At 52.8% G+C, this 233,709-nt stretch overlaps 11 protein-coding genes, 2 long non-coding RNA genes and 2 other non-coding genes across 22 annotated transcripts; 10 read left to right on the top strand and 5 right to left on the bottom strand.

The window, feature by feature from the left end:
* Positions 1–3,935: 3,935 nt before the first annotated feature.
* Positions 3,936–10,210, top strand: LOC123625290 (ADP ribosylation factor like GTPase 2 binding protein). The gene is made up of 6 exons (XM_045533653.1): positions 3,936–4,148; positions 4,863–4,924; positions 6,464–6,570; positions 7,677–7,762; positions 7,984–8,080; positions 8,756–10,210. The coding sequence occupies exons 1-6, from the start codon at positions 4,111–4,113 to the stop codon at positions 8,855–8,857; spliced, it is 492 nt and encodes a 163-aa protein (XP_045389609.1). The 5' UTR covers positions 3,936–4,110; the 3' UTR covers positions 8,858–10,210.
* Positions 10,211–11,631: 1,421 nt separating this feature from the next.
* Positions 11,632–30,228, bottom strand: LOC123625289 (plasmolipin). Its single transcript, XM_045533652.1, has 4 exons — positions 29,929–30,228; positions 15,930–16,103; positions 13,707–13,829; positions 11,632–12,594 (listed from the first exon to the last, which is right to left on the bottom strand). Exons 1-4 carry the CDS (start codon positions 30,061–30,063, stop codon positions 12,478–12,480), a joined length of 549 nt encoding a protein of 182 aa, XP_045389608.1. The 5' UTR covers positions 30,064–30,228; the 3' UTR covers positions 11,632–12,477.
* Positions 30,229–39,313: 9,085 nt separating this feature from the next.
* On the top strand, positions 39,314–39,396 carry TRNAL-CAG. Its single transcript has one exon. It is a non-coding gene; the product is annotated as a tRNA-Leu (tRNA).
* Positions 39,397–39,705: 309 nt separating this feature from the next.
* Positions 39,706–39,788, bottom strand: TRNAL-CAG. Its single transcript has one exon. It is a non-coding gene; the product is annotated as a tRNA-Leu (tRNA).
* A 26,164-nt stretch (positions 39,789–65,952) lies between these two features.
* Positions 65,953–70,655, top strand: CCL22 (C-C motif chemokine ligand 22). Its single transcript, XM_045533651.1, has 3 exons — positions 65,953–66,040; positions 67,239–67,362; positions 68,909–70,655. Exons 1-3 carry the CDS (start codon positions 65,968–65,970, stop codon positions 68,991–68,993), a joined length of 282 nt encoding a protein of 93 aa, XP_045389607.1. The 5' UTR covers positions 65,953–65,967; the 3' UTR covers positions 68,994–70,655.
* Positions 70,656–79,528: 8,873 nt separating this feature from the next.
* On the top strand, positions 79,529–90,854 carry CX3CL1 (C-X3-C motif chemokine ligand 1). Its single transcript, XM_045533650.1, has 4 exons — positions 79,529–79,700; positions 85,662–85,782; positions 87,678–88,122; positions 88,243–90,854. The coding sequence occupies exons 1-4, from the start codon at positions 79,631–79,633 to the stop codon at positions 88,798–88,800; spliced, it is 1,194 nt and encodes a 397-aa protein (XP_045389606.1). The 5' UTR covers positions 79,529–79,630; the 3' UTR covers positions 88,801–90,854.
* A 15,853-nt stretch (positions 90,855–106,707) lies between these two features.
* Positions 106,708–108,623, top strand: CCL17 (C-C motif chemokine ligand 17). The gene is made up of 3 exons (XM_045533649.1): positions 106,708–107,034; positions 107,739–107,856; positions 108,369–108,623. The coding sequence occupies exons 1-3, from the start codon at positions 106,965–106,967 to the stop codon at positions 108,487–108,489; spliced, it is 309 nt and encodes a 102-aa protein (XP_045389605.1). The 5' UTR covers positions 106,708–106,964; the 3' UTR covers positions 108,490–108,623.
* A 6,003-nt stretch (positions 108,624–114,626) lies between these two features.
* On the bottom strand, positions 114,627–129,793 carry CIAPIN1 (cytokine induced apoptosis inhibitor 1). Its single transcript, XM_045533647.1, has 9 exons — positions 129,664–129,793; positions 124,947–125,129; positions 124,426–124,578; positions 122,564–122,640; positions 120,989–121,157; positions 119,714–119,787; positions 118,643–118,758; positions 115,890–115,971; positions 114,627–115,365 (listed from the first exon to the last, which is right to left on the bottom strand). Exons 2-9 carry the CDS (start codon positions 125,101–125,103, stop codon positions 115,255–115,257), a joined length of 939 nt encoding a protein of 312 aa, XP_045389603.1. The 5' UTR covers positions 125,104–125,129; positions 129,664–129,793; the 3' UTR covers positions 114,627–115,254.
* Positions 129,745–143,740, top strand: COQ9 (coenzyme Q9). The gene is made up of 9 exons (XM_045533646.1): positions 129,745–129,879; positions 132,482–132,650; positions 133,779–133,914; positions 138,225–138,367; positions 138,645–138,729; positions 140,208–140,312; positions 141,529–141,684; positions 142,019–142,072; positions 143,079–143,740. The coding sequence occupies exons 1-9, from the start codon at positions 129,810–129,812 to the stop codon at positions 143,112–143,114; spliced, it is 954 nt and encodes a 317-aa protein (XP_045389602.1). The 5' UTR covers positions 129,745–129,809; the 3' UTR covers positions 143,115–143,740.
* A 1,424-nt stretch (positions 143,741–145,164) lies between these two features.
* POLR2C (RNA polymerase II subunit C) lies at positions 145,165–152,589 on the top strand. Its single transcript, XM_045533645.1, has 9 exons — positions 145,165–145,319; positions 145,478–145,527; positions 147,609–147,677; positions 147,828–147,880; positions 149,801–149,929; positions 150,328–150,379; positions 150,602–150,770; positions 150,922–150,996; positions 151,589–152,589. The coding sequence occupies exons 1-9, from the start codon at positions 145,234–145,236 to the stop codon at positions 151,731–151,733; spliced, it is 828 nt and encodes a 275-aa protein (XP_045389601.1). The 5' UTR covers positions 145,165–145,233; the 3' UTR covers positions 151,734–152,589.
* DOK4 (docking protein 4) lies at positions 152,497–165,391 on the bottom strand. 3 transcript variants are annotated; one of them, XM_045533643.1, is made up of 9 exons: positions 165,239–165,391; positions 159,846–160,083; positions 156,310–156,417; positions 156,041–156,155; positions 155,652–155,771; positions 155,367–155,556; positions 154,492–154,630; positions 154,213–154,336; positions 152,497–153,964 (listed from the first exon to the last, which is right to left on the bottom strand). In XM_045533643.1, exons 2-9 carry the CDS (start codon positions 159,909–159,911, stop codon positions 153,846–153,848), a joined length of 981 nt encoding a protein of 326 aa, XP_045389599.1. In that variant the 5' UTR covers positions 159,912–160,083; positions 165,239–165,391; the 3' UTR covers positions 152,497–153,845. The 3 variants fall into 3 exon arrangements, with proteins under 3 accessions (XP_045389599.1, XP_045389598.1, XP_045389600.1); XM_045533642.1 differs by lacking the exon at positions 165,239–165,391 and adding an exon at positions 160,680–160,760; XM_045533644.1 differs by lacking the exon at positions 165,239–165,391 and adding an exon at positions 160,680–160,760 and having other exon boundaries at positions 152,497–153,912.
* LOC123625283 lies at positions 161,139–164,299 on the top strand. Its single transcript, XR_006730449.1, has 3 exons — positions 161,139–161,297; positions 162,141–162,440; positions 163,981–164,299. It is a non-coding gene; the product is annotated as an uncharacterized LOC123625283 (long non-coding RNA).
* On the top strand, positions 164,586–171,815 carry LOC123625282. The gene is made up of 3 exons (XR_006730448.1): positions 164,586–164,771; positions 166,185–166,700; positions 171,597–171,815. It is a non-coding gene; the product is annotated as an uncharacterized LOC123625282 (long non-coding RNA).
* Positions 171,816–178,780: 6,965 nt separating this feature from the next.
* Positions 178,781–190,759, bottom strand: CCDC102A (coiled-coil domain containing 102A). The gene is made up of 8 exons (XM_045533634.1): positions 190,036–190,759; positions 188,709–188,935; positions 186,340–186,448; positions 184,371–184,487; positions 183,837–184,046; positions 182,404–182,574; positions 181,401–181,504; positions 178,781–179,342 (listed from the first exon to the last, which is right to left on the bottom strand). Exons 1-8 carry the CDS (start codon positions 190,624–190,626, stop codon positions 179,213–179,215), a joined length of 1,659 nt encoding a protein of 552 aa, XP_045389590.1. The 5' UTR covers positions 190,627–190,759; the 3' UTR covers positions 178,781–179,212.
* Positions 190,703–219,154, top strand: ADGRG5 (adhesion G protein-coupled receptor G5). 6 transcript variants are annotated; one of them, XM_045533637.1, is made up of 15 exons: positions 190,895–190,928; positions 199,778–199,832; positions 200,946–201,143; positions 205,738–205,815; positions 209,807–209,909; positions 210,113–210,194; positions 210,867–211,023; positions 211,611–211,727; positions 212,407–212,523; positions 213,902–214,054; positions 214,759–214,880; positions 215,118–215,386; positions 215,915–216,026; positions 218,384–218,661; positions 218,964–219,154. In XM_045533637.1, exons 5-15 carry the CDS (start codon positions 209,846–209,848, stop codon positions 219,062–219,064), a joined length of 1,572 nt encoding a protein of 523 aa, XP_045389593.1. In that variant the 5' UTR covers positions 190,895–190,928; positions 199,778–199,832; positions 200,946–201,143; positions 205,738–205,815; positions 209,807–209,845; the 3' UTR covers positions 219,065–219,154. The 6 variants fall into 6 exon arrangements, with proteins under 6 accessions (XP_045389595.1, XP_045389596.1, XP_045389593.1 ...); XM_045533636.1 differs by lacking the exon at positions 205,738–205,815 and having other exon boundaries at positions 200,966–201,143; XM_045533635.1 differs by lacking the exon at positions 205,738–205,815.
* The last annotated feature ends 14,555 nt before the right edge of the window (positions 219,155–233,709 follow it).

The raw sequence follows: 233,709 nt of genomic DNA, 5'->3' as shown, positions 1-233,709 counted from the left end.
CTAGAGAGAATAAGGGGGATCTAGTTTAGATGGTTGTGGGGGGTGTCAGAAGAAACTTCACTGGGGAAGTAACATTAATAAAACTTACAGAAGGAAGTAGGAAAGTGGGATATAGCCAGGGAGAGAGACTGAGGACAAGCTTCTAGGATTGGGTAGCTAGGAGAACATTACAGCCAGAGACCGTAAGTAAGGCGGAAAGGAGCTCAGTGGGCTCCGGGATCTAATGGAAGGCCCCCAGAACTAGTAAAATAAGAAGTGGGTTAGAATAGCATGCTCCAGTGCTGGGGAGGTCATGGGACTGCTCATGAAGGTCATTTTAAGGATTTTGCATTTTATACTAAATGCAGTAGAAAGCAAAGGAGTTTAAGCATGGAAGTACCTTGATAAATAATTCTAAAAGATGGCTCTGGCTTCCATTTGGAGAATGGGATGGAGGGATGGGATGGGGATAGAGGATAAGCAAAAAATGGAAATAGTAAGACCAGTAACTTTGAAGTAGTCCAGCTGAGAGGTGAAGGTGGTCTGTAAATTCAGTGCAGCCTGAGAAAAACAGGTGGAATCAATAGATAATCTGCCAGTTGTCAAAGGGATGCAGAAGCCTAACAGCTTTCTAAAAACCTACCCTGGAACTCTGTTCCTAAGATGATTCACTTTACCAACTTACCAATTTTTTTTTTTTTTTTTAGACAGTCTTGCTCTGTCAGCCAGGCTAGAGTACAGTGGTGTCATCCTAGGTCACTGCAACCTCAAACTCCTGTGCTCCAGCAATCTGCCTGCCCCAGCCTCCCAAGTAGCTGGGACTATAGGCAGAAAGCACCATGTTCAGCTAATATTCCTATTGTTTTGTAGAGACGGGGTCTCGTTCTTGCTCAGGCTGGTCTCAAACTCCTAAGCTCAAATCATCCTCCCACCTTGGCCTACTTTTCCAATTCTTAACTTCTAAACCATAAAACAAAAAGACTTTGATATTAAATAGATTAAATCACCCAGGATGTAAGCAGAGTTGTAATCATGGAGCTACTTCAAAGGGAAAGGCATGTGCTCCACATAAAAGAAAAAACTAGGGGTTAGCAAGATATGTGGAAGACAGTAAATAGTACATCCATGTTCTGCACGGAATTATAATCATTTTAAGAGAAATTAAAAGCTAGACTTTTACTGCTGATAGATTGTTACCGGGGAAAAACAAAAAATTATGGCATTTTCCCAGTGATTCACTGGGGGAATCCAGGATTCCCCCAAAAAAAGTTTTTTTAGTGAATTGCCACCTTTTTGAATGACTTAGAGCAGGAGAAAGTCACTTTGCCATTTGCAGAGTGCCGGGAAACGATTTCACCAGCAGAAATTACTTTTCCATGAGTTGCAACCATCTTGACTGTGTACCATGAAAACAAGCTCCACCTAAGATCAGCTCTTTCCAAGATTGCCCATCATTCATCTTTTACTATTTATTCACTCAGAAAAAAAATTTTTTTTCATAGAGATTGGGTTTCGAACTCCTGGCCTCAAGCAATCCTTCCACCTAGGCCTCCCAAAGTGCTATGATTATAGGCATGAGCCACCATGCCCCACTTCACTTAGACTAATTCATAATGCTAATCCACAATCAAAGGATTTAGAAAACGATTAATGGAAAACCATCATTTAGTATATTCAAGTCAATTTTTTTAAGTTTTCTACAAGTGGTAAAAAGACCGCCATTCTATTTTCAACAGAAAACATCACGTTCTGATTTCTAGGAGTGTGGTTTAACAACCCGGGGATTAGGGGCTTACAGCATAGCATGATGGTTGAAACAGGCCCTTTGGAGTGGGACTAGACCCAGGTCCCACTAAGCCTTGGTTTCCCAGTCTGTAAAATGGAGATAATACCCTCCTCATAGGGGTTTTTTCTCAGTTTCAAATATTTGAAAATGAGACAGTGTATTTATAAATGTTTAGCAGAGTATCTGGCACTTGCCTGATTAAGTGGGTACTATTTTATCCCCATTTGATCCTAGAGCCAGGGACTGTGAAATGGATTAAAAGATGGCCACAAATTCTTTGACATTTCTCCCATCAAGAAATGAAGTTCATGTCCCCTCTCCTTAAATCTGGGTGGCTCTGTGTCTGCTTGATCAGTAGAATACAGTCGAAGCTATACTGTGCCAGTTTCCAGTACCAGGCCTTTAAGTGATTGCCAGCTTCCACTTCCTGTCTCTTGAAATACTTGCTCTTGGACCCAGCCACCATGGTGTGAGAAAACCCAAGAAGCCCAGGGAAGACCTACATGGAGAGGAACTGAGACCCCCAATTCTCTGGCCAACATCCACAACTGAGCTCCCAGCCAAGAGCCAACACTAATTTGCCAGGCACGTGAGTGAACTTGTAAGAGGTTCCTCTAGCTCCACTCCAGCTGCCCCAGCTGATACCAAGTGGAACGGAGACTAGCTGTTCCTGCCAAGTCCTGCCCAAGCTGCAAATTAGTGAGCAAAATAGTTGTTTAAAGCCACAAAATTTTCACGTGGTTTGTATCAACAATAGATAACCAGAACAGATGAATCAAGTTTTGTTCCTCCTCCACTCTGACTTCATAAAAGATTTAGGAAAGCCGGGCAAGTTCATTTAGTCCAGAAATAAGTGTGGCATATAAAGTAGGTCATGAAGAAATTTGCTGTTTGCTGTGAACTGTGTGACCAGTGCTTAACCAAACAGAACTCGGTCCACTAATTCAGCAAACCATTTTAAATGCCTGTCCTCCACCTGGTGCTAATCAGAGTAACTCAGAATTGATGTCACCCTGGATACAACTGTGTATTTGTAACCATCTTTAGTTCCAGATCCCACAGATACTGTATGTCCACTCAAAGATAACTGCTAATCCACTCCGGTTAGCTTTCTGCCCCTCAGTTCATACGTTAAATCCCTCTCTTCATATACCACACATTCGGCCAAAAGGTAACATGCAACTAAAGAGACAGAATACTTAGTGGTCCAAGAGAAATTAGCTCTAAGGAATCCTTTTTCAAAATTTGGCAGCTTTGGAGTGGACTTTTCCTGGAGCAAGGTTATCTGATTTCTGATTGTTGCTCAAAGTGGTTCTGTCAACTTTTATCTTGGATAATTAGCCAAGGAATAATCTTTATGGTGTGAAGATTATAACATGAATTACAAGACATCCACTTCTTCCTGTAAGGTTTTTTGGATTTTTCGGTGTCAGAGAAAGAAAGACGAGTAGAGTTGAAAGGGATAAGTAAAGAGGTTTTATTGGAGTGTTTCTGAGTGAGGATAACGGGTCGCGAGAGTCGGGCCCCGGCGCGACTGAAAAAAAAAAAAAAACCTACCACCAACCTTACACTTCCGGTGGGGCTTTCCTTCCGCGTGGAGCAAATCAAGGTCCGCGTTATCTGGTTCAAGGGATAGATTGGCTCTCAAGCGACTTGGCAACTTACAAGGCTCTTAAAACGCGCTTTAAACTAATCTTCGCGAACACGCTGCGAGACGCAATTTATCCTCAACTTGCTACGTGAGGAAACTGAGGTTCTTGGCTTCTGTCCCTTCACTCATAAAGTGGGGGCGACGCGAGGTTTAGTCGCTACACGTCTACAGCACGACATTACAGCGAGCCACCCCCTGCCTAGCGAGGCCCTGCGTCCCACCGACTTTTTCTCGCTTTCCCGACTTCCTCTCCCGCCCCCTCGCGTGCTGTCGGCAGCCAATCACAGGCGCGCGTTCCCCGACGCCGGGGCGGGGCAAAAGCGGAAGCGGCTGCGGTGGCCATGGTGACGGGGGGCGGGGCACGGCTGCCTGCAGTTGGTAACCGCCGTCTGGACCGAGGGCGGCGGCGGCGCGCGCGGAGCGGCCTGGCGGGGCGTAGAGGCCCGGCCGGCGCGTGGCCGCAGGCGGGGAGCCTGGGCTCGGGCCTCGCGCGCAGGCGCTGACCCGGCGGGGCGGTGAACGGGCCGCGGCCGGGGCGCCGACGTCCCTCCCGGCTGGCTGACCGCCGTGCCCTCGATGCGGGCTGGGGCCTTGAGGAGCAGAGCGGAGGCTGGGCCCGGCCCCGGGCCGCGGGCGGGGTAGGAGCCACCTGGTCGGCTCGCCCGCGCGGGTCGGGGCGGCGGCGGCGGTGACGATGGACGCCTTAGAGGAAGAGAGCTTCGCTCTGTCCTTGTGAGTGACGCCGTCAGGGCCCGGGCGGCTGGGGCCGGGGGCAGTAGGCGCACGGCCTCGGCCTCGGCCCTGTAAAACGGGTGTCCTCAGGGGTCGGGGTGGGGAACTGCCGAGGCTCCGTCATGTGGCTGTTGAGGCCAGGAATGCTAGACGGATGTCACCCGTTTATGGGCACCTCCATCACAATCCCCCTCTCTCCCCGCCCCTCCAACCCTTAGCCGTCCGCAAAACCTGGCGGGCTTGAGCCGCCCAGGCCTGGCCGCGCTGAGGACCCTCCACCACTTCCCCCCGTCCCCCATCAGGGACCCCTGATCAAATTACCCTCCTGGCCAGTATTTCGTCTGCGCGGGGTGCATGCACACGAGCAGATAGAGGTGGGGCGATAGCAAAGATGCGGTGAGTAGATCCCGCAGTAAATAAACGCGGAGAAGCCTGGAGACGTCCGACGCCAGCCTTTGCTCCCTTCATTTGTGGCTTTTGTAGTTCATGGTGTCATCAGGTTTTGTGAAAATGGAGCCATCCCATTCAACGTTCATGTCACAGATGTGTCAAGTGTGTTTTCTTCTGTTTGGAATTGCTAGATAATAATCATTCTTAATTGTGAAGTTCATGTTGCTCGTTTTTCTTTTGTGCACGTTTGAAAATGTCCATCATAAAATTTTTTTAAAAAACTAATTATTTGAAACAGCACCTAATGCAGGCAATATTTTGCAGTTCCTCCGCCTCTGATGCAGAATTTGATGCTGTGGTTGGCTACTTAGAGGACATTATCATGGGTAAGCTTTTAAGGATATTGCTTTTAAGGACACTGAAATCATTTTGGAGAGTTAATTTTAAAAACAGAAAATACCAAGCTGCATGCAGTTTTTAATGTAGCACAATAAGCCTTACTTCAGTCTGTCTTAGAACCAAACAGCCCAATACTCCTTAAAACAAGAACCGTAAATTCAGGGGTCTGGAAGGGACTTATTCAGGTAATGAGGCAGCTAGAAGTACGGAGCTCTTGGAAAAGCTTCAGGAAATAATGACCTACTTTATTTCCTATGTAGGGTAAGGGCAATTTTGTTTTTTAGATAGTTTTAACATTTTCATGCCATAAAACCACAACCATAAACACATATGTCCATGAAGAAAACAATGTGCCAAACTTCAGCTGGCCCTGTATTTTCCTGGGCTTTGAGTTGTTATTTGTGGATTCATATTTTCATCCATAAATCCTGCCAAGGAACAGACAAGCAGTATCTGGTCCCAAAGGTTTAAGACAAATATGTAGGAGGGCAAAACTTAAACTTGAGAAAATTCTATTGACTTCAAGTTTTGTGAGAATTAGGAAAAGAATACTGTTATTTAGTGTTACTGGCTGTATAACTTAATCCAGTTTAGTCTGAAAATCATTGACCAAGTTTTTTGACCAAGTTCAGATCCCATAAAAGTTCATGCTCTTGATTCCTGAATATAGGTGTTTTGCTATTAAGCTTTTGTGCCATGTGGATTTGAGGATTTCTGGGCAATACTGAAGAATTTGTTCAGTTCTTTTGCCTGTTAGGCTGTGGGAAAATGAGCCTTCTGTAAACCCAGGGTATTTATCCCGAGGTCTGGGTACTTTTTGAAGCTTTCCTTTTGTTTTTAGGCAGAATATTCTATTCGGTACCCTAACGTTTATTAAGTGTTCACTGTGAACTACAATAGTTTCTACATGAAATCTCATTTAAATTCTGCCTAGCAATCCTGTATGATAGGTATGTAAATCATCATTTTGCAGATGAAGAAATAGGGGTTTAGAGAAATTAAGTAATTTATCCAAGGTCACACAGCTAGTAAGTGGCTGAGGTGGGATTTGAACCCAGGCAGGCTAGCCTCTATCACACCCCATACTTCTAATCACTACAGTGTTTCCACAACTGCTGCTGAAATTATATAAGAATAAGAGAGAACCAGTTTGTTTCTTTACAGAAAAGTAATGTGAAGGAGTTCCCAAGCCACCCGCATGGATGTATTTAAAATGAACATGAGGATGGTGGTCACGGTTGCACAACACTGTGAACATACTTAAAGCCACTGAACTATACACTTAAAAATAGTTAAAATGGTAAAATTTTTTGTATATTTTACCACAATTTAAAAAAGAGACTGGGTTGGTCTATTTCAACATCAATGTCCCATGTAATACTCCGTTAAAACACCAGCTTTCCCTCTCCTAGAGGCTGGCCGTTGAGAAAGCAGTAAGTCCTGCTAACATAGGTCTTGCCTACTTATAAATCATAATGGTTTGTAGTCTCCATTAAAAAGAATAAGTTTTCCCTGTTCTGGTTCAGATGACGAGTTCCAGATACTACAGAGAAATTTCATGGACAAGTACTACCAGGAATTTGAAGACACGGAAGAGAATAAACTCACCTACACACCTATTTTTAATGAATATGTAAGTAGATTTCTATTTCTCCTACTAGGAGATTAGAGTTTCTTTAAGATTTAGAATCAAAAGATACTGAAATTTTGCTGTCTTTTAAAATATGCCACCATACACTGCCAGGAATTCTAAATAGAATCTGGTTTAGTTCCCTTTGCTCCACACAGCTCTTCGGGCTGTTTTCCAAAAGACTTTCAAGCAAATATTGGACGAGCTCATCAACTTCTTATTTAAAAGAAGTTTGAAACAGGCACCCATGATGCAGGCGTTTAGTCACAGCTAAGGCCAAGGCTGGAGAATCGCTTGAGCTCACACCAGCCTGGGCCACGTAGTGAGACACCCTTGCCACCCCATCTCTAGAAAAACGATAAAGGAAGTTTGGCTTTGCCATAATTCTGCTTTCAGTTGCAATACATGCAATACATTGCATTTGCATGCTTTTGAAAAACCTTTTTGCTTTCCCACACTATTTCTTTCTTCTATGGGATCTAGTCAGGTACACAAGACTGTTAAGTAAAAGTGCAAATTGTGACCAAGATCACTAACTTTCCACTAGTTGGTGGAAAAACCAAGACTGGAACCCAGGAACCTCAGCTCATCACCGTTGGGTCTTTACACCCTGAGGCCTCTTGCAGCCTCCTGGGATTATCTCATCTAATAATAGGTTTGAGCCTCCTGGACTTTATTTTCTTAACACACAAGCACAGCACAAACAATGCAGCCCGCCCAGGAGGACGCTGTGACTGCCTCTGAGTGTGTGCTTTTTTGCATGTTGTTTGCACAGATGCCACCTGCCCCGGAAGCAAACCCCCACTCATTTCCCCTGCACTGGGAAGTGGGCACGGAAAGGCCCTGCTGCTCACTGTCTGCACCTGTGTACAGCATCCATCCTGCTGCAGCATAATTACCAGCAAATGCCTCTCCCGTGCCAGGCCGGGTGCTTATCCAGCACAGGAGCTGTGCTTTGGTCCTCTGGTGTCCCCACCACTCAGCACAGAGCCTGGGACATAGACCAGGACCTCAGGAAATGTTTATGAGGGGCTGGAGGACAGGCTGTCTGAAAAGAAAGCTTGTTTTCCCGAAGTGTGGTCTCACCAAGATTCTCTCCACTGTTGTAGATTTCTCTGGTAGAAAAGTATATTGAAGAACAGCTGCTAGAGCGGATTCCTGGATTCAACATGGCGGCTTTCACAACAACCTTACAGTGAGTAGAGCTACACCGTATTTTTTTTAACGTTTACTCACCATCTTCCATAGTGTGAACCAGAGGCCCTCCTTCTCCCCACCCCCTGCCCGCGACCCACCCCCCAGTGCGAGCGCTTGGTGGTTAGGTCCCGGGTGGGAAGCTCTCAAAACCTTTGAATGAAATCTTGAAGAGACTGTTTCATCATTCATTCATGAAATAGCCATCCTTTCCTTTTGCAGGCACCATAAGGATGAAGTGGCTGGTGACATATTTGACATGCTGCTCACATTTACAGATTTTCTGGCTTTTAAAGAAATGTTTCTGGACTACAGAGCAGTAAGTTACTACTGCCTATTTATTTAGCTACATTGAACCACTTAGAAAGTTCCAAGTAGAACTAATGAGCACAAACCACTTCCCATGCACTCACTTGCCATCATTCTCCCTTAAAATTGACCAATATCAGTCTAATAGCTGGTGAGGTATCAGAAGAATGAGCTGCTGTTCTACCTTGGCTGGGACCTTTTCATGTTTTGTGAAACAGATCCCCAGTTCGATTGTAGGGTTCCTAAATAATCAGGAGGACAAAAATCAAAAAGCAGGTCTCATTCTGCCTTGCCTTTCCTATAATGCGGGCTCTTTGTAAGAAAAATAAATGGTGCTGGGCATGATGGTGTGTGCCTAGTCCCAGCTGCTCTCAGGAGGTACTGCGCTATGATCACACCTGTGAGGAGCCACTGCATTCCAGCCTGGGCAACATAGCAAGACCCCATCTCAAAAAAAAAAATGTTTTCCAATTAAGAGAGGTATATTTTTAAGGTTACATTTTAAGAATGACCGGGGCCAGTGTTGAGCAGAAATGCAAAGTAACCTCCTTTCCCTTTCTGTGTACTCCTTCCTGGTGGTCCACACTGCCACCCTGAGTTGTTCCTTCCCCATACCAGAGGCAGGATCCTGAACCAGGACTCTTTCTATTCCTTGCCTCTTGAGGTTGTTTGTTTTCTTGTGTAGGAAAAAGAAGGCCGGGGACTGGACCTAAGCAGTGGTTTAGTGGTGACTTCATTGTGCAAATCATCTTCTATGCCAACTTCCCAGAACAATCTACGGCACTAGATTCTACATGCAGCCAATGAACGGGATCATTCTGGATGTCACTGGTCCAAGAGGCCAAAAGGCTCAGCTGATGACGGCAGAAGAATACATCTTACTTAAAAAGACTGACTCCGTCCTACATTCATGTTAAGTATTGATGGGTCAAAAACAAAATGACCTAACCCTCCTGTACCTGGTTATCCTGAAACAACTTCTTGTATTCATTAAACCCTCCCTGGTGAGATCCCTCACTCAGGTGCTTCTGAGTCAGGCTCTGGAGCAAGCCCATGGTCAGGCATTCCACTTGGGGGGCCCCTTCCCCAACATATATGTTGGTGTGTCAGTAGTGTGGAATAACCCACCCTGACGAATCCCATTTGTCCCAGTAGACTCTGCATGAATTTTTTTTTGTGCACTCACAGCTCTTTTTCACATGGGTCAGAATTTCAGTCCTTCAACCTCATTGGGGTTTTTGAGTATTTATCTAGGGTGTTATTCAAGCCAGCTGCCCGTCTTGAGATTTCCGAACCTCCTGTGAGCACAGCTTGTCCTAGCTGTAATCAACTGAAAGAGATGTCCTTTACCTGAAATCAATTCTCTCGTCTTAACATTTGCAGTCCTTGTATCACCATGTCTTCTGCTGGTCCTGATATAGGCCCACTGATCCTAGAAGTCTCTTAAGCATTATTTTTGAAAAAATATTTTTATAGATGAAATACTCAGGCTAACCTAGTGGATATGATCTTGGAACTTCCATGATTACCCACTTAAAGATCAAAGTATTATATGCTGTGTGCTTAGCTGTGCTATGAAGGCAAAAATGCTTTCTGTGTTGGCATTCATTCTTATTTTACTGGGCGCTGGTGAATGTGTGCTGTGTGCTGGAAACTGACTAAAAGATACCCTGTTCTTATAGCATGTTAAATGTCTTTGTGCATGTTTGCTGAAAATCCTTTCTGTATAAACCAGTTTGTTAGGTTTTCTGTTGGGGTAGGTAGGGACTTCTAGCTTCTTCCTGTCAAAATCTCTCCTACCGAGATGGTGCTCCACTGGTCTAGCCCAGCATGAGCAGGAGGTAGTAAACAGCTTTGCTGGTCATCTGTCTGTTTTGGTTTAATGCAGTGTTTGGTAGAACATTACATATCAGAAAACATGTATATCACATCTTTAGAAAGAAGAAAAAACATAGTAGTTCAATTCCAATGTGTACCCTTGATTTTTTTTTTTAAAGTAAAAATATGAATCTGTACTGACTTTACGCTGGGTACTGTGGTTTTAAAGTATGAGCTATGAACTATGTGTTTTTCTGTACTGATGTATTGCTTATTAAATACTTTTGTACCATGAGTAAAATTTGAGGTGTTTTGCAAGAGCCATCATTCTAGATGAGTCACTCCCTTTCTGCAATATAGCCGCCCCCCCTTTTTAAAGGCTAGTCTAGTGAAGCAGTGGGAGTGGAGAAGCAACAAAGAAATCTGCAGCTGGCTGTTGTAAACACCACTGCACTCAATCCAGCCTGCTTTGGTCCTTTAAAACCATTCTCAGAGGCAGCTTTTTTAAATGCCACCTCTCCTGGGCTTGCTTTCTCTTCCTGCTCTTACAAATGGGAGGGTCCCCCACAGGCCAGCCATGTTGGAGGCACCTGGTAAGACCTGTTGAGCAGCCTGCCTGGTTGAGAAAGGGCAGGTGGACAAGTCCAGAGGTTAAGTGATGAAAACATAGCAAAAAGAAAGGCAAATTTCTACTCATAAAAAAAAAAAAAGCAAGCTTAATATTGTAAGTAGGCTTTCTGGTGTCTTTTAACATAACCTAGCAATCTGTGTCTCCAACCACACAGACGCTTGGACTGAGATGTCATGTGCCACCTTCGATGGACTCCTGCCTGGCCTGGGCTGAGAAAGCCCAACAGCCCCCGCTCCTATTTGCTTAGGACCCCTCCCCCACGGGAAGCAATAGTCCCCCAAACTGCAGAGTCTAAGGACTGACTGGGCATGTTAATGTCCCCCCTGAAGTCAGCTGTGTTTTAGGGCATCGGAGACCTGGTAAGTGGGGTGAGCTCTCCAACCTGCTAGGATTTTTTCTTTTATACCCCAACATAGGTCGCTCTTCCTTAAAACTAAACTCTTCTCTATCTTAATCCTGGAATGACTATAACTTATTATTCAAACTCTGAAACACTTGAGAGTGAAAGGGGATGCTGTTAATACACCAAGACAACAGCATAAACTGGGCTGGCCCAGGCTGACCGGGACATGGGCACCCGACCTAGTCGCCCCTTGCTTAGTAAAAGCGGCTGTCTGCAACTGTACCTCATTGCATTTTAATTGTTCCCACTTTTTTAAAAAGGACAGAGGGTGCCTAGATACGCCTTTGGCTTAGTGTTCAGAGAATTTCACTCTGTGGTGGTGGAAGAATGAGCCCAGCCGGCTCAGACGCTTTCCTGTCTGCTGTCACTGCCGGCTCTGGGCATCTAGTGTGGCCACCTTGATTATGTGACCTCAAACTTGTGACATTATTGAAATCTTATGCCCAAAGCAGGGGTGACTAAGTTATTGTTAGGCTGGAACACAGGAGAATAAAAGGCAGTGCCAGTGCGTTTACGCCAGGACAAACGGCACGGAGCAGGATTGTCCGGACAAGGCAGGCAGGAGGTGTGGGTGGCCTGTGATTAGCCCATGGTACTGAGTGACCCCAGAACCCGAACTGCCCTGTAAGAGACATTTCGAAACCTTTAGTGAGTCGGCCTGTAGCTCCCTCAAGTCTATAATCATCTACAACTGTGATTCCCCAACAACTTTTCCAAATAAGTTCTTCCATCTTTATTTTTGTAAAAAAAGAAAAGAAACAAACAACAATGTCACTACCAACACATGACAACTTACCCGGCAAGGTCTTGATTCCCTCCCTCCTGCATGTCCCATGAGCCTAATCAACAGTGGCAGGGCAGCAGTCGGCGTGGCTGTTAGCTTCCCCCAAAGGGAGAATTAGAAAGACGGGCTGAGGAAAGGAAGGAAACCTGGATGGGTCTTGCATCATTGAGAAGCCACTTACACCTGATTTGCTTTAAGTAACCGGTAGGTCTGCAGTGCAGGGAAGGAAGACCGCGCGGTCAAAAATCCTAGCCCTCTTCCTACGAGTGACGTGGCTCGGGCAGGTTCGGGTTGGAGCTGCGTTCTAAGGAACAGGAATGGTTTCGCAGCTTGCAGAGCTCTTCTGGAACAGAGACTAAGATGATACGTGCTGCTTGTTAGGCTTACGCTACGGCAGGTCGGGCTGCGGGGCTGCAGTCTTTGTTAGTGCATTTAGTGCTGCTGAGAAGGGCGGGCCCCAGCCTCGGATGCTGAAGTCCTAGAAGACAAGGCAGAGACAGTGGCCCCGGATCCCCCGTCACCTTCCACTGAATAAGGGGGATGGGGACGAGGTCTCAGGCGTTGGCCTCTTGGCAGCCCATCCGTGTGCCAACTTGGGCCTGTTTCCTTAGGAGCGCTGTGAGAGCTTGAGTCTGACGAGCCGAGGGGACAAAGTATGGTCCCTGCCGGGCTGACTCCACACGGGGTTCCCCGGCCTCGGGCTTGCGGAGTGACCCTGCACTGTGACCCGGCAACAGCTTCAGCCCCAGGGCGGGCCACGGCACAGGTGGTTTAGGCATAGCCGCCAGCCATCTGACTGGTGGCCGCGTTGCTGCCCACTCCTCGCCAGGCTTGGAAACTGAAGAAGGCGCTCACGCCGTAGGCAATCATCACTAGACACGCAAAGAACTGAAACAGGAGAGAAGGGCACGGCTGAGTAGTCTGAGCGAGGATTGGGCACCGGGAGCAAAAGGGTGGCAGTGACAAAAGCACCTGTGAAACCCTGAGTGACAGCCCCCTCAGTGAACCAGATGTTAACTCATTCTTAGCCATATGCACGTGACAGCTGCCTGTCGTGGGGCTAATGAGCACCAGCTTCTGGAGAAGCCAACGTGACCGTCTAACGGGAAGCAAAAACCACACCGGCAAGTTGCGTCAGACCGTGGGGAAGGGCAACGATGAGAGTGACTGAGGGGACACCTCGCAGGGATTCAGTTTTAAAAAGACAACATTCAAAGGCCACCCTAGGAATTTTCTGGAACCAGTTCATACCTCTATACTCGTACCTACAGCCATATTCAGAAGCTCCAGGTCTGTGTCCCTGTGACTGAATTTACTAATTTCAAAACCACCCTCCATCAGGAAGAGTAAGGAAACCCGACGGCTGGTCTAGACCCTCCCCTCGCCTGGACTTGGCCGTGACGAGCCTGTCACTCAGCCTCTCTGCGCCAAAGTTTCCTTGTCTGTCAGGAGGGACGGGTACTCCCTGCCTCTTCCTCCCTGGGGTCACAGGATCCTGGAGGAAAGGGGTGCAAGGCCTTGGAGTGACGCGTGGCAGGCGTGGAGGGGACCACGGCACCCCTGGCCACCTGACACGCGTCCGGAGTCGAGCTTCACAGAAGAGCCTGTGAATCTCCCCAAATGGTTTAAACCAAAACGTTTTTGCATGTGCACTCGTCAAAGGAGGAGGGTCCCTAGTTTTTAATAGATTCTCCAAAGGGGGACGTGGCCCTAACTCAGCATGGCAGAACTGATTTACGACAAAGTTCGATAGCTAACCTCAAACTTCCATTGGCCACCACACACTGTGCCCCAAGCATTTTGGTTCCGCAAGGTTTGCCTGTGAATTACGGGAGCCCGCAAGCGGCCTGGCTGCCCTGAGACGCTCTGAGACTTGGGTGACGACTGCTCAGGGGGCGGCAGGGCCCGGCCTCAGACCAAGGCAGCCGAGTGAGTCGCGGGCCGAGCCCCCGGGCTGGCCCACCTCCCCTGCAGACTGCTGGGCCGGGAAGCGTACTCACCGAGGCGGCCGCGCGCTGGTTGTAAGGTCGCGTGCCCTTCAGGGACGTCAGCTCGACTGACGCGGAGCAGGTGATGAAGGCCGTGATGTAGAGGACGGTGGCGCCAACATTAAAGATCATTAACTGCCGGTGTCAGGGCGGGAAGTGGGGGCGGGGGGGGGCGGAGAAAAGCCTTCAGACGTGAGGAGACTGAGCCGGAGCCTCCTGGTTCCCCCTGGCACAGCCCTTTAGGAGCCAGAGGATGGGGGTGCGCACACGTGGGTCTTTCCCACCACAAGGACCTCAAAAGGTAGCAGTCCCCCATACCTAAGGCTGGGAGTGGGAGGGGAAATGATGGCAGGGCCTACAGTGCTGGGTCAGGGCCAGGGTCGAGTCCCATGAGGCAAACCCGTTCCCCGCAGCAGAAGGCCAATCTGTGACCCATCTCTGTACCAGCTAAAGAAACATGGGCCACCCCAAGTGTGGCTCGGGGCAAGCCCAGGCTCCCCAGTACACAGCGGGGCTTGGCTCTGTGGCTGCTCCTAGGGTGGGGTCTCACACCCCGCTCTGCGCCCGCCGGGAGGGATCTCCGTCTCCCTTTTGGCCACACCCTAAGCTCAAGGCCCGAGTGAATGCCAGGCCAGGACAGCAGGAGGACCCAGACACCCCTAGCTGGACACTGAGCCACACTGGCAGGAAGGGGCCCTCGGCTGACCACCAGTCCCCGCTCCCATGTTCCACAACTTGGGTCTGGTAACAGTCTTCAGACTGGTGGCCCTTAAACATTCAGTTTGTCCCATATGCTTTTTAAAAATGACCATTTTAGGCCTGGCGCGGTGGCTCACGCCTGTAATCCTAGCACTCTGGGAGGCCGAGGCGGGTGGATCGCTCGAGGTCAGGAGTTCGAGACCAGCCTGAGCAAGACTGAGACCCCATCTCTACCAAAAATAGAAAGAAATGATTTGGACAGCTAAAAATCTATATATAGAAAAAATTAGCCAGGCATGGTGGCTCATGCCTGTAGTCCCAGCTACTCGGGAGGCTGAGGCAGGAGGATCGCTTAAGCTCAGGAGTTTGAGGTTGCTGTGAGCTAGGCTGATGCCACGGCACTCACTCTAGCCCGGGCAACAAAGCGACACTCTGTCTCAAAAAAAAAAAAAAAAAATGACCATTTTAAAATTAGACTTTGGGCCAGGCGCGGGGGCTCACACCTGTAATCCTAGCACTAGCAGGAAGATCACTCGAGGTCAGGAGTTCAAAGACCAGCCTGAGCAAGAGCGAGACCCCATCTCTACCAAAAATAGAAAAAATTAGCCAGGCATGGTGGTGGTGCGTGCCTGCAGTCCCAGCTACTCAGGAGGCTGAGGCAGAAGGATCGCTTGAGCCCAGGAGTTTGAGGTTGCAGTGAGTTGTGATGACGCCACGGCACTCTACCCGGGGTGACAGAGCGAGACTCTGTCTAAAAAAAAAAAAAAAAAAATCTTTCCCGCGAGCCCAGCGACCCCTGCAAACACTGCCTGGCACCTGCCAGTGACGTGGAGATCTAACAAACCCATTCTGTCTTGAGGATGACTCACGTTTCCTCAGTTTAAAAAGTCATTGAATTGCAAACAATGACGCCTAGTCCCAGCCTTGCTTGTCTTACAATCATGTGCCTCTCTCCCTCTCTGCTCACTGAAAGCCTCAGACCCCAGCTGCGGGGGTTTTCCGGGTCAGAGGAAAAAAAAAACCAGCAGCTTTCTGTGTCTGGCCGGGTACTTCCTATGCCCGCTCTCAGCCCCGCGTCCTGGGGAGACTGTCCTGGGGCAAACCTGGGACCCTGCCTCTCCCCTGGTCACGGGGCCTCACCCTGGAGGCAGCTGGGTGCCCGCGGTGGGTGCTCCTGGCAGCTCACCCCAGCCTCCAGCCACAGAGGACAAGCCCACACAACACAGGCTCAAATTCTGACCACCCACAAAAAAGAAAAATGTTTTTGAGATTCCAAGTGGCCTCTTGTGCATCCATTCAGCCGCCCCCTGGCTTCTGCCGCTTCCCGGGACACAGTCACGCCTATGTCCTTCTTGGCTCATGGTGCTCAGAAGAACCAGACACCTGAACCATCAACCCTCCCCGCACCCGGGCTCTGCGGGCCAGCTGTGGTCAGGGGGGACGCCAGCCTCCCCACCCCCACCTTGCCACTTCTCGTTAGGGACGGCCACTTGCAAGGGTCAGCCTGAGCCACCCCACGTCCCCACCCAGACTCACCACCAGCGGCCAGGGCACCATGTACAGCTTCATGTGCAGCTGAAACAGGTAGAGGACGAAGAAGATGATTGTCACCAGCCAGAGGAAGACAGCGACGAACATCACCCAGCCGTAGGCTGGGTACACGTAGTGCGGGGTGTCGGCGATCAGGGCCCACACCAGCAGCCCCAGCACCTGGGGGCGAGACAGGGCAGAGTCTGCCAGAGCCCTGGCCTCACTTCTCATTTAGTCCAGAAATATTGATTTGGCCCCTGCTGTATACCCGTGTGCTGGGGCCCCGGCTTGGCAACTCATACTGCTCTTTCTGCTCCCAGCTGAGACGTCAGCTGCTCCAGGGCACCTTCCCCACTCCTCCAGTCTGTGTTCCAGAACGCTCTTCCGTGCTCGCACGGCCCCCCAGGCCCCCACCACCCAGGACTGTCGTTCTGTTTCCTGCCCCAGACCGTGAGCTCTCCGAGGACAGGGCAGCAGCCGTCCGTGTCACTGCTGCCCCCTGACCCCCAGTACAGGACCTGGGCCCTGCCACGGGCCCAGTAAAAGCTGCTGAAAGGAAGATCAAGTCACTATCACATCCTTGAGGGCTGGTCACAGTCCCAGAGGTGGGACATCAGTGGGTTCTCCTCCCACCTAGGCCCAGACGAGAACGTCACAAGGGCCGACGGGTGACCTCCCGCCTGACGCCCTGCCCTCTGGCTCTCCTACCCACATCCCTGGCTCTTCCAACTGCCTGCTCTATGGATGCTACCATCCTACAGGTGAAACTGGGCCTCAAAGAAGTCAAGGGACCTGTCTGTCACGCCATTCCCACGTGGCAGGATGGGCCCTGGCATCCCAGCAGAGTGGAGCTGCTTTAAGGACCCAGGAGTTCGCGTACAGAAATGGGCACAACGGAAGTGTCTGCTTTTGCCTTTGTTATTCCAGAAGGGGCCAAGTCCCGGCTGGACTGGCCCTCGTGGCCCCGGGGAATCCACATGGGCAGGTGACTCGCCTCACCTCGTGGGGCCGTCTGAGGGAACTCGGCAGGGCGCCGTTCAGCAAACGGCCTGCTCTGAGGCAGGGCCTGGGACTCAGGGAGGCCCCAAAGTGGCACCTCTCATGTGTGGCTGTCCTGGGCCTCTCTAGCCTTCCTGCCCTCTTCCTTGCTGGCTGAGTCCTGCAGAGTTTGGGGGTCCTCCCTTATGCGCGAGGGCACTCCCTGGAATCCCCGGCCACTGAGGGACAGCAGGATCTACCCTGGGGCTTTGGAGAAAGGCTCCATTGCCGACCAAGACGCACGGAGGTGTCGCTCTTCTTCCCCTGGCCAGCATCCAGGCATGTGCCACCAGCTCAAGGACGAGTCAGTGGGATCACAGAAACAGCCCAGGAACAAGACCCACCTCTGCTGCTGGTCTTCGGAGACAAAAAGTCCCCCGGCCGCTCGAACCAGCTGCGGGGCTACTGCAGGGCCCCAGAGCACAGCCAGAGCCAGGCACCTGCCAGGCACCCCAACCCGGAGCAGCCCCCGCCAAGGACCAGAAGGGAAGTTTCTGCACGGGTCCCCTACCCACTGCCCTGGGGCCAGGACAGGAATGGCCTACAGCCCTCTGACAGCCCTCCTGCCTCCTCTTCCTGCCCCTCCCCGGAGGTCTGACTTGGGAAGGGCGCGGCCCACTGCGGAAGTGGTAGGTGGGACCCTGGGCTTGGGAGTCAAGGGCTGGGTGGGCGAGCACCTTCCCCTCTCTGTGGGGCTGCTCTGGGCGACCCGAGTGAAGTCCATGCACTGGAACGCAGCCCCACGAGGAATTCTGTGCTTTGCCTGTCGCTGGATCAGCAGTGCCTGGCACCTGGCACCTGCTCCACAAATACGTGCTCCAGCACTCTCGGTCCCACTCCTCCAGCTGCGGCGCAGGGTCAGAAACCCGCCCTGCACACCTGCTGGGCGTGTCAGCCCGTGACCTGCTCCTGGCCTTGCCTCCTCCTGCCTAAGGAAGTGGGGCTCAGGCCCAGGGAGGGCGTCCTTCTCTCCAGGGCAGGTTCCCAGGGGTCCCCGCCCACACAGCACCCTGCCAGCCTCCGCTGCCCGTCGGCACTCTCTGCCAACCTCCGCCAGCAGGCTGGGCGAGGCCAGGCCGGGTGAGGACGTGGGGACAGTGGCCGGACCTCACCTGCAGGCATACGCCAAGCTGGGGGTGGAGCCCTCAAGTGAGGGCCTGGGGCAGGACGGACCCCCACACCCGGAAACAGACAGGCCAGAGAGGCAGGTGCGGCCAGGGTTCTGCAGGGGAACAAACACTCCGGGAGCAGCATGCCCGGCACCTTCTCCAGGTGAGAACTGGACAGACCAAGGCCAATTCTGTTCTTTCATTTAAAGCAAATTCCTTACGGGCCTCCAGGGCCATCGTGCGGCCTGGTTCCAACTGGCCTGGTTCCAACTGTCCGAAAAGACGTTGGAAAACGCAGTGAACCGAAAATCAAGAAAAGACCAATTCAGGTTTACGCCAACGTCCACCTGACAATCACCTGTATTATTATAGCCTCGGTCACAACCACCACCTGACGCCCTCCCACCGTGCGCCAGGCCTGAGTCACCGACCCTGCCTTCGCCAGACCCCCATAGGTCCGGACTATTCCTTATGCCCATTTCCCAGCAGAAGCTCAGAAGGAGATGCCCGCGGTCACCGGGGGTAAAGGGCAGGGCAGGATCGGAACCCAGATCTGTCCTTCCCGGGAACCCACGACGAGCGGGTTACTTAGTGTGACTACAAGTTATTTAGTGATGTGCAAAAACAAGGGCAGGTCAGCTGGCTCCGAGGGCCAGGCTGGGCCGGCACCCAGGCTCCCCGCCCCCCCCCAACTGTCCCTGTCCGGCACTCCAGCCCCGCCCCTGGTTTCCAGATCAGCAACCGCAGTCGCCAGATGAAGCCGGTGGATAAGCGGTGGGAATTTCTAGTGTTCCTTCCCGCAGTGCTGCTGGCTCGGTGCCCAGGCGGCGCCTTGGCTTCTGCCCTAGAACAAGGAAGGTCCACTCCTCCACTGGAACCAGACGGACTGGTTTCTCCTGGTCCCTGAGCCCCCAGCCTAGGCCCCCAGAGAGACCCTGCTCAGGACAGGGCACCCTCACATTCGCTGACCCCTTCACTGGTCTGGGTGGCCCTGCCAGGAGCTGCAGGGCACGCCACACCCTCCCAGGCAGGACCCAGGGGACTTGTGCCTTACAGTGGGGTTTACCCCACCGTTCAGCTAGGACTCTGGGGGCAGAGGGTGACACAGAAGGCCCTGACTCTGCCACCGGCCCCCAGGGCTTTGCCCAGGCCCCTCTGCCCAGAAGGCTCACCCCAGAGCCCAGACCCCCTCTGTCCGCAGCACAGGCCCCTGTGTGCAGCTCTCTGGGCTCACACATCCAACAAGCACCTGCTGAGACGGGGGTGAGGGGCAGGGGCAGCAGGGTCACGGCTGCAAGTTTAGATAAGGGGCTAAGAAAGATCTCACTGGCCAGGTGACATGTGATCCCAGACCCAGGGAGGTGGGAGAGGGGATGGGAGGCAGAACTCTGCCTTTCCCCCGGGCCCCCGTGTGGGTCTCTCCTGCCTATGTGTCCACCCGACCCCACGGTTCTCAACAGGCGTCTACACGTACATCCGTGTGTCGCTCTTACACACACACACACAGCCAAACCTCATCCTCTCCTCTGAGGCCCTGCAATCCCTGGGCAGACGCTACAGATAAACAAAGAGAACTGTCTGGAAACCTCAAGGGTACTTTTTTTTTTTTCCCCTGAAAACCAGAACTTGGATCAGGAACTTTTAAACGAGGACTGCAACGTCAAAAAGCACATGTGGTTCACAAGACCTTTGCATCTGCAAAGAATTTCTCAACAACGGGGCAACAGAGATGTTTTTGTTAAAACCACCTGCAGGACAGAGAGGGCAGACCCGTCACGAATGCCCGACCAAGAGGCATTCCTCGCTCCAGCACGGCCCTGCCCACTGTGACAGCCAGACAGGCCAGCTTCCTGCTGTGTGTCCTTCAGTGACTCTGGGGAGATGTTTCCTCTTATCTTTTCTTGTGCCTTGACATGTTTAAGTCCTAATCCCGGTGCCCCGAGAATGTGACCTTCTCTGGAAACAGGGTCCCTGCCGATGCTCTCAGGATGAGGTTGTGCAGGAGTTGGGGGGCTCTTCAGCCAATGAGTGGCGTCCTTATAAGAGAAAACATGACACAGAGACCCACACGGGGAGGAATACCCATGGAGACAGGTGGAGCCTGGCGCGCCCCACACCAGCTCCGACAGCGGCGGGGCACAGGTTCTCCCTCAGAACGCACCAACCTGCCAACACCTGGATCCCAGACCTCTGGCCTCCGGAGCCGTGAGACAATACCTTCCTGTCACTTTACGCCACCCAGTTTGTGGTACTTAGTTACAGCAGCCCTAGGACCGCTGTATACATTTTTCGTAGCTACTCTTTGAATCTGTGCCTGGGGGTCATGATCTTACTTAGCTGTGGGATGTAGGCACCAGTCCTGATGGAAGGTCGGCCTGTCAGCTCCTTGGGTTCAAGCTGGGGCCCTGCCAACCTACTAGCTGTGTGACCTCAGGTAAGTTGCTTAACCTCTCTGGTCCTCAGCATCTTCATCTTCAAAAGGTGCCCACCGCAGAGAGTGGTTTTGAGATGTCAATAAAGCAAAGTAGACAAGGTACTCAGACCAGCACCCAACACAGGCCTAACATTCAACGCATTCCAGTGTCACCAGTGCTCTGAGGGGCCAAGAATGCGGGTTTTCTAGTCAGCTCCCTGTGTCCGGTTTCCCGAGGCAGTGGCGGTGTGCCAGCTCCGCAGGGGTGCAACAGTGACAGGATGACTGTATCTCACTCAAGCACCTGGCACAGATAAGGGCCCGATGCCAGGGCCGGCCCTAGGAACCTCCCGGAGCTGCACCCTCCCGGCTCCTCTCAGGCCGAGGGTTCTCGGGCAGCCCCCTTCCCCCCTTGGACCTCAGCCTGTCCCTGGGGAGCAGGGAGGCTCACCCCACTGTTCCCTGCCATTCCCCGCAGCCAGAGGCCCAGGACTCAACACAGGTGGCCCGGCGCCCTCTGCCCCGTGTTGGAGAGGAACACTGCCAACCCCGCGAGCGCTGCTAACACCTCTCTTGCCCCAGGATGGTCACCCCTACTCTCCTTTTAGTCCCCCTCACTTCCCGGGCGGGTCAGAGCTTTGCAGATGCACTGTGTGGCCTTGGCGAGTCACCTACCCTTTCTGGTCTGTTTCCTCATCTGACACATGAAGGAGCTGGGGCGCGGGGGGGGCGCCTGTCCCGGTCACCTCAAGACGTGCTGTGCGGGTGAAATGACGTGAAAGAAAGTTGAAAGCCCCAGCGGTCATGTGGGCTGATAGATAGTCCAGGGGTTGGGGGACAAATCCTGGAGCGAGGGAGCCGTGCGGAGGGAAAGCACCTCGGAGCCTGGACGGTGACACTAGGGTCTCAGGCTCGCAGCCTCCAGGGCTGGCAGGTCACAGAAATGACCACAGAAATGACCAGGCGCGGTCTCTGGAGCGGGGCAGCACCCACCTGTGCTGGTGGGGACACAGGCCTGGGGTGGCCAGAGCTGCTGATTTTTTAAGAAACACTAAAAGTCTGGATTTTTATGTGGAAATCTTCAGCTTTTTAAATGTGGGCAACTAAACCGAATGTTTTAAAAACAACGTGAGGGTAGGGGCCACCCGCCTGCTGGGGGCCGAGGCAGCAAATCCTTCCACAGTCCCCACCGCTCCGTCCAGGACACCGAGCCCCAGGGCCGCACAGTGGACCCGTCCCAGGGTTCCCCTCACTGGGGACACATCTGGGCAGCTTGAGGACACTCAGAACTCGGCCAGGCCCAGCGCCACCCCCGCCCTGGCCCTTCTCCCTACAGTGAAAGGGGCTTTATGGGGACAAAAAGCCACCCATTGTGTCACACGAGACAAAGGGGCAGGGGACAGAGGCTCCAGGCGCCTGGGCTGGCCACACGGCCCCCGCCCTGCGCGAGAGGGAGGGCTTCGAGGAAGGCACCTTGGAATCCCCGCCGTACCCTGAGCACTCGAGGACCCTGGAGTCGTCACACCGGCTCTCCAGGGAGGCGACAGCAGACTCAGAACCCAGCCCCAACCCAAACGGGTCCCGGACAGTATTTAACAGCTCTAAGCCTCCCTTGTTATCAGAAAACGGGCGTGTGAGCTACCAAATCGAGTCACTAGGTCGTGGAACAGACTCTCCCAGGGCCTGCTCTGTGCCAGGCGCCGTTCTAGGCCCTGGGGACACGGGGGGAGCTTGGCATGCAGGGTCCCCGCCCGCACCCAGCCCCCAGCTCGGGCCCTGCTCCTCAGGGCTAGGGCACGAAGGTGACACTCAGGGCCTGGGCCACCTCCAAGGCTTCCCAAACGCAGCCTTCAGCATGTCACCCGCTAGTCCCCAGCCCCGAATCTCAGAACAGAGTGTTCCAATCCCAGAGGTGGGAGGGGCAAGGAGCCCCAGCCCCTGCATCACTTGCATGTCAACCACCCTGCTGCCACCTCTTTGTCGCTTTGACATCTCCCCTCAGGGTTGAGAAAAACCTTCCCAGCATGAACTCAAACTCCTTCCTACTTAATCCCACCCCAGGTCCCCTTCTGTCCTCTGGGGCCGGACCAAGCAGGTACCTCCACAGGCAGCCCAGGTGGGTGAAGGTGGTGGGGGCCCCTTGGGTGTCCAGAGCAAACAGCAGCCTCCACGGTGGGGCCCCAGAAACTCAGAGCTCACCTGCCGGCCCACCTGCCTCCTTCCCTCGGGGGTTTCCTGGGCCTCCCCCAGCCGCACGGGGCACCCCCAGGAAGGCCTTACCCCCTTGTAAAGCCCCAGGTGGAGTCCTGGCCTTCATCTCCCCCCACCCCTGCCCCTTACCCACCCGCCAGGGCTTCACCCCCAGGGCCTTCCTTCCTCTGGGCCCAACTCTGTCAAGGGAAGCACTTGGCCCATTTCACAGATGAGGGAAACTGAGGCTCTTAGAAGATCTGGACCTGGCCCCGGTATCGTAATAGATAGGACCTGGACAATTCTGTGGCCCAGACTCTCCTGCCCCTGTCACCAATTCCCAGGACACCCCCTTGGAAACCACTTTGTTTGAAGGGAGCATCAGGACAGAGCAGGGAGGGGCAGGGCAGGGCTCGACCGAGGGCAGCCGGGATAACGGGAGGCTCGTGTTCTCAGCAGGCCAGGCGAGGGGGCTGCCGCCTCCGGCAGGTCCTCATCCTCCCATCGGCCTTCCAGAGGAAGAACCGGGCGTCGGGAACATCCGAGAACACACAGGCCTGCTGGGGAATGCGGGCGGCGGTGGGCTGAGCTGAGGGTCTTCCTCACTCCCTAGACCTCCTTCCTGAGACGCTGGTTCTAGTCCTGACCTGGCCCCGATGAACTGGTGACCTGAGCAAGCCTCGAGCGTCTCAACTTCATGGAGGGGCGGGTGTCCCATCCTGCTTCCCTCACACAGGGCACCGTCCCCACCCCCAGACTAAAGCTGAACGTCCAGAACAGGCACAGGTCTGCTCCCCAGCAGCCCGTACCCTGGGTCCTGTGTGACCTTCAGCCCTGGTCTCCCTGTGAGGTCCTGAGGTGCCACCCTGGCCTCTCCTCCTTGGGCAAACAGGAGGGGATAACCCAGGTCAACAGCAAAGGGCCTGGGCCCAGGTTCTATCAGAATCAGGGTGGGGTCACCGAGCTGCCAAGAGAAACAGTCCCCACCACCGCCACCACCCTGGGTCCTCAGTCACCATGGAGACCAGGGTGACCACACTCCCTGTGGCTCCCCCAATCTATGAGTGCGAAATCGGGGTCCTGGTCCTCACTGAATTCTGCATAAGCAACTCTCCAGGTGACAAGGAGTGGCCAACACCCGCCCCTGCCAGGATGACAGAAACAGTAACAACCTCGGAGACTTTAGCCCATCCGTCTCCGATGTGCATGTCCTCTTTCCACCTAGGGATGGTTGGGAAAATCACTCAAGGTCACTCGCCTGTAACACCCAACTCAAGGCTAGTGCTCACTGCTGTGTGATCCTGGGAAAGTGCCTTTCCCTCTCTGGGCCCGAGGCGGCATTCAAACACCACCTTCACCACTTCTGCCATATCCACAGACTACCTATACTACTTTTTTACTTGGTATTTTCATTTACTTGAAAGCTTTTTAACATTATTTTATTTTTGAAATATGTAATATATATGACATGGTAGGTAACCAAACAGTGTATGCAGCTTGTCGCCCTCCTTCCCTGATACTCAATTTCTTCTCCAGGGGTAACCATGAGTATTTTTTTTAATGTGTCTCTCCAGAGACTTCTAACAGACATACACACGTATTTTAGATCGACGTGTCTTGTATCTGTGTGTATTTCTTCTACACAAATGGTAACATCCTACACAGTTTTGCACCTTGCTTTCTTCACTTAAATACATAGCCTGGAGACTGTCTATCTTTACATACAGAACTGCTTTATTGTTTTCTTTGAGGGGTAAGGACGCATCCTTTTTGCTGCAGGGCATGCCACTGCACAATGTTTCATGACTTATTTAAACCACTTCCCACTGACGGACTTGTACATATCAAACAAATCAGCTAATTTTAAAAGGAAACTTTTAAATCACTAGTAAGTGGGAAACCTACATTATCTATCACAAGAGAAGCTAACTATAAAATTAAGTACAACAAATATGTAACAATGTTAATATATTCTAGACAGACACAGTTGTCTCCTGGGTTCTGAAGCTCTCCTTTACTTTAAAATAAACAAAATTAGGGAAAAAATATTTGCAGATTTCCCAGACCTCCTAGCAATTGATGAGATGAAGACGAACAATTCAGTAGAATGGGCAAAGAATACAGACAAGGAAATACAAATGACTCTTAAACATTTTTAAAAGGTCAACACCTCATTCATAAGAGAAATGACACTACTACTACACGGACCTATCATTTTGGCCTATGAGATTGGAGCACACCCAGGAGTGTGTTAAATCCCCATGTTGTGGGGTGGGGGTAGGGGGTGGCTGTGGGGACAGGCATCTGCCAGGAGCCTCGCCACCAGGGACGGAGGGGTATGACCTCTCTGGAGAGCATTTGGCAACCTCTGTCAAAATCCCAAAAGCAGGCATGGCGCGGTGGCTCAGGCCTGTAATCCTAGCACTCTGGGAGGCCAAGGCAGGAGGATCGCTCGAGGTCAGGAGTTCGAGACCAGCCTGAGCAAGAGCGAGACCCCCGTTTCTACTAAAAATAGAAAAAAATTAGCCAGTCAACTAAAAATACAAACAAAAAATTAGCTGAGCGTGGTGGCTCACAGCTGTAGTCCCAGCTACTTGGGAGGCTGAGGCGGAAGGATCACTTGAGCCCAGGAGTTTGAGGCTGCTGTGAGCTAGGCTGACGCCACGGCACTCACTCTAGCCCAGGCAACACAGCAAGACTCTGTCTCAAAACAAACAAACAAACAAAAAAAAAATCCCAAAAGCACACACCCTCCCACCCAGCAGCTCCACTTCTGGAACTGTATCATGCAGATGCACTCAGTGGCATGTGTGACATCATCCCTTGCAGCAGGGGCTATGACAGCAAAAGAATGGAAAACCCAGTGTGCCTGTCAACAAAGGGACTGACCACAGAAATCACACCATAGCTGCACGATGGACTAGGACAGAAGCCACAGAAAACGAAGCCATTGTGCTCCACACACTGAAACAAAAGGACCCCCAAGATATATTTTTTTAAGTGAAAAAGGAAAAGTGCAAAAGGGTGTGGCCAGACTATAGCTCTTGGGTAAAATGGGGAGAGGTAAGAATGTATAGCCACGTTTGCATGGATCTCCTTACAGAAAGTCTTAAAATGGTATATAGAGAAGTGAGCATGAAGGAGTCAACTCTAACCAAAAGGAGACAGAGATTTTTCACTGAGCTCTTTCCCACTCTATCTTATTTTTTTTTTTTTTTTTTTTTGAGACAGAGTCTCACTCTGTTGCCCAGGTTAGAGTGCCATGGCATCACCCTAGCTCACAGCAACCTCAAACTCCTGGACTCAAGCAATCCTCCTGCCTCAGCCTCCCGAGGAGCTGGGACTACAGGCATGTGCCACCATGCCCAGCTAATTTTTTCTATAAATATTTTTAGCTGTCCATATAATTTCTTTCTATTTTTAGTAGAGATGGGGTCTCGCTCTTGCTCAGGCTGGTCCCGAACTCCTGAGCTCAAATAATCCGCCTGCCTCAGCCTCCCAGAGTGCTGGGATTACAGGCATGAGCCACGGAGCCTGGCCAGGATATCTTATTCTTGAGCGTTGTAAATATATTACCTATTAAAGAAATTAAGTGGATAAATGTATGAAAAAAATAAAGATACACACAGTGCACTGGGCATTGATAGAGAACATCCCTAGTCTGTTGCCGGGGGTGGGGGAGCCTGGCCTGGCACCTGCGCGGAGTGCTCCCGTCTGTAGCTGTTTAAGTGAGGATAGGGGTCAGGTGGAGCCATATGCACAGACTCACCCTGGAATGATACACACGCCCTGGTGATTGCCCATGGCAAGGGCAGACGGGGATTGGTCAGGGAGGAGACTACGTTTTCATGATCACCCTCTGTGCCATTTGAATGTTTTGCTCTGTGTCTATGTAATTTTTTCAAAGAACAAAACAATTCCACCAAGAGAGAAACAGCTAAATGAGCTGTGGCTGCAGGGACACCACGGGGTCCTCTAGGACAGTTAAAAAGGAGGGAGACCAGCCTCAGAGATCTCAGATGCTTCCGAGTGAGGAAGGCAACTTGCTGAACAAAGGACACAGAATGAAACCACGAATGTTTCCAAAAATGCACAGAGAAAGGACTGGAACACCCCAAAACAGTTGTTCCCATAGGGAGAGGGGTGGGTGATCCAGGGACAACTTTAGTCTTATCTGTACAGGTTTTTATTTTGTAGGGCGAATGTATTCATATATTCATTATGTAATTATAATTTTTTTACTTAAAAAAAATTTTTTTAAGAGACAGGGTCTCACTGTCACTCAGGCTTGAGTACAGTGGCACAATCACAGCTCACTGAAACCCTGAACTCCTGGAATGGAGCAATCCTCCTGCCTGGGCCTCCCAAGTAGCAGGGACTACAGGTGTGCTTTTTAATTTTTTTTGTAGACAGAGTCTCGCTATGTTGCCCAGGCTGATCTTGAACTCCTGCCTCCAGTGATCCTTCCACCTTGGACTCCCAAAGTGCTGGGATTACAGGCATGGGCCCCATGCCCGGCCATGACTATAAATTAATTCCCAAACACTCAACACCCTCCCCACTGCGATGAGTGGGAAGTGTGGAGGGAACTAACCAGACAAGGCATGTATTGCTCTGCGCAGGGCAGTGGGGTGGAAGATGGGGAGCACCCGGGGCCTGGAATGCCGGACTACAGAGACCGAACCACCCACAAATGTCAGCGCTAAGGAGAGCCTCAGGAGTCCCCAGCGCTGCAATCCCAACCCCTCCTCATACCTCTCGGCCTCCAACAACCTCGTCTAGGCAGCCCCTTCCTGGAGTTTGGAGGTGACTTTCAGGCCTTGCCCTGCCCTTCACCTGGATAGGAGTTGGCCTGCCTGCTGGGGCTGGAGACAGAACCAGGATCACTGTAAGGAAGAACTTTCTAATTCTCCCAGGTGTCCAGGGATGGAACAGGCAGCCTGGAGAGGCACTGAGCTCCCTGTCCCTAGAAGTATGCAAGTTCATGTTGAAGATACGGCTGAGGGCTCTCTTAAGTTTACATAAGAGCCCTTGGCTCCTGTGATCCCGTGACTCCTAACTGCCCTCATTCCAACAGACACTATGCTAAGCCTTTGCACGCATCATCTGCCACCTTCCTCATCATCCCACCATCGTCCTGTTACAGACAAGGAACTGAGGCTCAGGGCAATTAGGTTACTTCCCCAAGACCACACAGCCAGAAAGGGGCAGGGCCAGGATTTGAACCCAAGGCTCTCTGCATCCACCCGCACTCGCGATGCCACCCATGGATCACTGTGATCTGATGGCATGTGAGGCATCTGATCTCTGCTTATTCACCTGCAAAGTGGGAATTGTGCAGCCACCCCCAATCCCAGGAGGTAAGGCAAGAAGGAAGGATGGAAGGTGCCAAACACATGCCACAGGGCATTCATGCAGCTTCATGACTTATTTAAACCACTTCCCACTGATGGACTTGTATATATCAAACAAATAAGCTATGCCAGTCATCCTCTGCCCAGTGAGATCCCTCGGCTGTTCCAAAAGCTCCTAAGGCCACCAACAGAACCACGTCCCTGTAGCTGGCAGAGGTATACAAGGCCCTCCGCTTCTGGCCGCACCAGAAACAGGCGCTTCACCTCGGGCTTCACCAACCTGTCGGCTACTCCCCCCGACCCTCCTTCCGCTTTCGTGCCACCAGGCCTGGGCTCAGGCTGCGTCCACGTTGGAACACCCTTTCCCTGCCTCAGATTCCAGTGAAGTCGCAGCTCAAAAGCCACCTCCTCCATGAAGCTTTCCTGGTCGTAGAACTGGCCTTCCTCTCCTCTGCCCGTTCACACCACGTCTCACAAGCCGCCCGGCTCTGCCCTGGGCACCCGGAAAGCTGCTCATGGCTGTGGCCCTCACGACCGGCCCAGAGCCCCGCACTCCTGCAGCCCTGGCGCCAGTGGCTCTGCCCATCTGCAGGTTTAAATTAGTCCGGGAACTTGCCCTCTACCCCTGGAAGATAGAATCTCTCTCCCAAAAACAAACAAACAAAAACTCTAGGAGGAATTAAAAATGTAGATTTCCGGCTTCACTTCCCGAGATTCAAATCCAATTCCACATCTTCCCTGCAGGAGATTCGGAGGCTGGGGTGCAGGAGGGGGCCCACAAAGGGAGAGCTGAGAAATCCGGAAATAGACATAGCAGGGGCCATGGTGGAGGTGGGCGCGCACCTGGGGAGGTCGGAGAAGCGAGACTTGATCTCAGCCCAGGGGACCGCTCCGGTGTAACCACTGTGCTTTCCTCCCCGGGCCTGGCATCCGGACGGCGGGATATGCCCACCCGCTGGATTGCAAAGGAAAATGGACCCTGACCCACGTCCAGTTCCACCCTAGCGCTCTGGAAATGGTCCTCTGCTGGCGGGAAAGCCTCCCACAGGACCCCAGGAGCAGATACCCAGCGTCCAGACCCTCCCAAGAGGGCGCAACGGGAAGAAAGCGCATACCCAGGCCTGTGATCGGCGCGGGGCAGGGGCCGTTCCGTCGGTTCGCCTGAACTGGGGTCCGCACGGGGGTCCGGGAGGCGTAGGAGCTTTGCCTCCGGTTCCTCACACATCCCTTCCCCCAGCGCAGGGCGCGAGATCTAGGTCCCCTGGGGCAGGCCAAACCGGCTGGAAGCCGGCGAGCCACCCAGAGGAAACCAGAGGAGCCTGGCTCGGCGCGGGAGCGCACGGGGCCATGCCAAAGAGTACGCGTCGGGCGAACGGACGTGCCCTCTCGATTAGACGACGAGTGTTCTGGGTGCAGCCACGCGGAGCCACACGGAGCCGCTGGGAGCTCGGCAGAAGTTGGGCCGGGAGGGGACTTTGCCCCAGAGCGGGTTCCCGGGAGGGCTGGGGGCATAGTCCTGGCAGAGGGGCTGAGCGGGAGGGGCGAGGGGTAGAAGGATGGGGATGACCGAGTTCTGTGCAGCGACTGTGACTCAGGTGGGCACTTCTTTTTGTGGCCGCTGGTGACCACCTGGGAGGGCTGGTGACGGGGCGTTGGCGAGCGGGCGCCCTGCAGACGGGTGCATGTGTGCGGGCTCGCGAGGACGGCCACGGGGGCGTCTCGCGGCGAGAGGGCTGCAGCCTGCGCCCTCGGGGTAGGCCCGGCGCGTCGGGGCGCCTCTGAGCCGGGGTAGGGCGTGCAGGGCCGCGAAGAATGGACGCAGCCCGGGCGTCCCCCAGCCCCTCCTCGGCCGCCCGGGAGCCCCCGCCCCAGCCCCAGCCCGCGGGCCCGCGCGCGCTCACCAGCTGCAGCAGCATGAGCGCGCCGAGGCTGGAGCGCACGAAGCCCAGGTCCGGGCGCAGCGCCGAGACGGAGGCGCCGGCGCCCTGCGCGGGGCTGCTGGTCCGCGTGCTCACTTTGGACGGGAACTCGGCCATGGCGCCTCCGCTCGCCTCCCGACGCTGCTCCGGCCGCCGCCGCCGCCGCCGCCCCTCCAGCGGTGGGTGCCGGCTCCCGCGCCGCGGTCCCCGGGGCTCCCGCTCCCGCTGCGGCTCCCGGCGCGGCGCTGGGCGTCGGGGCGGGGAGCCGGGGGCCGCCAGGTGCGGCCGGAGCCCGGCCCCGCCCCGCGCGAACCCGCCCCCTTAACCCTTTGCTCGCCCCCGGCGGGTCTTGCGGCGACCAGCTCGTTCGCAGCCGTGTCCGCTTCGCCGGCCAGAAAACCGAAACCCGGGTCAGCGTGGTGCCTCCGCCAGAACCAGCCTAGACAGGCGCGCGTGTCACCCCCGGGGAAAGCCGCCTGCTGGGAGTCACCCCCACTCCCGGAGGCTGCGACAGCTCCTCCGCGCCCTCCCGGCTGCAATCGGGATAACTGGCGGTGGCTCCCCGAGGGGACCCCTGGCCCAGATGTTCCTAGGGCGCTGTTTCCCCGGCCGAGCCGCTGCGCCTCTCTGGACGTCCCTCCGCACAGCGGGATCAGCATCCCTGCGCGGCGACGCCTACGCAGTCCCGGGAGACCCGGCACGGAGGAGGGCAGGGTCTGCGTAAACGGTGGGCGCGGGAGCGCGCCGGGGAGGGGGTGTCATTTTATGCCTATTGATGCAGGTTTCGCTTCTGAACATACTGCACGTAACTTCGAGGGTAGCTGAGCCTCAGTCTCCTCGTTTGTCGTAGAGAGGAAGGGATCGCACAGAGCTGTTGTGGGGAATACAGGGAATATTGCAAGGAAAGCGGCCGGCACGCAGCGAGGGAGGACGGTCGCCCAGAAGGCGGGAGGTGATGTCAAGGTTACAGTTTCATTGCTCCGGGGCAAAGACAATCTATGTAACCTAAACATTTGTACCGCCCTAATATTCTAAAATAAAATAAAAAGAAAACAACAATTTCATTGCTCCCCTTACACCCTAAAACTCTCGTGTGTGTGCGCGCGCACACACACCTTGTGTCATAGAAATTTGCACAGATAGTTCATTCATTTATTCATCAACCAGTGTTTGCTGAGCACCTACTACATGTCAGGCCCCGGGGGACACAGCAGGATACAAACTAGACAAGACTTTCTTGAATTCCAGTCTCTCTTTTTTTAATTGATATGTTATCATTGTACATATTTATGGGGTACAGTGTGATGTTTTGACACATGTACATTGTGTAATAATCCAATCGAGGTATTTAGCATATCCATCACGTCATACATTTATCATTTCTTTGTGTTGAAAACATTCAAAATTCTCCCTTCTAGCTCCTGTGTTTTGAAATATACACTATTGTTGACCACAGTCACCCTACTGTACAATGGAACACCAGAAATTTTCCTCCTATCAAACTGTAACTTTGCACCTGTTGCCAACCTCTTCCCTCACTGCCTCCCCCTCCCCCCTTTCGCCATGGTTCGCCTCCCTACTTCTGTGAAATCAATGTCTTTAGATTCCACATATGGGTGAGATCATGTGGCATTGGTCCTGCTGCGCCTGGCTTATTCCACTTAACATAATGCCCTCTGGGTTTGTTCTTGTTGCCAGGCGACAGAATTTCATTCATTGGATCTCATTTTCTAGTGGGGTTAACAAGTCTTAAACCAGGGAAGAATCATAATTTCAGATGGCAACAAATGTTGAGACTAAAATAAAACAGGGGAATGTGACAGAGAGTGACCAGAAGGCGATTTTTAGATAAGAGTGGTCAAGGAAGACCTGTCGAGGAGGTGACATTTATGCAGAGATCTGAATCGTGAGTAGGGGCTAGTCTTGGGAAGATCTGGGAGAAGAAATGAGTAAGTGCAAAGGCCCTGAGGCTGGACCAAGCTAGACAGTTTGAAGAACAGAAGAAAGTCCCTGGTGGGGCTGGAGCCAAGTGAATGAGTGTGAGATTGGACACATGGCCAGGGGCCAGATCACACAGGGCTATTTAGATGATTGTATTAGTGTCCTGTGGTTGCTGTAACAAGTTACCATGAACTTGGTGGCTTAAAACAACAGAAATTTATTCTTCGACAGTTTTGGAGGCCAAAAGTCTGAAGTCAGTTTCTCTGAGCCAGAATCTCCCAAAATATGGGAGGAACCAAAATCAAGGTGTCCTTGGGGCCATGTTCCCTCTGCAGGCTCTAGGAGAGAATCTGTCCCTGCTCTTCCAGCGTCTGGTGGTGGCTGCTGGCATTCCTTGATTTGTGACCTCCTCACCCCTATCTCTGCCTTGGAGGTCTGATTGTCTCCTCCTCTTCTGTGTGTATAAAAGCTCCCCCTCCCTCACTTGTGATTGGGTTAGGGCCCAACTCAGATACTCCGGGATAATCTCCCCAAATTAGCAATCTTAATTTAATCAGTTAATTTACTCTGCAAAGACTCTTTTACTTTATAAAGTAAAATTTAATATGCAGGTTCTAAGGATTAGGATCTGATATATCCTTGGGTGGCCATTATGTAGCCGACCACAGTGATGGAGAGGGGTTAACATTTTAAGGCCTGTGACACTTTGAAAATATCACTGGTTGATGCTGACTTAACCCTTTACCTACTCAACTAGACGTTCAGCCCCTTTCCCTCCAGGCACCTGGGACCTTTGCCCCCCACCACCACCACTTCCTAGGTTTTCTGGAAGTGAGAAGTGCTTCTCCTCCGTAGTTACAAAACTGTTACCAGAAACCAGCCTTTCTGCAGACCAGTCCAAGTGGCAGAACAAAGCTCGGGTGAGCCCTTCATTTTTTTTTTTTTTTTTTATGACATAGAAAACAGTAAGATGATTGTTTCTGAGGCAGATTCTAAAACAGTAGGGTGTTTTTATTTTTGTTTTGGTTTGGATTTTGTTTTTTTTGGTTAATCCTACTTTCATTCCTTTCAAATGGCAGTGAGCAAGTCTGAATCAGTGCACTGTTTTTTTACTTTGACATTTTCTTCCAAACCAACTTCACTCACCCCCAGTCAGAAAAAGTGGGAAGGAACCTGTTCCCAGACTGGAACGAGCTGCCCACCCAGAGTCTCCACTGGCGCCACGGGAGCCCTGAATTCTTGGAATGGGGGGCGACAGAGACCCAAACGGGGGCTGAGAAAGCTTGTCTGCTGCCAGAACCGGTCTCCATCCTGCAAGTTCTGAGTGACCATGGCCACATGCAATACCTGCAGCGCGTCTCTGTTCTCCTCAGTCCTACAAAGGCTCCCTACTCTGACCAAGTCCCTACTGTATGCTGGGCCTGCCCTGCCTTCGGGTGGAATGAGGACACGCTGGAGAGAAAGTGGCGATTCAGGCACCGTGCACATTTTTAGTGTGTACCTTGGGTGCGCCACTCACTGGAGTCAGCTATGAGCAGCCCCACCCTCAGGGAGTCTAAATGGACCAACCCACGGAGAAGTAGAGCATTGCCAACTGTCATAGTGTCACCACAGAAAAAGAGCAGATGCCATGGGAGAGAATAATTCTGAGGACTGGGGGTTGTCACTTACGTAGTCAGGTCAGGGACAGTCTAAACATTTAAGCAGAGACCCGGAGGATGAATAATCATCCTACCAGAGAAGAACATTCCAGGCAGGGAACACCACGATCTGTGCAAAGGTCCTAAGGCAGGAAAGACGTAGAGGTCTTTCAGGAAGGACAGAAGCCTAAGAGCTGGGGGGGGATGAGGGAGAGATGAGTTTTAAGAGGCAGCCAGGGACCAGATCACCTAGTCTGAAACCCTTGGAAATGGAGTGGTTTTTATTATTTAAAAACAGGCTATTGAAAGATAGTTAGACCATTTGATTTGCAATTTTAAGAAATTCACGGGCCAGGTGTGGCTCATACCTGTAACCCCATCACGTTGGGAGGTCGAGGCAGGAGGATCACTGGAGCCCAGGAGTTCAATACCAGCCTGGGCAACACAGCGAGACCCTGTCTCTACCAAAAAAAAAAAAAAATTAGCCAAGTGTGGTGGTGCACCTGTAGTCCCAGCTACTCAGGAGGCTGAGGCGGGAGGATGGCTTGAGCCCAGGAGTTGGAGGCTGCAATGAGCTACAATAGCGCCACTGCACTCCAGCCTAGGTGACAGAGCAGGATCCTGTCTCAAAAAAAAAAAAGAAAGAAATTCACAGAAAAGTTTCTATGGCGTTCATCCAACAGCTTCCAGAAGCCAACTCTGCGAAGTCGCTGATTGCAATCAGCAAATATTGACTGAGCACTTTTCCCGCTGGCTCTATACCTGGTGCTGTGGGGTTGGTTAACTTTTTTAAAAAATACATTTTATTGTATATATATATTTAAGGTATAGAACATGTTATAAGATATATATATGGTAAAATGGTTACTATAGTGAAAAAATGAACGTATCCATCATCTCACAGAGTTACCCATTCTTCCCTCTGTGGCAGGAGCAGCTATGATCTACTTATTCAGCGAAAATCCTGAATGCCATCTACTGATATTAACTAAAGTCCTCACGTTGTACATTAGATCTTTTGACTTGTTGATCCTACACATTTGCTACTTTGTATCCTTTGACCTATATCTCCCCATTTCCTGATTAGTTTTTATTTCTTTATAATTGTACAATTCATGGATTTATTTCATTGTACATTACACGTACATCTCCAAACCTGCACCCTCTCCTCGAGTTAACCACTGCTAAGAGTTTGGTGGATCCTATCAGATCTCTTCTTTTTTTTTTTTTTTCCACTAATATACATATATGTGGAAATATAGGCTTGCTTTGTGTGTAATTTTTAAACTTTTTATTAGTTTACCAAAAAGTGGGATTGTACCATATATATTGAAACGTGGCTTTTTGCACTTAACATGTTTGGAAATTTTCCAGGATAGTACATGGAGACAGCCTCATCCTTTCTTATGCTGTGTAATATTCCACACAGTGGCTATTCCATAATTCTTTCTTTGCCCATTCCTCCCATTGGTAGACACATAAGTGGTTTCCAATAATTCCTTACTGGAAGTAATATTATATAAGCATTCTCATTTACACATCTTTGTACACATGTATAAGACTTTCTATTAGCAGAACCACTGGATTGAAGGGTATTTGCATTTTTTTTTTATAGATTCTACCAAATTGTTCTAAAAGGCCATATTAGTTGACACCCTGACCTTGAGTGAGCTGACTGCCCTCTGGACATGTTTGATGAACATTAAAAAAACAAAGTCACTGTTCCTTTTGCATTTCCTAATACTGAACTAGTGGGGCTGAATCTCTTAGTAAGCTTATTGGCCATTCTTATTTCCTTTCCTATGAAAATATGGCTTGAAGCATTTGCCCTTGTGCAGTAAAGAATTGAAATTTGCCCAGAGAAAGATCTGGACTTTGCCCTCAGCTGCTGGGTGTTAATCTCTAAACCCCTGGAATGTCATATCTGACAGCAATGTTTTTGTTTAGGGTGGCGCTGGCCGCACCAGGTAGTCTAACAGTGTGGTTTAGGGTGGGGGCTTTGGGGCACCAGATAGGAACTCACAGAGCTGACCTCGGGAGTTGGAGTCTGAGATTAGCTACGGGCAGTCAACCCCGCCTGCCTGTCGGAGCCCCAGTAATGACTCTGGGGACCAAGACAGTAAGTTCACCTGGTTAGGGATAGCTGCTGTGTCACACATTTGTCACACATCGATGCTGGGAAAGTCATACTGGAGTCCCTGACTCCACAAGGAGAGGACAATGGAAGCTCTTGGTCTGGAACTTTCCTGGACTCTACCCTAACCGCCACTTCCCTTGGCTGATTTTAATTGGTAGCCTTCAGCTGAAAATAAACTGCAGCTGTGCGTACACAGCTCCCAGTGCATTCTGTGAGTTCTGCTGGTGGATTATTGAACCTCAGGGTGACTTGGGGACCCAGTTGGATTCTGCACCTGTATGAGTGTCAGTGGTCTTGGGGACTGCTGGGTTTCCTCCAACTCTGCTGCCCCGTTTGTACTTTTCTCTATCATTTTGTGAATTTCTTTTTTATTAGATATTCACCCTTTGTCACTTTTATATGTTACTCTTGTTTTCCCCTCTGTGTCTCTTACTCTGGCATTTTGACAAATCTGTAAATTTGCATAATCCCCACCAAAATTACAATCTGGAACATTCTGATCCCTTAAAAAATGTCCCTTGTGCTTTCTGTTGCTGTTGTTTTGCCTTTTGTAGCGTGTCATATAGATGGAATCTTACCTTATGTAGTTGTGGCAGGCTGAATAATCCCCTCAAAGATGTCCAGCCTGTGAACTAAAATAAAATCTTAACTCTCCCCACCACTGGCTGACTGAATGGTCCCCTCTTGGCCAGAGGATATCCTAAAACTAAACTGCCTGCCATGAGGAAGGAGGTCAGACGTGCCTCAACATGCCTCGCCCTCTCTTCTTGGAGACATCCTTTGTAACCCATTAACAGGCCTAAGGCTATGCAAGATAAACCTGGGGTCCTCAATTTACACAACAAATACATGTCCAGGTGGCTTGTCTCTGATTAACAGCTCCTTATCTTAAAACATTCCAAGCCTTTAGACAAAGCTTCATGTCTTTAACCAATTACAAGTCAAAGAATCTTTAAACCCACCTGTAACCTGTAAGCCCCCTTCTCCCCACTTCGAGATGGTCCACCTTTTCAGGTCAAACCAATATATGCCTCCCACGTATTGATTTGTGACTTTCCCTGTAACCCCTGTCTCCCTGAAATGTATAAAACCCAACTGTAACCCAGCCACACGGAGTCCACTTGCTCAAGGCTTCTTGGGCGTGGCTCTGGGCCATGGTCCTCAAATTTGGCTCAGAGTAAATCTCTTTAAAAATAAAATTATTTTACAGCGTTTGTCTTCTTGTCCGTTGAACGAGTCCTATCCCAGAAACTGTGAACGCTACCTTTTGTGGCAAAAGGAACTTTGCATGTGTAATTAAGGATTTTGAGATAAGGAGATGATCCTGGACTACTGGACAGGCCCTTTATGTAATGGCAAGTGTCCCTGTACGAGGGAGGCAGAGGGAAATTCGATGACAGTAGAGGAGAAGTCACTGTGACCACAGAAACAGATTGATATGATGCAGCTTAGGAGCCAAGGAATGCTGGCGGCTAGTGATAGTGAAAGAGGCAAGTGTGATCTTGAGAGACCAAAATAGATTCCTCTTTTTTTTTTTTTTCTGAGACAGAGTCTTCTTCTGTCACCCGGGCTAGAGTGCAGTGGCATCATCACAGCTCACTGCAACCCTGAACTCCTGGGCTCAAGCAGTCCTCCTGCCTCAGCCTCCGCAGTAGCTCGGACTACAGTTGCCTGCCACCACATCTGGCTAATTTCCTCAATTTTTAGTAGAGACGGGGTCTCACTCTTGCTCAGGCTGGTCTGAAACTCTTGAGCTCAAGCAGTCTTCCCCCGTCGGGCTCCCAGAGTGCTGGGATTACAGGCAGGAGCCACCGCGCCCACCCAGCCAAAACCTGGTACTTCCGCCCAAACCTGTTCAAGGCTTAACTAACAGCGGCCTCTGGGGAGCCACAAGCCAGGTTTCTGATGAGGGCAGCCGGCAACTCTGAGCATTTTTAGGGAAAACAGAACAGGGAAGTGGTGGGGAAAATTGGTCTCAGACCAAAGATATGACAAAAATTTACTCCTGGATGGACTCTTTCAAATCAAATTGTGTTGTAGGGTACTAGTAGACACAGTAATCGTAAGGCTGGTGGTGGACACCTCTCCCTTCCTTAATGAAAAAAGAAGAAGCCCCTCCTATTCCTCAATACGCACCCTAAAACTACAACAAAAAACTTCCTCACTCTTCCCGCCAAAATCTTCCTGCCAAAAAAAACCCATCCCCCAGCCCTAAAAACATATATAAACTCACTCAGACTTCTGGCCGGGTGACATCTTGGGTCTCTCCCCTCCCCCAACCCAAAAATCTTGCCCGGGCCCCTCCCTTGGGACTCGTTACCCTCACCTGGGAACACTCCAATAAAACCTCTTTACTGATCCCTTTGAACTCTACTCGTCTTTCTTTCTCTGGCACCCGCGGCTCCAAAAAACCTTTCAGGAATGACACTCTCCCACACCGCATCCCAACCCCTGGAAGCTGTGAATGCGTTTTTAACCATACACTTTACATGGTGAAAAGAGATCTTGCAGATATGGTTAAATTAAGGATTTTGGGGTGGAGAGATTATCTTGGAGTATCAGGATGGGCCGATGCAATCACAGGGGTTTTTATGAGAGGGCAGGCAGGAGGGTCAGAGGCAGGAGGTGACGTGAGGACAGCACAAGCTGGAGTGATGGGAGCACTGAGCCGTAGAATGCGGGTGGGCTCTGGAAGCTGGAGGAGGAGAGGAAAGGATTCTCCCCGGGGCCTCCAGAAGGAATGTAACCCTGGACCCATTTTAGACTTCTGACCTCCAGAACTGTAAGATGATAAATGGTGTGGTTTTAACCTACTAAATTTGTAGTAATTTGTCACAGCAGCAACAGGAAAGGAATACAAGGGCCCCTAAATCGCCTTGCCAACATCTCCACCAAGTGGCCATCCACCCTTGTCTTGAAGGCCTCCCAGGACAGGAGCATCACCACACAGGCATCCCGTTTCCTTTCCAGCAAACTATCTCAAAACCTTCCTCGGCAACTCTCCACCCACTGCACCCCATTCCAAGCCCCAGTTCGAGGAGGACACACTCAACCCCTATCCCTTACACACATCAGGCTTTTGGAGACAGACAGTAATTCTCTTCCCCGAGCTTGACATCCTCCAACTTCTCCCTTGCTCAGCTTATCCAAAAGGCCTAAAAGCCAACCTTCTTTGATGAGGCCCCAGCTAAACTCCGGAGTGGGGTCCCCTCGCCCACGGCCTCCAGGGGATCAGACGACAAAGTCCACCACGCGGGTGGGGAGGTGGGGCTGGGTGGGCTTCCAGCAATTCTCCAAACCGGTGGCTCATTCACGGCCCGACACCTTCCACCGGTATTAGTGATAGTCAGTGACACTAATATAATGCCACCCCTGAGGCTCAGAGCCGTGGCAGGCGGCTAGAATTTAATAACATTATTTCGTTTGCATTGTATTTACTTCTGTTGATGGTAAGGGAAACTGCTTTTCCATTTAAAACATCGCCATATCCAGTAAAGAGTCGGAGCCGGTTGGAGACTAGCGGCGGTTTTTACCTGGGGCGCGCCCACCTGTGCTCTAGGCGGGGTTCGGAGCTGCCCGGGGCCAGCCCGAGCCGGGCTCAGAGTTCTATTACGAACTAAAACAGATCCGCCAGGAGCCCCTGCAGGAAGTCAGGATGGCCGAGCGGTCTAAGGCGCTGCGTTCAGGTCGCAGTCTCCCCTGGAGGCGTGGGTTCGAATCCCACTTCTGACAACTGCTGTTTTTCGCCCCAAAGCTCGGAGATCTTGAACCTCCGGCCACGCAGCAAGAAAGAGTCTGCGACACGTCCCTTTTTTTCCTTCCCAGTTCAGAAGAGAAGGTGAACCTTTGACTGGAGAGAGGCTCAGAGACGCTCAGCGGAGCAAGCATTCATTTTACACTCCAAAGTCAAATGTCTGTTAGGAAAAGAAAAGTCTGTTAAGAAGAAAATAAAATTGGTTTTGTAAAAGGATTAAGAAAGAAGACTATCAAAAGAGGTCCCATCGGATGATCTGCAATTGGGAGGGAAAAAGACTAAGCTGCTGTCAGAAGTGGGATTCGAACCCACGCCTCCAGGGGAGACTGCGACCTGAACGCAGCGCCTTAGACCGCTCGGCCATCCTGACTGCTTGTTACACTCTGCTCGAGCCAACCTCTTTGAAAGCTCTACACTGTGCGCATGCGTAGTGAGCAGCATAGCCCTCGCTCTCCCCCTAGCGTTGGAAGAAGGAGATACAAATGCTTGCTCTGAGGGGTGTGGCAAGATGGGCCGAGGAGGGGCAGAGCAAGGCACCCGGGCGGCGCCAGAGGGCGCACAGGGCACGCTGGAGAATCCGAAAGGCCGCGAGACCGAGGACTGTTAGTTACTTTAACAGACTTGCACTGGTGCCTCCATGTCCATTCGTTCTGCAGGCGTGCTTTTACTGCCCATGTCGGCTGCGATTCTTGCAAATCGACAAGCACCTTGCATTCCCGCATGCGCACCCTTGTGCCTTTTCCGCACGATGCCGCCAAGCCCGCAGACCTGCGCCGATTCACAGGTCCCTCCGTTTGGTGGCCCAAACAGGCGAGGCTTGGATGTGTCAAGGTCTGGCCCGCGTCCTGCGCGGTCCTTCCGCCTGCTCGCCAACACGGCGACTTCACATTTGCGAATGTGTTCAACTCGCTTACTCCGGCTGCGGGTACACCGGGCCCTGCAGCGGCACGGCCAGGTCCGCTCTATTCCTGACCGCGTCCCCACTGCCCAAACCGTGCTGGACACACAGTAGGTGCGCGGGGAAGGTCCGTGGATTAATTCCGCCCTCGCTACCTCTTTCCTGCATCCGTCATTTCGTGACTCATCTCTCCTCTCCTGGCCCCCGCAGCACCTTCCTCCTTCCCCTTCCGCCCCCGCCTTCCCAAACCCAAGACTCACCTTCGCCCCGCCTGTGTCCGGAGACCAGAAGACCTCAGGACTGAGAGGGCGCGTTTTCCGCGGATTTCCAGGAGGCTGGGCCGCTGCCCCTCTCTGTACAGAGGGGCTGAAAGAGAGCACCCAAGAGGACATCTGTGACCCAGGCCCAGAAGGTCACATTAACCCCCCAGTGCCCTCCGACTTGCCCGAGATGGTATCACAGACAGGCCTCAGCCAGAGAACATCCCCTACTGCCCTTGGGTCAGGTCCCCCTTGGATGCTCAGGCCTTGGGATGCGGCCCCCTGGGGTGGGCAGAGGTCCTGGTTATTTGAAAGATGATGAAGTCCTCCCCTTTCCCTGTCCCAAATGCCCCTCTTCATTGACAGACAGAATTCATTCCTTCAGGTTTAGCACTAACCTTTTTTGTGTCCTCTCCTAAAATACAAATTGCCCTGGACACGGCAAAGAGTCAACTAACATTTACTGAGCACTTGCTATATGCCAGATACTCTTCTAGATTCTGTGAGCAAAACAGAATTTCCACCCTCAAGATACACTGACTTTTTAAAAAAAATATTTATTTATTTAGAGACAGAGTCTCACTCTGTCCCCTGGGCTAGAGTGCAGTGGCGTCATCAAAGCTCACTGCAACATCAATTCCTGGGCTCAAGGGATCCTCCTGCCTCAGCCTCCCTCCCGAGTAGCTACAGGTGTGTGCTACCACACCCAGCTAGGTTTTTCTATTTTTGGTAGAGATAGGGTCTCACTCTTGCTCAGGCTGGTCTTGAACTCCTGACCTCAAGGGATCCTCCCCTCCATCGGCCTCCCAGAGTGCTAGGATTACAGGTGTGAGCCTTCATGCCCAGCGAGATACTATATTTTCAAAGATAGAGTGAAGGGAGAGAGACAAGAAACAGGTGAATAAATAAGTTCAGGAAATGCCAGGAAGAAGATTCATCAGGAAACTCATGAGAGACTTTGAAACAGGCAGAAAAGTTAACTGGGTGTCCTGTCTGGCATCCCCACCAGCTGACTGATTCTATGGGGGCTTGCCTCTTTCATTACTTTTATGTGCAAATGATTCTTACCCATAGAAATGCAAGTGAATTTTGTTGGGGTAGAATGCAATTGATTATTGTCCTGTGGATAATGACCAATTTTGTATCTATTTATAAATTCATTTCAGCATTTCCTGTTGCCAGTATATGTGTATCTTTGAATTCTCCTTTGAACTGGTTGTAAAATCATATTGGTTTCCCCGCTGATTAATGACTTAAATAAAATCTTCAATATGTGTTCATTTTATATTTATATAAGAATTATGATTTTATCTTAAAAATTATCCTCTTAAAAGTGATCAAGAATGACTGGGGGCTCTCCTAGGTAATTGGTTAGGGAGGGACTCTCTGAAGAGGTGACACTGAGTTCAAAAGGAGAGAGACAAGCAAGATCAAAGCAGGGAGTGGCAGTGTTCCAGATGGGAGACATAGCCAGTGCAAAGGCCCTGAGGCAGAGAGGAGTGTGGTCTGTTGGAGGGGCAGGCAGGCCAGTGGGGCAGGGGTAAGAGAGGGAGGAGGCTGAGGTCCGTATTACACAGGGCTGGGATACCAGGGAAAGGAGTTTGGATTTTCTTCTGTGTGTGATGGAGTCACTGGAGTGTTTCACAGGGGACTGGCATGATGCTGACGGTCCTTGATAATGATCCCTTTGGCTTCTGGAGGACGGATGAGAGGCCAGGTGAAGAGTTGGAGTCAGGGAGAAGGCCAGGCCATGGTAGGTGTGCGAGATGATGGTGGCTGGACCAGGGAAGTGGAGATTGCAAAAGGGGGTCAAATTCAAGATTCAGGATTTTGGAGGCAAAACAGACAAGCCCTGCTGGTGGACTGGTCTGTGTGTGGGGTGCCGATGTGGGGAGAGAAGACGTAGGATGCAACGGGAAGTCACCAGGACCATGGACGGCCCAGGTTACCAGATGCCGACAACTTCCTTTCCTTTTTCCTTTTTTTTTTTCTTTCTTTCTTTCTTTCCTTCTTTCCTTTCTTTCTCTTTCTTTTTTTTTTTTTAGACAAAGTCTCACTCTGTTGCCCAGGCTAGAGTGCCGTGGCATCAGCCTAGCTCACAGCAACCTCAAACTCCTGGGCTCAAGCAATCCTACTGCCTCAGTCTCCAGAGTAGTTGGGACTACAGGCATGTGCCACCACGCCCGGCTAACTTTTTTTTTATATATATATATTTTTAGCTGTCCAGATAATTTCTTTCTATTTTTAGTAGAGACAGGGTCTCACTCTTGCTCAGGCTGGTCTCGAACTCCTGACCTTGAGTAATCTTCCCGCTTCTGCCTCCCAGAGTGCTGGGATTACAGGCTTGAGCCACTGCGCCTAGCCCACAACTTCCTTTTGAGGCCAGTGCTTCCAAGCAGGGGCTGCTAGTGAGCCCCTTCCCCCGACCCCCATTTTGCAGACCAGGGAGCTGAGGCTCAGATGAGCCAGGTGACTTGCCCAAGGTCCTCTTTGGGACCCTGCACTATCCACCCCTGGAACCCTCCCCTCATCCCTCACAACTCCAACCTTTCTGAGTGTGCATGATTTTGGAGAGGAGAAAACAGAGACAGGGTCAGAGCTGGAGCCCCAACCTGCCCTGCTCTGCCTGCTGCCCCCCTTGTCCTGCCTGGGAGAAAGTGCTCGCTTCATGGGGGGCCCACTCAGCCCTATCTCCTGGCTTTGGGTGGATGGTCAGCTGTCCTCCCCGGACACCTTTCAGATGACCTTCCTGGCCCGGAGGAACGCTTTCAGGACCGCATTTCAGCCCCAGGTCCCTGAGACCAAAAATGGGAAGGCAGAGGGCCACTACTCCTGTTTATCTCCTGATTTCCCCTCAGCAGCCTAGATGCCAACAAGGGACCCCTGGGGGACGGGCCTCGGGCATTCCCTGCTTTGGGCGTTTGTCCATCTCGGGAGAGGAAAGCCCCCGCGCTGAGCCTGAGAAGCCCACAGTGCCGGGGAAGTCCCCGCGTGGCTCTTCCTGTGCCCAGCCCTGCTCAGTACGGATAGAATCAGTCGGCCAAGTGGGGACCTAGTTCTCATCCTGCCAAGGGACCTGGAAGAGGAAATCCTAGCATTCCTGGGACTTTGATACACACTACCAGCCCTCCTGGGGAAAGTGGCAGGAAGCTGAGTTTTTCCTTTTAGATGATTTAGAGATTTCCTTTACAGCCATTATTTCACTGAATGTTCATAACAGCACCACAGCACGGGTTGTCATCACCCCCATATTACAGGGGAGGAAAGCGAGGCTCAGAGAGGCCAAGTAACATACCCAGAGTTGCACAGCCAATAAGTGGGACCCGACTTGTCTGGCTCAAAACTTGTCCCCGAGAAGTACCGTGTGCCTAGTACTGTGCGAGATGCTTTTTTTTACATCATCTCCTTAAAAAAAAAAAAAAGCCGTGAGGGCTTGCCAATTCAGGTGGCAGGCTGGACTGTGAGATGTTATTTTTAGTCCTGTTTTCATTATTGAAGGAGACTTAAAAGAAAGGGTAGGCTTTTCCCAGCAAGGCAGTCCAAGAAGCACGGCCAAGCCTTTGTGGTTCAGACGCCGGTTTCCTCGGCTGACGGTGGAGGGCAGAAGCGACGAGGCGCCAGGGACGAACCCCTGCCAAGGCCCTGGTTTGGGCATCTTGACCACTGAGAGAAGCCAGGCCAGCCCCAGGGGGACGGGGGAGGTCCGGGGCTGAAGTGGATGAGGCCGACACAGGTCTCTATCGGGACGGCAGGGAATGCTCGGTTCCCAAGGTCTACCCTTGGCATGGGGAGAGTCAGTTTGTCACTTCTGAATGGATCACATGGACAGTGAGCATTTCAGTGGTGATCAGAATGGACCAAAAGCCAGGAACTCACGTCCGAGTTCTCTGGACTGTTGACTGTGTCCCTAAAGCCTTTGGTCACCCTAGAAAGAGAACACCAGGAATGGCCGAGACTGCCACTAACCACTCTGACAGGCAGGGGCACAGGGCCAATTTTAACTTTAGGCAGCACAGCTGAGCGTGCAAGCAGGTAGACTCTGGAACCACCTGAGTTCAAATCCTGCTTCTGCCGCTTGCTGGCTCTGTAATCTCCGAGGAGTTACTTAGCCCCTCAGTTCCTCAGTTCCCCCATCTGTAAAGTGGGTTTAGTATTCGCATCTGCTTCAAAGGATTGTCGAGATCAAATGAGTTAATACATGCTGAGCACTTACAGTAGCTGGACAATGTAAGTGTTAGCCCAGAAAAATAAAACAATGCAACATTTCTCGTGCCTGGTAAATATTGTCTATCATGCCCTCCCCACAACGTCCTAACCGCCTCACCTGAGCCAACCTTGGCCACCTCTGCCACCCGGTCCCCTACCTGCATTCCAGCCGCTGCCTCAATCTTTCTGGTCTCCAGGTACACAAAGCGTGTTCCCTCCTCAGGGCCTTTGCACTTGCTGTTTCCTCGTCTGGAGCCATCTTCCCCCACACCATGCAGGCTGGTTCCTTACGTCGTCATTCCTGTGTCAGCTCAAATGTCTCTTCCTCAGCACCCTCGCTAGAGCGGCCCTACCTGCCTTCCACTCACTTGCTGTCTGGCCTCTGCGTTTCAGATCCGAAGTCACTGTACTGCTTGGCTGGTTTACTTGTTGATCGTGTTTCTCCCCCACTGGGCTCTGTGGAGGTGGGGGCCTTGGCCATCTTGTTCACCTCGGTATCCCCAGCAGGTAGTGCAGTGCCTGTCACAAGACAGGACCTTGGTAAATAAGTGCTGCGTGAGTGGACAAATGGATGGATGGATGGATGGATGGATGGATGGACGGACAAGTGTGTAAATTCCCTGGGCTCTTCAAGGCAGCTTTTTGTCCCTCCAGGTAGAGTTCAGGAAGCCTGGGGGCCCCTCTGGTGAGGCCGTCCACGACGCTTGCCCTCCCCTGGAGACTTAGTCTCTGACCCCCACGGCCAGCCCTCCCCGTTGGTGCAGCAGCTCCTTTCGCCTGCTGGGCTCGGGGCCGCGGGCTGTCTGGAAGGCCCACCTGCTCCGCCTCTCCGGGCTAACAGCGTGTTGCGTTCTGCTTGGAGCTGCGCCAGCACAGAGCCTGCCGGCCGGGTGGGCTGAGTCCCGAGTGGGGGTGCAGGGCTGCAGCATCCGGGGCCTAGACCCCCTGGGTACTGTCCTGGTATACTCCCCGTGGCCTGTCAGTGGTGACAGATGAAGACTGCAGTGTCGCTTGGTCAACAGGGCTGCCCCGAGCCTCCCCTAGTCCTCACCCCCCTGGCTTTTCCCCCTCCTGGATTCCCCAGGCTGCATCACACAGCTGGGCCTGCTCCGGCCTTGAGGCTCCGATCCACTCTGGGCGGCCTGGGCCACACTAGCCATGGAACCTGGAGTATTTCTGCCACACTCATTATGGCTTCTCCTGTTCCACCCGATGGCCCAGTGCTCTTGGGAGCCCCTTTTGATTCAACCCAACCCCTGCTCCGGCCACCTCCCACCCTCACCTCAAGTCCCTCCCCATCCCCATGCCCCCACCTTCGTCTTGTGGTGCCAAGCCCCTGGATTGTCCTTTGGGAAACACCCCTCTGGCCACTCTGGTCCCAGCAGATCAAGTGAGGCTGACTGTACTCTCCCGCCATGCTGGAAACAGACACGTGACTCGGGTCTGACCAATCAGTGAATCCCACTCACCTGGACACAGCACACAATTCCACCTGATCCGACGGGAGTCTGGCCGGTAGAGGGGGGACACCTGGAATAGGGAAGCTGGGAGTGGAGGTCAGGTGGCCCAGCTGCCACTGGCTGTCTCTGCTATGCCATCTAGAGCCTACTTGAGAAGGAAAGCTAGAAAATGCACAGTTAGATCTCTGGTAACATTGACATTATTCGAACACCTAGATCTAGCTGTGCCTGAAGCATGACCCCGGTCTTTGCAGTGTCATGAGCCAATGCCCTTTTGCATTTAAGCCAGTTTAATGTGAACTTCTGTCACATGTAACCCGAACACAAACACAGCCTAGATCTGTGCCGTCCCACATGCTAGTCACTGGCTGGCTATGGAGCATTTGAAATGTGGCTAGTCTGAATTGAGACGGGTCACAAGTGTGGAATACAAACTGGATTTCAAAGACAACATGAAAACAAAACTGTTAACTATTTTATTATTAATATTTCTTTCTTAACCATCCAGCCCTAAATGTCATTATTATTAATTTGTAGTATTGATGACATGTCGATGTGATAATACATTGGTCATGTTGGGTTAAATGATTTTTTTTTTTTTGTAGACAATGGGAATTTATTTCTTACGGTTCTGGAGGGTGGAAGTTTAAGACCAAGACGCTGGCAGACTAGGTTCTTGGTGAGGACCATTTTCCTGGCTGTGTCCTCACCGGGCAGAGAGAGCGAAGGGGAGAAGGGAAGAGGCGGACAGAGAGGGGCAGGGACACAGAAAGAGTGAGAGAGCAGGAGAGGGGGAGAGTGCTAAAAATATATTATTAAAATTAATTTCATGTGTTTCTATTTCGTTTTCCAAGGTTGCTACTAGAAAACTTTAATTTCATATAAATTTTAATTTTATATTTCTGTTGGGCAGTGACCTAGACGGCTCACCTAGAAAACATCAGGAAACGAGAGATCAGATCCTGCCCATGTCAATGGTCCAGCCTCAGTGGACGGACCCCAAGGGTGCCAAAGAGGAGAGGGCATGCCAGAGGAGGTGGGCGAGGAAGGACAGGGCTGACCTGCGTGGGTCGAGAGGAAGGGGAAGGCCGCCCAGGTAGGGAGCCCAGGTGAGCCAAGGCCCCTGGGTGGGACTGGCAGGAGACAGGTCTGAGGATAACCAAGGGTGGTAGAGAGCAGCCTCGAGAGTTAAGATGGGGCAGGAATTCCTCCAGGAAAGCCTGGATCCTGGTGAGAGTGTAGTACGGAGGGACAAATATTCCACTTCCCTTTAATCACTACTCATTTTCTAGGTGCTTCATGAGGGCCCAGGGTGGGTGCAGCCTTCCAGAGTCCGATCTAGCCCCTAAAATTCTGGGACCCTGCATTGCAGGCTAGGTTGTCGGAGGCCTCAGCACATCAAACCGGAGATTCCAACGAGGGAGGGGACAGCCTAGAGGGGGCAGGAAACAGCAGCGGCAGCCCTTTCCCACCGGCACTGCTGAGCCACTAAGAGTTTCAACATTTCCTCTGGAAATTCTCCCAACCTCAAATAGCTCCCAGCTCTGAACCTATGCCTGATGCTCTCTGTTTTCTCTAGGCCTTTTTCTGGCAGTCCCTTTCTATGGCAGCTGGGATTCAGAGCCTAGAAAACTGTCTACACCCTTGGCCTTGGGGACCTCAACAGAGGACACGCCAGCACAGGGGCCCAGGTGGGGTCTGCCCAGGGCCGTGGGGTTGGACAGGTGACAGGTGGACTCACTGGGTCCCAGCAGGTCATTACTGGCTGGTACAAATCAGGTGCCCGTTCCCCAGCCAGAGAAGCCCTGACAGAGCCATGTTTCCCAAAATGGACTGCTTTTGCAATGTGAAAGAAAAAAGAGGCATGAAAATTACTTTATAATTCTAAAAAAAGAACATTACTGATGCCTCCTTTGTTCTGCAAAGGTTTCAGCAGATATATAGAGCAAGCGTGTTGGTTTATCAAGTTCCTCTTAAAAACGAGAGAGTCTGATGTGATATTTTTCTGGGTCAGGCGGGCTGAGAGAGACTCGGAATTGCTGACGGTGCTCAATGCCTTCACCTGGTCCTCAGCTCGCCTCCGGACGTCCCCCCGCCCCGGGAGCCTTCCTTGACCTCCAGCCTGGGTCAGCTCCCCAGTCTGCACCAGAACCCTCAGCACGGTGTGTGTGTGCGTGTGTGTGTTCATGCGTGTGTGTGCTCATGTGCATACGTGTGTGTGTGAGTCTCAGCCCACCTGTGCCCCCACCAGACCCCGCACTCCACGTGGGCTGGGTCTGCTTGGGCTCGTCATGCCCCACGGATCCCAGAGTCTGGTTCCTCGCAGGCACTCTGGAAATATGCGCTAATTGAGTGAATGGAGGAATAAATCCCCAATTCAGAGTCTTTCCCCCAGATACGTACAACACCCCAACTAAGGCCGTCAGTCCTCGTGCTCACATCCCCAAGATGCATTTTGGGGGAACCACTTCTCTCCTGGTTCAGGTATGACGATGAGAGCTCTCTCCACCTACTCGCCCCACCTGCCCACCTGGAGCCTCTGACAGACACTTGCTCGCACCCCGTGGGCTGCTGGGCCGAGAGAGCGAGCCAGTCCTCGCTCGCCTGTGCCGTCCAGTGGGAGCTCACTTGAATCCACCCCCCAGCTTACCCAGGCCACCCACCCTCCCCATGGGCTTCTTGCTGTTTCCTTCCTTCCCTTCCTTTTCTGGCTGCTCTCAACCACGCTGATCAGCTGCAGATTCCTTGGGAGAAACGCTGGCTTCTGTGGCAGACGTTCACGAAGCTCAGGAGAGGTAGTGTCAGAACTCACGTGTCAGGCCGGGCGTGGTGGCTCACGCCTGTAATCCTAGCTCTGGGAGGCCGAGGCGGGTGGATCGCTCGAGGTCAGGAGTTCGAGACCAGCCTGAGCAAGAGTGAGACCCCGTCTCTACCAAAAATAGAAAGAAATTGTCTGGCCAACTAAAAATATATATACAAAAAAAATTAGCCGGGCATGGTGGCTCATGCCTGTAGTCCCAGCTACTCGGGAGGCTGAGGCAGTAGGATCGCTTAAGCCCAGGAGTCTGAGGTTGCTGTGAGCTAGGCTGATGCCACGGCACTCACTCTAGCCCGGGCAACAAAGTGAGACTCTGTCTCAAAAAAAAAAAAAAAAAGAACTCACGCTTCGCTCCAGAGTCTGGCCGGAGCTCTGCATTTTGCAGTGAGTGCCAGTGACCTGGAGCCGCACGCTCCCAGGTATCTGTGGTCTCCCTGCGGCCCCCCTTTCTCCCTTGGCCCACACCAGCACCCGGAGGGATTCCAGGCGTGCAAGCAGGTGTGCTCCCCCTGCCGCAGCGCGGACTACGAGCTCACCCCACCTGGTGGGCGTGTGCCACACGGGGGATGAAGCTACAGCACTGGCTGGGGGGGCGGGGGTTCAGGTGGGCCCCAGTGAGGACGGGGAGATGTTCCTGTGTCCGGGGACGCTGTCCAACTGCTTCCCAAACCACACGCCAACCCTGAGGCCGCTAACAGCGGAGCTTTGCCCCTGACCTGAGCTACATGGTGCGAGCTAGGCAGGGCGGTGAGGCTTGGCCACCGGGAGCCCGCGTGCCAGAGTCTGTGCCCACGGGTGTGCAGGAGTGTGTGTTTGTGTCTCTGGAAGTGAGAACACGTGGTGCATGTATGTGCATTGCACATGTGGGATGAAGGGTGCGAGTGTCTATGGGGTAAGTTGATCTATAGTGAGTTTATCTGTGGGGGGGGCCCTGCAGGGTGAGTGTGTGTGGGGGGCATTTTCAGGGGGATGGGTTGCTAATCGCTGTGTGTGTGCGCACGTGCGTGTGTGGCAGGGGTTAGCGGATGACAGGGACGGGACAACAAAGCACTATACGCTGGGGATCCAGCTATTCAGAGCTTACGCCCCTGGGAGACTAGGGAAAGTGCTAGACTGGAGGGGAGGAGACGCATGTTCAAATCCCAGCTTTGCCACTTTTCCACTGCATGGCCACAACAGCCCCTCCCTCTCTCCACACCTCAGTTTTCTCTTCTGTGAAATGGGCATCATTACCACCAGCCAGGGCAGCTCTGGGAGGACACCAAGAAGCCTGGCGACTGCGTCCACCCTGGGGAAAGGGAATGAGAAGAGGGGTCCCACTCTTCTGTGCTCTTGGAACTTCTTACCGTGACCACGCATTCTTTTACAATAAAAAAGAAGTCAGGAAAAGGCATCCGTGCTCTGGAAACCCTCGCTACCGTTCTCAGCCCAGCTGGGGAGATGCTTGTGGTTTTGGGGACAGAGGACCATGGTGGCCACAGCCAGGACATGAGGTTATTTGCCAGGAGACAGGACTTGAGGCTGGGCAGGCTCTGGGTGGCCGTCCCTTCCCTAGGAGGCAGCTCAGGGTGTCATCGCCTAACTTTGAGAAGACAGGGACACTACTTCCAGGAGGCCTCCGGGCTTGCATGCGTGGCCAGGGAAAACGGAGCCCAGCCCGGTGCCCAGAGAAACAAACAGTTCCTATCAGACCTAAGAGTTAAACTAAATGGAAACTTGGCTTTCACAATGCAGCTTTGTTTTCCTTCTTTTTGTTTGTTTATTTTTAGTTCTCCCATCCCCTTGGTAAATCACCGAAAAGCTGTTATCAGAGATTGCCTCTGATTACCTTGCCTCTAGGGAAGAGGCAAAAGAATTTCGATTTTCTTTTTAACTTTGCCTAATGAGGTTTGAGTTTTCTAACCTTATAAGTCTCTTTTCCCTCCTTCTGCCCCCACTTCCGCTTCCCGCTGACATCAGGGGGTCTCTGGCCAGACATCCTGCCCTTGGGGGTTTTCTTCTTTGAGCCTCAGTATAGTAAAGGGAAACCGAAACCGCAGTCAGTGTTATCTAATTGTTTTAAAGTACCAAAATGCCAGAATTCCACACTTTTCTATGTTTATGTGTTCTGCACGCTACTCTGTTCCTTTTTCTCCTCCATTTAACAACGTATCTTGGCAATTGTTTGCAAGAGTCCAGGAATGCCTGTAGAATCCAGTCTTTTTACAGAAGGGGAAACTGAGGCCCAGAGAGGTCTAGAACCCAGTCTTGCCTCACAGTTCAGGCCTCCTTCAAGCTGGAGTGAAATTGGTAGGGATGACCTTTCCCTGCTCACCCATGTTCTTTTTTAAAAAGCTCATTCACGGAATGAAATAGAACTTAGGCTGAGATTTATGCGTTTGTTTGCTGTAAGTGCCTTGGCTTCTCAGACCGGAGAGGAAGCCAGAGCTCCTGAAACACACACGGGAAAACACACCGGAAACCTTTCCCAGGGGCCCTCTGGGAGCCAGTGCCCTGCACCTTCGCGGACGGTAGCTGTGCGGTACTGAGCGGGTCACCCCCACCCCGGGTTCCAGGCCCACCTCCTCCACGGAGCTCACCAACCGGAAGTTGTCCTCCCTCCTAAGTTCCCACGACCCATGATTTTTAACCACCCTCCCCCGGCCCCATTCCTCACCTTTAAATCATCTTTAACTCACTGACCCTTCACCATGTTCCAGCATTCCTCATGTGCTGAAGTCTCAGATCAATACCGAGAGGTAGGGAGAACGTGGACCCATTTTATAGATAAGGAAATGGAGGCTTAAAGAGGTAAAAGAACATACGTCCCACAGCTAGTTAGTGTCGGAGGCAGAAATCACACCAGGCCAGCTCTGCTGACTGCAGAGTCCCCTCATGTGACCCTCTGCTTGCTTACGCCTTGATACTAAAAGTGTGGTGCTTAGACAACCTGGTGTCCCACCCAGACGAAGAGGCTGAGCCCAGAGAGGGAAAGCTCATTGTCCAAAGACACACAGCTACTGGGGCTGAGCAGAAAGTAGAACATTCTTCAGGCTTTTTGGATATTTATCGTGGGGACGTGGAAACGAACAGAACACCTGCTGTTTGCTCCCAGGTTGCTCAGGGGATCTTCCCGTCTGTACACTGGGCTGAGCCAGGTGTTCCACCTCCTGGGTGTTGCTAACAGCTACATGCCAGGCACTGCGTAGCTTGCAGGGTATTCGTCACAGCGACCTGTGAGAACAGGCACTGTTGTCCCATTTTACAGATGAGGGAACTGAGGCTTGGAGAGGTGAGGGAGTTCTGGTGCGACCCCAGTCTGTCGTCCTAGCTGTCCCACCGCTCTGCCCCCAGGTGTGGGAGACGCAGGGCACCATGGATGAGTGTGGGGCTGGCACATAATACAAACAATTATTATCACCCATGGGCTATTGTCACTGGACGACTCTCCTCCTCAGGCTTGGGCAGGAAGAGTGGTTGTTTGGCTGGAACTTTCTTGGCCCTTTGTCATCCAAGATGGAGCAGCCAAACTCCTGCCTCAGAGAGGAATGTCCCTAGGAGATCTCTCTGGCAGGGAGACGTGGGGCTTTCAGCTGCTGAGGAACAGTCAGAAAAAAATCTCACTCCTGGGAAGCCTAGATATGGGGAAACTGAGGCCAGAGAGGGGCAGTGATTTACCCAAAGTCCCGCAGAAAGGCAGAGGCCGAGGCAAGCCCCATCTGGAACTTGGCGGGGGCTGCTATGTGCTCCAGGCTGAGGACACCACGGTGGTGACCTAAGGCTCAGAGGTGGGGACTTTTCCCAGGGACTGTGAGAGGCAGTAGAATGTTCGAGTTGAGAGCACAGATTTTTGGAATCAGACTACCGAAGTTTGAATCGTGGCTCTATCACTCACAGCTGTGGCCTTCGGCAAGCGTTCGAACCTCTCGGTGCCTCAGTTTCCTCCTCTGTAAAATGGAGAGAAAAATAATACCTCAAAAGATCTTAGTGAGGATTAAATAAATCGATGCACATGAAAGGCTTAAAGAGAGGCAGGCACGTAGTTCTAACTGCTGTTGTGAATACCTGTCCCTTCCCCAGACCTCCCTGTTAAATTTCTGGCCAGTATGTGGGTCTACCCCTAACCAGTACGGAGATCTCAGACTAGCTCCCTGACTGCATGTCCCTGAGGTCACTGCTGTTTTTGACAATGCCCCGGCGTTGTAATTTTCAGCAATCTGCTCCCAATAAAGTCACCCCTTTCCCACCTCGGTAGAACTTCTACACCACGAAGCTCAGGGGAGGAGAAATACGGGTGTAGCCTCGGGCTGGAACCATAGACTCAGGCTCCTCTACTGAAGTTCAGGACTTCTTAAAGTAAACGCTTCTCAATTTCTTAAATGCTATATTAGTTCTCTATTGCTGTAACGAATTACTACGAACTCAGTGGCTATAAAATAAGATTAATTACCTCATAGTTCTTCTATAGGTTGTAAATCTGAAATGAGTCTCACTGGGCTAAAATCAAGGTGTTGGCAGGGCTGCATTCCTTCCAGAGGCTCTAGGGGAGAATCCACTCCCTTGCTTTTCCAGCTTCTAAAGTCTGTCCACATTACTTCACTCGTGGCCTCTGACCAAGTTCAAAGCCAGCAGTGACCGGTCACATTTAAGGAACTCTTGGGATTACCCTGGGCTCACGCAGATGATCCAGGGTAATCTCTTTACTTTAAGGTCAAGTGATCAGCAACCTTAATTCTGCTTGCAACCTTAATTCCCCTTGCCATGTAACAATACATTCATAAATTCCAGGGATTAGGACACAGCTTTGGGGAGCCATTATTCTACCTACTACTTAAAATTTTGATCAATTTCCAATTTCAAATGGTTTTTTTTTTTCCCATAATTTTGCACAGTTTTATCATTGTTCTTTGAGGGGAAGATTTTTGGAGCACTCTACTTGGTCATTCTGGAAATCCCACCCCTATATGATAAATTCTTGCAATGGAATACCGTATAGGAAGGAGAATGAATGAACTACAAGTACAAGCAACGACATGGCTGAATCTTGAAAACGTAACGTGGAATGAGAGAAGGCAGACACGGAAAAATACTTTCTGTGTGATTCAAACAGAGACGACTCGCCTAGACATTAGGAGTCAGAATGAGGGCTTCCCTTGGCGGTGGGCGGTGGGGGGTGTGATTGGAAGAGGTCATGAGGGGGCTTCCTGGGTTCTGTTTTTTTGTTTTTGTTTTTTACTTTTTATTTTGAAGCAATCTCAAACTTACGCCCAATTGGCAAAAACAGTATGAAGAAATCCTGTATTTCCATCTCTCCGATTCACCAACTATTAACATTTTGTCACTTTAAAAAAAATAATTCTCTCTTTCCAGGTGAGGAGGCCAGGCCCATGCAGCAGATACGGTGTCCCTGTGGCAGGGACTTCCTGGAGCCCAGAATGACAAAAGGCAGAGGGGGGGTCTTTCTCCTTCGTGGTTGGTGCTGGAGGCTCCATTCCTCGCGTGGGCGGCATTGGAGATGGGGAGATCTTAGTCTAAGTCATCTCCTGCCTGAAGGCCCCTGGGTCTTCCAAAGGCCCCTGGTTCTTCCCGTACTTCTCTAGAACTCTCCCTCTGCATGCAGATCACCAGGCACCGGGGTGAACACGGAACGGGAAAATGAGGGCTGGGAGCGCCATGGAAAGAACCTTGGGCTTGGGGATGAATGTCCACGGGTTTTCTTCTTCTTTCTTCCCCTCACCATCCCTCACCCTTTTCTGCTTCCCTTTTCTGCTTCCTTCCTCATAGGAGGTCATCTCCTCTCATGATTTCAGCCACTACCTCTGGTCTGGGGACTGTGAGTTGGGGGTGCCCGGAGCCAACCATGTCACCTCTCGGGCTCAGGTTTCCCCATCTGTGAAGCGAGCGCTGGCCACCCACACCCTTCCAACCCCCAGGGGCTGCTGTGAAGATCACCTGAAGCAGAGATGTGCGAGTCCTCAGTCCTCGAATAGCCGGGCAGTAGCAAGCGTTCCTGATGCCATTTCACAGGAGAGGGGGTCTGGTGGCCAAGTTGTCACTGCCATTTGTTGGCAGAGGCATGACAGAGCCCATATCTCTGAGTCGTAGGGGACAGCCACACGAGTCATACCCTATAGGCTGCCCATGCCTCTCATTTTTATGCAACATGGAAGAGCCAAATTGGAAACCCACAAATCATATCAAACGGCAGAAGACGCAGATGGAATGTGTAGGATTGTTTGCTTTCAAAGGGGTTTCTTCTTGGGAAAGAGCAACTGTGGTTTTGCAACGGGACTTGCTCTGGGAACCCGGGCCGGAGCTAGCTCCTCATTCAGAACAAGGTGCTGCAGGGAAATCATCTCCTCCGTGCCCAGTCGGTGCTCTTGGAAGACTGCCATCATTTGCAGGGACTGCCAGGCTCCTCACCGAACCTGTTTCCTCTTCCCCTTGGGCACTCAGCTCGACTGTGTCCCCGCCTTCCCTGCACTTGTTAATTAGGTGAGGCCAGGTGTCTGAATTCCAGCCAATGGAAGGTGATCAGAACCCATGCACCCAACTTCCAGGCCTGGACTGGACCAGAAACCATCCCTATGCTCCAGGCCCTACTCTGTTTTCCTGGGCTTGATCCGGATGAGCATGGTGACCTGTTGATAGCAGCAGAGCCCCAAATCAGAGGAGCCCGGGTGCCCGAATTACCACTTGGAGAAGACCAGGAACACCCATTTTGGGACTGTGTGTGGTGAGAAATAAACTTACTGTGTCTGAGCCGCTATACAATTTGGGATCTGTTTGTTACAGTATCTGGTGTTACATTATCTACTACATGCTAGCTTACCCGATTCCAGCGGTTGGTTTTTTCTTAACTACAAAAAACATGTATGTCCTTCATGTGTTCAACAGTTTCCCTATCCCACATAAAACAAAAGTATTTTCTAAATCCTGTATCAGTGCCTTAGGAGTACGATGTGCTCCCAGGTTCCTCTCCCCGAAGTGGCTCTTCTCTCATGAATCTGCAGGGCCGTGGGTGGACATGCTGTTGCAGTTGGGTGTGGCCATGTGCTCACTCCTCTCCTCTCAGGGACACACAAATCAGGGCAGTCAGTTTCAAAGAAGGACCAGCGAGGAGGAGTTTGGAGGTTTCCTTGGAGGGAAGAAGCGTGAAGTAGCCAGGGAGAGTGGGCGCGTGCATGAGTCAGGGAACACAGCGGGACTTTGGGTGGCACTGAGGAACCGCGGGAGGTCAGTGAGTTTAAACTTGCAGTTAGCACAGCCGGGTGCCTTTCTCCAGCCACGCCCACTGCGCTGGTGCAGGTGTGGGTTGGTGGGGAGTTGGTTCACCCGTGTCATGGTTTTGCCAGGAGGTAGCAAGAAGAATGAGAGTTGAAGTTATTTGGGAAGAGAATCGAGGGTGTAAACAGTGCTTATAATGAGAGACCATGGAAGTTGCTGGGTGAGGAGAGAGTTAAGGACCTGAGGGAAAGTGGCGGACAGGCCCAAGGGGCAGAATCAGTCTGGGGGTGTCCAGGATTACTGGAGTCGGACTCTTGAGGCAATGAGCTGGACTGACAGGTGCCGATGGTTGGAGAATGGGGTGTTTATGAGATTGGGCAAGAGAGTTATTGGTAATGCCATGGGCAAGGGTGTGACCTTTGCAGTGAGGGGCAGAGGTAGGTGGAGGACAACTCACAGGAAGAGAGATCGCGGAACAGAGAGGTGGCTATAGAAATCACCATGATTGTGACAGAATCACATTGGAGAGAATGACTGTGAGCTGGGAGCTGTAATTGTCATCGAGAGAGGAGGAGTGACCGGGGGTGTGTGTCATGGCTGCAACAAACAGGGAGTAATGGGTGGTGAGGTTTGGTGACATGAATTTCACACCAGCTGGGGGCTTTAGGGAAGAAGAATGGGTGGCTTGGAAGTAGCCATGGAGGGCAAGGAGCATGATTCTCCTACCCCCAACCCTGCAGCATGTTGGCTATTGGGGAGAGAACAGCCACCTCTTAGAAGCCTGCAGGGGAAGTGGAAGCCTCAGGGAAGAACAAAGTTTAGAGCCAAAAAAAAAAAGGCAAAAAGATGAAGGGAACAGGAAGACACACACAAGGCTGATCATTCATTATAGGACTGTCAGTAATAGCGAAAACCTGGAAACAACCCAAATGTCCATTGCCCGGGGAATGCACAAATAAACAATAGATGATTTCAAAATAGAATTTGCTACACATAAGAGTGAAAATGAATAATATACTAGATCTATTGTGGACAAACAGGGAAAGAAAGTTACTAACATAGACTTGAGTGAAATGAGCAAGTTGTAAAAGGTTACATTCCCTGTGATGCTACTTAGGTAAAATGTTCAGGCCCACAGAACAATACTATATTTTATTTACAAGACTATAAAAGGGTAATGACAACCTTGGGAAGGACCCGCAGCAGCTTTGGGGTGGTGGTTTTGTGGTTACTCCTGGAGAGAGGAGGGGAAACAGGTGTGGGCAGGGGTAGTGTAGCTTTGGTTGTATCTAAAATATTTTACTTCTTAATAAAAAAAAGAGACACGAACGAAAATGTGAACTGAAATATAGTAAAATGTCAACTACTATTCAATCTGTGTTGTGGGTCCCAAGATTTGTTTCATTTTTCTGTATGTTTGAAAGATTTCATTTGAAAATTTAAAATATTAGAACACTCAGTGGGAGGGAATTACTCCAAAGTACAGTAATCAAGGGTGTGTAGGACAGGCTTAAGCACAGACAGACAGAGCAATGAGATAGAATCGAGAGTCCAGAAATGAATGAATACATTTACAGGCAATTGATTTTTGTCAAGAGCACCAAGACACTTCAGCAGGGGAAAGAATGATCTTTTCAATAAGTCGTTCTGACACAACTGGATATCCACATGCAAAATCATGAAATTGGACCCCTACTTTACATCTTCTACAAAATTTAACTCAAGGCCGGGCGCGGTGGCTCACGCCTGTAATCCTAGCTCTGGGAGGCCGAGGCGGGTGGATCGCTCGAGGTCAGGAGTTCGAGACCAGCCTGAGCAAGAGTGAGACCCCATCTCTACTAAAAATAGAAAGAAATTATCTGGCCAACTAAAAATATATATACAAAAAAATTAGCCGGGCATGGTGGCTCATGCCTGTAGTCCCAGCTACTCGGGAGGCTGAGGCAGTAGGATCGCTTGAGCCCAGGAGTTTGAGGTTGCTGTGAGCTAGGCTGACGCCACGGCACTCACTCTAGCCCGGGCAACAAAGTGAGACTCTGTCTCAAAAAAAAAAAAAAAAAAAAAAAAACAAAATTTAACTCAAAATGGCTCAAAGATCTACATGCAAGAGCTGAAACTATAAAACTCTTAGAAGAAAACAGGAGGAAATCTTCAAGGACATGGATTAGGCAATGGTTTCTTAGATATGATACCTAAAGCATAAGCAACCAAAGAAATAATAGATAAATTGGATATCATCAAAATGAAAAAGTTTTGTGCTCCAAAGACATTATCAATAAAGTGAAAAGACAACCTAGAAAATGGAAGAAAATATTTGCAAATCATATATCTAATAGAGATCTAATATTAAAATACATAAAGAACTGTTACAACTCAACAACAGAAAGACAAACAACCCAATTTAAAAATTGGCTAAAGGATTAGCATAGACATTTCTCCAAGAAGATATATGAAATTCACATGATTCTCAGCATCATTACTCATTAGGGAAATGCCAATCAAAACCACAGAGATACCACTGCATACCCACTAGGATGGCTGCAATCAAAAAAACAGACAATAACAGGGTTGGTTAGGAAGTGGAGAAATTGGAACCCTCAAACATTGCTGAAGGGAGTCTAAAATGGCAAAACTTCCTCGAAACCAGTCTGAAAAGTTATCAGAAAGTTAAACACTGAGTTGCCCTATGACCCAGCACTTCTACTTCTATCTGTATGCCCGAAAGAGGCAGACAGGTAGGAGTAGAATATGTTCACATAGAATTTGCTCACAGTTGTTCCTACAGCGTGATTCACAAGAGCCCAAAAGTGGAAACAACCCAACTGTCCATCAGCCAATGAATGAATAAACAAAATGTGATCTATCCATACAATGAAATATTATTTAGCAATAAAAAGAACGAAGTGCTGATGCATACTGCAACATAGGTGAACGCTGAAAATATTATACTAAACGAACGAAGTCAGACACAAAACACCATGTATTATGTGCTTCCATTGGTATGAAATGCCCACAAAAGGTAAATCCGTAGAGATATAAGATAGATTAGTGGTTGCTAGAAATTAGGGATGGGGAAAATGGGGTTAATGATATGGAGGTTCTTCTTGCACTGATAAAAATGGCTTGGAATTAAATAGTGACGATGGTTATACAACCTTGTGAATACATTAAAAACCACAGAACTTTATAGTTTAAAAGGGTGAATTTTACAGTATGTGAATTATATCTCATTCAAAAAGAACAAAAACCCTGGGGTCGGATCCAGGCTCCATGAGTGCAGCCTTTGCAGACAGACAGCTTCCGTTCTCTGAGCCTCGGTTCCTCATGTGGCAGAGGCTGGCTCAGGTTGCACTGGGCCGAGACCCATTGCCAGTGTGGCTTGTTACTATCACTGTGGCCTCTGCCTGGTCCTAATCTGACCACAGCAGCAGGTAGGGAGCCGCTGGACTCTAGTGTCAGGCCTGAGCACAACCTTGCTGCGGAGTCTCAGTTTCCTCATTTGAGAAATGGGAATAATAATAGTACTATTATTAAAGTATTACAGGAGGAGATGACGAGATGGTGAATGTAAAATGCAGGACACAGTCAGGCAGGTAGTGGTATTGTTATTACTGTGGAGGTGGTTGTCATTGTGGCCAAGAGGCCCTGGATTCTTTTATTTCTTCCTCCTTGCCCCTCTCTCTCTGTCCCAGGATGTCCCACCTGCTTCCCAGTCTCCTTGTTTGGCCCAAGTGGCGGTCTGGACTCAGCTGCAAACACCTGGCCTCCTGGGGGGGCTCTGGACAAACTCCTAAGGGCCCCAGACTTGCCGGTCACTGCCCCAGGCCCTCGGGGAACCCTGTTCATCTTCCTCCCAGCTCCTGGGACAAGCTTCCCCCAGCCAAGAAGAAGGACGGGGTGATGCCGCCCAGGAGGCTCTGGGACGGGCCCGCAGCTTGTCACAAAACAGCAGAATGGTCCTCCCAGCCCCACGAGGGGCCCTCTCTGGGGCACCCCCTGCCTCTTCTGAAAAGAGGAAGCTGGTCAGGGACGGGACTTTCTTTTCACGTCTCAGGGGAAGCAAAAGCCCAGATGCTCTACTTCTAGGAATTTGTCCACCAGAAGCGTCCCCCTGTGAGTGTGCTGAAGGAAGGTTATTTGGACATTTTTATGTAAAAGACTGGAAAAACCCAAGATGTCCACTCGTAGGCACTGGCTACGTGCGTTATGGCGCCTCCCATGGAAGATACCTGGCCATTAGAAAGGACCGGGCTGAGCTAGATGTCCTGACAGGGAAGTGCTTCCAAGATGCATTTTAGGGGAAAAAAGCAAAATGTAACACAGTATTTTTGTATTTATAGATGCTGCCCATCCGCCCTTCCTCCCTCCTTCTTTCCTTCCTTTTCATTTATTTTAATGAATACAGTTATGGATGTCCTTGCATAGGTACAGATTGTTTCTGAAGTGACAAGAGGTCATTAAGCCTGATTGCCTGTGAGGAAGGGAAATAAAATGTGGGGCGGGGGTGGGGGGTGGCAGGGATGTCCCAGAGGTGGGAGAATTGGTTTTCAGTCCACGCCTTTTGTGCTGCATGAATTCCAAATTTTGTCTCTTTTGCATAGCCCCCCCCGCCCCGCACATGGAACAAAATATGGTGGCAAGTTTCGAACACCTGCCCGACTCGCCGCCCTGAGGCTCCTCAGAAACAGCGAATGCGACCGACCGTTTGTGTCTTCTCAGACAGAAACTATACACTCGTGCAAGCACGCATGTATATGTCATTGTGTATTTTTTATTGTGGTAAAATATACGCAACCAAAAATTTACCATTTTATCTATTTTTAAGCGGGCAGTTCTGCGGCATTAAGTACATCCACATTGTCGCGTAGCCAGAACCACAGTCCGCCTCCAGAACTTCATCTTCCCAAACTGAAACTGTGTCCCCAATGCACGATAACTCTCCATTTCCCCTTTCCTACCTCAGCCCCCGGCAACCTCTGCTCTGCTCTGTCCCTGTGAATTTGACTGCTCTAGGGACCTCATGTAAGTGGAATCCTACAGTATTTGTCCTTCTGTGACTGGCGTGGCTCACTGAGCGGAACGCCTCCAAGGTTCAACCACGTTGCAGCATGTGTCAGGACTCCCTTGCTTTGAAGGCTGAATAATATTCCATTGTGTGGAGAGACCACAGTTTCTTTATCCATTCATCCGTTCATAGACATTTGGGCTGTCTCTGCCTTTATGTATTTTTTAATAAACAAAAATTAATTTAAACAAAAGAAGGAGGGTTGGGGAAAGACGATTAGATCTGAGAGCTTTTCTGTGCATTGCAGCGAGGACAGAGGACAGGGCAGCAGAAGCCACCGACAGGAGGAGAGAAAACGTCAGCACTGCCCCCCGCATGGCCGGTGACTTCCCACCCTCAGCCCCCAGAGGATCTCCCCTCTCCTTTCTTTGAAAACGGGTCCCTTGTGCCCTGCGTGGGCACCCGTGGCTCCTTGAACCCCGTGCCCGCCTCTCCTCCAGCTCCCGGAAGGCAGAGGGCACTGGGGGAGCTGAGGCCGCTGGGTGCAGGTGTGACCTCCCCGCCTTCCAGGCCAGGGACAGGGGTGACGGGGAGGGCGGCTGCTGCAGAGGCTGAGCTGGCAGCAAGGGCTTGGGGCCCTGCCAACACCCCAGGGACTCAGGGGCTCTCCAGGGGGGAGCCCCAAGCCCACCCATGGAAGGGCCCCAGGTAAGAAAACCCCAGGTTCAGTTGAAGAGCCACTACACTAGTTCTCTGTCACTCACAATCCTACAATGACAGCTCATTGCTCACAAGATGACTTCCACATTTAAAAATTATTTCTCCTTTTCTCTCCAAGTTTTTTTTTTTTTGAGACAGAGTCTCGCTTTGTTGCCCGGGCTAGAGTGAGTGCCGTGGCGTCAGCCTCGCTCACAGCAACCTCAAACTCCTGGGCTCAAGCCATCCTCCTGCCTCAGCCTCCCGAGTAGCTGGGACTACAGGCATGCGCCACCACGCCTGGCTAATATTTTCTATATTTTCAGTTGTCCAGCTAATTTCTTTCTATTTTTAGTAGAGACGGGGTCTTGCTCTTGCTCAGGCTTGTCTGGAACTCCTGACCTCAAACGATCCGCCCACCTTGGCCTCCCAGAGTGCTAGGATTACAGGCGTGAGCCACCACACCTGGCCCTGTCCAAGTTTTTATTATGACATATTTTAAATATTTAGGAAAGTTGTTAGAGTAGTTCAACGATTAGCAGTATTTCCACCACTGAGCTGTGACAATTGTTCCGTTTCATTTTGCCATATTGCTTTCTCTCTCTGGGACATACACACAAGCACACATATACACACACATTCATATATACACATATACATATATATGCATACATACTACATACACATCCATAAGTATATTCTTACACACATTTCTCCCCCTGAACTGTTGGGTTTTGTTTGTTTGTTTTATTTTGTTTTTTGAGAGAGGGTCTCGCTTTGTTGCCCAGGCTTTAGTGCAATGACACAATCATAGCTCACTGTAGCCTCAAACTCCTGGGCTCAAGCAATCCTCCTGCCTCAGCCTCCAGAGTAGCTAGGAGGACAGGCGCATGCCACCATGCTTGGCTAATTTTTCTCATTTTTTGTAGAGATGGGTCTCACTATGTTGCCCAGGCTGGTCTTGAACGCAAGTGACCCTCCTGCCTTGGTCTCCCAAATTGCTGGGATTACAGGCATGAGCCACCATACCTGGCCCTCCTGAACTCTTTGAAAGTAAAGTCATCCCTAAATACTTAAGCGTGCATCTCCTAGGAACGAGGACATTCTCCTCCATACCCTTAAAGTCTTTATTACACCTCATCTAATATTCAGTCTATATCCAAATTTCCCACTTTCCCCAAAACGTTTTTTATAGCTGTTTTTTCAAAACTAGGATTCAATCAAGATTCACATATTGCATTGGGCTATCATGTCTCCTAAGTCTCTTTTAATCCAAATGTCCTATCCACTTTATTATTTTTTTCAAATAACATTAATTTTTTGATGATCCCAGGACAGTCATTTTGCAGAGGGGCCGGAGGGTCCCATTTCTGGGGTTGCGTGATTGTCTCCTCGTGGGATCATTGAAACTGGAACTTAGTACTAGAGGCTTGATTCTATTCTGGGTTCCGGGAAAACGCCTTTTTCTTTTAATTGATAAGGTAGGCTAAAACATTTACTGTTTTAACCATTTTTAAGTGTTACAATTCAGTGGTGTTAAGTATATTCACATTGTTGTGCAACCGTCACCACCATCCGTCTCCAGAACTTTCATCTTGCAAAACTGAGCCTCTGTCCCCATGAAGCACTAACTGCCCCTCCCCCCAGCCCCTGCGACCACCATTCTGCTTTCTGCCTCTGTGAATGTAACTATTCCAGGCACCTCAAAGCAGGTCCTTTGTCCTTTTTTGACAGGCCCTGCACGATGTCTCTGACAAGAGGTCCCCCGGGGTACAGCTGTGCATTTCAGACCCCGTCCTCAGCTGTGTGGGCCTTTGCACTTGCTGTTTCCTCCCTGGCAGGCTCCTTCCTATCTTCCGGATTTCAGCTGTAATGTCACCCTCTCCTGGTGGCCCGTCCTAACTGCCCTACCCCAAGCTGCTTCCCCAAGGTCACTGTCTGTTCTCTGTTTCATGCTCTTCCCGTCGCTCCTCCCAGCCTGACAGGACCTTCTTTGCCCTTTGCCTGTTTTCTCTCCCAAAGGCAAACTCCACGAGGGCGGGGACCTGCTCTCCTGCCCGCGGCTGTGTCCCCAGACCCTGGCAGCACACGTTGACACTGTAGGTGCTTATGTGAGCTCCCTCTGGCTGCTCTAACAAATTGCTGCAAACTCAGCAGCTTAAAACAACACGGATTCATTATTGGATAGTTCAGGAGGTCAGAAGTCCTAAATCAGTCACGGAGGACTCAAATCCAGGTGTGGAAGGATGGGCTCCCTCCGGGGACTCTGGGGAGAATCCGTTTCCTCACCTCGCCGGTCCCCGGGTTCATAATCCCGCACTGGGATCTCTGCGCCGTCGTCCCACTGTCTTCTGGGCTCTGCCACACGGCCCCCCTCTTGTAACGGCCCTGCGATCTCACTGCACCCACCCAGAGAGCCCAGAGATGGCCCTTAGGGTCCTTCCTTCCCTTAATCACATCTGCAAAGCACTGTTTACCATGTAAGGTGACATATTCACAGGTCTTGGGGGTTAGGACATGGACATTTTGGGGAGACCATTAGTCTCTCTCCCACGGGGCCAAATACATGTTTGTTGAATGAATGAATCAATGAACGACGAGTCCTTTACAAACGGAGTCCTGAGTCCTGAGTTCCAGGCCTGGCTAAGCCACTGCGTGACTGTGTCAACCTGGGCAAGTCCCCTCTCTCTCAGCCTGGGTTCCTCCCTCCTTAGATATGTTCTGAGCACCCACCCAGTCCTCAGAGGGCACTGAGGACGCTGCGGAAAGACGAAAGGAGACCCCAGCCCCTCAAGAGCTTAGAGTTTGTCTTCTGGGGAGGGGCCGGAGAGAGAGAAAACCTGCCACAGTCTGCCCAGGGCCACATTCCAGGGCCCTCGGAGAGTTTGAAGTCCTGTAGGGCTGTGCTTACCAAGGAGGTGACATTTCAAACGGCCCTTGACGCATGAGTAGGAGTTTATGCAGTAGAGGAGTGGAAAGTGACATTCAAGGCCAGGACAGGCCGCAGACCTCTTTGAGGAACTGCAAGGAGTGTGGTGTGAGCCCTCAGGGGAGGCAGACCACGGGGGATGGGTCTGTCTGGAAAGGTGGCCTCGAAGGCCACGGTCAGGTGCCTGGGCTCTGCCCTCGGGTTCTCGGGGAGCCACAGCAGGGTTTTGAAGCAGGAGAGAGCATGTGCAGCTCTGAGACTGGACCACTCGCTCTGACCACTGCCTTGCAGGGAGGGGATCGGGGTGGCCGGCATCCGAGCCTGGGGAAGAGGTGGCTTGGGCTGGGCAGGGACAGCGGGGATGGAGAGAAGGGGACAGATCCGAGGGAGATTCAGGAGTAGAATCACTGGGACATGGGAGAGACAGAGAAGGGGGAGGGCGAGGAGGGGCCCAGCAGCAGGGGAAGATCGTGGGTGCTCTTCACACACCGCTGAATGAACCATGAATTGGCCCCAGCTGGGACCATGCGAGAAGCCCCGGAAGAGGCCGGTGACAGGGCAGAGAGACCAGCCCAGCGGGCTCGTGGGCATGTGTCCCTTTGAAGAGAGATCACTGGTGCTGGTAGCCAGGATGCAAGACGGGCCTCAATGCCAGGCTGGGGCTTGTCCACGTGGACATCCACTGAGGTCCGTAGGGAGGCTGTGAAACCATCTCCCCCATTTCCAGTTGGGGAAACCAAGTCCCAGAGACCTCTGGTGACGTGGCCAAGGCCACACAGCGAGTAGACCCCAGGGAGCAGGGGCCGCCAAGAGGGGGATTTTGCTAGTCTCTCGAGACCCACAGGAGAGGACACGGTGGGGGGGCCCCTCTGAGTGGTTCCCCCACCAAAGAGAATTTCTCCAGTTGGGAGGAAGTGGGAGTTCTCCTTTTGTGATGTGAATGTCAGAGATTCTGGGCTCCCCAGTGACTAAGAGGTGTATGAGGCTTGTGGGTGGAGGGAGTACTTAAATACAGGTCTTCCTGTCCTCCCGAGACTGAAGACACCTGGGCTGGGACACACAGGACGGAGCATGGCCAGCCTGCGGACCCCGCTCCTAGTGGCCCTTGTCCTCCTTGCGGTGGCACTTCAAGCAACTGAGGCAGGTGAGGCAGGGGAGTGGGAGAGGCCAGGGCTGGACACTGAGGTGTCTTTCTCATGTCATGGACGAGCAACTGGACTGAGAGCAGAAGATCCCAGTCTGCGGTCAGCTCTGGTGGCCTTGGCCTGGTCTCAGTGCTTCTCTGGGGCTCAGTTTACACATCTGTTCAATGGGTAGACTTGAAGGCTTGGAGTTTAGGATCTGTCTCGGCTGGGTTAGAGGGTTGTAGTGTCTCCACCCCAGAGAACTCGAGCACAGGGCCCCGGGGGGATGGGTGAGGTCCCCCGAGGGGCAGGCTTGAGTCGGGGAGGTAGAGTCTGGGTAAGGGATCCTCCCCTGGAAATCTGGGCCTGCCCTCCCCCTATCCATCTTTGCTCCAAACCTGTCCTCAACATTGGGTTCCTGACTCCTCACCCCATTGTGAACTTCTGCTCTGTGTTGGGTAGAGGAGTGAGCCCTGGAATGGAAGTCAGGCAGCTATGAGCAATAATTGCTCCAAGTTCCATGTATTAGAGACCCCTGTAAGTCGATACTATTACTAAGCCCTTGGTCAGAGCAGGAAATTGGGCCTCAGGAATGTTAAATGATTTGGCCAGGGTGGCCCAGTGACGCGGGGCAGAGCAGGATTCAAAGCCAGATCTCTAAACCTTGGTCCTGACTCTGCCACATTCTTGCTGCGTGACCCTGGGCAAGTGCCTCTCCCTCTCTGGGCTGCAGCCTCACCAGTGCACAGCGAAGGGGGTCTGGGTAGATGCAAGCAGAAGCAGACTGCCCACAAGTTCACGCTACGGATCACCAGGCAGCTTGTCAGAATGCACGGGGGATGCAGCAAGCCCAGGTGGGCCCGGTGGCTCTGACAGGCTACCAGGCCATGCCGAGGTTGCTGGTCCTCAGATCTCACCTTGAGTAGCACCAAGTCCCGTCCAGGTGTTGAGGGTCGTTGGTGCTCAGTCGTTCTGAATCCCCATCACTGGAGCTGACCGTCCAGGGGCATATGCACTGGGCCCCTCGTGGCTTTTCAGAGAGCCGCAGTGTAGGGTCTTTGTGGGCCCAGAATCTTCCGGTCACCGTCCTTCCACATGAGGATACAGGAGCCACATCTCTTCCCTGGAGCCTAGAGGAGCCCAGGGTCAGGGGCTGGGGTACAGGGCGACCTCTCTGTGCTCCAGCTTATGGATTCTCTGGGCACCCCCTGCCCCCAGGCCCCTACGGTGCCAATGTGGAGGACAGCGTCTGCTGCCGGGACTACCTCCAGCGGCCCCTGCCCCTGCGTATGGTGAAATATTTCTACTGGACCTCGAACTCCTGCCGGAGACCTGGCGTGGTGTGAGTAGGAGCCGGGGCCACAGGGCCTTGCAGGGCTTGGCAGGTGTGGCCTGGGATGGCCCAGGTGCAGGTGGGTGGGACTGACCCAGGATGAGGGGAGTGCGGCTGGGTTTCCGGATGCCAGCGGGAGGGCTTGGCTAGAAAATCGATGGCTCGGCCAGGGCTTGAGTGTACCAAGAACAAAAATAATGTGATCATTCATCAAATAATGTGATCATTATCGGACACCTACTCTATGCCAGGCAACATGCCAGCTTGTGAGAATGCAGAGCTGAAAGGACAGGGTGCCACCCAGCGTGGGCACGGCGGGGCAGGCAGTCCATGGCCGTCAGGGTATGGGGTCTAGTATAGGATACGGGCAGCAGGCCTGGTGCCACTGAGTCAGCAAAGATGCTCGCACCGGAAGCATCTGGGACCCTCCCCAGGCCCCTGGGCGTCCTGTGAGGCAGCCCATTTTGACGGAAGAACATTAAGAGCTAAAAGTTACAGAGTGTTTCCGGCATGCCGGGTACTGTTCTGATCATTACCTCTGCTAACTCTCACAACAGTCCTTCGAGGAGGTTCATTTATTCCCCTTGTGTAGACGGAGAAACAGGCATAGCAGGGAAAGTGACTTGCTCACGGTCGCCCAGGCTGGAACCACGACTCACTCCCGGGTCCTTGTTCAGGGCTTTCTCCGGAGTCTCTGGTTCTCTTTGCTTCTTTCTCTTGCTGTTTTTTCCTTCCTTTTCCCTGGCCTGTGCCCACCCCTCATCTCTGTGTTTCAGCCCTTGCAGACCAGGCTGGAGGGGGACACACTCCCAAGGTCCCCTGAGAGTCTGGGTTCACAGCAGGCACAGCCCAGTCCAATCTCACGGGCTCTGGCCCTTGGGCAGGTTGCTTCATCTCTCTGGGCCTCAGTTTCCTTAGCTATAAAATGGGTAGAATAATAGGGTCTCATAAGGTTCTTGTAAGGATTTATTAAGAAAATCAATGTAAAAGGTTCAGGCCAGCTTCTGGTATAATTATAGAGCACCTACTATGTGCTGTGGCACTTAGAAGTGTATAGTTTTCTGAACACTTCAGTGTATATTAATTCATCACATCTTCATCAAAATCCTGTGAGATTGGCCAATGATTATCATCCCCATTTTACAGATGTGGCAACTGAAGCCCAGAGAAGTTAAGCAACTTGCTAACAACTGGCAGAGCTAGAATTTGAACCCAGATAGGCTGGCTCCAAAGTCTACAGCCTTGGCCGTTTTCTTTCCCAAGGCAATGTCAGCGATATTATAGAACCCTTGGGGATTCTATTCCATGTCCTGACCTGTCACTCAAGTCTGGGACTGAGAGTTCTCGAAGTCCTTGCTGCTCATCTCCTTCTTGAGAAATATGCTTTGCATACAGCAGGTGGCTCATACATTTTGAATGACTTTGTATAGCAGGTGACTCATAAATGCTGTACATACATTAGGTGGCTCATAAATGCTAAGCTCCCAGGGGGTTGTGGCATCCTTGCTGCGTGTGGATGCTGCTGCATTTTCTCCCTGGTGTCTCCTCCTTGCAGCTTGCTAACCACCAAGAACCGGGAGATCTGTGCCGACCCCAGGCTGCCCTGGGTGAAGAAGATTCTCAGGAGGCTGGACCAATGAGGAGGGGCCCTGCTCTGATGACCATGGCCTTGGCTCCTCCAGGAAGCCTCACGGAGCCCCACCTCCCTGCCATTACAGCTGCTCCCTAACGGAAGCCTGCACCAGCAACTCTCTCTGCATTCCTGATCTTCAGCCCTGCAGCTGTCACCCTCAGTCCGGCCTCCACACTGTCACTCCTAACTCCCCTCCGACCCTTCCAACCCATCCTCTGCCCCCTGTAGCCACAGGGTCCACATTCCGGTCAGTCACTCCCTTGCCCAGTATCCTTCCATGGCTCCCCACTTCCCTAAGCTGAGGTCAGAGCTCCTGGGCCCATCCCTATCTCCAGCCTTGCCCCCTTCCCGGCATGCATATTGGGCTCCAGCTCCCTGTTCTCCAAACCCACGCTCTACATTTGCCCGAGATGCTGCTGTCACCCAGAATGTCCTTCCCACTGCCAGCATGTGGGGAACCTCACCAGCCCTCCAAGGCATTGCTCAGCCCAAGCAGTCAGTGATCAGGTTTCAAGTTTTAGACTTTCTCTGGCCCTCTGGCCCCCTGAACAGCCCTAGTCACAGTCTGCCTGGATTCCTGTGACTCAGGAGCTTGTCCTCCAGCCCCGTTGGTTGGACCAAGGTTCCCATCTGAGTTGCTCTGGTCTCTGGGCCTCCAGCATAGAGCAGGGGAGCTGGTTCAGGGCCAGAGCCGGCAAGTGGCTGCAGGCTGAATCCGTGCAGCTAATGTCCTTCCCCTCTGCTCCCCCACAGAAGGCACTTACATGTCAGCTCAGAGACTCAAGGTCACTAGCAAGGGGCAGCCGGGTCAATGGTGAAGCCCCAAATCTGCCCGGATTCCCCTTTCTTCCCCATTTGACCTGCCCCTTGGGTCTCTCTACCCTTCTTTCTTCCCTCGGGCTTTTGGTGGTCCTCCCACCCCAACACCCAGGCCGGGCCCCTCCCGCACACTCCTCCCCACCACTCCCCCCAGCTCCTTCCCCACATAGTTGATAAGCTACTCCTGGCCCTGGCTTGAGTGAATGACCACCCCAGTTGGTGTTGAAAGCTCTAGTGCTATTTGCATATGAAAACTGCATAAATACTTAAGAGGCCAAATGGATCAATGGAAGCATTTTAACAACTGTTGGGGGGCGGTGGGGAGATCCTGGCCTTGGGGGGCAGCTGGCTGTGGGGGAGTAGCCTGTGTGCCGTGGGGGGTGCAGTTATGTGGAGGAATCTGGGTGGAGACTGTTCACGAGTGGTTGGGGCCAGGTCAAAGACAGGCACACCTCCCTGGGGACAGCAGTGTCCCAGGTAAAGAAACAAACTGTACACGCGCTTTCTCCTTTCTGAGGGAGCCTGGTGCAGCTCAGGTTGGAGCTGTGTGACCCCAAGGAGATCATGTCACCTCTCTGAGCCTCACCTGACAAATGAGAATGAGAATGTCCACCTTCCAGGCTTGCTCTGGGGTCAGGTTGAAAGTGTAGGGAATGACACTTTGCAAAGGCATACCGCTCCAGGGCCTGTGTCTCTCCTGGAGTCCAGGGTCACCTGCCTGCCACAGGCACTAGAAGTGCTAACCTGTCCACTGCCCATGAATGGGGCCCTCAAGGGTCCTGGGATCTCTGTCCCCTCCTGTCCTGCCCTTGTCCCTCAGGACTTCTAGAAAATAAATCCTTTAAAATAGTGTCTGCTTTGGTTCCTTGGCATTTTCTGTCCCTGAGAGATGGAGCAGGGGCACCACGGTCCCCTCTCTCCCAGTGGGGAAGCTCTGACATTGACATAGGAGGTGGTCTGCCCAAGGTCACTTTGTGCATGGTAGGGAGCCAGGACTGGACACAAGAACCTGGGAGGTAGCCGCACAGGTGCTAACAGGGAACGCCAGACATTTGTCCCAGAGTTCCCAGGCTGGGGCCAGCTGGCAGGAGGATTTGAAGAAACCATGCAGTCCCCAGGTCTAGAGGTTTCAGCAGCGTATTCATTCGGTAACCCAACTGTAGCCCTCCCCTTTCAAAGATACACTGTGGAGAAAAGGAGAGAGTTAGCCAGGAAGAGGTGCTCATCCCTTCCACCCACATGGCGTCAGCGGAACGTGGTCACAGCACATGGCCACCCTGACTGCAAGGGATGCTGGGAAACATAGCCACCCTGACTGCAAGGGATGCTGGGAAACATAGCCGCCTTCACTGCAAGGGATGCTGGGAAACATAGCCGCCCTCACTGCAAGGGATGCTGGGAAGCATAGCCGCCCTCACTGCAAGGGATGCTGGGAAACATAGCCGCCCTCACTGCAAGGGATGCTGGGAAGCATAGCCGCCCTCACTGCAAGGGATGCTGGGAAGCATAGCCGCCCTCACTGCAAGGGATGCTGGGAAGCATAGCCGCCCTCACTGCAAGGGATGCTGGGAAACATAGCCACACTGTGTGTGCAGGACAAAGAGGACGTGGGCATGGGGGCACCTGGTGCTGAACTCCCCGGGCTCCTCAATTCCCTATGGGCTCAGCCCACTCTCCTGGAGTTCCTGGACACAGCTCCCTCTGCCAAGATGACAACAAAGGACCCTGGGACCTCCGGGTGTCTTCATTATTTCCTGTCCATTCCATGGACATAGTGTCACCAGTGGCTTTTGTTCCTCTTTATCTCTTGATCTGCCAGTGGAATTTCCAGGGCAGTAGCTCCAGACACACAGAGCCCTGGACTGGGGCCAGGAAGAAGCACAGGGAAGGACTAAGCACTGTTTCATAAAACCAGCCACGTTTGGGAAATTGGAGAACCTCTTGCAGTCTGGATTGTCAAAGTCCGGCAGCTCTGTCTGTCTCACGGGTGAGGGGCAGGGCTGGCCTGGAGGGAACAGGAGCACGGAGTCAGAGAGGGAGGGACTCCCCGGCTGGGTATCCGGAGCAGGTTGCGTTGTCCCTCAGAGCCTCAGTTTCTCTCCCTCTGTGAACAAGGGGTAACAAAGCACATGGCAGTGAGTGTGGTTGTGAGAATCTGATGAGACAGGAAGGTACAGACAACCCAATAACGAAATGGGCAAAGGACTTGGGTAGACATTTCTCAAAACAGATAGTCAAATGGTGAATAAGCATATGAAAAGTTGCTCAGCCTCACTAATTATTGGAGAAATACAAATCAAAACCCCAATGAGATAGCATTTCACACCCATTAGGGTGGCTATTCTATAGATATGTATACATAAAGAAAAAAATATATATGTGCAGAAAATATATAGAAAATAATAAGCGTTGGTGAAGACGTGGAGAAATTGGAACTCTGTGCATTGCTGGTGGGAATATAAAATTGTTGCAGCTGCTATGAAAAATGGTATGGGAGGTCCTCAAAAAATTAAACAGAATTAACATATGATCCAGCAATTCCACTGCTGGGTATATACACAAAAGAATTGAAAGCAGGGTTTTAAACCGATATGTACACACCCACGTTCGTAGCAATATGCTTCACAATAGCAAAAAGGTGGAAACAGCCCAAGTATCCATAAGGAGACGGATGGATGCACAAAATGTGGTACACAAGGTCTGTCCGGAAGGTATCCAGCCATAGTTAACACAACGAGAACGGTTAGGCAGACACCAAAACGTCACCTGACAGCCAAGCAGAGTGGAGAGGGACGCACATGCGTGAACAATGACGACATCACTGTCCTAGTCCGTGGGCGTTAGACCCCGTTGAGTGAGCACATGTACTGCGTGGCTGTCGCATTCAAAATGACTGAGCGAGTAGAGCAACGATTCTACATCAAATTTTGCTTTAAGCTTGAACATTCTTCCGCGGAAACTGTTTGGATGATTCAGAAGGCTTTCAGGACGATGCAATGAGCGCAGCACAAATAAAAGTGTGGCGCAAACGCTTCAGAGATGGTCAAGAATCTGTTGAAAGTGATCCACATTCTGGAAGGCCTGCAACAAGCAGAACACCTGAGAACGTTGAACGAGCACGGGCTGCAAGCGGCAAAGATCAGCGACCGACAGTGTGAGAACTAGGAGCTCATTTGGGGATTCCAAGAACTACTGTGTCCGAGATTTTGACACAGGATCTTGGCATGAAATGTATTGTGGCAAAATGAGTTCCGTGGCTTCTGCTACCAGAGCAGAAGGAACATTGTGCTGCATTTGCTAATGACTTGCTTCAACTGCCACCAATGAACTAGATTTCCTCAAAGTCGCAACTGGAGATGAATCAGGTGTCTACGGTTATGATCTGGAAGCGAAGGCTCAGTCATCCCAATGGAAGTCACCTGGTTTTCCACAGCCGAAGAAGACGTGGCAAACTTGCAGCAAGATCAAGACCACGTTAACCGTGTTTTTTGATTGGGAAGGTGTTGTCCATCACGACAAACAATTAATATGTTCTTTGTCGGTTGAGAGATGCAACTCGACCAAAACAGCCGCAGCTGTGGGCAACTGCTGATTGGCAGCTTCATCATGACAACGTGCCCACCCGTGCGTCAGGTCTACTGTGGAGTTTTTGGCAAAACATCAAATCGCTTAGGTGACTCAGCCTTGCTACAGCCCAGACTTGGAGCCCTGCGACTTCTGGCTTTTCCCAAAACTAAAATCACCTTTGAAAGAGAAGAGATTTCAGATGGTCGATGAGATTCAGGAAAATATAATATGATGAGGCAGCTGATGGTGATTCCAACAAAGGATTTTGCAGAGTGTTTTGAGCAGTGGAAGGGACGCTGGGAGAACTGTGTGAGGTCCCAAGATGCCTACTTTGAAGGGGACTGAGGCGTCATTGTCCTATGTACAATGTTTCTTGTATCTTGTATCTTCTTCAATAAATGTCTCTATTTTTCATGTTACATGGCTGGATACTTTCCGGACAGACCTCAGATACGTGCAATGGAATACTGTTCAGCCACATAAAAAAGAAGAAAATTCTGAGATATGCTACTACACGGATGAACCTTGTCACAAAAGGACAAATATTATATGTTTCCACTTATATGAGGTTCTTAGAGTTGTCAGAATCGCAGACAGTATAATGGAATGCCGGTTGCCAGGTGTGGGGTGGGGTAGGGAGTGGGACATTATTGTTTAACACATTGACGGCCACACTAGAAAAAAAATTTTTTTTCCCAGAGCCACAGTGTTTTACTAAAATAAAATGATCCTTTCTAACTGGTTATTTTTTATTGTTTCCTGTGTGTGAGTTATATGCAATGCAATCCAGGTTTTTAGAATTAAATTGTCAATATTAATTGTAACAATAAGATCAACAAGTAAGATTTTCAGGAACCAACTGCAGAGTTCTGCTTCACGTGGCCCCGGTCTCAAAACTCGCCTGAGCTAAATACAAGTCACATGGCAGTCAATGTGTTAATCATTAAACTGTAATGGGGACAGAGTTTTGTTTTTGCAAGATGAAAAAGTTCTGGAGATGGATGGTGATGATGGTTGCACAACAGCGTGAACATACTTCATGCTACTGAACTGTATGTGTTCACTTTCTGTTGTTGTTGTTGTTGTTGGAGACAGAGTCTTCCTCTGTTGCCCGGGCTAGAGTGCCGTGGCGTCATCATAGCTCACTGCAATCTCAAACTACTGGGCTCAAGCGATCCTCCCGCCCCAGCCTCCCAGAGTGCTAGGATTACAGGTGTGAGCCACTGCACCTGGCCTAACCATGTGCTTAAAATTGTTAAAATGGTAACTTGTATGTCATATATATTTTAACACAGTAAGAAAGGGGGTATATCCAGGTGTGGGCACATGCGGAGGAAATGCCAAGCACGTGTGGGCAGTCTTCCTTACTGGCCAGAAAAGATGAGCTGGGCAGAGCTGGGTGGGGCAGGGAATAGCTAGGCAAATCTGGCTCCCAGGGGCCCTGGAGATGGGAGGAGGGGTGGCTCGTTGGTCATAGCCATCCCTGCTCCCATCCTGGGGGCCCTGCTGGAGTGCCGTTTCTGTTCTGCTCCTGGGGATGAGGGGACATTGCTCATGTTCCACAAAGAGCCCAGGCTCCCTGCTGTCTGGGGCACAGAGTCCTGGACTCCTGAGCACCTGCAGAAGGTGTGGACAGGGCACCACACCCCCACCCCACCGCTCCCACCTGCTCCAGAGGAAGCCCTTTCCTGATGCCCTGTGCTGCCTGTTTTCCTAACCATTTACTACTCTAGTTATTTCTCAGCTCAAAACCTTCCCAGCGCTCCTGAAAAGCATCCTCATTCTTCATCCCCATTTCAAAATCCTCTGCAGTTTGCCCCAGACACAGCCTCTCTTGGAGCCAATGGCATCAGACCGTTCCCATCCCATGAATATGTCCCTCTGCCTGGAATGTTCTGTCAAAAACCTGCCTGAGTGCATATGGCAGGGTGCCAGCACTTCACGCCACAGCTTACTTGTGCATCACAAGGGGGGTGACACTTTTCCAGCAGAAAGTTCTAGCAATCAACAGAGATCCGTCGGTCCCATCCGTCCGAAGAAAGGAGAGCAGTAGGGCTGTGTGCATTGCACAGCATCGCTCATAATGAGTAAGTGATGGATAATAATGGATTCTGGCCAAGAATATGCAGCCTGGGTCTAACTTTCGGTTTACAGGAACTACACGGCATAGAGGAACAAATTAGATGACATCACAAGGAAATAACCACAAGGAAATTAAAAATGAGAACATTAATTAATACAACAGTCTTGTTTCGCTCACAAACATAGATGGAAAAAAGAAAAAAATACAACAGTCTTGACTCTTTAGAAAGTCAATGTCATGAAAAAACATTCAGGGGGTCTATTATAGACTAAAAAGCAATACTTGTGATGCATGAAGTTAGATTTGGATCCTGGTTTGAAAAATCAAACAGAGAAAGAGGAGGGAATAAAGGAAGGGAAGGAGGGAGGGAAGGAGAGAGGAGAAATTATAAAATTCGTTTGGGGACAATTGGAGAAGTTGGAATATAAACTGGGTGTTAAATGACACATAGGAATTACTGTTAATTTGTCAGGTGAGATAATATCATTATATTTATGTAAGACAATGTCTTTATTCTAAGGAGACGTATGCTGAAATATTTAGGGGCCAAGTGTCAAGCATCCATGATTTATTTTGCAATGGTTTGGCAGAAAAAAAAAGCAAATGCGAAAAAAAGGCTCATCGTTGAATCTCGGTGGTAGACGTATGAAAGTTCTTTGATCATTCCGTCTTCTATATTGTTTAATATTTTTGAAAACAGAAATTTTAAAGAGACAAAAGAAAACTCTTCCCATCTTCTGGTTGAAACATCACCTCTCTCACACCCACCTTTCTTGTTCCCGCAACAAGAATGAGGGTCTCCCTCCCTCCCCGACCCCCGTAGACTCGGGGTCTCTGGTAGGACTTGCGACTTCTCTCTCCTGCTGAGCCAGGGCTTCTTGGGGGCAAGGACTTCAGCTTATGTGCCTTTGGGTCCCCCGTCCCACCATAGTCCCAGGCACACATCAGGGCTTAACAACCAACACTAATGGCTCCTGCATGCAGGCACTGTGGAAGCCCTTAGTTTTATTCACTCCCTTAGGGACGCGGTGAGGTGGCCATCAGCATCCCAAGGCAATATCCGTTATTAGTGGTGGAGTCGTGTTTAGCACCAGGCCTGGCTGACCCGAGAGTCTGGTTACTGTGTCCAAATTGAATCTAAACTCCTTTGGTCCTTAATACCCCAGTGATAGGTAGGGGGTGACATTTCTCATATTGTGGGGGGAGAAGCGGGGTCTGGAGAGGGTGGGGGATGTCCCCAAGGGTGAACGAGGAAAAGCAGAGCTGTGTGTTGGTACCTACTTCATTCCAGGGTCTGGCCTGGCACCTTACGGACATGAACTCACTTAACCCTCACACTGGGCCTTACAGGGGTGTGGCCCGGTGGTCCTGAGCTCAGACTGCAGAGCCAGCTGGCCGGGGCAAACCCAGGATTCCTCATTTCCTAGCTGGTTAGCCTCAGAAACTATCTTAACTTCTGCATGCCTCAGTTTCCCCAGGCATAAAATAGACCACAAGAATGGTGTTTTGCTTACACCCTGAGCTGGCTGTGATAGTTATATGAGTTAATCATGGAAAATATTTTTTTTCATGAACACAATTTTAATTTATTTTGTTCCAAAGTGACTATGTTTTTTTATTTTTATTTTATTTATTTATTTTTATTTCAGCATATTATGGGGGTACAAATGCTTAGGTTACATATGTTGCCTTTGCTCCTCCCGGGTCAGAGCTTCAAGCGTGTCCACCCCCAGACGGTGCACATCGCACCCATTAGGTGTGAATATACCCATCCTTTCCTGTCCCTCCCACCTGCCCGACACCCGATGAATGTTACTACTATATGTGCACATAGGTGTTGATCAGTTAATACCAATTTGATGGCAAGTACACGTGGTGCTTGTTTTTCCATTCTTGTGATACTTCACTTGGTAGAATGGGCTCCAGCTCTATCCAGGATAACACAAGAGGTGCTAGATCACCATTGTTTTTTGTGGCTGAGTAGAGCTCCATGGTATGCATATACCACATTTTATTAATCCATTCATGTATTGATGGGCGCTTGAGTTGTTTCCACATCTTTGCAATTGTGAATTGTGCTGCTAGAAACATTCTAGAGCAGATGTCATTTTTATAGAATGTCTTTTTTTAATCACGGGAAATATTAATACTTAAAACAGTCCCTAGCTCAGAGTCAGTGTGAGTTGGTATTGCCTGCTTCACAGAGGAGGAAGCTGCCCAGGATCACATAGAGGTAGCACCAGAGCCGGGGCCATCCCCAAAGCCCTCGCGTTCTTGATACTTCTTCGGAGCATGGTCTGGAGCCAGGGAACAAGGGTCCCCACTCCCAAATACTTGGCCCTACCTGGCTCTTGTCCTTTATGAATTCCCATGGTGGTCCCCTTCCCCTCTTCCCTCTGCCCTCCCTTCTCCCTCCTCACTCTCCCGACTCTTTTCCCACCTTCCTTCCCCTCCTCACCTCCCTCTTCCCTCTCTTCCCTTCCTCCTCCTTTCCTCCTTCTCCTTCTCATCTTCCTTCCCCTGCTCCTCACAAGGGCAGAGCAGAGAGACCTGGACCTCAGTTCTTACCACTCCCTGTCCCTCTCAGGGTCTCAGTTTCCCCAGTTATAAAAGGAGGGGTTGGACAGTGGAGTGTGAAGGTTACCAGCTTCCCCTCTGCACAGGGACAGGACAGATTCTCTGAGCATCAGCGGATGTGGGGTGCTCCTCCCCAGCCTCCTAGCCCTGCACCCCAGGCAGCCCTATTGTGCTTGGGTGGGCGGTGGCTGAGAAGAGAGAGCCCCCTGGCCTTGGGAGCTGTGGCCCCCCTGCCCAGCCCAGCCTGGACCAGCTGCCTCGTAGCCTGGGACACTGGCTCGCAGACAAACTGGTTTTCCCTCTGGTTGGCAGCCCGGACGCCCAGCCCAGTGCGGTTCGCTCCTGGCCCGAGGCTGGGCCGGCTCCTTCCAAGTGTTCTGGAGTCTCGGGCATCATTGGCACTGCCTTCAGGGAAGGCTGCCATCGGAGCAGGCTCTGCTGCACCCGGGGTCTGCAAGTGGGACGTTGTGTGGCAGGAGCCTGTGGGCTGTCCTGCCTGGTCCTGTTGTCACCACCTCTAATGGCAAGTGAACCCGAGGGTGGGCACTGGAAAGGCCCCTCCCCAGGGGGTTAGCCCAACACCCTCCTGGGACAGATGGAGAACTCAGGCCCCACGGGGGGCAGGACTTCTCCAGGACAGGGCTGCAGAGGCAGGGAGCCCAGAGGCACGGTTACCCAGGGAGGGCTGGCAGGGGCCAGCGCAGAGATGGGAGTGGGTGCAAAGCAGGGAAGGAGAGGCCAGAGAGCCGGAGGCCAGGAGGCCAGGGCTCTCTCCTGTGTCGTTAGCTGTGCACACTCCTGAAGGTGCCTAGTCCTGTCCTCTGCAGCCGTGGGAGGTGGGTCCAGAGCACCCTGATGCTCTGGAAAACCTGGGGTGGCTGTGAACCTCAGTTTCCCCATCTGTCCACATGAAGCTGGACTGGATCATTCCCTCAGCAAACACCGCACTGAGCCTCTGCTGTTTGCCAGGGCCCTGCTGGGCTCAGGGGGGCATGGATGAGCAAGGTCTCCAGCAGCCCACAGTTCAGGACTTGGGATTTTAAGGGGGGTCCATCATGGTGTGGGAGAGATATCCCCCAGACCAAAGGAGAGCTTGTCAGACCCAGATTGGCAGGGCGCCGAGGCCTTCCTGGCTTGCCTGTGGCCAGCACTCTTCGTCACCTGCCCTCTGTCCTTCTGGCTAGGGCCACATAGATCCTGTGGTGGGTGCCAGCTCCGGGCAGGGCGGTGGGCTGTGTAGAGGGGAGGGTGGGGCCCTTTGAACCTTGGCAGGCCTGGTTCAGCCTCCCAGGCCGGTCCCAGTCCAGAGGAGGAGGAGGAGGGTGAGCAGCCGCCCAAGACCCCCTGCCACTGCCCCCTCCCGGAGCCGGGAGCCAGCTCGTTCCCTGGCAACATCCTGAGGAATCCAGCGGCTGCACACTGGCTCCCTTCCTCTCTCCTCCCACCGCCTGCGGGGGCCGGGAGGCGGAGGCAGTGAGCCCCATTATAAAGAGCGACAGAGCTCAGGCAGCAGCAGCAGCACTGAGCTGTCGCGTGGCCCCAGCCGCCTGCCGTGGCCCTCTCCCGCACCCTCGCTCGGACCCTCGCCCACCCCAGCCATGGCTCCGATGACTCTCTCGTGGCTGCTCCGCGTGGCTGTGCTCTGCCATCTGACCGTCCTGCTGGCCGGTGAGTGGTGCCTGGACTTGGCACAAGCAGGGTAGCGAGCCCCCCAGCCCCTGCTCTGGTCCTCAGGCCTGATGTTGGGGCCCCAGACCCTGCCTGGGTAGGGCCGAAGGTCTGCGACAGCCCCTTCCCCAGGGCTGTGCGAGAGGGGGCTGGGCCCGGCCCGCCCGGATGCAGTGCTGGCAAGGTTTCCAGTCTCCGCAACTGTCCCTGCCTGGCCCAGCGAGCAAGGTGGCTGCTGCCCAGCAGCTTGCGAGGTGGTGTGGGAGGCACGAGGGAGCCAGGTGTGGGGGGTGCCACGAGGGAGGGGGCTGCGGGGAGCCTGCAGAGGCTCCTGGGGGGGTGTGGGGGTGGGCAGCCCTGGCTGACAGTGGGCCGGGTCTCCCCACCCGGGGTTAATGTGTAACCTGCAGCCCTGGCCCCAGGCCCGGCCATAGTTAGGACTTCCTCCTGCCCTGATTTCAAGGCCCCCAGGAGTAGGGGGCCTGGGACCAGTGAAGGTCAAGGTTATCGCAGCTCGTGGATGGGGCTGGCCTCCCGCTGCTGCACTGGTCTGTAGCCCAGTCCCTCTGCCTATGTCTACCCTGTCACACTGTTTCCGTCCTCCAAGCACAGCTTAGAAAATGCTTTCGCCTCCAGTCACTTGCTCACTGGAGCCCAGGACCTGGTGGGGCATAGTGTTATCCATCCCACCTGATACGGGTAAGATAGAAGCCCAGAGAGGTTTAGAAACTGGCTTGAGGGTGCACAGCCAGCAAGTGGGGCAGGAGAGGATAAGGCTCACGGGACCAGATGCAGGAGAGAGGGCGGTTGCAGGCGCACGACCTCTGTGGGCCACGCTGCCTCCGCGAACCACTGGTCAGCCCCCTCTCCGGCGGTGCCCAAGTCATCTGGCAGGTTGGCACTCAGAGAAAGTGGGATTCTGCCTTAGGGCACACAGAGAATCTGGGAGCGTGCGAAGCAGCCCCCAGCTTCTAATCTAGGCTATCTCCATGGAAAAGACTCACCAGTGTGGCAGGAAGCGGGTGCGTGGGGGGACGCGGAGGGGGCAGCGGGGATGAATCGCTGCCGGCTGCCTGCTTTCGGGGCTTGGGCCCTAAGGCCCGAGGCGTCTGTGGGCAGCAAGGACTGGAAGATGGGGAATTAGATGGAGGCCGCTTTGTGATAGTCTTGCTGTGTGACTCTGACTCTGAGCAGGGTCTGGCCTTCCTTGGTCCCAGCTGTTGTACCTAATATAGCTATTACCTCCAGGGGCGGGGTGGGGTGGGCTGATGAGGTTCCAATGTCTATGACGGGGTTTTGGAAGAGGGAGGAGGAGGATCACTTTTACTGAGCTGAGGGGGGTCCTATGCTAGGATTGAAAGGGGTCCTGGGTGCTCTGACTAGCAGCCTGGGGCTTTAGGACCACCAGGCTCCTACCCTAATCTTCTCATTGACTTTGCTCGGAGATACTGGGCACTATTTCAACCTTTCTGAACCTCAGTTTCTCCTTTTGTAAAACTGGGCATTTGACCAGGCCCACCTTGGGGGTCCTCACGAGCGCTGACGTTTGTGGCTCCGAGAGACCCCCTGAGAGCCCCTGCAGGACGAGGGGGTGGTTTGGAAGCTGGGGGGGGCCCCGAGAGGAGGCTTGGGGCTTCGTGATGGCTTCCCTGGCTGGTGCAGGGCAGCTACGTCAGTCCCCAAATGTGGGTTTGTGGGGCTGTGGCAGGCGGGAAGCTCCTGAGCTTTATATAACAAACCTGCAGACACAAGTCAGAGCAGAGGATTTTTCTCCCCAAGCCCTGACGCATTCACTCCCACTCAAGTCCCGGCAAGAAAGAGAGAGAAAAAAAATCTGTTTTAAGCTCATATAGTCTGCACCCCTGATTAGCAGTGGGGGTGGACAGGGAAGGCAGGGGAGGATACATCCAGAGTGTCAGATCTAGGCTTCTGTCGAGTTTAAATAAAAATTCCTCTGCCTCTCTGTTGGTTAGGGTTTTATATGTCACCATGCAGTTCCGCATGCATTCATTCAACAAATATGTATTGGACACCTATCATGTGACAAGCACGGCTCTAGGTGCTGAAGCCACATCGATGAATAAATTGCCAAAGATCTCAGCCTTCAGGGTGCTGAAATTTGACTGAAGAAGACAGACAATACACAAAATTAATCAGTAAACAATTTGGTCTGTTAGAAGGGAAAAAAGCACTGTGATCAAAAAAAAAAAATAAAGAGAAGGGAGGGGAGGTGTTGACATTTTACAGAGGGGCTTTAAGGAAGCCTCATCTAGCAGGCAGCATCTGCACAATTTTGAGGAGGGCCAGGAAGTGAGCCACGCAGATGTCTTTGGGGCCGTGGTCCTCAGTGGGTCATTCTGCACCGCCCCCCGGGAGACATTTGACAATTTCTGGGGATAGTTGTGGTTGGTACAAATGTCCCAGTGCATTGGGTTCAGGGGTACTCCTGGCATCTACTGGGTGGAGGCCAAGATGCTGCCACACGTCCTACGGTGCACAGGACACGCCCCCACAACAAAGGCTCATCTGGCCCAGAATGCCAGTAGTGTCACTGTTGAGAAACCCTTCTCTAAGGGAGGAATGCTCCAGACGTTAAAAAATGTTTATTCTTACAACCACCTTGTGAAGCAGGTACTGTCACGTCCATTTTACAGGTAAGGAAACTGAGGCTCAGAGAGACTAAGTGACTCTCCCAGGACACACAGCTGAGCAATGGCTCAAGCCCTCCCTCTATCACCTCACCCAGAGATCCAGGACATTCCTGTCTGTAAGCCTCTTAGCTGTCCTTGAGGTCTAGCCTAAAGGACACCTCCTCCAAGATGCCTCCCCTGGTCACTTGCAGTTGGAAGTGGTCTCTCCCTCATGTAAACCTCAGTACACTTGTGGTATGTTCTGGAACATAGTGTTTCTACTTGGTGTCTAAGGCAGCCTAGAACAGTGGGATCTTTAGGGGCTCGGTGAAAAACCAGCTCTGTGTCTAACCAGCTGTGTGAACTTGGGCAAGTTTCTAACCTCTCTGATTCTCTCTCCGCTTCTGCATCTGTAAAATGGGGCTAACAATACTCCCTTTGCATGAATGTTGGGAATTAATGAGAGCAGATGTGCCTGTGCTAAACACAGGGTCTGATATATAGTAGGTGCTCAACAAAAAAAGCTCTGATACTTCATGGGGGTGTTTTACCTGCCCCTCAGGCTAGGAGCCTTCTGAGGGCAGTGGCGGGCCTTGCTCACCCCACTGTGCCTCAGAGCACCCAGCACAGGGCACGAGGGAGAGACCAGCATTTGTTGGTTGACTGAACAAACATGGTGATCTGACAGCATTTATTGGGATTGAGGTGCACCCTCCAACCTCAGCACCAGCAACTGTGGGAGACAGAGCTCCAGTTAAGGACAAGAGGGCTTTGTATGTATTCAAAAGTGATTCAAGCCAGTGTTGGCTGAATCAGGAAGTGGACGGATGGATGAATGAATGGTGGGCTCGTGGGGGATGGATGGGTGGGTGAGATAAGGAGGTGAAGGATGAACAGGTGGTAGGTGGATGGATGGATGGGTGATGAGTAGACAAGGGTGGGAGGTAGACAGGTGGGCGGGTGGGGCATGGGTAGGAGATTGACAAGAGGGAGTAGATAAATGGATGGATGAATGAAGGATGGGCTGGTGAGGGATGGATGGATGGGTGCATGAGATGAAGGGGGTGGAAGATGGATGGGTGGCAGGTGGGTGAGTGGGAGTGGGTAGACGGATGGATGGGGGATGAGTAGGCGGAGAGAGGTGGGAGGTAGAGAGGTGGGTGGGTGGGGCATGGGTAGGAGATTGACAAAAGGATGGATGGATGAGACGATAGAGAGATGCATTAAAGAGGAATAAGTAGATTGAGACATAATTTCATTCAATGAATATTTATCGCGTATCCACCTTATACTTGATGCTGAGAAAGACTGTGACACCAAGACAAATAAGGTCCCTGCCCTCCTGACACTCGTGTGACAGATAATAGATGGCTGGTTGAATGAGGCATTATCTCCATTTATAGAAAAGAAAACTTCAGCTCTGAGAAGGGACAGGTGCCCCTTCCTGGCAGAACCAAGAACTGAGCCTGGTCAAGAGCATTGAGGCACCATGGCAGAGGGCATGGACTTTGGGGACAGGGTGACTTCGTGGCTATCTAAAGCCCTGGAGGCGGGCAGTGGCCTTCCCCATGCTGGATGTGGGGCCCACTGAATGGACCTTTCCTTCTACCCACTGGGCAGCCTCCTTTTCGTCATCCTATGTCAGGTCACTCAGGGGCACCTTTTTTTCTGGGGCTTCCCCAGGAAGACATCTGTCAGGCCAGTCTAGGGGACTGCCACCCGGCTCCACTCAACAGAGCGTGGCGAGGCTGCAGCTGAGTCATTCTGAGGTCCCATGGGGAAGAAGGGGGTGGCCAGCCTGCATAGTGACTTTCATATCCTGGTTCCTCGGAGATAAAGGACAGCGTGTGACTCAGGGAGGGTCCTGCCCACCCCAGGAGCCACTCGTGCTGCCCCTCAATGACCCAGCCCAGCCCTGCAGGCCCCAAACCACGCTTTCCATGGGCAGGTGGGCCAAGGCTAAGCGGGAGTGATGGGAGGGGAGGCGGCAGATTCTAGAAAGTCTGTGTGTGTCTGTATTGAGACAGCGGAGTATGTTAGCATGGCCACACGCATATAAGCATTTGTGCACGAACAATGTGTGCTCCAGTCCCAGAGATCAGCTGGAGAAGATCAGCCTGACTCCACTGCCCTGGAAGTCCTGGCCTCTAGATCTTCCCAAACCCCTCTGGGGTCTTGCTCTTGCCAGACGGAGCCTTGACCCAGATCTGAAACTCAAGCTCTTCCTTATTTTTCATACCCATCCTCCCTGAGCTTACACCAGGCAGAAAAAATTTTTCTGGAGATTTTAGGGGAAGGGGGAAGGGGGAAATGCAATGCAAACAACTTCAAATGTTTACATCAAATAATTGGGTGCAGTCATCCTCGTCCCAGCCTGGGGTTTCTCTCTGGCCACACATGGTAGCCAGCCAGTGTGTGCCGCTGCCCACCCAGCCATGCCCCCGTCACCAACCTTCCCCCTTGCTCCTCTTGCCTGGGAACTCCAGATGCCTCTTCCCATAAGCAGGATGATTCAGTACCTTCCAGCAACTGCTCTTGAACCGGTTCTGGCTGTCACTGGTAGAACAAAAGATCATCTGCTCAGCAGACCCCACCTTTCTTAGCAGGCGGTTGCACTTACGTGTTTAAAAAAGTGTATTATCTGCTACATGTGCCTAGTCCTATGTACGTCTTTATGGGGTTCTGTGTGCGGGGTATGTACATGTGCCATTGTGTTTGTTGACATGTGTGCACACGTGTGCACGTGTCACAGGGTGGGCAATGAGATATGGGACAGGGGTCTGGTGTGTCTCAGAGGTTGTGGAAATCCATGAACATGAAACAGCCTGAGGAGAATGGACGGGTGTACCTGGGGTGTGGGGCAGAGGTTAGCAGGTGACTTGCAGGGGAAAGGCAGGGGTGGGGGACGGGCAGGGCACAGGCCGGGAGGGAGCAGGAGCCAGGCCTGGTGGGAGGACTGTCCCCATCACACGCTGGCTGCGTGACCTCAGGCAGGTCCCAGTCCTTCTCAGACCCGTCTCTCCGACAGACCAACTGCGGCAACGTAATTTTGGAAACATTTCATATGTGCCAGGCAAAAAGAGCTTTATAAATAAGAATTCATTTTCTTTAATCCTTACAACAAGCCGATGAGGAAGATACTATTTTTGTCCCTATTTTACGTGGGGAAACTGCAGCACAGAGACGCGTGGAGGAGGATCGGGCCGGGTCAAGGGCCAGGGTGCAGGGCTGTGGCTCTGGCTTGGGGGGTGTGCCCGGGACGAGCGGGCGTGGGGTTGGGAGCCAGATGCCCGATGACAGCCCTGCTGACCGGGGGCCTCTGTGCACTCAGGACAGCACCTCGGTGTGAGGAAATGCAACATCACGTGCCACAAGATGACCTCGGAGTTAAACGTGAATTTACTCATCGGCTATCGACGAAACCAGGAGTCGTGTGGCAAACGTGCCATCATGTAGGTACCGCCCTCGAGGCCTGTCCACTTCCCACCAGGCCCTCGGGACAGTCCCCGGGCTCTGCTACTCCCTGTCCGCACCCACCGCACCCGGCCTGGGCTGCCAGCCAAAGTCTTCAGCAAACAGTCCTCCTGCTCCCGGCCTGCCGGCCACCTCACTGACCTTACTTTCTGTGCCACATGGCAAAGGTGGGGGTGGCTTTCTGAGTGGCCCTGGCCTGTGGCCTGGGGCAGCCACTGAGGGTGATCGATCACTCCTCCGGGGCGGAGGCACATGCTGCACAGCACTGGAACCCGCTAGAGCTCACAGGCCGGCACAGCACCGCGGTTGCACAGTGCGGGTCCCAGACTCCACAGACGGGGACAAATCCCGGCTTCACCTCTCCCTGGCCGCGGGGCCCTGATCACATCGCTTAGCCTGTGCACCTTGCTTTCCTTGTCTGTGAAGTGGGTAGCTAGGAGGATGAAGGGACACAGCATAACTAACGTGCTTGGCAGGGTGTGGCCACAGCAGCCCCAGAGATCGTCCTTTCCCCTTGACAGATGAGGAGACGGCCCCTGTGAGACTTTGAGGGGTGAATACGCTGGGCCACTTTCCCCCTGCCTGCTGGGGAGCCCTGGTCATCTTGGTCACTTGCTCCTCCCGGGGACTCTCCTGGGTACTGCCCAATTGCGCAGCCCTGAGGCCTCTCTCCAGAACTGACTTTCCGGCCCTAAAGCAGCTTAGCCGGGCCCAGGTGCCTGGCAGCAGGAAAGGCCCTTTGCTTTCTAGGCTGAGCTAAAGGAAGTCCCGCGCTTCCTCTCTCGACTGTGCAGCTTCTAAGACGGGCAAGGGACAGAGTGTGCTCCTGCCTGACCTCTCCGCTCACAGCCAAGGCTGGCTTCCCCCACGGGCCCTCTGGATGAAGGGGAAGTGGGAGGTGGGGAGGGGTCGCCACGCCCAGGGGGGCCTGAACGGTCACACACGGCCTCCTGGAGCCAGGTGCATTGACTTTACCTCTCTGAGCCTCTGTTTCCTCATCTGTGAAGTGGGAATGCGTGTGGTGTCCGCCTCGCAGGATGGGCGTGAGGTTTAAACACAGGAAAAATGCCAAGCACAGGCCGTGGCGTGGCACGGGGGCCCCAGTCAGCTCTGAGCTGTGGTCTAGGTGGTGAACCAGCCACACGCAGCTTCAGAGAAGTTCAAGATTTGGATGGCACTCAGCGTCCCGCGGGGCTGCCATAGACGCTATGTGGCCCCAGCTCCCCAGGAGCCCCCTCTGCCCGAGGACATGCACTACGGGAGGAGGGAAGGGGCCCAGAGTGCAGCCCGTAGCCGTGAAACAGGGAGAGAGGGGACAGGACTTTGCGACACAGCGTCCTTTCCGGAGTGCAGGGGTCCCACCTTGGAGCTCACCTGTCATACACCTGGCATCAGAGGACGTCTGTGAAGTCCCCTCCCAAGCAGGAGACTCACAGCCCAGAGCCCCCTGCCTTAATGGTAACAATATTATTAACATTATTATTATTTTCAGCTGTGACTGATCTCCTACTCTGAGCCAGGTGCTTTACATAATTTGCCTTTTTTACAATAACACAGAAGTAGGGTCATCAACTTGTCCCCTTTTGCCTGGGACTTTCCAGGTTTTACAATGGAAAGTCCCTCATCCTGAGAACCCCCTCCATCCCAGTTTTTTTAGGACATTGGTCACCCTGTGACTGGCAGGCACTGCCATCCCCCTTTCTCAGGTGAGGACCCCGCGGCTCAGGAGGTTGAGTTGCCCGAGGCCTCACAGCTAGCGCAGGGACAGCAAGATTCTGTGCACTGGCTGAGCATGTGTGCTGGGCCCCCGCGCCCCCCGGCCTGGGTTGCCGGTACCTGGGCATCACTGGGTCCCTGTCTTCCTCCCTTGTAGCCTGGAGACCAAGCGGCACAGATATTTCTGCGCTGATCCAAAGGAGACATGGGTCCAAGAAGCCATGAAGCATCTAGACCGAGCATCTAGCCAGGCTGCTCCTGACGGCAGGACCGAGAAGCGAACTGGCCCCGAGGAAATGTACTCGTCTGTAGCCTCAGAGCCTGAAGCCACCGTGCAAAGCCGTGGTCTGGAGATGACTTCGTCTTCCCAGGAGGTGCCCAGGGCTTTGGGGACTTCCCCAGAGCTGCCAGTGGGAGTGTCTGCTTCCTCGGGGACCAGGTTCCCCCCAACTTCAAAGGCTCGGGATGGAGGGCCTGAGGACACTGAAGTTTCTACTCTGGCTGCCATCTCCACTGCTACCGCCTGGCAGAGTTCCGCAGCCTACGCGCCTGGGACCGGCCTCTGGGCCGAGGAAAAGACCTCTGGGGCCCCCTCCACCCAGGCCCCACCCCCCCACGCTCCCTCCACGCAGAGCCTCACCACCCAGGCCCCCTCCACCCAGGCCCCCTCCACCCAAGCTCCCTCCACGCAGACCCCCACCACCCAAGCTCCCTCCACGCAGACCCCCAGCACGCAGGTCCCCCCCACCCAGGCCCCCACCACCTGGGCCCCCACCCTTTCCCACCCAGCCCTGGAGGAGAACGCTGGGGCTGAAGGCCATGCTGTGAGCGCGGAGGGCCAGAGCCCCCGGCCGGAGAACTCTCCAGGGCCCGAGGAGATGGATCCCGTTCCGGCTCACACGGATGCTTTCCAGGACTGGGAGCCCGGCAGCATGGCCCACGTTTCTGTGGTCCCTGTCCCTTCTGAAGCGACCCCCAGCAGGGAGCCGGTGGCCTCAGGCAGCTGGGCCCCCAAGGCGGAGGAGCCCATCCACGCCACCGTGGACCCGCAGAGGCTGAGCGTCCTCATCACCCCTGCCCCTGACCCCCAGGCGGCCACGCGGAGGCAGGCGGTGGGGCTGCTGGCCTTCCTTGGCTTGCTCTTCTGCCTGGGGGTGGCCATGTTCGCCTACCAGAGCCTGCAGGGCTGCCCTCGCAAGGTGGCGGGGGAGATGGTGGAGAGCCTTCGCTACGTTCCCCGGAGCTGTGGCAGCAACTCCTACGTCCTGGTGCCAGTGTGAGCTGCCCCCCCGCCCCCGCCTGCATCCAGCCATTTGACTCAGACAGCTGCCTGGGGTCCCCTGTCTTCATACCCCCCTCACCCAACAGCCTGGCCTGAGCTGGGGTGACCACAGCGGGGAGGTGTGGTCCTCTAGGTGTGAACTGCCCCAAGCTCCCGGGCACACCCCAGGAGGCCGGCCTCGACCATTCTCGGCCTACGGGGACAGAGGGAGTGGCCTCCCAGCTCAACCCCAAATCCCAAAACTCTCCTCTGCTGCTGGCTGGTCAGAGGTTTCCTTTGACACTGTCCCTGCCCCAGTGGACGATTATTTATTGAATGCCCAGCCCCCCCACCCACACCTCGCTGTGGGCACCATGTCATCCCGTCTCACGAACGAGCATCAAGCCAGGCCCCTGTGCCCACTCCCTCTGACCCCATCGTGTCTCTTGGTCCTGCTGCAGTCGCCAGTCACCCCGGCCACCTGCGGTGCTATCTCCCCCCATCCTCTGTGCACAGCCCACGCCCCAGCTGGTGACGTGTCTTTTCCTGCATGAAGCTAGTGTGGTGCTCCCAGGGACAGCTCTGCCCTCGGTTAGGCATCGTGGCAAGGGGAGATAAAGCTATCTGGTGGCTTTCCTCCTGGGTCCATGCTGCGTAGTCAAGGAACATTGACTCTGAGCCTGACGGCCGGGTTCTTGTCCCGGGCCCCCCCCCCGCCCCCCCGCCGGCCCACCAAGCTAATCCCATCTGTGAACGGAAAGAAGGATGGCAGATGTGTGGCACTACCTGTACCCCTGACATCACGAACTGATCCCAAGACCGTTTTCCCAGACCCGGGATGCAGCCCACCATCTTTATTGGCAGAGCACTTTAGACTGTCACTGCCAACAAGTCAGACTGGTCGCTGGACCCTGTGACCGGGAGGGCCTGCAAGGGAGCGGGTTGATAGTTCAGGCCCTGCCCTGTGGGTCCCCACGTGGGAGTGGGTGGAGCCGAGGCCAGCTCTGAAGCCCCTCCCAGACTTAGCCACTGAGACAGCCTGAGCTCTGCCCGGCCAGGAGGACCAAGGGACAGAGGGACAGGCGAGGGAGGAGAGAGGGCTACAAGGACATGTGAAACAAGCCAGGGAAGAGCTTCAGGAGCAGCTGCCCTCCCGATGCTGCTCAGGGACTTGTGCAGGCGCTGGGCCTCATGTCCCCTGTGGTCCCACACGCCCCGGGTTCTTCCCTGTGCCCGGGTTCTCCTTCCGCCTCTCTCACTCCCTGAAAACACTATCGTCTGCACTCCAAGACCTTCTTTCCTGATCTCTGCCCTCACTGCAGGCAGGGCCAGGGATTTCCACGTTGTTTTCCATGAACCCCCTGTTTATTTCTGAAAGGGACGCTGCCTGGGGAGGGGGCGGCGCTGCAGGAGAGGGGAAGTGGTGGGCACAGAGTCAGGGCTGCTTCCCTTTCTTGGCTGCGGAAGACTCAGGCATGCCCGATGGGGCTGCAGCTGCCTGAGCTGAGCGGTGCCCCACGGCTGGAGCTGGGCCTGCAGGACTCAGCCCTCGGGGTCCCTGGCGGCAGGTTTCCCCAAGGGTGACCCTTGCCCTCCACCCGAGGTGCCAGTGACACACTCCTTCGCAGACGGGTGCTCTGAGGAAGAAGACACAGCTCTGATCTGCGGAGAGAGGGAAGTCGCACCGCCCTGCCCATCTGGCCTCCTACCCGCCCGTGCTGGGCAGGGCACAGTGTGCTTGGGGAGCTCAGGGCCTGGTCCAGGTGGAGTCGCTCCGATGGCTCAGAGAGGGTGGGAGCAGGTCTGAATGCACTTTGTTCTGGCTCCTCCCCGCTGGGAGAGCCCCAAGGGATGGGACACCTGGTGACAGGGCTCCCTTCCTTTGTGAGGAAGCTGCTGGGGGCAGCTGGTCCCCCTTCCATGGACTTTGTGAGTTCCTCAAAGTAGGACATGGAGGACAATCTGGGGAGACTTTGGAAAGAGTAGGTTGATCCTTTTACTTTTCCAACCCTCATCACTAATGTCCGTGCCATTTTGTATTTTACTAATAAAATTTAAAAGTCTTGTGAATCAAATAAACGTGGTTTCTCTGGGACAGGCCCAGCAACCAGGGCCTCGGGGTGAGGGACAAAAAAAACGGAGGGGCCAACACACCCTCTGTCGGCCCTGGAGAGCCCTGTCTCCAGCCCCCCTGGGGCAGAGGGCAGGAAGTTCTTCAGAAGGGGCATCGGAGGCGGGAGTGAGGAGGGTTGGGCCCCTGGCCTGGCTCTGTTCTGCCCAGCTGTGTGATGCTGGGCCAGTGTCTTTACCTCTCTGATCCTGCATAAATGTGGGTGTGAGACCTCTCCTACCCTGGCAGGACTCAGAATCCCTTGTGCAGCCCTATCCCCTGCCTGCTGAACCACCATCTCAGGAGCCCTGGTATCACTGTCAGTAGTGACCCCCGGGGACAAACAGGGCCACATTTTCCTATTTGCTGCCTTTGTTACTGAAAGCTCAGCACGCGTCCTCAAGGCCCCATCAGAAGCACAAGAACAAGTGGTTTGAGAAGAAAAGAGAAGTTTATTACTTTGCCAGCAGAAGAGGAAAAATAGTGGACTCTCATCTCAAATCCAAATTCCTGAACCTAAACAGAAATACAGAGGTTTTACAGGGAGGCCCTCAGTTCTAGGCCCCTGGGTTAATGACTCTAATCATCCCACCTCTGTCAAAGACAAAGCCTGTGACCTCTGCCCCCCTGGGCCCACTGAGCTATTCCCTGTAACACAAAGACCAAAAGACATTCTCCCTGCCCGAGGCAGGGATGCAGGCCAGGCCAAAAAGAGTGGGGACGTTTTAAAGAGACGGAAAATAGTTTTGCCATTTTTTTCAGGCCATTCCCTCTGTAACATATTCCCCACTCTCAATTTTACGCTTCCACATCTGTGGGAGGAGGGGCCACTATGCTGTTACACCTTGACTCATTCCTGGTTCAGATAAAGATCAAAGAGGGATCACTTCTTCTCAAGGGACGTGAGGGTTCATAGGTGTGACTCAAGTGTGAGTCTCCTGGTGGCCCCTAAGCCCTCCAGTGTCCTGGGATGGCATCATAGAAGCTGCTGTGGACAATTGTGCAGGTTGGAAACTGCACAAGAGTGCTCCAGGCCACGCCCAGGCTACTGATATACAATATTTCATGGATTGTAAGATGCACCCTTTCCCACACTGTGACGGGTTTGGAATTGGGATTCGTTTTGCAGTCAATGGCTTGTCATCGTGTAACTGGCAGAGTTTTTTTATTAGCAGTTTATTAAATATCAGAACATCAATGTCTGCGTGGTATTTTTAAAAATTAGAGACAACATTTAAAAATTAGGAATTTGCACAAATGAACTCACTTTCCTGCGTTCCCTCAGCTGAATCGGAAGATCTGGTCCCACCGGCACATGCTCCCCCAGGGTGACAGTGGGCAGGGCCCGAGCAGCGGCTGACCCTTGTGATGGGGGCAGGCCCTGGTGAGCCCCCCAGTCTCCTGCCACCCCCTCCACCTCCCGGAGCTCCCGGACCCTGTGCCCTTGTCAGTTGCTATCCATCATTGCCCTTCTCTTGTTCTCTCATAGTAAGGATATTTTTCTCTGAGCCCAAGGCCCCACCAAAAGTGAGTCAAGGAAAGACAGACCATGATGCACACATGATTTCTCTTGTACTCTGCTCATTTTACCACCTGCCAAACCTCACAGAGATTCGGGTTTGCAGTTCCTGCAGGAATCTGTGTTTGCTGTCTCTGCACAAAGCTGCAAATTCCGGTTCTCCCTTTTGCACTGAGCTCTCCCTGTTTCTCCTCAAACCCAGTTTTGTCTAGTATTTGCCCATATCCCACCCCAAAGAAGGAGCTCACTGCAGACCTCATCCCAGCCCCCAACCTGTCCCCCCCACACCACCCAGCAGCAGGAAACACCAACAGAGGCTTTGTGATGAAATGATTCCTGTCTTTTCATCCATTCTTAGGTAAGATTGAAGCCTCCTGTGTCTTTTTATCCACTCTTAGGTAAGATTGAAGCCTCCTGTGCAGGCTCAGGACAAGGGTAGAGGGGGCAGCCCCGTTTTTTCCTGCTCAGTCCAGGGCAGTTCCCCTGGGATCCAGAAGTGTTTGTATTGTTTTATTTTCTCTTTCAGTTACAGAGCTAACCTTTAGCTGAAGCAATTCTTACAATTAATGCAGAGTTTGGATGGGGCCAGTATTATATAATATTACTTATATAATAATAATAATAATAACATAGACATTATTTATTTAATGTTTACCATGTGCCAGGCAGTATGCTAAAATTATGTACAATGACCCCCAACTTACTGATGATGAAAATGAGGCTCAGAGGACATGTGACTTGCTCAAGGTCACACAGCTTGTTAAGCAGTAGAGCTGGGACGGGACTCAAGGTCTCTCTCCAGAACTCCGGAACCTTAAGCACCGTTTCTGAACGCGTGAGCCTCCGTCTGCGCAGTGCAGGCTCCCGAGCCCGCTGCCGACCTACCGAATTCAGGCTCCGGGAGTGGGACGCGGAAACGTGCACTCGCGAGCCGCAGCACGCCCTCCCCGCGTCCCCTCGCCTCTCCCTGGCTCCACCCCGCACTGCCTGCAAAGGAAGGGATTTGGCACCTTGCCAAATTTTAGAGCCCACCCCGCAAGCCTTTCAGGGCCCCACGGGCAGTAGCCACCCTCTGCCCTTTGATGTTAGTCCCCTCCGCTCCCCTGTGTCCTCTGTACATTCCCCGGCAGGGTGAGGTCAGGCAGAAAAAACACAGAAATGAATGGCTGGGAATTTCCAGCTTGGGGCTGAATAATAGGCGTCCTGGAGGTGTGCGTGTGCGCATGCCCGGCGGCTGCTGCACGTGCACGCGCGCTCAGGAGACCACCGGTGCCCCGTCCGTTTCTGCTCAGTCACGTGCTTCACTGGACAGACGATGCTTCAGGTGCAGGGAGTTAAGAAAAGATCTAGTGCCAGGCGGGCTTTCCTGCACGGAGAGCAAAGTTCAGCAGCTGGAACCCCTTCAGGATCTCCTTAATCTGGTCAAATTGCGGTGGGGAGGGTGCTTCTGAGCCCAGAAGAATTCCAGAGCTGTGTGTGTTTTGGAAGAGACGCAGCTTCTCTTTGCTTCAGGAATCCTGCTGTCCCTGGGGGACAGAACAGAATTAGTTGCAATAAGCATCTTGTTTCCCGGCAATATGAGAGCAGAACACAAGACTCTGACTGTTACATTATGTGACTTCGGGCACATTATTTAACCTCTCTGGGCCTTGGTTTTCTCCTTTGTAAAATGGGAATAACAACAACTCACCTATGGGCGACGATATCATGAGACAATACTTGCTAAACACTTAGAAAAATGGCATTCCCGTGGTGAGTAAATAGAACCGATGATTATGCAATAGATGTTTCCAAAGGGTTTGACACTTCCTGTTTTTATTCGCTTTTGTTATTGGGTACCCAAACAAGACTACAGAATTATAGGATATCCATAAAGAAATGCAGTATTCTTGATTTTTTTTTTTTTGGTAAGGTAGGATGGAGAAATAAGCTAGGTGTAGTGGCATCTCCCAGTGACTCGGAAGGCTGACGCAGGAGGATCACTTGAGCCCAGCAGTTTGAGGTTGCTGTGAGCTACGATGATGCCACGGCACTCTACTAAGAGTGACAGAGCAAGACTCTGTCCCAAAAATAAATAAATAAATAAAAGAAAATGTTCCTGTGTTGGAAACTTGGTCCCTAATGCAGCAGTGTTGAGAGGTGGGACCTTTCGAAGGTGACTGGGTCGTGAGGACTCTGCCCTCACAAATGGATTAATCCATTCATGGATTAATGGATTAATGGGTTACCAAGGGGGTGGGCTAGTTATCACAAGAGTGGGTCTGTGATAAAAGCCAGTTTGTCTCTTGTGAGACCCTTCGTCGTGTGATACCCTGTGCCACCTTGGGACCCTGGAGAGACTCCCCCCCACCACCAACAAGACCCTCACTAGATGCTGCCCCCAACATTGGACTTCCCAACCTCCAGAACTGTGAGAAATAAATGTCTTTTCTTTGTAAATTGCCTCGTCTGTGGTATTGTGGTATTCAGTTATAGCAACGGATTAAGACACTTGGCAAGGTCAAACTTCATGAATCTCAACAGATAAATCATAATCATTGACTAGCAAGGTAACTTGGGACAGAAAGGGAATTTTATTACTTTCTAATCCTTGCAGATTCTAGTCCAGCTAATCTCTGTGGACATGTCGTGTGAGAAAGAAGCAAATCTGAGTGGTGTAAGCCCCTGAGAGTTTGGGCATATTTGTTACTGCAGCATCACCTGGCCTATCCTGACAGACACAGCATCCAGAAAGAAAAAATACATTGTTGCTTGAACTAAGCAGGCATGACTTCTCAGTAATCTGCAGGAGGCTGTTTAAAAGCTTGAAAACACCCTCTTAACTGAAATAAACATGCATTTCACAATCTAGCCCTCTCTCTCCTCCTTCTCTCTCTTTGCAGATGGGATGGAGGTCAGCCTCGGCATGGCCAGCTGTCTAGATTTACTTGGAATTGTCGCTGAGTGGAGTTGGAAAGAAGGGTTTTGCAGTTTCTCGGAAGTACATTGGTGCTCCGAGTTGAGTTTTAATGGCCCAGAGGGGCTCCAGCAGACAAGGAATAAACAGGGGGAGAATGTTAGCATTACCAAGTGCCAGCTATTTGCCGGGTGATTTGGCTCAAGCATGTCCTAAGCCCAGAAGCCAAACCAGGCTACCCAGGGCCTATGGGCATGGAAATCGGGTGTTTTGACACAGCTCCAGGGACTGGCAAGGGACTTTCGGAGTCTTGCTTTTCCTGGAGGATTTCCATTTGTCGGCTGGCTCCAACCTCATTCTCCTGCTGCCGCCGCCCGCAACCCCATTCTCACCCTCCCCCAAAACCTTTGGTCACACATTCTTTTATATCTTCAAGCCAATCTTCTCCCTCCCTGAGAAGACTTACCCCTTCACTGTTCCCCTGGCCAACTCCTACTCATCCTTTGGTCTCAGCTTACATGTCACTTCTTCCAGGAAGCCCTCCTTGACTTCTTGGTTTAATGAAGATTCCCCGCCATGACTACTCACAGCCCCTGTGCCCATCCGTCATAACCCACCCGTGCCCCGACTGTACCTGGTTGCTTCACCATGTGTCAGTGAGACCCGTGAGGGTAGGCGCCAGTGTGTCCTGTTGCCCTTTGTGTCCCAGTGACCCACACAGGTCCTGGAAGGGGTGAATAGGGGAAGGGCCAGAGCCGTGTGTGTCCTTTGGCACTCCCAGACCTGGCGCCTGTGCTGTGCCCTTTGCAGTTTATGGAACGCCAGCCTGTCTGCGTGGGGACCCACATTTCCAGGCATTTCCTTGTGGAAATATTTAATTTGCACAAAGGGATGCCACAGACCAAAGAGGTTATCTGTGAAGATGTGTCCATGTCACTCCTGAGCCCTTCTGACCCTCCAACCACAGTTACATCCTGGCCAAGACATTGTTCCCCAGGCCTGGCTGGGACCCCCGGGAAGCCTGGGCTGGCTCAAGACCCTGCCTGTCTCCCAATCTCCCCAAAGGAATGAGCAGGTGGGGGAGGAATCTAGCAGCCCTGGACTCTCAGGGTCTCTGAATGCCACAGCTTCTGCCTGTCTGGACATTGTTCTGGGTGTCCCCTTCTCCCCGCCCCTGGGTCTCACCTGTGCCTGTGTGACTGTTTCAAGGCTTACACGTTGCCATGACCACCATCAGATGGATGGAGTTGGCGTCCCATCCATGTGGCCCAGGGCCCTCTTTCTAGGGTATCAGGGACACAGGTACCACCAGGTACCCACAGAAGTGGTGGCAAGGAGAGACAGGGAGGGGAGTCAGTCATCTATTGCCAGAGACACCGATGAATGGCACACTGGCCTTCCTCTCTTGAGGTTCACTGTCCCGATGACATTGCTGTGAGCCTTTGAATGAACCTTCTCTTGTCATCCCTGCCACAGCTCCCACATGAGCTCATGCTCACAGGAGCCCCATTTTCCACATGGGGATACAAAGGCACAGAGAGATTAAGGACCTTACCCAGAGCCGCATACTTAGTAACAAGCCAGCAGGCATCCTGACTCCAGACACCCCACTTCTTTTTAGTAAATTGTGGTACAGTTAGTGTATAGAATAGACAGCATACAGTGATGAAAGGAAAGCAACGCACTGGCAAATATCAACACAAATGACTCCCTCACGTACAACACGGCCAGATGTGGAAGTGCAGAGACAAGATTGTAGTATTAACGTAAAGCTTACAAATGTGCGTAAACAGTGCTATATATTGTTAAGGACATATGCACATTAGCGAAATGTGAAGAAGCCCATGAGACTAACGGATGCCAAATTCCGTTTCCTCTAGTATCGGGGGAGGGGGGTGATTAGGAGAGGCCCGCGGGGCTCAGTGACGGGGGTGATATGTCTGCCAACCCCGCAGTGGGTACGTGGGTGTCGTGGTTAGCAAGGCTGGTGCCCCACCCAGACCCCATCCCTGTGGTTGATTTTACTTCCAACTCTCTCTCCCAAGCTCCCCAGGGATCGTGCTGAAGCTGCCCTCTAGGGACTCCGCCTGAGGTCACAGCCTTGGTGGGCTTCCACCCCTTCTCTGTCCTCATTCTCCCCCCTGCCCCGCCCGGGGAACACACCCTTAGTGAGCCCAGCCAGAGATGACGAGGGAGCCCAACCACCCATGGAGCTGGGAGCGCTGAAGGGAGCCCTGGCAGGAAGGGGGACCCTGCGGTGACCAGGCGGGGTTGAGGGGAAAGCCCCTGTGCGTGGGGCAGACGGCCACAGCCCAGAGGGCTGCTGAGGTGCCGGCTTCTCTCTGGAAAGGGGCTTTCTGGGGGCGCAGGCTCTGCTCAGAAGTGTCCACGCCCCTTCCTGACCCCTGGCACCCACTGGGGTGAGCCATGATCCGGGTGGGACTGTGCTACCTGTCAAATCGCCAAGTGCTGATGCCACGTGACCCCTTTCCCTGCTGGCTTCTTTGCCGTGGCTGAGGTCGGACAGGGGTGCAGGGAGATCCCCAAGGCCTTTCAAAGAGGCCGGACCCACCAGGTGCCTCGGAAAGGGTGCGATGCTCTTCCCAGGAGGCTGAGCTCCTGGCACCGACCCTGGTGCCGAACAAACTTCCCTGTGCAGCACAGAGGGTCCCACTGGGCAGGAAGACCCCCCTAGGCAGGCTGCCACGCTAGGAGCAGCAGACTGGTGACTTCTCAATGACTTCTGTCTTTGTACCCCGAGGGGAGAGCCTTGAATTGTCCCAGTGCCATCAGGGAGCCAAAGACCTGCCTTTGAAATAACTTGGAAACAGGGACAGACGCTCCCTGGAAAGAGAGTCAGGCTGTAGCACCGAACAGAAGGACTTGATTTACAGGGTGCAGAGGGAGCCCGGAAGTCCTGAGGGCCAGGCCCCAGAGGCCATTGATGAGGCCATTGGTAAGAGTGGGTTTCAGCGGGAAGGGTTTATGTGCTCTGCAGGAACGATGCTGGCCATTCAGCCACTCATTCACTTAAGTCAACAAATATGTACTGAGAGCCTACCCTGTCCCGAGGGTTACACCAGCGAACAGAAGAAACAAAGGCCTCTGACCCGTGGAACTTCCACCCCAGTGGGGGTAGGGGTTAGGGGTGCAGGCGGGAGACAGGCAACGAAACCGAGGACGTAATAAATAAGGAAATGGCATACTGTGTCAGAGGGCGAGAAGAGAAAAAGAGAAAAAATAGAGCAGAGGAAGAGGAGGGGTGCGATGCAGGTTGGAATAGGGCAGGCTTCACTGAAAGGTGACAGTTAAACAAAGATCTGAAGGAAGCGAAGGCGTGAGTCATGCAGGTATCTGGGGAGAGAACATTCCAGGCTCAAAGAACAGTCCCGTGCAGGCATCCTCAGGAGGGAGCGTGTCTGGCCAGCTTGGGGCCAGAGCGGAGGCCAGTGTGGCCAGAGCAGAGTGAGAGGGGAGGGACAGGAGGGGAGAGGACAGAGGGCAGGGCACGGAGCTGGGGGCGCCTGGTGGCAGGGCGGGCGCCCAGGAGGCGGCTGTGGGAAGCCGGGGATATGCTGGTTTCTGGGTGCGTTTGGAAGGCAGAGCCATGAGCTCGCCGACAGATGGGAAGTGGGGGGCGAGAGGAAGAGGCACCAAGGATAGCGCCCGGATTTCTGGCCCGAGTACCCGGAAGGAAGGGGCTGGCGGGGAATGGGGCAGGGCGGGTGTGGGGGTGGGTGACAATCAGGAACTCATCTCGGGGCTGCTGGGGGGTGGCGATGCCTCTTGGCATGTTGAGTAGGCAGCTGGATGCACAAGGCTGGAGTTCGGAGAGAAATTGGGAGTCGTTGACATACAGATGATATTTAAAGCCGGGAATGCGTACAGTTTGCAGATACGTGCAGGGAGGCAGTGGATGCGAACCAAAGCCACCTAACGTGGTTACTGTTATTATTCTCATTTTGAGCATGTAGAAACCGGAGCTCGGAGAGCAGTGACTTGAAGTTCAAAGTGCCACCACCTGTGGACGGGAGAGCTGGATTCAAAACCAGGTTACCTGCCTCAGAGCCTTTGCCCCTAAGCCCACAAGTGCAGGGGATACCTTGCTTGATCTTTTACGGCGTGTCATGTGGGACAGATGGGTAGGCTTTGGTTCATGGGGAGATACTCCAGACAAGAAGGGGACAGGAGGTTGGAAGCAGCAAACCAAGTCACATAGTAAGGAAACACGCTGGCCCTCAAAGGAGCGGAATGTTGGGAAGGGTGGGCTGGACTGAGGGTGTGGCTTCAAGAGTGGCCTGAAGAGTTTGGACTGGATGCCGAGGGAAGCAGGGAGCCATTGATGGTTCTTGAGGAGGGCACACCTTGGCCAGAGCAGCTTGCGAGAGACCCACCAGATATGGGCATGCAGGCTGGATGGTGTCAGGAGGGACCAGAGAGGAGGAACTCCGCCTAGAAGGTGTCGAGGCTGCCCGGGTTGAAGGATGAAGGTTGAGCCGGCGGGAGGGAGCAGGAGGTGGGGAAGCCAAGCAGAGTCTCTGCCTGATGTGACACTGGGGTGGAGGCACGGAATGAGTCAAGGGCAAAGTGTCAGGCTGGCAGGGCTGATGGGGAGGTGGGGTGATGCCGAACAGAAAAAAGGGAAGCTGGTTTGGGAGGAGACTCGATCTCTCATTGCTCGTTCTTGGGGCGGAGTGAACCCCGAGGGGACAGATTTCTGCCTCCTGGGAGCCCACGGTCCAGTGTGGGAGACAGATCTGGCGAGACTGCCAGGCAGAGAGAGCGGAGGCATCCCACAGACAGGTGGGCAAGCAGAGGCCAGAGGAAGGGGCAGGGTCCAGGGGTGTCTGATCAGTCAGTGGTCGGGCTGGGGACAGGATTTAGGGAGTGTCCGACCAGAAGTCACAGATCTGGAGCAGATGACTTCAGGGAGGGAGAGAAGGTTGCTTGAGGCGAAAACAAACTTTGGGACAGAGGACCAGGCATGCTCTGCCACCTGCTAGCTCTGGGCCCTTGGACCAGGTTCTTAAACCACTCTGATTGGTCTCTAATTTTCTCATCTGTAGAAAATAATAATTCTTATCTCCTAAGGTTGCTGGGAGGACAAAGTAAACTAATAGATGTAACCGCTGAGCCCCTGCCTTGCCTGTGATGAGAGCTCAGCCATGTTTCTGAGAAGAGGAGCCACAGGGTGCCCAGGAAGGAACCGTGTCCCGAATCCCAGCGGTTGGGGTGTCAAGAAGGGAACGGGCTCCTAGGGAGCACAAGGAGATTCACAGAGCCCGCTGGAGACCAGGAATTTACATACATCGTCCCAGCTAATTCTCCCAGTCACTCCAGGAGGGAGCATCTATCATCACAAACCCATTTTACAGATGAGGAGAGTGAGGTTCATAAAATTGCTCTTGGTCACACAACCAGGAACAGGTGGAAGAAGGACTGGGACTCAGGCTCTTGGTGATGATCCCAGCCGCAGCATCTGCTGGTGACCACTCCCCACACTGCCCGTTGTGAGGAGTTGGGACGTTCAGAGCGTGGTGATGGGGGCTTCTGAGGCTCAGAGAGCGTGGCCTCCCTGGAGCATCAGGGGCAGAAGCCACATTGCTAGGGATTAATGAAGTCACAAGTGGGCAGAGAGGAAATGGTAGTGGGAAGTGTAGACCACACATTGGAGAAGTTGGGTCATGAATGAAAGGAGAAATAGGAGGGCCGCACGTGGGGGTGTTGAGGTCAAGGAGAGGTCTTTCTGGAGTGGAGAGACAGGCTCATGCTGTCAGCGAGGGGAAGGGGGCAGGGGAGGAGGACAGTGAAGAGCCAGGAGGTGGGGGTGGCTCCTCTGGGGCAAAGAAGGATTGAGATAGAAGCCACAGCTGCAGCAATTCAGGTTTGGCAGAAAATGGCCACAACCCACAAGAAAGTTGTAAACTAGGTAGAAAAAGTGTCAGAGTGCCCTTTGTTAGGTTCCCCTCCTTCATCTGTGACAGAAGAATTCAGGTGTGTCTCATGAACTGGTAGGACACTCTAGTGATTAACAACAATTTTTTTCTAGGGTGAAGGAGCCCCTGCATGTAAGCTGGGCCAATGCTGTAGTTCAGAAATTTGTAAGGGACTATCCATCTATCCATGCATTTGTGCGTGCATCCATTCATTATCCATCAGCCTATTCACCCGTCCTTCCATCTATCCATCCACACATCCATCCACCCACCCATCCTCCCACCCATCATCCATCCATCCATCCACCATCCATTCACACATCCATCCATCCACACACCTACACATCCACACATTCACCCATCCATCCATCCATCATCCACTCAACCTCCCATCCATCCATCCCTGTATCCATCCATCATCCATCCACACATCCATCCATCCACCCATCCTCCCACCCATCATCTATCCATCCATCCATCATCCACTCGTCTTCCCATCCATCCATCCCTATATCCATCCACCATCCATCCATCCACCATGCATCATCTGTCTACACATCCATCCATCCATCTATCCATCCATCCACACATCCACTCATTTACTCATTTACCCATTCAACATCCATTCACCCAACCAGCCATCCACTCACCTCTTCATCCATTTGATAAACATATTTTATTGAGCACCTACTGAGTACTAAGTATTGGAGGGACAAGTTGGAACACAAAGGAGATCCTTGTTTTCAAGGATTTCACAGTCTTTGGTATGAGTCTAGTAATCATGATACAATGGAAAGACAGCCATGATGGGGGAAGTCAATGACCTCTGGGGACACAGAGGAAGGTGGGGATTGGAGGAAGGAAGTGATTTCAAGCTGTGCTCTGAAAGAGGGTAGGAGTGAAAGGGAGTGGGATGGGGCAGTGGGAGAGAGTGTTCTAGTCGAGGGAACAGGCTGTACCGGGGCTTGGGAGTCCGTGAGAGCATGCATTTTCAAGGAACTGAGAGAAGGTCCACATGGCTGGGACAAATTGGTGTGGTGGGTGGTGGGGCTGGAGGAAAGAGTTGAAAGGAGAAGTAAACAGGAATCTGGCCTTCACCCTGAGGGGCAGCAGGAGGCGTTGACGCATTTTGAGCGGGGAGAGCCTTGCTCACACCTGTGCTGTGGAAAGATCGCTGAGCTGTAGCAAGGACAGAAGCAGGCGAGCCTGGAAGCCGGGACGTGGGTGCAGAGCCATGGTCCCCAGAGACCTGGAGGGAGAAGGAGGCGGATTCAAGGCACAGCCAGGCGGCCGACCTAGCAGGTCTTGCTGACGGACCGAATGTGGCTGGTGAGGGAGAGTCCGGGGGCAGGGAAGACCCTCGGGTTTCTGACCCGAGGAACCAAATGCACTAACAACATGTCGGGAATGCCAGGCTCATCAATGAGCACACCAGGGCCTTGGGACAGGGGGAGTGGCCATATTTTGGGATCAGGATGGGAATACCATTTGGGACCCTCCCATCTCAGCCAGGCTGGCCACGATCCCTAGTTCTTGCCCCCAAGGGCAGGGCAGGGCAGGTCGGATCCAGCTTCAGCTGTCACAGGACGCAGATGACAGGATAAAGTGCTCAGTCCTCACTGAGATGCTCTGGGAGACCCTGGGCAAGTCACTGCCCATCCTGGAGCCTCGGCTGATGCTGGCGTGACCTGGGATGACACCTCTGCCCAGCCTTCCCCTCCTGGTGACAACTGTCAAGTGCAATTGAAGATGATGAGGAGCTCCCACCCCAGCAACCAGGCCCCCGCTCTGTGACTGACGGCATCGCTGCTTCTATCCCATCCCTCGGGACAGGCTTCCCCAAAGCCAGGGTAGAGCCTGCAGTTTGCCCAGGGTTGGGGCGGGGTGGGCCTCCCTCTCTTTGAGGAGGAAGGACCCAGAATCTGGCTGGTCCAGCCACTTCTGGCCACAGCAGGTGGGGGTGTTGATCCTTTCCAGCTGGTTTTACCCTGAGGGGCCCCTGCATGGCAGCAGCCTTGGGGGCTGGCGGGGGGAGGGGCAGGTGCACAAGCCGGCAGGCATTAGTCAGAGGGGGTGACACAGGCAGTCGCTTCCTCCCACTCAGATCCAATTCCCCTTTTGAGCTTGTCTGGGGTCTGGTCTGCTTTCCTGCTATGGCCCTGCCCTTCCTCCAGCCAGAGCACCCTCTCTCCTGCTGCTGCCTCCTCCAGGGAGCACTCCTGATTGCCCTGAGGGACCTCCAGGTCCCAGAGTCCTCGCAGCACCATAAAGCTCTCCCAAGGACCTTCTCACGGGCACAGACTCCAGGACATTTTGTCTGGAAGGTCCCTTGGAATCCATTTCATAGCCCAGGAGAACTGAGGAGGAATAAATTCGGTTAATCCCTGGCAAGGAAACCACCTCGAAAATGCCCCTGTTCTCCACTGCCTCCCAAATAAGGCTGAGAGGCACGCCGGGCCCTGCATGGCGGTCCCACCTGCCCTTCCTTCCGTCCTGTGTTTACGGGGTCAAGCGTCACGAAGGTCCGCTGTGTGCCAGCACCACGGTTGGCACTGTGCAGAGCAGACACAGCCTGTCCTCACGCAGGTCCCTCTCTCCGCCTTGCGGCCAGACCATTTATTTATCTCTGCACATTGCCCCCTCCGCCCCATGCCCAAGCAGTGCCCTCATGTGAAATGCCCTCCCTCCTCCCTGGGTGTGAATCCCATGTACAAAGCCTGGCCCTGGCTGCCTCCTCCAGGCAGCCTTCCAAGGTCTTCCCTGGGAGGGGCCAGGCCTCGTTCCCCAATCCCCACCCCGCTGCGAACCCTCAAGGGCAGGGGCTGCATCTGGCCTCTGCCTGCCCCACGGTGCCTGGTGCAGCCCTGAGGGGCACAGACAGACCGTTCAAGTTTGCTTCTCTGCTCGCCTTCCCAGCCAGGCAGCCCTCCCAGCCCAGAACCCGCTGCTGCTGCTGTGACCTGTTCCCTAGAACCCACAGGGGAATTTCGGTCCTTCTGGAGAAAAGTTCTGAGTCTGTGGCAGAACAAAGAGGACCCAAAACCCACTGAAGGACTTTTCCCAGGAGCGGGGGCAGGGGCCGCTTCACCATCAACAAAGTTGCTAAACGTACCACAGAAAAGCGTTCGGTGGGCTCTGTGACAGATGGAAAAGTCACAAAAGGGTGAGCAGAAGCCACTGGGCAGAGGTCACGGAGGGCATCGAGGGTGATTGGCAGAGACAAGCTCCCCCCTGCCCCCTCCTAGGGCCCGGGTCCTCCCAGGCACCTCTGGGCCAGGCCCTGTTCTAGGGTGGAGCTTCCTCCGCCTTGCACCCCTTTCCCACCCAGCCTGGCCTCCTCTGAAGGGGGACCCTGTTGGGTGCTCCCCGCCTTGTTTGGGAAGCTGGCACCAAGCATGTGCACAGGTAGCATGGCCCTGCCCACTCCCCTGCTCTGCAAATGGAAGCCGCCCCCGGGAGAGCAGGAACAGCTAGGGGCAAAGAACTCCTCTGGGCTGTGGCTTGAGGCTGGGACAAGGTTAGGGTCTCTGGCAGCTGATGCAACCCCAAGGGAAGGAGAGAAATGCTGGTGCAAGGCCACCAAGGGATGGCCCCGTCTTTCTGAGATCTGCTGTGTTGGCGGGGCTCCCTGGGACAGCCCCCCTCTACAGGAGATGCAGTCGAGGCCCAGAGAGGGCCTGCGAGCCCCGAATGCACCTGCACCATGTAGCGGATGGAGGCGGGAGCTCTGTCATTCTGAGCTGCCTGCCCCGGTCACACAGGGACAGGGTGAAGCCAGGCCTAGTTCCCACGTGTCACAGTCAAAGTCCAGGTGCCGCCCGGCTGCGGTGCTGCCCACCTGGAGGCAAGCATGGGACGTCCCGGCCCCAGGGGAGCCCTCAGGGGACGAGTGGCAATTTTCCCTGGTGGCCAGGGCACCGCTAGGCAGGCAGTGACGCTGTGGCCTGCGGCTGGGCAGGAAGCCTCACACAGGGCTCATGGAGAATCTGCCCAGAGCTAGTCTCAGGCCGGACCCTGACCAGGTGTCCTCTGCAGGCTTGGGGACACGGCTCTGCTGGCCACGAGCAGCATCGTCTCTTACTTGTCCTTTCTGTCCTGTATCCTAGGGTAAGACGCCCCATTTGGGGGGATCTGTATTCCCAATCTATTCATATTGGGATTAAATAGTAATTAAAGTCCCACTGGGCTCTGGCCTTCTGGGGTCAGGGCCCAGCCTGAGGAAGGACGTGGAACTGAAGTCGCCCTGGGCCCAGCCTTTCTGAGTCAGGTGAAGCTTGGACCTCCGTGCAGAGTGACAGCCGTGCGCATGCGCACAGCACAGGCCAACTGCTCCCGGGACGGCGTTGCCAGCGCCCGGAAGCTCCCCGACCACGCGGTGAGGAGCCCAGCCGGGCCCCTGCCTGGCTGTCCCCCCTGCTCTGTCCCCCGCAGGGCACCAGGCATGCAGGGAGCTCACCAGCCTCAGAGCAGGTGCCGGGAGATTCCCCAGCCGACAGGGTGTCGCGCAGGAATAAGAAACCAGACAATAGAGGAGAAAGAGTGGGGTCACGGCACTCAAGGCTTTCCAAACCAAGAGTCCTGAGAGTAATTCCTCACTCGTATTTATTCATTCTAAGAACAAAAGATCATCCTAAATCATACAGGCAAACAACGCTCTGTAGATATCCCACAGGCAAACAAGTTCCAAAGATTTCCATAAAGATTACAGTAACAGGTACACATCATTCAGGTAAGCTGTAAGGATCACTGATAAAGATTGAGATATCCAGGTGCACCTTAACCTCAGCAAAGCTATTTCTAGCCTAAGACAAAATAAGAACATAAATCTTTTTTTTTTTTTGAGGCAGAGTCCCTCTTTGTCACCCTGGCTAGAGTCCAGCTTGCAGAAACCTCAAACTCCTGGGCTCAAGCAATCCTTCTGCCTCAGTCTCCTGAGTAGCTGGGACTACAGGCATGCGCCACTATGCCCGGCTCATTTTTTCTATATATATTTTTAGTTGTCCAGCTAATTTCTTTCTGTTTTTAGTAGAGACGGAGTTTCACTCTTGCTCAGGCTGGTCTCGAACTCCTGAGCTCAGATGATCCTCCCGCCTCGGCCTCCCAGAGTGCTAGGATTACAGGCGTGAGCCACCGCGCCCGGCCAATCTTGGGATTGCAGCCAGGCCAGTTTTCCAGCAGGTTGGATGTTCCTGACTGCAGTCCTGAAGCAGTTTTCCGCCCTCGCGAGAGAGACTGTTTGCAGTTCCTCCGCGCTTGGAATGTCCTTACCATTTGGAAAACAGCCGCACCTCTGCAGACTGTCATGTCCGCAGAGGTTTCTATGCCAGCAATCTCCATAGGTCACCCCAGTATTTCTAAGCTACCCCAACCAGCAGGGGGTGAACGCAGTTGAGGATGAAGGCTTTTCAATTCTGCCAATAGAGGAACCAAGAAATGTCCCTTTGAAAGGAGAAGTACGTCATTGTCGTGGCCCCCGGACACATGTACCCCCACCTCTGTCCTCAGTTGAGCATCCATTCTTTGGAAATCCACAAACATTCCAAGACTGGACTTCTACTGAATCATTTCAAATTCTTCGAATTGCACTGGCCTACGGAAGGATGTGAGGGAGGTGACAGGAGGCGGGCCAAGACCCTCAAAGAGGATAAAAAGGTCACCACCACCCTGGGCTCTCAGCCTGGTGTCCCCTGAGCAGAGACAGCCTCCGGAGGCTTCCGGCACCATGGCCCCCCTGCAGACGCTGCTCCTGGCCGCCCTCCTCCTGGGGGCTTCCCTGCAGCACATCCACGCAGGTGAGCACAGGGGACAGGCGCCCGGGGCACCGGGAGGGCAGGAGGTGGGGGCACGGGAACCACAGCAGCGACACACACGTATTTGTGTGTTATTTACACCCCACTGACTCCCACAAAGGATGTGAGGGGCTGGCGGCGAGAGGACTTTGAGGGAAGCAATGAAGAAAAAAGGATGAGGATGATGATGCTGCCACCCCAACACTTGGGGGTGAGATTGCTTAGAGAGGACGACATGCGGTGCAACTGCGGCGATGGCTGTGGTCGTGGTTTTATGGCAGAAAAGGGACAGTTCTCAAAACCATTTGTTAGCTTCTGTTTTATTAATGGGTTTTATGTATAATGAGGGACTCAACATAAAGACGGGAGGACTGGTCCCAAGAGCACGTGAGAAGAGAAGTTTGTGTACTGGGTTGGGAGAGGACAGCTGCAACACGGTTGCTAGATGCAGACACGCCTGGGTGCACACGGGACTCTCCCACAGCCGCGGGCAGGCGTGCACTCTCGGGCACACACGCACAGGACCCCAGCGTACACAGAGATGTCACACACACATGTGCACATTAACATGGAGACACACAATGAAACACACAGGCCCCACAGACCCACACAGATGGGCACAGTGACGTGCACACGCGGTCACCACACACAGGTGTACACACACACGCAGATACTCAGGGACGCCCTCCCCCGCCTTCTCTCTGCAGCCCGAGGGACCAACGTGGGCCGGGAGTGCTGCCTGGAGTACTTCAGGGGGGCGATTCCTGTCCGCAAGCTGGTGGACTGGTACAGGACCTCAGTGGAGTGTACCAGGGATGCCATCGTGTAAGTCCCACGCCTGTGGGGTGGAGCATGGGACCAGGCAGACCCTGGAGCTCCCAGGGCGGTGGCAGGGAAGAGGAGAGGGGACAGCCCGGCCCTCCCCGTGACCACCTGCCGGCTCCTCAGGGGCACGCTCTGCACCCTATGCTATGGGACCCCAACATCTTCACTGGCTTGTGGTGAGACCCAGGCCTTGAGAGGGATGAGGACCCCAGGTCCCACGGCCAGTCATCAGGGAGGTGATCACGTCCTCTGGCCTGGGCCTTCCCACAGCCTCTGTGTCCCGCGCTCTGGGTGGTCTGGGGACACAGGCAGTCTGAGGGGTGGGCACGAAGTCCTGCGGCCCTGGCCCCCTGGGAGGGTCAAGATCACCGAGGTCAGAGGCTGCTGTCCCAGATCTGCTACCGATGCCCTGTGTGACTTCAGGCAGATTCCTGGTCGGTGCAGGGCGGGCCCGGTGCTCTGGAAGCCCCGCCTGTCCTGACCGTCCCTGATGGGTCTCTCCCTCGGTGCAGGCTGGTGACCGTCCAGGGCAGGTCCATCTGTTCAGACCCTGGCAACACGAAGGTGAGGAAGGCAGTTAGACACCTGCAAAAGTTCATGAAGTCACGCGGCTCCATCACCCAGGAGTCCTGATTTTCTCCCGGGACCACGTAGAGACTTCCGGCGTTGGTTCCAGGACAGAGAGGAGCCACGTGAGAAGTCCTGGTCCCCTTTCTGAACTGGAGCCACGGCCATGAGAAGGCCCAGATTAAAGTCTCTCTCCCTCAGTCTGGTCAGCGTGTTCTGTCCTCCCGGTGCAGGACGCCCGTCCACTCTGGCCTGTCACACTAGAAGGGACCTCAGAGGTCGTCTGTCTTGCCCTGTCTAACTCAGAAATGGACACTGGGGCTGAGAGGGGCACATGGCTGCCACAGACCACGCCCTAGTGAGGTGAGCCCCTTGCGGGGAGGCCCAGGCAGGGGTGGGGCTGGCGGGGTCCTGGGACAAGCAGGGCAGGACAGACCAGAGGCTCAGCAGGGGCACCCCGAGGGCTGGCTATCCCGTCCTCCCTTCCACACAGCGCTGGCTGGAGTCCTGGAGAAGGACGGCCATATCCCCCCCCCTTTTCTGTTCCTGAGGTCTCCCAGTGTCCCCCAAGACCAGCCTCTACTCTTGCCCGATGTGGAGCTGAACACAGGCTTCCCCTTTGCACACTGGATTCTATTCCACAAACGTTTCCCGGACCCCTGCACAAGCCAGAGCTCCCCAGAGGGGTCCTGCAGCCCTCTGGCCATCTCCCCGGCACTCACTGCGGTCCCCTGGCTCCCTCTCCCAGCTGGAACTGAGAAGGCTCCCAGGGCTGAGTCTTCCTCCCGCTCCACTGAGTCTCCCCTCCATCCCCCGACCCGTACCTCTCCAGCCCCAGGCAGGTGGGCCCCGTGTGTCCCTCTCCTTCCTTCTCCTTCCTTCCGATCTGTAGCTGTGACATCTCACCCTGCCTCAGCCCAAGCCCAGCAAGCAGGAAGCCGGCCCTGAGCACAGCCGCCCCCCGCAGCCCAGTCCACCGACTTTGGACTTTCTCCACCCTCAGTTCTCCCCCAGCTGTTACAGACTGGGGTGCAGCCAGCCCTGGCGCCAGGCGGTTCTCCCACAGTTTCCTGTGTGTGTCTTTCAGTCCCAGTGCCTCCCTCAGACTGGGAGCTCCCAGCCCATTGCCCAGAAGGATGGGGACCGGAGGTTCTGGACCACCCCCCACCCCAGCCCCGACCCCTCCACCCAGGCCGGCTCAGGGCTGGAGCCACAGTGCGCAGCGGGGGAGAGTCAGGGTCTTCACACGCTGGTTCTGTCCCACTGCGCCTGCCAGCACCGGGTTCGTGGCTTCTCTGGGACACAGTCTGGGGTCCTTTTACTCAACAGTGAGGAGGCTGCTAGTGGCGATGGATGCTCTGGCTGCGTGCGGTGTGACTCCAGGGTCTCCTCGGCCACAGGTGGACACTTCTCCTGTCCTGATGCTGAGGAGTGTCCCTTGAACAACTGCTTCGACCCTGGGTCCTGGGTGGCCCAGCCTGAGTTCTTTAGGGAAAAATGTCCTTTGGCTCTACAGGGTGGTAGAAGGATGATCTAAGAAGTGGGGAGGCAAGAGGGAGCCCCTAAACAGCACAGGCCCCCAAGGGCTGGAGCCTGGGCCCCTGCACCCTGCCGGCCAGAGCTGGGAGGACTCTCTGAGTATGTTTAACGCCGTGCACGGCAAACCTTACTTTTAAAAAGCAAGGCCTTTTCCTTTCCTAGTGCAACCTTACTCAGACGCCATATTGTAAACTCAGAGGAGTAGAGCTGCCCTGGAGGCCTGTGGGAGGTGGGGAGTTGCCAGGGGGCCCCTAAAAAGTGAGAGAGGGCGGGGGGCTTGCTTGAAGGCATGGAACAGGGGGCTCCAGGACTGACAACAAAATGCAGGATTCAGAGTCCAGTGTTCAATAGCAGCAGCAGGGCGCAAGGTGGGTGGGGTCAGATGATGCAAGAGCTGGGACAGGATGGCTGCCACGGCCCCCTGGGCATTTTAAGGAACTGGTGAGCAGCGACGGAGGGAGGAAGAGACGGAGTGAACAGTGAGGAGCGGTGCTGGTCTGACATTGCTCCCGCCACCTGGAAGGTCCTTCCCCTCCTCCACTTCTGAACTCCAGTTTGCCTTCAGAGCTCAGCTCAAACGCCGCCGCCAGGAGGTCCTCCCTGGTCTCCTTGGTTGCATCTGATCTCCCACCCGGTGTCCCCCAGCTCCCAGCTCTCCTTTCAGTCTAATCTTGCCCACACTCTGTCCCTGTGACTGTAGCTGCCTGGGCGTTTGATTCGCCCAGTACACTCACTGGGCAGGTACTGGGGTCCGGCAACTCAGTACCTGACTCATTTACACGGGGGCAAAAAGAACTCTGTGCATAGTGCACATTTTATTTACGCATTTCACCAACGGTGCCTGGGTGAATTCCACAAGGGGCACCGGTGGGGAAAGAGAACTTTCCTGAGGAGCCCTAACGTTAACAACAATGCGCTTGAATTGTTAGTAACAATGCGCTTGAAGCGCATCTCGAAGCGTGGACATTAAAACTGGGTTGTTCTCCGGTTTCCCGCCAGAGGGCGCGCCAGCCCCCGCACCGAAGTCCGAGGCTGCTCCGGGAGCGGCGGGACCGGCCCGGCCAGACTGTCCTCGGCGCCGTCCCCGGGGGCTGGGATCGGCCACATCCGCTTGCAGCTGCGCGAGGCCCGGGGGAGGGGAGTCCGAGGCTGGCCGGCACCGGGCACACTGCCTGGCGTTCGCTGGATGGACGGGGAGACGGGAAAAACGCCGCTGGGACTTGCGGGGCCCCTGACTCCAGAAGCAACTCAGGCAGAGCCAAAAGCACCGGGCCCGGGGTGGGTATTCCGTGTTTTCGTAGAGGCTGTATTTGTCTCTTTGGCATCCATTAATCACAGGGCCAAATTAACGGCCAAAATTGTTCACGCCTCCCCTGCAGTCCAGATTTCGCAGGTGTTTGGAAATCCTAATTACAAACCCCAGAACCAACCTGAATAGGGACCCGCAGCCGCCTCCTCTCCCATGCACCACCCCGGTATTTCCCCTGCCCTTAATCACCCGGGGCCAGGTACGGGACATTCCAACTGGCCAGTCCCAAGCTGTTTGCCTGCCCTGCCTTCCCTTCCCGTGGAAACCCCGTAAAGGCTGTGACCTGTGCCGCTCCCCTCGCTGACCAAAGCCAGTCCTTCCCCTGGGCCATGCCCGCGCCATGTGCAAGCAGTGCCTTCTCCTTTCAGGGGCCTTGGCAGCTCTGTGGCCACTCAGCCACCTTCATAAAATCCAATTCCCTGGGTACATTAAAATTTTTTATTGATACATAATAATTGTATGTATGTATTGAGTATATGTGACATGTTGATACACGCATGCAGTGTGTAACGATCAAATCAGGCTAATTAGCATATCCATCACCTTGACTGTTTTTCATTTGTTGGGAACATTTCAAAACTTCTCTTCTGCCTATTCTGAAATGCACAATAAATTGTTGTTAACCGTAGTCACCTACTGTGTCACCAAACACTAGAACTTATTCCTCCTCCTAACTATGTACCCATTAACCAAGCTCTCTTCATCCCCCTGGCCCCCCAAAACAGAACTATCGTACGACCCAGCAATCCCACCACTGGGTAGTTGTCCAAAGGAAAGGACGTGAGTTTATCAAAGGGATACCTGCACCCCATGTTTACCGCAGGACACGCGCAACAGCCAAGACGTGCAATCACTGTAAGTGTCCGCAGACGGGCGAAAGGATAAAGACAACGTGATATGCACACACAATGGAACACTCCGCTGTAGAAAAGAATGAAACCACGTCGTTGGCAGAATCCGGTCATTATGTTAAGCGAAATAAGCCGGGCAGAGAAAGATAAATACGGCACGTTCGCACTCACATGTGGGGGCTGAAATGGTGCATCTCACAGGTTTGCTTCAACGCAAGGAGTCAGGGACCTGTTCCCAGTTTCCGCTTTGCCAGGGACTGGCCGCGGGGCCTTCACACCTGTGCCTCTCCTTCCTGGGCCTGTTTCTTCATGAAGCAGTGAAACTGGACCTTCTGTGACCTGTTTGAGGATGTACCCGATATAGCTGCCCTTAGGGGACCACAGTCTTAGAAAACCTGAAGGAAGTTTCCTCATAATTGAACCGCCATGACCTGGGTATTCCCCAGGCCCCTCTCCAAAGCCAACGCGCCAACCACAAAACAGAAATACCCAGAGAAGCAAAGGGACCAGGGCCCCATTAACAAGTGGGCCTTCAAAGGACTTGTTCAGTACTTGTGCATATATGTTCATAGCGGGATGTTCACAAGAGCCAGAGATGGAAACAGTCCAACGTCCACCAACAGCTGAATGGATAAACAAAAGTGGCACATCCATGCAATGGGACATTATTCTGCCACAAACAGTGTAAGTGCTGGTACGAGCTACAGCATGGGTGAACTTTGAAAACATTATGCTAAATCAAGCCAGCCACAAAAGGTCACATATTGCATGATTTCATTTACATAAAATGTCAGAAGAGGTAAATCGGTAAATCCATAGAGTCAGAACACAGGCTGGTGGTTACCAGAGGTTGGGGGGAGGGAGATGGGGAGTGTCTGCTACTGGGTACGGGGTTTCCTTTTGGGGTGATGAGAGTGTTTTGGAATCAGACAGAGGTGGTGGTTGCACGCCATAGTGAACGTACTAAATGCTGCTGAACTGTTCACTTTAAATGGTTACTTTTATGTCATGTGAATTTAACCTAAAAAAAGGGACACGTGCAGTGTTCGCTTTTCTGTAGAGTGGCAGTATAAAAGCAGGCTTGGATGAGACGTGCATCAGCTGTAGGATAAGACCCCGGACTGTGAGCTGGCTTCCCCCAGACCCTGCGGAGTGACACAGCAGCTGCCAAAGTGGTGCCATTAACTGTGTCAACTGCAGCAGACAGGAGGCAGCCGCATCCTTTTTGCTAACAACGGCTGGGACTTGGAACAATGATCAGGTCAGCAAGGCCTTGTGGCATGGCTAAACCCGTCCATCCTAGGACACTCTGGGTCAGGATCTCTCATCTTCAACCTGGAAGTTGAGATTTTTGTGCTTCACTTTGGCAAATGCAGCAGTGGCAACTTAACAGTGGCCCTGCAGCTTGATAAATATGTTGATGGCAAACCATGCTGGGGGCCGTATTGGTTTTCTAGTGTTGGGGAACCAATTACCACACATTTAGCTGCTTAAAACACCCATTCTCTCGGGTTCTGTGGGTCAGGAGCCGGAGCACAGAAGGCTGGGGCCTCTGCCCAGGATCCCACAAGGCTGCAGTCGAGGTGCTGGCTGGGCTGTTCTCACCTGGAACTTGAGGACCTCTTCCAAGCTAACGTGGTTGTTGGCAGAACTCAGTTCCTCAAAGCTGTAGGACTGTACTCATTTCCTCGATGACTCACTGTTGGGTAGGGGGGGAGGCAGTTCTGCACCCAAAGTCCCTTGGCCCGTGGACCTCTCACAGCGTAGCAACTTACCTCTTCAACATTAGCAGGAGAAACTCTGTTCTCTAGTTCTTTTAAAGGGTCAACCGCCTGGGTCAGGCCCATTCTGGATAATCTGCCTTTTAATTAACTTCAAGTCCATTAGGGATTTTAATTACATCTGCAAAAGCCCTTTGCTTTTGCCACAGAATGTCACAGTAGAGATATCCCATGACATTCACAGGCTCTGCTCAAATGCAAGGGGAGGGGATCACACAAGCGAATGGAGTCACTGGGGGTCATCTCAGAACTGCCTACCAGGGCAAACTAGAATTCAGCCACACCCACAACTAAAACCCACCAGCAGGGACCAGGATAACCAAAAGCAAACTCAGGGAATGAAATCAAGTTTCAAAAACAGATACCAATTAACACTTTCATTTATTAGTGAAATATAAACATCCAGGTCTCTTGAACCCAAATATTTAGCAAGATGGATTCCAAGTCCATGTGGGTGGGTAACAAAGAGAACAAAGAGGTCTCCTGCTCAGACAGACTTATTGCTGGTTCAGAGTTCTGTCCTGCTTCCCTCTAAATTCTCACCAGCCTGGGCTTGTCTAAAGCAGGTGCAGAGAGGCCCTATTCTGTAAGTGGAGGACTGGTCCCGTTTGGGGGTGACACTGAGTTCCTCCAGGGGTCCAAGTTGAGCACGAATGACCATGTCAGACATCACACACACGTGCATAGCCCCTCTCTTTACAACAAACACGGAATCTCAAGATATGCAGAAGGATGCAAGTTTAATACCTGTAGGTTAATAGAAATGACAACAGGACACAAACGCAGCGCTACATTCAAATGGGGGTGGGAGCAGAAGGACACAGAGGGACACTGGATAGAATCACAGCGGCCAGTGAGTAACTCCTCTAATGCTCTGAGGTCATGAGACACTCGACTCCTGTCACCAAGAACTGCATATTGAGTAGCCCACCAGCTCTGGAAGACAAGCAGGTGGCAGCACTGCTGAGCTTGGAACAGGGGCAGGGGCCCGGGGCTTTGTCACGGAGCGTCAGTACTCCAGGGTGTCTGGGCTCAAGAGTGTCCTGGTCAGCACTGTAACATCAGGAGAAGGGCTTCTGCAGGGCACACTCCCTTCTCATAACACTAGGCGAACAAACCGGTCCCCCTATTCCAGGTGACCAAGGCCCATTCACCTTGGTCTCTGGATACATAGCAGCACTGCCCCCCACTGCACCCCATAGCCAGCTTCACTCTGTCTAATGAGCACCCACCCTGCACACAGATTCCAGACAGAGTGAGCCAGTCCAGAGGAGGTGGTGGGAGCCACAGTGGGGAGTTCCAGGGACAGGAGTTGGCCAGAGGAGCAGGGGCGTCCCACGTCGGGTCCCTCCTAGGCATCCTGAAGATTGCTGTTGCTCAGAAGCACCTGCTCCCCGGGTTTGAAGGCCGGCATCCCAAGGTAGGGGCAGCTGGCACAGCGGAAAGCGTCGCCCAGGTAGCACTGGTGAGAGAGAATGGGGAAGCCAAGGGTCAGCCTGTCCCCGAGAAAAGGGCCAGAAGTAAGAAATCCCTAATTTCATCATCTGGCCACAGTGGCCTACAGGAAATGGCTGAGGATGTATGTAGGTCCAACTGGGACCCAAATGCTAAGAACTTTTAAGACCTCTTGTTTCATGAAAAATGATAGTCAAGGAAAGTTCCTCAGGAGGCCGTATTTCTATATTCTAAGCAGTTCAGACCACAGCCAAGCTCAGCTAAACGGCTGAGCAACACTGGGCCCCGCTCTGCAGCAGAAAGGGGCCAAAAATAAGAAAGGAGAAGAGCCTCCCCCACAGGTGTGGCATGCCAGCCCCCCTCAGGAGGCGAGCCCTCCCCCCTTAGTACCCACACATGTTCTCACATGTCTGCCCGTAGTAAGATATCTGCACGGTAATTCCTGAGGGGTGGAGTGAGCTTGTTCCTTTAGAAGGATGCCCAGTCCCCCTGCGAGTTTAGCCAATACTGAGTCATGGTCCAGATATTTACATTTCCACAGGCCGACTTAGGCTGGGCGCTCTTCTGTTCCCTCGACTTTTCTTTTTCCAGTTCTTCTGCAAGACCACAGGTGCTGCGGGAAAACCAGGAGCTGATGAATGAAATTTGTCACCACCCAGAAACTCCAAATACTAACAGTGCCAAAATGTACTCTAAGCTTTTTCCTTTTATACTGGGGTATCGTAGCTCCAATGCCTATGGGGCCAGGCAGAGGATGACAATGCTGAGGGACACAGTGATGAACGGGGACAGGCAGGGGGTATATGCCCTGTCCTCAGCCGGTGGCCACGAGCTGGCCTCAGGTGGCCATCATGGCAGGGAAAGCAGACCCAGTCCGCCACATTTTCCAAATTCAAGAGCAGCAGAAGAAAAAAACTCTATATTTTTACTTGAAATCTCTTGACTTGTAAATGCTGCCAGCTTTCACATTTTAAAAAACAATGATGATTAAACAAGCCTACCTGCCACCAGTTAACTTTCACCAGCTTTTCAAGAAAGCCCAGCCAACAAATCCCACCTGTATGCCTGGGACGTCCCATTTGCTTTTTGTCCTCCACTCTTACTCATGAACTAAAGGTCACCAGGGATCTTAAGAAAGCCTCGAACACAGAAGTCAGGGACCAAACTGAAAAGCAGAAGGCAACTTAAAGGAAACAGAGAATGCAGGGAGAAAACGCTTTGCAAGAACTATCACTATCCTCAAAAGAAAACAGAAGATATCATATTCCTGAAATAAAAACAGGATGCTATATTTTTTAAAAGTCTAAAAACAAAAATAGGAATCTTAGAAATTAAAGACATGATAGTAGAAATAATATAACTCCATGGAGGTTTTGATTTTGGAGGATAAACTTGAAGAAATCTCCCAGCAAGTAGGGCATGAGGAAAATATGGAAAATGTGAGAAAAAAGAAAATTATAGGACCAAAAACATCCAACATCTGAATCACAGGTTACAGAACGAGAAAACAGGAAAGAAAAAACCTCATAAACAAAATTAAAAACTATTTCCCAGAACTATGGAGATGAATTCCTAGACTGAGAAGATGCACTGTGAGGCTAGTGCAGAGGTGAAAACAGACTCCTGTTCAAGACGTGTTATTACAAAATCATACCAGGGATAAAGAACATTCTACAAACTTCTAAAATGGAAAAAACAGTCTTCTAGAAGAATCAAGAAACAGAATGGCCTCAGATAACTCATTAGAGTCACTAGAAGAAAGAAGACAACAGAACTTTCTCCAAAATTATGCAAGAAAATTACTTCCAAACAATTGCTGTACCCAAGAAAAGGCATTTTCACACATACATAGTCTTTAAAAAACAAAAAACTAAACTGAGCTCCTTAGGTAGCCTTTCTCAAAAAACCTCCTGGACAATTGGCTCCAGCAACACAAAAGAGAAAAGCATGAAAGAGGACAAGGACAGGAGATACAGAAAACAGAAACGCTAACCCAGGGCGGAGGGGAAGGGAACCCTCGGGGGGTGGTGAAGGGAGATCCCCAGATGTCAGCGTGGCTGCAGACACACAGTCGCATGACACAGACACGCTGAAGGCCGCCCTCACGCCACGGCTTTACCCTGGGGGCAGGCCGGCCCAGGTGTGGCTCCTCACATGCTGACAGCAGTCCCCGTCCCCTCCACGCGCCCACGCGGACACGCACATCAGCTGAGGACTCTCACTTTGCCCACAGCAGCGTTCTGCTCTGACCTGCTCCAGAGCGTGGGGCTTTGGCGACAGTGAGCCGTGAGCCGAGAGCAGAACACAGAGCAGCCCCCGCCCTCCCTCCCACGCAGCCACGGCCTCACCACCACCGGCCAGACGTTCTCGCGGCAGCGCGCCCTGCATTTCCTCCAACACTCACGACTTCCTTCCGACTGCCCTGGAAGGGGCTCTTGTAGATTCTCCAAGAAGCTGAGACCAAACCAGGACCCAGAGATCCTGTTCGGCTGATCTTTCTCTGGGAGCCTCTACAGCATGAGCACATTGACCTTTCCTACCTAGTCAGGTGTGAGCTTACTACTCAGTTCCTCACCACCAATCAATCCCTTGTCTGGGGACCCACACAGAGGTGTAACCTATCCGACAAGCCTGGCGTGGTCACACACACTCAGGACAACAGTAACCTCTTGTGTGGGGGAGGGACTGAGACGCAGCTGAGGAACGAACAGGCCATTTCTAAGGTCCCAATAATGTTTCTGTTTCTTAACCTGGGCGACCAGCACGTGGGTGTTTGCTGTACTGTTCTGTTTAATACACTCCTCTATACGTATGATACATTTCATGATAAAACATAATGTTTTAACAACAGTAAAGCATTGAGACTGCTAAAAAAATCCTAAGCCCTCTGCTAACTAAATGGACCCCTCTTGGCCAATGGGACCCCATAAACACCTTAAAACTGAGCTCCCAGCCATGGCAGGACGGGAGAGACAGAGCACAATTGCACGCGTACGATATCCCTTCATGAATGTTCCTGACTCCTCCTACAGCTTGTTGAATACGTGTATTTGACCACCTTGCTCAGTATAAAATCCTGTTCCCTTTTCTCTCTTCTTTGAAGCTCACGTGCCTGGCGTCTGGCTGGGACTCTGCTTCCCAACCTGGTGGTCTGGCCCCCCTGCAGGACACCACTCTTCATGGGAAATAAAGCTCTCCTTTTTTCCAAAACTTTGTTAATTTTTTTTTTTTTTTAGTTAACACTTGAGTATCAGAAGCCACTGGAAGCGGCAGAGCAGACCTACCAGTTCTTGCAGGCCTTCCTCTTTTTCCCTTCCCCACACGAAGGAGCCCGCAGGGAAGCCGGATCTGGCTTCTTCAGATCTTCTGGATCCAGCAGCTCATCTGAGTCAATGAGATCCTGGAGAGTGTTCAGAGCAATTAGTGACACAGCTGTGGTCTCTGCCAATGGGAAGGTTCAAGAACAAACTTACACAGTCCATGGTAAAGAAAGTGCCCACCCTGTCCTACTGAGGACGGTCATCACACTCAACCTGACCACACGCTCGAGAGGCCAACAGTGAGCTAAGCTATGTCCACAGAAGATGCATTGGGATGGGAAGGAACTGGGGACAAATTTACATGAGAAATAGCTGTAAGACTGGCCAGCAATGTGCAGAGAATGTGTGTGTGTGTGTGTGTGTGTGTGTGTGTGTGTGTGTGTGTGTGTGTGTGTTTGTGGGGAGGGAGAGAGCCCGCAGAATAGAGAAATATTATATTTATTTGAATGTATGTAAAGAGTCATGTGAAAAAGGGAATAAAATATTTTCTATATAATTACAGAGAAAAAGACGAATAATTATACACACATTTGTGTCATTCTTTGTAAACATGTAGACAATTTGTCTGTCACTGTGAGAGCACGAACCTGAGCTATTTTGCTCACCACTCTAATTTCCACCGTAGAGATGTAGAAATGAAGAACTTTACTACAGACAGGGCTGATCAAAGATATAAAACACCGTCTCACTTTAAGACAGTGAGCATTGAGCGACTTGCCCAAAGGGGCCAACAAAAACATTTTAGCTGACAAACTCTTTTCAGGTATACACACGCCCACAGGAGTCTTTAATATACCACATGAAGTGAGAACAAGGCAAATCTTTGGGGAAAAGAGATGCTAAGCCAGAAATATGAGATGCCACCAACATGGAGTTTCCTTCTAAATCAAAGGTATAAGTGACAAGCATGGCCACAATGCTGGGTTTTAAATATGTTTACACCTCTAAGTCCAAAAAGGCCACTCGAAACTGTGGCTGTTCACACCCAGAGTGGGGCCTGGAAGAAGGCAATGAGGGGACACAGTGTCGGCTCACCATGCTGTCGTCCTCCATGTCATTGGCTGAGAGGGTCCAGAGCTTGGCAGCGGCAGGGTCCACAGCAGGCTTCACTGAGTCCAACCAATAAAAAAGAAAGAGCTCCGGAAAAACGGTCAGAAACAAACTGCAAACATACACAAAAGCTTCCTACTGTGTAGACAACTTTAGATACTGAGGTCAGTCATACACGGCCACAATGTCTGTCTAGCGCTTTTAACCTCCACGCCACATTGCTTTCTCTTGTTATCTTAGCGTCCACCCCTGTAACATGGGGCTAAATAGCACACCCTGTGTTTATTGCAGTTGTTTGGAGGACTAAATGAGAAATGTGTCACAGACTTTATAAATATAGTAGCAAAGCTTGAGCCACACACAAACCCATCACATATTAAGAAAATTGGCCCTCCAGCTGCTGGCGGCAGACACAAACCTCACGCCTCCTGATTCTCCGTCTGGCTCAGGAGAATGCAAGGTGGGGCGTGAGAGAGCTGAGACCAGGGATTCAGTGTGGGCAAATCCTCAAAGTCCTTTGGGGTAAGAGCATTCCCTAGTGACCACTGTCAAACCCGGATGCTGAGACCTGCCACAGGGCCAACTGCTCATCTAAACTCTTCCTACCCATTCTGGAACCATGAAGCCAAAAATTAGCTTCCAAAGGATTTAAGATTTGGGTTAGACGATCAAAACAGTGCCGTGTGAATGCACCCGTAAACATCTGTAAATTGTGGCATAGCTCACAGCTGGGACAGTCAGGCATTAGAAACAGTGATGGGAAGGAAGAAAGTGGTGGCAGCGTGGGTGCACGTGCACAACTTTCTGGCAGAATAAATAGTTTTATGAGTGTCTTAGGTTCCTCAAAGTAAGCAAAGCTGATTTTACTGGCACAGGGGGGAAGAGCACACGAAAACAGACCAGGGCACTCGTAGGCGCCATCACCACCACCGCGAGGTCTTCTGAGGATAAATGTTGCAATTTTGGGGCCGGAAGGACTCCATTAACTAAATCATGTGACTCAGGCCTCCAGAATCAGGAGACTTCTGTGGCCTCTGGTGCAGAAGAAGGAGCAGAACTAGATAGTATCTATTAATTCAGTTTTGGATCCTAATATGCCCGTGATAATAGTACATTAAGCATTCTTCTATTTGGAGATGACAGAAATCAAAGGACTAATCCTCTAAAAATAGCACCATCTCATTTACTGCTGGCTCAATTTCTAATATGTTCCTCCAGACGCACTCAAACAGAAGGAGGCTGTCCCCAGGCCAGCCTTACCTGAAGGAGACGGCTTCTTGGCGGTGGAAAGCTTAAGCTGACTAGAAGAACCCACTTCAAAGTTGGGCTTTTTGCCTGTGATCTGAACAGACAGCAGGCTGTCGCTTTCATGTCCCAGGTGGTCTCGGACGGACTGCATCTCCTCAGGGCTTAATGGCTCCCGCTGTAGCTGGAATTCAAGACATCAAAAGGATTAGTCCATCCTCCTTCTATAAAATGTTTTACTATAACTTCCCACACAGGAAGTACATATTCATTTCTGTGTAGTAAGTATATAACAGCAGAAGGTAACAGCACTTCATGCCTCAGATTCAGTTTCTCAGGGATCAGAACCCTTTTGTCTGCATGCTCACTCTGATCCTACCCTTTGGGAATTTTTAAAGAACTTATCAAATATTAGACACAAGGCCCTACGCGTCATGGTGGGGCTGTAATGACTGTAATTATGAACATGAGTCAGGCGCAGTCCTGTTGTACATAGGAAGCAAGCCCAACAGTGAAGATAATCGAAATCTATACACTAAAAGAGAAAGGGAGAGGGAAATCCCTTCCATGCTCCTTGGGATAAAGTAGCAGATAGTAAAGGCAGAAAAAAAGGGCCAGGGTGCCACCTCTATGTCCAATAATTATAGAATAGTTAATAAATCACAGTCATGTGCATGGAATACTGTTACGTCATTAAACAGAATGAAGGGAAAAGTACTGAGGTGGAACAGCGTCTACACTATTTAAGGGTGAGAAAAAAGCTGGTGACTGAACAATGTATACATATGATCTCATTTGTATTAAAAAAAGAAGTATGTGCATATATATGCTTGTAAATACACAGGAAAAGGTCTGAATGGACATACAAAAATGCACTGGGGGCTTCCTCTGGGGAGGGAAGCCTGAGCAAACCCTGGGACATCACTTTATATTCTATATCCTTCAATATAAATTGGAGTTTTTCCTTCTTTTTCCACATGCGACAGGGTAGGATAAATGGAATTTTTATAATCATTCCTTATTTTAGAATCAAACACATAAAACCTTAAACTAACAGGAAAAACAAGGAAGGGTCAGCACAACGAATCTAAGGCCCAAGGTCACGTAACACGCAAGTGGTGTAGGCTGTCAGGGCGTAACACTTACTTCTGCCACATCCAGTAAAATTATCAAAAATGGGATTTCCCCCAACCTACTCCAGTCTCCCACCAAAAAGGTGAGGCTGATCAAGGTGACAGCGTATCACTCAGGCCTAGGATCTGGGCCCATCGAGGGACGGGTGTTGGACGCAGCAGGGCTGCTGCCCTCCCCCTCTCAGCTGTCACCACCACGAAACCAGTACTGAGGAGACCAGACCAAGCCCCAACCCACGTGGGCCCAAGCCAAGTCTCTTCAAAGGAGACTTATTCCCAGTGGTTTTGCCCCTTAAGGCATCACGTAAGTCACATGCACATCATTTCTCAACTTGTTTTCTGGTTCCAAGCGATACTGATTGCCTCACCTGCAGGGCTGTTACTTTCCCGTGACTATTCTGACAAGGAGACTCAGGGTTTGGTCATTCATAGGAAAGAATGCTGTCTACAAACATACCTCTTTTACTTCCACAAGACCAGAAAGAGTCAGGGCTGAACACAGTTTAGATGCTGTCTTCACTTTGCTATTGTTAACTGCAAGAGGAAAATCCCAATGAATAGCTTTATGGGTCAAAGCAGGAAAAATAATAAAGACCCAATCCTATATGGGTCAGCAGGCATTCAAACAATAATAGCCTATTCTGTTTAACATACAGGTAGTCCCTGACTTATGATGCTTCTAAAGCAATATGCATTCAGCAGAGACTGCACTTCAGCAGAGTATTCAATAAATCACATGAGACATTCAATACTTTATTATAAAATAGGTTTCGTGTTAGATGACTTCGCCCAGCTGTAGGCTAAGTAAGTGTTCTGAGCATGTTTAAGGTAGGCCAGCCTAAGCTATGATTTTTGGTAGGTTAAGTGTATTAAACGAATTTTCAATTTATGGTACTTTCAACTTGTGATAGATCTATCAGGACGTTATCCCACCGTAAGTCGAGGAACACCTGTATATATATTTTAGTGATAGCATTTTAATTTGAAAAATTCTTTTGGCTGTTTAAAGTGCTCTTACCTATGCTCTTAAATGTTATAATTCCATTATTATTGTTTCTTGTCACTCTGCTTCTTGGAAACCCCTTGTAGGGATTATGGGATAATCACTGTGAAAGAGGCTTCTAAACTGCAAAGTGCACAGAAATATAAGTCTTCTCTCTGGATAGTTCTGACAGAGATACTGTGTTTAGTCACCAAAGGTTCAAATTCCCAGCACAGAATGCTGATGGTTGCTATACGTAACACAAGGTTATATTTCCACATAAACAGTAAATACCTTTATATATTTCAAAATACTTTCATTTCTATTATTTTATTTTATGAAATAAATTGTCATATTTTGATTGAAAGTCTTGTGAAAAATGTTGAAAATCTAGAATTGAATCACTGACAGCCATACCACTAAGCAAAAAAGAGGTTTTTATTTCTTGGATGCTGTCATTAGTTTCACATGAATCAGTGATTACCTCATCACTCTCAGATTTCCAGCCATTATTTGTAAAGGTTTTATTTTGAAATAACTATAGATTCATAGGAAGTTGCAAAAAAAAAAAAAAAAAAAAAAGGTTAAGCAAGGTTGGTGGACCTCATCTCCCCCCATGGTAACATCTTCCACAATTAGAGCACAATACGAAGACCAGGAAATTAATACTGACAGTCCACATGGCTCATCCAGATTTCACCAGTGTTACCTGCCTTATATGGGGTGGGGTGGGGCTGTGTGTGTATAGTTCTATGCAATTTTATCACATGTGTAGATTTGTGTAACCACCACCACAATCAGGACATGGAATTGTTTCGTCACCACAAGGGACCCTCAAACCCCTTTATGGCCACACACACCCCCCTTCCTCCCATTTCTACCTCTGGCAACCACTAACCTGATCTCCAACACTGTAATTTGTTATTTCAAGAACATGAATGGAATCATACAGCGCAGCACCTTTTGAGACTGGCTTTTTGCACTCAACATACTTTCCTTGAGATCCGCCCAAGCTGGTGCACAGATAGCTAGCTTGTCTCTTTTTACTGTTGCATCATTTTCCATGTTATGGACATACCAAAGTTTAACCATTCGCCTGCTTAAGCACCCATTTTTAGATGGCAGTTTCCTTCTATTTTATTACATAATGGGTCAGCCAAAGATCACAAAGCAAAGATTTGCTGCTTCAGATTTTAACAATCATTTATCCTCTAAGGAGAAGGTTCTGCTATAGGAATATTGATCTCCACATGATACCTCCTGCTCACGGAGATGCTGGACACATACCCAAAGACTCAACTCTGTCAAACTGGTCTTTAAAGTGGAGGTTTCCTCACCTAGGGCTGTCTCTACTGGCTCCTTCAGAAACAGACATCCGCCAGGTCGAAGTATACGGGCCATCTCAGCCAGAGTCTCCGTACTGTGCAGGGTGGTACTTCCCGGGACTATACCCGACAAGACAGTGTCAAAACTAGATTCTTTATGGGCAGCTGAAAAGGAGGAAGACTCTAATGAGCGATCACCGGAGCCCAGGCAACCTCCCAATCCCTTCCAAGCCCCCGCAGAGGCCACAGGCCTCGCCCCGGGAGAACAAACACTGGTAGGTGTTCATCCAAGAAGCGGGACGAGGAGTAAGCTTTTAAAAAAAAGCGTGGAATAGCTACTAAGAAACAAGAACACACAGAAATCAACTACACTTCTAAGTTCATTACATCTCAGCTGAAAAATAAGAGGATGACCAGCTACTACTACCATGTGCCACTCAAAACAAACACTCAGATACCAAGGAACCACAGAAATGCGGCCCTCCCACCAGCACCCCTCTGGCCCCATAAAGACGGCGTGAGTAGGTACTTACACTGCAACAGCTGGTTGATGTTTTCCACAGACACGCGGCCCTCATTGCCAGTTAACACTTGCAGCTTTTCTACCAGATCTTTCAGAGCCTCCACTGAGGACGACGTATCCCAGACCACTGCCACGACCTGGCCAGCTGAGATCCCAAAATCTGCCATTCCTGTAGTGCTGATGGACCCAAAAACTATTGGCCAAAAGAGAATCAAGACCAAGCAGAGACAAAAGCACAATTTAATCCATGGAGTATCATCAAATACGATTAGAATCACAACCTACCTCCAACCTCCCACTAGGGAATCATGAGACGACAATAGAAACCTTACTGTAGATGCCAAAGAGCCTGAGTAAATGAATCCATTATTTCAAGGTTTCTTAATCGAACATTCCCAAAGAAGGCAGGTAGCTTCCTTGGTGAGAATCCTGACTTGGCAGAGTCAAGAAAAGGGAATTAGAGTAAGAAGGTTGGAAGCAGAAAGATTATTTCTTCTTTGATTTGAGACAACTCAGCCTGAACAGAATATAAAACACACAGGACATCAATTAAGCAAAAGTGTGACTTGGCAAGGAAGGCAAATAAATTTGGTAGACATAACCCAACCACAAGCTTGATGTTTTTTAAAAAAGAAACAACACAGTTAAAATTTGAAAACTGAATATTGATATTTTCTCTTTCATCAAAATATGAAAATTCAATTCCATTGAATCTGCAGTGATCAAGAATATCTACTAACCCTAGCACTCTGGGAGATTGAGGCGAGAGGATCGCTCGAGGTCAGGAGTTGGAGACCAGCCTGAGCAAGAGCAAGACCCTGTCTCTACTAAAAAATAGAAAGAAATTATCTGGACAACTAAAAATATATAGAAAAAATTAGCCGGGCATGGTGGCTCATGCCTGTAGTCCCAACGACTCGGGAGGCTGAGGCAGAAGGATTGCTTGAGCCCAGGAGTTTGAAGTTGCTGTGAGCAAGGCTAACACCATGGCACTCTAGCCAGGGCAAAAGACCAAGACTCTATCTCAAAAAAAAAAAAAAAGAATATCTACAAAGTCTTTCTTTAACGATTAATATTAGCCAGACTGTTCAAAGCTCCTTACATACATTATCTCACTTGAACCCCAGAACAGCCTTAAACTAGACATTATACCCATTTTACAGTCAGGAAACAGGCAATTGACTTTACCCAAATCACACAACTAGTAAGCGTTATGTGGATAAAGGAGGAGCCGGGATTTGAATCCAAATCCGACTGTAAAGTCCACGCTTTTAACCTATGGAAATTTCCCTCTATGGGTCAACTTTCTCCTCCACTTGATACTCAGGTAAGTATATAATACGCTCACAATGAAATTAGGTCAAGAGATAGCACTCTACTCGGTTCTTCCTTCCTTTCTTAAACATTAATGACACCAGTTTCCGACTGAAAATAGCTCAAATAAATGAAACAAAGACAAGCTGTGGTCGAGGGGTCAAGCATGGATTACTCTTACACTGAACACTTCTAACTTCTGCAGAGGTGGTCACCTCAGTGACAGTTATGGCACCACAGACACTCTGGGACTGAATTTAAGCCATGTCACTACACTCCTGCACCTTTAAAGATGTTCACTTCAAATAACTCACCTCTTTACCCACAAAACATGCCCAGATTTAATACTTTACACTTAATTATTAAAAACTATAGCACTTTAATTTTGTCACTCATTTTCTGAAGGTTTTATTTTCTAGAGCAAAATCAGCATTCCTTAGCCTTCTGGATCCAGGTCCTCCATAATCTGGCTCCATCTGCATCTCCCACCACTCCGAAGTGAATCCTTCCTTATTCGCGATGAAAAGTCTTTGTATCTTCCCGCTAACACGCCTTTTATCTAGCTCCTTCCATGGGGAATGACCCAACTGCAAGCCTCAGTAAAAGGATGCCAAGTGCTATCAGACACATAGGATTCCTTAGTCATGTAGTTTTGGGTTTTAAATTCCTGAAGAGCACACAAGAGAGAACTGAAACTCTTAAGCTTTTAACTGTCACATGATGTCCAGGAAGAGCTCTTGCAAAGCTTTAAGGCAAGCAACTTGGGATCACTCTCACATTTAAGAACCAGCCAGGGAAGATAGGGGTAAGGCTTACTGGTCATTTAGTTATAAGAAAGAAATGACCTGTTTCCAGAGAGCTGTTGGAACAGGTGCTCCCTTGGCACAATAGAAAGGGATGACAACAACCCTGCCCACCATAGACCACAACAACCTCGCACTGTACTCACAGAAAAACCCGCATGAAGGAAACCAGGGGCAAGAGATTACTTAATAGCTAGAGAAAAACAAAAAGCCAGATGTCCTTTTCAGCACCATTTATGGAGGCAATTTTATAAAGCACAGGTTTTGAATGCAGATGAACTGGGGTTCTATCTACCACTGGATCCTATTGGGTACAGGACCTGGGTAAGTTGTTAGCCTCTTTGAGTCCATTTTCTCATCAATAAAAGGAGGGATGATAACCTCATATTTTATAAGACTGCTGGAAGAAGTAAATGAGAAGATAAAAATATGTAAGGCACTCAGCAGGGTCTGGAATACAGAGCTCACTAAAATAACGTCCTAAGAGAGCTCTGGGCCTCTACTTCCCTGTGGCCAGTTTACTTGCCTTTGTTTCAAATAGTCCTATAAAACCCTGTTCCTCCTTAGCCAGGCCTGCTAGGAGGACTCCCCAGGGAGCGATGTGAAGCTTCTTTTTCATTGTTCAAATTACACGGTATAAGAGCTGCACTTTATGACATCTTGGACGGCACTCCAGTGGGACGGTATCAGTAAATTAGAAGAATGTAAATTTCATATCCCCCCAAACTAATCTTCTTATGGCGAGAGGGAGCTTATAAAACACATTTATTAAACATTAACCCTCAAAAAAATAGGCATGGCCACTATCTTCAGTCAGCATTTTCCAAACGCAATAGGAGACAATGTTCTTTCAAATATCTAAAAACCAAAGTGAGATACTTTTCATCATCAGTGTGGATCTGTCTTTTAAAAAAAAAACCCATAAGGAAAAAAGGTCAAGCACCTAAGCCAACATACTTAGAAGTGGTGACTCAGGGGCCCAATTTCATAACAAACAAGGGGTGGCGTTAGTGTCAGGTCACTGAGTTTGTTTGTTAGGTACTTCCCAACTCTGCAGCCATGGCTCTTCTAAAACGTTACTGGCAGGCAGTAAAAGCAGATGTTGGAGAATAACTTCTGGAGATGCACTTGTTTATTTTTAAGGTATCCAGGAAGCATCAAATCTTGAGGCATTTGGTCCCTCTTAAGGGGGCCAAAATTAAAAAATGAGACTGAAGTTTGGGCTTCAGTTCCAGAGATCCTTTAAAGTGAGGTGCATAAAATATTCTGAGAATATTGACAGTTATCAGAAACAAGAATTTTAATTAAAATTAACTGAGTGAAGCTCACATGCACACACACACAGAACTTTTTTTTTTTAAGGTGAGAATCAGCAAGGAAATAGGAAAACTCAAAGGAAAAAAAATGAAAGACTATGTCTCCAGGAATTTAGTATGTGTCAGGAATTGGGGGTTTCAGAAAAAAAAAACCCAAGTGGTAGCTTCCACAGGAAAGGCTCATTCAAAGATGGGTGGACAGAACTCAGAAACAAAACCTCATGAAAAGATCAGCAGTACTTTTATCTAAATCCAGCTATGCATCTGAAATTTTAACATTTGGGGAGAGTTTTGGCCTAGGAGGTCTTCCCCACACTTGTGCAGGGGACAGCAGGATGTTCTGAAAAGAGTAGAGTTAACAGTGGGTGTGCAAAACACAACTTTTAACAGATACAAACATGGGGTCTAACTGCAAACACACAAAATTTACAGAATTACATGTTCCTGTCATCAGTTTTCCCTAATCCAAAAACCATTTACTTCTTCCTAGTAAGCCTTCCCTGATGATACCCAAGTGAAGCACTTCGCAGTTACATTTCTGTTTAGTGATTCTAGATTATGATCTCCTTGATCCACCCAGAGCTTGGGCACTCAGTAATGTCAGAATGAACAACACTGGCCTTTTCCAAACTTGCAAATCTTACAAATCACCTGGGGGACTGGTTAAAAGGAAATTCCTGAACCACACCCAAATACACTGAATCAACTCTCCAGGAGAAAGACCTGGGTATCCGTTCTGCTAACAAGAACAAGCATCCTAGATGGTTCTTCCTACGGGCAAGTTTGGGAAATTATACCAACTCAATACCTTGGGGGTTCGGACAAGCCATAGGTTCAGTGTTACAATCTATGGGCTCAGGCACCCCTGAGCTTTCGTGCTTCGCTGCCAGGTACCCTCCAAGACAGAAACTTCATGGGAACTGAGGCCCAAGGTCACAAATGCTGGCTACTGGCAGAACCGGGTCTCAGAACCCAGGTCTCCCGGACCCCAGCTCAGGGCTCTTCCTCCTCGGCGCGGTGTCCCCGGGGCCCGAGGATGGGCCCGGCTGCGCGACAGCCGAGGCGGCCCAGACAGGGCAGGGATCTGCCATCAGGAGCCCGGGGCGGTCAGGGCCGGCTCCGGCCCCTCACCCCCGCTTCCCGGGGGATAAGCCCGTCGGGGTCCTCGGCGGAGAGACCGCGGCCGCGTCCCCACCGAGGGACAGGGGTGGGGACAGGAGACGAGAGGACGTAGGGACGAGCGAAGGGACAGTCGGGGGAGGCCGGGCACTCCGGCCGCCGGGGCCACTCTCACCTGCCGCCTGGGCCGGCTCCCGGCGTCTCCGCGGGCACGCGCCTCTCGCGAGAGGAGGAGACTGCGGCGCGGCCACTTCCGCCCTCCCTTTGTGGCGCTGCGGACGCTCCCGTCGCGTCGCCGCGGGCGGCGTGCCCGCTTCCGAGATGGCGGCGGCGCTGTCCGGCGGGCTCGGCCGGGCGGGCTGGAGGCTCGTGCAGCTGCGGTGCCTGCCCGGTGAGGGGGCGGCCGGGGAGCGGCGGCGGCGGCGGCGGCGGGGGGCGCGGGCCGGCCGGGCGGGGGGCGGGGCGGCAGAGGCGGCTGCGGGGGCCCGCGAGCAAGGTGAGGTGAAGGGCGCGGGCGCGGCCCGGCTCGGCCCCCGCGGTGGCGCTCCGAGGGGCCACAGCGCCGGGCGGCGCCTGTCACCCCCATTTCATGGCGTTAACGGCTTCAGAGAGGGCTCGGGCTGCCCAAGGTCACACGGCCCGTCGGTGGCAGAACTGGCGGTCGCGCGCCCGTTCTCAGCTCCGTTGCCAGGGGCACTCAGAGGACAGGTGGAAATAGCCTCAGATTGTTCCCCCCAATCAGTCATTTTGCCACCAGTTCACTAATTCTGTTATACTCTCTTACCGCCTTTACCGCTGTATACTCAGGATTTTTATTTCTGCATCTGAGTTCTTAAAAATAGCCAGCTAAAGAGGAAACTTCATATCACTCCCATAAATGGAAAACCAAAATCGCCTTCCATAAATAGAATTATGCATTGACACGTTAACAGAAATGTGTAACTAATGAAGCAGTCTCCTGCATTTGACCTAAAATTTTCTCATGAACCGCAGTGTTTCCACAGTCATGCTCTGGGGCTGTCTGCTTCCTTTTCAAAGTTTTATGGATATTAGCTCCATTTTTTGCTTGCATATACTGAAATGTTGATATTTTTACACATACCATTCTGTGTTTCTTTTAAAATCATTGTTCCCTGAATTAGTCTGTTGATTTTTTTTTTAAATGAGTGTCCTTTTGTTTTTATATAAAATTCCAAACTAAATATGTTTAGTAAAAGTAATGCCTATGACCCAGTGAATCCCCTCTTAGGTATTTACCCAGGAGAAATGAAAGCGGGTGTCTGCCAAAAGGTTTGTGTGGTATATTCGTAGCTAAACAGGTGTCCATCGACAGAAAAATGGTATTTCTTAATGGAATACTGCTCGGCAACAAAAACAAAAGATCTATCAAAGATAAAGCTGGACACTAGTTAAAGTGGTAAGAACAGATTGTAATCAGTAATAACTATTGCAATAGGGAAAAGAGTACAGCAGAAGTAACTGGGTGTTTTAAAGGAAAAATGAGAGGGGAGGGATGAGGGCAATTAGGGGATCAGTAGAGTCAGGAAAGTAAGATTACAAAGCGTTAGTATAAACGAGATTAGGCAAACTGTTTCTGCTAGCTGGCAATTATTGAAGTTAGGATTCTATCTTCCCACAGGGAGACAAGCCCTGGCCCCAACTGTTGGCTGGAACAAACAGTACATTTTTTTTGACAGCCTTGAGTTTTCTCAGGCAGCCACTTTAAAGGGCACTAGGGTCATCTTAGGGGTGTGGCCTCGAGTGACACTGTGTTAGAGTGTGTTCAAGTCTTTACAGGCCATGTTTGAGGCCGAGATAAGAATGAGGCTCAGAGGAGCCTGGCTAGAGTTTGGTCAAGGAAAGAATCTTTCTCAGATCCACTGATTTACGCAAAAGTATGGATCAGTCTCAAAAATATACTAAGTTAAGCCTTACAGAAAAATACTCATTTAGATGAAATCCTAGGACTGGCAAAACTAAGACAAACAAAACCTAATCTAGGATGAAAAACGCAGGACAGTATGGATGGGAATGACTCTGAAAGGGCATAAGGGAACTTTCCGGGATGATGGTAATGTTCTCTGTTTAGATTGGGTTCAGGTTATGCAAATGTATACATTTGTCAAAACATAGAATGGCATACTAAGATTTGTGCATTTCATTCTATCTAAATGGCACCTCAATAAAAGAAGGGTGAACATTGAACTCTGGTTAATGATATATTAATACATGCTAAAATGTTTAGAGATGTAGAATACTGAGATCTGCAACAAATGTATCAAAAATCAAGGTGGATGAATAAAGAGCATGATAAATGTATAGAACCTAGTGGTGGCTATACAGGTGTTCGTTCCATAATTTCAACGTGTCTGTGTGTTTGGAAATTTTTATAATAAAATGTTGGGAAAGAAAAACGTAGTATGACTTTATGCTTAGGAAACACACTACTGATCTTTCCTAAAGTAAGTAGAGTGTTGCAAGTATTGCAGATGAGAAAGCAGCTAGAAATTAGTAACTTGTCCAGAGATACCATATAAGCACTGGGGGAGTCAGTACTGAGAACTAATTACTACTCCAGTGCTCTTCCTATAATATGTAAATATGTAAGATTTTCAAGTCACTTTCCCTTTTTGTTTGGGTCTCACAATACTCCCATTGAGCAAGTAGAGATTATTATTCTAAATTTGAAGATTTCAAAATCTACACCTTGGGGTGAAATGGTTTGCCCATCACCAGACAGCTAACAAATGGTAGAAACAGGCCAGGATGCTAGGTGGACCTTCTGATTCCTGGCTTACCCCTTTTGCCATTGCATCATAGCTCAAGGTTTCAAATTTACCTAAGATTTCTGTGTGGAACCCAGGACTTGGATAGGTAGTTCTAGAGGAGTCTTTGTGCTACTTTTCCTCCTCCCTGTCTGTATTACCATTCTGGATCTCAAAGGGTTGTCTCTGGTGAACATCCCTGACTGAGCACCCCAGTTTCTGTTTCAGTGTCCCGTTGCCGACCATCACCAGTGCCACGTGCCTTCCATGCTTCAGCTGTGGGGCTGAGGTCTTCAGATGAGCAGAAGCAGCAGCCTCCCCCCTCTTTTTCTGAGCAGCATCCTGAGACACAGGGGGCAGAAAAACCCAATCTGGAGTCTTCTCATTCACCCCCCAGGTAGGCACCAGAACTCCAATCCACTCATTTCTGGCCACTTTGCATGCTTGGGTATATCTGTTCCTCCTTCCCTTCCTCCCCTGTCCACCTGCCTCTTTACCTTCCATTGTTTCCAAGGCTATCTTTGAAAAGAACCTATTGTTTTTATAAAATTGGTACCTGTAGATTCTAAAACATCTAAGCAATACAGAGACGTTCACAAAAATAAAGCAAAGTTTACCCAAAATCACAAACGCAAATAACATTGCTAACATTTTTATGAATATCCTTGTAGATGTTTGTCGAAGCTTATTTCATATATACATCTATGCGTGTAATAAATGATTGATTATTCTCTACATGCTGTTCCAGAACCTGTTTTTTCACTGCACAGTACATTTGGAATATCTTTTCACAGTTTACATTATTTTAACGGTTATATAACATTCCAGCAAATGGCTGTACCAGATTTATTTAACCTATCTTTTATTGTTGGATATTTAGATTTCCTTCACTGGTGTGAACAATAATGTGATAAAGTGTATGAATCTTTCCTTAGAAGTGGGAGCACTGAATTAAAATACAGGTACATTTAAAGATTTGTTACCTATGTGGGGCTAAATTGCCCTCCAGAAAGGTCATAATAATTTATATTTTCATTAGATTTTTTTTTCTTCCTAATCCTGCCACTAAAAAGTTCCTGTAGATCTGAAATTAGAGTCTTCCTTGTCATTTTTTCCGGTTTCCTAATTAAAGTACTTTTCAATTCAACAAATAGTTTTTGAGGGCCTACTATATGCCAGGCCCTGTGAAGAATGTAACCATTGCCCCTGCCCTCGTAGAGTTACTGTCTGGTGCAAATATAGATAAAGAGGCTGTCTGGGTATAGTGCTAGGGGCTGTACATAGGGAAATACAGGGTGCTGCTGGAGAACTGCCTTCCTACCCCATGACCTCGGCTCACTGGATGCCTTCTCTCAGTGGCTGTGTGGGAGCGGGAGGATGAATTTTACTCTGTTGGCTCTAAAACACTGAGTACAAGAGTAAATGTCCTCCCAGCACGTGCTCAGAGGAGATCCTTCTGGACAGGCCCATTGTGCATGCCAGACAGTGGGCAGTGAGCGTGCTGGGTTCTGTACCCGTGTCTTAGGTATACGGACCAGGGCGGTGAGGAAGAGGAGGACTATGAGAGTGAGGAGCAGCTGCAGCACCGCATCCTGACGGCAGCCCTGCAGTTCGTGCCCGCCCATGGGTGGACAGCAGAGGCTATTGCAGAAGGAGCCCAGGTGTGTATAGGTGGGGGTGGGGCAGCCTGACCAGCATCAGCCAGGAGGAGGCCACACCAGGCAGAGCAGAGGGCCTCATGCCTGTCTCTACTGCAGCTTGGAACCCCTCACAGCTGCAAGATTCACTGGGGTTTGTTTCTGTTTTCCCTGATAGGGTAGAAATGGCTTTATTTTTTAATCATAAAAAACCATGGAATTGGTTCTTGAGATTTATGTTCTAAAGGCAGCCCATTAGGCAAGAATTATCTGTGATCAAAATCACCATATTTCACTGACTCTAAGAAGCCACTGGTTTTAAGAAGCACCATTTTATATGCAATAAAAAAGAAAAAAATGCTACCTATTAAACTATGACAAATAATCAGTTCTATGATTCACACTGATTTTTTTTAAATGAAAAAATATATGCATCTTAGAATTAATGAAATGTGGTATTTGAAAACCTCAGAGAAGGTACCACTTTGGGGACCAGTACACCTTGTTTTCCTAGTAAGTCTAACAGCATTTCTTCCTACACTGGAACAGACTGCTGTGTAGATTGAGCAGTGGGCTCGCGTTCAGGCCATGTTGTACAGAATCTTCCAGCACAGCCACATACCATCCTATGAGAGGTCTGTGAGCATAGAAACTGAGAGAATTAGAGTCATGTCTCCTATCCCAACCTTGCTGCAGGGCACCTACTGTTGGACCATGGACAAGTTTGCTTCTTACTTAATTTAACTGTTATTTCGTTGTCTCCTCTCACTCTCTTCCAAGAGCACATTTGGTAACAGAAGTCATACAAGGGAAATGTGTGTACTCTGTGACTTCACCATATGCTCATTGTGAAAACTTTGAACACTACAAACAGATATAAAAAAGAATGTAAAAACCATCTGTGATCATACCAAAGATCCCATTGTCAACATTTTAATGCCTATTCTTTCAAATTTAAAAAAAACTATGAATCATTCATTCTTTAAATATTTATTGAACAAATAGTGTGCCGTAGGCACTGTGCTAGTCCTGGGGACATGACAGGGATCAGATGGACACGCTTCCTGCCCTTGTTGAGCTTCCAGTCTAGTGAAATTAATCAAATATATACCTAGAAAATGTGATAAGTGCTTTCAAGAAAAGGTTCTCTTGGGCTGTATAATGGAGGCACTGGTTCTAATACGGGCTGGGGTCTCAAGGTGGTCAGGAAGGGCTTTTGAGCTAAGAGCCACAGAAAACTACCATGCAGAGAGTGAAGGAAGAGAGACTTGAGATGAGTAAGAATGGAGAAAGGTGAATTGAGACCAAACCAGGCAAGGCCTAAAGGTCATGTGAAGGCGTTAGGCTTTTATTCCAAGAATAACTGAAGATGATTACATTTGGCATTTCAGAATGCTCATTTTGGCTGCTGATTGACAAGTGGACTGGAGGCAGAGAGAGAATCACTGGGGACTGCTGCCAGTCATCCAGAAGAGAGGAGGTTGTCTGGCCTAGAACCATGGCAGTGAGCTAGGGACAAGTAATTAGGTGTGGGGATAGGTTTGGTGTGGAAGGCAGTGCACAGTTTGCATGTGTGGGTACACAATGGGGTGGTTTTTCTAAGATTAGGTCCACTGGAAGAGGACCAGATCTGGGGAAGGATCACGGGGACAACCTTGATCTTTGTTGAGTATGAGGGATCTCTGAGTCAGCCAAGAGTGGCATCAAGCACGTAGGTCTGGAACTGGAGGAGAAAGCTGGACTAGAGAGATACATCTGGGCATTATCAGCATATATATGTGATAATTAAACTATGGAAGTCAGTGTGGTTGCCCAGGGCAGGGGTATAATGTGATAAGAGAGAGAAGTCTAGACCCTCAAGGAACTCTGGCATTTAAGGGGAGGGTAGAGTAAGATAAGCTGTCAAAGAAGTCCGGGTCAGAGCATCCTGATGGTGGTGGCGAACCTGGAGAGTATGGATTAAGCCAGCAAACCTTGGTTACCATAGCAGCAGCCATGTGGGTGGAGTGCCGGGTCAGAAGTCAGTGTGGGGAGTGGGGTGAGTGGTGGGTGAGGAGGTGGAGAGGCGTTTGGCTGTGAAGGCTGGGAGAGCTGGGTGCACCGAGCAGGGAGACGGGCTGGAAGTCTGTGTGTGATGGAACACTAATGGTGTTCAGAAACGAGAGAGGGTGAGGACACAAGAGGAAACAAGCAAAATCAAAAATATGAGGTTCCTTGAAGGCAAGAATGATGAGGTCTGGAGAACAAATGGAAGGACTCATCTTAGATATGTGAGGTGCAAAGTTGGAGAAGACAGTTGGAGGTTTATAATAGTTTCTAGAAGATGATTAAGGGCATTGCCAGGGGAAGGGTTCTATTTTCTCTGTGCAGTAGGTGTGTTGTCTCATGGACCTGAGGTTAAGAAATGGTGGAAGAACACAAAGATTTTGAGGGAGAGAATGTTGGAAAGAATCATTAAAGAAAGTAGTAGAATAAGTAGAGGACAGAAATTTAACAGGATTATTTGGAAAAATCAGATTATTCTTTGTATTCTATGATTAACTGACTTTTTTTTTACTCTGCACATCGTTGTTCATAGTGGCTGCATCATCATATCTATTGATTTACTTGACCTCAGATGATAAACATTTGGGTTACTTCCAATTTTTTAGTATTGTAAACCTATTTGTACCGCATATTTGAGCATATTTCTGATTAATGTCTTTACAACAAATTCCAAGAAGTGGAGTTGCTCTTTCAGGGAGTGTATCAGTCAGGATTCAGTTGGGAGTAGAAACCAGACCAGTTATTCAAATAGACAGAATTTCATACAAAGAATTGTTAACCAGGTATAAAGATAAGAATACTCGAAGGTATTATGGAGGTAGCAGCTGTAGGAAGCAGCTCCATCCCCAGGGCTAAGGGAACAAAGGGAAGAGTTGGAATTATGAAAACTAGAAGCTTGAAGGAGAGTCCCGTGGAGGAGAAACACAGACCTCTGAGGAGGAGATGCTTCTCAGCTGGTGCTGGTGTCTCTAAGTTTGCAGGAAGGGTCACTTGGGGCTGGCACCTGACCTGGGGCTGGGGAGGGCATTGGGAGGGTGGGGAGAGGACAGTGGCTTGGGAAAACTGAAACAGGGTTCAGCGACTGCTCCAGGAGGGAACTGCTGCTGCTGGGGTGAAGGAGCATCTCTGGGATGCTGCTCACATCAGATAGGAAATAAAGAGGAAGGAAAAAGTCCCTTCCTCCTCCAGCCTTGCAGACTCCCTTTAGTGACCCTACGGCAGAGCCGATGTGCAGAGTCCGAGCCTCATTTGTAGAGTGTGGGTGATAATACCACCCACCTGACAGAGGCGCTGCGTAGATGCAGTGAGATGGTTTATGTGGCGTGCTTAGCAAGGTGCCTGGCGCGTAGTCAGCATGCAGTCACCAGCAGCATCACTGCCGCAACTCTGCTGTGCCAAATCGTCCTCATAAAGGCTGTGTACTTCCACCAGAGGCAAGGGAGTTCCCACTCCCAACGGTAGGAATTGGCATTTAATTTTTTGTTTGTTTCTTTCCTGCCCCGTCCCTGCAGCTGGCAGGGTTCTGCCTCCGGTAGATGCTCAAGGACTGCTGTATTCAGGAATAGCAAAGGGCTTTTGTGGCTTTGTTAACTCTCTGAGAAACTCATTAAGAAAAATTTTGATGCTGTCTTAAACAACTGAGAGACCCAATTTCCAAGAGACTTAGATTAAGTGAGTTTGTTAGGAAGGGACTTATGAGTGCTTTTCCCAAGCCCCTGCCTATGTTAGTTAGGACTCCAGGTTACAAGTGTCAGGGTATAACTTGAACTGGCTCAAACTAGAAAGGGAATGTTGCAGCTCACTTAACAACAGAGCCTGGAAGTAGCTCCGGCACAGTACTCTTGGACCGTGCTACCAGAGACTGTCTCCATCGTCTGATCTGCTTTCTCTGTGGGCTTCCTTCTCGACAGGGGCCTCCCATGCAAGGCTGGAAAGGACTCGGCAGCCCCAGCGGAAAGGGAGCGCCTCTTTCCCTTCAGTACTGGCAAAAGCCCTAAGGCGGGCCCTTAAGATGCGGCTTTGGTCTTATGTCCATCCCTGAGCCATCCCTGTGGACTCGAGTTATCTGAGCCTGCATCCCGTGCTCGCCCACATGCCAAGGGGCTTTATGCGTTGAGGGGATGAGTGGTGGTCCCCTTCACCAAAACCACACGGACCCAGAGCGCAGAGTGGGCGTGTCCCACCGAAAATCAAGCTGCTGTACTGTAAGCGGCGCTCGCGGTGAACAGGCGGCGAAGGTCTACTACACTTGCCCACGACTTTTCTGTCTTCTCTCTCCCTTGTCGCAGTCTCTGGGTCTCTCCAGTGCAGCAGCCAGCATGTTTGGGAATGACGGCAGCGAGCTGGTACTGCATTTTGTGACCCAGTGCAATGCTCGCCTCACCCGTGTGCTGGAAGAGGAGCAGAAGCTGGTACAGTTGGGTCAGGCAGAGTAAGTCCTATGGCATTATTATTCAGGGTGGCAGCTAAGGACTGGGGGACTCATGTCCCACCAGCTGTCCCCAGGAGGCTAATCCAAGCAGAGCCAAAAGAGTAACATTGCGAAGCCCTGCTGCCATGATGGGCCTGGAACCCAGCAGCCTGTCTGACAGCTTTAGTCAGGCCAGCGTCAGGAGCTGGGGACCTCCTCCCTAGGGCTGAGTGAAGGGTGTAGTGCTGAGCCCCTGCCTTTGACCCAGAGACACACTGTTTTCTTTTCCCTCTTCCAGGAAGAGGAAGACAGACCAGTTCCTGAGGCATGCAGTGGAAACCAGACTGAGAATGCTGATCCCGTACATTGAGCACTGGCCCCGGGTACAGAGTCCATGTCCAGGCCCCAAAGCAATAACAATATTAATATTTATCATTCTCAGCACCTTTCACTCAGAAGACTTTGTACGCTGTTCAGAAGTTAGCTCACTGATGATCTCCATGAACCCAGGAATACTTAGTCAACTTGGTAGAGCTAGGTTCCAAACTTGGGAGTGCCAGAGAGGGTGACTCTGAGCCATCCTGTCTCAGTTCTTGGAAATGTGAGTGGTCTGGTCCTAGGTCACATCCTGGGTGGGGTCCTAGTGGCCTGAGTGTGCCAGCAGGTCGTAATGAGAAGGAATCTACAAAGGAGCTGAGAAGTCATATTTTATTGGCCATCTTCACTTGAATGACAGCTTTGTCATGTTTCAGATCTTGAGGACTGGGACCTCTTGTCACATTATCAGTGGGATGCTTGGGGATTGGTGTATTCATTCCAAGGGCTTTTCCCTCCTCCTTTTCTGAAGCTTCCTTTTTCCTCCGTTTCAGAGCTTGTCACAGTGTGGGCCATTGTCTGAGTTAAAGTATAGAGTCAAAGCACATCAGAATTGAGAGGGGCTCAGAGAGCTAGTGTCCTTTGCCCACCTGGAAGACTGCTAAGCACATGATTTTGGCCACTGAGTGGCAGACATTTGAACACCTAGAGTGCCCCTAACCCCAGGCTGGGCGTGAAAGGAGTCACAGCCAGGAGTGAAGTCCTGTCCCCTGGCCGTGCTTGCCACACTGGATTTTCACACCCCCGGCCCCAACTCATTCCACCTTGCAGTTACAGCAGGGGATGTACGTGTGTTAGGCCCTCGTCTCCCTTCCCCATTCAGCACAGCGTTTCCTTCTGGGCTACTTCACTAAGAGAAAACCTTTCAGCCAATCCAGGACCTCTCTGACAAGCTCCCAAAGGCCACAGCTGGTGGATTTTAGAGTTGGTAAAGTGGCAAGACCTTGTCCTGTTAGACCAGGAGGAGCCGATGTCTGTTAATGCCATCACTTGTGTTAGTGGAAGGATTTTTGGCTTCAGGGGGCAGAAATCAACTTGAGTTTAACAAAAGAATAGGGAGGAATTTATGGTGATGTTCCAGTGGTGCATCAAGGGCAGCAACGCTACTGGGCCCAGGAATGGCCTAGAACTTGGTCCTGGAAACCACCTCCAGACTCCTCTCCTATCTCTGCTTCTTCCTCTGTGTGACAGAATGGGGTGCCCTCCCTGATCCCTGCTTAGTGAAACCAGTCTAGACCCTCTGGCTCTGCATTCTCAATTCCAAACACTAGGGGTGCCAGCCTTGGACAGGGCCGTGCCCCTGGCTCCCATCAGCTGTAGTCAGGGTTACTAGCCTGGAACTCACACCCATGGGTGAAGATGGTGGGATCTCAGAGGACCAGAGCTGGGCAGGCCCCCTCGTACACCTCTTGGAGAGATGAGGTGCCGGCCGCCTGTGCGCTGTCACCTGTGTGCGGTACTTACTCCCTTGCCATTCTCCCCTCAGGCCCTGAGCGTCCTCATGCTCCCCCACAACATCCCATCCAGCCTGAGCCTGCTCACCAGCATGGTGGACGACATGTGGCATTACGCTGGGGACCAGTCCACAGACGTGAGTGCTTTCTGCAGGCCCACGGGATACTGGGAAAGGCTTGGGTTAAGCATTTCTTCAAGAAGTTTGTGAAAGTTCTTTGATCACAAGTCCATACAGGGGGCCTGCAGTGTCATTCCCACCTAAGGTATGAGGAAGGTCTTACAACAAGCCGAAGTGGGATCTAGGGCGTCTTCATTCAGGGACCAGCATTCTAGCTACAAACCAGTGATTATTTCTTCCAGCCTATGGTGTTGACACAAGGCATCAGAGGGCCTTGTGATTGCGCTGCCTTTCTACTCTCATTTCCCTGTTGTTCTCCTAAGATGTAGATTTTGCAGCGGAATTCTTCTTTCAAAAAATAATCCCACGGAGGTACTCATTGCTTTATAAAGAAGCTTCCTTCCCTAGCCGATCTTGGCCTGCTTTGCTAGAAGATCAATAAGCCCCTTTAAACAGGCACCAGGAAAGAATCTGACTTGTTAATGCCATCATATTTCTGGTAGGAAATAAAAAAAAAAGTACGCCTCCATAAAAGAAATTAAAATGCGATGGCACTTCGTGGAATCCAGGATGAGGGGCACAGAGATACACCCACCAGAGTTATAACAAAGTGCTCTAATAAACTTCCCTCATGTGGGAACATACCACCAGCAGAGATGGTAGGAAAATGAAATTAGAAAGCAAAGAAATTAAAGGAATAAAACACCAAGCAGCTGAGCTGGTCCTCTGAAGAATAGTTTGCCAGAGCAGTCAGAAGTTGCTGAGGGACTTGAACTCTCAGCCTTGCCCAGGTGTTGCAGTCTGTCTGTGATCCTTCTCGGCCCCCACATCACTGATGAGCACTCCAGAGTTTGCTCATAACTGGCTGATCACAGACCTTCCCTGGGATTCAGATGTCCTAAGACTTAGTCTTTATACCAGCAGTTCCAAAACTTGGATGGATGGAGCCAAATCCCCTAGAATGCTTATTAAACGTCCTGATTCCTGGTGCTTAATTCAGACCCATTGACTTTATTCTTCAGAGCTTGGGCCCAGGAACTTGCATTTTTAATCTCCCAGGTAATTCTGATGCTGAGCCAAGTCTGACGCAGTGATATTGTCCACAGGGCCTTATGTATCTGTGAGGGAAAGGAGAAATCAGGAGGGAGCCCAGGAGTTCCCATGGCCTGGAGTGGGAACCACCCAGCCCACAACAATAGTGGTAACCCACATTCCCGGGTGGGTTTCTTTGCAGTTTAACTGGTACACCCGCCGAGCTGTGCTGGCTGGCATCTACAACACAACAGAGCTGGTGATGATGCAGGACTCCTCCCCAGACTTCGAGGACACTTGGCGCTTCCTGGAAAACCGAGTTAATGATGCAATGAACATGGGCCACACTGCCAAGCAGGTAGCTGGGGGCTAGCCATTTGCAGACCCTCTTCTGAAGGCACACTCATCCTTCTCAGGCCACAGCTGGTCACCTGGCTGTTCTCTTGCTCCCTTTTGGCCTCAGCTGACAGTCCTGAGGGCCTTACCAGGGAGCCTGGCTGGTTCTTCTTGTGCCAGCCCTTCCCTAAGGGCCATGCCTTGCCCATTTGTGATTGTATTCTCCACCAGCTCTCCTTCCAGTGCACATGGCCCTCTTGACTCTACCTTTTGAGGCTCATAGGCCTCCCGACTAGTCCTAGCTGTCCCATCTTTCAGCTTGTGGCTTAAGGAAACCTGACTCTGACTCCTTCTAGGTAAAGTCCACTGGAGAGGCGCTGGTGCAAGGACTCATGGGTGCAGCGGTGACAGTGAGTACCACCCAGCTTATCCCTGCCCAGCCCCGACCCCACTCCAGCCCTATAATGCCTACAGCATGTGTCACTCACCCCACATTGTTTTGTAGCCTTAAACTGGAAAGCTAATAAGACTGACACAGGTTCAGCCTGATCCCAAATACCCAACTCTGTTTTTTATTGGTATTAAGAAATAGCACTGGGGGCCGGGCACGGTGGCTCACGCCTGTAATCCTCTCCTTCTGGGAGGCCGAAGTGGGTGGATCACTCGAGGTCAGGAGTTCGAGACCAGCCTGAGCAAGACCCCGTCTCTACTAAAAATAGAAATAAATTATCTGGACAACTAAAAACATATACAGAAAAAATTAGCCGGGCATGGTGGCACATGCCTGAAGTCCCAGCTACTCGGGAGGCTGAGGCAGTAGGATCGCTTAAGCCCAGGAGTTTGAGGTTGCTGTGAGCTAGGCTGTTGCCATGGCACTCACTCTAGCCCGGGCAACAAAGTGAGACTGTGTCTCAAAAAAAAAAAAAAAAGAAAAGAAAAGAAAAAAGAAATAGCACTGGGCCAGGCAGGGTTGCTCACGCCTGTAATCCTAGCACTTTGGGAGGCCTAGGTGGGCAGGTTGCTTGAGGGCAGAAGTTCGAGATAAGCCTGAGCAAGAGCAAGACCCCATCTTTACAAAAAATGCAAAAATTAGCCAGGTGTGTCACACCTACCTGTAGTCCCAGCCATTGGGGAGGCAGAGGGAGGGGAATCACCTGAGCCCAGGGAGTTGAGGTTGAAGTGAGCTATGATGATGCCACTGCACTCTAGCCCAGGTGACAGAGTGAGACCTTGTCTCAAAAAAAAAAAAAAAAAAAGAAAGAAAGAAAGAAAGAAAGAGCACTGACTCCTGGGACGCTGGATGTCAAGTCTCTATATCATAACCACACCTGCCACCTTGAAAACCCTGATCTTTCCCATTGGAGTCTCGGGCAGGGCAAGGCCTCACCACTCTCTCTGTTTCCATCCCTGTATCAGCTCAAGAACTTAACAGGTCTAAACCAGCGCCGGTGAAAGGAAGGGGTGTGAGCTAGAGTGCCCGGAAGAAAACAAGTGGATAGATGAAAAGGGCTCTGAAAAGTATGAGGTGTTGTCCACGTAACAACCAAGTGTTAATGAGAACACGCTGAAGGATTCCTGAGTCATTACCACAAGGTACTTCATACGGTTCTGGCCCAGGACTGGGCCACTTCTTCAGTTCCTAACACCAGGCCAGGCCTCCTGGAGCCTTTCTGCACTGCAGCTGTGTGACTGAGAAATGAGGCTCTCTTCCACGTATTCAAGCCATGGAAACCCAGCACGTCCCTGTCATGGTCTCTTGGGCACCTTGATCACGTCCTAACCTTCCTAGAAGTGCTCCCTGGGGCTCCCAAGCCAGAGTCAAAATCCGAAGCTACCACAAGGTGGCAGCTCACCCCCAGCGCAGCTCAGGCATGTGCACACCGAGGTGCTCCTTGCAGCCCCTTCCCTCTCGGGGAGGTCCTGAGATGCTCGGGAAACAAACTGTCTCACCCGAGACAGGTGCCTGCTGGACAGAGGTGTGATCCCAGGCCTGGTATCACATTACACCAGCATGCATTGCAGGAGGATTATTAGTGTATTTACAGTTTGTAAAAATAATAATAAATATGTTTGAAGCAGTTTCCTTGTGTGCAGTTAGTTTCCATAAAGACCATGATAAATATCCGAGATCCCAGAGGGAGACAGCAGTGCAGTGGGAAGGCTTGAGGCCAGCAGCCAGGGGACATGAGTTCTGGCCCTGGCGCTGCCTAGTACCTACTGGGCAGTTATGGCAGCCCTATTTCTCAGGGCCCAAGTCCTCCCATCAGTAAAACAGGGTAACAGAAGTCTTCCCCCAAACCATTAGCTCCTTTGGCTGCTCCTGTCTGTCACCATTGCAGTGATACATTCTGTAGCCTCAATAATTTTCTCAGCCTCTACACTGGTGGGGCTCCCTTTGCACATCTGGTTAACTCTGTCTTCTGCTTTGCTCTCTTTTCCCTAAGTCAGCTGAATATTGATAGGGCAAGTCAGGAGCTAACTGAATTTCAGATTTCTTCCTGTGGGCCTGTGTTGGGTCCTTTCTGCAGCTCCCTTAATTCCTTGTGTCTCTTCACACCCTGTGAAGTTTTTGCAGTAGCTATTCCAGATTTCATTGCAGTGTCTCCGGTATCCTTTATGTAGCATCCATCCTACACTCAGCAGACAACCATAATTCCTAATTTCCTGGGGTGACAGGCTGTGGAGCAAGGCAGTTCTCACCTTCTCTGTCTTAGGGGAAGGTGTGACTCCTTGCTAAGGCAAACTCCTCTTTATCCTCTGGTTACTCTCCTGCCTTCTAAATGTAGCTCCTGCCAAATTCTATCTTAGGGCCTCTGTGTGAGCAGCTGCCACTTTTTTGAGGCCCCTTCAAACCTCTTTCCAGGCTCTTTAAGGGACGTTAGTAATTCTCTATGGGGCATACACCCTACCCAGTGTACATTGCCAGGCACTGGGGATGCAGCGATGGAGAGCTCCCACTCGCTCCCCACAGGTGCACAGAATGGTGCCTTATGTTAAAGAGCGTCGCGTCTTTTCCTGCAGTTTTCAGAAGTGCGTGGCCCCCGCTTGAGAGTGGAAGGGAAAGGGCATATGCTTTTCATTCAGGTATACTTTGCTAAAGTATACGTGCATTATTAAAGTATACTCTTAGTTTTCCATAGATATGCAAATTTGCTTCGTTCTTTGTAAAAGCTTCATAGTATTTGTATGTGTATACATTTATTCAGGTCTGTCAAAGGCTAGTGAGTTTTGTTTATCTTTTGCCATTACAAACTGTACTGCCCTGTGCGTCCTTGCACATGTATCTTAGTTTAGAGCTGCAAGTATTTCTGCAGTATGAAATCTTACAAGTGTTATTGTTGAGTCGAGGGCGTCGCACGTTTTGCTAAACCGCATCCAGAAGGCTGAACCTGGTGCATTTTAAAGCAGGTGGGCGTAGAAAACGCCGGGCCCGGGCAGTCCCGGCCTCCGAGCAGCAGGTGGCGCTGCGAGGCATCTCCGCGAGGCATCTCCGCGAGGCGGCCGGGGCCGCGCTGACCGACTTCCGGTGGCCGCGGCGGAAGGGCGCAGAGGCCGGCGGGCGAGGGGCGCGATGCCGTACGCCAACCAGCCCACCGTGCGGATCACGGAGCTCACCGACGAGAACGTCAAGTTCATCATTGAGAATACGGACCTGGCGTAAGGCTGCCGAGGGACGAGGCGGGCGGCTCGGGAGCGCCGGAGGCCGGGGTGGGGGAGGGGGGATGTTCTAGCAGAGCCGCCGCCCCGTGTCGGAGCTTTAGCTTTGGAAATGTGGGGCTGCGGGGCCTCACGCCGCTTGGTTTCTCATCCCTCAGGGTGGCCAATTCTATTCGGAGGGTCTTCATTGCTGAGGTTCCCATAATAGGTAAGCGACCCCGGCCGTCCCACCATCCCCACACACGCCTTGGGGCTACTGTCCTGGGGTGAGGGTGGGGTGCAGAGAAGACTGCAGTGCTGGAGACTTGGGCGGACCCTGGGCCCTAGGCCCAGTGGCCACTGCTGGCCACCTCCCCGGCTCCCACGGCTGTTACCGAACCCACAAGGGGGGTTCCGTGTTGCCCGCCGCACAGCAGGGTTCGGTAACCGGGCCGCTTGGGTCCACCCTTGCACTGTATGCGCTCAGGCGCGCGGTTTAGGGATGTGCTGACTTGGGTTCGAATACTGTTTCCACTTACTGTCTTTGTGAAACTTGCGCACGTTACTAAACTTCTGTGGCCACTCATGGTACTCATCAGGGTGGTATCCTAGATTAAGTAATGTAGTCCATACGAAGTGCCTTGCGTTTAGTGAATGTTCAGTACTGGTAGATGTCTTCAACTGCAGTTATGGAGCATATACATGCCAGGCATGGTGGTAGGCACCGGAGATGCAAAGCTGTAATAGAACAGGGTTTTTGCCCTCACGAGGTTCACAGTGAGGTTGCCGGGGAGAGATGAATCCACCGACAACATCAGTACAAGGTGGACTTTGGTCAGTAGTTCAGAAGCCTAGCTACAGTGCAGCTGAACCTTAGACGGAAGATCTGTTTCTGGTCTGGTTCCAGCCACTCTGCTCCAAGTGTTTGATGCATGGACTACACTTGTATAAAATACCACAGTCATAGCTCCTGCATCAATTGTTTAGACTTGTTTTTAAGGAAGTAAGCAGGCCAAATGCCCAGTAAGCAAGAGAACATTGTAGTTCATCCGCAACCACCACCCCCAGTCATTTCAACTCAGCTTGGATTGCTGGTCCTCCCTTTGCCCAATCACTTCATGCCTCTAGGCCTCAGTTTCCTCATGAGTAAAATGAGGGAATTGTATTAATACTTTGACATGCAGCCCTGACATTCTGAGTCTAAATGCCACTTTCTTCACAAATCCAGTTCCGCAAATAACATTGAGCAGCCATGCTAGGAGTACAAAGACATCTCAATACTCTGCCTCAAGGAATGTTTTGGAGCTTGAGATAGAGACAAGACATATGCAAACATGACACAAGGCAAGTGTCTTGAGGGAAGTCTCAACAAAGTTTTGTGAGAAAGGAGTTCAGAGGCAGGGAGTGATCACATCCAGAGCATGGAGGCGGGCAAGGCTTGGTTTTTTAGGAGGCTCAGAGGATTTTAACCTGCACAGGAGCGGCTAAGGGTATGCCAGAGGGAGTAAAGAGTCAGAAAAGCTTTGGTCGTGGTCCTTATTTGGCTTGGGTTGGGGAAGTAATAGGAAGCCTAGCAGGACAAAGCAGGCCTCTTCTGGCCTTTGTTCCTAGTGTCCATGCCCCTCATTGGCAGTTGGACTGTGATGCCATTGGATTTCTGGATTTAATTGGTTATGTGCAGATATTTGTTTATGAATGAATAAATGTGCATCTTAGTCAAGCACATGTGATAGTACAGTTCTTACCCTCCTGCCAGCTCATTACCGGTAGGGATTGGGTTTTATATTTTGTGTGCCTTGCCCATTAAAGGAATCCAGTAAACATTTGTTGATTGAGGATAATAAAGCACAAAATGAGGTGATCTGGTTATTAAATCATAAAATGAGGTATTGACTATTGAGTCCGTGTTATTTCTGTGAGGTTTTCTCTAACTTTTAAGTGCCCAAATAGGTTGTGTTCTGGTGTTGGCAAAGGTGGCCTATTTAAGTGCTTCTCATGGAAAATATTCAGCTCAAGGAAACATTCCCACTCCCATGGTATTCTCTAAGTCAGTGTTTTTCTGTGTAGAGCACATCTAGGGAACCTCCTGCATTAAATTCACCTGGACAGGAAGGTGGGTTGTGGTATGCATGGTTCTTGTTAAACTGCAGATTCTTGGCCTCATTCTAGCACTGTGGGATCAGTATCTCTGGCCTAGGCATCTCCAATTTAGCATGCATTGGGTGACTGCTAAATGTTGAGAACCATTGCTCTAAGTCTTTACGTGAATTTGATGGCTAAATTGCATGTCTGCTTCCTCCTTTTTTTAAGCCATTGACTGGGTTCAAATTGATGCCAATTCCTCAGTCCTCCACGATGAGTTCATCGCTCACAGACTTGGTGAGTGCTAGTTTTGGAAGGTTAAAGGGAGGGTGCTGTGCCTGTTGTCAGAGGAGGGGGCCTCCGCCAATCCCCACCCCCAAGGGACTTCTAGGTTCTTGTTTAGGCTTGGCTGTTTGGCCTTCTTTAACATGTCTTTCTCCCTTACAGGCTTAATTCCCCTCATCAGTGATGACATTGTGGACAAGCTGCAGTACTCCCGGGTATGCTGCGTGATTGGGTGGATGGATTGGGGGAGGGCGGAGCGGGCACAGCTTCAGTTCTCAGAGGGACTGTTGCTGACATCCTGCGCCCAGCTTGGATTGTATAGTAGTGTTAGAACACCAGGGTGGAGATGCTGTCTGGAGCTTGAGGCAGGCCTTGGTCCTCAGTGCTGATGGGGCTTCAGATTGATAGGCACACAGGGCATCAGGGAGTCTCACCAGCCAGCCACACAAAGGGGGCTATCCAACAGAATGCCCAGTTATGCTGCACAGGGGAGCTGTTCCTTCCAGAGCATCTCTTCCCAGTGGCAGGGGCCTAGGAGGCTAAAGGGAGTCAACAGAAAGGGGTGTGTGTGTGGCAAGGACAAGGAGCAGAGGGGGAGTGCAAGTTGTTGCCATAGGAGCAGCACCCGAGGGACTTAGTCCTGGTGTCTGCCAGATTCGTGCCTCTCCCCATAGGTGATGCTAGTTAAGCATGGGCAGACTCACGGTCTCAGCCCCTGTCCCGATCGTGTCCGCTCCGTCTGCTGGTGTGTTAACAGACCTTAGCAGTGAGGAGAGAGTGGGTGGGAGTAGGTTACACCTTCATCCTTTCACTAGGACTGCACTAAATAACAGCTTGAGGCTATTCCCTCTAGATGGCTGTGGGTGATCCTGAAGCTACCTGTTTTCCTATATTCCCAAAGGCATGTCATTTTCGTGGTGGCCAATTTGATGTATTTTATAAATACATGTTTTCTTTTTAAAGAAATATGCAAGCACACAAAAGGGTGTGGAGCTAGGATAACAAATACCCATGCTCCCACCTAACACTTGGTCACAATTTAACATTTTGCCCTATTTGTTTCATATCTCCAGATTTCTGTTTTTAAGAAATTGGTAGGCCAGGCGCGCGCGGTGGCTCATGCCTGTAATCCTAGCACTCTGGGAGGCCGAGGTGGGTGGATCACTCTAGGTCAGTGGAGACCAGCCTGAGCAAGAGCGAAACCTCGTCTCTACTAAAAATAGAAAGTAATGATCTGGCCAGCTAAAAATATATATAGAAAAAATTAGCTGGACATGGTGGTGCATGCCTATAGTCCCAGCTACTCGGGAGGCTGAGGCAGTAGGATCGCTTAAGCCCTGGAATTTGAGGTTGCTGTGAGCTAGGCTGACGCCACAGCACTCACTCTAGCCTGGGCAACAAAACAAGACTCTGTCTCAAAAAAAAAAAAAAAAAAAAAGCACATTGAATTTTCCTTGCTGGTGTGAGGGAGAAAACAGCTTGCTTGAATACATGGTAGTAACTCTCTTGCCTGAAATTAAACTGTAACAGATAGTCCCTAATACATGAATGCATCAGTTGTTTTAAGGCAAAATGTTTATAATTATGGAAACTGGGAGATGGTTACATTGTGGCAGTTTATTGTACTTTTCTCTGTTTTTTGTGTATATGTGGAATTTTCTATGATAGAAAAGTTTTTTCAGAAAAGGTCAGTAGTCTAGAACCTGAAAAGCACTTTTTCCTGTTGTTCCCTGGCTTGTTTCATTTTAGATGATGGTTACATTCCCAGGCTGGTCCACTTAGTTCACGGGGAGCTGAACCATAGGGAATGAAAGCATGGTCTCCTCCCTTGATAGCAGTGGTTCTCCGAGGGCACAGTGAGATAGGTGTTAGCAGCGCGCCTCCCAGCGGTGGCCTGGCAGTGGTGGGTGTGGGAAGGAAATGTGGGTACCAGCACGTGGATACAGGTTGTCTCTAAACTTGGGTAGTCCATGAGAATGGACTACCAGACTGTCCCAGCCCCTGAGAGCCTGGAGACTGTCACCAACCCCTTTTACAGCTGAAGAAACATAAGGAACTGGGTATTGGAAGCAGGGAGCCAAGTGAGGATTCATTACCTAGAAGGAGACTCATTCCTGCTTCACTTCCTGCCTCAGGACTGCACGTGTGAAGAGTTCTGCCCCGAGTGCTCGGTGGAGTTCACCCTTGACGTGCGGTGCAATGAAGACCAGACTCGTCACGTCACGTCTCGAGACCTCGTCTCCAACAACCTTCGGGTCATTCCAGTCAGTGCACAAGAGCACCCTCCCTGCCCGGGCCTTCGCCCTTCTCTTTCTGGCTCCAAGTGGGCCAGACTGAGGCTGACCCTTACAAAATGTTGGCTTCCCTATTACCCTCTGCCTTAAACTGATGCATAGAAGTACTAATTCTGGATTCTTCTTGGGCAGAAGCATTATCGGTGCTATGTGTCACCCAAGGACCCTTTTAAAGGCTGGGGAATTGATCTGACTGAGAAGGCTATCACCGTATCACAAAGTGGGGGATGGCATCCTGAGAGGCACCTCCGCCACCTCCTTCCCAAGCACCCTTCCCTGGCTGACAGACTGGTGCTGGGAGATGGTTGGCAGAGGAGGTGACTGGGAGGTGAGTAGCTGATAAATGCTTCTGTTTGGGCTCCCTACAGGTGACATCCCGGAACCGAGATAATGACCCCAATGACTATGTGGAACAGGACGGTAAGGCACTGGAGCGAGCGGGCAGACGCCTTCCTGATGTCTTGCTGTGTGGACTAGAGGGAAGCAGAGGCCAGACACAGCCTTTGTGCTGCCTGGTGTCCTTGTAAATTGCATCTAGACCCATTTTTCCAGATGTGCATGGTCTCCTAGTGACACTTCCGGGTCAGGCTTTGGAGAACCAGGCCTCTCCTGCCCTTGACTGACTCGTACATCTCCCTGCAGACATTCTCATCGTCAAGTTGAGAAAGGGCCAGGAGCTCAGACTTCGAGCCTATGCCAAAAAAGGTTTTGGCAAAGAACATGCCAAGTGGAACCCTACTGCAGGGGTGGCTTTTGAATACGATCCAGACAATGCCCTGAGGCACACAGTGTACCCCAAGCCTGAGGAATGGTATGTTCCAGATAAGAGTGGAGGCAGGAGTTTAGGAAGGGGGTGGGGGTGGAAGTGGCTGCTAGTGACTGAGATGGAGCAGGCTCTCCAAGAACTTCAGTGCCCTAAAAGCAGCGGTCGCAACCTTGTGCTGACCTGTGTTTGACCTCAGGCCAAAGAGTGAGTACTCGGAGCTGGATGAGGACGAGTCACAGGCTCCCTATGACCCCAACGGCAAGCCAGAGAGGTAAGCCCCTGGTCCGGCGTGGGAAGCTGGAGTGTGTAAGGATGTGGTTTTGCTGCAGGCTCTGAGTTAGGCAGCCCCTCTCCCTAATGTCCCAGTCGTCATAAGCCGAGCAGGGGCCACTCTGCTAAACTAAGCCCGTGGCGTGTGCACATGCCTAGGGCCAGTCATCGGCCCCTTTGGGTCACTGAGAAAGAGAGGCCCTCTAATTATGCAAGTTGTTCCTATTCTAACTTTCCACCCCCAAAGAAGAGACTCTTGAGGTCCAATCTAGGGGCAGAAATTGGCCGATGTCCTGCAGCGATGACTGTGAAGGGGCTGCAGCACGTGGTCCCCGCTGGCTGGATTTTCCATGTCAGTCTGGGATGCACATGCAGAATGTTTGGGGGTTTTCATAGTTGCTTGTTAGGTACTGTGGGCTCCTTGGGGTCCTGCAGAGTGGGTGGGGCCACTCTGTGAGGGGTCTTAGGTGGAAGGAGGTCAGTTCCTGGTGGGAGCGCAGTCAAGGCCCAGGCACAGGAAGGGTTGTCCGTGGCCGCGGCTCCGCCCGGCCAGCCTGCCTCGTGAGGCCTCTCACTGGACTCTGGCCTCCTAGGTTTTACTACAATGTGGAGTCCTGTGGCTCTCTGCGCCCCGAAACCATTGTCCTCTCAGCCCTCTCCGGACTGAAGAAGAAGCTGAGTGATCTACAGACTCAGTTAAGCCACGAGATCCAGAGTGATGTACTCACCATAAACTAGCTGCCGCCCGCCTGTGTCCGCACAAAGGGGATTCAAGCCAGCAGTGGGGTCTGGGGTGTCTCTTGAGACTTCTAGTTCCTGAGATCTGTTCTGCTGTTGCTTAAGCTTCTTGGCAAGTCACCAGTACCAACTAGAAGGGGTCACAGATAGATTACTAGGGATGCCACTGCTACTCAGGCAGGACAGCCTTTCACTGGCCGTGCCTACTGATGGCCAGCGGTGCTCCCCAGAACCCAAGACATCCCTTCCGGCCTGTTGCCTAACGCGCCCACAGGGGCTGTGCTGCCTCCTACTCAGAAAGCTGAGCTGGACCTCTCCTCTCCTGGTCATTCCAGCTCTTTCCTTTAAACTCTTTCTGCCCAAGAGGAGGAGTTTTCACAGTTGTACTTTACGTTTCTAGTGTTAGGACTGAGTGCGAGAATCTTCACCAAGGAAGCCTATAAACCCGTTCAGTCTTTCCCCAGGGCCAGCCTATCGGTACTTCAGATTCCCAGGCTTCCCTCACTTGAGATGTAACCTTTTGAGAATAGCCTTAGACCCTGGCTGCGCGCTCCCCCCACAGATCAGCATGATATTTCATTCTCTACCTGGCAGTTACGAAATCAATCTTCATGGCCTGATCATTTAGTTTGGGGGGGGAACAGGCCCCTCCCAGATACAGAATTCATCTCTCCATGTGAAGGTTTGGCCTTACCCCTTAGCACTGTCTCCAGCCGGGAACAGACCCAAGCAGTTAATTAGGCAGCTTGGAGAAAACCAGAGATGCAGTACAGAAAGGAAGGGATATTTATTGATTAACAGTAGTTGTCTTTTTAAAAGTGTTTATTTTTGGCAATAAAGAGCACAACATAATCTCCTTCATGCGTCATCGTGCCACTTAGCTGAGCCAGCCAGCTCTGCCTCCCTCCCCAAAGGCCTTTGGACCCCAGTTCCCCTCCTCAGGGTAGCTCATGCCTCTGGGTGGTCATTCTCTGGGTCACATTCAGAGCCAAGCTGGCTAAGCCACCTCCCTGGCTCTAGGGCTCCCTTGGGAGGGGCCTCTTTATCGTCCTGCCACAACTTGAATAGTCGTTATTTACAAGAAGGTCAAGTCCCACAAATCAGAACCTAAAGTATTTTTTAAAAAACAAAAAAACCACGCAACCAAAGGTTTGATGTGAATAGAAAGATAGCCCTTCTGCATGGTAGTCGGTAAATACCAGCACTAGAAAATGAATTGCTTTAATTGCGTCTCAGCAGGGAGCCTCAGCACCATGTGGGGAGGAGAGAGTGGGAAGGTCTTGGTTTCTGAATGCTCTTGGCTGACAAGGGGTGGCCAGACATGGGGCGCAGGGGCTCCCTCTGCTGAGGCACCGTCCAGCCCTGGTCAGCCAGAGGGGCAGCAGGCGCGCTCCCCACGCAGCCCTGCCTCAGCCCTGCCTTCCTCCACAGGCCCGAGGGCATCTTCTCAGCCTACTGGAAGGAGCCTGTGTGGAAATTACATTTTAAAACCACATTTTCACCTGAGGCATCAACCAGACGTCACCTCTGCTTAAGACTCCAAGTGCAAGGCTGGCAGGTGACACAATGGAAGTTTAGATCCTTCCTGTGCCATTCTAGGCCCAGAGGAACTGGGAAGCCACCTGCTGTCTTGGCCCCTGGGCTGCTTGGGAAAAGCCAGCAGTCAGAATGCCAGCCTCGAGTTCTGACTGTCCCCCTCCTCTGGCCCTGGCAGTTCAAACGGGTCCTGGCAGCAGGGGGTGTGCCACGGAGGACAGGGAAACCGCTGCCCTCGTACTCAAAACCAGCCCTGACCGTGGCCTGGTCATGGGATTCAAAAATGTGGATGTGTTGGCAGGGAAGGATAGAGGGGCAATCTCATTAATATAGAATATGTCATAAGCCATATATATTAAAATCATTAACAGTATATAGTCCCACAGTAGCGCCAGCCCCTCACACATGCTCAGGTGGTGTGGCCAGCCCTTTGCCTCGGTCCAGCCTCACCCTTGGGGGCAAGGAGGGGGCAGCTTGCTCCCTTTCTCCAGGCTCTTGGCCAGCAGCCCCTTGGGGCTGGCTGTGCACGGTACGCTGCAGGCGGCCCCCAGCAGTCCTCTGTGTTCAGCACTGCTGTCACTGGGATGGGGTCTTGGCCTCGCTGCTGTCCCCCTGGCTGGGCTTTGGCTTTAGCAGGATGAATCTGTTGAGGAGGTCCGTTTCTGAGCTGGCCTGGGCTGCCCCATACCCCTCACCTGTGGGCACAGGAGCAGGCTCAGAACTGAGATCCAGGTCAAAAGACCCCTGCCCGGCAGGCCTCATCCTCCACAGAGCCTGGCAGTACAGAGCACAACGTACCCTCCTTCGTGTGTCCTCGTGCCACTGAGCTGAGCCAGCCAGCTCTGCCTCCCTCCCTAAAGGCCTTTGGACCCCAGTTCCCCTCTTCAGGCTAGCTTGTGGCTCCGGGTGGTCACTGTAGATGTGGGGCACGGAAGTGACTCACCGGCATAGCTGGAGGCCTCAGCGATGTTCTGGGAACCTGTGATGTGGTGCCAGTAGGCACTGCGGGGCAGCATGGTGGTGGGTGTGCAGGGGTACGAGTAGTGTTCTGTGCCCTTGTTCAGCAGCTGTGGGGTGGAGAGGAGGGTCCCTCCTGTCAGCACTGGGGACAGCAGCTTACGTTGTCCCCGAGCACCCAGCCTCTACACACTGGCAGGAGACTGAGCGGGCAGACCCCAGGCACCTGCCCACGCTGCACCCTGGACTGATGGCCCCGCCTCACCCTCACGTTCTTCTCCATCTCCAGCAGGACCCGCTTGTGCTGCTCGGCGATGGCCAGGGTGGCACTGTGGACCCGCTGGTAAATCTGCTCCCCCTCCTGTGTCTGGAAGGTGTAGAGCCCTTCCCCAGCGTCGCACATCCTGGGGACACAGGGGACATGGGGCGTAAGGTGGTGGGGACTCCACCACACACACATCACCACAACTGTGGCTGCACCCCCGGCCTGGGGAGCAGGCAGGGCTGTGGTCTGGGAGTCTGACCACATGGTGCAAAGGTACTGAGCACTGTCTGTGTGTCAGGTGGGGCGGTCTAAACACTTCACAGAAATTAACCCAGTTTTCTCTGTCACCACCCTCTTGGTCTGTGCATTATTTAGTTTCCTCATTATCATGCGTTTTCTCGAACAATTTTACAGATGAAACCGAGGCATACCGAAGATAAGTAACTCGCCCAAGGTCACACAAAGGACTATACAGAATTTAACTGTGAGCAAGCTGACTCTGGAGTTCAAGATAGGGGACACCCATCCTCACCACGATTCTGTGAGGGTGGCTACTTTTGTTGTCACCTATTTGACAGATGAGGAAACAGACTCAAGTCCACAATCACAGAGCTAGTAAGTGCCGGTTCCAGGACTCCACTCGAGCCCAAGCAGTTGAACTTTTGGTAAACAGCTTCACTTGCTCTGCCTGCCGTGGGCAAGTTACTTCTCCGAGCCTTGGTTTCTTCATCTGTAAAATGGGAACATTACATTCCCCTTTGGATCGCTAGGCCAATAAATAAACCAAGTTCCTAGCACAGTGCCTGACACAGAGCAAATGGCAGCCACCATCGTGACCACGGAGGGACAGGGGTGGGCAGGCGAGAGGGTCCTACCGGCCAGCCTCAAAGGTAAAGCGTGTGGCGTCCCGGCCATAGCGGCGCAACGAGCAGAGGGGCCACGAGACGAGCTTCACGCGGGGGTTGTGTATGTCCCAGAGGTAGATGTTCTCGTGGGTGATCTGCAGCTTGCACTCGCCATACACGTCCAGGTTGGGGCAGGGCAGCAGGAAGACATTGAAGCGGTCTGCAGCGGGGGAGGGCACAGTGGGCCTGGAGGTGTCCGGGAGGGGGCCCTCCTCCCTGCCTCTTCCTCCCCCTACCCCCAGGGCCAGGCCTCACCTGTCTGCTCACACTGCACCCCTGGGGCCAGGAGGTCAGGCTCTCCCAGACTGATGTCGTTTAGCCGCGACCCCAGACACTCCACAGACAGTGTCTTGTACCATTCTTCAGCCTCCAGCTCTGCAGAAAATGGGACCCCGACATGCTGCCAGCTCAGCGTCCCCCAGCAGCTGACCCATCTGCCTCAGCCCGCGTTACCCCACCATGGCGAGAAGGGAGGGTGACAGCAATGGACTCCGCCTGCCTGCCCCACCGCGATTCTGGGGCTGCACCCTCAGGGGCACCCCCGTGTCACCATCTCCACCCACGGCTAGCCCTGCCCTGCCTCCCGGCCAGACCACCAGCCATGCCCAGGGAGACCCCACGGAGGCCTGCACGCGGTGCCTCACCTGAGTCGCAGGTGAAGGTACGTGCCGAGTCATCGGTGAATATGATGGCCACCGCCTGCCGCTTGGTCTCCTTGGGGAGCCGTGTGACACACTTGACGTTGCTGATCTCAGTCACCTGGGACAGCATCCACAAGGGACTTAGCCAGGTTAGTGTGCCACCCCAGCACCCCCATGGCTCTGCCACCCCAGGAGGGTGCTGTCAGACCTCAGGACTCGGCAAATCATCTTTGCTTATGGGGGTGGGGGAGCTAGGGCCCAGGCCCCCTAACCTTGGGGCAGCCTCGCAGGCACACTGACTTCTCATCCGGATACTTCTCCAGCCGCTGGGGCCCCTTGCTGGAGGATTTCCGGAACACCAGCCAGCACCTCCGGTAGATCTGTGGGGCCAGATGGCAGGGGTCAGGCCCCCCTGGACCGCTCCCACCCCAGCCAGCACGGCCCTGCAGTTGCCCCTGCCTGCCGCAGGGGGCACTGCCGCACAGCCTTCCCTGGAGCCCCGGCCCGGGGCAGCCTGCGAAAGGAGTCACCAGCAGTGCCACCTCCCTGGGAGAGAGCCTGTCCCCAAATCGAAAGGGCGTCACTTCTTGGCTGGCTCCAAGATGCTGTTCCATAGAGGACGTTCTGAGTTAGCGTGTACTGTGCACACAGCTCTGAATCTACTATAAGGAGCCAGCATCTGTGAGTGCTTCCTACGCACACACCGTGTTACTAGCACTCTTCAGTCTTAGGGCCGCTCCTCAGGTCCGTTCTGTCAACATCCATTTTATAGATGGGCAAAGTGAGGCACCAACACAGCTAACAAATGGTGGTGCTGGTACTGACAACAGAATGTCTAGATCCAGAGCTGGTCCCCACGGCCCCCTGCACGTGACGTCGGCCAGGGCTCCCGCAGTGCCAGCCCCAACTGAGGGGTCTGCCTGGGGACTTGGATTAGACCCCTGCCCACTGCCGGGCCGCACAGCACCACACCCCTTGTTCTCCGAGCCAGGCGAGGGCCCTTGGTGTTGGTGGCCCCCACTCGTGTCTCCAGGGGCTGTCCCACACCCTCTTTTCATTCTCCTGCCAGCCCTGGAGCCAGGAGGACAGTATTTCCCTGCTCCAACTGGGAAGCCAGAGGGGGTCGGGGGTAAAGGGGCAGAGCCAGGAACGCGGGTTACCTCACAGCATGGCGCCTTCCCTCCTGTGCCCACCACTGCCAATGCCCCTGTGCCTCCAACCACCTTAATTCTCTGTGGCCTGTCAGACACCTGAGGGGTGGCCCGAGCCACCTGCCTTAGCTGCTGACTCTCCTTCCCACGGCCCCTGCCTCCGCCTCTGGCTCCATTCAGCCCCGAGTCTGTGGCTGCGGTTGTCCCCTCCTTTCAGCAGGCACCCCAAAATCCCAGGCGTCTGCTGTTCCTGTCACTGGCACACTGGCAGAATGGGGGGTGGCCAGGGCACAGCAGAAAAGGTGAAGGGGCCTCTGGGCCCCACTCGCTCCGCGGCCCTACTCTGCCGTGATGCGCCGGGTCCTTGGCAGGCGGGGTCACGGGGCGCAGCAGGCCTGGGCAGTGCCCATCCCAAGAAGCCACGCAGAGCCAGGGCATTTCTGGCTCCTGTCTGGGTCCCTAGGAGGCGTGTTTGCCCCTACAGCCCTGACCCTATCCCAGCACCTGGCCTGGCCACTGGAACCCCGGCAGCCCTCGGCTCCCAGCTGCAGAGCACCTTTAAGGCCGACACTGAATTTTATTTTCAGAATCCTCCCTCGTAGCCTGGCAGCCTCGTCAACAGAGCTCCGCTAAACAAGTGAATGGCCACATGAAGGGACAGCGAGTGAATGGACGGACGGATGAATGAATGCTGCTGACCCAGATACACCCTGCCAGGGTGGGCTCCATGCAGCCTGCGGTGTCAGGGGCACAAGGCCTGGGGGCCTGAGCGCCCCGGTTGCCTGGTTACAGGATACACACGCACAGCCCCAGGGAGCCACTGCGCTCCAGAGCCCTCCTTCCCACTTCTCCCAGGGCTTTGATCAGTGCTTCAGAAACACTCTGCCACAGCCAGCCGGGAGCAAGGCCCTGGCAGGTAGGAGGGTCGCTCCCCAGCGCTTCCAGCCCCTCCCCCCACCTCTGGGCTGAGACAGGAATGGCTGCCAGGGAGTGACTGCAGCCCCTCACCTCAGGGAAGTGAGGCTCAGGTCTGCAGAGGGAGGCTGAATTCCCGCGTGGGGGACCCCACCTCCCAACCCCTCCCCCTGGCTGTGCCCACCTGTCAGCCACCTGGTCTCCTGAGCCTAAGTGGCTGCCCCTGTGACTGGTGCCTTCCTGGCACGCCCAGCCGGGGACAGGGCCTCAGCCCGGGTGGCCCCCTGGGGATATGCTAGGTCCGAGGCCATAGGAACAGGAGGGATGGTAGAAGCTGGGCCCTGCTCCCTTGGCCTCCCTGCCTTGGCCCCAGCCTCTCTCTTTGTTCTGTGCTCAAGTCAGTGGGCTGAATCCCTCTCTCAGGGAGAGCAAAGTAGCTGACGGCTACCAGGGCCCTGTCCCTACTAGACCGGGGCCCCCAAACTGGGGCTACAAGTTTAAATTCAGGTAAAATTCAGGTAAGACTGCAAACATGCCCCCCAGCTCAGCCCTGCCTAAATGATCACCTTCCTGGCAGTGAGCTGCTGGCCCCTGCCTAGACTGAACATGACCCGTCGGGGCCACAGGACAGGCGGAGGGGCACGAACCACCCCTGTCCAAGGCCAGCCCTGCTCTGTCTGATGCCCAGGCAGGGGGGCCGGCTGTCAGATCCCTGCCCCTCCCCTCCCCAGCCTTCCCCACTCCTCTCAGGCCCAGCCCACCCCCACCCCATCAAGGCAGTGGGGGAGGGAAGGGAGGGACAGGAGTCCCAGGTCAAACACAAGACTTTGGGCGACCTCAGTCACCAGGGCTGTCCTTCCTACTGGGGAGGGGGCAGCTGCCAGACCCTTCATTGGAGGTGGGGGGTCAGCAGAGGAATAGCGGTGGCTCTCGACAACCTCATCAAGATTGTTACACGGATCCGTGCGGCCCCACTCGTGCCTTCTGAGGGGGCGTCACCAGTGGGGGGCCTACAGGGGTGGGAAAGGGTGGGTGCCCTCCAAGGCCTCGTCTCTGCAGCCCCTCCACACGCCCAGCACAGGGCTGGGTGCAGAGCCACCTGCCAACAACTTGGAGGAAAGCAGCCCGTCCCAGGGCAATGGGTCATTTTGCCCAAAGTTCTCATGTGGAAACCACAGAAATATCAGCTCTGCACCCCTCCCACCACCCCACCCCACAACCAACCGCCCTCCTTTCAAACACTTTTCTTTAACATTGGAAACCACAACCCCAAATGCAATAAATACCTGCACACAGAAAGCAGCGGGAAGCAGGGGAGAGGAGTACTTAAAGGAAAAGAGGCCAGGAGAGGGGCGGGGAGGCCAGAGAAAGGAGGGGAGGCCAGGGGAAGAGAGAAGCTGCTCTGGGCTCAGACACAGCCCAGCATTTCCAGCCGCTCCTGCGGTGGCAGAGACAACTTCAACAATAGCAGGGGAGCCGCCTGCCCGTCGGCCGCCGCCACCACTGGCCCAGCCAGTGGCCCAGAGGCTGGGATGCCAGCCAGCCCTGCTGGGGCGGGGGCTGCCGCAGACAGAGCCCAGCCCGGGCACATGCCAGGCAGCCCGCTGGCGAGAAGCTCGAGACCACAGGCGCACGATGCCCGGCAGCCGGCGGGCAGCCCGTGCCGCCACCACACCTGGGGATCAGTGCTCCCCGGACACCCATCCCTCAGCAGCGCCCCGCCGCGGGTCAGGGTCGCTCACCCCGAGCTTCCTGCTCTTCATCTTCACGTAGCCTTGCTTGACGATGTCGCTGAAATTGGTCGCCATGGTTTCTCCCCCGTGCCTGGGGCGCCAGGCCTGGCGAGGCGAGGGGAGGGATGCCCAGGTGCCCGGTTCCCGCACCTCCGATCACCTGTTCCAGACACTCCTCGGGCTGCCTGGCCGCTCCTCACCTCGCCCGCCTCAGCATTGTTCTAGCAGCTCCTTCGCCCGGCGCCGGCTGGAAATGAAAATGACAGGGAGATTAGAGACAGTGACATCTTTCTCTTCCCCTCGCTGTCTCGCTCTCTTTTTTCCTTCCTCTTCCCACACTCCTCCCCCTCCCTCCTCCTCCTCCTCCCGCCCTTCTTCCTTCCCTTCCCTCCCCACCCCAGGACGGCAGAACCATTCAGGAAAACCGAGGTGGAGGCAGCAGAGGAAAATGGTCCAGCCCAGTCCCCTCCCTCACGGCTGGGGCTGGCAGTTAACCCCTTCCTGGGAGGACCGGCTCGGGCTCTGTGGCAGAGGTGGGGGCCGAGGGTGAGAGGCGGCTGGGAGCCCTGGGCCGGGGTCTAGTCTAGGAGGTGCTGTCCCTCAGCCCTCTGGGCCCTGGCCCTGTCAACTGTCACAACTCTGGGGCAGATTTAGGGCAACTTGCCAAAAGCAAAACCCCCTTGCAGACCGCCCCCCCAGCTTTCCCAGAGATCGGGAGGGGCGCCCAAGGAGACGGCCAAGAGTCTGGTGTCTGAGTGAGCCCCGCACTCCACAAGGTTAAAGACAAGTGGCCTTGTCAGCTCAGCAGCCCCCCAAATCCCTCTGCCCCACCCAGTCCTATACCTGGTTCTCTCTGAGAATCATCACGGCCAGCCCACCCAGGCCCTGCTCCCAGCCCCGGGGACTCTGGGTGCCGCTTCCTGGGTGGGAGGGCAGAGTCCAGCTGGGCGGGCCCCAGATAAGCCTGAGGAATGCTGGGCTGGCTGGCGGTGGCCTCCGTGGAAGCAGACGCCTGGCCTGGCCCTGGAGCTGGGAACACAGGCCAGTCTGTGAGGGTGGGGTCTGGCCAGGCCAAGCAGTGCCCCCACGTCCTGGGCACGGCAGGAGCTAATTGCAGGAGACAGTGTGGGGCACCAAGGGGAGGTCAATATGGAGCAGCAAATGGGGGCACCAGCAGGACCACCCCAAATCAGGCAGATCAACAGGTAACAAAGGCTCAGACTCAGGGGATGGGGGGTCTCAGCAGTGATCTGGTCTAACACTTCATTTTACAGATGGGAAAAGAATGCCCAGAGAGGGCAACCCACATAGCTAAGGCCACACAGCAAGCCCAGGGCCCAGCCAGGGATGAGTGCGAAGTTCCAGGACCGGAGATGGAGGCTGACCTGGGGGAGGAAGGGACTGTGGCCTGGCTGCCTGCCACCACCTAAGCCTTCTCTGCCACCCCGCCTCAAGGGCAGGGTAAGCCAGCAACGTGGTCCTCCCCCACTGTGTCCCCAAGATCACTGGGCGGGAACGGAGCATTTCTGGGGTCAGCTGGGTATCTGTGCTGCCAGCACGGGCCCTGGGGCAGGCGTGGTGCCGGATCTGCCAGCAGCTTGGCACTAATTACTCTCCGGGAGGCCTGTCTGTTGAGTCCCTAACAAGGAACAGATGGGGCTACCCCGTGGGCACCCACAAACAAGCGGAGGGGCACAGGAGGTAGTGCTCCCCTACCCTACTTGCACCCTGAGGCCCCTCAGCTCCCCTCCTGCCCATCCACTCCTTCCATCCCAGCTCTGTCCAAGACCCTCCCACGCCCAAATGCTCTGCCTGCCACCCGTAAGGTCTGGTCCGGGGTCCCCTCACTGGCACTGATCCCCGATGGCCCTGCCTCCCTGGGACTCTGGCAGTCAGAGATGGGTCAGTTTTCCCAGCTCTGTCTCCACTGCTGTCCCTGGGGCTGCCTTGTCCGCAGGGCAAGGAGCAGCTCTGTGGAGCTCCCCTGCAAGATGACCAGCAGGCTGGGGTCCGCGGCACGGAGGCCCCTTTGAGAACACAGCTACAAGAAGCCGCTGGGCCCTGGCTTCATCCGAGGCAGCCCAGACACGGCACAACCAGGAGTGTGAATCCAGCTGGCCGTGTAGTCCTAGGCAAGCCACTTAACTTCTCTGTGCCTCGGTTTCCCCATTAGTAAAAAGTGAGAATAACTTCACCTACTTTAAATGAGGAAATGAATCCATGAGGCACCTGCCTACCCACTTTGGACCCAGAGCTTCTGTCTTGAAAACTCCAAGGGCTGCTTTTTTTTTTTTTTTTTTTCAGGAGCTGCTGCGCAGATGGGGCTGGGAAACTACCAGAAGGCAGCCTTCCACCTGCCCAAGGCGGGCCTGCTCCTTCCTGGCTCCATCAGTCATCTTCCCAGCGGCAGCCCCCCGGTGACTGTGGCCCCAGCTCTCAGGAGTGCTCCTGCCCTACCCGCCCCGTACCGCAGGCCCAGAACCAGCCCCACTGAACTAATCAGCAGGAACAGCGACCTTCGTGGGGACGCCTGGGTGGTGAGGTCCTGGCAGCCTACTGACCCCAAGTCACAGGCACTCCTGGCCACACGCAGTCTCCAATAAGGTTTGCAACAGCAAGACCCGACCCGGGACCCCGAATGGTACAGCAAAGGGGAATGGGAAGGTCAGGAGGGAGGGTGAACAGCCAACCGGTGGACCCACAAATCTGACAGGCAGTGAGGTCAAGTGGGGTCACCCAGAGGGACTGCACTGTGGCAAGCGAGAGAGGCGGCTCCCACACTGAGCCTGTCAAAGCCCGGTGTGGCTCAAGGAGTGGAGGGCAGCTGAGGCTCAGCAGGAGGCAGGTCAGGAATTGGGCCCAGGCAGCCCCTGCGCTGCCTGCCCCTGGGGCCACTGTCCCCATCACTCCTGAGCCACTCCTGAGCCACCACCGGCCTCTCACGGGCCTACGGCAGGGAATAATGGCCACTGATTCGAGAGGACCTGAGGTGTCCAACCTTTCCCCGGCACTGGCCATGGGGCCTGTGACTCTGAGCAGCCGCCCCTCTCAAGATTCTGATGGGGGGGGATTAGGGGCCCCCCATCCCTCCTCCCAGCCTGGCATCAACACTGCTGCTCAACCAAAGACCAAACCTGCCCTAGGCCGGGGACCCCAGGCTCCTCTCCCCAGGAAGGGCAGGTGTCCCTGGGCCCTCCAAGCCCACCTGCCCCACCGGGCAGCCACTCTGGGCACCCCCTCCCTGCACCTGGATTCTGCCTGGAGGCTTTGGCTCCAGAACAAACGCTACTCGCTGAGGCTGGCAGCCAATGATTGAGCAGGAGCGGCTGCCTGCCCGGCTGGGCCTCCCCCCTCCCCGCAGATGGGATCTTATCAGGGCTTCAGGGACAGCCCTACCTGGACACCACCTCACTGTCATCTGGCTGTCTCCACCCCATGGCAAAGATCCCATCTGTGGGATTCTCCCCAGCACCACAGACATTTCCCAGCCCCTGCTGGCCTGGCCCCCTCGCCCTGCCCCACCCTATGTGATTATCAGGGGCCAGCAGGGCGTGCCCCCATGCAGGTCCCCGTAAGGGGCCACCACCCAAAACACTGTCCCATCCAAGGTAGGCGGCAAAGACAGACCAAATACCCAAGTAGGCAGAGAGGAACGGTGGGAGGAGGGGACATCTGAACAGCCCCAGACCCTTAAGCCAGGAAAGTGGGGCTGTGCTCTCCGCATGGCTGCCACTCTGTCCTCCCCTGGTCCCCTGCCCACCCCCCACCATGCCAAACTCCCTCCCACTGCACTTGCTGTTCCCGCCTTCAACACTGTTCCCTCGCATGGCCTCAAGCTTCATTCCACTTCATTCACCTCTTCCCAGAGGCCTTCCCTGACCACCCTGGCCAAAGGGACCCTGCTAGTCAGCCTCTCTCCAACACCCAGTGTCACCGCCTTCATCACACGCATCTTCATGGGATTTTCTTGTTCTTCATCTGTCTGTCCCTTTGTTACTCGGCCACAGACAGACATCTAGAATGGCAGCTTCCCAGTGGCCAAGCCTTCTCTGTCTAGTTCATAGCTCCATCCCCACTCCTAAGATGGTGCCTAGTGCAGAGCCGGTGCTCAATATTTGCGGACCGAACAGATCATTCTTTTCAGGATTTGTCCTCCTCATCCCGTCTCCCACCACCGCCGCCGGGTCCATCTGGCCGACCCGGCTCAGCTCCCAGAGGTGTGTGAGCAGCGCAGTGGCGCCCACCCCCTGGCCCCAGCGCTGCCTGGTATGGCCAGAAGACTGCTGTTACTGGAGAACCAGCCGTGCCCAGGACCCACAGCTTGGTTCAAAGCTGCCTCGGGGAAAAGCGTGCCGCTGACACTGTGTCCAGGCCCGGCCGGGCGGCCCCACCTTGGCTGGGGTTGGGGGGTGAGGTCATGCCCAGCCCTGCTGCCCTGCCCGGGAGGAAGGACTAGCAGTACCCAGTGCCCAGGCACAGCGAGGCAGGTCACTGGGCAAGAGAGGGTACAGCTCCTGGGATCCATGGAGGTGGGGGGGACAGGAATGGCCTGTGGAGCCACATCCCTCTGGAAGGGGCCGGAAAAGAACATGCCCTAAGCAAGCCCAGCCCCTGCCCACTGGGTGGTGCCTGCTAGAGCTGAGGCCAGGCCCCTCACCTCCCCTGATCATCAGACCCCTACACCCCCCCCCATATCCTCTATCCAAATGCCCCGGCAACTGCCCTGTCCCCACGGGTCGGGACAGACAGGCTGCACAGAGCCCCCGCTCTGCCCACATCACTCAAGTGCCCAGTCCCGGCTCATGTCCCTTTGGGAAGACAGAAAGGATTTAACCGGACCCAAGACCTCCGGGCCCAAGTGGGAGAAGGTGGACAGGAGTTCGGGACCAAGAGAGAAAGGTTCAAGGACAGGAGGCACTGGCCACGAGCTAGGCTGTGGGTGTGCTCATGCAGGAGGGGGTGGGCAGTGGGGGCCTGCCGGGCTACAGAAAACGGTCTCTTGGAATCTGGAAGGGTTGAGAGAACAGGGGACCCTAGGGGGGCAGGCAGGAGGCTGGGGGCTGCCGCGGGCTGGGTTGTGCCCCTTCCGGCCGGCAGGCCCAGGGAGCACAGGGCCTGGGTTTCTCTGACCGGGTAGGAGTGGGAGCGGGTGGGGTCAGCTCCGGACCTGGGGTCCCCTGGAGAGGAGCGCCGGGGGTGGGGAGGGCGCCGGGAGTTTCAGGGCCCCGGCGCTGGCTTTGGGGGGCGGGTCTCTGAGCACCCCTCCCCCCACAGAGTAGGAAGGTCCCAGGGTTGGCGAGTCCTCGGTTCGGGAAGCGACCGAGGGATCGCGGGGTGGGAGTGAGTGAGGGTCGCGCGGCGCGGCCTAGGTCCCCCTCCCCGCCTCGCGCCCCCCTGTTTACCTGGGCGCCGAGGCCCGGGCCGGGGGTGCCCGCTCGGCGGGGCGGCGGGGCAGGCTCATGCCCGCGTCGCGGCGGGGCGGCGGGGGCGGCGGGGCGGCGGCGGCGCCGGCTGCAGGCGGGGACGGCGAGGGAGGCGCGGCCGCCGGCGGGGCTCTGGCTGGGACCCGGCCGGCCCCCTCCTCCGCCGGCCCCGCCCCCGGCGCCGGCCCTACCGTATTCCTCCGAGCCGCGGGACACGCGCGCCCGCGCCACCCCCTCGGGTCGCCTTGGGGACCCGGGCTCGGCCCCCGCGCCCCTCCCCGGGCCCCAAAGCCCAATCTCACATGTCTCTCAGAGCCTGAGAGCTGAACCCCACGTCGGCTCCCAGCCCCCTAATCGCACCCCAACTTCCATGATCACACGCCCACTGCTCCCCTACCCCTTTGGCCGCTCTCGGGGGCCTCCGCAGCCCGGCCGCCCCCAGCCCGCAGCGACCTCGCAGAAAGCTGCACGGGCGCCGCTCGCGCGGCTTCCTCTCCACCCTCAAAACACCAGTGTCCCCATCCTGGGTCCCCCAGACTTGGTCGTCAAATCCAGATTTCATTCCCCTGCATCGCCATGCCCTACCCCCCCATCCCCAGCCCGACTTCCACCCCACACTCACCGCTGCCCCTCAGGCCCGCGCGGGTGCTGGGTCGCTGCCCCGTGGGAGTCACAAACCACAGGGCTCGGCCTTGGCAGGCAGGGACCAGAGAAACCGCCGGGGCCTCCCGCGGGGAGGAGCCGTCTCCCGCTCTGCTTTTCATGTCTGCCCCGTTGCACGCGAAGGGCCTCTCAAGGTGTGGTTCCCGGAGCACAAGCATGGACACCACCTTGAAACTTTTTAAAAATGCAAATCCCCCGCCCCACCCCAGACCTATGAAATCAGAATTTCTGGGAGTCTCAACCAGAAATCTGTGTTTTACAGGCCTCCAGGTGACTCTTCTAACATTGGAGAACCACTGCTTTAGACCGTAAGTATAATACAAACCAAAGCAATGGTCCACACCTGAACATCCAAATCCTGAGACACGAAAATACCTGCAAGTCCAGCCAGAGGGAAGGGGCTAAAGCACTCGGGGACCAGGACCCCTGCACTCACCCATGGAGTCCACCCCCTGCCTCCGAGACACCTGGGCTTCACGACTTCTAAGGGGACTGCTTCCCTGAAAATGTCCCCGATGGTCACTATGGTGCCTGTGACCAGCCTGAGCTAACCAGCCCCAGACTGCCAGAGGAGGAGGTGGCCGTCCCAGGCCCTGCGGCCATACTGGTCTGGGCCACGACCTCCTGACCTCCCTATGTATCTTTCAAACTTGACCCCACCTGCTTTGCTTCAAACCACAGCCCATAAAGCTCCCAGCACTTGAGCCAACACAGCAAACTGTTTTCCGACACCAGAAACCTCTGGAGGAGTTTTGGCCAACAACAGCAGCAACAAAAAGTGAGTTTTCACAATAGAAGGGCATCTTTTCTAGAGTGGACTTTCCCACATTCTTCATTCTCCCATCTTCATAATTTTTGCCCAATCTTCTATCTATACTATTACCATCTAATTTTTTAAATTAGGCCTTTCATTTTGAGATATTTGTGGATTCACATGTTAAGATGTAATGCGGAGAGATCCTGAGTACTTTTTATCCAGTTTCCTCCAATGGTCACGTCTTGCAAAACTATAGTACAACATCACAACCCAGATATTGACCTTGCTACAGTCAAGATATGCAACATTTCCATTACCACAAAGATCCTCACGTTCCCCTTTGATAGTCATACTTCTTCCCTCCCACTCCCACCCCTCCCTAAACCCTGGCAGCCACTAATCTGGTCTCCATTTCTATACTTGTGTCATTTCAAGAATGTTGTATAATTGGAATCATAAGTATGTAACCTTTGGGAATTGACTCTTTTTGGCAGTTCATCCAAGTTGTTCCATGTATCAATAATTCGTCCCTTTTATTGCTGAGTAGCATTCTGTGGTGTGGATGTGCTATAGTTTGTTTATTCATACAGCCATTGAAGAACGTCTACATTGTTTCCACTTTGGGGCTATTGTAAACAAAGCTGCTATGACCATTTTTGTACAGGTTTTTACATGAACATAAGTCTTCATGTCTCAGGGGTAAATGCCTATGAGTGCAATGCTGGTTCATATGGTTGTATGTTGAATTTTTTTAAAAACTGCCAAACTATTTTCTAGAGTGGCTGTATCATTTTACATTCCCACCAGCAATGTATAAATAACCCAATTTTTTTCACATCCTTGCCAGCATTTGGTGTTATCACTACTTTTTTTTTTTAGCCATTCTGATGAAGGTGTACCTCTTTGTAGTTTTAATTTGCATCTGCCTAATGTCTATAATTTTGAACGTCTTTTCCTGTGCTAATTTTCTGTGTATCTTCTTCAATGAATTGTTTCTTCATGTTTTTTGCCCATGGTCTAATTATTTGCTTTTTCACTGTTGAATTTTGAGGGTTCTTTATATATTCTACATACTAGTCCTTTGACAGATATGTGGTTTGCATATATTTTCTCCCAGTCTGTAGCTTTTCTTTTCATACACTTAACAGGGTCTTTAACAAAGCAAAAGTTTTTAATTTTGAAAAAGTTCAAATTATCTATCTTTCCTTATATGGATCATGCTTTTGGTGCTAAATCTAAGAACTCTGGATTTTCTTCTATGTTTTTTTCTAAAAGTTGTATAATTTTGTTTTACATTTAAGTCTGTGATCCATTTTGAATTAAATTTTGTAAGGTGTTGTGAGATTTGCTAGAGGTTTTGTGTTTTTTGTTTGCTTGTTTTAGTTTGGTTTTGGTTTTCTTGGCCTACGGATGTCCAATTCGTTCTAGCACTATTTATTGAAAAGACTCTCTTCCACTTTTGGAAGGAATTGCTTTTGCTACTTTGTTAAAAATCAGGTGGACCTATTTCCTTCTCTGTTCTATGCCATTAATCTGTGTGTCTATTCCTCTGCTAATAGCTCACAGTTTTGATTACTCTAGCTATATAATAAGTTCTTGAAATCAGCTTACCCGGTTCTCAGATTTGGACTGAGCCACGCCGCCAGCATCCCTGGGTCTCTAGCTTGCAGCCGGCCTATTGCAGAACTTCTCAGCCTCCAGAATCATGTGAACTAATTCCCCTAATAAATCCCCACTCATCTGTTTGTCTATTATATATATTCTATTAGCTCTGTCTCTCTAGAGAACCCTAACATACATCTACTTTGGCTGATATTAATATAGTCACTCCTTGTTTCCTTTGATTAGTGTTTGCATGATGTATCTTTTTCCATTCTTTAATTTTTCAACCTGCCTATATCATTATATTTCAAATGAGTCTCTTGGATACAGCATATAGTAGCTGCTTCATACTTTTTAATCCAGTCTGCCAATCTCTGTCTTTTAATTGGTGTATTTGGACCATTTGCATTTAATGTAATTATTTATATACTAGAGCTTCGGTTTGCCTTTTTATTTTTTGTTTTCTTTTTGTTCTGTTTTTCATTTCTGTGTTCTCTTTTTTATTTCAAAATATTGATTAAGGGGGTACAAGTGTTTTTGTTACCTATCTTGCGTAATGTTTAATTTGTGTTTTCTTTTGCTTGCCTTCCTATGGGTTCCTTCAACATTTTTCAGAATTCCATTTTGATTTACCATGTTTCTGAGTATATCTCTTTGCATAGCTCTTTAGTGGTTGCTGTAGGTATCAGTCTGTTGGTGTGATCATTTTACCAGTTTGAGTGAAGTATAGAAATATTACCTCCCTTTAGTCCCTTTACCCTTCTCAATTTATAATTGTCTTAAAATTTTCCTCTACATACACTTAGAACAACACCAGACAATGTGATAATTTTTGCTCCAACTGTCAAACATAATTTAGAGAACTCAAGAGAGGAGAAAGCCTGTCGTACCCATATGTCTGATTACTGTGTTCCTTCCTCCATCTCCATGATCCAAGCTTCCTTCTTCAATCATTTCTGTTTAGAGAATTCCCTTTAGCCATTTTTTAGGGTAGGAGTAAATTCTCTTAGTTTTCCTTTATCTTAAAATGTCTAGATTTGCCCTTCGTTCCTGAAGAATATTTTCACTGGGTATAGGACAGTGACAGTCCTTTTCTTTCAGCCCTTGAAAGTCATTGTTCTACTTCCCTCTGGCCACCATGATTTATGATGAGAAATCTGCTGTCATTTGCATTGTGTTTCCCCTGCAGGTAAGGTACCATTATCTTTGGCTGCTTATAATATATATTTTTCTTTATCTTTAGTCTTCAGAAGTTTAATCAGGAGGTGTCTTGGAGTAGATTTCTTTGGGTTGTCCTCTTTGTGGTTCACTCAGCTTCTTGAATCCATAGGTTTATGTCTTTACCAGACTTGGAACGTTTTCAGCCATTATTCCTTTGAGTACTTTTCCAGTCCTGCCCTCTTTCTTCTCCCTCTCAGGGACTCTGATGGCACAAATATTAAATCTTTTGTTATAGTCCCATAGGTCCCTGGGGTTCTGTTTATTTTTATTTTTATTTTTCAGTCTATTCTCTCTCTGTTGTTCAGATTGGGCAATTTCTATTGTTCTCTCTTCTAGTTCTCTAATTCTTTCCTCTGTGCCCTGTGTCCTGCTGTTGAGCCCACCCACTGAGCTTCGAATTTCAGTTAGTGTTTTTCAGCTGAAAATGTCCATTGGATTGCTTTATATTTCCTGTTTCTTTGCTGAGACTTTCTATTTTTTTCATTTGTTTCAAGTGTATTTGTAATTACTCACTGAAGCATTTTATAATGACTTTAAAATCTTTGTCAGATAATTCTAACATCTCTGTCATCTCAGTGCCGGAATCTATTGACACTCTTTTTCCATGCAGTGTGAGATCTTTCTGATTCTTGGTATGAGTTTTCCAGTTTTTGGAAACCTGGACATTTTCATGTTATGTTATGAGAATCGGGAGCTTGCTGAAGCCTTCTGTTTGGGCTGGCGTCCCTGATCCTGCTCCAGCAGGGGAAGGGAAGTGCCACCTGGTTAGTGAATATGTGCATCATTCCCTAGTCTCGTCCCTCCCTCACATTCCTCCTTCATTGCCCCCTCCCCTGGCAGCCCCCAGGTGTCCATCAATTTGCTTTCAGTCACTATCCATTCGTTTGCATTTTTAAATAATTTTATAGATATATACATACATTGGAATGCAACTCAGCAATCAAAGGAACGAACTGCTGATAAATGCAACATACACGAATCTTAAAATAATTATGCTGAGTGAAAGTGAAGGAAGCCAGACAAAAAAGAGGACATACTATATGATTCCATACACATGCACCCATGCATGCATGCATGCATGCAGACATACAATGCATATATATGATATATATCACAATACAGCATATGTTATATGTATCACATCTCAAAATATGGAACTATTTTATTCATATGCTTCCTAAAGTCAAGTATTTGTAACCCAGTACTCTAAAAAATCTTCCCAAGGTCCAGTTGCCAAATCTGAACCCAGAAGTCGTGCCCTGTGGGTGTTCATTCCATCTTTGGGTGTGGGTGGGGCGGGGGGCCCTGTGGATTACAAGGAAAAGACTGAAATGGAGACTAGAGGGTGTGTCTCAGTCATAGTCTGACGTCACTCTGGCTGTGAGGCCATTGGCCAGTCATTCCTTCCCCCAGAACCTCTGGGCCCTCATGTTTAAAATCACAGGTGGGACCAGGGCTGTCCCCAGATCTACAGACAAATGCCCCCCCTACCCAGCACTGACTAGGGAGGTAAATGAGGGCCATGCAGCCGGGCACAGCTCTGAAGCCCGTGACCAGAGCCCCAAAGCTATGGATGCAGGGCCTGGGGCCTGGGGCAGCGTAGGGTGCAGCACTCTGGTCCCGGCTATGTTTGTTTTATTAGCTCCTTGCTGCTGTCGCTGTCATGGGAAGCTCATGGTCCACTCAGCCTCCAATGGCCCCACCAAGCAGACAGACCGATTTTTATCTTGTTACCTTTTCATTCCTCAGCTGTGAACACGCTTTCGGCTGAGAGACAGGCTTTGCGTCTCACGTGGGCATTACCAAGGCGTTGGTCAGGGCCGCCTGTGCAGCGTGACCGACGTCATTCTATTTCCCGCAGTGGGTGAGGCCCCCCTGGGGGACACCCCGCTAGCTTAGCGAACCACAGTCCGGAGCAGGTTATCGCGATCCCCATTTCACAGGGAGAGAAACTGAGGCCCAGTAAGTAGAAGAATCTGTCCGAGATGACACAGTGACGCCAGGACTTGAACTGGTGACTGGGAAGACTGTTTCTTGGGGCCTTGACATGACCTAGAAATACGGGGATCCTCGTTCATGCTGTCCCCCCTCCAGGTCTGCTCTCGGGAAAAGGATAGGCTCCCCAGAGCCGGACCCAGGGGAGACGAAATCTGAGGGACCCTAGAATCCTGGCCAGTCCCACCGCAGCCATCACACTGGTGAATTCGTCCCCAGTGACGTTGGTGAGAGGCTGGTGTCTGTGCCCCTGGCCCCTCAGGCGGCCAGCTGAGACGAGGCCTCGTCCTCTCTCTCCCCTGCCTCAACGGTGACACAAACCAGCCTCCCCAGGAACCTTCACATCAAAGGGGACTGACCAGGAGAGGCGTGGAGAGGAAGGACATGAGGCCCCCTTGCTCCTTCGGCTTCCTCCTGGGGAGGCCGGGCGAGGGGCAATTTCCGCCGGACTCGGAGAGCAGCTCTCAGGAAGGAGGCCCAGGGCGGCGACATTCCAGCCCCACCTCCCAGCGCATGGCCCTCTCCTGGCAGTTCTCCCCGGGCCGCCGTCCGGAGCACACGTGTGATACAAGCTGTTCCCTGGACAGGCATGTAGCCAGCAGTGAAGGGAGGCTGAGTGCTTGGGCCGGCCTCTCCTCTCTCCCTGATCCATCAATTCATTCAACAAACATCTGAGCACCTGTTTTGTTCCCCGCGCTTGGCACTGGGGACACAGTGCTCCACAAAAACAGCCCATGCCCCTGAGGAGTTCATGGTCTAGTGCAAGTGACGGGCATTGATCTGAGAACTTCGCAGCTGCAGGTGCAACTGTGAGAAGGGCAGACAGGGAGACAAAGAGGCTACATGGTGCCAGAAGAGATACAGGGAGACCTGATTTGTCTGGGACGGCTTGGTGAGGAAGTGACTCTTCAGGTGGAAGCAAAAGGGTGAATTAACCAGGTGAGGAGGTGAGAGAGAGTGTTCTGGGCTGAGGGAACTGCATGTGCAAAGGCCCTGTGGCGGAAGCGAGCCTGGCCTGTACGAGAGCGTAGGAGGAGGTCAGAGTGGCAGAGCACAGAGGGAAGAGAGGAAGCGTGGTGCTTGGCAAGGTTGGCCACGCAGTCTTGAAGGCCAATTCAAGGGTTTGGTCCCCACCATAAGAGGAACAGGGAGCTAGTCTAGGATTTTATGCAAAGTAGGAGCTAAGATCCAATTTGCATTTTGAAAATAAATCTCTCTGACTGTCCTTAGAGAACTGATAGAGGGGCCTGAGTGGAACCGGAAGAATAAGACAGGAAGCGAGGGCGAGTCTTGCAGGAGGGATGAGGTGGGTAGTGAGGGGTGGTGGCCGTGGACAGATCTGAGAAATCTTCAGAAAGTCAAATGTCCCTGACTCCTTGGTGATTCGTCCCTGGCGCCTCCGTTACTGTTTTTGAATCGCCCGACAGTAGCCCCTCCGCTCTGTCCGGGTTTGATCGCCCATAAAAAAATTAATGGTCCCTGCAAATAAAGAAACACAACAACAAAGGCTTTTTAGGCAATCAATTAAAAGCCTAGGAGAGGGATTATCTCATTGAAATATCAATTTTTAATAGCCCTGCATCTTTGAGTTTCCTCTCAAAAAACTTTGCACGGTCCATTTGCCTGCCTGGTTTACAACGGCGTCCCTGAGCCTCCGAGCGCCCAGAGCAGGGGCCTGACCGGGAGCGTGGAAGGCCAGTCATTCGTTCATCCACTCACTCATTCATTCATTCTTTCATCCAGCGCTTAGTGATGTGGCAGGCACAGGGGCTGGGGTGCCACAGTGAGCAAAAAGGGAGGAAGTCGGCACCAGCCAGGTGAACAAATCGGCAATTGCAAAGGTGAAGCCATCTGGAAAATAAAATGTCAGGGGACGCGATGGAGGTTCATGGGGGCACAGGAGAGGGGTAGCTGTGTGGCTGGGGGAGCCAGGGAAGCCCTTAGCACTTCCTGCCCTTGGGAAGTGCCTTTTAAAATGAGACAGGAGGGATGTGAAGGAGGAAAAGAAGGTTCTGGGCAGAAGGCACCATGCGTGGAGGCCCCGAGGCGGAAGCGGACTTGGGGTGTCGGAGGAGCAGAAAGTAGACTGGGGGGCTGGACCACAGCCAACGAGGGGGCCGTGGTGGGAGATGAAGGGGGGAAGGAGACACCAGCCGGACCTCGGGGGACGAGGGGTGTGTTATGTTCAGAGCACACCAGGAGCCTCCGGGGCAGAGGGTTCCCAGCATCCGCTCTGGACAACGGTGGCCCGGGTTCGGCTTCTTAGGTGCTCGGGGGCCTCAGGACGCGCTGAAGGTCTCAACCTGGCTTTTCTCACCTAAAAGGGGGGGTCCTAACGTGATCGTCTCACTGGGCCGTCAGGAGCATCAGAAGGAAGAACAGAGGTAGCCCACTTGGCCTGACACCTCTTTTATCTCTCCGTCCCTACCCCTCTGGGCTCGGCAGCTTCCTCAGTTTACCCTTCAGGGATTGGGGCATCTTAAGAGAAGCTTTATCTGGTACAGGATTCCCACCAGAGCAATCCCAAAGGGTCTTGTTACACGCTGCCGCTCACTAGCCAACAGGGCAGGGTTGATGGGGACGAGGTGGTCACAGGGCAGCAAAGGTGCCGCTGCTCTCCCGGTTCCGCCACCTCCAACCCCGTTCCAGCCTGGAACCCAGACACCTGGGCAGCTGGGCAGTGACACTGGGCGGAGGCTCTGAGACTGGACCGCGGGCGAGGGAGCTGGGCGGGGCGGGCGGGGCTGGGGAGGGCTCGGTGGGGACGGCTGTGCCGGCGGAGGCAGATCTTGGACAAGGATCCTGCCCCAGTGTAGACGAGTGTGCTTTTCCTCCCACAGAGACACGACGGGTGGCCTCGGGCAAAGGTGGATGAACAATATATTGCTGTGTGCTGGACCCTGGGCTAGGGCTTGACACGCGTCCTTGCTAAGCACCTTGACAGAGCACATCCTGTGTCACAAATCTGGAAACTGAGGCTCAAACAGGTGGGGCTCCTTGCCTAGTTCGGTGTGTAGGTGAATCCACATTTGCTGGGCTCCCCTCTCTAAAGTGACCATAATGGAGGGGCCAACGGAGTGACGGATTCCATCCCAAGTAAAAGCACCTGGGGATTCCCAGGAGACGGTTGCAGGTGCCCCAGGATAAGCCACTGTGCTGTCGGGACACCGGCTTATTCATGTAGGTTATGATGTTCCCGCGTTAGAGGATCAGCGGGGGGCTGGTGAGAAACGGCTTTGCAGAGTGGACTGAAGAGTCCAGGGCTGGGTGACAGTCGTCGGGCCGTTGTTAGTGCAGCCCCCCCTTCCCACAAGCATCTCCCCAACACCCACCCTGAACAGGCCCAGACCTGGGCTGAAGGCAAGAATCCCGGGCCTGTCCCTCACCCGCTGGGCCCTTCCCTCTCTCGGAGCCTCAGTCTTCTCATCTTGCCATTACCCACCTCCCGGGGTGTCGTGAAGATTACAATTAAATGGCGCAAAAAAGGAGGAGCATGAGGCCCCAGTGAAACCCTTCCTCCTTTCCTGGGGAGACTCCTCAGAGCTGGGGGTCCAGCTGTGGGCAGCTGAGGCACGTCCCCAGGTCCCTTTGGCAGTAAGCGTGTGGCATGCGGTGTGACCAGGTTGCTGGTGCTCAGGCCGCGGGGCGGGGGCAGGGGCAGTGCTGGGGAAGCCGCGAGGGAGGAAGGGGCCGTCTGCACTTTGACCCGGAGCAGCAGGGAGCTGAGACGGCGGCGTGGAGAACGCGCCCACGGCCAGGATGTGGAGAGCCATGCTCGTGGGGGAGGGGCGGCCAGGATGCTCCTCTCTGAGGCAGGCGAAGCCTGTTTCCAGCTTTTCAGGCCCCCTCCCCCGGGGGGCAAGGGCCCGTGCGCCCCATGGAGACCACCCCCAGTGCAGCCGGGCTGTGGGCTGGGGGACTGGGAGGCGTCTGGGAGCCGCTGCTGCATTGGGAGGCGCCTGCCTGGGGCCTGGGAGGCAGGTGGCATCTTGCAACCCTGCAATTAGTAGATAAAATAGGCAGGGCGGCGGCGGCGGCGGCGGCGGCGGTGGGGGACGGCCGGCTGAGACTGCAGCTGGTTCCTGGGTGCTGCCTCTGCCCCCAGCTCCCACCCACTGCCCACGAAGGGTTGCCTGGGGTGGCTGGAGGGCCCCCAGGCAAACAAGGTGCAGGGGTCTTGGGAGGGAGTGCAGAGCCAGAAAGAGGAGGGTATCACCAAGGCCGCATCGCTGGGTGTGGGGTGGGACAGCCCATGGTTCTTGTCCCCATTTTACCTGCAGGGAAACTAAAGCCCGGAGAGGGGCAGGCTCTCACTGGAAGATGCACAGCTAACAGAAACCAGGTGGGGGCCAGAAGCCAGGTTTTTCTTGTAGGGTGGAGTGTGGACATTTCACTCCTTAATACGGATGTGAAGGCAGGGAATCCTGGGGGCTGCCTGGTGGAGTCAGGTTGGGCAGAACGGCCCTGGCTGGAGAGCAAGGGCAGACTCCAGGGCCCCGGCCCAGCCCCCGTGCTGCAGGGGAGGCGGGCGGGTGGTGGGGCAGTGTCTGGGCCGGCCGGTTCTCCAGCCTGTCTGGGCACTCTGGGCCCCTCAGGAGGGGCCCTGGCACTGCTGCCCGTGGGTGCTCGAGCTGGGGAAGCTTCCCCGCTCCACTGCAGGGGGAACCCCTGGCTGAGCGGCAGAAAGACCTTCTAGGACGGCCTGGCAGTTACTGCAGTGGGGCTGGGGGTGGAGTGGGGCTCCGGCTTCAGCCTCCCACCATCCCATCCATCCCTCCTTTCTCCATCCTTCCTTCCATCCGTCACTCTTCCCCGCTGCCCACTGGGCCCAGGCACGGTGCTGGCTACTGGAAGGACCCATTGCCCTCCGGGAACAGCTGCTGGGGCAGGAGAAGCAAAGCAAACGACCCCCACGCTCTGCAAGTGGACCCAGCAGGCTGAACTCCGAAGGGCTGGTGGGACTTTGCTGGGCCAGGGCAATTCCAGGGGGCAGAAGAGGGTGGGCATGGCCAGAGCTGCAGGGTGTGCAGAGGGGGATGGGGGGAGGCTGCAGGGGGCAGGAGGAGGGCTGGTGACTTGCTCCCGTGAGCCCCTGGGCCCCGGCATAGAGCGGGATGATGACGGTGGCACCTGCCTCACCGGCTGGTGGGAACCACCAGTGAGATGGCTTGTGTCTGAAGCACACAGTGGTGCTCACTCGATGTCCACTGTTCTTGGCGGTCACCCCTGCAGTGACGTGGCACCTGGGAGAGTTCTGAGCCTGTGAGTGACACGTGCACCTGACTGGGGCCCACTGTGTCCCTCACCTATTCCGAGAGAAACCGGACTAAGCCAGAGGCAAAACCCTCAGGTGTGTGTGTGTGGGGGGCAGTCATTTAAATGAGTGAGGGGGGTGCAGCGTGAGGCTGCAGGGAATGGCGGGGACTGCGGTGCAGGGGGTGTCTGTGCCCCATCCCAGGGAGCAGCCGTGGCCGTGGGGGGAGTGCGAGCCCAGGGTGGGCAGAGGTGTTGATTGCTCAAGAGGGAAACCCACGCTTGGACGGGGAAACTTCCCATTACTAATAATAGCAACGCATTAAATGAGCCAGAGCTAATGCTGCTGTTGGCAGACGCTGCCGCGAGCACTGGGTGACTTGTGCTGTAGGCACAGGGAAGCCGGAAGGGCTGTGAGCAGGGAAGCAGCCCCCATCCCGGCCCAGGGAGCCATCGAGCCCTGTGTCTGGCGTCCCGCCCCTCCCTCCCCAGGCCTGGGTTCTCCTGTGTACAGCGGGAGGCCAGACCCCCCCTGACATTCCCAGGAGCGGCCTGCGGGGAGATAGGGGCCCTAACGAGGCCCCAGCTCAGCGCTATCTTGCAGGAGGTGCCAGGGAGTCTGGGGGAGCCCAGCCGGCCAGACGGGGTCTGCTCTGTGTCTGGGGATGGCAGGGCCTGCCGGAGGTGGCTCTTAGAGCTGGTGTCAGTGAGGGCCTGGCTCCTGCCTTCTAGCTCCTGGGGGTCAAAGGGCAGCACTTGCAGCCTTTTCTGGGGCCAACTTCCTGTTTGGGAGAGAAAACAGAAGGACCCCTGGCAGGAAATGGCCCTCTTCCCGAAGCCCTGTTTTGAAAGAGCCGTGGAGGGGGAGTCCCCAGGGCTGTCTCCCTCGCTCCTTCCCGCTTGGAGCCCAGGAGGGGACCTGGGGCCTCTTTGCCATGGCAGCAAACCCCACCCACTAGCACCTTTAGTTTAGGCTTGGCAGCTGGAACATTCTCTGTGCCATGTTTACCAGCTCCCAGCTGGGCTCCTGGGCCTGCCTCTCTGCTCTCCTCGCCCCCAGGGTCCTGGTGCTCTGGGACCGGCACTGTGGCCTGAGGGGTCTCAGGGTCTCTCGTGACTAGGCCACACCAACAAAGTCATTAGTGTAGCTCCCCACCCCTGGCCCCTTTATCAACTCAATTTAACTCCTCTTTGCTACCAGGCTCTGGCCTTTCCTTGCACACCCCCAGGCACAGGGAGCTCATCATCTTATGCATTCTGGAACAATTCTGACAACGCTTCCTTCCGCAGAAAGCAGGCCCTGATGCTGAGACTTCGTCTAAAACATCTCATCAGAAGAGCAGGTGCCCGGAATGCCACCTGGACTGTCAAAGATCAAAAGTATACACTATCTTATTTCTAATAACAGTTTCCATCAGATTTAACATAAACCTGCTGCTTATACGTGGTTTAGAAATTAAACATCAAAAGTAAAATTAACCTGTAATTCCACTACCTGGAGCAGGGCTGGGGGAAAGATCAAAGGGCTCACCATGTATTGTATCCACACCTACCTCTGGGTAAACCCATCAATCACCTGAACGTCATCACCTGTGCCCAGCTGGCAAGTACCCCGCTCCAGGGCACACCTGCAGGTATTTTAATAATAACTATCCTTTACTGAGCTCTGGATCAACTTCTTCTTATGACAGCTCTACGAGACATCTGCACTTATAGATGGAAAGTTGAGGCTCAGAGGAGGTAACTTCCCCGCAGTTGCACAGCCATAAGGGGCAGAGATTTGAATCCATCACGTGCCAGAACTGAAGTCTCCTCTTCTCCAGATTAGACACCCACTGTACCTTCTCCTTCCTTGTCACAGGAGCTGGATTCCAGACCGCTCAGAAACTAGATGTTCATTCATTCATTCTTTCAGACGTTCTTTAAGTCACTCAATATTCCTGAGCTCTGGTTTAGTATCAGGTGCAGGCTGACACTGTCCCCCACACCCTCTGCCCACATCTGCCATGTTTTTAGGACTCTGACCCAAGAACTGGAATTCCATTTATTACAAAAGACTGGGTTCGTCACACTGTATTATGAACAGCCCCTGCCGGACCTTCAAGGCCTAGAGAGGCAGCCTGGATTGGGGCCCAGCAATCCTCCCCCGACATGGCCCTTGCATGAAGTCTTGGGTGGGCGCAGCTGCCTGGGGTGAGCTTTGCGGTGGTCCTGTATTTATAAAACCTAATGGGTCCAAGGCCCCTGGGCACATATATAATATACACACATATATATAGAACACAAGCTTCCCTTCCTCGGGGCGTTGGCAGGGCAGGACTGCTGGTGCCCTCCCTGGGAGAGACGAAGTCATCCGTGGCAGGGAGCAGGGTCTGGTCCCAGGGCAGGCATCAGTTCAAGTGACCAGGTGACGGGTCAGCCTGGACCCCGGGGGGTCCTGTCCTGTCCAGCCCTGAGAGGCTCTAGGCCACCTGGATTTGCAAGTCCTCATCCTCGTCCAGGTCGCTGGCTCCATCCCCGGCCTCCTCAGCGCCAAAGCGAGCACCACGGATCTTCCCGAAAAGGGGTGCGTTCTGCTGCTGCCGGCGGAGCCTGTGGGTGGGGGGTGACAGGTCAGAGCGGGAGCCTGGCCCTGCGCCTCCCGGCTAATGTCGCTGCAGCTGGCGCTGACAGCAGCTCAAGGCTCCCCACGCTCCCCCGCTGCCAGGCAGCACGTGAGGCCTTTTGCCACATTACCTGGCACCATCCTCACGGAGGGCCCTTTTATGAAGGAGACGCTATTACCACGCCCACTTCACAGACAGGGAAACTGAGGCCCAGAGAAGCGGAGTAATGGCCCAAAGTCAGCCCAGGGAGTAGGGCTGGGCTCTGAACCGAGGCGGCTGGCTCTGGAGAGGGCCAGGGACTTAGAGAGGTGAAGGAGTCACCCTGTTGGGTCACCCTGCTGGGATTTGAACCCAAGCCTGGCTCCAAGAACACAGGCAGCAAGGGTTTAGTGGCAGCAGTGGTGGTGGCGGGGGGTGGCCTGAGCCCCTGCATCCCTGCATCAGTGAGAGTGCTCAGCCCTGGTTCTTCCTCACATTAAAATTCCTACAGCCAAAATTTACGAGGCAAACTTGGACTCGAAGAGCAGCGGGGGAGGAAGTGCCCATCCCTGGCCTCCCCCGCCAGCCGGGCGGAGCGGCAGCCCTTCCTGGAAGGCCTGAATTATTAACACGCGGGGAGGGGCGCAGGGGGGGCCTCCATTACGGCCCGGTGATTTAGTGAGCTGTCCCCGGAGCATTAAAGCACGAAAAGTTAGAAAATAAAACAACGCGGTGTGATGAAAGCGCTTCAGAGGCTGAGCAGAGCCCGCCTGCCCATTTTGGGAGTTTACGCTCCTGAAGAAATGCCACCGGGGCTGCAGGAAGGCCCCAAGCTGAGTGGCCCTGGAGGGGTGCATGCTGCCGGCCAGAGTGGGCAGAGCCAGCCGGACACTGAACCTGACCTGGACACACACCTGCGCCCCCACACAGCACGGTGGCCGTGGTCCCAGGCGTGGCTCAGGGCTCCACTGGCTGTGCTCTGAAGCACACGGCGGCACATAGTAAATGCTCAATAAATAAGGGCTCGAATGGCTGACGGCCAGCGGGTAATCCTGCCTGGCCACCCAGCAGCTGTGTGGCCATGGAAGGACCTACTTTTTAGGCCTTCGTTTCCTCATCTGCTAGTTCCCTGGGGAAAAATCTCTCCCCTTTCCTTTCTCTCACAGAAGCAGCACAATATCGAACCCCCCGGGGTGGTAGTAACAGTGGTAACAGCGGCAACTGACGATTATTTATTATGTGCCGGGTGCTCTGATGAATGTGGATCAGCTCATTTAATTCTCACCACAAGAGTTGAGAGCTAACATCGTCCCCATTTCACAGATGAGGAAACTGACACAGAGAAGTTAAGTAAGTGTCCCAGCATCACACAGCCACCAAGTGCAGAGCCAGGCTTAGGCTTCCCACCACCCAGGCAGAGCCCGGAAGCCTCCATTCCATGAAATAAGAGAAGGTAAGTGTGTGCTTGGCCAGGGTCACTGCCAGCTGTGGAGCAGAGAGGGGCTTGGACTTGAAGTTTTCTGACATCTTGCTCTAGGGGACGTGCAGACAGAGGGTGTGATGCATGAGTCCTGGGAGAGGGATGGGGCGGGGGAGGGAGGCAGAGTGTGCTGGGCGTGTCCGGCGCGTCCCCCAGAGGTTGATGGGTTGGCCTGCAGTTGTGGGGGGGCCTCCATGACTCCCTGCCATCCAGGGTCACCCCAGCCCAGTGACCCTGGGGATGCTCATTCTTCTTGTCAAGGACCCCCCAAGCTCCGCTGGGCCTACCCACTGCCCCACGCCTTGGGCCTGCCCTCCCTGCCGCCCTTCCTGCCTTCCCACCGCTCAGCAGCCCGCCCGCTAGAAGAGACAGTTCCGTGGCCTGACTTCCTGCACCCCCTTCCCTGGTTTCCTGGCTCTGGCCCTTCCTGCTGGGAGCAGACAGGATTCTGGCCCCAGGGCTCCCGGATCTCTTCCTTCTCTGTCTTCCCCTTTGGCCCTGGTTCGGGGCTCCCGACTGGAGGTCTCCCCAGGCTGGAAGTCGCCCTGCACCCGCACCATGAATCCTCTCCCGCCCCGGGCCCACCTGGACTGCAGGTGCTCCACCTGCACCTGCAGGTTCTCGCTCTGCTCCGTCTGCTCGTCCAGCGACCGCTGCAGCTTGCGCGCCTGGTTGTGGGCCTCATCCAACTGCGGGCGAGCAGGGCCAAGGGCGTGAGGGTCACCTTGGGCTGGGCAGCCTGGCTGCCACCACCCAGGGCCAGTCACTCCTACCGTCCCTCTCCGGGAATGTGCTTTTCCAACAGTGCCTGGTCCTCGAGATCCAGACCGAGGCTCACCTCCTCCAGGGACACCTCCCTTCTGTTCCTCTCCATCCCTGTTGTCCCCCCTTCCAAATCTACCCATCCTCCAGTGCCCTGCCACCTGTCTGCCCATCCATCCTCATCAGTCTGTCATGTGACTACTCGTCCTTGGAGATGCTCATCTGCCCACAGAGACACCAAACCACCCACGCACCACTCATCAATCTACCCGGCGCCGATCCAGCCTCCACCCCACCTTCCTGCTCTCCCAGGCCCCCCTATGCCGCATCAGTCGGCCTTCGTTCCCTCTGTCCATTCACTCTTCCACCCACTGACGGCGGTCCCTCCATCTGTCCACTGTCGTCTACCCATCCAGCCATTCATCTGCTCACACATCCACCGTCCATTCATTCATCCTTCCCCGCCCTCCCTGTCCCATCCGTCCGTCCACCCATTCCTTCATCTGTCTGTTCCTCCATCCACGGAAACCTCCTGCTGTCCTTTCCCTCCACTCGACCACCCACACACGCACCCACGCGTCCCGCTATCAATCCGTCCTCCATGCGTCTACCTTGTCCGCCCAGTTTTCTTCCAGTCCTCCCACCCGCGCGTCTGTCCTGCCATCCATCTGTTGTCCACCTACCTGCACTACCCTGGGCACCTCCTGAGACCCAGGCTCATGCCCGGCACTGGGGACCCAGCACGGAGTCACCCGGGAGGGCTTGCAGCCCCCGCTCCTCCTGGCGTGAGGCCCGCGGCCGCCTGGGCCCCCCCTGTGGCCCTCACCTCGTCCTCGGCCTGGGCCAGCTCCTTCTTGAGCTCCTCCACCCGCAGCCGCAGCTTCTTCACCTCCGCCTCGTGCTGCTCCACCCGCCGGTTGGCGTGTGCCAACTCCGCCACCTTCTCCTGGAATTGCTTCTTCAGCTTGCCATGCACGTGCTTCAGGTCTGCCAGCTCCTGCAGGGCGCAGACACGGGTGGGAGGGGCTCAGCGCCAGTCTGGGCACCATGCCGGGGAGTCCCGTGGGGACAGGCAGTTCGAGGGGTGCTGGTGTCTCTTCTCCACTCTGTCCACCTGCCGTCTGCAACACCAGTGTTAGAGGTTGCGCCGAGCAGCTGGCGGCTGCAGGGGCCTCCTAGTGAGGACAGAGGACTGGGTGGGTAGAACCAGCGGCTCCAGCTGGGATGCGTGACTTTGGGATCCTTACTCGGTGTGCCCTGGGGATGTCCAGTGGGCTGGTGGAGCTGAGGTCAGGGTTTCAGGGAGGGATGGGGTCTGGAATCTTCCGTGCTACACACATGGCATTTAGAGCCCTGGGGTCTGGGGAGGAATGGAACTGGGGAGCGTGTGTCAGAGTGGCTGGCATGAGGATGAGCAACCAGGAAAGGAGATGCCCATCCCTGAGCTCTGCAAGTTCTCTGAGACTCAGTTTTCACATCTGTAAAATGGGAGCATGTACCATCTAAAGGTCTCCTGAATGCACCCTTTGCTCCATTTCCACCAACCACAGCCTGGTCCAGGTCTCCATGTTCTCTTGTTGCCCAGGGAACGACCTCCCTCCCCATCCTCCATCCACACAGCAGCCAGTAAGTGCTGGGGACAGCAACCTGCTCACTCCCCCTCCTGCTTTCAACTCTTCTGAGCTGGCCCACCGCTCCTGCCTCCAGTGTTCCCCTGCTCACTCCCCTCTGGCTACACTGGCCTCCTTGTTCCTCCTAAGCTCCATGTCCCTCCCACCATGGACATTTAGTCATGCTATTCCCAAACTCTGTCCTCTTCCCCAAATCCATTCACCGCCAGGTAACATCTGCTTTTCCTGGAGACCTCAGCCCAAAGGTCACTGCCTCCGGGAATCCTTTCTAGGACCCTGGGCCTAAGCCAGGTCCCCTGGTATCTCCCCTTCCCGCTGGCAAGGACGGAGCTATGTGACAGGTATGGGTCTGTGTGACGTAGAGTCCCATGTGCACGTCCCTGAGCGAGCCATCAGCTCCACTGCGGGGAGGCCACATCTATCTGTTCACAGACCTAGAATGGGGCCTGGCACACAGTGGGTGCTCAATACATGCAGCTACTATAATCACCGACTGGTCTGGCACACAGTGGGTGCTCAATAAATGTGGCTACTGTAATTATCACCAGGCCTGGCACACAGTAGGTGCTGTGCTCTGGCCGGTGGGGAGGTGGCCGCCCAGCTCTGGCCACTCCGCTCACCGCCCCACCTTGTTTTTCTCGAAGAGCGCGGCCTGGCTGGCCCGCAGGTCGCAGTCCAGCGCGCTGGCTGTCTGCCGCCGCCGCCGGGCCAGCGCCTCCTCCAGGTCCCCGACCTGTGCCCGCAGCTTCTTGTTCTCCCGCTCCAGGCCCAGCTTCTCCGTCTCCAGCCGCTCCCGGCGGCCCCACTCGGCTGCGTTCTCCGCCTGCAGCCGCTCCATCTGCAACGGGGCAGGGCAGAGTGAGGACTCCCCGGGGAGGGGCCCCCCCGGAGGGCCCGGCTGGAGGCCCCGCCACCGCCTGCAGCCATTTTTGGCTCCAGGAAGCAGACCCAGCTGCAGCAGCTATAATTAAGCCGGGCTTACTGCACGGTGCGCAGGATGTGAGGGAGCGAGGCCCCCCCTGCAGACTGGGGCATCCTTGCGAGGACCTGGCCCCCCTCAGCTCGGGCTGGTTCCTGCCCCTTCTCCTAGTGACCTGTGGATGGAGGCAGGGCCCCGGCACTCCCACGCCCCAGGCCCCGCCGGTCCCGCCAGCTGTCCCACCTCGCCCCTCAGCTCAGCCATCTTCCTGTCCATGCTGGAGCGCGCCCCCAGCTCGTCCTCCAAGTCCTCGGACATGCGGCCCAGCTCGTCCTGGTGCGCCTCCTTCAGGATGCTGAGCTGCAAGACACAGCCCTGCCGCTCACATGGGAACCGCCGGGACACACCCCAGAGCGGGCACGGGGGGGCGGGCACAGGAGTGCTCAGCAGGAGCAGGGCAGGGCCCACGTGGGGTGGCACCAGGTATTCGGAACAGACCCTGAACCTGACCACGCCACCGCTTCCAATGACTCCCACCTCCCGCCTCAGCCCAGGTGGCCTGCCCTTTGCTGCTCCCGGCCCCTGTCGACTCGTTGTCCACAACAGTAGCCCTCATTGGGCTTTTAGAAAAGATAAATTCAAACATATACACTGCTCTCCCCAGAAGCCCCTTTGATGGCTCCCAGGTGCCTTAGGATAAAGCCCAACTCCTCTCTGGTCTCACAACACCCTGCACAATTGGACCCCTGCCCACCTGTCCTCATCCTCATCTCCCACCTCTTTCCTCTGAGCTCACTGTGCATCAACCACAGTGGACTCCCTCCCATTCCTCAAATACACCAAGTTCCAGACCACCACAGGGCCTTTGCACATGCAGTTCCTGCTCAGTTCCCTCTGCCCTGGAACATTCTCTTTTTCTGTTTCTTTTGTTTTTGAGATAGGGTCTCACTCTGTCACCTAGGCAAGAGTATAGGAGCATTGTCATAGCTCACTGCAGCCTCAAATTCCTGGACTCAAGTGATCTTCTTGCCCCAGCCTCCTGAGTAGCTGGGACTACAGGTGCACACCAACATGCCCAGCCAATTTTTCTATTTTTTTTTCAGCGATGGGGTCTCACTATGTTGCCTAGGCTCGTCTCAAACTCCTGGCTTCAGGTGATTCTCCTGCCTCAGCCTCCCAGAGTGCTGGGATTACAGGTGTGAGCCACCCTGCCTGGCCCTGGAACACTTTCTGAGGTGTTCTGCAGGACTGGCTACTACACTGCTCTTTTGGGTTTTCGTCAAATGATTACACTTTGCAATTTGCAAACAGGTTCCTGGACACAGTCCCCAAAGATGCGGATTCAGGAGGGGGTGGGGTGGGGTCTGGGAATCTGTATTTCAGGACATTTCCTAAGAGATTCTAACGTAAGACCCTCTCGGTCCCTTCCCGGACGGTTTCAGGCTCTGAGGTCCGCGATCTCCCACCCTCTGGAAACCCAGCGGATCCAGCTCGGCTTTCCCTGGGCGGCTGCGCCCTCTGGTGGCCACTGAGGCCGGCTCAGGAGGCAACAGTGTAGCCCAGCCTGCCCTGACCCCCGCACTGCAGTGGCGGACTTCTCTCTCTGGAGCCTCAGTTTCCTCATCTGTAAGATGGGGACGTGAGGACCCAGCTCCCTCGACTGCCGCAGGGCTTCAGTGACACCTGGGACATGCCAGGCACCCAGTGAATGGCACATCCAGACTTCTCCCCTTCATCCTGGCCTCACCTCCTACTGCTCTGCAGCCGCAGTGGCCTGTCCTGTCTCCCGCACACACGGGGCTTGTTGATGCCTCAGGACCTTTGCACGTGCTGTGCCTTCTGCCAGAACCCTGTCCCAGGATCTTCTCAGGGACGGCTCCTGCTAGCCCCTTTCGGTTTTGCCTCAAATGTCACCTTCTTAGAGAGTCCTTTCCTGACCCACCACTCCATTTCTCATTCTGTTTTGACTCCTTCAAAACTCATGAATTTATCTGCCTGGTCACAGTCGGTCTTCTCTGCCCATGGTCCCCACAAGGTGAACTCCTGAAGGCAGGGGCCTGGCCTACCTAGCGCTCAGGACAATTGTTGAATGAATGAATGGACAAATGAAAGAATGAATGAATTCCATTTTTCTCTCTCCCATCCCCACTGCTGAAACTCAACAGTGTGATACTGCCACCTCCAGGGAGCCCTCGGGGTCTCCAGGACTCACCTGCTTGAGCATCTCCTGCTTGGTCTTGCTCAGCTCCTCGTACTTGATCTTCCACTGGCTGAGCTCCCCCTCCAGCTTCTCAATGTTCCTGCTCAGGGCCAGTTTGTCTCTGGGCAGGGGACAGGGAGGGACAGACAGGGGGGTGAGCCCGCTGGGGCCCTCTGCTTGGAGTCCTCACGAGTGGCCCTGCGTGCTCTCTGCACCCGTCAAGCTCACGTCTAAAGTCCCTGCCTCGGCGTTCAGGCCCCGATACCCCACGCTGCAGCAAGCACCCTGGTTCTGCATTTCTCCCGGAGCTGCACCCCTCGCCCACATGCAGGGACCCAGCCCACAGTGTCGGGAGGTGATCAGGGCTCCGGAGCACTGGTCATTTCCAGGCCAGTGCCTCCCTCCCGCTGGACCCAGGCTCATCTGCCAAAGGCCACCCTGTTCCTATCTGCGTTACACACTGCGGTTCCCTGTGAGGCCTGAACACACAGTTCTGCAGTTAGAAAAGCTGGAAAACACCGTCCAGTGACGCTCGGAGGGAGGGTCCCCTCTTGCCATCACCACTGTGTGGGATCCCCACGTTCTCCCTTGACCACCCTGTACTCTGCCTTGAACATGGATGAGGCACCACAGGTAACAAGCATGGTGACTGGCCGCAGCATACAGTAGGTGCTCAATGATGGCAGAGTTTAGCATTACCCTCCAGCACGCTGTGCTTCATGACCCCACACTGCCAGCAAGGGGTTCTCAGAGGGGACAATGCCATGCGGTAGGAGGTATGTTGGAAATTCCTGGGGACGTTTTTAGCCATCACGATTAGGGGGCAGCTGTGCCCGACTCCCTGCGACGCCCACAGCGTCCTGCCCATCAGGGACGTATCCTGCACGCTGTTTAATGCACACCTGTCTGGACATTGCCGGGGTGGAAAGAGTCTGAGCCTAGAACCACATTCTGATTTACACAGAAAGTATTTTTTCCACTAACATACACCGAATTTTCCAGAAATGGAATAAATTGGGGGAAGACTACACTTTTCTTTGTTCGGTTACCAAAGGCTGTCCATCTCGGGAAATCGCATCACACAGTGACACTACCTGCATATTTGAGGTGCCAGCCCCACACACCTGCACGAGCTGCCTTCACAGCCGTCCCGCAGGGTGACTTAAATGAGCGAATACACGTGAGCCCTGAACACGGCGTCTAACTCAGTGTGTGGCTGTGTCTGCAGTCACGATCACCATCCCTACCACTCCGGACAAAGGCACCTGCTTCTCACCGCTTCATTACGTCCCCTGGAGGAGCTATCCCCAAACGCTTCCGTATCACCATGTGCACATTTTATTACAAATCATTTCGTTTCTGCTTTATATTTCAGTTAGTGCTTTAGGGTGATTTTTTGTATGTTTGGCTTAAACAGCAGAAATTTATTCTCTCACAGTTTGGGAGGTTAGAAGTCCAAGATCAAGGTAAGGTGTCAGCAGAGACGGTTCCCTGTGAGAGGGAGTCCGTGCCAGGCCTCTCCCCTGGTTTCTGGCGGTTGGCTGCCCACCTTTGGCGCTCCTTGGCCAGAGAAGCAGCGACGCCTGTAGAAGCATCACCCTGACCTCAGCCTGCATCTTCACAAGGGCATTATGTTGACTTAAAAAAAAATCAACCATGTGTTGATCTGATTTAAATCAACAAAAATCATACGGGTAGATAGGTCATACTATCTATGTATTGAAATTCTGGACAGGAAGTTGCAGAATGTTCATTTTAATCAGGCTTGTGCCCTCTAAACTGCCCTGATCAAGGTCGCTGGTGACCTCCACGTTCTGAATCCAAGGGTCAGTGCTCTGTCCTCTCCTTACTGACCAGCAGATGACTCTGTCCTCCCTGAGACCGCATCTCATGGTTCCCTGTCCCCGCACCTCGGTGGCCTCCTCCCATCTCCTTTGCACTCCCCTGCATGAACCTGGCACCCTCGGCTCCATCCTCTGACCTCTTCCCCCCCATACCTGCTCCTCTGCCCTGGCTCAGGGCTTTCAAAATCATCTGCTTTATTGATGACTGTTGCGTTTTTACCTTCAGCCCCAAACTGTCTCATCACTCCAGACTCATTCATGTCCCCAACTGCCTCCCTGCCACCTCCAACCCCAAACTCCCAGCTGCAACTCCCCAAATTCCCGGTCCCCCTTCCTTGCTTTCACCCTGCCCGCGGCCCTCGCCCCGACTAGAACGCAGGCTCCAGGAAGGCAGGGGCTTCTGTCTTGAGCCTAAATAGGACCTGCCACCTTTGAGAGTCTCACACCCCGTGACACTGATTTGCACTCTGGGATGCTGAGGGTGCCCCAGTGTGGCCTGGCCCAGCCCCGGGCCCCCGCCCGCCTGCCGACACTCACTCTCGCTCCTTGAGCAGCACCTTCTGGGACTCATCCAGCCGCAGCCGCAGGGCGGTCAGCTTGGAGGCCTCCTCCTCAGTGGTGGCTGTGTCCTCCCAGGGCAGCCGGCTGCGCTCCTGGCGGCCCGAGCTGCTCCTTGGGCCCCCGGCCCCAACACTGCGTGCCTCCCAGCAGCCCTCGGGCTCCTCCGGTCTGCTCTTCAGAAGGCTCTCCACCAGCTCCAGCTCCTGCGGGGACCAAGGGGGAGGCTGGACCGGTGACCTTCCTGATGACCTCTCCCAGGCCCTGGGTCTGGGATCAGCTCGCTGGGTAACCTTCGTCAAGTCAAACAATGTCTCTGGGCCCCAGCTTCCTCTTCTGCTGGCTGCCTCTCCATCTCTGGACAGGGAGGACACGCCCTGCTCGGGGCCTCCCCTTTCACCTCCTGGAACTGCACCGAGGCAGCCATCAAGGCCCCCTGTGTCCTGGAAGATTCCCCAGGAGAGGTGGTGAGCTCCCTGTCAGTGGAAGTATACAAAGATATCATGGGACACTGGTGGGAATGAATGTTGACACAGGGATTCCCATGACGGCTTATGACTACATTCCCTCAAAAGGAATTCTAACTCTCAGATCCTATTTTTCAGGGACAAATACTAACCACGGAGACTGGGGACATGGTAAAGCAGCACCTGTGAGTAGAACCAGCTCCCAGGCAGGAAGCAGTGGGGGATTATTAACCCAGTGCCGAGCCTGCTTCCTTCCTGCCAGCCTCCCCTTCCCTTCTGCCCCTCTGGCCTGCCCCTGCCTGTCCCCAAGACCTGTCCCTAACACAAACCAATGAGGACTGTGGCCCCTGTTCTAGTTTCTCCCACAGCCTTTCCAGATGCGTCTGGGGCAGCCCCTTGCCAGTCTGGGCCTTGGTTTCCCTATATGGACTGGGGTGGTGGCCGGATAACGTTCCACCCCTCAGCTGTGACCGAACTGGGTTATCATCTTATGCCTCCCCCCAAATTCAAGTTGAACGAATGAATGGATTCAGCCATTACTAATCGGGCTAACTTCAGGCAAGTTTTTGGATCCCTTTGCAGATCCGAGGGCCGATTCCTTGCTCCTGTTGACTTCTCAGGTGTGGGAGTGGAGGGACCACCAGAACCCGGACTCCCTGCCCTGGGGTCTCGGGAAGGGAGAGGGCCTGCGCACTGCAGGGGGCGGAGCCCGACCTGGAGGAGCGAAACCTCGGGGGGGGGGGGCGGGGGAGGGGTCAGGCCCTGACTGGCTCCTGCCCGGGCCAATCAGCCCCGCCCACTTCGCGACGCGAGCGCGCAGGCCCCGCCCCGCCGCGCACCTGGCTGCCCGGCGGCCGCTCCGACCCGACGTCGCGCACCGGCTCCTGCTCGGGCTCGGGCTCCGGCTCGGGGCCGTCGCGCGGCTGGTCCGCGGCCCCGCGGGCGCCCCGCAGCCGCGCCAGCTCGCGGCCCCGCGCCTCGCACTCGCCCTGCGCCTCCTGGCGCTCGCGCCGCGCGCCCGCCAGCTCCTTGGTGAGCGCGTCCAGGCGCTGGCGCAGCTGCCGCACCTCCTCGCGCGCGCGGTTGCGCTCGGCGCGCACCTTGCTCCACTTCTCGCGCCAGTTGGCCGTGCAGTCCGACCACCAGCGCATGGTCTTCTCCATCTGCGCCGCCCGCGCCCGCGCCTCCTCCAGCTCCCGCAGCCGCAGCTCCTCGCGGCTCTCCCAGTCGCCGTCCGCCAGCAGCGCGGCCGGGGCCGCCAGGGGCAGCGCGGGCGGCGGCCCCGGCGAGGGCGTGCCGCTGGGCGGCGTGGGCGGCAGCGAGTCGGCCGGGCCCATGCGCTCCGGCGACGGGCTGCCCAGGATGGTCAGGAGGCTGCCCTTGGACAGCTGCGGGGACTCGGCCAGCCGGGGACTCGGCCCGTGGCTCATGGTGCTGCCGGGCGCGCCCTGGGCTCCAACCGGCGGCCGGGCTCAGGGGCGGCCTGCGGGACGCGCGGCGGACGCGATACCACTGTGCATGACGGCACCGCGACCCCCTTCTCTCCGGGCTGAGGACGCCTCTTGGGACCTGCAGGAGAACACAATCGTTATTAGGCTGTCACCGCCCTCAGTCCATAACATCAGCCGTGCGGTGGCCGGACAAGGAACAGCAAGGGCAAAGGCTGGGCTGGTGAGCAGGAGCCCGATGGGCCTCCTCGCCGGTCTAGGCCCAGCTCTGTCACCAACCTCAGGTAAGCCACTGTCCCTTTCTGGGCCTCAGTTTCCCCACCTGTAGAATAGGGATAGGGTGAAGAAGACCAGTGCTGCTTAGTCAGGACGTCCTGGACATTTGCTTAAAGTGCAGTTCCTAGGCCCCACCCCCCAGAGAGTCAAGTTCAGTAGGTGTGGGGCCGGGAATTTGCGTTTTAATGGTTTGGGACATTTGTGCATTCCGTTTTGCCTTCTTGTTACGCCTTCTTACCAACCGCAGTACGACCGCAGTTCCATAAACAGATGAGTACATCCCGAGTTCAATATCGCCTGCACAAAGCCATCCACCCAGGCTCTCCAGCTCCAGGCTCCAGTTCCCCGTAGGCCCCTGACACCCTGAGAGATCCCCGGCAGGCTGTGTCCTCTCTGTGACTCAGTCTCTGCCTGTGCAAGGAGGTGGCTGGCCTTGGGGACATGTGTGTCCACTGACGTCTGTGCACATAGAGTCACATCAGCAACGCACGCATCCCATGCACAGGAACACGGATGCAAAGTCACATGGGTGGACACAAGACACACAGGCAACTACACAGACGCGCCTGAAGACACACACACGCCAGAACACCGACAAGGCACAAAGATGACGCTCATCCCTAAGAGAAGCAGATACACACACTCACTCACACACACAGACACTCACACTCACTTTCCTGGCTCAGCTCCACGTGGAGAAGCTCTTGGAAAAGACAAACAATGTGGCGCCTGTGGGGGACGGGGGAGGAGGAGGCAGGAAACCCCGGTGCCAGCCAGCAGCCCCGCCAGAGCTGTGCTGGGAATGGGGGCCTGGCCCCTGTCTGCTGGGCCCTTCCTACACCCCCTAAACTAGGAGCATGGCTGGGCAGGGAGGGACCATCCTCTTGCCTCTGGGAGCTGCCAGGCCTGGCACAGGGCTTGGCCGGGAGAGGGCGGCTGCCTCCTTCCAAGAATCCTAGGCCTGTTCCGCACAGGCAGGGCAGGCGCCACCCAGGCCCCTAATGGCTTCCAGGCACCTTCGCTAAAGGCAGGATTGGGGGCTCCAGACTCAACTCCTGTTCCCCTTCCCAGCCACCTGGTTGGGTCCTTCCTGGGGGCTGGAGGAGGAGGAAGGGGGGCATCGGGAGCAGGGAGGCCCAGGGTCCCCCGAGGGTGTGTGCACATGTGTGTGGCAGGGGTGAGGGTGCCGGTCCTCAGGGTGGTTGTGGGGAGAAGCCCACCCCTCCGCACACCAGGAATGCTGCACACCCACGGAGACCCAAGAGCAGCCAGACCCTGCGTAGCAACGCCTCTCCCCACCCCCACCCCGCTAACATAACACAGCCTTGGGGACACGCGCTCACCGAGAGACAGGCGCAACACAGAGGCATAGCTCCCAGATGCAGAGACAGGCTCCAGCCACCCTCCTGCCTGCCCCTTCCCCACTGGGCTCAGTGCCTTCTTCCCACGGGTGGCCTTCTGATTCCCCCAGGGTGTCACTGCCCGTCCTCCCGTCCCCGCCCCGCAAGGAGCAGGTCAGGATAGGACCAGCCACCACAGGCCCCAGGGAGCCTTCCCCACCCCACCGTCCCCTCTCCTGCCTCCCAACGGCCAGACGGGTTTATTCTTGCTTAGGCCTCTGGGTTTCTGTTCATTCCCCTCATTTTCCCTCTCAGACTCCAGAGTCCCCATCCATCTTCAAGCTCAGATGCCACCATCTCCAGGAAATGCCTTGATTGCCCCAGCCCCACCCTCACCCAGGGAGCAGAGCCCTGCAACCTCCCAGGGCCAGACCTGGCCAGCTCCCCTCTCTCTTCTTGCAGCACAGGCTGTCTCCAACCCAGGTGGGACACTTGTGCCACCCAGAGCTTCTAGGATGGGCCCTGCATATGGTAATTGCTTTAAGCTGGCTGGTGGGGTGGAGAGAAGGGTGAACTGTGACCCGGCATCCCCTTAGCTGGGCATCAGTGCTGAGCAGAACCCAACGCTCCTGAACCCCGGCCCCACAGCTATGCCCACTGGTGGCTCGCTCCAGGACAGAAACAAGAATGTTTTGATCTCTCACCACAGGCTAGGCCCTCATCAGCCCTGCCCACAGAAAGTGGCCAGTGGTTCCTGTTGCTTGGGGACTTGTCTGGAATGTCTCTCCCTCTTTCTTCCTTCATCACCAAACTCCTACACATCCTTCAAGACCCACTCTAGTGTTCCCTCCCGTAGGAAGCCTTCCCCAACCTCTGTGCAGAGTCTGTTAGTTCTCCTAAAGCACTAGGAGTGCTTGTTCTGCAGCAATGGCCACACTGTGAAGTGCACGAGGGCATCTTTGTCTAGGTGGCTGTCACCACAGGGCCCAGCATACAGCAGATGCACAATGGCAGTTGGACAGATGCTACCGTTAGGGCTACTCTTGTGACCACAGAGAGTTTGGGAAGGTCGAGCCATCCTAAGGATCAGGAGTCAGTCTGTGGCCAGGCTCCGAGACAGGTAGATATCTGAGTCTGTCTGTGGACAGGGTCAAAGTCAGAGGTCATCCTGTGGTCAGGACAGGGGTCCTGCTTCTTGCCTGAGGAAGCCTAAATGACCCACAGGGGGACAACCATGCGTTTTGTCCTTAGCATGTGTGGATGGGTCTCTCCATATCCACCAAGAGGAATGAGCAATGCTCAATGAGGCCTGGATGGGGGCCAGGGGAAGGGATGGGGGGCCCAGTGGCCCACCTGTACCCCCCAGCTCAGAAACCTGTATGTCCTTCCAGAACCTTTCAGGTGGGGCTCTGGGTTGCGCCCATGGCCACAGGCCTGGCTGCGGCAGGGAGCAGAGCCCAGTGGGAAACCACAGAGGACAGCCTGATTGGATAAGTGCAGGGCCCACGGCTGGTCAGCCCACAGACTGCGGGCACCTGTCCCACTGACCTGCTGCCTGGGCTCCAGCCGCTGGACCTCCAGGAGAGGGCTGGGGGAAAGGGAGGGACCAAGGGTGGGCCTCCAGGCTGGACCTGAGACCAGAGGTAGGCACCCCTGGCCTGTTCCCAGGGACCCCATCTCAGACTGAGGAGCCACAAAGATATCCCAGGGCATTAATCTGAACTCCTTTCTTTACAGATGGGCCAGCGGAGGCCCAGAGGGACAGCTACTTGTCCCCATCCACACAGTGGAGCAGCAGCAAAGCCAGGCGGGGAGCTGGAGCCCTGGGATAGGATGCCTCCCCTCCTGAGGCCTGCCTGCCTGAGGGGAACCTACAAGATGGGGTCCTCAGGCACCAGGCCAAGTGGACAAGCACAGCTGCGATCCGAGGGGGTGGGAGACGGGCCCACCCCGGCCCCAGCCCTCTCAGCAGTTCCTTGAACTGTTCACCCGTGTACAGCAAACATCCCACTAGTCCCAGCTCTGCCACTGCCCTGCTGTGTGGTATCCGCAAGTCCTTGCCCTCTCTGGGCCTCAGTTTCCCTGCCTGTAGGGTGGGGAGAGGCACTAAAAAGATTCCTGAAAGCTCTGTCCAACAGGTGGGCAGACCCTGTGCCAACCTACCCCAACCCCCACAACAGTCCTATTAGAGTTGGGGCGGGAAGCTGGACAAAACTCTCACTCAAAGTAGAGAAACTAAAGCCCGGGCCCTGAGTCACTTTAGTCCTCACTTAGTCGCCCCCTCCCAGGCACCCGGCCCTGCGAGCAGCCCAGCTCCCCCTAGCGGCGGGCGAAGCCCCCCACCGCCAAAACCGGCCTGCGCCGCGCGGCCCCCATTGGTGGCCGCCGCGGGGCTGGGCGGTGCACTGTGTTCCGATTGGCCAGCGCCGCCGTCCGTCCCACACTCGCCATGGTGACCACGTTGGGTCCCCCGGGAGAGTTCCAAATTCCGCCCCCGCCCGCCGGCCCCCTCCCGTCCGGCCCGGGCCCGCCGCGTTCCGCAGGCGTCTCCCCCTCCCCCTGGTGTCGCCGCGGCCCCTCCTCACCCCAGGCCTGGGGCCCCGGGAGGTGGGGGAGTCCGGGGAGGGCGCTGGAAAGTTCTGTTCCGAGTTTGGGGGTTGCTGCGGGCGCCCCTACTGCTCCCTGCCCCTCCAGCACGCCCCAAACTTAACCCCTTCCTTCCCGCGGAAGGCTGTCGGCCCGGAGCGAGTTCCCGGGCCGCGGGGGCTTCCTGCCCCCCGCACGGCCGCCCCCGCTCACCTCGGGCAGGGACCGGCGGGCTCCGGACGTCCGACCCGCCGCGGCCGGGCGGAGCGGGCACGGCGCTGGCTGCGGTCGCCGGAGGGACGAGAGGGCCACGGAGTCTCCTCCTCTCTCCCGGAGGGAGGGGAAGGAGGGCAGGCGGCGGGGCGGGGGCGGCGGGGCCCCCGGCACGAGCGCGGTCGGCGGCCCCGCTGTGACCCGGCTGGCCGGGCTGCCGGGGTGGGGACACCCGCCTGATTTCGGGACGAGGGCGCAGGCCGGGGCGGCGGGCTCTGCCGGAGAACGGGCCGGACCCAGACGGAGGCCCCACCCCCGTGGAGGGGACGAGGGTGGGGGGACGGAAGGCAGGGTCGAGGGCCCCGCAGGGCTCGGCTTTCCCGCCTCAGGTTTCCCGAGCGCCAGCGCCGTACTGGGCACCGCGGGTCCGGGCGCAGCACGTGGGGCGCGCTTGCCAGCTCTTCACTTTTGTTACCTGCATTCACCCTAGTGCCAGCTCTGCCACCGAGGGACGTGGGCCAAGCCTGTGCCCGCATTGGGCCTCAGTTTCCCCTTTTGTACAACAAGAGGGTTGCCAAGAGCGACTTCACGCCTCTTAAGAAGGCAGAGGGTGGAGGGGGGACCTGGCCCTGCCAGCGGAGACTCTTCCCCACCCCCACCCTCCCGCCGCAATGCTAGGGGAGTTGGTGGCCCGGCCAGTTACGGTAACGCGCCCTCTGTGTGCCCAGCCGTTTAGGGGTTTCCTCTCTCTTGGGGGTTAGGGTGTCTGCGGTCTTGGTGGAGAAGGGAGGACAGGCTTTGGGAGGGTCTCTCCCCACCACATCCTGTTGCCTGAAGTGAATCTACTTTAAAAGAGGACCAAAAATTCACAAAGTTGGAGGGAACCCGGATGGATTGGGATTTTACGTAGAAAAAGAAACTAAAAATTATAAAGATAAATTAGTTTTATCCCAGGATTAACGATATTTAGATTATGATTGCAACCATGCTTGCCTTAGAATAAACGAAGAATGAATCAGATGTTAGTATTTGAAGACTTTTTGTTTCTCCTGACAAAGTTGAGTATGTAGCATCCTTTCCTTCTGAATCATTTTTTTGCAAATATTTTGCAGACCCGAGGGTCACTGTGAATCCTTTGGTAGTCCACCGATTCTTTTGGGAAAGTCTCGCTCGCTTCCCTAGCCGATGTTCTCTCTCTCTGTGGTTAGCGGCGGCTCCATTTCTCCGGTGTTGCTTCCTGCGACTTCGCAAAATCCCACACTTCTCGCAAGTTTGCAGTTTCACTTGTGGATTGATTTGCTCCGTGTGGTTGAACGTTGACAGCATGTGATAATAAGCTAGAGACAGATTTTGGAGGTGATGTGTGGGGTTGAGTACTCAGGACGAGGATATCCCCATTTTAAAGCTGGGGAAAGGAAAGCTCAGGGTGTCCCAGCCAGTTAGTGACAGCCTTGGACCAGGAGCCCAGAGCTCTTGCCTGGGGTTTTGGAGGTAGGGCATAGGGCTAGAGAAGGTGGCAGAGGCTGACTTGATGGTGTACCTAAACTCCAGCTATGACCTCATCAGGGTTGGGCCCTCTGTCCTAAAGGAGGAAGTGATAAATGCTTTCCTGGGGGCGTTTCTTGCAGAGAAGGGGAGCCACCTGCTCGTGGAACCAAGATGGCTGCTGGCCGTAGCCTTGGCAGCTTGCATGCGTTACCTCAGTTTTACAGCCACACAATTGGCTAAGCGTTCTGTTTTGGCTTTTTTTTTTGGAGACAGGGTCTCACTCTGTTCCCCAGGCTGGAATCCAGTGATCCCATCATAGCTCACTGCAGCCTTGAACTCCTGGGCTCATGCAATCCTCCCATCTCAGACTCCCAAAGTGCTGGGATTATAGGCGTGAACCACCACACCCGGCCTGGAGTGAATGTTATTACCACCATTCTTAGTGAGGAAAGTGAAGATCAGAAGTCAAGGGACTGGCCCAGGGTCATGCTGGGAGGTCTCAGACCCCAGATCTGACTCTCAATTTTACCACTGTCACCTCTGTTCCTAAAACTACACCTCCAGCCACCTCTCGAATGCCATGCTGATCTCGTGTCAGCCTCCCCTTGGCCTTGGCAGGGCTGCTCTCCCCCAAAACCCCAGAACAGTGGAGTTTTTGACTGAGTTTGTGTTAGTATTTCCCACATTTCAGCAGTTCTCTCTCCTGTACCACTGCCAGCACTTTTTGCCACAAACACGTAGCAGTTGTCTCCTTATTACTTAGCATTTTTCTTTAAATCATTTTGCTTTTTAGAACATGAGTGTTTTTTAAGGGATTATTTCATGTTTCTAGGGTAAACAGAAAATCTGTATCACTTGCCACAGATAGAAGAAAATGAAAAAAATTAGTATGCAAACAAAACGATGTTATTAAAATCTAGCTAGAAATGGTCTCTGTTAAAAAGAGACATAATTTGTACACCCATGTTCGTAGTAGCGTTATTCACAATAGGCAGAAGTCGGAAGCCGCCCAGGTATCCCTCGACTGGTGATTGGATACACAAAATGTGGTGTGTACATACAGTGTACTATTGTTCAGCCTTACAAAGGAAGGGAATTCTGACACATACTACAACATGGATGAACCTTGAAGACGTCGTGTTAAATGAAATAAGCCAGTCACAAAAGGACAAATACCGTATTTGATTCTACTTATATGCGGCATCTAGAATAGTCAAATTCATAGAACCAGGCAGTAGAACAGTGGTTGCCGGGGGCTAGGGGGAGGAGGGAGGGGAAGTTTTATTTAATCGGAACAGAGTTTCACTTTGGGAAGATGGAACAGGTTTTGGAGATGGGTGGTGGTGATATTTGCACAATAATTGTGAATGTACTTAATGCCACTGAACTGTATACTTAAAAATGGTTAAAACGCTAAATTTATCGTATATATTTTAGCACAATAAGGAAATTAGAAAATCATTTTCTTGTTTTTGATGTCTAACAAAAGGTTGATAATTGAAAAAAAGGGGGGGGGGACATAAGTCAGTGTTAGGGGCGAAAACAGTTTACCCCTAAACCAAAGCTTCTGCTGGACACAACCAAGGTTGAGAAAGACTTGAAAAGTGATTTTTTCATGGTGTGACTCAGTTTATCTAAAGTCCTGTTGGGGTCCCACTTACAGTCCTGTTGCAGCTCAGCAGGGTGAGCAGCCCCCACAAGCACACCCCACTCTGGCTGGTGTGCAGCCCTGCTCCCTGCCTGGGGTCTGGATTGCACGGGGTTAGACAGTGCGGGCACTAGGGAGCCGCTGCTGGCTTTTGAGCAGGGGAGTGTCTTGGCAGGGGGTTCCAGGATCTGGAGTGCAAAGCTGGGTAACTGGCATCCCCAACTGAGGCAGGGTACCGCGAGGCTGGTACAGACCCCGGCTGGGAAATAGAGGGGCTTTGGGGTAGGCAGGGTCTCCTTCTGTGTCCTGAGAGCAGCCGCCTGGGCTCAAATACAGCGTGAGGAAGGAGGTAGCTGGCCATGCAGTATTAGAGGTCATGGCTGAAGAAAACAAAAGTACAGAGAAGCACAAGTCGCCCGGTGGGAGTGTGGCCAGGGAGTCAGCATGCAGGTGCACCGGTGTCTCTGCAAAGCCTTCGCACCACAGTGGGTGTTGGGGGGGCCGGCTGCCCTCCAAGGAACAGTTGTCCTCCCGCTTCCTGCAGAGGCCACCTGTGCTACCTGTGGGATGTGATAAGGACAGAAAGGAGGGAACCATGTTAGGACCTGTCTGGTTTCTCTCTTTTGCTGCATCCCCACCTGACCCCCAGGGGTAGTAGAGCACATTGTCGAGTTGCAATTTCCCCAGGGAATCGGGATGGGGCCCAGGCAAGAGAGGCACCCTGTCTACCCGCTACCAACACACACACACACACACACACACACACACACACACACACACACACAGAGTCACCCTCCCCCTTTCCCTTAGGGGTCTGTGAGGGTGGCACAGGACAGGCTGACCCAGACCCCTGGCTCAAGGAGAAACCGGCCGGCTTTCCAGCCCCACTGTTCTGGCCATGTTTTCTGAACTCGGCTGCCAGGGAAACCCTTTCCCAGAGGGCTCTGCCGCTGAGTAACTTGAAGCCAGGCCCTGGTCCTCTCTGGACTTCAGGCTCCTCATCTGTGAAACAGGACAGCTTTATAGAGCGCTTCCAGTGACTTTGCCAGCCTTACCTTTTATAAGTACCCCATGTGGTGGTACTGTCACTATCTCCATTTTGCAAAGGGAAAATAGGTTCAGAGAGTGCAAGTTACTTGCCCCAAGTCACCCAGCCAGTAAGTGGCTTGGGACTTGAAAGGCAGTCTGACCCAGCCCTTGCCTAAGGTCCCATTGATTGTCAGGTCATGTGGGGACCATTCTCCCTTTTCTACAATGGGGAAACTGAGGCCCAGAGAGGTGCATATCTTGCCCGAGGGTGCAGAGCTGAGGTGGTGCCACCTTGCCCAGTCCTCGAGCGCCTCCACAGAGGTGTAGCTGCCCCGAGAAGGGCTGCGGGCCCTGGGGAGGTGAGATCAAGGGGTGACCTGGGCATGGCCTTCAGCTCAGGAAGCAAAGAGGCTTCGGTGAAAGAAGAAGCGAAGTGAGAGCGTGGTGTGTGGGCTTAGGGTGAAGGGAGCAGAGAGAAGTGGCGTGTGGGTGTGGGGTGAAGAGAGAGGCTGTCTGCAACCTGGCGCCTCCTGACTTCCTCTTCCTCCTGCAGAAGGAGCAGGACTTCAGCGGAGACAGCAGCTGAGACGGCGGTGGCCAGCTCGCAGGTCAGTCCCCTCTGGGCCTCTCCTCCCTGCCCCGCTGCCCCTCAGCTCTCTGTTCCTATCCACGGGCCCCCCAGTGGGCACTAGGCATGCCTCTGCCCAGACGGGCACTGGGCACGGGTCTGGGGACATCCCAGGAGCAGCAAGCTGGGAACCTACCCTCATGCCCTTTCTGGGTGGCAACTCCAGATCTGGGGCCATGTAGCAATCTGTGTTTTTGGAAGAAGAGGCAATTTAAATTAAGGAGTGGTTAGGCATTGGGTCCAAATCTTAGCTGCCCTATGTGTCCTGGAGCAAGTTACTGGACCTTTCTTTTTTGGACCTCAGTTTCCTCATCTGTAAAATGGGCCTAGTCCAGTAACCTGCACCTTGGGTTGACTGTCAGATGCCCAGTATGGGGCCTGGCATAGGGTTTGTGCTTGGCAAACCAGAGCCGGTGCATTTCTTCTCAGAGCAACCTGGATTGGAGTCTGGGGACACCGTGTCTCAGGGAAATGGCCCTGGTTCTTCCTTGGTCACAGACCCCCTGTTGGGCTTTGGCGTGGCCTCCCATTCTCCACCTGTGAAATGGGGCCAATGATAGCATCTCTTAGGGCTTGTTTGCAGGGATCACAGATTCATTCCTCACCCAGGCTAGGGGGAGGCCAGGGGTGGGGGCTCCAGGCTGCGGTTGGCAGAGGCAGCTGTCTCGTGGGGCAGGTGGGGGCAGGTGGGGCCCTGTGCAGAAGCATGGCTGGCTCAGCAGGCCCTGGTGCTGCTGGGGAGAGGGGGCTTTGGGGGGCATGGGCAGCTCCAGGGGGGAAGGCCAGGTTCCCAAGGCTCCGCCCAGATGTATTCCTGGCTGAGGACTTTGATCAGAGCCCCGGACCTGGGTCAGGGCCTGATCCCCAGGAGTGTGGGTCATGGAAGTGTTTGTTTGAGTCTTTCCCTGGGAAATAGGTCTCTTTGGCCTCATTTTACAGATGAGAAAACCTGAGGCACAGAGAGGTCAAGCTCCTTGCCCCAATGTCATACAGTCCAGGCGGCAAATACTGGACCTGGTTATCAAATTCCCTCCATCCAAAGGCTCTGTCCTGTGCTCCACATGACTCTTCCTCTCTCTGTTGGCCTAAATAGGGTCTTCCTTGCCCACACAGCCACTCAGCTACCCAGCCGTCTTTGGGAAGCTGTATTGGACAGGGGGTTGAGCACTGGACTTGGAGCCCTGGGTTTGAGCCCAGCCTGATCACTGACCTGCTGTAGACCCCCCAAGCAAACTCCTCTTGTGTGGTCCTCAGTTTCCCCATGGTCAACTGGAACCATCTTGGTAGTCCGGTAAGAGACTTCTGTTTCCCAGAGGGCCCTCACCGCGAATTGCAGGGCGGGGAACGAGCTCGCAGAGGGTGTGGGGTGATGGGGTGTGGGGTGATGGTGCGTGGTGACTTCTCCGAAGGGTGGGGACGGGGAGGATGCAAGCAGAAGTGAAGATCGTGGTTTGCTCCTGGGAAAGAGGGTGGAAACCACAGTTTCTATCTGAGGTGCTGGGGGTAGGTGTCACTTCTGCTTTGGCCTCGATTTCCCCAGTTGTGCATTGGGGGGTGGAGCTCTTCTATGCTTCGCGTCTGCCTGCCAGCAGCATACGGCTAAGGGCCTGAGGATCTGGCCTTAGGGTCCAGACCCGGCAGGTTAAATCCCTCCATCTGTCTGGGCCTCAGTTTCCCCATCAGTACAGTAAAGGGGTGGACAAGCTGGCCTGAGGTCCTGTCTGCACTATCAGGTCCTCCACCCTGGGCCCCCAGTTTTCTCACCTAAAATATTTCAAATTGTTTCATTTGGCAGCTCCCTTTATTTTCTTAAACCCTTTCCTCAATTTCTTCTCTGAGGTTCTGGGAGGGTAAGTGAATCACCCAAAGTGACACAGCCAAATAAATAACCAAATAGCCAAATAAATAAGAATCTGGCACTCTGTGATTCCGGAGTCTCTGTTTCTCTATTTAAATAAATACATACGTTAAGAAATAGTGTTCAGAACAGTGAGTGACCACTTGGGGAAAAAAACCAAAATTGGATCTGTGCCTCACACTGTACTCCAGGATCGGTGCTCGTGGACTGGAGATGCCAGTGTGAAAAATGAACCCATAAAAGTACTACAAGATTACGTGTCATGAGTCGTAAATTTTTTTAAAAAGTACTACTGGCTGGTCCGAAGGTAGTGAGTTATGTCACTTGATTGTTCACAGTCAGTTACAGATTGAACTCCTTGTTCTACCACTTTCCCCCCTCCTCACTACTGCACTTGACTAGTCTTTGAAGAAAAAAAAAAGTACTACAAGAAACATAGGAGAATTTCTTCATAATGTTGGCATAAAGAAGGCTTTTCAATTGACGATGCAAAATCCAGAAGCCAAAAGACAAAATACTGATAAATTTTATTACATAAAATTATTTGAAAAGATACTTCTACATGGCCAAAAAAAAAAAAAAAAGGCTATATACAGTGTTAAAAGGCAAATGACAAACTAGGGAAACTATTTGGAACTCCTGTAGTAGACAGAGAGCTGATTTCCCTATTATGTAAAAAGTTTCTAGAAACTGATGAGGAAGAGTCTAACTCAATATAAAAATGGGCAAATGGTGAACGTTCGTTCACACGTGAGAAATAATGTCAGGATAGCTGTGTAGTCTGTAAGAGCAAATGACAACACAGATGGCTATTACCAGGGGACTGTTTATCCCCACAACATTAGAATATGCAGTTTGTGGGCGCTCTCCAAGATGTATTTTCCAGTGAAAAAGCAAAGTGTAGAACAGTATACAGAGAGTGCTACTTTTTGCATAAACTGGGGGAAAGCTTATTTGCTTATGTTTGCATGAAGAAACTGGAACCTTCATAGCTCACCAGTAATGTTGGTTTCTCGCACAGTTTATACCCTTTTGTATTTATTTATTGTTTATATTTGAAAGATGCAAATTTCTAGACTAGCCAAAGAGTAAATAAAAGTTGAGAAATGTATAGCGATAACATAGGACTGCCTATACCTGGATGTGCATCTTCCAGATTTTTTATATATAAAACGTATGATTTTTTGCAAGGATGGGATTACACATTGTTTTATAACATGCTTTTTGTCTTTCATAAGCAAATGTCACTATTATTTTTTCCATCTTGATAAAATAGTCATTGGGAGCATTTTATGAAATCCTAGGCATTAGAAAAATTTGTTTTTCTGTTCTGAAGGTAATACGTGTTTGTTGTAGAAAATTTAAACAATATAGAAAATATAAAGAAAGAAGTAAAGAAAAACTCTCTCCTTAAAAAAAAATTATTAACATTTTGGTGACCTTTCTTCTAGATATGCTGATGTGCTCAAATATGCATACAAACATAATTTTCCATCAATGTGCTTATATTATGTGTGTTATTTTCAACCGGCTCTTTCTACCCAATGATATGCTGTGCTTCTCTCTTACATGGCTACGTACACATAATTTTTAATAGTGAAATGGCAATCCATTATACTGTATTTTTAACTCTGAATTTCGAAAAACTTTATGGGCGGTTGCAGAAAATAGTTCAGAAGGGATCCATGTCCCCTTCATTCTGTGTTCTCCAATAGTAACATCTTGTCTACCTGCAGTACAATATCAAAACCAGGAAATTGGCTTGGGTACAATTCACAGACCCTGTTCAGATTTCACCTGTTCTAGATGCACTCATTTATATGTGCTGGTTGTATGGTGGGTGTATTTTAACTTTATAAGAACCTGTCCGACTGTTTTTTCTGTGCAGTTTTATCATATGTGTAGACTCCTGTTCCATCACCACAAGGAGCCCTGTACTAGCCCTTTAAAGACACACACACCCCTCCCTAAACCTTTGCAACCACTAATCCGTTCTCCACCTCTGTCATTTTGTCATTTCAAGAATGTTACATAAATTGAATCATACAGCATGCAACATTTTGAGATTGGCTTCCCCCCGGCCCAGTGTAATTCCCTTAAGATCCATCCAAGTTGTGTGTATCATTGTTTTTTAGGAAATTGATTTTTGTATTGCTGAGTTGCATTCATAGTGCAGACGTGTCACAGTTCCACCATTCACCCACTGAAGGGATGATGAGGATGTCCCCAATTAGAGGTCATTATGAATAAAGCTGCTCTGAATGTTTGTATGCAGGTTTTTGTGTGATCATGAGGTTTTATTTCTCTGGGATAAAAGTCCAAGAGTGTGTGATTATTGGGTCATATGGTAGGTACATGTTTAGTTTTATAAGAAATTGCCGAAGTGTTTTCCAGAGTAGCATTGAACTGTAATTTATGTAACTGTTCCTCTGTTGATAGACATTTACATAGATTTAAATTTTTCTTTATTAACAACGGTATTATAAATATTTTTGTATGTATATATTCCTAGTTTGCCCTATTATTTCCACAGGATAACTTCATAAAACTGAGTTTCCCGGGTCAAAGGATATTCAGAACACAAAGTTCAAGTGTATCCCCAAAGGATCCCCTTGGAGATTAGACTCTTGACTCTGGGATTGGGGGAGGAGAAATGTACCTGTCTCTACAGACCCTCACTGGGTGCTGTCGTATTTCAGAACTTTGCAAACCCAATGGTGGAAAAGTTGAAGCTCACGCTCTTAACTACTTCCCCCTCTGCCACTACCATCACACAGGTGTTTTGAGTTTTGTGGTTCTCCCTCTTTGAAGCATTCTGAGTTTTTTTGTGACTTTCTTTCTCACAAAAGGAGGAAGATGAACTCTCTTGCCTTCCCCTCCTCTTTCTGTTTCCTCCTCTCCATCTTCTCCATATGTTTTTCAGTTTGATTTTCTAAAGTCTGGTTTCTAGAAGTACACATAGAATAAAACTCACCCTTTTGGAGAGTAGCTGATGAGCTTTGGCAAATGTGGACAGTTCTGTATGTACATGCATATCACAGTCAACAAACACACAGAACATTTCTATGGCCCTGAAAAGCTACCTGTGCCCTTTTGTAGTCAATGTCTTTTCCCCACCCCCTGGCAACAACTGATCTGTCCTCTGATCGTACGGTTGTGACTTTTCTAGGCGGTTATGTAAGTGGAATCGGAAAGTACTGTATATGGTTTTGTTGTGTCTGGCTTGTTTCATTTGACATAATGATTTTGAGATTCAATCATGCGCTGTCTGTCTCAGCAGTTCATTTCTTTTTATTGCTGAATAGCATCCCATTGTATGGCTGTGCCAAAGTTTACTTTCACCATTGATGGATATTTGTATTGTTTCCAATTTGGGGCTATTGTGAATAAAGCTCCTATGAACATTTGCATATGGAGATCTTTGTGTGGATAGATGTTTTCATTTTTCTCAGGTAAATACCTAGAAGTGGAGCTGCTGGTTGTATGGTAAGTGTATCTTTATGAGAAACTGCCAGACTATTTTCAAAGTGGCATTTTGCATTTCCTCCAGAAATATATGAGAGTTCCAGTTATTCTGTATTCTCAACAGCTCTTGGTATTACCACTCATTTTAATTTTGGGCCTTCTAGATGATGTGTAGTGATACCGTATTGTGGTTTTTATTTGCATTTCGTAAATGACTAATGATATTGCTATTTGCCGTCTCTTATTTCTTCTTTGGTGTAGTGACTGTTCAAATCTTTTACCATTTTCATTGACTTGTTTGTCCTCTTATTAGTTGTAAGAGTTCTTTATATAGTCCAGATGCAAGTTTTGTTAAAAATCAGAGATATGTTTGCAAATATTTTCTCCCAGTCTGTGGCTTGTCTTCTCATTGTCCTAACTGTGATCTTCAAAGAGCAGTTTTAAATTTTGATGAAATCCAATTTAGCAAATTTTTTTCTTTTATGAATTGTGCTTTTGGTGTTGTTTATAAGAAAGCCTTGCTTAACCCAAAGTCAGAAAGATTCTCTTTGTTGTTTTCAAGGCGTTTCACAGGCACACATCTCAGAGATACCCTGGGTTCGGCTCCAGATCACCGCAGTAAGGCCAATGTGGCAATAAAGTGAGTCGCACAAATTTTTTGGTTTCCCAGTGCAGATAAAAGTTATGTTTACACTATGCAAAAGCACTATGGCTAAAAAATGTGCATACCTTAATTAAAAAATACTTTATTGCTAAAAATGCTAACAATTACCTGGGCCTTGAGCAAGTCACGATCTTTTTGCTGGTGGAGGGTCTTGCCTCTACCAACAACGGATATTGGTGAGGGTTGCTGAAAGTTGGCGTGGCTGTGGCAATGTTTTAAAATAAGACAACAGTGAAGTTTGCCACATCAGTCAACTCTTCTTTTCATGAAAAATTTCTCTGTAGCATGCGATGCCACGTGATAGCATTTTACCCACAGTGGAACGTCTTGCAAAATTGAAGTCAGCCCTCTCAAATCCTGTTGCTACTTTATCAACTAAATTTATGTAATATTCTAAATCATTCGTTCATTGTCATTTCCGTAATGTTCACAGTGTCATCACCAAGAGTAGATTCCATCTCGAGAAACCACTTTCTTTGCTTATCTATGGAAGCAACTCCTCATCCGTTCAAGTTTTAGCCTGAGATTGCAGCAATTCAGTCACATCTTCAGCTCCCACTTCTAATTCTAGTTCTCTTGCCATTCCCACGACATCTGTAGAGACTTCCTCCACTGAAGCCTTGAACCCCTTGAAGTTATCCATGAGTGTTGGAATCAGTTTCTTCCAAAGCCCTCTTAATGTTGACATTTTGACCTCCTCCCCAGAATCATGAATGTTCTTAATGGCATGTAGAATGGGGAATCCTTTCCAGAAGGTTTTAATTTACTTTGCCCAGATCCACCAGAGGCATCTCTGCCTATGGCAGCCATACCCTTATGAAATATATTTCTTAAATAACAAGAACTGAAAGTCAAAATGCCTGCTTGATTCATGGGCTGCAGGATGGCTGTTGTATTAGCAGCCATGAGAACAATATTAATGTCCTTGTGCATATCCACCAGAGCTCTTGGGTGACCAGGTGCATTGTCAATGAGCAGTAATACTTTGAAAGGAATCTTGTTTTCTGAAGAGTAAGTCTCAGCCGGGCACAGTGGCTCACGCCTGTAATCCTAGCACTTTGGGAGGCCGAGGCAGGAGGATCACTTGAGGTTAGGAGTTCAAGACCAGCCTGAGTAAGAGCGAGACTCCATCTCTACTAAAAATAGAAAGAAATTAACTGGACCATTAAAAATATATATAGAAAAAATGAGCCGAGCATGGTGGTGCATGCCTGTAGTCCCAGGTACTAGGGAGGCTGAGGCCGGAGGATCATTTGAGCCCAGGAGTTTGAGGTTACTGTGAGCTAGGCTGACACTACGGCACTTTAGCTTGGGCAACAGAGCGAGACTGTCTCTGAAGAAAAAAAGAGTAAGTCTCATCTCAACCGTGGGCTTAAAATATTCAGTAAACCATGCTGGAAATATTAATAGATTGAGGGCATCCAGGTTTTCTTTTTCCACTTACAGAGCACAAGCAGAGTGGACGTAACATAATTCTTTTTTTTTTTTTTTTAAGACAGAGTCTTGCTCTGTCACCCGGGCTAGAGTGCAGTGGCATCAGCCTAGCTCACAGCAACCTCAGACTCCTGGGCTCAAGTGATCCTCCTGCCTCAGCCTCCCAAGTTGCTTGGAGTACAGGGGTGCACCACCATGCCTGGCTAATTTTTTCTTTCTTTTTCTTTTTTTCTTTTTTTTGTTTAGTAGAGATGGGGTCTCACTGTTGCTCAGGCTGGCCTCGAACTCCTGAGCTCAAGTGATCCTCTGGCCTTGGCCTCCCAGAGTGCTAGGATTATAGGTGTGAGTGAGCTACCACGCCCAGCCAGATGTAACATAATTCTTAAGGGCGCTAGGATTTTTGGAATGATAAATGACTATTCACTTCAACTTAAAGTCAAGCTGCATTGCCCCTAACAAGAGAGGCAGCCTGTCCTTTGAAGCTTTGAAGTCAACCATGGACTTCCTCCTCCGTAGCTATGGAAGTCCCAGATGGCATCTTCTTCCAGTAAGAGGTTGTTTCATCTACATTGGAAATCTGTTGTTTAGTGCAGCCACCTTCATCGATGACCTTAGCTGGATCTTCTGGATAACTCGCTGCAGCTTCGATTAATACCTCCGCATTTGCTGCTTCACCTTGCATCTTTATGTTATGGAAATGGCCACAAACCTCATGAACCAACCTCTGCTAGTTTCCAGTTTTTCTTCTGTAACTTGCTCGCCTCTCTCAGCCTTCGCAGAACTGAAGAGAGTCAGGGCCTGACTCTAGATTAGGTTTCGGTTTAAGGAAAGGTTGTGGCTGGCTCAGTCTTCTATTCAGATCACTAAAACTTTCTCTGTATCAGCAATAAGGATGTTTCTCTTTGTTGTCATTCATGTGTTCACTGGAGTGACACTCTGAATTTCCTTCAAGAACTTTTCCTTTGTATCCCCAGCTTGGCTAACTGTTCGGTACATGATGCATAGATTTTGGCCTATCTGAGCTTTTGACGTGCCTTCCTCACTAAGCTTAATCATTTCTCACTTTTGATTTCAAGTGAGACACGCTGGCGGGTGCAGCGTCTCATGCCTGTAATGTCAGAGTTTGGGGAGGCCAACGTGGGAGGATTGCTTGAGGCCAGAAGTGTGAGGCTGCAGTGAGCTATGATCACACCCCTGCACTCCAGCCTGGGCGACAGAGCAAGACCCTGACTCTAAAAAAATAAGTAAAGGGATATGTGACGCTTCCTTTCACTCAGAGGCTTTCACACTTAGAGGCCCTGGTAGGGTTATTAATTGGCCTAATTTCAATATCTGGTGTCTCAGGGAATAAGGAGGCCTGAGGGGAGGGAGAGAAATGGGGGGATGGCCAGTGAGTGGAGCAGTGAGAACACACACACATTTGTCGCTTACGTTCACTGTTGCATACAACTGCTGTTCATGGTGCACCAAACAATTACAAAAGTAACATCAGAGATCATTGATCACAGAGCACCATAGCAGATGTAATAATAATGAAAAAGTTTGAAATAATGTGACAATGACCAAAATGTGACACGGAGACACGAAGTGAGCATGCGCTGTTGGAAAAATGGTGCAGACAGACTCGCTTGCTGCAGGGTTGCCACAAACTTGCATTTGTAAAAACCACAGTATCTGTGCAGAACAATAAAATGAACACCCTGGTGACAGGAGATCTGGGGACTGAGTTGGACATTTTAAACACTCACAACCAACAATCCTCTGTTTTTTGCCTCATCCTTCGTCCGCACTTCAGAGGGTCCCGATGCCTCCAGTTCTCAGGTGCTCCCCGGGCTGTGAGGCTTCTCCTCCCCCTCCCCCCCTCCCCCTCGACTCCACACCCCTCCCCTCTGCGGGAACTTGGGTTCAACTTTTCATGGTCTGGTAAATTCTTACCAGGGGGCCACCTGCTTTGTAGCTTCCAAAGTTTTGCTGTCTCCCGCCTCCGGTCTTCTTTCCCGTTGCACTGTCTTTGTGGCTTTGAGCCTGTTTTATCCATTCATTCTCATTTAGTTGAGTTTCGGGGGGAAGACATAAATCTAGATTTAAGCAGAAGTTTATTAGTTCATTTTGAAACCGAGAAAAATGAGGGTGGAGAGAAACAGACTTTTACCTAAAGCCACATGGAGAGTTGATCGCAGGGCTGGACGGGGTTACGTGTTGCTTGCTCCCAGGCAGCGTCCCCCTGGGTAAGGTCAGGGCCCTGGGGGAGCCCCCACAGCGACCGCTTTCTGGGAGAGGGAGCGTCGCAGGCAGAGCTGCTAATGGCACCGTTATTCCATCCTCGAGGATTCTGGAGTCACAGAGACCTGGCTCAGGCAGCTTCAAGCAAAGCAAGACCCTTTGCCCTCGGAGCCTCAGTTTCCTCCTCTGTGAAAGGCAGGAGTAGTCAGGGTCAAATAAGGCTGCGTGTCCTACCCTTGGGACATGCCAGATGCCTAGAAGTTAGAAGTGGCTCTTTTACCGCAAGGATGACGGCGTGCGCCTTTTGCAGGGCAGGAGCCAGTCCTCGGAGGAGCCCCGGGCACAGGGCATGGATCGCTGGGGGGCCCTTTCCCTCTGCCTGTGCCTTCTGACTTTGCAGAACGTGACAGCAGGTAAGAGGGCCCCGCTGCCCGGGGCGCCCCCTAGCCCAGGCCCACGGCTGTGATGCGAAAGGCGGAGGCTTCAAAGCAAGGGAGATTGAAAGGGGGACACTTTGGGTTCCTGGGGGCGGCGGGAACTGCTGGTGAGCTAGAAGTCCCAGAGGCCGTGGGGCCAGGGGACAGCTGAAGGGGAGGTGTGACTCTTGCTCTCACAGAGGCATCGGGGGACCTTCTGCGCTGGATGGAGAAGATGGAGGGGCCCCCCAGGGCCCGCAGCACCGTGCCCTCTCTCGCTCAGTGAGTCGCTGACGTCCTCTCCTGCTTCGGGTCAGCTGTGCCCCCCACCCCACGCCTGCACCCTGAGTCGGTGGTCCAGGGTTGGTCCAGCGTAGACTCCTAACCGGTCATTTTTCGGCACATGTTTACTGAGTACCTACTGCATACCCGGCACGAGGCTCTCTAGATGCAGGATAGACATGTCACTGCCCTCATGGAGTTTATTGTCTAGGGTGGGGGCCCCTAGTCATGGGTGCCATGAAACCAGGTGCAGGGTTTTGGGTCTCTGTGCATTTTCCTGGGAAAGGCTCTGAGACTCTGCCTGGGCTCTCCAGGGTCTGTGACCCAAAGACCAAGCCACTTTGGGTGAGAGGCCAGTGCTGATGACTGGTCAGGGCTAAGAACTGCAACTGGGAAGCACAGGTACACTTCACTCAGCTGGGGGAGCAGTCACGGAAAGCTTCCTGGAGGAGGTGACAACAAACTGGGACCTAAACAGGAGTCAATTGGAAGAAGGGGATGGTGAGGGTGGGATGGGGGGTGGGTAAGAGTGTGCCAGGGACACTGTGTGTGCAAAGGTCTGGAGCTGGGAGTGACAGGGGTGTGGGATGGGGAAGGCCCTATCCTCCCAGGCTGTCTAGAGCCCCGTCTCCTGGCTCTGCCCTACCTGGCCATCTTTCCTCCGGCCCTCAGGCAAGTCCACATCCTGGAGCAGAAGCTGCTGAACGTCAGCCTCGGGGACTACAACCTGACCGTGCAGACACGCACCATCCAGTCTCTGGCCTTCAAGCTGGGCTGCGACTTTGCAGGTCTCTCGCTGAGCAGTGCCGCCCTGAAGCCGGTACCCCAGGTTAGAGGCGGAGCGGGTGAGGGTGGGGGCCAGGGGGCCAGCTGCCTCCATCCTAGAAGCCCTCCAGGGGGGTAAGGTCTGGCCTTTCCTCAGGCTCTGCTGCCCCCTCCCCGTACCCCACAACTTAGGCTGGGTCCTAACTGGCTGTGAGTTGCCGTCTCTCAAATGGGGCTGACGTTCCTGTGTGAATAGCAGAAAGAAGGGGCTCTGTGGCCCTGCAAAGACAGTGTCTTCCTCCTGCTTTGCTGGAGGAGGTTCCTGGGGGAGGCAGTGGTGGGCGAGACCAGGGAATCCGGGCTCCTTTGAGGACCCTGGTGCGATCCCGCAGGCTGCCTGGCTGGGGCGGGTGCTGGGTGCTGAGATGGCCTCATCCTCAGGGGCCCCAGCTGGGCGAGGTAAATACCCCAAATTCAAGACTGGAGCAGCTTGGAGGGAAGGCCTGGGAGGAGAGGGTTCTGCAGCTGGAGGCTTGGAGGAGGGAACCGCCCAGGGCGGGAAGGTTTTATGGGCAGTGGGGGCAGTGAAGGCCTTGGGGCTGGGTCTGCAGACCGTGGACACAGCCTTAGCCTGTCCATGGCCCTGGGCAGGCCTGGGACCGCCACGCCATGCAGTTCCCTGCTGAGCTGACCCAGGACGCCTGCAGGACCCGCTCCAGGGAGCTGCGGCTCATCTGCGTCTACTTCTTCACAGACTCCTTTTTCAAGGTCAGCGAGATGGCGGGCCGAGGAGGGTGGGCGCCGGCCCCTCCTTGGGGACACTGCAGGCATCGTCCATGCCACTGCCTGGCCTCTGGGTAGGGACCAGCACCAGATGGGACTAACCCACGGCATAGTCCGAGCCAGCCATTGCGCCTCTCTGGCCTCAGTTTCCCTACCAGCTTTAGCAGAATGGTGGGAAGGTACAATTGCAATCTGCAAATGTGATCTAACGAACCTTGTTAGATTTGCTTGTCCCCAGGCGGGAGACAGACGAGAAGGCACAAGGTCCCTGCCCTGGGAGAACTATCTTGGTGCTTAGACAAGGACCTTAGAGACTGAGCGTTAGCGCGAGGTCGATCATAGCAATAGAGACAGAGAAACGCATGAGTCAGGGTGGGGTCGGGCCGTTCCCAGTGGGCAGTCCAGGAGGGCTGCTGGAGAAGGCGCCTTTCGACCTTGGCTCTGACAGTGAGTGACGATGGTGGGGTGCGGAGGGCACGAGGCTGGGACACATAGAGCCAATGGCAGATGGAGCCGGGTCAGGTAAGCAGAGGCTGGGCGGCCGGCCCACGCTGCACGCGTGGAAGTCACGCTGCCCGTTCTCGTCCAGGGAGGAGGGACTCAGACCCCATCCAGGGTCTCCCCATGTCCCCTCCACTCAGCCCTTCTCCTGCCGCCCTTCCAGGATGACAACAACTCATCTCTGCTCAATAACTACGTGCTGGGGGCCCGGCTGAGCCACGGACGTGTACACAACCTGACCGACCCAGTCAACATCAGCTTCTGGCACAACCAAAGCCTGGTACTGTTGGGGGTGTCCCCATTTTGACCCACCCCTGCCCCTCTGCGGCTCTCCTGCTGAACACTGGTTTGACCAAATGCAAACCTGTGGAACCATCATGGAAACAAATTGTTTTAAATTTATCACACTTTGAAAATTCCTGCCATGGAAATAAGAGAGAAAAGCTGTGACTCACTGCGTTGGTCAGGACTCTCTCAGTTGCACGTGGTCGAAGACCAGCTCAAGCACAAAGGGAATTTATTGGCTCACGTGAAACATCCAGGAGTGGGCCAGCTTCAGGCATGGCTGGATCCAGGAGTGGATGCGCTGCCATCGTGGCTCAGTCTCTCTCCCTCTCTCAGCAATGGTCGCCTGCCGTGGCTTTCCATTCTGTGGCAGGATGGATGCTGGAGTGCCTGACTTCCGTCCCGTATTCCAAGCAGGCTGTTCCCTACCACTGTAACTCAGGGTCCCAGGGACCTAAAGGCTCAGAGGGTCATGTGTCCATCCCTGCGCAGTCACTGTGCCCAGGGGGATTCCATGTGTGGATTGGCCAGGCCTGGGTCACATGGCCTAGGAACTTGGGTGGAGCAGCGAGTTCCAAAGGGAAGCACAGATACTGATGCCAGAACAAGGGAGGGGGCTTTTGCGGGGCACATACCCCGGTGCCACTGCTCCCTGTCCCTGGCATTCCTGCAAAGCCCAGAGCCTCTGCTCGCTGGCTGCCTTCCCTTCGGCCTCTTTGGGACTCTGAACTTCACCATCATCCTTTCCTTTCACCTCTCTGGGCTCTGCCGCTGCTGTTCCCTCCGCCTGGAATGATGCCTGTTGAAATCAACACACCCGCCCAGGCCTCGGTGCCCCCGTCTCCCCTTCACTCCTTGGGACACCCCTGCCCCTTCCTCCGTGGTTTTCTGTGGCACCACCTGTGTCATTTCCCCCCCTCTCCACCCACATGGCTTGGCGTCAGGGTTGTCTGTGGGTGAGTTTCTCTCTCCCACTGGGCATGGGCCTGGGCCATCGTCATTCCCCGCAGGGAGGAGGGGTGGGGACAGCTGGTTATAGAGCAGCTACCGTGTAAAAGGCAGAGCTGAGCCCTCAAGAGTCCACGTGGCCTTTACTTTTCCCACCATCCTTGTGACTTGGGTATAAATGATTCCATTTTGCAGATGAATAAACTGAGGCTCAAAGCAGCTTGGCAACTTGCCCGAGTCACTCTGAGAGTCCATGCTGGAGGTGGGGACTGGAATCTAGGACTCCCTGAGGCCAAAGCCCAGCCAGTGCCTGGCAAAGTGTTGACAACTGTGCAGTTGAGTCATGTTTGGCAGCCAGGCCTCCCAGACCCCGATTTGCAGCCGTTCCTCTGCGCGCCTTTGACTGACCCCGTGTCTCCCCTCAGGAAGACTACACAGTGACCTGCGTCTTCTGGAAGGAGGGAGCCGGCGAGCACCACTGGGGAGCCTGGAGCTCCGAGGGCTGTCGTACGGAGCAGCCCTCACCTGCCCAGGTGCTCTGCCGCTGCAGCCACCTCACCTACTTTGCGGTTCTCATGGTATGCACGCGTGCGGCCCGGGTGAGGGGTTCAGACCTGCGGACGACCCCATGTCTGTAGAAGAGGAGCAAGGCAAAAGCTGAGGCAAGGGCCACAAAATCCAACTCAAATGAGCTTAAGCAACGCCCCCTTCCCTCCTCCCCCGCAAAAAAGAAAAAACCTTATGGCCTCATGTTTCTGAAAAGGCTGGGTTGGGCTTCAGGCATGGCTTGATCCAGGGGCTCGATATCACTAAGATAGCATCTGTGTCTGTCCCTCAACTGCTTGCTCCGTGCGGGCTTAGCCCTCAGACAGGGTCTCCTTATGGGATAATAATATGGCTGCCGGCAGTTCCAGGCTCGTGCCCTGCTAGCTTTCAGGCCAGTGGAATGAGAGCTTCTCTTGCCCAGTTCTGCTAACCGTGTGCTCATCTTGCATCCATAACTACGGGCAGGAGAAGGGAGGGCTCTGATAGGCCAGGCCTGGCGTATGTGCCTGCACACGGTGGGAGACGTGATGGCCCCCCACCCGCTGCAGTGCATAGAGAGTGGGGCAGGGGAGGTTATCGTGCAGGAAGGGGGTGGCAAAAGTCACCCTGCCTGCCCTGGCCTCGTTCAAGTCAGGACCGTGCTGGGCTTGTGGGGAAGGGGACGTGGAGCTGAGGCCTCGGGAGGTCGCTGTGACTCAGCCTAGGAGGGTGTCCCGTGCCCCCCTTCCTCCCGCAGCAGCTGTCCCCGGCCCCGGTCCCTGTGGAGTTGCTGGCGCCTCTCACCTGCATCTCCCTCGTGGGCTGCAGCGTCTCCATCGTGGCCTCGCTGCTCACCGTCCCGCTGCACTTCCATGCCAGGTACGGCCCTGCCGTGCCGCCCGCCCGTCCCACTCGGTGCAGCCCCCCTGCTTCTTCCCCACTTGGTCCCCTAGAGGGGGGTGGGGTCTGGGAGGCAGAACAGCCTTGGGGTGTGGCCGCTGTGGGATCCCTGCCCCTCTTGACCTCGGTTTCCCCGTCATTGTGAATCTGTGAGGCCGGGGGTAGCGCTGCCTGGGTGATGTCCCAGGCCACGGAGGGCCACGCTTGCCTCCGCAGGAAGCAGAATGACCCCACAGCGCGCATCCACGTGAACCTGCACACCTCCGTGCTGCTCCTGAACGTCGCCTTCCTCCTGAGCCCCGCGCTGGCCCTGCCCGCCGTGCCCGGGGCGGCGTGCATGCTGCTGGCCGCCACCCTGCACTACGCGCTGCTCAGCTGCCTCACCTGGATGGCCATTGAGGGCTTCAACCTCTACCTGCTCCTCGGCCGCGTCTACAACATCTACATCCGCCGATACGTGCTCAAGCTCTGCGCTCTGGGCTGGGGTGAGCACGGCTGGGGAGCTCCCTCCTCCCCTGAGTGCAGCCTCCAGCCGGGCGGGGCACTGTCCCCTCCTGGCCTCTCCTCCTCCTCCACCTCCTTCCTGGGACCACTGCATGACCCCCAGCCGTCACCCCTGTCAACACCCGCCACCACTTTCTGTGTCACCCTTCTGATCACTACCTCTGCCTGCGTCACTGCCATCGTCACCTCCCCCTCCAACAGCGCCATCACTGGCCCCTCTGGCACCTCCTAGCCCCTTTCTTTCTTCTTTCTAGTCCCCCACCAGTTCCCCAATCCTCTGCCTTTAGCTCCCCACTGCCACCATCTGTCCCAGAGTGTCACTAATGTCCCTTTGGAGAACAGCCTCCTCCAAGCCCACCAGGCAGATTGCTCTGAAGCTGGGCCACGTGCCGGGGCTGGAGGCGCAGTCTCCTCCCCGCCACCCTGGCCCAGTGGAGTTCCGGTTAGCGGCCCCAGGGACCGAGGGCCAGCCCCTCTCTCAGCCCCCTAAGCCTTTGTCCCCCCTTCAGGGCTCCCGGCCCTCCTGGTGCTGCTTCCCCTCGCTGCCAAGAGCTCAGTGTACGGACCCTACACCGTCTCCAGCAGCCGGGAAAATGGCACCGGCTTCCAGAACATGTCCATGTGAGTGCCCTGGGGGCTGCGGTGGGCGCCCTGGCTCTGGCAGAGGCCACGTGAGCCTGGGGCTGGAAACGGGGCCTCCCGCAGGCTGGGCACTGGCTGTGGGGCAAAAGGGGAGCTGAGGTTTAGACATGGCGAGGTTTGCAGGGGGCTTTGCCACATCCCTTCTGCTGGATCCCCAAGGTCCCTGCAGGGGGAGGCTGTGCTCTGTGCCGGCTGGCTCTAGGAAACCAGCACCCGCCCACCAGCTTCCAAGGCCAGGGCAGCTGGGCCTCCCACCTCCCGGCAACACGTGGCCACCCAGCCATCCCCCCGTCCTCTAGCTCCCAGGCCCTGTGGGGTGGGGCCCGGGCTGGGGGACAGGTTCCAGAGCCAGCCTGCCTGACACCAAACCCCAGCTCTGCCACCGGCCGGCTGGGCTCCTTGGGTGGGGTTTGTAAGCTGTCTTTGCCTCAGTTGCCCTAACTGTAGAATAGGGCTGACTCTGGGACCTGCCCCGTGTTTCGAGGATCGAGCAGGCTGATGCCAAGGCCTGCCGCAGAGCCAGCCCTGGGCGATGATGAACTTGCGTCAGCCCAGGAAGGAAAAAGCCTCCATGGCCAACTGGTGCTGCTAGACATCTTATGCTAGTCTACGTTCGGCGGTTAGAAATGTTGCATAACATTAATAATAAAGAGCTTAATGTCCCGTGGCACAGGGAGAGGCAGCAGAGTCTGTCCCGGGCCTCCAAGCCAGAGCCAGGGCGGGCAAGGTGGTCTGCAGGGGAACAGAGCCAAGTGCAGGCCATGGAGGCTTTTTCCTTCCTGGGCTGAGTCAAGTTCATCATCGCCCAGGGCTGGCTCTGCGGCAGGCCTTGGCATCAGCCTGCTCGATCCTCGCAACACGGGGCAGGTCCCAGAGTCAGCCCTATTCTACAGTTAGGGCAACTGAGGCAAAGACAGCTTACAAACCCCACCCAAGGAGCCCAGCCGGCCGGTGGCAGAGCTGGGGTTTGGTGTCAGGCAGGCTGGCTCTGGAGCCTGTCCCCCAGCCCTGCCCTCCCCCAGCAGAACTGGGTGCGGAGGCGGGGCTAACCCCTCACTGTGAGGCTCCGGTTGGTGTCTCAGAGGGGGTGTGACTGAGGACTCTCCGGGGATGTATTTTGTTACATAATAATGTGATGTGGACCAAATAGCGGAGGTGACGCATCCGCAGGACAGGAAGCACATTGATGCAGGGACGTTAGAGAACTCCCGCCCTGAGGGCTGGCCTCTCCCTCCGTCTTTCTCACTGTTCCCTCTCCCTTCCGGGAAACAATTAGCCTGGATCTTGTGACTTTTATTCTACATTTAAAAAATCGCTTACTACATATATATGCATTCCTAAACACAAACAACAATTTTTAAAAAATCCCTGAAAATAATCTAAATGTCCATGGGGAGGACACTGGATTAATAAATTGGTAGAGCCACCACTGCTAGAATATTGTCTAGCAGTGAAAATGCATGACCCACAACCCTACTCAACTTAGATGAATCCAGAACATGATGTTCGAGGACCCTTGTGACTGCAGGGGCAGGAGGCCACGCGGGGAACCTGGGCAGGTGGTTGTGACGGTTGGGGGACAGGCTCTGATCTCAGACAACCAGGCTTCAGCTCCCACCTTTGCCTCTGACTAGCGTGTGTTCCTGGGCCAGAGCCTCAGTTTCCCCATCTGTAGGATGGGGATGATTATGCACCTGCGTCATGGGGTCGTCATGGAGGTTACATGGGCTAATCCATGCAATCATGTGACACCGTGTCCAACTGGGTAACAGGTGGCACCTGTCTTGAAGGTGCCCTGGGGAGACAAAGGCCCGGAGGATCCGGGCTGGGCCACCGCAGGCCTGTGTGGCTCTGCACTCAGGGAAGCGCTGTTTGCCCAGCCCAGGTGGGGAGGGTCTCCCACGGAGGGGTGTCTCGTTGCACAAGGATGGTGACCAGAAGGAGCCAGCCCTGTGGTGGGGTGCGAGGGGACGATTCCAGGAAAGGGGCCCAGGCCAAGGAGCCGATAGAAGGTCGTGCGAGCTGGCACTGGGCTGGCCGGGGAAGGGGAGAGGAAGAGTTTTCAGGTGGAGAAAAGCCTGGAGGCCGAGGGAAGCCGCCGTGGCTGCAGAGGCGGAGCTTCAGAGACGGTGCCGGGGAGGCAGGTGTGTCCCACTGTGGCGGCCTGGCCGGAAAGCTGGCCGAGGGGCTTTTCCGCGCGCGCAGTCAGACAAGAGCAACGGGGTCTGAGCCGGGAGACCGGGCCGGTTGGAGGCCGTGCAGAGGCCCGAGTGACGCTGGCCTCGCTGGCTGGCCTGGGAGCCACAGCGAGCCTGGCACTCCACCCTCCCCTGCAGATGCTGGGTGCGGAGCCCCCTGGTGCGCAGTGTCCTGGTCATGGGCTACGGTGGCCTCACGTCCCTCTTCAACCTGGTGGTGCTGGCCTGGGCGCTGTGGGCCCTGCGCAGGCTGCGGGCGCAGGTCGGGGTGCCGGGCGCACGGGCCTGCCGGGACACCGTCACCGTGCTGGGCCTCACCGTGCTGCTGGGCACCACCTGGGCCTTGGCCTTCTTCTCCTTTGGCGTCTTCCTGCTGCCCCAGCTGTTCGTCTTCACCACCTTCAACTCGCTCTACGGTAGGCGCTGGTGGCCTGGAGGAGGGCCCGGGGCAGGGGGTGGACGGCTGGCGGACGTTCACTGCCAAAGGTGGAGGGTGAGTGGCGGCTGAAATCCAGCCCACGCCGAGGCACCCTGCGGACCCGCGCTGGGCCTCCAGCTCCTAAGCTCCGCTGTCCGGCCCCGTCGGCAAGAGACTCTGGGAGTTACTCGCGGGCCCTGGGGAGGCCCAGCTCACTGCGGCCGGGCCAGGAGGTCTCGGGTTCCGGGGAGGCCCCGAGCTGCTCCACGATGCTCCCACCGACCCGCCTTGTGCTTGCAGGATTCTTCCTCTTCCTGTGGTTCTGCTCCCAGAGGTACCGCTCAGAGGCGGAGGCCCAGGCAGAGATGGAGGCCTTCAGCTCCTCCCAGGCGACGCCATAGTCGGGGCCTCCGGGCCTGGACCCTCTGCCTCCCTGGCTGCCTGCAGACCAAGGCCCCGGCTCCCACCAGAGAAGGTGGCAGGCCTGCTTCTGGACCTCTGAGGCCACTGTGTCCGCCAGGGAGCCTTTTCTACCTCCATGGCCTCCCCAGGCACCGAGTGTAGGGCATTGCTCTGCCGCCCCCTGACATTGTGCTCCGCGGCAGGGCCAACCCCGCCCTGGGGTGGCAAACTTTGCCCTGGTGCCTGGGCCCAGCTGGCCGGGCCTGTGGGCAGAGCACTGGCCTGGGAGTCGGGAGGCCACGTTTCAAGGCCTGGCTCTGAGTCCCACTGTATGACCTTGGGCCTGTCATTTCTCACAGACCCTCAGTTTCCATATATGTGACTTGGGGGCAAGTGCTCGGTCCTGCATCACGCAGGGGCCTCGTAAAGATTGAATAAGACCAGTGGGGACATTGTCAGGGTGGGATGAGAATTCTGCAGCCTCCACCCGCCTGCTGGGGACAGGATGGCAACCAGCCTGCCCCTGAAACTCCTGCTTGGCCCCGCTACCTTCCTCCTGGCGAGGGCGAGGTAGCGTCCTGGCTTGGGGCCCCCAGCCCAGTGCTTAGAGACCCACCCGGTGTCTGAGACCTTACTAGCCTATGCCTGAGGCCCCTTTTCCTTTAACTCCCCAAATTATGATGACTCCAAGTCCAAGCCCACCCTCCCCAAAGATTGGGAAGTCCAGTCCTGCCCAGAGGGTCCAACTCCAATACCACCAGCACCCAAAGATCTGGAAGTTCAGTCCTTTCCAGAGACTCTTACCGCAGTGCTCCTAGACCCCTATAGGCCACTTAGCCCATAGCGTTTCCTCGGGGTCAGAGGGGAATGCCTCTTTCCCCTGCAGCTGGGCCAGATGGGCCGCAGTGACCTGGCTCTTTGATGAATGGTTGGGACTGAATTTCCCCTGTAGGTGTGAGGGTGTGGGTCCTAAACCCCGCGCTCGGCCGCGGTTGCAGAGGATCACCGTTGACAACTCATAAAGCCAGTGCTTTTCCAACGATGGACACCAGGGGGCGCCGTTGGCTTGTGCTCAGGGGCCATTGGCTTCAACACTGCTGCAGCCACCTGTCTGTGGACACGATGCAGCAGCTGCAGAAGCCCATACCTGCAGGACGGTGCCTGCAGGAGGAAGGGCGAGCCCCTGGGGCCATTTGTCTCTTTCCCCAATGCGGCCGTGCTGTCACCCTCGGGGGCCATGCCCCAGGTATAGCTGGCACCAGAGAGTCACAGCCCCCCAAGACTCTCAGGGCCCTGTCCCGGGACATCAGGCAGATTTTATAACCTTGAATGTCACAGGGAAGGAACTGGAGTAGGATCCCCCCAGGGAAAAGTTTTCCCAGGGGCATCTCCTGCACTTCTGTACATTTGTGGATGCAAATAGCTTTTTCACCAGGTGCTGAGTGGTGCAGGTTCCGAAGCCAGACTGCCTGGCTCACATGCCAGCTCTGCCACTTGCTAGCTGTGTGACTGTGGACAAATCACTCAACCTCTCTGTGCCTTAGTTTTCCTATCTGTAAAATAGGGGCAATAGCAGACCCATTTTGAAGATGACATGAAAGAATCCATATAAAGAGGCTTGGCACAGAGTAAGTGCTCAATAAATGGTTACTATCGTTATCATTACTATTCTTGCTATTATCATAAGAGTGTCAACTGAGTCTCAGAGGCCACCTGTCTAAGCCCCAGGCCCAGGTCTGCTCAGCCTTACAAGACCAGCTCCTCCTTAGACACATCCCACGGTGCCTCAGTTTCTTTCCCCTTTTCAGCTCCAGCCTCACTGGCTTTCTGCTGTTCTAGGAATATTCCCCACCTGGTGTGGCCTCCAGGCTGTTGCCACATGTCTCCCCACCCCTCAGTTCCCCAACCCTCTGATCTGTTGAAACTCCCGGTGGTCATTTATCATGTCCCTATGAGACCTCCCCCGGCCCCATAGAGGAGACCTCTTTGTCACGCTGACTGCAGGCGGAGCCCCCCCCCATCCCAGCCCCCAGGGTGATGTGAGCACCCATCTGAGTGCAGCCCCCCAGGCCGGGACCTGGCTTCTTAGACCCCACCAAGCCTAGGACTGCCCAAGGGAGGATGTGGCCACAGTGACATGGGATGAGTCTGGTGGTTCCAGGAAACAGCCCCAAGCTTGTGGCCCTGAGACCCACTGAGGTCCAGGCTCTGGGCAGGGACCACTTCCTGGAAATGTCTCACCTGGGTGTGGGGAAGGGACTGAGGGAGACAGGGCCCCTCCCACCCTCCTGCTCCCAGCAGAGTCCCGGCCTAGCCCGGCTCTTGGGGGCTTCCACACCAGGGGGGAGATGGAAGGGGTGGAGTCTGGGGCTGCCGGCCGGGGCCAGGGACTCTCAAGGCACTTGGTGAAGGGATGACGAGTAGATGCCACAGGGGCCACAGATGAGGAGGTTTCTGTGTCCTTTCGTTACTGTTATTTCAGAAAGGGTGTATGTGTGTCTGTGTGTGTGTGTGTGTGTCTCTGTGTATGTGTGTGTTTGGGGGGTTGTCGAAAGTAGGATTGCCAGAGAAAACATGCCCAATTTTAGAGACATACTTACACTAAAAAATTATCTGTGGTTTATCTGAAGTTCAAATTTTGCTGTGCATCCTATGCATTTATTTATCTATTTTTATTTTTTGCTAAACCTGGCAGCCCTAGTTGAAAAGAGCGTTGGCTCAGGAGTCCAGGCTGTGGACTCTTCACCCTCCAGATCAACCCAGCCTATGCCCAGGGAGCAGCCTCTGCCGCCCAGTGAGCCCCACCACTCACAGCTGACTCAGCTTGAGGCCTCTCCTCCCCATTTGTATTGCCAGCCAGAGCCACACCAGAACCCCCAGGGGTCTGCCTTGGGGTGCCCCCACCCCGCTGTCAGCCCTGGCGCAGGCCTAGCCTCCATACCCTGCAGAGCCTCTGCACGGGCCTCCTTGCCTCCCCACTCTCAGTTCCAACTTCACCCGGCGCCCAGAGAGCGTTTTCTGCCCGGCAGCCTGACCGTGTGCTCCACTGCTGAAACCCGTCCACACCCTCCCTGCTTCGTTGCTAAACTCCACTGGAGCTTGGAAGGCCCAGAGGGTCCGGCTGTGCCCTCCTCTCCAGCCCATCTCCCCGGCCCCTTCCTCATCCTCCTCCGTCCTGCCACGCTGAGCCACTCTCAGTTCCCCGAATGGCTTCTTTCTCCTCTTCGGGCTGTCCTGTCCGGAGCGCCTGCCTGTGCCTTTCATGCACATCCCCATCCCTGTCAGGCTGGACCGGGAGGTGGTCCCCGCCCTCCAAAGCTGGGTGGGACCTTCTTTCAGTTCCATCACCTCCCCCTTCCCCCACGACAGAGGTTATTTCTCTACATTCTGACGGTCCTCGTCTGTCTCAGCTGCTGGATTTGAGAGCATCTTGGAGACGGGCACTGTGTGTCATTTGCTCATTCATTCATTCATCTCTACGTCATTATTAAACACTTATTGTATGCAGGCACTGCACTAGTTGCCGGGGATATATCAATGAAGTCATCACATTCTAGCGCGTGTGTGGGTAGCACACAATAAGCAATTTAACAGACATAAGACATGGCAGGTGGTGACATGTGCTATGAGGAAAAAGAAAGGACAGCAAGAGGGTAGAGTGGCCTGCCAGGAGCCCAGGTTCCGGCAGAGGGTGCCGGAGAATGAACCCAGGGGTGCTGGAGTTGCAGGTGTGGGGCAGTGTGAGCGGCCCAGACGGGCTGGTTCCCAGACCAGAGTCCTTTTTCCAGTTGGTGATGGAGAATCTTGGGAGAGCCGGGGGTGGGGAAGACGGGAATTGAGCCTCCTCTGAGACAAAAGTCCTCGAGGGGACTGAGGTGTCCTCTGCTCCTGGCAAGAGGGAAAGAGGGAAGCAAAGTCAACGCGGAGAATCTTCCCCAGACTAAGCTGGGAGGACGGCCACGGAGTGAGATCGGGCAGTGGGCTTCAGTCCAGAACTCCCCGAGTCACAAGCGGGTAAGCCGCCACGAGTGGGGTCAGCAGGAAGAAAGAAGCCACAGATTTGGACTCTCAGGTACAGAACTGAGAGTAGCCATAGAAGAGACGTTTAAAGAAATAAAAGATGCGATTACAAAGGTGAACATATAAAACAAAAATTAAGAGAGAGAGAGAGAGAGAGAGATTTGGGGAAGAAACACATGAAACTTTTAGACATCAAAAATATTATCTCAAAGTCTAAAATTCAACAAACGATAAACAGTTGACCAGAGAATTATTGATAGTAAGGCAGAAGTTATATACAAAGAATGCAGCAAGGAGAGGTAGGAAGGGCCAACATGAAAAGAGATCAAGTGATATGGAGAGCAGAGTTAGGAGATCTTGTATATTGGAGTCCCAGAAAAAAAAATACGAGGATGGAAAAGGAGTATTTGGAAACAAAAATGGCTGCAAATCTTCTAGAAATGATGAAAACCAGACCGTTAGAACCAGGAAACACAAAACATCTCAAGCATAATAAATACAAATAAATCCGTACATATACACATTTCGTGGAAACTGCAGAAGGCCAAAGGCAGAGAATGATGAAAGCATCGGAGACCGGGGAGATAGATCATCCACAAAAGGAACAACGGGACGTGAGGTAACTTCATGACAACCACGACGGGAACGAAGTGACTGGAATAATATCTTTAAAGTGACGAGAGCAAATAAATGTCAACTTATTACAGAATTATGTCCAGGAAAAGTACCTGTCAAGAAACAAGAGAAAAAGAAAAAAAAAATACATTTCACAGGTACAGGTAAATAAAAGCTGAAAATGATCCAAAGAAACTTCCAAGAAGGAAAACGATTCCAGTAGTCAGCCTGAGATGCGAGAATGAACGGCGAGCCTGTGAAATGCTAAGTAGGTCAAGCGAATTCAAAAATCATCTGTATAAAATATTGATTTCATTTGTGATGTTAAGAACCGATCTGAAGTGTTGGACAGCAGCAGTGTGTAAGTCAGGTGGGGAAAGACTGGAGCCACAGGGTTCTAATTTGGGGGGATTTAGGAGGGTAGGTATACAGATACTGTTTAGCAGTTGATATTGTTAATTAAATGTGCGTGATAAAACTGCAAGTACAACTAAACAGATAAAACTCGGCTTGGCGTGGTAACTCACACCTGTGATCCTAGCAATTTGGGAGGCTGAAGCAGGAGTATTGTTTGAGGACAGGTGTTCGAGACCAGCCTGGGCAAAATAGTGAGACCCTGTCTCTACATCATGAAATGTTATATGTTTTATTAAACTACCTGAAAAACAAACCCCAAACCCAAAACTGACTGAAGTGCTAACAAGGATGTAGAGCCAGTGGAACTGTCCTGTGTCGCTGGTGGAAATACAGGTGGTGCAGTGACTTTGCAAAACAGTTTGGCAGTTTCTTACAAGTTAAATATACACCAGCATAGTGACCCAGCAGTCCCACATCTAGATATTTATTCAGAGAAATATACTATACTATACTAAGCTATACAGACAGAGCAGTGACTGATACACAAAATTCAGGATTCCATCTCGTTTTAGAAAAATGATAGAAGAAGGGTGGAGGCAGGGAACTGCTACATCCTAAGCGTGCAGGTTTTTCTTCTGTGAACCTCATTTTCTCCCTAGTAATGTTAAGAGGAAACACTATGTATCAGATGTTGTCTGAATATATTAGATCATTTACTTGTCACAGCTGCCCCGTGAGGGAAGTCAGTATCATACTGCTAACACGCAGAGGAACTGCAGCACAGAAAGGTTAAGTGTTTTGCCCAAGGTCACACAGCTGCTCAGTGCTGGGGCTGAGATCCAGAGCAGGCTCCCTGCCCCGTCAGCACCGTGAAGGGATGGGAGGGACCCAGTGGACGGCGCTATCTCGGGGTGGCAGGGGCTGCGTGTGTTCACGCTGTGGTCCCATCCAGGGTACGCAGAACGTCACCCTCAGTTATCCTCCCTGCAGGGTCCGTCGGGGAGGCAGGCGGCAGGGTGGCTGAGGATGCCAGACAGCCTGGGTTCAAGAGGGCTCTGCCACTAGCTCACCGTGGGCCTTGGCAAGGCTCCTGGCCTCTCTGAGACTCCGTTTTCTCGCCTGTGAAATGGGGTTGCCCTAGCTGTTACTTCAAGGGCTGATGAGAAAGGTGTGAGTGGCCTGGCCCCCTGCCCAGCGTGACAGCAATGCAGAAATGTGGGCGGTTATTAGTCACCTGTCTACGGATGTCCCCAGCAACTCTCTCTAGGAATCTCTTAACAGGGCTTGGCCAGGAGTGGGCCCCTAGCACACTGTAGATGCGGCAAACTGTGTCCAAGGACGTTTTGATGGGAGCCTCAGCCTCGGGAGGTTGCTGGAAGGTTCCCTTCCCAGGTGGCTGGGCGCGGCCACGACATCCCCGCCAGGCTCTGGGGTGGTCATTCCCATCGTGACCTCCAGGGGTCAGGGTTGGCCACGTCTGTCTCCCTCCCTGGTCCCAGCACCTGTGAGTGGTGGTGACATCCCGGCCATCTGCGAGGTGGGGCATTTCCAGCAGGCGCGTGTTTGAGGCTGGCTTGACCTTCCCAGCTCTGTTAAAGAAGAAAATCGGTGCATCTGTCCATCCTTCTGCTGGGCTGTCTGTTGTTCTTACATCCACCCGTCATTTGTCCCTCTGTCCATTCACCTTTCTGTTCATCCCTTCACCCTTCTGTCTGCCAGCCATCCCTTATTCCTTTGTCTTCCATTTGTTCCTCGATTCTTCCATTTGTTCTTTATCCAGACATTCATCTGACTAGCTATCCATCCATTGTCTTCCACCCATCATCCTTCCTTCCTTCCTTCCTTCGTCTGTCCCTCTGTCCATCCCAATGTCTGCCCATCATTATTTTACTCACCCCTCTGTACCCCCACCCATCCGTCCATCTGTTCAGACATCTGTCCATCTGTCTATCCCACTGTGGTGAGACCCTATGTTGAGCGAGGTCTTGCTCAACCCTACGGACCCCATAAAGGGAGGGCATCCAGCACATGCTTCTGCCACCCTACCTGAGCTCACAGTTCAGTGGGGCCTGGAGAGGTACCAGACAGTGGTAACGTAGCGAGATAGGTGTGGACAAGTTGGGTGTGCAAAAATATCACATTTCCTTAATAAGTTTTATAATACATTAGACTCCAAGGCCCGCCCCCTTCCCCCCATCCCTTGCATGGGCAGGAAATTCAATTTGTCCTTTGTGGAGAAGGCCGTCGGGTTAAACCAGAATCTGGGAGGCGTCTGTCGTCTGTCGCTCCTGGAAGGCAAGTGGGGAAAGGGCCTTGGTTTAAACTTCAGACCTTCGTGGTCACTGCGAGGTCCCCATATCTGAGCCTGTGGGTCTCTTACGTCTCTCCCCTCCCCACCCCCAGGCTTCTTGGCCCAGGGGAGGCTTTGCTGAGGCTGAGGACCTGCCTCCCACGGGCACCAGACCTCCCGGCAGTGGGAGCCGCTGGTCTCCGGCAGGTCCTGGCTTTGCTCCCTCACCCTGGAGCCCAGGCTGAGCCACGCCTCCCCAGTGCCCCTGGAGCCCGGAGCCCGTGGGCTCGGTTGCTCCCTCGGGTGGGTGTTAGAGTGGGTGGGAAGCTGTCCCGTTAGAGGGGACTTCTAAGCCAAGACCTCAGGGTGGATAGGGTTGGGCAGGGGAGGGGGAGGGAGAGAGAGTGCAGGACAGCAGGCTGGGTGAGCAGAGTGGCATTGGAGGGGCCAGAGAGAAACCAGGGGGATGAGAAGGGGATGGGTTATGGGCTTGGGTAGTGGGGAGATAGTGAAGGTGTTTGACCGGAGGAGCTCCTGATCCAAGCGGTATTTCAGAAAGGTCACTCTGGCAGTGCGTGGAGACAGGGTGGAAGGGCGTCCAGGGAGGAGTAGCTGTCCTTAGTTGTCCTTGGGTGGACACAAGATGGTGATGAGCCGGCCCGCCCACGGCCCCGCCCACGGCCCCGCTGACAGCTCTGCAGGTGGCTTCACCCCGGAGCTTAGGTGGGGCGGGGCCCCACCGAGGCGGACGCTTTGGTTCCTGGGCAACGTCTGTAACTGAGGCAGGGAACCCAAGAGGGAAAAGAGAACTGGTGGTGTGTAGGGTCAGTTTTATTTAGTTGTTTATTTTTCAACATTAAAAAATTGGTGAACTATAGAGAATGCCCAGGACACACAGTGCACATAGTTTACCAAAACCCGCAAAGCAAATCCCCACGTGACCACTGGCCCGGCAAAGAAGGAGAACATTGCCACCACCCCAGACACCCCCGGGCCTCTTCCTCTGCCACACGCCTCCTTGGGCTGATGAGGACACGTTGTCCTGACACGCAGAGGGACTCTCCCGTACTTTATGTGTAGCTTTATCACCTGTGTCTGCATCTCGTGTTTACGGTGTTGGGTTTGCCCGTTTGGGAAGTTGATATGAATGAAACCCACGTTCCTTCACGCACCCTCATGCTTGCAAGATTCACCTGTGTTGCGTGTAGACGGAGTTTATTCACGTTCGTTGCTGTTTGCTGTTCCCCTGCGTGAACATACTACGATGTATTGATTCATTGTCCTCCTGAGGGACGTGTGGGATGTTCGCAGGTTGGGGCTGTTGCGAGCGATGCTGTGGGCGTCCGTGTAGGTGAGCAGCGGTACCCACGCGTGTGCGTTTCTCCAGGCTGAGTATCTGGGGGTGGAATGTCTAAGCCACCAGTCACACGTGTCTTCAGGTTTGCTAGAGAGTGCCAGTTTTCTGCAGTGGTCGAACACATTCGTAGTCCCACCCAGCCGTGGGTGAGTGTTGCTGTCCCTCCATGGAGCCACACTCAGCGCTGCTAATTTTTGGCAATCTGGTGGGTGTGTCGGGGCATTTCATTGTTATTTTAAGTTTCATTTCCATGGCATATATTGACGGGCAGTTGAGTTTCCTCTTTTTTTTAAGTGCCTATTCAAAGCCTTTGCCTGCTTCCTACTGGGTTGTTTGTAGCAGACACCTCTGGTCACAGCCTCACTCTGATTCCAGCCGCTGTGTGCTGGGAAACGTCCCGCAGCCGGAGAGCCAGTTTGTCCACATTCTACCCCAGAGCCTCCGGGAGTGGCAAGGAAATGCTCCAGCCTCCCCAGCTTCATGGGAACAACTCTGGAGTTCTCAGAGGTCTTGGAGGCCCACAGCAGTGACCTTGACAATGCCCTTGTGTTGGGGTTTCTGCCTCTCCTGTCTCCATGTCCCCTCTTCCCCCAACTCCTGCTCCTGGATTCACTATCTGCACCCAAGTCCTTGTCTCAGTCTTGCTCTTCACCTTTTCCTTGTCGATTTGTAGAAGAGATTTATGTATTCTGGATACCATTCCTTTGCCAGTTACATTACTGCAACTATGTTCTCCCATTCTGTGACTTGTCTTTTCCGCCTTTTTTTCCCTTGTTGTGTTTTGACGAACAGAAATTCTCTAGTTTAATATAGTCTGATGGATTAAACTTTTACTTTATGGTTAGTGCTTTTTGTGTCTAAGAAATCCTTCCCTGCATCAAAGTCTGTTTTATCTCCTAGCAGCTTTACAGTTTTTCACCCTTAGGTCCTTAATTGATATTTTGGTGACTGGTGTTTACTGGGGTCAAATTTTACTTTTTCCCAAAGGGACACCCAACTGTCCTAGCACTGTTTTTGGAAAAGTCACCTCTTCCCTCAATGCTCAGAAATGCCACCCCTGTCATAAACCAGGCAGCCACTGTATGTGGGGGACTGTTAGTGGGTGCTCTGGCCTGTGTCATATTTCTACATGTCTCATATTGTCCCTCAATTAAGCTTTAGAATTTTTTCTGAATTTTGCACATGTCTGGTTAGATTCATTTCTTAGTACTTGATATATTTTAAAGTATTGTAAATGGTGGTTGTGTTAGTTATCTATGGCTGTGTAACAAATTACCCCACAATTTACCCTACAACTCAGTGGCTAGGGTAGCAAACATTTATTATCTCCCAGTTTTGGGGGGCCAGGAATCCAGGCATGGCCTAGCTGGGTGGCTTTTGCTCAAGGTCTCTTATGAGGTGGCAATCAAGTTGAAGGCCAGGGCTGTGGTCTCATCCGAGGGCTTGACTGGTGGAGGTGACCCACAGAGCAGTCCCGTGACGTGGCAGGTGTCCTCCCCCAGAGCAAGTGATCTGAGAGGGAGGGAGACAGAGTACCCAAGATGGAAGCTGCAGTCTCTTTATAACCTAATATCAGAAGTGACCTCCCATGATTTCTGCCATATTCTGTTCATTAGAAGTGAGTCACTAAATCCAGCCATGCAAGGAGATGCGATTACACAGAAGCATGCATGCCGGCAGACAGGGATCACTGGGTGTGGGGACCTTAGAGGCTGCCTATTACAGTGATGTTTTAAAATTTTCATTTCCTAATTGCTGTGGCTACTATATAGTGTTGCCTAATGATGTCTTAATGTTGACTTTCATACCCAGCAACATTGCTAAACTCTCTTATTAATCCTAATAGTTTATCTGTAGATTCTTTGCATTTTTATGTCCTCATCGTACCGTCTGTGAATGATGAAGTTTGTTTTTGTCTTTCCAATCCTTATATGTTTTGTTTTATTTCTTTTCCTTTCCTTATTACACACACCAGGTCTTACAGAACAGTGTTTTAACAGCTGTGGTAACAGCAGCCTTCCTTATCCCATTACCAACCTCAAAGGGAAAGGTTTTGACAGTTTCACCTGAAAGTATAATATTTGCTATAGAGTTATATATATATATATCAGGTTAGATATCAGATTTAGGAAATTCCCTTCTATTTTTATTATAGTTTACTAAGGTTTTTTCTTCTTTTTAAATCATGAATGGATATTGAATTTTGTCAAACATCTCTTGCATATATTATTAGAATTTTCTAATTTGATCTATTAATGTCATGAATTACATTGTTTTTTTTCTACTGTTAAATATACATTGTATTTATGAAACCTAATATTATCCTCTTATATGTTACTGGATTTAGTTTGTTAATATTTTGTTTTTATATCTATGTTCTTCAGAGAGAGGAGGCTGTAATTTTTCTTTTTCATATTGCCTTCTTGGGTTTTGGTGTCAAGTTTATGCTGGCCTCATAAAATAAGTTTGAATCTTCATAAGGGCTCAGGACAACTTGGAATTATTATTTATTTCTAGAATGTTGGGTAGAATTTGCCAGTGGGCCTGGTCTTGAGTTTTCATTTTGGGAAGACTGTTGACTATAGATTCAAGTTCTTTAACGTATATGACTGTTTAGGATTTCTATTTCTACTTAAGTGAGTTTAGGTAAGCAATGCTTTATTAGGAGTTTTTTTTTTTTTTTTTTGAGACAGAGTCTCACTCTGTTGCCCGGCCTAGAGTGCCATGGCGTCAGCCTAGCTCACAGCAACCTCAAACTCCTGGGCTCAAGGAATTCTCCTGCCTCAGCCTCCTGAGTAGCTGGGACTACAGGTGTGCACCACCATGCCCTGCTAATTTTTTCTATATATATTTTTAGTTGTCCATATAATTTCTTTCTATTTTTAGTAGAGACGGGATCTCGCTCTTGCTCAGGCTGGTCTATTATTTTATTTTGTGCTACTTATCTTACTCATTCTATTCTTTTTCTCTTCTCATTGGACTTTAAAAAATTGTCTGGGCTGGACGCGGTGGCTCACGCCTATAATCCTAGCACTCTGGGAGGCCAAGGCGGGTGGATCACTTGAGCTCAGGAGTTCGAGACCAGCCTGAGCAAGAGCGAGACCCCGTCTCTACTAAAAATAGAAAGAAATTAGCTGGACAACGAAAAATATATATAGAAAAAAATTATCCGGACATGGTAGCGCATGCCTGTAGTCCCAGCTGCTTAGGAGGCTGAGGCAGAAGGATTGCTTGAGCCCAGGAGTTTGAAGTTGCTGTGAGCTAGGCTGACGCCACGGCACTCCAGGCTGGGCAAGAGAGCAAGATTCTGTCTCAAAAAAAAAAAAATTGTCTGCATGTATTTTATCATTTCATTTTACCCCTTGTTTGAAATGATATACTCTGTTTCTATTCCTTTAATGCAGAGAGGTTGGCAACCTTTTTCTGTAAAGGGCCAGACAATAAGTGCTTTAGGCTTTGTGGGCCACAGTTGTCAGTCCATCACACATTCTTTGTTTGGATTTTTATAATGCTTTTAAAATGTAGAAATCATTCTTAGCTTGCAGGCGATACAAAAACAGGCAATAGTGTGCTGACCCCTTCTCAAGTTCACCCTAGAAATGATAACATGCACAGAGTTTATTAAAGCCTAAAATTAATGAAAACCTTTACTCTTCCTCTGGTAACATACTGATATCAGAACATTTTGATGCTGTTTACTCCCCACCCCTAATTCATACGCTATATTCCACTAGATATTATTATCACTGTTTTATACAATGTTTGTGCACATTCGCCCACATATTTACCACTTTCTCTGCTCCCTTTTCTTTGTTTGTCCCTCTGACCTTCTATCTGTTATACATCTGTCTATAGTAGATCCTTTTCCTTCTGCCTCAAGTACATGTTTTAGAATTTTCTTTAGTGAGGGTTTGCTGGTGACGAACTCTGTTTTTATTTGCCAGAAAATGTCTTTATTTTGCTTCCCTTCTTTAAAGTGGGACTTGAGGGTTCTAGTGTAGCTCTGCCACCACAGCTGCCTAATCTTTTCTGGGCCTCAGTTTCCCCCCTGGTGGACCAAGAGGAAGAGCCAGTCATCCCTCCACCAGCCGCCAGCTCTGTCTCACCTTTAGGGGAGATGTTATGACCAGGCCCCGAGGTCTGTCCTGCCGAGGTTTGGGGCCGTGGTTGCCTATGTGACTCAAGGACCCAGAGGGGATGGGCTGGGCTGGGTACGATGGAGTGATGAGGTGCAGCTGCCTTCCTGGAAGCCACAGGCCTGAGAACGTGCATCCTCTGAGGCTGCCACGGTAGCACTTGTGCGGGTGTTACCCAACATCCGGCTCATGTTAGCAGCTTCTCACCAAGAGGCGTGGATGACAACACGAGGTGAGAATTTGCTGCCTCCTCTTGGGCTAGGGGACCTCAGGAAGGCAGGCCTCCCTCTCTGGGCCTCCTACTCAGTCCTGCCTTCCCTGAGCTGAGCAAGACACTTGTGTTTCGGCCTCTACTCTGTTCCTTAAGCCAGTTCCTGCCCCTCTCTGTGCTTCGGTCCCCTCTCAGTGAAATGGGATGCAGACAGGGAAGGTAAGTGTCAAGGGTCCCTCCTGCCCTGCCCATCAGGAGAAGGTGTGACAGTCCCTTATAGTGTGTAGCCCTGATCCCCGCCCGCTCCCATCCCAGGGGAAAGGAAGTGCTGGGTGTGGGCTCTGGGACAAGGGCCCGGCCACCTCGCTGCTTGACTTCTCCAGACCCAGTGCCCCTCACCTGTGCCTGGAGGTAGCAGCAGCACCCACCTGGCAGAGCTGGCAGGATGACATGAGATAATTCGCCCAGGACCTGGCACAGGGTCAGTGCTCTGTGATGCAAAAAGTAATTCCCAGGCCACCAATGCCCCTCCCTGATCCTGCCAGGCCCTTGCAGAGCCCGTGCCTGTCCCTTCCCCCCAGGGGAAGCCAGAACCAGGAGAGGCCTTGGCTGTGGCCGGGGCTTCCACTTACCCAGATCCTCCCATGCCTCCAAGCCAACCCCCAAATTAGTTATCATTTAGTTAGGACGACCAGCCTGCGGACAGTTAATTGCTCCCATTAGCAAAACATGAAGACTTTAACAATCAATTAATTAATAAAACTGATGAGTGCCAGAGCCACTTCTTTCAGCAGGAACTGATTTTATTAACCATTCAGGCTGACATCCTTGGGTTTGTACCCTTCAAGATCCCAGGGAAATGAAATCCATTTCACTGGTTATCATTTCTACAGAGCCAGCTCTGGGCCAGGCAGTGTGCTTTACAAGCTACATCTTTTCTAGTCCTTACAATGAGGTACCACTATTATGCCCATTATACAGATGAGGAAACTGAGGCTCAGAAAGGTTATTGTCTTCTTCAAGGTCACATGACTAAGTAGAAATGGATTCCAGTTTGTCGGACTCCAAAGGTATTTTCCCCTCGAATGGCCCCTCAAAAACCCCAGAACCTTTGAGCTAAGGGGCTATTTCCTGCCCATCTCATGGCCTTGCGGGGAGGGGACATGTGGACTGAGGACTGTCCCCAGAGTAACTTTATGACTTTAGTCATGAAGGAAGCTCTCAGCCTCTCAGACCCACTAAGGCAGGTTGGCCTCTTCAGCCCCCCTGCCCCACCCCGCCAGCCTCAGGCTCCATCCTCAAGTTCTAGATCCTTCCTCACTGCTCACTTACCTCTTCCTTGTCTTCAGCTCTCCCCTGAGCCAATATTGATGTGATTTTAGATGGCACAGGAGATTCATTTTTAATTTTAGTATTAGGAATAGCCCCTCATTAATTACAGCGTGGGTCCTTGGTCATTAAACACAGGGATATTGTAGGTTTTTTTAAAATAATCATTTTGAATTAAATGTAAAAAGATCCATCTATCTAGAAGACAGCATTAATATTTGGCGGATTTGATGTCGAGACTTGGAAAAACCCGTAAAAAGGGAACTTGCCCGCCTGAAGCTGGAGAGACCTGGTCTGGGTTTCTCCACCTCTTCCTAACCAACCGGGAG

The sequence above is a fragment of the Lemur catta genome, chromosome 20, assembly GCF_020740605.2.
Source record: "Lemur catta isolate mLemCat1 chromosome 20, mLemCat1.pri, whole genome shotgun sequence".
Lineage (NCBI taxonomy): Eukaryota > Metazoa > Chordata > Mammalia > Primates > Lemuridae > Lemur > Lemur catta.
The sequence above is the reverse complement of the archived record's forward strand: the minus strand, read 5'-3'. Positions and strand labels throughout refer to the sequence as shown.

Excerpts from the sequence above, each read along its gene's own strand:
- LOC123625289 (XM_045533652.1), bottom strand. The coding sequence starts at position 30,063 with ATGGCCGAGTTCCCGTCCAAAGTGAGCACGCGGACCAGCAGCCCCGCG. Across the intron at positions 16,104-29,928 it reads CGCTCATGCTGCTGCAGCTG|GTGCTGGGGCTGCTGGTGTG; the intron begins GTGAGCGCGCGC and ends TCTCGCCCCCAG. Across the intron at positions 12,595-13,706 it reads ACCAGCGCGCGGCCGCCTCG|TTCTTTGCGTGTCTAGTGAT; the intron begins GTGAGTACGCTT and ends CTCCTGTTTCAG.
- COQ9 (XM_045533646.1), top strand. The coding sequence starts at position 129,810 with ATGGCGGCGGCGCTGTCCGGCGGGCTCGGCCGGGCGGGCTGGAGGCTC. Across the intron at positions 133,915-138,224 it reads CTATTGCAGAAGGAGCCCAG|TCTCTGGGTCTCTCCAGTGC; the intron begins GTGTGTATAGGT and ends CCCTTGTCGCAG. Across the intron at positions 141,685-142,018 it reads TGGGCCACACTGCCAAGCAG|GTAAAGTCCACTGGAGAGGC; the intron begins GTAGCTGGGGGC and ends GACTCCTTCTAG.
- POLR2C (XM_045533645.1), top strand. The coding sequence starts at position 145,234 with ATGCCGTACGCCAACCAGCCCACCGTGCGGATCACGGAGCTCACCGAC. Across the intron at positions 145,528-147,608 it reads TGCTGAGGTTCCCATAATAG|CCATTGACTGGGTTCAAATT; the intron begins GTAAGCGACCCC and ends CCTTTTTTTAAG. Across the intron at positions 147,678-147,827 it reads GTTCATCGCTCACAGACTTG|GCTTAATTCCCCTCATCAGT; the intron begins GTGAGTGCTAGT and ends TCTCCCTTACAG.
- DOK4 (XM_045533643.1), bottom strand. The coding sequence starts at position 159,911 with ATGGCGACCAATTTCAGCGACATCGTCAAGCAAGGCTACGTGAAGATG. Across the intron at positions 156,418-159,845 it reads TGAAGAGCAGGAAGCTCGGG|ATCTACCGGAGGTGCTGGCT; the intron begins GTGAGCGACCCT and ends CTGGCCCCACAG. Across the intron at positions 153,965-154,212 it reads TGAGGCCTCCAGCTATGCCG|GTGAGGGGTATGGGGCAGCC; the intron begins GTGAGTCACTTC and ends CTGTGCCCACAG.
- CX3CL1 (XM_045533650.1), top strand. The coding sequence starts at position 79,631 with ATGGCTCCGATGACTCTCTCGTGGCTGCTCCGCGTGGCTGTGCTCTGC. Across the intron at positions 79,701-85,661 it reads TCTGACCGTCCTGCTGGCCG|GACAGCACCTCGGTGTGAGG; the intron begins GTGAGTGGTGCC and ends CTGTGCACTCAG. Across the intron at positions 88,123-88,242 it reads CTGGGGCCCCCTCCACCCAG|ACCCCCAGCACGCAGGTCCC; the intron begins GCCCCACCCCCC and ends CCCTCCACGCAG.
- CCL17 (XM_045533649.1), top strand. The coding sequence starts at position 106,965 with ATGGCCCCCCTGCAGACGCTGCTCCTGGCCGCCCTCCTCCTGGGGGCT. Across the intron at positions 107,035-107,738 it reads CCTGCAGCACATCCACGCAG|CCCGAGGGACCAACGTGGGC; the intron begins GTGAGCACAGGG and ends TTCTCTCTGCAG. Across the intron at positions 107,857-108,368 it reads TGTACCAGGGATGCCATCGT|GCTGGTGACCGTCCAGGGCA; the intron begins GTAAGTCCCACG and ends CCCTCGGTGCAG.
- LOC123625290 (XM_045533653.1), top strand. The coding sequence starts at position 4,111 with ATGGACGCCTTAGAGGAAGAGAGCTTCGCTCTGTCCTT. Across the intron at positions 4,925-6,463 it reads CTTAGAGGACATTATCATGG|ATGACGAGTTCCAGATACTA; the intron begins GTAAGCTTTTAA and ends GTTCTGGTTCAG. Across the intron at positions 6,571-7,676 it reads CACCTATTTTTAATGAATAT|ATTTCTCTGGTAGAAAAGTA; the intron begins GTAAGTAGATTT and ends CCACTGTTGTAG.
- CCDC102A (XM_045533634.1), bottom strand. The coding sequence starts at position 190,626 with ATGAGCCACGGGCCGAGTCCCCGGCTGGCCGAGTCCCCGCAGCTGTCC. Across the intron at positions 184,488-186,339 it reads AGCAGGAGATGCTCAAGCAG|CTCAGCATCCTGAAGGAGGC; the intron begins GTGAGTCCTGGA and ends TGTGTCTTGCAG. Across the intron at positions 184,047-184,370 it reads TGGCTGAGCTGAGGGGCGAG|ATGGAGCGGCTGCAGGCGGA; the intron begins GTGGGACAGCTG and ends GCCCCGTTGCAG.
- ADGRG5 (XM_045533636.1), top strand. The coding sequence starts at position 201,114 with ATGGTCAACTGGAACCATCTTGGTAGTCCG. Across the intron at positions 212,524-213,901 it reads TCTGGCACAACCAAAGCCTG|GAAGACTACACAGTGACCTG; the intron begins GTACTGTTGGGG and ends GTCTCCCCTCAG. Across the intron at positions 218,662-218,963 it reads CACCTTCAACTCGCTCTACG|GATTCTTCCTCTTCCTGTGG; the intron begins GTAGGCGCTGGT and ends TTGTGCTTGCAG.
- CCL22 (XM_045533651.1), top strand. The coding sequence starts at position 65,968 with ATGGCCAGCCTGCGGACCCCGCTCCTAGTGGCCCTTGTCCTCCTTGCG. Across the intron at positions 66,041-67,238 it reads ACTTCAAGCAACTGAGGCAG|GCCCCTACGGTGCCAATGTG; the intron begins GTGAGGCAGGGG and ends CCCTGCCCCCAG. Across the intron at positions 67,363-68,908 it reads TGCCGGAGACCTGGCGTGGT|CTTGCTAACCACCAAGAACC; the intron begins GTGAGTAGGAGC and ends TCCTCCTTGCAG.
- CIAPIN1 (XM_045533647.1), bottom strand. The coding sequence starts at position 125,103 with ATGGCAGATTTTGGGATCTCAGCTGGCCAGGTCGTGGCAGTGGTCTGG. Across the intron at positions 124,579-124,946 it reads CATCAACCAGCTGTTGCAGT|CTGCCCATAAAGAATCTAGT; the intron begins GTAAGTACCTAC and ends CCTCCTTTTCAG. Across the intron at positions 119,788-120,988 it reads CAAGAAGCCGTCTCCTTCAG|TGAAGCCTGCTGTGGACCCT; the intron begins GTAAGGCTGGCC and ends GGTTGGACTCAG.